General features: G+C 37.5%; 3 protein-coding genes across 9 annotated transcripts; 1 reads left to right on the forward strand and 2 right to left on the reverse strand.

The window, feature by feature from the left end:
- Positions 1–13,034: 13,034 nt before the first annotated feature.
- ntpcr (nucleoside-triphosphatase, cancer-related) lies at positions 13,035–22,368 on the reverse strand. Of its 2 annotated transcripts, none has more exons than XM_048203929.1 (5): positions 22,213–22,368; positions 20,048–20,210; positions 19,857–19,953; positions 17,903–18,103; positions 13,035–13,493 (listed from the first exon to the last, which is right to left on the reverse strand). In XM_048203929.1, exons 1-5 carry the CDS (start codon positions 22,241–22,243, stop codon positions 13,425–13,427), a joined length of 561 nt encoding a protein of 186 aa, XP_048059886.1. In that variant the 5' UTR covers positions 22,244–22,368; the 3' UTR covers positions 13,035–13,424. The 2 variants fall into 2 exon arrangements, with proteins under 2 accessions (XP_048059886.1, XP_048059887.1); XM_048203930.1 differs by having other exon boundaries at positions 22,188–22,322.
- Positions 22,369–24,441: 2,073 nt separating this feature from the next.
- On the reverse strand, positions 24,442–29,090 carry map10 (microtubule associated protein 10). The gene is made up of 2 exons (XM_048203931.1): positions 27,795–29,090; positions 24,442–26,065 (listed from the first exon to the last, which is right to left on the reverse strand). The coding sequence occupies exons 1-2, from the start codon at positions 28,630–28,632 to the stop codon at positions 24,594–24,596; spliced, it is 2,310 nt and encodes a 769-aa protein (XP_048059888.1). The 5' UTR covers positions 28,633–29,090; the 3' UTR covers positions 24,442–24,593.
- Positions 29,091–30,646: 1,556 nt separating this feature from the next.
- Positions 30,647–193,999, forward strand: LOC125276457 (signal-induced proliferation-associated 1-like protein 2). 6 transcript variants are annotated; one of them, XM_048203935.1, is made up of 21 exons: positions 30,647–30,918; positions 94,784–96,532; positions 102,462–102,595; positions 104,275–104,463; positions 117,056–117,230; positions 119,546–119,649; positions 122,445–122,602; positions 124,787–125,363; positions 137,815–138,089; positions 144,537–144,779; positions 149,220–149,372; positions 151,039–151,148; positions 151,555–151,637; positions 158,377–158,780; positions 160,613–160,807; positions 166,203–166,353; positions 175,389–175,608; positions 180,751–180,882; positions 190,318–190,435; positions 190,523–190,604; positions 192,859–193,999. In XM_048203935.1, the coding sequence occupies exons 2-21, from the start codon at positions 95,143–95,145 to the stop codon at positions 193,003–193,005; spliced, it is 5,040 nt and encodes a 1,679-aa protein (XP_048059892.1). In that variant the 5' UTR covers positions 30,647–30,918; positions 94,784–95,142; the 3' UTR covers positions 193,006–193,999. The 6 variants fall into 6 exon arrangements, with proteins under 6 accessions (XP_048059892.1, XP_048059889.1, XP_048059893.1 ...); XM_048203932.1 differs by having other exon boundaries at positions 30,652–30,918; positions 158,374–158,780; XM_048203936.1 differs by lacking the exon at positions 160,613–160,807 and adding an exon at positions 163,639–163,692 and having other exon boundaries at positions 30,653–30,918; positions 158,374–158,780.
- Positions 194,000–255,195: the final 61,196 nt, after the last annotated feature.

Consider the following 255,195-nt stretch of genomic DNA (forward strand, 5'->3'; position numbering starts at 1 on the left):
TACTTAGAAAGCGGGACGTATTCCGCCATATTGCGCTTTGCAGTTCATCGCATTCATAACTAATAGAACATATCTTAAAGGGACTTTGCTTAAGTGGGCCTTTAAAGGTTATATATCTACATTATAGCCTACTATTGTAACATGTCCAGACACAAGAAATATTTGTAAAATGAGCAAAATATGTTCTTTTAGTCAAAGAAAGCCGTACATCTATTTGCCTTCGTCTCTGGGATAAATCAATGGCCGCAGCTTCTCTCTCAGTGAAGAAATGAGCTGTTTGTTTGATGCCTGTTTTAACGATCCACCGGGCACACAATCACCTCCAATTCAACACACCCTCGTCTTTCCCTCTCCGATGGGGATTTCAAAAGCACTGATATGGCAACTGCAGATAAACACTAAGAAATCCTCCACAATAATCATTAAAACATAGCAGAGGAGATCTGAGCCTTCCGGCTCAAGCCCAAACCCTCAGAGGTCGATGCTGCGCTCGTGCGTTTGCATATGAAAGGCTGTTATGGCTGGAAGCTGGATGCTCCTTCAATCCCTTTAAGCTTTCAAAGAGTCTGCGCATGCATAATTGGGAGTATTTCATGTTGAAATGATAATAAGAGGTGGTACAGTTGCCACTCGAAATGAAGCGCGAAAAGATGCCAAACAAAAGAGGATCCGTGGTAAATCCGAGTTTAAATTGAGAGTGCTGACAGCGGGGGGTGAAAGTGCTCAAACAATGGCTTTCACCACATGGTCAATGTCGGATTAGAATGCATTAAGTACTCGAAATGTGCCAAGTGCAAAGGGACGGACAGATTTTTTAATGGACTGTGTAGCATCATTCAGCAGCGGCCTATGGAAGTTTCCGCCATGAAATAAAAAAATAAAAAAGCGTTATTGCAATACACATCTCACAATTCTGACTCTTTTCTCCCAGTTGTGTGTTTATATCTCACAATTCTGACTTTTTTCTCCCAGTTGTGTGTTTATATCTCACAATTCTGACTTTTCTCAGAATTGCAAGATATACATTCGCAATTGCAAGTTATAAAGTCAGAACTGTGTGATATAAAGTCAGAATTAATAAAGTCAGAACTGCGAGTTATAAAGTCAGAATTAATAAAGTCATAATTGCATGATATAAAGTCAGAATTGCATGATAAAGTCAATTAATAAAGTCAGAATTGCATGATAAAGTCAATTAATAAAGTCAGAATTGTGAGTTATCAGAATTGCGAGTTATAAGGTCAGAATTGCATGATATAAAGTCAGAATTGAAGGTTATAAAGTCAGAATTAATAAAGTCATAATTGTGAGTTACAAAGTCAGAATTAATAAAGTCAGAATTGCGTGATATAAAGTCAGAATTAATAAAGTCATAATTGCATGATATAAAGTCAGAATTGCATGATAAAGTCAAGTAATAAAGTCAGAATTAATAAAGTCAGAATTGCGAGTTATAAAGTCAGAATTGCGAGTTATATAGTCAGAATTGCATGATAAAGTCAGAATTAATAAAGTCAGAATTGCGAGTTATAAAGTCAGAATTGCGAGTTATAAAGTCAGAATTGCGAGTTATATAGTCAGAATTGCGAGATATAAAGTCAGAATTAATAAAGTCATAATTGTGAGTTACAAAGTCAGAATTAATAAAGTCAGAATTGCGAGTTATAAAGTCAGAATTGCGAGTTATATAGTCAGAATTGCGAGATATAAAGTCAGAATTAATAAAGTCATAATTGTGAGTTACAAAGTCAGAATTAATAAAGTCAGAATTGCGTGATATAAAGTCAGAATTAATAAAGTCAGAATTGCATGATAAAGTCAGAATTGTGAGTTATAATGTCAGAATTGCGAGTTATAAAGTCAGAATTAATAAAGTCAGAATTGCGAGTTGTAAAGTCTGAATTAATAAAGTCAAAATTAATAGTCAGAATTGTGAGTTATAAAGTCTGAATTTATAAAGTCATAATTGTGTGATATAAAGTCAGAATTAATAAAGTCAGAATTGTGAGATATAAACTCCCAATTGCTTCCAATTGTGAGGGAATTTTTTTCTTTCTCAGAATTACGAGTTTATCTCATAACTCATAATTCTGATTTTATAACTCACAATTGCGAAAAAAGTCAGAATTGTGAGATAAAAAGTCGCAATTTTTAGTTTTTTATTTAGTGGTGGAAACAAGCTTCCATAGCACCCCTCGTGTACATGCATACGATATTCAATATTTTAGTTAGCAACATGCTAAAATCACTCAGAACACCTTAGCAACGCCCTTTCATCCACCTGAAATACTAGCAACACCCTAGCAACATGCTAAAACCTCTCAGAAAACTTCAGTGCGTGGCCAGAAATGGCTTTGCAAACAAGTCTCTTATGCTCTCCAAGGTTGCATTTATTTGATCAAAAATACACTAAAAACAGCAATATATTACTTTTACAATAGCTGTTTTCTGTCGTAATATATTTTAACATGTAATTTATTCTGGTGTATGGCTGTATGCCTGACATCAGTGAGGCGGGGCATTAATTAAATCCTCTTCTCTGTCAGTGACTCATTGTTTTAATGAGTCAGTCGTTTACACTGAGTGAAGTCTAGCATTGCTGCTGTTTTCCTGTCCGTCCACATCACGCCTCACCCCGGTTTGATCCCTGACGTTCATAATGAATCAATGAAGAATGAAGAACTCTAGTTTCAAGGACTTTTCACAAGAGACATTCGTCTGTGGTCATTAAAAACATCCTGCAGGACAGAAAATCACAAATGAAATCGCCTTTAAGATGATCTGAGCTGCTATAGCTCTCAGATTTTTATTTCTCCTAAGAAATTAGAAGAGAAAACATTGATATTTTATGTCATATAGTGGGGTCCAAAAGTCTGGGATCGCTAGTCTCTTTCTGATGGTCCTGGTGTCACTTTTACTCCATGGTGTTGATAAATGAGCAGAGCCTGTTTAAAAAGACCATTGACCTGGTCAATTACACTGATGAAAGCCAACAATCGAGGTCTTTTTCTGCCGGTCATCAGAAGGACTGAATCGGAGAGTATCTGGTCAATGGCAGGGTGTCACTTCCACTGCTCTGTGTCACAGAGGTCGTGACCCGCTCCTGTAGCCTGTCCCTGTGTCAACATTTGATCACGTCACAGGTCAAACTCACTTGACGAAGAAATCAATGTGCACTAACAGGCGTCTCACATTCTCAGTAGTCCATATCGTTGCTTGACCCCAAGAAACACTTAATTTTATGAAAAATATTCCCTATACACTACCAAAATAATTCAAGATTTTGAATGCTTTTGAAAGAAGTCTCTTAAACTGTGTTGAAAACCCTGTAACACCTTTGATGTTTTGACCGGCCTTTTAAAAATTGCTTGTAAATCAGTAGTTATGTGATCTTTTTATCAACTCATTTTCCTTCAATTAGGACAGGTTTTGTATTAAACATTGTATTATATACTGTATAAACCTAATTTAAAGAATCACAATATTGAATCCAATATTTGGTGATAATATGGTATAACAGGAGATTTATAAGCTATTTTTTGTATGCCGGTCATTTTTGTCCGGGAACACCACAAGTGTAACAAGGTGGGGAAAAAATCCCCCCCAAAATACAAAAAATATCGCCCAAATTTTGGGAAATGTTATACTCTGTGTGAACAAAGTCAGCAAGGTTTAGTCCAATGCAATAACATTAACGAAAAAGAAAATTCATTCCGGGTCAAAATTATCTGAATACAACATAAAGGTTAAAAACAGTAATATTGTGAAATATTATTACAATTTAAAATGGTTGTTTTCTATTTAAATATATTTTAAAATTCCACAAAAATATGAAGCAACACAACTGTTTTCAACATTGATAATAATCAGAAATCTTTCTTGAGCATCAAATCAGCATATTAGAATGATTTCTGAAGGATCATGTGACACTGAAGAATGGAGTAATGATGCTGAAAATTCAGCTTTGATCACAGGAATAAATTACAGTTTAAAATATATTCACATAGAAAACAGTAGTTTTAAATTGTAATAATATTTCACAATATTAATGTCTTTTCTGTACTTTTGATCAAATAAATGCAGCCTTGGTGAGCTTAAGAGACTTCTTTCCAAAAATAAAAAACCTCAAACAGTAGATGTACACCACTGAATTAGAGTGCATTTCAGTAAAGCATTGTTATCCAACTATGGTCGCAAGTTTTGTCGTTATCAGCACAGTTCAATGAGTCACTGTTTCCAGAAACTATAGTTCCAACGAACATTCGGAAACAACAATCCAAAGTTGGTTGGAATGACAGATCTTGACCTGTGGTTAGAGGCATAGTTTCTTGTTTGTATGACATGTGGACTTCACTCTTTCCCTGCCATTGATGGAATTTTCCTGCATTTCGTGTTTTCGCTGTTATACGATAGGAGGCGCTATTACACATCTCACCATCAAAACACAGGCAAAAAAGGAGCAGAAACAAGCGATAAAAGCATTGATTATGCACGTTGTAGTCTTTGGAAAAAACTGCTTTTTGTTCATGTTCTCTTTTTTTTATGAAACACCCACATTAAAGTGTTGATAACAAAGAATGCATGAAGCTAGAATAAAACAGGCTTTTGATTAAAAGCAGATGCTCTTTCTTTTGCTCCGATATTCATACAACAAAATATTCTGGGGGGCATGAAAGTTTTGTGAAAATTATAAAAATGCTGCCAGTGGCTGGCAACTTTAAAAAAAAAACGAGATAATAAAGAGTTAATAAATCCTTATCTGATATAAATAAATCTGGTGAGCAGTTTTGCCTGTATTTCAGCTGTTTTTGAAGAGTGCGCATGTGCGTACGTGCTCTAGTATGTAAAAACGAGCCTATGAATCTGGAAATAAAGCAAAATAACTGAGAAAAATGAGAATTAGTCCTCAGATTCCATGTCCGTAATTTATAGCAAAAAATCTAGCATTAATTCTATCTCAAATGTATTCTATAAAAGAAGTTATTACTCCACCACCTGCGTGACCTCATTAACCAACATGGTTGAACGGCAAATTTGCAACAATATGGTTTCGGGAGACATTCGTACGGAAGAGGATTAGGGCTAAGCAATAATAAAAAAAAAATAAAACCATCTCGAGATTAGTTGTTAAATTTCGAGAAAAAACTCGTTAAATTTTGAGAAAAAAGTCGAAATAAAATGTTGAATAAACTCGTTAAATTACGAGAAAAAACTCGTTAAATTTCGAGAAAAATGTTGAGATAAAATGTTGAGAATAAAGTCATTAAATTACAAGAAAAAAGTCGTTAAATTACAAGAACAAATTCGTTAAATTACGACTTTTTTCTCATAATTTAATGAGTTTATTCTCAACATTTTATTTCGACTTTTTTCTCAATTTAACAACATTTTTCTCATAATTTAACAAATTTGTTCTCGTAATTTAACGAGTTTGTTCTCGTAATTTAACGAGTTTGTTCTCGTAATTTAATGACTTTATTCTCAACATTTTATCTTGACTTTCTCGAAATTTAACATTTTTCTCATAATTTAACGAATTTGTTCTCGTAATTTAACGACTTTTTTCTCGTAATTTAATGACTTTATTCTCAACATTTTATCTCGACTTTTTTCTTGAAATTTAACGACTTTTTTCTCATAATTTAATGACTTTATTCTCAACATTTTATCAACTTTTTTCTCGAAATTTAGTGACATTTTTCTCATAATTTAACGAATTTGTTCTCATAATTTAACGAATTTTTTCTCGTAATTTAATGACTTTATTCTCAACATTTTATCTCGACATTTTTCTCGAAATTTAACGACTTTTTTCTCGTAATTTAATGACTTTATTCTCAACATTTTATCTCGACATTTTTCTCGAAATTTAACGAGTTTTTTCTTGTAATTTAATGACTTTTTTTCTCGTAATTTAATGACTTTATTCTCAACATTTTATCTCAACATTTTTCTCGAAATTTAACAACATTTTTCTCATAATTTAACGAATTTGTTCTCGTAATTTAACGACTTTTTTCTCATAATTTAATGACTTTATTCTCAACATTTTATCGACTTTTTTCTCGAAATTTAGTGACATTTTTCTCATAATTTAACGAATTTTTTCTCGTAATTTAATGACTTTATTCTCAACATTTTATCTCGACATTTTTCTCGAAATTTAACGACTTTTTTCTCGTAATTTAATGACTTTTTTCTCGTAATTTAATGACTTTATTCTCAACATTTTATCTCAACTTTTTTCTCGAAATTTAACAACATTTCTCATAATTTAACGAATTTGTTCTCGTAATTTAATGACTTTTTTCGCGTAATTTAATGACTTTATTCTCAACATTTTATCTCGACATTTTTCTCAATTTAATGAGTTTTTTCTTGTAATTTAATGACTTTTTTCTCGTAATTTAATGACTTTATTCTCAACATTTTATCTCAACTTTTTTCTCGAAATTTAACAACATTTCTCATAATTTAACGAATTTGTTCTTGTAATTTAATGAGTTTTTTCTCGTAATTTAATGACTTTATTCTCAACATTTTATCTCAACATTTTTCTCGAAATTTAATGAGTTTTTTCTTGTAATTTAATGACTTTTTTCTCGTAATTTAATGACTTTATTCTCAACATTTTATCTCAACTTTTTTCTCGAAATTTAACAACATTTCTCATAATTTAACGAATTTGTTCTCGTAATTTAATGACTTTTTTCTCGTAATTTAACGAGTTTATTCTCGTAATTTAATGAGTTTATTCTCAACATTTTATCTCGACTTTTTTCTCGAAATTTAACAACTTTAATCTCGAGATGGTTTTATTTTTTTATTATTGCTTGGCCCTAATCCTCTTCCGTACATTCGTGACTAGCTAGTTGATTTCTTCAACGACGCATTGATTGTACTTTGGTAATTAAGCAGCGAATTATGTCTTTGCACGGGAAATGCACCGTGTTTGATTATCACATTCATAAGCTATTGTATTCTAATGGTAGTGTAAGATAGTAGTATTGCATGGTATATTTTAAAGTTAAATCTAGTTATGCATAGGCAAAAATAGCTAACTTTTAACAGATTCCTCTTGTAATTTTAATGTTCTTTTCTCTGAGCTTGAGCTGAAGGTTTGACCCGGTGTCATGGGAAACTCTCTGTCCAAATGTGTCCCGAGGGCCGTTTCTGACCAGCTCTCTTGTTATTCTCAGCACTGGCCAGTAGCCTCAGAGGTCACGACCTCTCTCAGTATTCACTGATTCATATGAGGAGACTGGAATCCTATATGCCGTCCCAGGGCACTGAGGATGTGTTTGTCAAATGTGCTGAATACTGAGAAACAAGAGCTCTTCACTGAAGCAAATGTTTCATAATATCATGAAGAAATAGTTCACGTTGTGTAGTCTTGATGTGCAGCATTCTGTTGATTACCACAGATGATAATTTCACATTCATGCATTTGTACTTATTCACCAAGCTTGTTTTTTTGTATAGATGTGAGAGTGTTTTACTCATGAACAGGTGTCTGGTATCGAGTGTTTGTAGTCGTGTTCGGGTCTCCAGTGATCTTTTATATCTCTTTACTGTGGTCCTCCTCCGCGGCTTTGATCTGTGTGGCTTCAAAGGTGAAACCCTACACGTGTGTTTTGATCACGGCTCGCCTCGCAGCTCTTTTACAGGAAAGTTCTGCTCTTGTGGTCGGTCTGTACTTTTGTTCTGCTCTTAGGTTGAAGGTTAAAATGTGTAAATCTAGTATAAATATAAATACAAATCTGATCCTGTATTTGATCTGTCAATCAATTAAAAAAAATAACTGAATTAATAATTTAACTAACTGCAAATAATTCAATATGCAAACAAATGGTTAAATGGGTAAATCTGGTATAAATATAAATCTAATAAGCAGTTTTGACTGTATTTCAGCTGGTAATCAATTAAAAAGTGAACTGAATTAATTATCATTTGATTAATTAAATCATTCAATAGGCAAACAAAGGGTTAAATGAGTATATAAATAAATATAAATAAATATACATTTATCTTATATAAATAAATCTGGTGAGCAGTTTTGTTTGTATTTCAGCTGTCAATCATTTAAAAAATTAAATGAATTATAATTTGATTAACTGCAAATAATTCAATACACAAACAAAGGGTTAAATGTGTAAATCTGATATAAATATAAATCTAGTAAACAGTTTTGTCTATATGAGCTGTTAATAAATTGAAGTTTGATGTTTATTTATTTGTTTGCTTAGCAATACTAAGATTGAATTAATGCAGAAAGTACATCAGAAGGTAAATTACAAATAAAAATATAAAAACAAGATACAGATACAAATACTTATAGAAGTATAAAATCAAATATACAGAACATGCTCAGAAATACTAAATATTAACAATATAAATATACATATGCATACATAAATTCATTAAAAAAAAATAACTGAATTTATTTGTTAAACTAATTGCAACTATTTCAATATTGCAATCATTTTCTGAAAAAATGGACAAGCCCTTAAATGAAGAGCATTCAAATACATTACATTATTATTTTTTTAAAGGCTTTGGATGTTAATTTAACATTAATATAAAACAGCTTTCACCTTTGAAAAACAAATTTCAATACCCCAGAATTCTGTTCCATCCTTTTTTAACAAAATATTGCAGTGGCTTCAATTTCCGAAGTCTATCCTTTATGCATTTACTTATTCAATATCTCAGTCTAATATATGCTGCCCTCTCGCTCTTTATTCTCCACATGCTCTTTTGTTCAGAGTGCATCTCTCGTTTGTTGTATTCTGAGCCAGTGGTTAATTGGCGGCACGCCTGTCTGTTGTGATTCAGCTCAATGTGTGAGGAAGCTTGTTGTACACTATAATATATTAAAAGGGTGCTCACAAAAGCTCTCTCGCTCTTTTCTATACGGCCGAGACTGCGGAAACCCCTCTGGGCTTCATTCAGGGAGGGGTTGGACGTTTAGTGTCTGCTCTCTATGAATGCATGTCAGCGATATGGAAATGAAAGCCGATTCGAAGGCGTCCAAACATGCTTATTCAGTAAGGCTTTGTGTTGATGGCTCTGTCAATGAGTGAAGAAATACACACACATACACACATCCTCACCATCTGTATGTGTTGGCACCGGATGGAGGGGCTCTTATGGGCAGACGCTCGTGGTTATGACCAAGTCTGTTCTGCAAGCTAAGATAAAGCAGACTTATAAAAATTGCTTCTGTCCATTTTCGCTGAAGCTAAACTCATCTTTAGTGTGCACAAGGGAACGGCACTGAAAGCAATTTTAGAGGAAAATGGATAAAAAGCAGGATGCAAAATCGTTGGGCGTAATGATGCTCTGGTGTTAAATGCTATTAGTCCAACTAAAAGAGAATGAGTCAACATTTGCAGAATCTTTAGTAGGCTAATATTACCTCAAATATAATGCAATTACTTTTCTAAGCAATCAAACTCACCCATCAGACCGTTAAACATACGAGAAAAATCTTTTGTTGAAGGTGCGACTCATTCTAGAGAGAATGAGTCGCACCCTTAAGCTTCTGTCAATTATTTTACTATTTTATTTTAATTAGCAACTGTATATTAACATCATTGCAACACAATGTAATGAAACCAACCAGAATACACTAGCAACTGCATAACAACACCCTGGAAACCACCCCAAACATCCTAGCAATCACATAGCAACATACTAACAGCCTAACTGCATAGCAGCATCCTAGTGATGCAGCCACCCAGAATACCCTAGCAACTGCATAGCAACACCCTGGAAACCACCCAAAACATTCTAGCAATTGCATAGCAACAAACAAACAACCTCTCAAAATTCCTTAGCAAATGCATAGCAACATCCTAGCAATACAGCCACCCAGAATACCCTAGCAACTACATAGCAACACACAAACAACCCCTCAGAATTTCTTAGCAATCACTTGGGAACATACTAACAGCCCCTCTGAATGCATTATTATCAATTACATAGCAGCATCCTAGCGATGCAGCCACCCAGAATACCCTAGCAACTGCATAGCAACACCCTGGAAACCACCAAAACATCCTAGCAATTGCATAGCAACACACAAACAACCCCTGAGAATTCCTTAGCAACTGCATAACAGCATCCTACAAATGTAGCCACCCAGATTACCTTAGTATCTGCATAGCAACACCTTAGCAACCACCCAAACATCCTAGTGATCACATAGCAACATACTAACAGCTCCTCAGAATGCATTAGCAACTGCACAGCAACATTCTTGCAAAGTAACCACCAAGAATACCCTAGCAACTGCATAGCAACAGCCTGGCAACCACCAAAACATCCTAGCAAATGCATAGCAACACACAAACAACACCTCAGAATTCCTTAGCAACTGCATAGCAACATCCCAGCAATACAGTCACCAGGAATACCCTAGTAACTGCATAGCAACACCTTGGCAACCAACCAAACATCCTAGAAATCATATAGCAACACACTAGCAGCCACTCAGAATGCCTTAGCAACTGTTTAACGACATTCTAGCAGTACAACCACCCAGAATACCCTAGCAACTGCATAGCAACACCCTGCCAACCACCCAAACATCCTAACAGTCCCTCAAAATGCATTAGCAATGGCATAGCAAAATTCTTGCGAAGTAGCCACCCAGAATACCATAGGAATTGCATAGAAACACCCTGGCAAGCACTTAAGCATCCTAAAAATCACATAGCAACATACTAACAGCCCCTTCCAAATGCATTAGCAACTGCATAGCAACATACTAGCAATGCAGTCACACAGAATACCATAGCAACTACATAGCAACACCCTGCCAACCACCCAAACATCCTCATAGTCCCTCAAAATGCATTAGCAACGGCATAGCAAAATTCTTGCGAAGTAGCCACCCAGAATACCATAGGAACTGCATAGCAACACCCTGGGAAGCACTTAAACATCCTAGAAATCACATAGCAACATACTAACAGCCCCTCCAAATGCATTAGCAACTGCATAGCAACATACTAGCAATTCAGTCACCCAGAATACCCTAGCAACTACATAGCAACACCCTGCCAACCACCCAAACATCCTAGCATTTGCATAACAACACACAAACACCACCTCAGAATTCCTTAGCAACTTCATAGCAATATCCTAACAATGCAGTCACCCAGAATACCCTAGCAACTACATAGCAACACCCTGCCAACCACCCAAACATCCTAGCAATCACAGCAACATACTAACAGCCCCTCAGAATGCATTAGCAACTGCATAGCAACATTCTTGCAAAGTAACCACCAACAATACCCTAGGAACTGCATAGAAACACACTTAGCAACTGCATATCAATATGGTAACATCTACTTAACCGCATAGCAACATCCTAGCAACAAGCTACAAAACAATCAGAATTCCCTGACAACCTCCCACAAGATCTTATTATTGTGGTAGTGAGTTTTGCATGGGCAAAACATTGGAAAATGTAAATATATAATCTCTATTAGTAAATTTAGTCATTATTAGTCTACTTAACTGAATGTAAATGCCCTTTCATGTGAAACATATTTTTATTCATGGTTAAACTTATTTCCCAGGGCACATGTCATTCACTGGTTGGTGATGCAAGAAGACATGAGTTTAGTTAAAGGGATAAACACAGATGCATATAGGGTTGGTCGTCTCTGGCAGAGATGCCCATCGCAGTGGGTGAGGTATGGGACAGGCATTGGCACGGCCCCCACCAGCACTATTATGTAATCCATCTGTGCTGCCGCTGCAGGCGATTGGCACTGCCTTTAAGAGAATAGCGATTTGGTGACCCTCACCAGTCCCCTGACAGCCACAGCTCTACCCACAATCCCCTTTTCAATCTGTCTGGCCCTCTGCAGCCCTTCACCTTCAAATGACCGAGAACAAATACAAACACATGGTAATTCAGAAATATAAACTTCAAAACTGAAGGACACGAGATCCACCAATAGCAAACCACAACTATTCAATCAGGACAAAATAAGCCCCGCCCTACATTTGTTCTTGTTTGGGAAGCTGTTTCACTCGGATATACATCACAATAGGGAAGAAAAGACCATCACAACTTACATTTCATGCCGACTTTAAAAGCGATGATTCAGCACTTTTTAGGGGGCAGAAGACACATACTTGAGTTCCTTGCATCACCACATTCAAGTAAAATAGGCTGTAAATGTCATTTTATGTTAATGCTTTTTCCCCTTACATGCTTCTTTGAAAACTATATGAGCAGTAACTAGGAATATGTTTATACACACTAAAACACAGACTTCAGCAGATGATTCATCAGTCAGAGACCTGCGTCTGATGGTGCACGTCAATACAGAGATGAAACTGGCACAGAATTGTCTGTGACGCACATCTCGCCTGGCAGTAGCCTTTCTCCTTCCTTTTTATTTGGAAAAGCTGTTTACCAACTGACCCTTGGCCCATTCATCTCTAGACCTCAGTCCTGCAAAAACTCACAATTATATTTCTAGTTGGGTTTTGTTCGTGATTGAGGTCTGATCGCAGCATATCTAAGAGAGAATCTTCACTAATTAATGCAAATGCAATGGTAGAGAGATGAGTTTTTAATTGGATTTCACAAAAGAGCACAACACTATAGATTTAACTCAAGAACATGACCTTCAAGAGCACTTTCTGGTTAAATTCCTGGCCACTGGCCATCTTACTGTGAACATTTTTTTTTGCATTCTCTAACAATATTACATGCATTAATGTCAATATGTCTGGGATGTTTTAAGGGAACTTAAAGTAGCAAACAAAGTCTAGATTTTTTAAGTTGATGTGGTTAGATTAATAGCATTGCACTGGCCATCTGTGATCATGCTGAATGATTTTTTTGGCATTTTACTGTATGCATTACTGTCAATACTTTAAGGAACGTTCAAGAAAAAGTCATATCATAAAAGTGATATTCGTCCTTCTGTGTTCTAAAGACAGACATTTTATTTGGCACACGTTTCCATATTTGAGGTGACAAATAAAACATCTGGAAGCCTGACTGTGTTTTCCTCTCAAATATTAATTTATTTTCCTGTTTAATGGGTAACATAGATACAGGACGCACACGTCTCAGCAGGAGGAAAGGTCGGCGCCTCGGTGGCCTCTTTATCGAACTGAAGATGTCGAAGAACATTCACAGGGGCATCATTCCTCATCTTCATCCACAGTCTCCGTGACTCTCACGCTCCCTTCCTCCAGGACGCTTGCTCCGAATCAATAATGCAGAGGTCGATTCATTATGAGACGTGTTTGAGAGAGAGATGCTTATTCACATGCATGTATTTAACACGTATGACACACTGCACTATATTGAAAGAACGGAGCGCCTGAAGGGCTTGTTGCCTAACAAAAATGAAAATTACTTAAATATATTATCAGTTCCTCCTCGTTCAATTCAGGCACTCCTGTGCAGCAGACACAATGTCATCAAAGATCGTGTCTCTGTTTTCCTTTGTGACCTGTGGGAGGAAAACCAGACAGCAGAGATTAACTGGAATTGGACATTATCTGAAGAAAATGAGAATGGAAAAGATGAGCAATTGTGAAATGAGCACAAATAAGGGCTGATTTGTTTGTTAAACATCCATTGCAGATAGTTCCCAAGTGTCCATGATTCTTCCCAGTTGTTATTAATACGATTTTTTTAAACATCATTTGATAGAGTTTGCACTCATAAAGGGCAAGTTTTAGTGGATCAATAACTAGAAATGCATATATCTTAATATTCTCCCAGCTAGGCAATTGAAAAATGACAATAAAAAAAAATATGATTTAAAAATTCCAGGTTTTTCATAACTGTAGGAACTATTATTGCATAAAACTAAACCTAAAACATGTCAACACTAGCTATGTTTCCATCCAAAGATGCTAATTTAACTAATTTGGAATATTGCATCAAACATTTGTGAATAAAGCAGCGTTTCCATCCAGTGAAAGAGAACAAAGTCGTCACTTCCTGATAAACTGGCGCAAGAAAAATGGAAGTTGTGGCATAGAAGCCACTGTATATAATAATTTTCGTACGAATTATTTGTGCCTCAGAACGCACAGATGAAATGCAATAAACACTGTCATGTTATCTTGCATTCAGATGCCTGGTGTTTGTGAAAGCAATTGTGTGAGGAGCTTCTGGGAGGGAATTATCCTGAACAAAACAGCATTCCAGATGCTGGGCAACAAGATCTGTCCGCTGGTTGGTCCAGTAATCCCTTCCAATCACAAATTCACATGTCTTTTTGATGCGCATTAAAGGGATAGTTCACCCAAAAATGAAAATTTGATGTTTATCTGCTTACCCCCAGTGCATCCAAGGTGTAGGTGACTTTGTTTCCTCAGTAGAACACAAATGATGATTTTTAACTCCAACCGTTGCCGTCTGTCAGTCAAATAATGCTAGTGGATGGGAACTTCTACTATAAGAGTAAATAGAACTTGCATAGACAAGTCCAAATTAAACCCTGTGGCTCATGACGACACATTGATGTCCTAAGACACGAAACGATCGGTTTGTGCGAGAAACCGAACAGTATTTATATAATTTTTTTACCTCTAATACACCACTATGTCCAACTGCATTAATCACTCGATTCGTTTGGTCTGATCGCGCTCTGACAGCGGCAGTGATGTCTCGCGCATATACTTCAATGAGAGCGAGACATCAATGCCGCTGTCAGAGCGCGATCAGACCTTACTAACGAGTGCTGCACGCGGTTGGACATAGTGGTGTATTAGAGTTAAAAAATTATATAAATACTGTTTGGTTTCTCGCACAAACCGATCGTTTCGTGTCTTAGGACATCAATGTGTCGTCATGAGCCGCAGGGTTTAATTTGGACTTGTCTAAGCAAGTTTTATTTACTCTTATAGTAGAAGTTCCCATCCACTAGCATTATTTGACTGACAGACGGCAATGGTTGGAGTTAAAAAAATCATCATTTGTGTTCTACTGAAGAAACAAAGTCACCTACATGTTGGATGCGCTGGGGGTAAGCAGATAAACATCAAATTTTCATTTTTGGGTGAACTATCACTTTAAGGAATTTATTCGGAAAAAGTGTTTCCACCATAGTTTATGCACATATTTTCACATTTTTAGAATTTAGATGCAATTTTTAAGTAAATTTTTAGAATTTATGCCCATCTTGGGGTATTCATCCAGCATTTTTTTTTATTTTATTTTTTTTTATGCGATATCCCAAAATGCACAAAAATAGGTGGATGGAAACATAGCTACTGAAGCTGAATGATGTAATTCAAATGGTCTTTTTGCTAACTTGTAATCACGGCACGTGTGTGTGTGTGTGTGTGTGTGTATATATATAAAATGTACACTGAAATTTGAGCTCTTTATAATGCTGTCAGCTACAATATATTATATTATATATATATATATATAAAAAATAAAGTTATTCAAAAGGGCTATGTGTAGAATTCAAAAACCCTTGTTATTAGCGACACCATTGGCCGTTAAGTGAACTGCAGCCAGCAACTTGCTGCTCGTGGTCGCACTCATGCACACGTAACATACAAGAGACTGAACGTGATTCAATGTCGATATACTCATGAGAAGTTCTTTTTCCAAACCCAAACATCCTAGCAATGCAGTCACCAGGAATACCCTAGTAACTGCATAGCAACACCTTGGCAACCAACCAAACATCCTAGAAATCATATAGTAACACACTAGCAGCAACTCAGAATGCCTTAGCAACTGCTTAACGACATTCTAGCAGTACAACCACCCAGAATACCCTAGCAACTGCATAGCAACACCCTGCCAACCACCCAAACATCCTAACAGTCCCTCAGAATGCAATAGCAACGGCATAGCAAAATTCTTGCGAAGTAGCCACCCAGAATACCATAGGAACTGCATAGCAACACCCTGGCAAGCACTTAAACATCCTAGAAATCACATAGCAACATACTAACAGCCCCTCTGAATGCATTAGCAACTGCATAGCAACATACTAGCAATGCAGTCACCCAGAATACCCTAGCAACCCTATTCAATGCTGATATACTCATGAGAAGTTCTTTTTCGTTCTTCGCTTGGACGTAAAAAGATGTTGGAAATATATTTGCAGCGATATACTGTTAACGAACATCCAGACGCCGTCCACGCTGATGAGAGCGACGTTTAGATAAATATGTGCTGCCTTTTATCCTGAACATTGTATAAGCATTCGTTTAATGTGTCATTGAAAGGAAAAGAGGAACTTGGGAGCGTGTAAACATCACATCCTTTTGATTTTCCCAGCAAAAATGAGTCCTTCACATAAAAATCAGTCGACAGGCTTTGATAGACAACCTAGGAAGTTGGGAAGGTCTTGTTTTTTTTAAGTTTCATTACAAGCTGTTCACACATTGGCAATACAAAAAGCGACTAATACATAAAAATGGTTACATATAGCCTCTTTTAATACTTATTTCTCAAAACACTTTCAACACGCAGTGAGGAAGAATACTGAATAAACACGAGGAACTGTGGAATGCATAGAATTTGGTGAACAATGCAAGTGTGAATTCTGTGGAGCTTCTGTTGATGTGGGCGCAGATTACATACAGGCCAAACAAAACGCGTTGGAAAGGAATCTGTGTTATCAACCATCATATCAGCACACAGCACATGTAAACCTGCACTGGGGTTCACACCATATGTTTCCACACGCCTCGGAGCAGACGCCTGGATTCATCACATGCTGGTCTAGACACAAAGGACAATGACTCATGGATGAACGGTCAAATGTAGCCATGCTTCCATTTTCCTTTTTGAGTAAACCAGCATGCATCATGTATCTTTTGGGGAAATTTGTGCATTGCACTTTTGGTGATGAAAATAAACATTTACTCAAAAAATATTTAAAGGGGACCAATTGTGATCCTTTCACAAGATGTAAAAAGTCTCTGGTGTCCCCAGAATGTGTCTGTGAAGTTTTAGCTTAAAATCCCCCACAGATCATTTATTATAGCTTGTCAAATTTGCCCCTATTTGGGTGTGAGCAAAAATAGACAGTTTTTGTGTGTGTCCCTTTAAATGCAAATGAGCTTCTGCTCCCCGCCCCCTTTCCAGAAGAGGGCGGAGCTTTAACAGCTCAACAACAACAAAGCTGGAGAATCTCACGCAGCCAAAATGATGAAAGTGTTCAGCCTTACATTGTTCAAACCGGAGTCGACACTGATGGAGAGACTCAGGAAGAAGTTACAACTTTTAGACGTTTCTGAATGGTTAGTGGATAAATTTATGTAGTTGCTGTGGAGTTGATTCAACTCATCCACTAGCATGTGCCGTGTTCATCATGTTCATCTTTTGTGCATAAAATGCACAAAATGACGGCGTAAAACGACGGCATGTCAACAACACTCTACTACAACAACTCTTCCTCTTCTCTAAAGCGGCCCAACATGGCCCCGCCTCCTTTGTTGTGTGTTCTTAGGGGCGGGGTTTATGTAAATTTTAGGGTTTGTGATGTCACTAACCCAGGAAGAAGCTCGTTGTAGTCCCTACCAGCTATTTGTTGTAGTTCTTAAAAAGTGATTTCTGTAAAAGAAAATATCTCCGTTTGTATTGAACTTTGAGCGTCGTAACTTTGCAGATGTTGTTTATGATCAAACGGCAACATTACACACTAAAGTTAAAAAAAAGTGTAATCCAAATGGATGAAAATTCTATATGCAAATCAAATGCATAAATCCTAAATTTATCATAGGGTTATAAAAATTCTTTGAAGTATGGAAAAGTACAAGAACAAACTATAATTTTTTCCATCTAGCGATCTGCAGTATTTCTCTACAGTAGTTGCATGTAAATCAAAGGTGCCAAGGATGTTTGCATGGAAAATTCCAGTGAGGTAAAGCATATTTTTACCATAAATATCTTGACGTCCTGTCTGCTGCGCACTTCCTCCACCAGCGTGAGAGGTTTTCCTTTAGGAACAGGGATGGTGCCCAGGATTGAACAGCTGGAGCCATCCAGAGTCTGTCTCACCGCACGGATAAACGCTTGGCTGAACAGCTCCATCTTCCCGATCTCATCGATGACAAACACCCTCTTGCTTCCCTCACACATCTGTTCGATGAGGACAATGAATAATGAAACTAAATCTGAAGAAACTCAAATCTGAACATGTTTAACACTTTCTGCATGCTGTTTTACAGTGTCACTTAAGGGAAAAGTTCATTTAGTAACCCTCATGTTGTTCCAAACCCGTATGATTTTCTTTCTTTTATGGAACACAAAAGTTCAACCACAAAAGCAGCTTGTGACGTGTGGCCGCCAAGCTCCAAAATTTACAAAAACACAACTTTAAAATTAAAATGGAAAATATAAAATAACTAATTCAAAATTTTAAAAACTAATGATACTAAAATGACACTGAAGTTCATTCAAAGGTCTCAGGGCTCGTACACGGCGCATCCTACACTAACTAGCAAAGATGATTAACATGAAGGCTCTGGCTCCAGACGCACTAAATGTGTCAGTCAGGAATGCATGACTATGGCTCACAGACAGACGAAATATGAGTTTGTATATGATGGCAGCAGCATAGTAGTAAAGATATGGAAGTTCAAACCTGAAATGACAAACTGGAGAGCTCCTAAATTTTCCAATGAATAAGAATTTAAAGGGGTCATGACATGAGAAATCAAATTTGTCTTGATCTTTTGTCAAACATGAGGTCTTTGTACCATTAAAAAAACTCCGCAAGTATCAGAGCCTAAAACGTCCTTCTCATTATAAACAAAACATTTATGTAATCAAGCTCCAAAAGCGGCTCTTTTGGATATTGTGGGATCTGTGATGTCAGACGGGCAAATACATTTCCATATGACTTCCTCCAGAGCAAGACATCGACGAATAGTTATACATCACTGCACCATAGGCCCCGCCCACTGTCACTCAGTCGCTTAACGGCTGAAATTTGCTTACGCTGGATGTGAGGAGTGTGAAGAGTGAAAGCTTTGGGGGGGGGGGGGTGTATTTTTAACGTAAGTGAACCTCAAGAAACAAATTAAAATAATTTAAAAAAAAATCTATGTCATGATTCCTTCAAAATTCCTCACTCAAATCTATAGACCTTATTGAATATTCGGTCCACGCATTCGGTCTTAAAGTGACAGCAGCCTAATATTCCTGCAAAAACAAATATCATCATCATCATCATCATCATCTACCATGATCGAGGGAAAAGAAGAGCAGTCAGGAGGAAAGTGATAAGGACAGCTTTTATGATAAGTGTGTCACGTAAAGTGTGAGTACCAAGCAACATCTCCAGGTGCTCCCTTGAGAACCAGACCAAAAACGGTTATGTGCATCCCTATACACATGCATTTCTATATCCCTCATTTTCATTCCTGTCAAAACTTAAATATGGCGCTACCCTGATTAAGGTCTATTGTGTGGTTTCAGAACACTTTGAATATAGCACAGAGGTTTTTTTTGGTGATTTATGGAGCTTGAAAGCCCCAAAGCCCTCTTTCTGTATGTAAAAGTTTGTAAAGATTCTGCTAAACATCATCTTTTGTGTTTTTCAAAGTCAGGTCAGGGACTTTCCCTGTAGTTAGTTCACCGTAAAAAAGATTTTCCGAAGTTGTGAATAAAATAAAATAATTGCAGTATGTTTTATAAGGAAATTGAAGTTTTTCTACTTCAAAATGCAATGTGTTACATGCAGTTTCTTTGTTAAATTTACAAGCAATTTCTGAGTACTCACCATTTGTTTTTCAGTGTATATCATACATCAGTTCAGATTAGAAAAAACAATAAATTATGAGCCTATTAGTATGCATATAGGTTGTTTATATCATCCATCCATACATACGTTTTTGAAAAGAGGGAGTGCGAGACTCTCAAATGACTGAAGATCGACCGCGTACTGTCCGACCCTGTATTCACGTCCACCTGCGGCGGATTCAGCGCTGGGATCAAACAGACAGTGTGTTAGTGGATGAAAACAGCACTAAAACACTAAGACCTGCGGCTGACTGATGGAGAGGCAAACAGAGACAATACCTGAGCCTGGACAGACGTCCTCTATCACCTGTGAGCGTGACCACATCAAAGCCCACTCTCCTGCCTCTCTCTCGGACCTCCTCTGTGTAGAATCCGCTGACGGAGACCCCAGAGGAGACCATGGCATCACACACTTTCTTCACCAGAGTGGTCTTACCCACACCTGGTAGAGAAAAACACTTTATTTGGGCGTAATTTGCCTTGAATTGCACCTTTTATTTGGTGATAATGATCATCTGACTGTAAATTATCTTGCTGCATGGCTATTTACCAGATAAATTAATACATGCACATATTAAAGGCACAATATGTAGTTTTTCGCCACTAGAGGTCACCTATTCAAAACAAAGGCGTAGCTTGATGACGCAGAGATTGAGCGCGGATTAATGGCGTCTTCACCTCACAGGGAGAAACGGGACTTGGGCAGAAATCATGTTCATGGATGGGATTATTAACGTTACTGTAGTATGAAGCAGAGCAGGGCGAGTGCTGTGCGAGCAGAAACGAGGCCGCGATTGCTAATGAGAGACGAGCGTGACACGCCTCATGAGCAGCAGAATTTTTATTATGCCACAGTCGCCGCTTCCACTTCTTCTGGTCAAGCGTATGTTGGGTAAAGCAGCGCTGTTTATCATATTAGATACATTTGAGTGTGTTGAAAATTATGTTATAATGTTATGGGGTGTTCACACCAGACACGACTTGCGCAAATAAATCGCGCTATTCGCGCATAGTTGGACGCTTGAACAGCTTCATTCGCGCGTGAAATTCACTTCACAACAGATGCGAATTTGCGTCATGGGAATATATGTGTCCCAGACTCTTCCACTTCTTTCTGCACACTTCCTCTGAATAAACACAACTCGTCAGCGGGGAAGTAGTTGTAAAATACGGCGAATAAGCTCAATTTGCCGGCTTTAGCCAGTTTGTAGTCTCAATATGTATAAAAATATATATATATATATATAGCTCAAATTGAGTAAAGGGCGTTTCTATAAAAGTATGAAGACGTATCGTACAGCGACGATGATTTCGTCCTCCATTGTTGTTTTTCACCAATTTTCACCAAAGTTCAGATATTTCAACTTGCGCGATTCGTGCAAATCACACGTTATGCGCGTCAAACGCCCGAAACGCTCAATTCGCACCGCGTCATTCGTGCCGCAGGATGTCTATTCGCGTCTTTGCATTGACTTAACATGTAAATCACTCGTGCGAACGCTTCAATCGCGTCTGGTGTGAACACACCATTACTCTGTGCGTTTGCCTGGCGGCTGCTATGAGAAACTTATTGCAGACTGCAGTAAGCTAGATCGATATTAGGCATGGTAAAACATGGTACCCGCGGTAAATAAAGAAAATGAGATTTAAACAACAAGACTACAAAACATGATTAATTTTCTGTCTATAAATGTATCCAAACAGTTGTTCCCTTGTCTAATAAAATATATAACATATTAAAGCATCTTTGGTGTTTCCATAATTTCTGCAAAATAAAAAAAGAAATCGAGGGTATCGCGGACATGATGTCACTGATAGGTGACGCATGGACACGGTCTGTGTCCTGGTTAAAATTGCTTATTTCTCTGGATTTAAACATTCTTGGAAACATCTGGGATAATGTAAGCAAGTTAAAAAATATATAACATTGTTCTAGTGTTTTTTTTTTGTGTGATTTTTTTTAAATCCAAAAATCTTACATATTGTGCCTTTAACTGATTGAAATACTGATTTGAAATGATTTTTATAAGGAAAATGCTGTGATATTCTAGCACAATAATGTATGAAACTGGTTGCTTGGGTCAGTGATCAGAATACTGTGATTGATTAATATCAAGACAATTAATTGCATATTATTAAATTGATTAATATTAATATAATTTGCATATTAAAGTTGTTCCATTTGCCATTTGTTACTGTACTGTAGAATTTCTTTCAAAAGTTTTGGCTTAAAAATCAAAGCTCAGAAGAGCTGCTGATGTGTCAGGTTTGTAATAATAATAATAATAGTATGCAAAACGAGTGCTCATCTCTGAAGGCATGTCGTTTATACTTTCTAGAAGTGTAAATGTATACTATATTCGCGTTTATTTACATTTCCATGGCACGCAGAACAAGATGCATGACTTTTTGTGTTTACTTCGTGAATTTATGATGCATTTTACCGGGAACGCCAGTCAGGAACACGTGCTTCATCGTTTACAGATGATTCCCGCTGCTTTAGTTCAGTAGTTCAGTCAGGTCAGGATCCCACACACACATGTACACTGCATACTATATTACTGCTACTTCCGGCAGCATGATTATGACGCAGGCGCTCGAGCGACTCAAGACTGAAAGTTTATAAAATGAGGGAAAATGTGTCTTGTGCAAGAATTTAGTCCTTCACCACGAGGAACATTAAATCATCTGCTATTTTTATGGCAAAAAAAGTATTTATTCTCACAGAGGTTTAAAAGAAAATGAGAAATCGTAAATGATGTTGTCTAATCATTCTATTTATATGAATATTAATTTCCATTTTATCTGATTATCTGCACTTTTTATGCATTATATTTAAAAATTCATACTGTTAAAAACCCCCAAACAAAAACAAATCACTGTTTAACTTAGGATTAGGATATTAAAGAATAGAAAATGTCGGTGTTCTACCAACAACTAAGAAATAATATAAATTTATATTAATGCTGGGCAAACGGTAAATCGCATCCAAAATAAAAGTTTGTGTTTACATAATATATGTGTGTGCTGTGTATACTTATTTTGTATATTTAAACACAAACACACACACACACACACACACACACATACATATATATATATATATATATATATATAATATTTGCATTTATATACTGTACATATATTTACATAATTTATATAATATATAAATATCTTAGATATAACTATTTTTTCTTATATATATATACATGCATACACACACATATTATGTTATATTGTTATAATGTTATATTGTTTGCCCAGCATTAATTTATATAAATCATAAAAATAATTTTCCACCTGTTGCCATCAGACAGTTACCACCAGACAATAACCAATCCTGTTGCGCCCACTTTCAGACTGTAACAAATTAAAATGTGTTTTATTTATTAATTTGTTTTGTATTTAACTCCAGCTAAATTATGTTTCACCCTGTCAACTCTTTCTGAGATAATGTATATTCATCAAATACAACATTACTGTTATGCTTAAATATTGAAGTGTATTCAGGGCATCAATTTTGTATTAAAAGCATGAAACATCTCATTTATAACAAATATTCATTCAATATAATCCACATTCCCACTTTATCCATTTTAAATTATTTAAATGGGTTCATTACTCATTTACTAATGGATTGAACTTTCTGCTTAAGGCCCCGGGTTTACTTCGGGTTTTTTTTCGGCTGTACGCTACATGCACAGTCGAACGCAGTCTTATTTTACGCATACACAGGCATTTGACGCATGCACAGTTTGGAGCAATCTCTCACCACAAGTTACAATCCATGTAAACATCTTTGTATTCTTTCATGCTAGAGTTGAACAAATGAGGGTACTTTCTAACCTCTTCACACAATCTCTCGTCTATGTAGGCCTCCATTGTCGCTGTAGCTTGCATGAGTTCCGTTCTGTTCTGTTTATGCAGTTTTTACTTCAACTACCTTTTGAATTGACGCCCCCAGGGCATAGTTACCACTTTGTGGATAAACTAATTACTGCAAAAAAATTAAATGCGTATGTGCGACCTGTGCACCTAAGTATGCACGGTTACAAAAATCCGGCGGTGCGCGTACAATACACACACACTCTTCTGATGACGAAATTTGCATCACGCACACTGTACAATGACCCTCACGTACGCGTAAAAACTGAACTATACTTTGGGCTTTAAGCCTTGGGTATACTTCGTTTTTTACGCATACGCACACAGTCGAATGCACAGCCTTGCAAAGTATACTTCATTTGACTTGTACGCGTACACAGGCATTCAACGCATGCACAGTTTTGAGCAATCTCTCGCCACGAGTTACAACCCATGTAAACATCTTTGTATCTTTCATGCTAGAGTTCTTCACACAATCTCTCGTCTATATAGGCATCCATTGTCGCTGTAGCTTGCATGTGTTCCTGTTTTGTTTATGCCATTTTTCTTTGACTACCTTGTGAATCGACGTTCCCAGAGCACGGCTGCCACCTTGTGGATGAACTAATTACTGCAAAAAAATAAATAAATGTGCATGTGCGGTTACAAAAATCCGGCGGTTCGCTGACACTCGAGTACGTGTAAAAAGTGAAGTATACTTTGTGCTTTAGAAACAACAACTGTGTTTATTGCTGTAGAAATGTTGTGGATTTTTTTTACGAATACTGAAAAATATATGTATAATAAAACCATTAAATACTTATTGACATATCAAATTAAATCTGTTTTTAACACACAAATAACTGTGCCAATGAATGCATTTCTATGCAACAATTCAGTGTGTGAAATATATTATTCATATTAAAATAAAAACAAGATGTTTGGTGGTTTCTGGTCTTTATCACAGTGTATATCCTGGAAGTTTGTTGAAGACCAGTTCTGAAATGTGATGGCAATTCCTGTCCAGTCCCAGAGAGCCCAGTTTGTCCCGTTCCTCTCCAGCGTCGGAGTGTTCTGAAGATGAAATGGACTTCAGCACAGGGTTATTAGCGGGTGAATCTGAGTCCTTTGACACCCGGCTAAATGTCATGCCCTTTTCAGCAGGGTCACTGTCAAAGCTCTCTGATTTTTGAGTCTTTTGTCCACTGCTCTGTGATCCAGGCCTCCGACGTCTGCCGCTATCAGAGGACACAAACTCATCCTCACCGTCATCCGAAGACAGACTCAGAGCGGAGGTCTGCACACGTGGTCTGATGACGTGTGTGCCTTTGAGGGAACGTTGTGGAGAGTTCTCCGCTTTGACGGGAACAGGAAGACATCTATTTTGACTTGAAGTACTCGAACCGCTGTTTGCTTTACGCCTGTTTGGTTCTGGACTGCTGAGCGGGTCAGGCGAGTATCCGTCGGTTGTGTTGAGGCTCGTGAAGTCATCCTGATACTCTTCTTGTTCGAAGGAGCCATTACTCAGGCTTGACCTGCGAGGACGGCTGCTTGCTCTACTATCTTCCCTGCTGTTTTCTTTAAAACTCTGGACGCCAGGATTGTTCAGATCTGAATGCTGCTCACTGCGGTCACTCAGTGCACTTGGAATATGAACTCGAAGTTTTTTGTCTCTTTCATCCAACGTCGTCTCTGCAACATGTTTCGCAAGACTTTCATTTGAACTTGGTCTTGTTTGTGATCTTGATGATGCAGTTTTAATTGGTGTTGGGTCCATTTCAATACTGCTAACTAATGTTTCAACGGTTTCATCTAAGTTGACGCCTCTGTAAACTGACTTACGAACACGTTTATGGTCAGGCGACGTCTGTCTCGTTGGCTGGTCCTGTTTTATGTTCTGGTATTCGATGCATTCGTGCCGTTTGGCAAGACCTGGTTTGACCAGCTTGAGTCTGAGATGAAAAGACTTTGTCAAGCCATATTTAAGCGTCCTCTTAGGTTGCAACTTCTCTTCATTTTTCTTTGCACCACTTGCACTCTTTACTGATTTTACACCTCCTTTTATCTTGCATTGGACGGGTCTCTGTTTAGGACTAGCTTTGATTGTTTTCTGAGACTCAGTTTTTGCTCCAGGCGCTGATGTGTACAACCACGCCAGGTGAGGATGGATGGATAACGGCTGCTGCTGCGTCTGTCCGTTCAGCTGTGATAGTTCAACTAGTAAAGCATTCAGCAGCGGTAACTGTCTGATAACATTCCCAAGCGGAGCTGAATCAGTCTCTTCATGCCGTGACCTTGGAGTTGAAGTTAACTTACTGGATCTGTCTGCCTTTACAGCTGATATCTCTGGAAAATCATGCATGTCTTCATTGTTTCCATCTTCTGGATCCTCTATATTAAGACTCTCAATTGCCTCAAGTAACCCAGTAAAGCCTGAAATATAACATAATAGTCAGAAAAATCTTCCTTCCTAAATAGAACATTTTGCATATTTGATTTTATGTTTTGTATCATATTTGATTCATCAGGCTTTTATGGCTCATATAGTGAGAATATGGCACCAAAAAAGGCCCAAATTTAGCAAAAAGTATGCAATTTGGTGCATATATTACATTTTATATGGCCAAAAAGTGAGTTGAAATTCTGATGCTTGCAAATCAATGAGATCTTTATAGCAGATACTTACATAAAACGCCTCAGTGTCACTCTATATCTGCCAATAATGTCTCCGTAACATCTTTGTAGTTTTAAAATCTTTGTAGGTTTCTTGATTATGATTTGACTTTTTTAACTTTAGTTAGTGTGTAATGTTGCTGTTTGATCATAAACAACATCTGCAAAGTTACGACGCTCAAAGTTCAATGCAAAGAGAGATATTTTCTTTTACAGAAATCACTGGTAGGGACTACAACAAGCTTCTTCCTGGATTGGTGACATCACAAACCCTAAAATTTACATAAACCCCGCCCCCGAGTACACGCAACAAAGGGGGCGGGGCCATGTTGGGCTGCTTTAGAGGAGAGGAAGAGTTGTTGTAGTAGAGTGTTGTTGTCATGCCGTCATTTTACGCCGGACTGCTTCACAAACGAGGGTCAATTCAACACAGAAGTTGAACATGACGGCACATGCTAGTGGATGAGTTGAATCAACTCCACAGCAACTACAAAAATTTATCCACTAACCATTCAGAAACGTCCAGTTTCATTCTAAAAGTTGTAACTTCTTCCTGAGTCTCTCCATCAGTGTCGACTCCGGTTTGAACAATGTAAGGCTGAACACTTTCGTCATTTTGGCTGCGTGAGATTCTCCAGCTTTGTTGTTGTTGAGCTGTTAAAGCTCCGCCCTCTTCTGGAAAGGGGGCGGGAGCAGCAGCTCATTTGCATTTAAAGGGACACACACAAAAACAGCGTGTTTTGCTCACAGCCAAATAGGGGCAAATTTGTCAAGCTATAATAAATGATCTGTGGGGTATTTTGAGCTGAAACTTCACAGACACATTCTGGGGACACCAGAGACTTATATTACATCTTGTGAAAAGGGGAATTATAGGTCCCCTTTAAAACATATAATGCAATGCAATACAATGATGATTGAGATATTTACAAATAAATGTTCCTCAAAAGCCTGATGATCATATTTGATATTTGATGCTCACACATGTAATAATGAAGTATTTACACATTGTATGGATAATCAAGTAAACCTAAGTTGCTTCAGTCAAGTAAGTGTTGATGGACACATTTTTACATTTATACTAAAATGCCTTAGTTTTACTTGCTTAAAGTAATGCCCTTTTCACAAGATGTAATATAAGTCTCTGGTGTCTCCAGAATGTGTGTGTGAAGTTTCAGCTCAAAATACCCCACAGATCATTTATTATAGCTTGTCAAATTTGCCCCTATTTGGGTGTGAGCAAAAACACGCTGTGTGTGTCCCTTTAAATGCAAATGATCTGCTGCTCCCCGCCCCCTTTCCAGAAGAGGGCGGAGCTTTAACAGCTCAACAACAACAAAGCTGGAGAATCTCATGCAGCCAAACAGCAACATTACACACTAACTAAAGTTAAAAAAGTGAAATAATTTTTTTTCAGCAACGTTTTTATCTTTAGATGCCTTACAGAAATCCATTTATCAAATATAATACAGTAGGATAAACCTCCTACTTTTCCTCTCCTGTTGGTTCTTCGGGCCGGAGCTGTAAAACAGAGGCGGAGGGCAGAATTCGGTGTATTCCTGTGCATCTTCAGTCCACGAGACTCTCTGTTCAGCTGGAAGCCCTGATATCACTACATCAGCTGACTGTCCATCAAGGCTTATTTGTGGAGAGGGAACATTACCAGGATGATTCTCAGACACTTTTGGTGGCATCTCACATTTTGCATGCACTGATTCGTGTTGTTCTGCTTTTCCACGGGTCACGCCGACTTCACAGACTCTGTTTTCTGGGATATGGGGGATTAAGTGAGCTCCTAGACTTACAATCTTATAAGCCAGAGAAATGGCACCTATGCTCTTCCCCATCAGATTGCAGATTGAGGTCAGCAGTCTCTCTCCATAAGCGCTCGGAGAGCCAATACCATGTTTACCCACATCCAGTTTAATTCTCTCCGTCACTTTAGCCAGGGATATCAAGGAGCTTCCTATAAGTTTGGGAATCTCATCTTTTACATCCAATACCATTGCATAGAGAGGAGTGTTCAGCAGATGGGTGTGTAACGAGTCCAAATTCATCTTAAAAAGACAGGATTTGCCTTTATGGAAGGAATACTTCAGATTGTCTCCATCATCTTGTTGAGATAAAGCCTCAGGTGACACGCACAGGTCAGCATAGCCTGATTTAGATGAAGCATCCTCGTGTCCTGATTGGTAGATGAGCAGTGTGGGGAAATCTAAGAAGCGGACACCGACTGCAGGAGCCAAAACACTGCCACGCGCACCGTCGACGCGGACGTAATCGATCACCAGTTCCAATGAGAAGAGAGTTTCTTGCGTCGATGACATGTTCCTTATACATGCATTTATATATAAACAATCATTTTAAAGGACAGATTATCTATAACGGAGATGAAACTGTATCAGGAAGCGTGTGTGAGTCTGAGAGCGTCGCATCACCTAGCAACGACATCGTCTCAGGATTGATACGTCACTGGCACCGTGGGATTCTGGGAGATGTAGTTCATTTAAACATAATTGATTTTGAACCATAGACTGTAGTTTTGAACGGATGAATGGCATGTTTAAGTTAAAATGTTTGCAAGCATTTTTATACAGTTCTGAGAGTTTTTGGTTTAAAATTCCAGCATCATTATTTAAGAAACTTGGTGGCATTGAATTCTTACTTAAATATGACTTTGATATTTCTAAACTTCCAATTAAATTATCTGCATTTCATCAACAAGCTTTGCGATATTGGAAACTAGCACAAATCCATAACTTTACACCACACAATTCCTTAATATGGAGTAATAAGTATATTCTACATAGAAATAAATAACTCTTTTATGAAAATTTGTTTTGTAGAAATAATTGGTTTATAAAGGATCTCTTTGACGATGATGGAAAGGTGCTGGATTACAATGCTTTTACTATTAAACATGGTTTCGCATGCCATCCAAAACAGTTTTTCACAGTAATTTCAGCCATTCCTTCTGGACTTAAAATTATTATGAAAGGTTATTTATCGTATAGTCAATTTACACCAATTTTACCATCACTATACCTTGGGCCAATTGAGTTTAAAAATAAGAAATGTACAAATGTTTATATTAGACAAATATTCAACAATATGTGAAATAATTTGGATATTTTCTTTGACAAACAAATGCTGAAGCATATTAGAACCTTCTATTTAAAATTTCCAGTTCAACCCAAAATTAAAGAAACTCACTTTAAAATCTTATATGATATTCATCCCTCTGGAGAGTTTATAAGGCTTAGATTTAATTTTGAAATGATATTATGTAAATTTTGTAATTCTTCTCCAGAAACACAGAGCTTTTTTTTTTTTTTTTTTGCTTGCAAATATTCTAGTGCCTTCTGGGGAAAAGTGCAATTATGGTTAAAAGAGGGAAATGTGGTTGATTTGAACCTGTCCTTTATAGATATTAAATATGGAAACTATGACTTTTTTTAAAAGTTCATTCATGGGATTCAATAGATAATAGAAGGATCTTAGTAAACATCTAAGATTTGAATACTTAAATGCTTTTTAAATGTGTTTTATGGTTGTGGGACAGCAGTTTGACCATATATTATTACAAAGTATAATACAAGTGGAACTATGTTATATTTATACTCTAATACCTTTTTAAATTATTATTTCCTTATTTAATGTTTTGCATAATTTTAAGCATGTACACTTGGTAATGTGTTGATTGGTGTTGTTCTGTGGTTTTTAATAATAATAATAATAATAATAATATATTTAGCTCACATTAGTTATTCCTCCTCCTCCTCTTCCTCTTCTTCCTCTTCTTCTTCTTCTTCTTCTTGTTATTATTATTAATATTAATATTATTAACAACAACCACAGAACAACACAACAGTTACACCTGAACCTGTGGTCAGTGCATCGTTATTTATTTAGTCAGTCGTTTTTTTTGCATTTCTATATAAGGTGAAAAATGCAGTTAGTCTAATTATTAAATATATATATGCATGTTTACATAATTGTGTGTGTATGTATGTATATATATATATATATATATATATATATATATATATATATATATATATATATATAATTTCAAGCACTGTACTCTCAATTTGGTTTGCTTCAAAATCCTAATTTAAGACAAAGAAGAAAAGATTTTGCCTCAGTCTTCCAGTTGGGGCCACTATTACTCCAGGTTCAGTTTTCAGTTCATAGTTGTTATTAAACTGATATCCAAGAATATTTCATCCATAAACACCCAAACAGCAAACAATCCCATTTGAAATGACCTGGTGTGAAAACTATGAACCTGTCTGAAATACCTTCACTAAAAAGTCTATTTACTGTATATTTATGTTCTTGCCCACTCTGTGAACAAGTGCGTGGGCGGAGTTTGGCAACAGCTCGACCAATCACCTGCCGCGGTGGGCGGGGCCACAGACCGGCTTCATGCGATCCGAACAATCGGCAGTATTTTGGATGGAGTGAGTGGAGGGTGAAGATACCAGCTGCTCTCAGAACATCCAAGTGTTTCTGTATGGAATATGATCAAATCACTGGCTTTGTGTTTGAAAGGAATTAGATTGGCGTTTATCTGCACATTATGGGACTTTCTTCTACTCTGAATGCTGAAGGTAAGGTTCATTTGTGCTGCTTACTTATTGTGTTGTGTTTTTTTGTAATAATTGCGTGAGTTGAGTTTCTTTTAGTTTAGTTTTAGTTCAGTAAATATGTTTTAGTTTTGGTGATATAAACCCTTAGATTGTGACTTACAGCCTAGTGAGCTGCCTACCTAGGCGTCACAGTCGCGTGCAGCAGGTTTGGTCGTTTTGGGCGCGTTCCTTGTTGTCAACGCTAATGATGCCCAGAATGATGTCTGTCTGACAGCTCACTAGGTGTTGAGAAAGTCCTGCTGTTTGGGAGGCGTCCTTGAAACAATACTGAGAACTCAGGTGAAGATATCACACATCAGACACATGCACTTTGTCATTTTGCACATTTATTGTCTTTATCATGGACTGTACCTATGGGGTTATCATCAGGTTCAGATGCAGCACAGGGACTGTGCTTTAAATAACACAAAGGCAGACTCAAAATAAAGTTGATTTTAAACACAGGCTGTCAGAAATCCACTAGAGGGCTCTTGAATGTTCTTTTAGATCAACAATCCACTTACTTGATGATGGGATTGTCAAATTTTCTTTATTTAGGTGATAATCTATACCACATGTTAACAATGCATTGGAGTTTTAAGATTATTCAATTGTAATTTTTATGTATGATGCTTGAGTGACAAATTACAGATTGTATACTACTTGATGTGAGATGATATTTGAGTACATGCATAGATTTTGCACCTTAAATATATAAAACCGCTGCTTTAGGCTTTGATTCATAACACTTGTTGTCTTTACTTTTGTGAAAACCACAGATAAAACAAACAAGAAGTGCCATGGTAATGCCATATATGTTTTTGGACATGCACCATGGTAATTTAATGGTATTCTTCTGTGTGCACCATGTAAATAAATAAGGTAATGATGCAGTGATATCATATGTGAAACCATTTCTCCACCAAAGGAGTTAATAATGAGCTGTCATTTTTTTTTTCTACTCTAAACAAAGAAATCATCAGAAGTATATTAATGCAGGAGTCTTTGTGCTGTGCCACTCAGAGGACTTCAGTATGTCTTCTGAACAGAGAGCACGTATCAGATTGTGGTCAGATAATTGCACATTTGATTAGACAAGTTACACAGCCGAGTCCTTGTGCGGTGCGGTGTCAAGGTTAATAAAGCCATTTTCTTTATAGCCGTATCATCAGTAATACGTGGGGGACACGGACAGGAGAAAATCAGTTCTTTCGTACCAGCAAACAATATTGCATCCCTGTCTCTGAGGATGAAAACCTCCTGGAAAGACTTTATACGTCATAGACATATTCTAGTTTAATAAACAAACACTATGCGTGAGCTATCAGAATGTTTATATCCCTGAAAAGTAATTTAGTTGCAGATGGTGGGGGCAAAAAAAGCATTGTTTAAGGGTTAGTTCACCCAAAAATGAAAATAATGTCATTTATTACTCACGCTCATGTCGTTCCACACCCGTAAGACCTTCGTTCATCTTCGGAACGCAAATTGAGATATTTTTGTTGAAATCCGATGAAGGCTCGCATAGCCAGCAATGACATTTCCTCTCTCAAGATCCATAAATGTACTAAAAACATATTTAAATCAGTTCATGTGAGTACAGTGGTTCAATATTAATATTATAAAGCTACGAGAATATTTTTGGTGCACCAAAAAAACTAAATAATGACTTATATAGTGATGGCTGATTTCAAAACACTGCTTCAGGAAGCTTCGGAGCATTATGAATCAGCGTATCGAATCAGCGGTTCGGAGCGCCAAAGTCACGTGATTTCAGAAGTTTGGCGGTTTGACACGCGATCCGAATCATGATTCGACACAAAAGATTCATAACGCTCCGAAGCTTCATGAAGCAGTGTTTTGAAATCGGCCATCACTAAATAAGTTGTTATTTTGTTTTTTTGGCGCACCAAAAATATTCTTGTGGCTTTATAATATTAATATTGAACCACTGTACTCACATGAACTGATTTAAATATGTTTTTAGTACATTAATGGATCTTGAGAGAGGAAATGTCATTGCTGGCTATGGAGGCCTCACTGAGCCATCGGATTTCATCAAAAATATCTTAATTTGTGTTCCGAAGATGAACGAAGGTCTTACAGGTGTGGAACAACATGAGGGTGAGTAATAATGACATTTTGGGTGAACTAACCCTTTGAAGTGCCGCTGTTATGCTTTTTTGAATATTACCTTTCATGCAGTGTATAATATAGCTGTTTGTGATTGTAAAACATCTGATAAATATTAAAGATTAAAGTGCACAACAGTTAAAAAGCTATTGTCTCCTAAAAGAAAGAATCGATTCTGAACTGACAAATTGAGTCGTCAGTAATTCCAGTCTCACTTCCTGTTCAAACCTACATAGGTTTATAACAAATTTGCATAGTGCCAGCCTACGGTCTTTATTGGCTGCCCATTGCCCCGCCCTCAAACACTAGTTAAGTTTGGATTGTGTTGTTCATGTCGAGAAGATGCTGTTTTCTGTGCTGCAAAAGCAAATCCAAAGCATGAGATTGATATGGTAAAACTGAAGCCTTCATTACTGTTTGTATCAGGAAGGGCTGAAATTCTGATATGCTAATGAACATTTTGTTTCTGATGCTCGCTGTAAGCGATAGACCAATCACAACAGACTGGGCCATCAGACCAATCAGAGCAGAGTAGGCTCGGGGTTTAGAGAAACTATCCCTGCGTTCCATTCGGAAGGGCTCATCCCTACGCCCTAATCCCTTCAAAGGGTTTACCCTCCGGAGTGAGAGCTTCGAAGGGATGAAGGGTGTAGGGGTCAAAAAAACTATTTTTTTGGAACGCACTTGTCATCTTAACGAGACAATCAAGGAGGCACCTTCAATATGACGGTCATGACTGTTTTCACTCCGAAGTGCCCTTCGGAGGGCGATATATCCGGTTTGGAACGCACAAACCGTTTTCAGACTCATTGAGAAATGTGCAGTGTATATTATGAGGAAATGAACATGTTTTTTGACCTTGAATGCATGTAAAGCTATTGTAGAAGCAAAAAAAACTATATTAGCTTATCAAATTTGCCCCTATTTGGGTGTGAGCAAAAACACTGTTTTTGTGTGTGTCCCTTTAAATGCAAATGAGCTGCTGCTCCCGCCCCCTTTCCAGAAGAGGGCGGAGCTTTAACAACTCAACAACAACAAAGCTGGAGAATCTCACGCAGCCAAAATGAGGATTGTCAGTAACGGTGTTCAGCCTTACATTGTTCAAACCGGAGTCGACACTGATGGAGAGACTCAGGAAGAAGTTACAACTTTTAGACGTTTCTGAATGGTTAGTGGATAAATTGATGTAGTTGCTGTGGAGTTGATTCAACTCATCCACTAGCATGTGCCGTCATGTTCATCTTTTGTGTTGAATTGACCCTCGTTTGTGAAGCAGTCCGGCGTAAAATGACGGCATGACAACAACACTCTACTACAACAACTCTTCCTCTTCTCTAAAGCAGCCCAACATGGCCCCGCCCCCTTTGTTGCAGATGTTGTTTATGATCAAACAGCAACATTACACACTAACTAAAGTTAAAGTGAAATCATAATCAAGGACCCCTTTAAGAATATTGACAAGGTGAATGACTATGACATAAGTCAATGTGTATTAATTAGTCTGATATTAGACTGTTAAATCAAGTTTCTGTTTGAAAAGAGTTAGAATTGATGAACTCGCCAAGGTTGACACTGTCATTGAACTGAATTCTTTAGCTGAATGAGTTCTGAATCTGAATAATGACACTATTGTCATCTGTAGAGCTGCTTTACAGCTGCAATTGAAGGCTTTTTAAAAATTGCAATATTATTGATTGAATTTTGCCACAGTAACACTGTTATTTTCCTTTTATAGCTGCCTTGAAACAATCTGTATTGTATAATGTGCTCTTTAAATAAATGTGACTTGACTAGTTAAGGTAAATTGTGTATTTTAATTGTTATTGGCGTGTTTAAGTTTTCTTCTTTGTTGCTTTATGGAAGAAATGAGAAGTTCATCTTCCCATCGCTGGGCTTAGATGGCACGGTGACTGCAGAAGGATGTTTATCTTGCATTGCACTCATTCATAACATAATGACAGGAAATTAAAGCTCGTTTTAGAGACTCCTCTTGAAAATAACATCTGTCAGGACAGGTGGACAGCTGCTTGCTACCCTCACGTCAAGCAGGAACGTTTTGTTTAATGTGAACCAATTTAACACTATTTAGTATGCTTTATGATGGGATGTGTGCATTGTTTTAGTGTGGCGGAAATGTGTTTCAGTCTAGTATTGAATACGAGACAGCATTTCTCAAACATACAAATCTTAGTCGTGCTTCTAATCCATTGGATAAAGGAATAGAATATCTTGAGATGTGGCAATCAGGACCAAAGGATGCCAAGACAACTGTTTATCGCTGTTATCGCCCACATTGTGTGATATTACATGGATATTTCATGTTTAACCAGAAGAGACGAGATGGACTCCAAATGAAATGGATTAGTAGAGGCCATCTGCTCTTCATGTTTACTGGCAACTCATTCAACAAATAATGGAGCCCATCAAAAAGGCCTTTCCTAAGGCTACAGTCTCTATTACTAATGCTTATAACATAAACCTTTGACTCCAACACTTCGGTATGAAATTCATCAAACACGTTTGTGCTCCAGACATGAATGATTCTTCAAATCATGTCTTACTTTCGAGATATCATTGATTTTACTCCTTGGCAGATGATAAAATGGACAATCCACGGACTCGGATCATATTGAGACCAGAATATCACAGGAACTTGAGGACTCTTTTGGTTTGGGTGCATTGGAGAAGAAATAGGTACTAATAGGTTAGCAAGAAGCATTTTTAATGTATGGATCTTTAGCAATGTGAATTCATGCTTGGTTTGTAATCAGTCACCCGTCTGGTTCATTCTCTCTTGTACTTGTTAATGACCAACAGTTGTGACTGGCATCATCAGAGCAGATCTCTGCCAGCTGCTGGTTTACGCCACAACAAGCCTGTTTGTTTATTCAAACCGTATTTGTGTAACTGTTGTCATTTGGCGGAGACACAAGTATCATGACAATGAATGTTTTTTGTTGGTTTTGGAATGTGGCAAATTAAATCTTGTTTTAAAAACAAGTGTTTTGTCGGGTATCAAGCATGCTTATTTAGCAGGCAGATTAGATAATGCCGCTACTTTAATTCTAAATTTGGTTGTTTAAATGAATGGTGAGATGAGTAGATAAAGCATAATGTGTTCTTGGATGTTTCTTTGGTCAAATTCAAGATTTATCTATGTATAAGGGAAAGTACATTTTAGATCCTTTAACCAGTATCCATTTAATCCCATTTTTGCCCATTATCAGATTGTTTTAAATTGTTCTGTGGTGTGACAAATGAAATGTACTTTTCCATGTAGTCTCTCAATTAATGAGTTCATAAAAGATGCATGCATAGTAATTAGCAAATTCTGCTTAAAATAGTTTTGCATGGATTTGTACGTCATGCACACCACAAGACACTGTAACACAAAAACTACCCAAACACTTGGTTGTTACGTCTGACCCAGGATCTGTGTAACACAAAAACTACCCAAACACTGGGATGTTACGTCTGACCCAGGAGCTGGGTAACACAAAAACTACCCAAACTCTGGGTTGTTACGTGTGACCCAGGAGCTGGGTAACACAAAAACTACCCAAACTCTGGGTTGTTACGTCTGACCCAGGATCTGGGTAACACAAAAACTACCCAAACTCTGGGTTGTTACGTCTGACCCAGGATCTGGGTAACACAAAAACTGCCCAAACACTGGGTTGTTACGTCTGACCCAGGATCTGTGTAACACAAAAACTACCCAAACACTGGGTTGTTACGTCTGACCCAGGATCTGTGTAACACAAAAACTACCCAAACACTGGGATGTTACGTCTGACCCAGGAGCTGGGTAACACATAAACTACCCAAACTCTGGGTTGTTATGTCTGACCCAGGAGCTGGGTAACACAAAAAGTACCCAAACTCTGGGTTGTTACGTCTGACCCAGGATCTGGGTAACACAAAAACTGCCCAAACACTGGGTTGTTACGTCTGACCCAGGAGCTGGGTAACACAAAATCTACCCAAACACTGGGTTGTTACGTCTGACCAGGATCTGTGTAACACAAAAACTGCCCAAACATTGGGATGTTACGTCTGACCCAGGATCTGGGTAACACAAAAACTGCCCAAACACTGGGATGTTACGTCTGACCCAGGAGCTGGGTAACACAAAAACTACCCAAACACTGGTTGTTACGTCTGACCCAGGATCTGTGTAACACAAAAACTACCCAAACACTGGGATGTTACATCTGACCCAGGAGCTGGGTAACACAAAAACTGCCTAAACACTGGGTTGTTACGTCTGACCTGACCCAGGAGCTGGGTAACACAAAAACTACCCAAACACTGGGTTGTTACGTCTGACCCAGGAGCTGGGTAACACAAAAACTGCCCAAACACTGGGTTGTTACGTCTGACCCAGGATCTGTGTAATACAAAAACTGCCCAAACACTGGGTTGTTACGTCTGATCCAGGATCTGTGTAACACAAAAACTGCCCAAACACTGGGTTGTTACGTCTGACCCAGGAGCTGGGTAACACAAAAACTACCCAAACACTGGGTTGTTACGTCTGACCCAGGATCTGGGTAACACAAAATCTACCCAAACACTGGGTTGTTACGTCTGACCCAGCATCTGAGTAACACAAAAACTGCCCAAACACTGGGTTGTTACGTCTGACCTGACCCAGGATCTGTTTAAAACAAAAACTACCCAAAAACTGGGTTGTTACATCTGACCCAGGATCTGTGTAAAACAAAATCTACCCAACCACTGGGTTGGTACGTCTTATCCGGGTGCTGGGTAACACAAAACTACCCAAACACTGGGTTGTTACATCTGACCCAGGATCTAGGTAACACAAAATCTACCCAAACACTGGGTTGTTACATCTGACCCAGGATCCGGGTAACACAAAAACTACCCAAACACTGGGTTGTTACGTCTTATCCGGGAGCTGGGTAACACAAAAACTACCCAAACACTGGGTTGTTACATCTGACCCAGGATCTGGGTAACACAAAATCTACCCAAACACTGGGTTGTTACGTCTTATTCAGGAGCTGGGTAACACAAAAACTACCCAAACACTGGAAAAATAACCCCAAAAATGACCCAAAAGGCTCAACCCAGGACTGCGGTAGAAAAAATATAGCCCCAAATTTTTTAGAGCGTAACATTGGAAGTTGCATAAAGCTAAACAGGGTGAACGCCACTTCTATTATGTGTACTTCTATTGTGTGTCTTTATTACATTGAAAAGTGTTTGATTTGAGTGGTTGGACGCTGCAGAGACATTCATTTTATTTGCAAGGCAGTTTGTGTAACACCCTCTTTAACCTCTAGCTGTGTTCTGTATCCTGATCTTTAGCTTGAGAGCTTGACATTGTTCTTATATGAAATCTGAACAGGCATATATATATCCATCATTCAGTCAAATGTATGCACACATCCACCCCAACACAATCTCATCTTGCAGGTTGGTGAAGGAGACGCCCCGATAGAGTTTCTCCAGATGTGTTGCATGGTGTCGTGCGTCTCTGTGCAGGTATTAGACGGAGATGATTTACTGGCCCAGGGAATATCTGTTGCTGCTAATTTTGGCATTGTCACTGACATTGCTTTACCCTTTTGTCTGCTATTGTGTAGGGATTCAGTCCCACAATGCATCTCTGAGTGCTGTCACAACGTGGTGTGGCAGAGAGAAATTTATACACACAGTACTGCCTTAATTATTCATGGCATAGATTCAACAAGGTGCTGGAAACATTCCTCAGAGGTGTTGGTCCATATTGACATGATATCATTACAGTTTCTGCAGAATTAACAGCTGCACATCCATGATGTAAATCTCCCGTTCCAGCACATCCCAAAGCTGCTCTATTGGATTGAGATCTGCCGACTGTGGAGGTCATTTGAGTTTAGTGAACTCATTGTCATGTTCAAGATACTAGTTTGAGATGATTTGAGCTTTGTGACAGTGTGTTATCCTGCTGGAAGTAGCCATCAGAAGATGGTCATAAAGGGATGGACATGGTCAGCATCAATACTCAGGTAGACTGTGGTGATTAAATGATGCTCAGTTGGTACTCAGAGGCCCAAAGTGTGTCAAGAAAATCTCCCTCACTCCATTACACCATCAGCAGCCTGAACCGCTGACACAAGACAGGATGGATCCATGCTTTCATGTTGTTTACACCAAATTCTGACTCTACCATCTGAATGTTGCAGCAGAAATCCAGACTCATAGAAATCCAGTCTTCTATTGTCTAGTTTTGGTGAGTCCGTGTGAATTGAAACCTCAGTTTGCTGTTCTCAGCTGACTGGAGTGTCACTGGTGTTTTTTCTGCTGCTGGAGCTCATCTGCTTCAAGGTTATTTGAGTTACTGTTGCCTTTCTATCAGCTGGAACCAGTCCGGTCATTCTCCTCTGGCATCAACAAGGCATTTTCACCCACAGAACCGACGCTCACTGGATATTTTCTCCTTTTTCTGATCATTCTCTGTAAACCCTGGAGATGATTACGTGTGAAAATCCCAGTAGATCAAAAGTTTCTGAAATACTCAGACCAGCCTGTCTGGCACCTACAACCAAAACAATTTTTTTTTCCTCATTCTGATGCGCAGTTTGAACTTCAGTAGATCATCTTGACCATGTTGAACAGGTGGCCGGGCTGGGCTGTCAAACGTACCAGTCGGTACAAAAAATAAAGTTTGTTACCAGCATTTCTGCAGTATGGTAGTACAGAGTACCGGGTATATTCAGTATCTCTCGTTCGTGTTTGTTTACAGCTATTTACAGCGTGTTTTTACAAGCGTTGAACATTGAAGCCAATCACAATCATATCTGTTGAGCATGTGAACGCAATGGCCTGTCAGAGGTACTAGTCAGTAAGTTAGTCAGAGCCAGCTTAACACTGTTGAAAATGCAACAGGTTTTGTTTTGTACACCTCGAGGTGCACACTCGCAAATGCTTTCATCATAACCAACAAAGTATAAACACGATGTAAATAAGAGATTAATTGTACAATTAAGACAGCTTTTTTTAAATATTATAACGTTCTTGCTTTTTGTTTATTAACCATTCACAATCTGAATACAAGTTTAGTTTTTCATGCTGCTAAGTACACAAAGTTTCTGGATTGGTAACCGTATTTAAATGCGTGATTGGTAACTGCGATGATTGACAATGATAACCAATGGACGAGAAAAAACGGCAACATTTTTTAAAGTACTTAATTCAGCAGTTGTTGCTCTGGTACTGAAATTGATATAGAGAACCGCGAAATTTTACTGGTATTGGTACCGACTATTCTTTGGCTAAACACTACTACCACTACTACTACTACTACTACTACTACTACTACTACTACTAATATGTTTTATTCATATAGCACCTTTCAAGAACCCAAGGACACTTTAGATAATATTGACAAATAACACAAATAATAGAGATGTGCAATCAGGGAGCAACAACATGAACATGCAGTTAGACAGTGATCATATAATGTTGTGACCTATAGCCAAAACTTAGCTTTCAAAGTCAGAAATCCAGTTCCTAAATCCCAATTGGTAACTGAGTGACACTTGTTGGATGTGTGTGCTTTCCAGCTGTGTATAATCATGTTACAGGCCCAGTGTAAGCATGTTATGTTCTGCACAGTGAGTGCTACAGCAGATGAAACATAAGTTGTTATCTCCTTATTCTGTCACTCATCCCGTTTGGTTTCTGCCATCATGGCTTTACTGAAACATCTATATGAGAGTTTGGCAGTAAATGAAGCTGAAGTGGGTAATTTGTATTCGAACACTAAAAAAAATCACATCAAGTCCATTTTGTTGTCAGAAATGTTGGCGTTTCTCAGCCACACATCTTGCAGTATTTATGCATCAGGGACTGTAGTGGAAGAAATGGCTCATTTTTCTTGTGCTTTTTACAGTCGCTTCTTTGTAGACGCATTGGGACTTGTATCATTTGTATCATTCTTCTCCTTTCTTTTTTTCAATCATGTATGCTTATTTGCCAGCATGTGTCAGTGATGCACATTTGTGGTCGATTTATGGATGGATGGAGGCCCAATATTAAGACATTTCCTCCAGAGTGTGCTTTGTGTTAATGGATGAAATCTCTGGGATTGTGCAGATTTGTCCCAAACTAGTCAAGATTAGGACAAATGTGTTGTTAGCACAACATGGGCAGTTTAGCTGTCTCATCTTAGTGCATTAACGTTGATTCCAACTGATGTGCATCACAGGTGTGTGTAGACTGACTTTTAGAGGATTTAGGATTGGAACTATATGCTTTATAGGGCTGGGCGATATGGCAAAAAATAAAATGACAGATTCAGCATCCTAACATCCTCTTTATTCCAAGTGCACCTCATCTACTGGCCCGACAGTGGAAACACAGCTTGATTTTTGGCCTAGTGATTCTAGGTCCGAGGCTATTGGCCCCACCCACACATTGTTAGCCCTGGCTCGCACTGGCCTGACAATGGAAAAGTGGCTTTTGGGGCCAAAGCAAGAGTGAAGGTCAGAGGAGAACCGGTGATGCAGCAGAACGAGCATCAGCTCGGCAGATGGCATCACGCGGGTCAAGACTGAAGACCCCTCTGGTCAGGGGTCGAGATATATGGTGACACAGACCACTCTGTGCTACTGAGGGCCTGAGATGTTGTGACCCACTTATCATCTGAAGTATGAGCTGCACACACGGTTCAGTGAAATGTAGGCTAAGGCCGACATACGGTTTGCACGCTTTTAATCCTGCACGGTTTATCACAAAGTGCTGCATGTGGAGGGGAAAATGGATTTCATTGCTTAGATGATCCTTTAGCTTTTGACCCTTGTGTGGATACAGTTCTTGTTCATAAACAGTGAGTGAAAATCATCATGTCAAGCAAAACAGTTGAAATGATACAGTAAATGCTCAGGTTGCTTTATAGGATTAAAATCCTCTTCTTTTCCTTTCTGTTGAATTAAATTTGCATTGAAGCTTAAAGGGGTCATGGATTTAGAAGTCAGAAATATAGAAAAGCAATCAAAGAACGCTCCATTTACATTCGCTGGAGTGTTCTGGACTCTCGCCAAAGCTCCCGTTAGAATCAACAAATCTCTTATTAGGGGTTCAAGTGTGTAGCTCTGAAACCCTATTGTAATTGTTAAAATTTCCAAGGATCAGCTTACACCCCTAAAAGTGATCTTGCAGACCAAACCGTAAGTCATAAAGACTTGAAACTTTTAAAGGGTTAGTTCACCCAAAAATGAAAATTCTGTCATTTTATTACTCACCCTCATGCCGTTCCACACCCGTAAGACCTTCGTTAATCTTCGGAACACAAATTAAGATATTTTAGTTGAAATCCGATGGCTCCGTGAGGCCTTAATAGGGAGCAATGACATTTCCTCTCTCAAGATCCATAAAGGTACTAAAACATATTTAAATCGGTTCATGTGAGTACAGTGGTTCAATATTAATATTATAAAGCGACGAGAATATTTTTGGAGCGCCAAAAAAAACAAATAACGACTTATATAGTGATGGCCGATTTCAAAACACTGCTTCATGAAGCATCGGAGCACAAATGAATCAGTGTATCGAATCATGATTCAGATCGTGTATCAAACTGCCAACGGCTGAAATCACGTGACTTTGGCGCTCCGAACAGCAGATTTTGTCAAGACAGACAAAATGCATGCTTTGGAATTGCTTGTTGTTCATGGCAAAAGTTTCAGGTATTTTGGATTTTTTGAAAAAACTACTTTTGCAAACAAGTCGTAGGTTTTTGGCCCGATCGGAACGAAACCAGTGCAGCGAGATTCTCCGGAGTCTGATTGTCAATAATTATGAAAAAAAGTTAAAATTTCGATTCACGGTCCCAAAGGGCTGCCAAAATGTTCGAAGTAGGTGGAGCCACTTTTACTACAATGGCTATAACTTGTGAATGGAATGCTATATTTTCACCAAACTCCGCACAACTATGTAAGAGCTCATTCTGAGGTCGCGTAAAAAAAGTATGTGGCGACTGGCCACTTGGTGGCACTATAACACGAAAAAAACATGATAACAGCTATAACTGTGCAACCATTAGTTGAAAATTGGCATGCAGTGTCTTGGTCCAAGGAGCCATGATTGTGTTTGAGGACATTGGTGTGTCTCGAAAAACATGGCCGCCATCGGCCAATGAATTTTGAGCACCTATTAGACAAGGTTATCAGAGGCCAATCAGAACGAAGCTCATGGGCATGTTTGACTCATGGTCCTAGAGGTCTGTCAGAATTTTGAAAGAAATCGGCCACTAGGTGGCGCTAACGAGTTTTACACCTCTGTAATCACGTAGTGTTTCACACATACACACAATATTCATATCATTTGATAGATCTCCTCATGCTGAACAACTTTGCCTCAAGAACCACTGCTGTCAATCAAATCGTTCATTAAATGAATTATGTAAAAAAAACTGCTTTTGCGAACTAGTCCTAGGTTTTTCACCTGAATGGAATAGGGCTGCACGATATATCGCATGAGATTGTCACTTTATTGATTGATTACCGCTAAATCGCCATCACCTGCTTTCAATTGGAGCGGCATTTAATAGACAGAACCGTAGATCACTGAAAAGCCACGCAATATCGCGTTCATTATCGAAGGCGATTCATCTGCGATATGAACGCGATATTGCGTGGCTTTTCAGTGATCTACGGTTCTGTCTATTAAATGCCGCTCCATTTGAAAGCAGGTGATGGCGATTTAGCGGTAATCAGGGAACCGGATTTACTGACGAAATGCGCGTGACAATCTCATGCGATATATCGTGCAGCCCTAGAATGGAACCAAACCAGTGCAGTACAATTCTCTGTTCTCTCTAGATCAATAATTATCAAAAAAAAAAAAAGTTGAACTTTAGCCTTTGGATAGCTATAACGGGGTCATTTAGAAAATTGCCATGGCAAAATATACTCAAAAGCCTCTAAATCCTAAACGAAAACTCTGAACTTCATGAAAATGGGTGAGCAAAAACAAACACGCAAACTTTTATTGCGATCAGACCATAGGTGGTGCTATAACTGTTAAAAAGCTTTAAAAAAACATGTAAACTGCCTATTGACTGTAAATGGTCTTTTCCATCTATGATTGAGATGGTTACATAATACTTCTTTTACGCATTAGCTTAAAGGCCTTAAAACACTTGAACCCTGATATTTGCAGCTTTCACCTATATTTTACATTGTGTTTGCACTGTTAGTTATGATGAAAGCATTCGTTACTGTGCAGAAATTGAGTTGCAATGACAAGATCACTGCTTTCATGAGCTCAACAACATGTCAGTGATCGACTACAATGTTCATCACTGCAACCTTTCATGCCACGATCTAAATATAATGCTATAATCAACACTTTTCACAAATAGTAAACCTTGAGAGCTGTAATAGTAAAAACATGCTAAAAGTTTTCGAAAGAGTTCCATAGCTATTTTCATGTAAGTTTGAGCAATAATATTAGTGATGGTTTAATATTGAGCAATAGATATGCATACATTTTTCAACTGCTTCGAGTGAGCAAAGTAAATCTTTCTTCATAGGTCTTTTTAATCTGACATCCAGGTCTAACATATTTCCCAGTGGTAGTTGTAAGCAGTAAAATAATATGTTTTGATTAAGGATTGAGTCAGCGGCCTGACTTCATGTTCTGGTTGGTGAGTGTCTGTTGACTCACGGTAGAGACAGTGAAAGCGGATCAGTCATTAACCGCACTGGAGCTGGACTCAGGGGTCACGAGGGTTAACCCGCTCGCTTTTCTCCAGTGGCTCCAGACAATTGGGACACTGACCCTGACGCTCTCGACCTCGGTTCTGAGATGAGAGGGATTTTCAAGCGCATACCTCTGCCCTATTGTGACGGGCGGGCGTCTGAGAGAGAGGGGGAGGTATGCAGCCGCTTGTGGACTCTGTTCTATTCACTTTCTCTCGACTCAGCCTTTTTCCTTTTCCTATTTTCACAGTTGCTGTGTGAGATAGTGAAGTGCAGTTTGCACAGTTGGTAAGGCCATCGAATGGGTAACATGTTCCTGCCATCTGGCCTTCTAGCACTTTTAGAAGGAATGCTTCTATACAGAACTCAATTATAATGCCAAAAAAGTTCTATGTATTGCGTTCAAGGTCTACTTATTTATCAGTTCATGCATTCCCTAGGAATTGAAGCCATGACCTTGACATTGCAAGAAACAGAAACATCTATTATGAACACTTTTCCATTTTTATTATTATGACAGGATTTTATTGAATGAAATAAGCCTGAAACCTAAAAGTTGCCCGTAATATCCCTCAAGACCTCAAAAACAAGCTGACATCATTCTGTGTGTAATGATAAAAACTCATCAACCGTTGTGTTAGTTGGAGTGGATTTGTATTTATTACACTGAGCTTTCTTATTATGAACTCTTAAAATGCAGTTTTTATGGGTGAGGAGTTTCAATTATTGTGTCAAATGGAGCATAACCTTGACAGATGTGCGGTAATGTGGTCATGATAATATGGTTTGTGTTAGTATGAGCCTCATGGGAGTTGATGCTGGATGGGTTGATGTTCTAACCTCCTTCATCTGACCTTCCTTTGGCAAGACAACAAATCAGATTCTTCCTTCTTGCAATGCATGTGCACTAGATAACAATATTACAGCAGGTTTAATGCAGTAATGATGTCAAACTGCTGCCAGTATAATGAATCATTAAAGAACAGAATGTTCAACAAAACAATTTAAATTTGACATGTTTAACTTATACATTAAACGTTAAATTAAGATTGAATTTGATCGAGGATGATTGATTGATATTAATGAATCTAGATTGTTCAAGCAATGAATTACACAGATTGCATCAGTCCTGGCCCTGTTATTTGGCATGGAATACTTTGTTCTGTCTAGGAATCATGGTAATACTTGTACATGCATCATGCATTATTGGAAGTGTCTTGGTGCATGAATATGAAAATCATTCAATGTCAATGCATCTCTTGTAATCTGATACAATCACAGTATTCCTGTAGTTCATTTCGAAACAAAAGCTCTGTATGTACATATGGGAACAATAGACCTGTAAAACAAAAATGCTGACATGAAGTTCTGAGACTGTTTTTAGGACGAAGCCATTTATTTTAAGAAAAATTGCTTTGACATGCATCACAAAAGGACAAGCGCAGTATCGTGGGAAATGACATTCTTGGTTAATGAAATATGATTTGATTTTGAACATTTCTATGAGGAATGGGGATAAAACTCAGTTACACTGTAAAAAATAGTTGTAAATAAAGATTATTGCAGTACATTTAGCAAGAAAAGACTATTTATTTAGATGCATTTAATTCAGTGTGTTACTTGCCATTTCTTTGTAATTATTTGGGAAATTTACTAGCAATTTCTAAGTGAAAATTGTTTCCTGTTTTTTTCCCCAAGTAAATTCCTTCCATGTAGGCTTTACTTACTTAGCACATATGGATGTCATGGATAATTAAGGCACTTGTTTACATTGCATATACAGCTAATATTGTAGTATGCTTGCACTGTAAAAAATGATTGTTGCAATTAGTTACCACAACTTGTGTTGTGATGACTCAAAAATCCAAGTTGATTAAACTTAAAATTTTAAGTCAGCACAGTACTTTTTTAAGTTGAAACAACATATTATTATTTATTCTAATGTTGAATTTCAAGGTGTGTAACAACTGACCAAGGCTATGTTCGGGATAGCATACTACTCATTCTATTTTTGAAGTATATTAAGCCCTATCATGCACCTGGCGCAATGTGACTCCAGGCGCTAGTCGTGCGACGCAAGTGTTTTTTGCTAGTTTCAGCCCGACACAGTTGTCATTTTCATGTCCAGCAACATGTTGTTTAAATAGCAAATACACTTGTGTCCATCTGTTCACCCATCAGCGTTCTGGTCTGAAAACGAGGTGTGTCCAGGCGCATTGTTGGCGTGTTGCTATTTTGAGGCAACTGAAAACGACTGCACCATTGACCAACAAAAACCTGCTCTATAGTCAATGGCGCAGTATTTTTTTTGTTAGTTAAAGAGCGCGTTAGTAATGGTGGGTGCACAACGTGCATACACTCTGCTTATTACACACACAGGGACACGCAGCACCACACAAACATGATAAATATTAAAAATAAAAGAATTACTCTCTGGAGAAGCGCCTTTCCGCTTGCAAGTTCCGCCATGTAAATAGCGAATCCACCATGGCGTGAGCACAGCTGGCATTTAAAGGGAATGGGAGATGAGGCTCTGGTTGTTTTTTTTTGCACGTTATGCCCAAAACAAACCCATGACTCATTAAGAGACTAGGTACAACCCTTTTCTACCATGTGCCTGGCACGCCGACCATTTCTGTTATTAAACTAACCAAAGAGGATTCGTAAACACCTTAAGTGCACCTGTGCCATGCACTTAGATTGCTAAAATGATGCCCCTAGAGTGCATACTGTGTGCTAGGCCTGCACGATTAATCGAAATTAAACCGCACGCGATTTGGCTCTCTTCTCAGTGAAGCACGGCTCTGTGATCAGTAGTAAATGCTGCTCTATCTGAAAGCCAGAGGGCGCTCTCGTGCAGAAACGCCAAATACGCCCCGCGGAAGTGCGATATAATGCATGTCATTCCAGGAAATCCCTATGGGCGTCATACTTTCGCTGTCGCTGAATAAATAAAAGATTGAAATGCTTTGACATGATTAATAAACACACGACTATGACAATATATGGTTTATCTGAGTTCTTCAAGCCTTTTCAAATTATGCAATGCTAATCGACATAGCCCTTATCACTGTATACAATACTATGAAATAATATGTTGTGTACCTTATTCTGTGTAAGAAACACTCAACAGATGTTTGAAGTGAGTTTGGTATAAAAGCATGTTATTAAATGTTGTCTTTTGTTGGACAAGAGGTTCATAAATGCTTTTCATGTTTGGAAAGATGTTTGACGTGTGTTGCTTTTTCAAATGCACATTATAAACTACTCAAACTCGCAGTGTTTTCAGATCAGTTTACTACTGATCACAGAGCTGTGCTTCACTGACAAGCTGCGCATAAAAAATGATCACACTAAGCCAAATCGGTTTAAGTTCATTTTTGTGTTAATTGCGATTTATCGTCCAGTCCTACTGTGCAAAAGTTTATGTATGCATGGAAAACCTGTTTGATTTGATAATGGTTATTGTGCAAATGCAACACTCAATTAATATACTCATTATTGGTCACGGTCATGCTGCTTGACTTGTTAAGCTGTCATTTACAGTAAAACATCTTGCTCTAGTCCTGCATTCACTCGGTTTCTTCTTTTCAGTGCTGGGCTTGTCCTCAAACGCATTGTTGTTTTTCTTTTCCTGTTCAGCTAATTAAGGCTAATTAAGCTTAATCGGAGAGTCACTTATCAAGTAGTTCTGTATTTAACCTTCCCTGTCAGCGGAGCAGCCAGTTTGTGTCTCTGTCACAGGTCAAAGCTCATTTAGTGATGCATAAAAGCTGAGATTTAACTAATTCAGTCTCTGAAATGCATCGTGCAGTAGCATATTAAAGCATGTCTTCTCTGCTGCACTGTTATTTCTGCTCTCTTCCAGGCTTATCTTATCTCTTCTCTTGCCCCAGAAACTTCCTGTGGCCGTGTATAATTGCTGATGACCGTTTCATGGATATGAGTCTTTTGATAAAGCCAGCGGTCTCATTCCAGCAGTCATGTGTTCTTGACTGATTTCTGGAAGGAACCTGATTTATGTTTCTTTTGCTAGCAGAGATGTTCACAAATGCTTTTATAATCTGTTGCAGAACAGGCTTTATTTTGATGTGAAGGATGAGAACGCTGCAGTGCTTTGATAAGATAGATTCACTTTTTAACTTTAGTTAGTGTGTAATGTTGCTGTTTGATCATAAACAACATCTGCAAAGTTACAATGCTTAAAGTTCAATGCAAAAAGAGAGATTTTCTTTTACAGAAATCACTTTTTAAGGACTGGTAGGTACTACAACGAGCTTCTTCCTGGGTTGGTGACATCACAAACCCTAAAATTTACATAAACCCCACCCCCGATAACACACAACAAAGGGGGCGGGGCCATGTTAGGCTGCTTTAGAGAAGAGGAAGAGTTGTTGTAGTAGAGTGTTGTTGACATGCCGTCATTTTACGCCGGACTGCTTCACAAACGAGGGTCAATTCAACACAAAAGATGAACATGACGGCACATGCTAGTGGATGAGTTGAATCAACTCCACAGCAACTACATCAATTTATCCACTAACCATTCAGAAACGTCCAGTTTCATTCTAAAAGTTGTAACTTCTTCCTGAGTCTCTCCATCAGTGTCGACTCCGGTTTGAACAATGTAAGGCTGAACACTTTAGTCATTTTGTCTGCGTGAGATTCTCCAGCTTTGTTGTTGTTGAGCTGTTAAAGCTCCGCCCTCTTATGGAAAGGGGGCGGGAGCAGCAGCTCATTTGCATTTAAAGGGACACACACAAAAACAGCATGTTTTTGCTCACCCAAACAGGCAAATTTGACAAGCTATAATAAATGATCTGTGGGGGATTTTGAGCTGAAACTTCACAGACACATTCTGTGTGTCTTACAACGTGGCTCATTCCATCAGAATTTGTCTGAAATTGAAGTTGAACTATTATAAATAATGTTTTCATTGGACATTGTGTCAACTCTTTCATGACATCACTGGACGTTACTAGACTCTTGTTTACAGGATATAAGCGATTTTGACAGGAAAGAGCTGTCACTTTCAGAAAGAGCCTTTTATCAAGCGTGTGAAGGAAATTGGCCTTTATTTCCTGTTGTGTTCTGCCATGCTGGTCACTCTATTGTTCTCACATAACAAGTGCTTGGAGGACATGGATGCATTTATTGTCACTCAAACTCCATTGAAAACCAACTGATGCGTTTTACATTCGATTACCTGACACTGTTTGGTAACATTATCTTGTAGCACTTCCAGATTCTCAGGCAAACTCAACAAGACTGAATGCGCTTTTGGAGATCATGTTGTCCATCTTAGGCTAAAGGTCGCACATTTACTAGAAGTGAAAATAAGGACAAATGACTTGTTTATTTATTTATTTTGGTCTTTGGCCATTGCTCCCTAGAAGAGACAGTAGAGACTAGAGAGAATTTGAACTTGTGTTGTCCAGATTAGCATCACATTTCAATATGTTGATCCACATGACAGTGATTTAAAAGATAGGAAATTCTGATTTCCAAACCAGGGTTAGCATATTTCCTGTTAAAATAATTTGAGGTTGACCATATAGGAGCTTTAAAGCCACTAGTTTACATTTCAGCCCATTTCAGCTTCTGATTTTTTTTTTTTTTTTTTTTTAGTTGATTCAGTCCACTTTTAGAGTAAACTAGCATTTTAGGTGGCCTTAAAGCTTACACACATTGGCGGTGTCTGAAATCGCCACCATATAACCCCTAGTCCACTAAAGTAAAGGAACTTACACCTGTATGATTCCTCTTTGGATGCCATCTTCCAGAGAGTTGCAGAAATTAATTTGACACGACCCTCACAGTGCATTATGGGTATTATCTAGTCACTGACTGTACGTTCTTTATTGTTTGAGATGCATTGTAGGATTGAATGAGTGTGCTCGATAATATCTACTATGGTTTTGGAAACCATTACAAATGGCTGTCTCCTCAAATAGCGCACTGTTCAAGGGTATAGACCATTTGGGTGCAAAACATCGCAAACCGATGATATTTTGTGGGGCGGAGCCTGTTTGGTGGCAGAAAATGACAGTTCCGCAGTAGCAATTAATGGAAGCCATGGAATAAAAGAATAAAAGTCTGAATTTTTTTCATGCAATTCCGAGTTATATCTCACAGTTCTGAGAAGAAAAACCTGTATTGTAATATATAAACATGATATTCTGCCTTTTTTTCCTTACAGCTGTGAGTTTATAGACTTTTTTTCTCACTCAGAATTCTGATATAAACTTGCAATTGCAGAATTGGGAGATATAAATGTTATAGGTTTGAATGTTATCTATGTAAATTGTTATAGGTTTAAATATTATTTCATGCTGTAACTGTCGGGCTAATACATTATGCCCCCTATGAACTGCATAATATGTGTGAATATTATGTAGATCTATCAAGTTCATGCTAAAAGTAGGGAAATATTTACAGGTTTCATCAGTCCAGTCTGTTTAATGGCTTGCAACCATAAACATCTGCATTTAGCTTCGACCACGGTATTCTGTAACTACGAAGACCCTCTCTTTTTTGCATTCCAATTCTGACATCCAACAAGAAATTTTTTCCTCTCATTCCGTGGATCTTGGCCGTTTTTGCGCAACTGCAGTGACGTAACTGTGATGCCTGTTCCCAAATGGACTATGGAGGTGATTTTGGACACAGCCATTGATTAAAAGCCACAAAACTACAATTTTAACCAACCACTATCATCGTTCAAAGAATGGGTTGCGAAACATTTTGAATATCCTATTTACTTATACATTACCATGTAAGTTGGTTGCCAACATCAGTTTATGTTGACTTGAAGACATTACTAATGGAAAGAAAGTATAGTTTGATTGCTTTTACATTTTATGCATTTGTCAGATGCTTTTACCCAAAGCTGCATTTATCAGTTCTGCTTTTCCTGGGAATCGAACCCATGACCTTGTAATGTCTGTATGAATGCCCCTCTTTTATCCACTTTTAAAGCACAGTTGTCTGCGGTTAATGATCCGGACTGACAGTGGCCTGATTCTTCCTCCTCTCCTGTTTTCTTGTAATCCGTTGTTCCTTGGCAATGTCGACCAGATCACAGATCTGTGGCTTCAACCTTCCCTCCCCCTCTTCTCCGAGTATCATCCTCTCTGGAAGCTTCAACTCCAAGTTCCCGGTACGGATGCTCAGTTAAACAGAAGCCATGGGGCAAAATGGAGAAGGGATGAGACATGTATTATTCCCTACACATTGTACCAGAACGGAATGAATTGAAAGGATTGTTATGCAACAGAGATGTTCTTCGTTGCTTTGAAATATCGAGTTTATTGTTGCAGTTCTGTTACATGATGTCAGCATGGTGGTTTTCGGATGGGTAGTAAATGTTTTTAGGAGGTGGTTTCTCTGAAACCAGGTCATAAACATCCATGTCTTTGAACTTGAAGCTGTCTACGCTTTTAGTCTGGAACATATTTACAGTGCAGTAATCCCAGCAAATGCCACATGTCACAAACATGGTTTACTTCCATAAAATATTGTTTTATCATGAGTTTGTTTTAATCCTCTATAAGCTTTCGGTCCTGACAGGCAGATGGTGGAATGAAACTAACACAAATGAAAAGTGGTTTCATCACTTTGATTGTCATTGCACAGTGACCTGTTGTTTGACCAGCTCATTTCTGGTCAGTCTTGCTGGATAATCTAAATAAAACCAGATTAAGTTGTAGATATGAAACATAACAGGTTTCCACACAGGTCCACACAATGCAGTTGACCTAAAGGCCAAAGGCTCTGGCTGAGCACGCAGAACCAAAAGCTGGTAAAATGAGGTCAAGATGGATTTTGGACTATGGCAACTAGTGTGTTTCTAGTCTGAGATGGTTTTAGCCAAATCCCATCCAGATGACAGTCAACCACCTAAAACAGCTTGAACCATCTAATGACTGGGAATGGATCACAATGTCAGACTAGTCTTTTAGTAGGGATGGGTATCATTAGGATTTTATCTATACCAATATTACTTGCTGCTATCAATAAGTCTCTCCATAATTTGGTGCAGAAAATAAAGACATGACATAAAATGAAATTGGAGGATGAAATAATGTCTAACCCAGCACAATATGAACTACAGTTTGCATACTTACTCCACAAACTAACATAAACCCAGAAAGCTAATGTTGACGGCATTTAGCTGTCACTTTTGTCTTCGCCATTGTGTTCTTTTCTCAGCCTCCATGATATGTAGCACTTCAAGTTGTTGTAGGAGATTTCATCTTTCAGCCCTCCTTTTTGCTCTTTCAATCACACACCATATACATCAACATTAGATCTCCATTATCACGAAACCAAAGAAACACATCCTCCATCCTACAGTTGTTCATGTTGTTGAATGCCGTTCTTAAATGACATCAATGTTGGCCAGCTTATGTGGTGCGAATGCAACCAGGAAAGTTTAATTCTCAGTGGAATGAGTTATGACTGAGTTCCTATAACTTCACGGTGCAAAAGCCCCTGTAGAAGAATCATTGTTGGTTCACCAAAGAACATTTCAGTAAACAGTTCTTAAAATAACTAAAGAACCTTTATTCCACTATAAAGAACCTTTTGTGGAATGGAAAGTTCTTCATGGAACCATTGATGCCAATTAGAGCTGCACGATTCTGGATAAAATGAGAATCACGATTTTTTAGTTTCAAATAAGATCACGATTCTCCCATGATTCTGAATATACAACTAAAGAAAATAACATGTAATTTACTAGAGGTTCTGACAAAATATTAATTGCTGGATAAATGGAAGAATGAATTCATGACTCATTAATAAATAATGGATGAATCAGTGTTTTTGAACAAATCTTTTGAATGAATGATTAAATGACAAATGCATTTCTTAAAGTCACTTGTCGCCAACTAGTGGCGTAATGATGTAATTGATACGACCGTTATTTGAAGCGCCAAGTTAGTTTCAAAAGGTGGTTTGCTCACGCTATCGCAGACATCAGTGTTTATATCCTAACTTTAAATTTTTATTTCAGTACTTCTGTGATGATTTGAATATTTGTAACACAGAAATAAGTACTGTGTGGTTCAAAACTGCTCTCTCTGTCTCACCACGGCAGCACAAATACATATTTGAAGATTCCAGTATGATTTTGTCAACGGTTTAATAGAGACTGAATTGTTGCCATTAATAAAATAAGATCGTGTGGGTGTTTGATTCGAGATTGCGATCGTTTTACGATTAATCGTGCAGCTCTAATGCCAATAAAGAACTTTTATTTTTAAGAGTATACAGTTGAAAATGTTAACAACCATTCAAACTCCATCTGAACCCAGTAACCAGCGTAATTATTTTTGGTTTCTCTATGATCGATTGATTGGTCGTCCAGTCCAATAGCCAACTCACTGACTTGATTAAAGTCAAGTCAGATTGAATTCGAAAGCATATATTTGTATATGATTTTCTCTTCCACTTTTGTCCTTTAGATTTTCATTCCACCCTTGATATGGACTTACAGTCTTGTGGCTTTGGCTCATGTGTAGGGCTGTGCAATATTTATCATGTACGATAATATATCAATTGTCTTTTTAACAATATGCGAGCTGACATTATCAAGTATGTCCCACACTGGAAAAAACTATCAAAAACACGTTTTGAGAGTCCAAAAGCATTGACTGTGTGATGAAGCCTATCAGAATTCAGTTACAATGCCTCTATAATTTAAGTTATGTGGGCAAAAAATATCCCTGTATGATTTTTTTGTTGTTTTATATTTAGCCTATAACAGTAAGTCAAGTAACGACACACAAGCAAAAGTGTGGTTTTCCCGAATATCAGCACATAAGCGTGATCATGAATGTGATATTGATTTTATTCAACAGTTCAACAAACAGGAAGTTAATATTGAGTGTTTTGGACACAATATTGTCTGTTTTAGTTCCAAACAAAGCCAGAGCAGAACTGCAGAGCAACATGTTTCATACTTGAATGAATCTGTGTTTTTAAATTAATCATTTGAATGAATGATTCAATGACCCATTCATAAAGACAGTCATTTGCTTAATTTCTAAATGAATCAACCATTTTAAACAAATTGTTTGAATGAATTATCAAATGAATCACTCAATAAGACAGGACTGAATGGTGGGCTGCCACCTTTCAGATAGGCCTAAACCAGCTGTGGTACCAGCAAAAAACACACTCTGGGCAAAATATTTCCTAAAAAATCCCCCAAAATATCGATATGTCGATATAATTTCAGAACGGCGTTCAGCAGTAGGACTCGTTCCCGCTGTAGACCCATCACAGACCCCACAGCTCGGCTCAATGTAGCATGTGATCTGAGGTCTGTAAGAATATAAGCTTAAGATAACCCATGTGATAGCTTATGGAGAGTTTGTTCCCATGCTGCGGACTGCAATTTTGCAAAAAAAAAACTTCAGTAAATTAATTAAAGTAACTCTTTTGTGGAACTTCCTTAAATTGGTCCCCTTTGGGCTTAACAAATCTCAAGTCTGCAGCTTTCTTCACCGTAAATGTCATATTTATCTGTGGCGGCTTTTATTATATCTGCAGGGGGACTTTTTTCTCTGGCTGTGAAATGAAGTTGTGAAGGAGAAGATCCTCTGCAGTACCGTGCAGCCGTCCAAAGCTTTGAAAACATCTCCAGACTTCAATCAGAATCCCTGCAGTGAGGCGATAAGGGAGAGGGGAATAGGAACGACGGGTTTATTTGGGTCCATGTAGTTCGGCTCCAGTGGTGCTGCGATTAAGGACAAGCACCGTTCTCTGTTCATTTTTCATCTGGTGACTGATCTCGTCTCGAGGGCTTGGAAGAAACATTCTCTTGGTGTAACTGAAGCTCTCTTTATGTCACTCTGAATTATATAAACATTTATGCCGTGAGATTCTTCTGAGCTTTGAACACAGTCTCTTTTATGAAGAAAACAGCGCTTCAGATGGTGCTGTCATGAATTAGATCCGTGGCACAGATCTAAACATGTGTACTACAGTACGTGGTGCTCATGTAGGTTTGACTATAGCTTGTGTTGTGTATCAATCCTGCTTCCTTCCTAGTTGAAGTCCCATAATGCATTATAATGCAATTGAGTGCTAGTCCTAGAAACTTCCATTTGTGTGCATAAGTGTCAATGCATTTTCTAATTGTTTTCTGTGGTTTATTGACAATATCACAGATTATGTTCAGCGTAACTCATATTTAACCCTATTGTAATTGTAAGGATTTTTATTATTTTTCTTCTGCCGTAACACTGATCGTGAAGACCAAACTGTAAGGCCTAGAGACTTGAAACATGGCCAGATGAGAGGTCTCAGTTTGGGGAGAGACTAACAAGATATGACCCAATTGACCAATAGGTGGCGCTACAGCAATCAAAAACGCAAAACTGCTCATAATTCCCAGACTGTTTGTCGTAGACTCAAGTGCCTTATATCGTTATCATGACTTATAATGTTCTCTGGAGACTGAATATCAAAAATTATCCAAAAAAAGTTGAAATTTCGATTCACGGTCGTTAAGGGGTGCCAAAACATTCTAAAATGGCTATAACTCTTGAACGGAATGAGATATTTCCACCAAACTTGGTACACATGTGTATGGGCACAATCTTTGGTGACAGTAAAAAAATTGCGCCAATTGGACACTTAGTGGTGCTATAACATGAAAAAAAACATGAAAACAGCTATAACTATGCAACCGTTAGTCCGATTGACTTGAAAATTGGCATGCAGTGTCTTGGTCCAAGGAGCCATGATTGTCTTTGAGGACAATGGCATTTATCGAAAAACATGGCCGCCATCGGCTCATGAATTTTGAACACCTATTAGACAAGGTTATCAGAGGCCGATCGGAACGAAACTTGGTGGGCATGTTTTACTCATGGTCCTAGAGGTCTGTAAGATTTTGAAAGAAATCGGCCACTAGGTGGTGCTAAAGAGTTTTACGGCTCTGTAATCATGTGGTGTTTCACACATCCACAAAATATTAATATCGTTTGATAGATTTCCTCATGCTGAACAACTTTGCCTCAAGAACCACTGCTGTCAATCAAATCACTCATTAAATATTCACGATTATATAAAAAACCTACTTTTGCGAACTAGTCCTATGTTTTTCGCCCGATCGGAACCAAACCAGTGCAGTACAATTCTCTGGACTCTCTAGATCAATAATTATCAAAAAATGTTGAACTTTACAAATGCCTTTAAATCCTAAACAAAAACTCAAAACTTCACAAAAAAGGTGAGCACATGCAGCATATGACTGAAGCATGCCAACTTTTATGGAGATCGGACCATAGGTGGCACTATAACTGTTAAAAAGCTTTAAAAACATATATTTCCTATGGTAAACTACCTGATTGGCTGTAAATGGTCTTTTCCATCTATGATTGAGATGGTTACAGCATTGCTAAATGAAACATTATACATTTTTATGCATGCACTTAAAGGCTTTAAAGCGCTTGAACCCCAACAGTTGCTCGCAGCTATATTCATGTTTGCAATTCTGCTTGGTGCTGCAGACGCTGTCAATGCACCATTGATGAAATGATCTAAAATGGAATGCTCCAGATTATTCTGATGAATCCTGCAGAATAATTTGGTCTCGTTTTGAATGGCAGCCCTCATTTATATTGCATGTCTGCATGCATATATTTCCACACATCTCTGGTTCAAACCAGGGTCGGAGAGGAGAACGCAGTATCACACACATCACGTCAGGCGTATTCATTTTTAAAAAAAACGTAAATGCATGTCTCTCGATGAGTTGATTCACAGAATGAAAGAGAAACTCATTCACGGGGCTTGTTTCTCACGCCTGAATGAGAATGTCCTTTATCCATCGAGTCAAGTGGTGCATTGTGAAATCTACCAAAGAAATGCAAATATTGGGAACAGATGTACTGGGCTTTTCTCTTCTGCTGTCATTAGGAATGATCCCATTCTGAAGGACCCACGGCGGTGAGACGGGCCCATAGTCTTTACAAGGGAAAAGCCATGTCACCCGGCACGTGACTCCTGCCGGATTCTTTAGCTCTTTTCTTTGCCGCTTCAAACTCTCAGGAAGGATAAATGGATTTTTTTAGTGCACTGAGCCTGAGGGAAGACTCTCACAATGAAGGACACACAGCGAGATTCTTTTCAGAAGAAAAAAAAAGAACTTTTAAAGTAGCAGCCACTCTCGGACCTCGTCTCTCTCTCTCCATGAGAATTTCCTTGAATGTTTCCACTCCACCCCGTATGAGAGCGGGATGAGAGAATGGAAATGACCATGTTCTGTTCCTTTCCACTCCTTTTAATAAGGGTTTTATTCACTGTATATGAGAATATATTAATCCTAGCTGATGTTTGGTGGGTTTTCGTCATATTATCGGTCTCTTACACTACTGCTGCAGTTTGGCGTCTTATTCTATTGCATGTGTGACTGACTGTAATATTGAAAAACACATTTTCACAACTTAAAGGTTGATTATGATTTCACTTTTTTAACTTTAGTTAGTGTGTAATGTTGCTGTTTGAACATCTGCAAAGTTACGACGCTCAAAGTTCAAGTTTGAACAATGTAAGGCTGAACACCGTTACTGACAATCCTCATTTTGGCTGCGTGAGATTCTCCAGCTTTGTTGTTGTTGAGCTGTTAAAGCTCCGCCCTCTTCTGGAAAGGGGGCCGGGAGCAGCAGCTCATTTGCATTTAAAGGGACACACACAAAAACGGCGTGTTTTTGCTCACACCCAAATAGGGGCAAATTTGACAAGCTATAATAAATGATCTGTGGGGGATTTTGAGCTCAAACTTGAGCACATTCTTGTAAAAAGGGCAATATAGGTCCCCTTTAAATAGTGCTTTGTAACCTAGGAATTCTCTCTCTCCACCTCTCTATTTTATCATTATTATATAAAATAAAATAGCTATATTAATATTAACGCATTTCAATAATAATAATAATTGTTGTTTTTTTTGCATTTTTTCCTCCTCATCATCTCCCTTCTTTCCATTTGGTTTATCTGTCCACCGGGACTCCTCTTGGCACTGGTTTGAGAACTGGTCAGTGTGGCTTTATTGGTTTTGTCTGGTCTTTTCCACATGATTTGGATTCATCTGATGCTTGTCTTGTCAGAACCGGCCCTGCGTCTCACGGCTGATGCCCACAGAACAGATGTTTCCAATGGCACTTTCAGAAGAGCTTTCAAAGTGACTCTTAAAAAAAGAAAGAGAGAGAAAGAGACGGCAGCTGCGTGACTGAGGCGAACAGTCAGATTCTCATGAAGTTTTATCGAAACCATCTCCCCGCGGGGTACGTCGGGGCTTTGGAGAATAAGTTAGCGGTTTTTAGTTAATCAAATATCTGTTGTCGGAGTTTCTCTTTTAATTAGTGGAAGTTCCTGCTGGGATGTGACAGATGTTTAAAGCTGCCACCATTTCCTCATTGTCGTTGTTTATTCGCTCTGTCGGTTGTGTTTGGTACCCAGCTGTTCAGCAGGCCGCTATGAACCTTCACCTCCAGATGCGAATACATAAACTCTTTATCGCATCACACCAATTTAAACCACCAGTAAGACTATAAATGTGCAGTTTGATTGTGAGCACTCGACAGATAAATCATCTGAGCACTTGAGATGGAGTGAGTTGCTAGTTAGAGGCCAAGCACCTATTGTATCCGTTGGCGTTCTGTTTATTATTCTTCGTTCTTAGTCTTCTTCCACTCTGGAAGTCTATGGCAGCTCATAGAACTGCTTGTGGGAAAGTTATGAAATTTGGAACACTGATAGAGGACAGTCCCAACATTAACCACACCGATTTTGGAGTCTCTAAATCAATGCCACCAACTTTCATGCTCAAACAGCAACATTACACACTAAAGATAGATGAACATGGAAAAAAGTATAATAGGACCCCTTTAAGTTAAACACAATAATTGCACAGTAATTATTAAATATGAAACAAAATAATAAAAGGACAGTAAATTGACATTTTCCTTGTGTTATGTACGCAACAAAAACAGTGCGACCAATGTTGCCTGATTCACAAACAAATGACTCTGATGTATGGAAGCTTGTTTCCACAATTAAATAAAAAATAAAAATTAGTAATTGTGACTTTTTATCTCAAAATTTTTTATAACTCGCAATTGCATGTTATAAAGTCAGAATTGCGAGATATAAACTCACAATTCTGAGAAAAATGTCAGAAGTTAATATCACGCAATTCTGACTTTATATCTCGCAATTCTGACTTTATATCTCGTAATTCTGACTTTATCTCGCAATTCTGACTTTATATCTCGCAATTCTGACTTTATCTCGCAATTCTGACTTTATATCTCACAATTCTTACTTTATATCGTGCAATTCTGACTTTATAACTCGCACTTCTGACTTTATATCACGCAATTCTGACTTTATATCACGCAATTCTGACTTTATCTCGCAATTCTGACTTTATATCTCGCAATTCTGACTTTATCTCACAATTCTGACTTTATATCACGCAATTCTGACTTTACATCACGCAATTCTGACTTTATCTCGCAATTCTGACTTTATATCAGGCAATTCTGACTTTATCTCACAATTCTGACTTTATAACTTGCAATTCTGACTTTATATCACGCAATTCTGACTTTATAACTTGCAATTCTGACTTTATATCACACAATTCTTTATATCACACAATTCTGACTTTATCTCGCAATTCTGACTATATCACGCAATTCTGACTTTATATCACACAATTCTGACTTTATAACTTGCAATTCTGACTTTATATCAGGCAATTCTGACTTTATCTCACAATTCTGACTTTATATCAGGCAATTCTGACTTTATCTCACAATTCTGACTTTATAACTTGCAATTCTGACTTTATATCACGCAATTCTGACTTTATAACTTGCAATTCTGACTATATCTCGCAATTCTGACTTTATATCACGCAATTCTGACTTTATATCTCGCAATTCTGAGTATAGCGCAATTCTGACTTTATATCTCGCAATTCTGACTTTATATCTCGCAATTCTGACTTTATATCACACAATTCTGACTTTATATCTCGCAATTCTGACTTTATATAGCGCAATTCTGACTTTATATCACACAATTCTGACTTTATATCTCGCATTTCTGACTTTATATCTCGCAATTCTGACTTTATATCTCGCAATTCTGAGTATAGCGCAATTCTGACTTTATATCTCGCAATTCTGACTTTATATCTCACAATTCTGACTTTATATCACACAATTCTGACTTTATATCTCGCAATTCTGACTTTATATCTCGCAATTCTGAGTATAGCGCAATTCTGACTTTATATCTCGCAATTCTGACTTTATATCTCGCAATTCTGACTTTATATCACACAATTCTGACTTTATATCTCGCAATTCTGACTTTATATAGCGCAATTCTGACTTTATATCACACAATTCTGACTTTATATCTCGCATTTCTGACTTTATATCTCGCAATTCTGACTTTATATCTCGCAATTCTGAGTATAGCGCAATTCTGACTTTATATCTCGCAATTCTGACTTTATATCTCGCAATTCTGACTTTATATCACACAATTCTGACTTTATATCTCGCAATTCTGACTTTATATAGCGCAATTCTGACTTTATATCACACAATTCTGACTTTATATCTCGCATTTCTGACTTTATATCTCGCAATTCTGACTTTATATCACGCAATTCTGACTTTATATCTCGCAATTCTGACTTTATAACTTGCAATTCTGACTTTATCTCGCAATTCTGACTTTATATCACACAATTCTGACTTTATATCACGCAATTCTGACTTTATCTCGCAATTCTGACTTTATATCACGCAATTCTGACTTTATCTCGCAATTCTGACTTTATATCACACAATTCTGAGTATAGCTCAATTCTGACTTTATATCATGCAATTCTGACTTTCTATAGCGCAATTTTGACTTTATATTACACAATTCTGACATTATAACTCGCATTTGCCAGTTCAATCTTGCAATTCTGAGAAAAAAAGTCAGAATTGTGAGATGAGATAAGTCGCAACCTTTTTTATTTTTTTTTATTTAGTGGAAGAAAAAAAGCTTCCATACTTATGAACCAAATAATGATTTGGTCAAAATGGCTCTTGCATATTCAAGGACATTTCCATATTGTCATTTTTACTGGACTTTGATCTGTGTGAAATGTTTGAAGTCATGCAATTAATGTATTTTGATAATCAATCATTGTGGTCACCTCTCCAGTTTCATTGTACTGATGCCCATCCCTAGTTATGACATCGCAGTCTCTTTCATGGCTTTTCCTGCATCTGGGCAAAAGCAACAAGCTCTTTCTTTATCTCTCAGTTTGTCAGTTTTTGTAGTAGACAGGTAATGGAGCTGATGGCAAGCCTCACGCTCTCTCTCTGTGTTTTCCTTCCTCTTGTACCCGTACCCACACCCTGTCACGGTGCCCGTCAGCTGGCAGCACTGCTCTATGCTCTCAGAACATGAAATCTATATAAATCACCTCCAAAGCCATTCATTTATTTTTCATGTGCTAATTTTAGACTCAGCGGTGTCAAGCTCCAGTCCTGCATATGAAATCATCAGCTGTGGAGAAGGAGAAATGAAACAAACAGCTAGTCAGTTGATGAGATGACTAGTTGGGTTATCTAGATAGCTGTGATATTTTAGTGTCCATTTTTCAGATTGTTTCGGTGTGCTAAAACAGGTACATCTGCTACTGTTCCTAACCTGTGAGAAAAAACAGAGAAGTTGCATGTCATCATTTTTAAAGCAGCTTTAATGCAACATTATATAACAAAATTAATCACTATTTCAAGAGTTACTGACCTTCTATCGCCTGAGGTGAGCAATGCATGTTTATGCAAAAAAAATTGATAGTATATGTTAGTGATGTGCCTTTGTGCACCAATCAGTGCTTGTTTTTAATAGTCTGTGTAGATGCATAGATTCTTCTCTTTCCATCACAGTTTAAGATGGCAAAATCTAGTTGCATTTGAAAATATATGGTGTTGCATATCCCTAAACTCTAAAAAATGCTGCGTTAAAAACAACCCAAGTTGGGTTGAAAATGGACAAACCCAGCGGCGATTGGGTTAAATGTTTGCCTAACCTGCTGGGCAGTTTTAATTAACTCAACTATTGTTTGAAAATGACTATATGTCTGGCTTAAAATGAACCCAATATAGGTTGGAAATGAAAAATCAGAAACATAATTACTAGAGGCAACAATAATAATCAAAAGGTGAACATTTATTAATAAGCAATTTAATGTTTATTGTTTAAATATTATTAATTAAACTTATGAATAAATGTTCATTTGTTGAACATGTTAATACATTTTAATTTCCATCATATTTTGGGTTCATGTTAAGCAAACAATACAGTAATTTTTTTTAAACAATAGTTGAGTTAAATAAAACTACCCAACAGGTTGGGCATTTTTAATCCAACTGCTGGGTTAAAATGACCCAATCGCAGGGCTAAAACAACCCAATCTCTGGGTTAAAACAACCCAATCGTTGGGTTAAAACAACACATTTGCTGGGGTAAACCAGCCCAATCAGTGGGTTAAAACAACCCTATCGTTGGGTTAAAACAACCCATTCACTGAGTTAAAACAACCCATTTGCTGGTTTAAAACAACCCATTTTCTGGGTTAAAACAACCCAATCGTTGGGTTAAAACAACCCGTTCACTGAGTTAAAACAACCCATTTGCTGGTTTAAAACAACTCATTTTCTGGGTTAAAACAACCCAATCGTTGGGTTAAAACAACCCATTTGCTGGGTTAAAACAACCCAATCGTTGGGTTAAAACAACCTGTTCACTGAGTTAAAACAACCCATTTGCTGGTTTAAAACAACCCATTTTCTGGGTTAAAACAACCCAATCATTGGGTTAAAACAACCCATTTGCTGGGTTAAAACAACCCATTTGCTGGTTTAAAACAACCCATTTTCTGGGTTAAAACAACCCAATCGTTGGGTTAAAACAACCCATTTGCTGGTTTAAAACAACCCATTTTCTGGGTTAAAACAACCCAATCGTTGGGTTAAAACAACCCATTTGCTGGGTTAAAACAACCCAATCGTTGGGTTAAAACAACCCATTTGCTGGGTTAAAACAACCCATTTGCTGGGTTAAAACAACCCAATCGTTGGGTTAAAACAACCCATTTGCTGGGTTAAAACAACCCAATCGTTGGGTTTAAACAACACATTCGCTGGGCTAAAACAGCCCAATCAGTGGGTTAAAACAACCCAATCGCTGGGTTAAAACAACCCAATCGTTGGGTTAAACCAGCCCAATCGGTGGGTTAAAACAACCCAGTCGCTGGGTTAAAACAACACATTCACTGAGTTAAAACAACCCAATCGTTGGATTAAAACAAAGCATTTGCTGGTTTACAACAACCCATTCGCTGGGTTAAAACAACCCAATCGCTGGGGTAAACCAGCCCAATCAGTGGGTTAAAACAACCCAATCGCTGGGGTAAACCAGCCCAATCGGTGGGTTAAAACAACCCATTTGCTGATTTAAAATGGCCCATTCGCTGGGTTAAAACAACCCAATTGCTGGGGTAAAACAGCCCAATCGGTGGGTCAAAACAACCCATTCGCTGGAGTAAAACAACCCAATCGGTGGGTCAAAACAACCCATTCGCTGGAGTAAAACAACCCAATCGGTGGGTCAAAACAACCTATTCACTGGGTTAAAACAGCCCAATCGCTGGGTTAAAACAGCCCAATCGCTGGGTTAAAACAACCCATTCACTGGGTTAAAACAGCCCAATCGCTGGATTAAAACAGCCCAATCGCTGGGTTAAAACAACCCATTCACTGGGTTAAAACAGCCCAATCATTGGATTAAAACAGCCCAATTGCTGGGTTAAAACAGCCCAATCACTGGATTAAAACAACCCAATCGCTGGGTTAAAACAGCCCAATCGTTGTTTTTTTTCAGTTTCAGTTTAACATTATTGGATTGCACAGATATGAATGAAAAGTGAGTGATTTATTCCAGTGTGTCTGTTTAAGCAGCAGTTAAACCTTCACGCTTGGCCTCCTAATGTCTGTTGGTGTATGAGTTTTGGTCGAGTGGCTCAGTCGTGGTCCTGTGGTGCCAGCATTCTGCTCGCTGTCTGGTGTGACTAAACAAAGCCTGCCAGAGCTGAATATGACACACGTCTTTGTGTCAGGATGAAAACACCCTCCAGTAGTGTAGAGGTGAGGTTCCTTATTGTGCTAAAGTCAACATGAAACAAACAAAATTGTCCCTGTTTGTTTTCTTAATGCACACTCTTGTACTGCCCTACATTTTTTTTTTCCTCATTAAATATCCGGTTGCACTCCGATATAGTGACAAATACCAAAGGAAAATGGGTTGCAAACATATCGTATTTCATTAGTGATGTTTAATTTTTCAACTTTTGAGAGCAAATTAGTCAGTGGGGACGGCCGGATCATGCTGAGGTTGCCTAGCAATGAGTCAGTCATGTGTTGCGTGTTCCCTCTCCGTAGCACTAGTGAGGGTTGATGGGAGCGACTGTGTGTTTACTGTTGACAGCTGACATCAGATGGAGGGATGGTAAGATTGAGAGCGAAACCGTGAATGAATAGACAGACCTCCTGAATGCTGCATGCCCGGATCGCTCACCAGCTGCTGTGGGACGTTTTCTTGGCGTCACTGTAAGCAGATCAATCTGAAGAATCAGCCTGACAAATTAATTGCACTCTACTCTACAGGCATATGATCTTTGCATAATATTCTGTGTGAATATATTAACTCTGTTTTAAAACGTAAAGCGCTGCTTATCTAAACCACATTTTTTGCTGATGGGAGTTTATCTGGGAATTTTAACAAAATATATCGTAAATTCACTTAATTTACAATACATGCGATCTCCCATGAGCAGTCAATAACGTATCTGTCTGTAGATTCCCTACAAATGCCTCTTGACCCCGCCTCTGCTGCAATTTCATTGGTTGAATCTGTAAACCAGTCATTTTCCTTTTTGCCCTTAGGACAATTTCAGTTTCTGTGACATTTTTACTTCTGACATGACTACTGGTCCAAAACGTAAAGAGAAGGCAATCCCAGAATGCACTGCGATGAGCTCATTTATATATATTAATATTTAGTTAGATTAGTCATTTATTTATTTAGTAATTTAGTTGTGTAGCTTAGTTATTTTAGTCATTTATTTATTTTGTTGTTTATTTAGTTATTTTGTTATTTACTTTAGTTAGTTATTTAGTTGTTTTAATTTAGTTGGGTAGCCTAGTTATTTGGGTTTTTTTAGTTTATTTATTTAGTATGGAGCCCCGGACATGACATGCAGGAAAAAAATAGTAGGCTAAATCGTGTGCACGAAATAACAAAGTTATAAATTGTGTGCACGAAATAACAAAGTAAATAACAAAATAACAAAGTTACTAAAATAAATAACCAAAATAACGAACTAAATTACGGAGCCCCGCATATGGCATGCAAGAAAAAAATTAAATTGTGCGCACGATTTACTAATTCGTTCCTTCAATTTACTAAAACGTGCGCATAACGATTTAGTATATCGAGGGAACGAATTAGTAAATCGTGCGCACAATTTAATTTTTTTCTTGCATGCCATATGTGGGGCTCCGTAATTTAGTTCGTTATTTTGGTTATTTATTTTAGTAACTTTGTTATTTTGTTGTCCATTTAGTTATTTAATTATTTACTTTATTTATTTATTTTGTTATTTAGTTGTTTTAATTTAGTCAGTTAGCTTAGTTATTTTAGTTTTGTTTTTTAATTTTTTTAGTTTGTTTAGTTAGTTATGGTTATTTATTTTAGTCATTTTGTTATTTTGTTGTTCATTTAGTTATGCATTTTGTTATTTAGTTTAGTTTATAGTTATTTTAGCTATTTGGGTATTTTAGTTTAGCTAGTAATTTTTGTTATTTGTTTTAGTCATTTAGTTGTCTTAGTTATTTTTAGTTTAGTTTTTTTAGTTATTTTAGTCTATTAGTTCATTATTTAGTAACTTACTTTATTTATTTAGTTAGTTACTTAGACATTTTTCCATATTCATTATTGGATTAAGCTGTATTGTTCAGTGCAATTCACTGACTCATTTTGCATTGGGACGTTTTCCTGCCAAACAAGTGGCCTTGTTGTAGTCAGCTGTGGTCAAGTTGGCCGACAAATGACCACGTTTCTGGTTGACCTGGCCTTGTTCAGTGTGTGGCTGCTGTTCATTCCAGTCTTTTTCTACTTTGAGGCCTTTACATGTATTTATACACATGCAGTCAGGTGTAAATGGCCTCCATATTTTAGATATCACTGTTGTGACCTTGATCAAGACACTTAACCTCACATTACCCCAGTCTTAGTTAGCTCATTTGGGTTAAATCTGTGTCCACCAATGCATATTTTTTCAGACCTGACTCTCTATCGTGTTGAATATACAGTATGTGAAGTGGCCCACATGAGGCACGTTCCTCCGAGGGGCCCCTACATGACATCTGTTCTTAGGCATTCATCAGGCATTCAAGTGTTTTGCTTTCATCCACTAGGTCATTTTCATTATCCTATTTACACACTCCCCTGCCGCCCACTGAAAACCTCCAGAACACTCCTCTGAAACGTAAGCCTCGCTGTAACGCCCGTCATGACCAGATGGCCTTTGCATTTCAGAGTCACACCGTGTCCTAACTTGGCGTGATGAGACAAAGCGAACCCATCTAAGCAACAGTACTTGTTGTTGTTAGATTGGTTTCTGTTTTACACATGTACACAGCGTTATATCAGACATATTCTGATGGGTGCAGCATATTTTTTTCTTTCAGAATGGATAAAAAACTGTGTTATTACCACAGTTTTTGTGTGTAATTCAGTAGAGTAGGGCTGCACGATATATTGTTTTAGCAATGATATTGGAATGTGCGCATCCGCGATAGTTACATCACAGGATGTGCGATGTCAAGTGTAGGGATTGTAGTTGATCCGTACGGACCAAGCGTCACGGTTTGAAACGGCGTGATTCAAGTGCAAATTTTATCTATCATCATGCATTATCGTTTTAGGTCCTGTCAGTTTTAGGGATGGGCATTTTTCCAAAAAATTGTATTCGAATATTTGGGCCCATAAAAAAACGAATATTCGAATATTCGTTTATTTAAATAAGGGTTAAACGAGAAGGACGTTATTTTTTTAAATCATCAAGGTTTTGTAACCAATTCTGAACAAGTTTACTATTAGGCAATATACACAACAAGCTTACGTTTCATTTAGTTCAAAGCATTAAACAATATATGCAAACAAAAAAATATAAAGAAAAAAAGCATTTAAACTCAAGCAGCGCGAACGGGAAAAACGCTAATAAAGCAGACAGCGCCAGTTATCATACAAAACGTACATAATACACTGTAGTCAGCATATGGTTATCGTGACGTGTTCATATTGTTTCACATGTTCATGTTGAGAAAAACAATATCCACATGCTCGGTTGACAAAACGACCTGCTCTGGCGAAACAAAAGATAACGATAATATATAACGGTATGCTAAGCTAAGTTTCTAACAGTAGCACTTTGTGTTTTCTCTTCGTAAATATGTCTCCCTCGCTGAAATTTAAAGGAAGCGTATGCCTTAAAATCATTTTGCTATCAGATGTTATCTTCTCGGCTCACTTATTGGGGTAACGTTACAGCTGCACTTTTGAATGCAGTGATGGACAGCTGTCTTTACTCATTTGACTGGTGTTTTGATTTCATGTGCTTTCTCATTATGGTGGTGATATTATGATAACTCGAGTTCATTAATTCTTTTGATCAAAAGTATTTACATTTTGTAAGATCATTTTCATCCAAGTAATTCCAAACTTCGCGAGGCCGACGACAACTGCATTTACGGCCAGGAAAGCAACATAGTAAAATTCGAATAGTATTTTTATTTTTTGAATATTAATTACAGGTCGAATATTCGACTATTTGTGCACACCCCTAGTCAGTTTAAACTTTCAAGTGATTTTAAACCATTCAAGCGCAAGAAGACGTGCAAGAAAGCTCAAACTGCACAGACAGCATGCGAACACTGAATTTAGTTTTCTTTCGCGTCTATTTGTGCTTGAGTGGACAAAATTATGTCAAAATGCCCATCTCGGCGAGTGTCTTTGTAAACACAGGCGCTTGTGGCTTACATGAGCGTAAACAATTAAGAAAGAAAACAGATGCGTATCATTATATTGGATCTGTACGTTAGCTCTTAAAGTGACAGCAGCCTAATAATCCTGCTGCTGTCTGTCATTAAAGGGGTCATGAACTGCGTTGTTTTATTGTTTTATAATGTTTTTCTGGGTGCACTTATAATGTTAGTATGATTTTACATCAAACATTTTCATAATTTAGAAATAAAAGGGATTTTTCCTACCCTGATTTTAGCCCTCTTATTTGAACGCTCTGTTTTAAGGGGCGTGTCTGCTGTGAGACTTGAGTGTAAACCCCCACCGCTGTGATTGGATGACATCTTTGCATATGAAATAGCTAATTATTACTTTCTTAAAAACTTTTAGCACGTTTTTACTATTACAGCTCTCAAGGTTAACTAATCGTGAAAAGTGTTGATTATAGCATTACATTTAGATCGTAGCATGAAAGGTTGCAGTGATGAACATTGTAGTCGATCACAGACATGTTGTTGAGCTCATGAAAGCAGCGATCTCATCAATTTCTGCACACTAACGAATGCTTTCATCTTCACTAACAGTGCAAACACGATGTAAATAAGAGATTCACTGAATAAAATGGGAGTTTTGGCAAAACTCTTGCTGTTTGATTGACAGCTCCAGTGATTGTAGAGGGAGCGTTCTTTGATCACTTTCTATATATAATGTAATCGCAGTTTAAATTATACAACACATAGACATATTCTCCAATATCGTGCAGCCCTACGCTAAATATTGCCTAATATTGTCTTGTCTTTTCATTGCCAATGCACAGAAATACCCTGTAATAGAAGTTCTTGTATCGAGGGAAGGAAGAGGACAGGGATCGGCTTTGGGCTGCTGACAGTCTTTATTCTCACCAGAGAAAAATATCAAACACATAAACAAAAAGACGGTGCAACGCACACTCAACAATTCCACATCCAAGGACGGGCTTCACTCCACGAAACGAGCACAGCTCACTCAGTCCGACTGTCAGCAGTCCCTCTCTCTCTCACACGCTCCTGCTTCTCCTGGCGTTTTATCCTGTCTCCACGCCAATTACTGGAACGAGAAACAGGTGTTCGTGATTTACATTCAACCCGTTCAATCACCGCACATCCCCAGACACTCCCTCCTGTTGCAGACCCCGCTAAACCACGCCCCCCTCGCCACATACCCCCACCGCCCGACTCAGGCCGGGGAGCCGTCCGGCCTGCAGCCCCCCCCCCCCCCATTTCTGGAGAGGAAGTCGGCCACAGCCATCTGAACACCCGGCCTGTGGATCACTTTGAATTTAAAAGGCTGTAAAGCAAGATACCAACGAGTGATCCGCGCGTTGGTGTCCTTCATGCGGTGGAGCCACTGCAGAGGGGCATGGTCCGAACAGAGGGTGAACTCCCGCCCCAGGAGATAATAGCGGAGGGTGAGGACGGCCCACCTGATGGCTAAACACTCTTTCTCCACGGTGCTGTACTTAGCCTCTCTCTTAGAGAGCTTGCGGCTAATGTACAGCACCGGCCGCTCCTCACCCTCTATCTCCTGGGACAGGACCGCACCCAGCCCTCTGTCCGACGCGTCTGTCTGCAACAAAAAGGGGAGAGAGAAATCAGGGGAATGAAGTAACGGCCCGCCACATAAAGCAGCCTTCACCTTGCGATAATCCACACAGAACCGCACTGAGCCGTCTGTTTTGGGGACCAAAACTATCGGGCTCGCCCAGTTACTGCTGGATTCCTCTATTACCCCCATTTCAAGCATTGCCTCTAATTCTGCCTGAACTACTTTTTTTTTGTGTTCAGGTAACCTATACGGCCGGCTGCGAATCACCACGCCCGGCTCTGTCTCGATGTGGTGCTGAATGAGGTCAGTACGGCCCGGTAGGGGAGAGAACACGTCGGCAAATTCAGCCTGTAATTTGGAAACATCAGTGAGCTGTGAGGGCGAAAGGTGATCTCCCCCGGGGCCAGAGCGAGGGATTGTTTTTTTACATTCGCCTCTGGCCCGAGATCATCCTCCCCGCTAATCACCGTCGCCAGCATCACTGATTCCGCCTCACTCCACTTTTTCAGGAGGTTGAGGTGATAAATTTGACGTGCCCCTCTCCTATCGGACCGTATTACTTCATAATCGAGATCACCAACTCGCCGTGTGACCTCAAATGGTCCTTGCCACTTCGCCAGTAATTTTGAGCTTGATGTGGGGAGTAATACGAGCACTTTCTCTCCCGGTGCAAATTTACGCAGATTAGTTCCCCTGTTATACAACCGGCACTGTCTGTCCTGGGCTTGTAACAAATTCTCCATAGATAGCCGCCCCAAAGTGTGGAGTTTTGTTCTCAAGTCCAGCACATACTGAATTTCATTTTTCGATTGAGACGGTCCGTCCTCCCAAGACTCTCTTAGGACATCCAACACCCCGCGGGGGTGGCGCCCAAAGAGAAGCTCGAAGGGGGAAAACCCCGTGGAGGCTTGCGGGACCTCTCGCACAGCGAACAACAGGGGTTCCAACCATTTATCCCAATTTTTGGCGTCTTCTTGAACGAACTTACGAATCATGGATTTAAGCGTGCGATTAAAACGTTCGACCAGCCCGTCCGTTTGTGGGTGAAAGACGCTGGTTCGAATCGATTTAATGCCCAACAATTCGTACAGTTCGCGTAGCGTACGTGACATAAACGCCGTGCCTTGATCAGTGAGGATTTCTTTCGGAATCCCCACTCGGGAGATTAAACTGAAGAGGGCGTCCGCAACACTCTTAGCGGAAATGTTGCGGAGAGCCACTGCTTCTGGATATCGTGTTGCATAATCCACAATGACCAATGCAAAACGATGCCCTCTCGCTGATCGCTCTAATGGCCCGATGAGGTCCATGCCAATTCGTTCGAAGGGGACCTGCATTAATGGAAGGGGGCGCAAAGGCGCTTTTGGAGGGGCCGGAGGATTTACCAGCTGACATTCACGACAAGACGCGCACCACCTGCGCACGTTCTCGTGAATGCCCGGCCAAAAGAATCGGGTCATGAGGCGATTTAGTGTCGCTGTTTGTCCTAGGTGTCCAGCCATTGGGTTAGAGTGAGCCGCATGGAAAAGCATTTCCCTGCGGCTCTTTGGTACTAACAACTGGGTTGTATCTTCTTTTGATTGAGTGTCTTGGGTCACTCGATACAACCTATCTTTAATAATCGCAAAATAGGGATAAGTTAGTGGTCGTCCAGGCTGGAGAGGCTGACCGTCAATCGTACTGACCCTCTCAAACGCATTTTTCAGCGTGTCATCGTGAGACTGCTCCAGGGGAAAATCATCACGGTCCGAGAGAATCAGTCTCCCGATCCCGCTCTGTTCCCCTGAGGCAGTCACCACTGGTCCCCGGTCAGTCTCCCCCGCCTGCACTCGCACTTCCCTTCCCCGCGTACATTTACTCCAAGAGGCACCCGAGCATAAATGTCCCAATAATTTATTAAATGCGGGCCAATTCGTCCCCAAAATTATCGGGTGCCGGAGGTGCGGATTAACTGCCACCTCCACACTATGCTTTTGACCCCTAAATAGAATCCCGACTGACACCAACGGATAACTCGCGATATCCCCGTGCACACACCGTACCTTAACCACGCGGCCTGTATCCAATGCCCCGGATGAAATCAGGCTTTGATGCACGGAGGTTTGGTTACAACCCGAGTCCACCAAAGCCTGATATGTACCCCCCTTGATACTCACTGGTATCTGGTACTGACCAGCTTGACCGGGGGCGACCTGCAGATCGTCCGGGACCCGGATCAATGTCCCCACCTCCATCACTGGACACCGGTCTATGAAATGATCCGGGTCCCCGCAACGCCAACAGGCCGGCCCAGACCTGCCCGCCGCTCCAGTGGCGGAGAACGGGCCGAATGATTGGCGTGGAGAGAGGGGAGAAGCAGGCGCGGGGTCCAGCCCGGCGGTGGCCAGTCCCGCCCCCCTGGGCGGGCCTCTCGGCGCCACGAACGGCCGATGATCCGTTCCACCCCGCCCCCGGGGCGGAACACGAGGCGGGCCGGGCGGACGGGACCTAGGTAGAGGTACAGGTCTGGAGAGAGAGAGGGGAGGAAGAGAGGGAGAGAGAGAGACAGATGGCAGGGGTTCGCCGACCCCTGGGCACGCCACCAGGTGGTCCTCCGCCAATTGGATGGCCGAATCCAGCGACGTGGGCCGGTGGCACTGGACCCACTCGGCGGTCTTCTTCGGGAGCCGAGTGGTGAACTGTTCCAGCACCACACGATCGATCATCTGCTCCACGTCGCCTCCGTCGGCCATCAGCCATTTGCGGCACGAGTCCCGGAGCTGTTGGGCCAACACGAAGGGCCGGCCCGCCTCCCCCAGCTCCAGAGACCGGAAACGCTGACGATGCTGCTCGGGGGAGCGGCCGACCCGCTGTAGGATGGCCCTCTTGAGGTCGTTGAAGACCAGGAGGTTCTGGATGGGCAGCTGCTGTGCTGCCACCTGCGACTCGCCCGAAAGTAGCGGGACGAGCCGCATGGGCCACTGGTCCCGGGGCCAACCTGACACCTCAGCCGACTTCTCAAACAGGTCCAGGAAGGCCTCCGGGTCGTCTTGCGGGCCCATCTTCTGTAGTGGCAGCTGGAAGGATCCAGCAGCTGCCACGCTGGTCTCCGCGGGAACCTCCCGGTCTATCCAGCTCCGGAACCTCTCGCGGTCCTCCTGTTGGCCCTGTACGATCGCCTCGAAGCGGCGCTCCTGATCGTTCCTGAGATCTAGCAGGGCCCGATGTTGTTCTTGATGAAGGGCCGCGAGGGATGAGATGATGTCCGCAAACGGCGTTCCCGCGGCGGAGGTTGCCTGCATGGCGGCGGCTTCCGTCTTCCTTCCCGGGTTTCGGCACCAGTGTAATAGAAGTTCTTGTATCGAGGGAAGGAAGAGGACAGGGATCGGCTTTGGGCTGCTGACAGTCTTTATTCTCACCAGAGAAAAATATCAAACACATAAACAAAAAGACGGTGCAACGCACACTCAACAATTCCACATCCAAGGACGGGCTTCACTCCACGAAACGAGCACAGCTCACTCAGTCCGACTGTCAGCAGTCCCTCTCTCTCTCACACGCTCCTGCTTCTCCTGGCGTTTTATCCTGTCTCCACGCCAATTACTGGAACGAGAAACAGGTGTTCGTGATTTACATTCAACCCGTTCAATCACCGCACATCCCCAGACACTCCCTCCTGTTGCAGACCCCGCTAAACCACGCCCCCCTCGCCACATACCCATTCAAGTTTGTTTACTTTTTTGATTAAGTGTTGATGAACCATTTTTAATTAGTTTTTTGACCAATTTCTTCAATCTTAGAAATTAATAGTTGTTTATATTTGTAAAAATATCCTTTTGGCAGTGCAAGGACATCAAATAATGAGTCAAGAAGCAAAATAATTATCTTGGTGTCAAACACATTGCATTGTGGGAATTCTGTGTGCTCTGTCATATAGTGCATATTTTGGTGTATGTTTTGCAAACAGAGAATTACTCACTGCTTCTGTAGTGCATCCACACACACACTCTCAGCTCTCTGTGTGTGGCATCTGCAGTGCCCATTCACGTATCATAAAAGCCTCACTGTCATGTGAATTATGCCGAGCTCCTCCAGGTCCTGCTGTTCAAGTGGGCATGAGTGCCTGGACGGTGTGTGTGTGTGGGTCTGTAGTGCCAGTTACTTCAGTGGAGGCCTTCTGGAGTCCATCTTTTTCCCCAAACATCCCTCAAATTGAAACTAAGACGGCATGTTGTCCTCAACCTCCTCCACCCCGCGCAGCAGATCAAAGTGATCCCTCTGAAAGGAAGCCCGGACTTACTTGAATTTGGCGTAATTAAGCTCCGCCATTTCCTTCCACTCAAATGGTCCTTTATTAGATTCTTTCTTCCTTGCATTGATGCTGAGGAGGAACGGGGGAGGGCGTGAGGCTGAACATGAATGTACTGATGTAGACGAGTGACCGGATTATTCCACACACACACTGAACGTCATTGTGAGGAGTGGAAGTAAAACCAGCTGTGAGCGCACTGCACTGCTGAACACAGACCGTAACCAGCCAACCATCAACAAACACACTCGACAGCAGCGCAACACACTGATGCCAGAGCAGCCGCAGCACTGCTGAGTGATGTTCACCTCCTCCGTTACAGTTCCAGAAACACTGAGAACCAGTGCTTCATCTGTCTGTCATTCTGTCCGTCTCTCTACGCGTCTGACGTTCTCTCTATCTGCCACTGTCGGCCTGTTCTCTATCTATCTATCGAGCGGTCGATCGTTCATTCGTTCACTCGTTCCATCGTTTATTCCATCATTCTCTTTCTGTCATTCATTTTATTGTTCTATCGTTCTGATTTTCTATCGTTCGTTTTATTATTCTATCATTCTGCATTTCTATCGTTCATTCCATCATTCTGTTTTACTGTCATTCGTTTTATTCTATCGTTCTGTCTTTCTATCGTTCATTCCATCGTTCTGTCTTTCTGTCTTTCATTTTATTCTATCGTTCTGTCTTTCTATCGTTCATTCCATCGTTCTGTCTTTCTGTCTTTCATTTTATTCTATCGTTCTGTCTTTCTATCGTTCATTCCATCGTTCTGTCTTTCTGTCTTTCATTTTATTCTATCGTTCTGTCTTTCTGTCGTTCATTCCATCGTTCTGTTTTACTGTCATTCATTTTATTATTCTATCTTTGTCTTTCTATCGTTCATTCCATCGTTCTGTCTTTCTGTCATTCGTTTTATTCTATCGTTCTGTCTTTCTATCGTTCATTCCATCGTTCTGTTTTACTGTCATTCATTCCATCGTTCTATCTTTCTATCGCTCATTCCATCGTTCTGTCTTTCTATCGTTCATTCCATCGTTCTGTCTTTCTGTCGTTCGTTTTATTCTATCGTTCTGTCTTTCTATCGTTCATTTTATTATTCTATCGTTCTGATTTACTATCGTTCATTTTATTATTCTATCGTTCTGATTTTCTATCGTTCATTCCATCGTTCTGTCTTTCTTTCATTCGTTTTATTCTATCGTTCTGTCTTACTGTCATTCATTCCGTCGTTCTGTCTTTCTATCATTCATTCCATCGTTCTGCCTTTCTGTCATTAGTTTTATTCTATCGTTCTGTCTTTCTATCGCTCATTCCATCGTTCTGTCTTTCTATCATTCATTCCATCATTCTGTTTTACTGTCATTAGTTTTATTCTATCGTTCTGTCTTTGTCGTTCATTCCATCGCTCTGTCTTTCTGTCATTCGTTTTATTCTATCATTCTGTCTTTCTGTCATTCATTTTATTATTCTATCGTTCTGCTTTTCTATCGTTCATTCCATCGTTCTGTCTTTCTTTCATTCGTTTTATTCTATCGTTCTGTCTTACTGTCATTCGTTTTATTCTATCGTTCTGTCTTTCTATCGTTCATTCCATCGTTCTGTCTTTCTTTCATTCGTTTTATTCTATCGTTCTGTCTTACTGTCATTCGTTTTATTCTATCGTTCTGTCTTTCTATCGTTCATTCCATCATTCTGTCTTTGTCATTCATTTTATTATTCTATCGTTCTGCTTTTCTATCGTTCATTCCATCGTTCTGTCTTTCTTTAATTCATTCCATCGTTCTATCTTTCTATCGTTCATTTTATCGTTCTGCCTTTCTATCGTTCATTCCATCGTTCTGCCTTTCTGTCATTCTTTTATTATTCTATCGTTCTGTCTTTCTATCGTTCATTCCATCACTCTGTTTTACTGTCAATCATTCCATCGTTCTATCGTTTGTTTTATTGTTCTATAATTGTCTTTCTATTGTTCATTTTATTGTTCTATCGTTCAATTTATTGTTCTATCATTCTCTTTCTATAGTTCATTCCATCATTCTGTCTTTCTATCATTTGTTCTATCGTTCTGTATTTGTCATTCTGTCATTCTATGGTTCTGTCTTTCTATGATTCTGTATTCTATCGTTCATTCTATGGTTCTGTCTGTCTGTTATTCTCTTCATCTGTTATTGTCTGTCTATCTACCATTCTATCTATAGTTCTATAATTCTATCATTCTGTCTGTTTTATCTATTGTTCTCTGTCTGTTGTTTTAACTGTTTGTTCAGTTTGACGTTTTATGTCGTTTGTTCTGTCTGTCGTTTTCTCTCTTTCTATTAATGCCTGTCATTCTCTCTTTATCTATATGTCTGTCATGTTCACTGGCTGTCTGTCATTCTGTATCCATCCATCCATCCATCCATCCATCCATCCTAAAAATATGAAAGTGGAAGTTGAGCATTTTCTTGTGGTGATTTGGGAGCTAATGTCGCCATTAATCCATCAATAATCTGTAAACGGTCATATATCAAACACATTTTATTGTCCTGGTCAATATAGAAGTCTGTCAGTTAAAAAACCATCAAACACTACAACAGGCTGGTGCAAAGTACTAAATTAAACTACGCCTCAGGTGAACTGTTAATAATGAATTAAAGCACCCCAGAAGTTTGAAGAGTATTCCAGAAGAAAGTAATGTTCAGCAGTCGCATTTCTCTCTCTGAGCATATGAATCATAGTGTGATGTCTAGAACGCTTCTGTTTGTTCCAGATGTTGGTGGTCGCCTACAGATTTGATGTTGAAAATATGCAGATGTTTCGGGCTGGATGATTAAATGTAAAGTTTCCATGCAGAATGTTTATCTGTCAGGTAAATCTTTTGCACGGTCCGACTGCAGAGCTAAACAGATTCCTCCAGTGTCCGTCTCGGCGCCAAAAACATCTCTCGGCATCTAGAAGGTCACGTATTGAACCGTGTGGAGGAACAATGGAGCTTTTTTTAGTCTTTGTGTCGTTCTTCTTTATTTCCCAGTAAAGTTGAATGTCACAGTCTAGCGCCCCCCTCACCGCCCCTTTACATATGATAATGAGGCCGTTGTGTGCGGGTTGGGAGGGCGCAGATTACCAGGGCAGCTGTGAACATTTTAGCTAACTCTGCCTCAGTGCCTGCCAGCCCTTTCTCCTCAACTTTCACCTCCTCCTTTCCTCGTTCTCGTTGTCTTTATATTAGAACTGAGGAGGACAGGGTTCCAGCCAGTTGTTTTGGATCATTTCAAGATGTTTCTTTCCAGAATGATGCATTTGATGGCCTGTACTCAAGCAGTGGATGTAGGAATCGGTGTGGATTGAACGTCAAGTGGATTTAGGAGGTGTATTTTGGGTACGTTAAATGATTCTCAAATGAACTAATTTTGCTTGCTGCTGTTGAACTTGTCTATTGGAGTCAAAAACAGCACTAAAAGATTGAATTATTGTGAAGCATTCAGTGTCTCGAGATATTTTGCCAAATGTTTGTGGAATAATTAAATGGGGTTTACAAAGTTTAAGAGTCGTTCACTGAGAGGGATTTTTTTTAATGGATTAATTAGTCTCTGTGTTGGTGCTAGTAGTGCTAGTAGGCGTTTCTCGGCTGCTGCTTTAGGTGGTGGATCTGTATTCCCATTGGTAGTTGTCACATTGTGTCACTGCTTACTTGAAAGTTGAACTCAATGAAATTTTCTGGCCACTTAGTTGCAAATTACTGTCATTGTGAATGCTTCACTATATGTAATGTGTATGTTGGAACTGAATTACTGAGTTTTCAGACTCAAGGTCTCGGACTAGTTAGCTATAGCAATCAGCTGATCTTAAATGCTCAAGATTGTAGTAAATGTCCCTTGCAACACACTGTAAAAAGTATTTTTTGAAGTTGTACATAAAGCTTATTAGAGTACGTTTTACATGAAAATACTATTTCAGTCTTTCTAAATTTCATTTTTAATTCATTGTTACTTGCTGTTTCTTTGTAATAATTTGAAATATTTACTTGCAGGTTCTGAGTGCAAAATGTTTCAAAGTAAATTTTACATCAAGTTTTTTCAATGTAGGTAATATGTAGGAAATGTAGGAAATATTTTACAATAATATTTTAGCAAACAGAATCCATTATAATCAGTGATGCTGTCTACACCAGACGTGAGCGACGCGACTCGACAAAAGCAAACAGAATCCATTATAAACACTGATGCTGTCTACACCAGACGTGAGCGATGCGATGCAACAAAAGCAAACAGAATCCATTATAATCAGTGATGCTGTGTACACCAGACGTGAGCGACGCGACGCGACAAAAGCAAACAGAACCCATTATAATCAGTGATGCTGTCTACACCAGACGTGAGCGACGCGACGCGACAAAAGCAAACAGAACCCATTATAATCAGTGATGCTGTCTACACCAGACGTGAGCGACGCGACGCGACAAAAGCAAACAGAACCCATTATAATCAGTGATGCTGTCTACACCAGACGTGAGCGACGCGACTCGACAAAAGCAAACAGAATCCATTATAATCAGTGATGCTGTCTACACCAGACGTGAGCGACGCGACGCGACAAAAGCAAACAGAATCCATTATAAACACTGATGCTGTCTACACCAGACGTGAGCGACGCGACGCGACAAAAGCAAACAGAATCCATTATAATCAGTGATGCTGTCTACACCAGACGTGAGCGACTCAACGCGACAAAAGCAAACAGAACCCATTATAATCAGTGATGCTGTCTACACCAGACGTGAGCGACGCGACGTGACAAAAGCAAACAGAATCCATTATAATCAGTGATGCTGTCTACACCAGACGTGAGCGACTCTACGCGACAAAAGCAAACAGAACCCATTATAATCAGTGATGCTGTCTACACCAGACGTGAGCGACGCGACGTGACAAAAGCAAACAGAATCCATTATAATCAGTGATGCTGTCTACACCAGACGTGAGCGACGCGACGCGACAAAAGCAAACAGAACCCATTATAATCAGTGATGCTGTCTACACCAGACGTGAGCGACGCGACGCGACAAAAGCAAACAGAATCCATTATAAACACTGATGCTGTCTACACCAGACGTGAGCGACGCGATGCGACAAAAGCAAACAGAACCCATTATAATCAGTGATGCTGTCTACACCAGACGTGAGCGACGCGATGCGACAAAAGAAAACAGAACCCATTATAATCAGTGATGCTGTCTACACCAGACGTGAGCGACGCGACGCGACAAAAGAAAACAGAACCCATTATAATCAGTGATGCTGTCTACACCAGACGTGAGCGACGCGACAAAAGCAAACAGAATCCATTATAAACACTGATGCTGTCTACACCAGACGTGAGCGACGCGATGCGACAAAAGCAAACAGAATCCATTATAAACACTGATGCTGTCTACACCAGATGTGAGCGACGCGATGCGACAAAAGCAAACAGAATCCATTATAAACACTGATGCTGTCTACACCAGACGTGAGCGACGCGATGCGACAAAAGCAAACAGAATCCATTATAAACACTGATGCTGTCTACACCAGACGTGAGCGACGCGATGCGACAAAAGCAAACAGAATCCATTATAAACACTGATGCTGTCTACACCAGACGTGAGCGACGCGATGCGACAAAAGCAAACAGAATCCATTATAAACACTGATGCTGTCTACACCAGATGTGAGCGACGCAACGCGACAAAAGCAAACAGAACCCATTATAATCAGTGATGCTGTCTACACCAGACGTGAGCGACGCGACAAAAGCAAACAGAATCCATTATAGTCACTGATGCTGTCTACACCAGATGTGAGCGACGCAACGCGACAAAAGCAAACAGAACCCATTATAATCAGTGATGCTGTCTACACCAGACGTGAGCGACGCGACAAAAGCAAACAGAATCCATTATAAACACTGATGCTGTCTACACCAGACGTGAGCGACGCGATGCGACAAAAGCAAACAGAATCCATTATAAACACTGATGCTGTCTACACCAGACGTGAGCGACGCGATGCGACAAAAGCAAACAGAATCCATTATAAACACTGATGCTGTCTACACCAGATGTGAGCGACGCAACGCGACAAAAGCAAACAGAACCCATTATAATCAGTGATGCTGTCTACACCAGACGTGAGCGACGCGACAAAAGCAAACAGAATCCATTATAGTCACTGATGCTGTCTACACCAGACGTGAGCGACGCGATGCGACAAAAGCAAACAGAACCCATTATAATCAGTGATGCTGTCTACACTGGATGCCGCGCGACACAACAAATTCCCGACAGAAAACTGATGCCCCAATCTATTTCTGACGTATTTCAAGCACTTGTGCTACTTCTGACACGCAGAACAAATGGATTTGCACCGGTCGCTTTCGCTGTAAATGCGCTGAAACACTAACTATGAGCAATATAATGATGCTTGACTTGGCAAGATTTTTTTTTTGTTTTTGTGAAGGTGTTTCAAAGCTTTTGCTCTCAGTTGACATTATTTGACTGTGCTGTGACTAAGTGCACTTCCTCTGACCTGAGCTGTTGTAGGTGAGAAAACACAAGTGAAAAACGCACTTCCCACCATGACCTCTGCGCTTTAACAGATTCACATTAACACTCTCACAACAGCTCTGATGGGCACCGTCCTCTTTGATAGGTCAGTGCCTCTCCAAACCCTGTGCTTGCAGCAAGTTTTTCAGATGTCCAGATTTTTCTGGCACACATGCTTTTTTAAAGAATGAAGCACACATGCCTTTTTTATGTGGAATCTGTTGACTTGATATTCAATTAATTATAGTGAACTATTTTAATTAATTTTATTTAAAATTATTTTTATTTATTTTTCAATTGAACCTGTTGTCTGCTCAACGTGACTTAAACTTTGTTTTAAAAAATGTTGGTAACAGTGCTGCGAAAAATGGCTAAACTCATAAAATAAATGTAAAATAAACCAACTTATGTAATATTTAGTTTGAGCTCTTGTATTTGACAATTTTCTGATGGATAAGCACCTCGTTTCTCTGAACCTTTGCTGAAGAAGAGAAAAATGGGCTTCTGTACCCTATTTCGAGTAAAGTGCTTTCTCGCACTCGCTGCATGACAGGTTGCCATTATAGAGAAGGCAGGCGGTGGGTTTGTGCGTCTAGTAATGGCTGACGTGCGGTGCTGGTGGTGGTATATTGTTGTGGCCTGCTGAGGCACATCGTCTCTGCCAGCCGCGCTGTATGAGAGCTTTTCCAACGCTGCCACAACAGATGGTTGATTTGGAAGAGGCCCACCAAGGAGCTTGAGCCATCAGATGTCTCCTTTAGAGTGGCCAAGAACAAACATGAGTGAGCCTCTCTAGTCAAGACGCTATACGGGTTTGTTGAACCGTTCCACCAGCTGTACAAGATCAAAGTCAAGGGTATGATTGAGAACCGACCCAGTCACGACTTTGATATTGTTTTCTTTCCATGGGTGCTTCTGAAATATATATATGGTTTTGAAATGATAGATTTAATTTTTGTGTTTTTGGAAGCAGTTTCAGACCGCAACCGAAATGGGATCCAGATTAAACCTCAGAGCTACAGAAACGTCATTCAGACTTGTGCATCTTAGACAAATATTGCACATTTTCATGATCCATATTTATTTATCTTATACAGTACTTGTTTTGTAAGGGTATTGTTTTAGTTTTACAATGTCACTAGAGCACCTGAATAGCTTAACATATTTCCTCCAAGATTCATGTTTGCAGCAGGGTTATTACTGAGGATTAAAAGCATCATATTTAGGTAGATTTTAAACATTATTCACTCTCTTTCTGACTTTGCTCATCATTATGTTGAATGCAGAAGCCTTAGGTGGTCTAATGCATCATGGGGTCAAAAGTCAGTTCTTGCTCTTTGTCTTGGTATCTTCCTGTTTCAAGGAATGGCACAATAGAGACATAATTTACTCTGTCAGAATATGCAAAGTGAATGAACTCTAGCCTATTGACAGTGCATCTTCCTCTTCAGTTCCCAATGGATGTGCCACTTGTTTAATTTGCAGTAAACAGCACTTCCTTGGATCAGATCACTGCTTAGGGATGTGTTTTTTTTTTTTCTCACGAATTTATGTATTTCTGTATTTTCTGTATAATCTGTATTATTAATGTATAGTCACATTGAATATGGTTTTCACTTCTTTTTTTGTCCTTTTTTTGACTGCTGCTATTTAAGAGTGCTGCATGAAGTGTTTCTCTTGTATATGGCCTGTGCTGTGAAATGTGGTTCCTCCAGCAACAAGTGTCCTGGAAGGATCATCATATACATCAGGAAAAAGTGCCGTGTCTTCAGGGACGAGTGCTTTAATATGGGCTACTGGCCAGCAATTTCATTTGGGCCATGGATAGATGGCTCTGCTAACAGCCCATTTCTATTTTCTGTAGAAGGAAGGCATCTGGGGATTTCAGAGGGGACCGTTCCAGCTGCTCGGGGGCAAGGGCAAACACTTGACATGTACACGGAGGATGAAGGATACTTTGGCTCTAAAACTTAGTTTTTCGAGTAACAGAAGTTAAATGCTTCTAGATGCACAAGCTTGTTTTTACACGTTGTTGTGTTTGGAAATCTGTCAGAAATTGTGGCATTGCCATAAGGGGTGCTATAGTGGACATTAGTTTAAATTATTGTCTTCTACAGTTTTTTTTTTTTTTAGCATTGGTGGAGCAACAGTTTAAGAACAGTCTTGTTCAGCAGGTTATTTAAACTGTTGACATGTTTATATCTAGTTACTTAAGTTACGTTGGCTGTAATACTAATGCTGTCCTATAGAGGGGGCCACAGGATAAGACATCTTTTATGTCTACTCTTTTACTCTCCATTTTCATCAGTTAAAATGACAAATAAATGCATCCTCCGAGAGCGCTCCACAAGTTATATTTGTTTATACCACTTGGATACTCAATATTGATCAGCTGAATGCACATTTTAAACTGTTTATTTTACAGATAAGTTAAGTTCTAAACTTATGCGATGCTGCATTGAAGCACACGCACACACATACAGACAGTATTTTTGTGGTACTCAGGCAGGTATGTTCTATGCAATTGTGTTGATAGAAAAAAGATACATTTCTAGTTTCAAGATTATTTGTTCTTCAGATATTCCTCTTTAAAATAAATAAAGTATTAGCTGTATGAAAAGTGACCCACATTTGGTTTTTGACCACTGAAAATGTGTATAATTTACTCTTAGAGCCATATTGAGATCCTGATATCTCTGGTATTGAACCATATTGGGCCTTAAAAATATGGATTCCAAAAGAATAGTTTGTTCAGAACCAGAACCTAAAAGCATATTAAGATTTCTTTAATACTCCTTAAGTTACAGACATGCAAACTTTATGCAAAAAAAAAAAACAGCTTTTTCCCCATTTTTGAACTGTCACCATTGGCATTTAATGCAACAAACTTTGTTAAAGTCAACAGGTTTTCTAACAGACCTACCAATTTATGTGTAAAGATAATATAATGATGCTGCCATCTTTTTAAAGTCATTTTTACCCCCCTGTAATTCTGCTTCAAATTTCAGGTGCCTCAGTAAATCTCAGTAAATATACATCTGTGACATTTAATATGTTGGCTTTCATCACTATCTTTCTTCAGAAAAAATATGAACAAAATCAAAACTTTGAGCTAGGAAAGTTTCTGAAATTTGGTTGATTTTAACAAGGAATGACCTTATAGAGATGATTCCTTAAATGCTATTAACTACACAAGACTGAATTTGGAATTGCACAATAATGCATTATAAATATATAACAGAAATAGTATGCGATTCTGAATTCAGCTATAGTGTTAATTGAACAGCATTGCAGCCTTTGTGAAAGCACAGGGAGCTGCTCTTTATAAATGTACTAAGATCAATGAGACTTGAGAAAATGCAAATACTCACTTGAATTTTGACTCCAGTTTGCTTCTTTAGACTTAGATAGTTCATGCTGTTGCCATCAGCCGATTTCTGCAAGAGAGGTGTGTGCCATGTCAGCTGTAAACTTGCAGTTTTTTCCGTCAATATATCATCCATCATCATGTACATTGTCAGTAAACCCAACAAAAGCTGGATCTTTTAAAATGCACACTGCATTTTCTCTATGACAATGCTTGTGGATGTCAAAATACAATGTTTTTCTCTTTTCACTGACTGAATTTGGTATATTTGCTCGTTTTCTTATTTCTACTTAGGACACATTATCAGCATCTCTTTGCTTGTCTAATCTGTGCTCTCTCGCACAAAATGGAAATTTCTCTCTGCATCTCTTTCAGCCACCAACTGTTGATCACCGAAGGGTGTGATTTTCCCCTACAAAAACTCGCTATTAAATTCCCAGCGGTAGCTCGTGGCAGGCCTCAAAGAGCCCGGCTGATGGAGGGGCCGGTCTTATTACAGAGGAGGTTATAGACTCGTAACGTCCAGAGCGGCACGCTGGTGCTAATTTGAGTGCCAGCTTGTGGTGGACGCCTCCCCGTCGAGAGGCCTGAGTTATGAGCCGCAGATAAAAAGGAAGGGTGTGTTTCAGGGGGCCGTTTGGATCCGTGTTCAGGATAGCCCGACTTGGCCCTCGACCCAAACAAACACGCACCGTTAAGAATAGCTCAGTCAGTAGGATGAGTATAAGGTTCCCAGAACCTTATAATGAACTCTTAAATATAAAAGCAACACATTAACTGGCCTAACAGTTTAATTGCTTGAATTTTCTTGAGAAGGTTTGGCCCGTTTTCAACTCGCCATTAATCTGCTCCTTCAAGGCTGCGAACTGCTCTGTTGAAGCAGAAATACGAGTGTTTATGAAACCAGAGATGCCAGTGTCTGGTTACCGTTACCGGCCTTTTTTTTTTGGACCGTGAGTGAGGAATTTAATAATCGCCATCCGTATCACCTCAAGGTTAAAACAACGGCGCTTGAAGTTTGATTGAAACCAGAAAAGTCCTGAGCGAGGTGTAAATTGCTTGTGTGTTGTTTTGTATTCTCAGATAATAGACTGTGATCTCTTTATTTAACCTGAATAAGGACAAAAATAAACATTGTTGGTTAAATGACGTACATGTGAGTTGAGTTTGAAGAGGGAGGCCTCCCTGAATCGTTTCATTACCTCATTTTCACATTCAGCCATTTATTATTTATGAAAGCCGTTTAGTGCTTTTTCATGCCGTAAGGTGTCTGGTTATGTAGAGTGTTATTTAAACACAACTTGTTATCACAAGCATTGCTATTATGAGCTACTATTGTGCAAATGCTATGCATTAAACTTTGCCACATAACTTATCCAGCACTGTTTGCTCTATCGACATGAATGATTGTTGGAGAGACATTGCTATAGCTTACAATTTTTGCTTTCTCTGGTGGATTATAATACAGGCAGTAAATCTCACACACTGGCAGTGTGAAGTGGCGGTCTGCCTGGTTTCACGAAACTATTTAAAGGTGCCGTAGAATGTCTTTTTAAAAGATGTAATATAAGTCTAAGGGGTCCCCTGAATGTGTCTGTGAAGTTTCAGCTCAAAATACCCCATAGATTTTTTTTAATTAATTTTTTTAACTGCCTATTTTGGGGCATCATTAAATATGCGCCGATTTAGGCTGCGGCCCCTTTAAATCTTGCGCTCCCCGCCCACAGAGCTCGCGCTTGCCTTGAACAGTGCATAATCAAAGTTTACACAGCTAATATAACCCTCAAAATGGATCTTTACAAGATGTTCGTCATGCAACATGTCTAATCACGTAAGTATGGTATTTATTTGGATGTTTACATTTGATTCTGAATGAGTTTGATAGTGCTCCATGGTTAAAGCTAACATTACACACTGATGGAGAGATTTATAAAGAATGAAGTTGTGTTTATGAATTGTACAGACTGCAAGTGTTTAAAAAAATGAAAATAACGACAGTCTTGTCTCCGTGAATACAGTAAGAAACGATGATAACTTTAACCACATTTAACAGTACATTAGCAACATGCTAACGAAACATTTAGAAAGACAATTTACAAATATCACTAAAAATATCATGCTATCATGGATCATGTCAGTTATTATTGCTCCATCTGCCATTTTTCGCTATTGTTCTTGCTTGCTTACCTAGTCTGATGATTCAGCTGTGCAGATCCAGACGTCCTGCCCTTGTCTAATGCCTTGAACATGAGAGCTGGCATATGCAAATATTGGGGGCGTACATATTAATGATCCCGACTGTTACGTAACAGTCGGTGTTATGTTGAGATTTGCCTGTTCTTCGGAGGTCTTTTAAACAAATGAGATTTATATAAGAAGGAGGAAACAATGGAGTTTGAGACTCACTGTATGTCATTTCCATGTACTGAACTCTTGTTATTCAACTATGCCAAGATAAATTAAATTTTTTATTCGAGGGCACCTTTAAGCTCAGATTCAGCATGGCGAGTGCCACTGTATGAGACATATCATAAATTATAGGAAAGTTGCTGACCGCTAAAATGAACTTTTCCTATATCTTGCCTCCATAGTGTTTTCGTAGTTACCGATCGCGTGCGCTCCACTGATTTCACACGTATTGGTTGAGTGCTCCAAATTATCGGCTACTGATTGCTGTCAGCCGATAATCGCTTAGGAAGTTTTAACGGAGGTCTCTATAAAGGCCGATCTCGTAAACTGATATCATGCTGACACCGCATAAAGACATGCACCGTCTCAATCTCTGTCCGGCGTGGGTAAAATTATTATAATGCTGAAGGTGAGGTATAATTCATATTTCTGTATTTTTGTTGCCACGGGTTATTTTTTACAGTATGTCTGCAGGTTGAAGTGACCCCAAAAAGCATGACCCCTGGAATGTGAATTTTACCAGGGGAACCCTGCCAAAAACGTGAATTTTATCCCCAGGAAAGCGATTTTTACTGGGGGACCCCCCCTTAAACCCGATTGGGCTAGTTTTGAATAGCAATTGGGTGGTTTTGTTGTGAAAACCTGGCAATGTTGGCGCTCATGCACGACTCGAAGCGCACACACATAAGGCCGCCTCAGAAACAGCTTGCGAGTATCAAACTGTGCTTAAATGAACAAACACACATAAATGTATGTACAAAATTACCGTCTTGATGTATGCACATAAACACAGTTAGTTTTGTCTGAAGTCAACAGTTGAGAAAGTTGTGTAACAGTAGCCTATATTGGATCCATGCAGCTTTTAAAGTGACAGCAGCCTAATAATCTGGCTGCTGTCTTTGATTTTTTTTCTGTCTTTTGTTGTTAGATTAACATTTAATGATGCTCGCTGCTCTTGACTAACTTTTGTAACTAAGCATAATTGACCTTTTTTCATAAGATGAATATGGAAGGTGGTGTTTATTTGTTCTTATTTCATTACTGACCGTTTACTTGTCTATTTTGTGGATTCAATTCAGAGATTGAAATAATAGATTGTGTTGTGTGTAAAAACAAAAATGCAATGCATGATCAAACATTTAGGTGAGATAATTATATATTTTTTTGAAAAATGTCTAAAAGTGGCCCCTACCCCCTCAAAAAAAAAATAAATAAAAAATAAACAACCCAAAAGAGTCACCTAAGGGGGGGATTTCCCCCTTTTTCAAAAATGAAATTCACGCTCTGAATGAATGTCTGTAACAATCCTGATTGGAGCATCCCTATAAATAATTCTGTGCAGAATATCATTGCATCCCTAGTTTTTTATTTTTCTCTAGTTTCTGCACTTCTCTAACTAGATTAATCTCGAAACTTTGCAATATTGCATTATTAGATCTTGTATGATGAATTGCTTGTGATTTTCTTCATTTTTGGGTTTCTTTGGACATTAGAATCTGCTTAATGATTAAAACTGCTGTAGGAGAACGTGTTTTAACATTGAGGCCTTCACAAAAAGCCTGATTGCCAGGGGTTTGCATGTGATGAACTGGTCCTTTAAGGCATCATTTGGATTCAGATGTTTAGATTTGTAAGGAGCTTTTGGAGAAGGATCTTTCTGTTGGAAGTCTCATTACATTGAAAAACAAAAATGCATTGCATGATCAAACATTTAGGTGAGATAATTATATTTTTTTTTGAAAAATGTCTAAAAGTGGCCCCTACCCCCTCAAAAAAAAAAAAAACCCAAAAGAGTCACCTAAGGGGGGGGGATTTCCCCCTTTTTCAAAAATGAAATTCACGCTCTGAATGAATGTCTGTAACAATCCTATTGGAGCATCCCTATAAATAATTCTAAAAAGAAGGCTTCAAAAAGATCTGTATTGAGATCTGTATTCCTGTAATCAACGATCGCTGATTGGCTCCAAATATCCTGATCGGAGCACCCGTAGTTGCCACTCCTGAAAGTTGCTCTTCATTTGCATTAGGTTAAGCATATCTTTGTCACATTGCATCCTGTTGCCAACAGTCCCGGTCACTTGTGTTACTGGAAATTGCTTTTTTATTGAAACAAATGGGATCATGTTGCTGCATTTCACTGGTATTGTGAACAGGCTTTAGAGTTTGGTGGGTTTAATCCTAGGTTAGGTTTTCACTCATCCTATCAGTATAACACTAAACCACAGTGTTTAAACTCTCTCCCAGCATCCTGACTTTGCAGCACAGCTCTCCTGTCAGAGCCGGTTTGGATGACGAGGAGGTTTGGAATGACCCCTGCGCTCAAGAGATTCACAGGATTCAGCTGTTTCTGCCCTGCATATCCAAGGTCTTGTCTTGCATTAAAAAGTACAATGCACAAAAAATTCTGTGGCATTTTGTACTCTTTTTGTGCAATTTTTAAATATTTAGCTATGAGCTCAAACCTTTCACAAACCTTTATAATAGTACTAGGGATGCTATCGGCCACCATATCGGTATCGGCCGTAATATGTTCATTTTTAATGTTATCGTTATCGGCCCGATAAGAAAATTTGGCCAATATATAAAAGCCGATAAATAATGGATGATTTCCTTTAGTTGAGACACTTCAGATGGACACTGTGGTTTTGAATTGCTTGAAATATGATTGAAATCCTAGTTAAGTGCAACATACAGCATAAGTCTGTCATATAAGATACATAATATTATAATAAGAACATTATAATTATGTGCTTGGGACATGGCTTTTAATGGTGAGACGTTTGTTTTTGTAACCAGGCTCTCAAAATGTATAAATTGTTTATAGGTTATCGGCTTTCAAATATAAAGAAATATCGGTTATCGGTATCGGCCAAAATGTTCATATTCGTGCATCCCTAAATAGTACACAAGCATATCCAAAGCAAATAAAATCTCAATCTTTGCAAAAAAAAATTTAGCATTTAAGAAAATGACAGCGTTTGCCAATGCACAACTCGCCGCTACAATGACACGATGTCTACAATGAGATTTATTATAAATAAGTTTAATTAAAAAGATTAAAAGTTAAAAATAAATAGCTTTTAAATGTGCATTAAATGATGGCAAATGTAGACATGCTGTGAACATTGTCAAACGATGTTCTTGTAATATTTTCCCCAGAGTCCAGCGATCACGTCTGAAGCTGACAGTGCCATATCATTTTAAAGAAGGCTGACAGCACCGGGTTCTCCTGGTGACGGCACATTAATACTCCCGCAGCCTCTAATCAGGCCACCGTGTCAAAAGATTATTTTAAGACCTGGCGAAACGGCTCCGCTGCGCACGAAAGACACCAAAACGGCCCAGCCAGCGACAGAAAATGAGTTCATTGCTATAATTAGTCTCGCAGCCACCACCCCCACTCCCCAATTTCATTTCTTTGGCCTTGGAGGTTGACCAAAGATAATGACTGCTGAGTTTTTCTCGTTAAAGACCTCTGTATGTGTGTGTGTGTGTGTGTGTCAGACCTCCCATTATCAGCTTCCTTCACACACACACACAGAAGGACCAGTCACAAAACAAACCCTGTGCAGGTCAGAGGTCATAGGGATGATATATATTTTTGCTGACCACCACCAAGTTGTGCTGCAATCAGGGGCCCCTGTAGAGAAAGACACGATGGAGAACATTTATCATTGTCTGTGTTCTAGATGGACTTCATAGGTTCAGAGACCACCATGATGTCTAGTTTATGTGTGTGGCAGATGTTTACACTTTCCAGAACCTTTCGTCTCTCTGTTCCTCTGTGGTGGAGCGAGTCTCCAACATCCATCTGATCTGCTGAAGATGGAAACTGCTAAAGACGCCACTTGTCTGTAGTTGTTGACCATTATATTGCCATTGCTGACAATTATTGGACAATATTTGTCTTTTTTCTTTTTTAATTATCAGCTTTAGGCCGATAAGTCTCGGAAGTGTCAACATCGGCCATAAAAAAATCATATCGGTCGACCACTATCCTCTTCTCTTGTACATTTTTACCAGTAATATTTCGGTATCAAATCAGTTATTGGCCAGTATTAGATTTTTTTTTAATATAAATTGTCTCTATTGGTCATTATTGGATATATATTTATCTGCCAATATTAAATTTTAATTGTACATGATCTTTTTCCTTATTATTATTTTTTTAATTTGCATCTTAGAAAACACTAATAATTTAATAACAGTTAAATGTAATATTTAGCAAACCTCAAGATGAATATCCATTTTTCATACTATACATTAATAATGGCTAAATTCATTTGTAGCAAAAAATTATTGATTTTAGTTTTTAATGTTTTATTGTTAATGTACTTTTGTCTTTTATTGTAACTTTATTCAGTTATTCATTCATTCATTCATTCATCTATCCATTCATTTTTGTAGAATATAAAATTTTTTATGTTGGCTATTAAAATAATTGACAGCTTACTGAAATTGGGCAGAATTTAATTTTATTGTGCAGAATATCATTGCATCCCTAGTTTTTTATTTTTCTCTAGTTTCTGCACTTCTCTAACTAGATTAATCTCGAAACTTTGCAATATTGCATTATTAGATCTTGTATGATGAATTGCTTGTGATTTTCTTCATTTTTGGGTTTCTTTGGACATTAGAATCTGCTTAATGATTAAAACTGCTGTAGGAGAACGTGTTTTAACATTGAGGCCTTCACAAAAAGCCTGATTGCCAGGGTTTTGCATGTGATGAACTGGTCCTTTAAGGCATCATTTGGATTCAGATGTTTAGATTTGTAAGGAGCTTTTGGAGAAGGATCTTTCTGTTGGAAGTCTCGTTACATTGAAGGAGACACTTTTAGTCACAGTTCAATAGTCCTTGAGTGTTTTGTGGACGGGGTTTTTCCTCAGTTACCCTGCTGTGTGTATCTTAATGATTGTGTCGACGTGAAAAGGGATTACGTAATGGGAGCCCCTCTGTTTTGTCCTTGCTCATCCTTTCAGAAAAGCCTGTCTCATTTAATGAAGTTATTTCAGGAAGCACTTTTGCTGCTGCTGCATTTCAATGTGAAAACAGTTAGTTAGGTTACAGCACTGGGATCCAAAATCCTGCTCGCTTGAATTGTTGTGAAGGACAGTCCAAGGGGAAGCAGTTTGTAAGAAAAGTCGATGCAAGTGAACTAATGCAGTCAGAAAATGACATGAGGCTAGCTGTTCTCATTTCAGTCGCATAGAAATGCCACCATAGTAATTCTTCAAAGTACTATATGATCCCATGGTTTTTCTTAAAGACGAGCCCAGGATGCTATTAAGATTTGCAAAATGGTTTTCTGTAGGTCGGTGATGGGCTTTTGCTCAAACAATATTTTGACATTTTTATCTATTCTGCCTCAATCAATCATGTAATTTAGTTGAATTCATCCTCATTTCTTGGCTTTTCTTGGCAAATATTGTGATTCATGCAATTATTCAGTCGATTAATCTACATGCAATTTGATTTTGATCAATTCACAGTAATAAAAATAACCATTTGAAGACGCTCTTTTATCCAAAAACTACAACCAGGGCATCAATCTCCCTTCCAGATTCAGTGTTCTCAATCCTAGTTGCATTTACACCAACTGTGAATTTGGGTCAACCTCAAAATTTGCTTGTTGCTAATCAAAATGCCTTTCAAACCTTTGCAATAATGCTAATATCATCATAATAAAATTACAACATGCAGCACTGGCCTATATATTGTTTAATGTATATTTGTAACCACTATATTTAGTGTTTGTGTTTTTCCTCCTCAAACAACAGCATATACATTTCATCTATCTTGATGTGGCACAAATTCCCCCTCCAGATGTCGTTTGTCCTGCAAAAATGAATGTTTCTCAGTTGTGTTCTGCTGTACATGAGAAACTGAACCGTGGAATAGGGCGGACATAGTGAGGATGGGATATACTGTCCCTCGTTCCTGTTTTTTTTTAGGCCTAGTGAAAATAGAATGAAGATTAGTGGTTCTGTTCAGAAAAAAAGGTCATACCGTTTATGTTGTAGGTCAAGCTATATATAATATATAATGGATTTTTTTTTTGTGTGCTGATAGCAATGTCAGGTCATGTAACATGATTCTATATAGCACATTATATCAGGATGCATGAATGTGGCATTCGCACGAAATTCATGAACATGAAAAACCCATTAAGGTCATCAGTGGCACCTTCCCAACCCACAAATGATAGCCGAGTTCAGTTCAAATGCTCGGAAAGTCCCATCTGGAAACCTTTAAGTAACCTTTACGCAATGCATATATATAGGTTTTCACAATAATGAGTTAATTAAAAATGAGCCCTTGCCCTATCCCAATGCTTCAAATAGCAATTAAACATCTAAAAGTATCTTTATTTGTACGATTTCTGAGAGGAGTACCTTTCCTTTGTCCATGAAGAATGTCGTATTTCTCTGTTCACTTCTGGACATCTGGCGCATCCCTCAGCACGAGTTTGGTATCATTGTAAAGCGCAGCATTCCAACTTTGTGAATATTCATAGTGAATTCTCAATGGCATGAGTCTGAGCCAATGAAATGTGATTTTCAAACTCATACGGATGTAAACAAAACAATCTTAATCGTGTCGACTGACAGATCCGAAGCACATGCACACAGAAGCCTCAGCGCACAATCCTGATATACACATCTACACAGAATTACAGTATTTCAAAAACTCTGTCTTGGTGATTATTCATGCAAACATTATCTGTTATGTATTAAGTAATCGTTTGGTTAACAGTTGGGGAAAACATCTTATGTGTAACATTATATTAGATCCGTGAGATACAGTAGGTCTTAATTTATAGGCTGTCTGTCTGTTTCATTAATGTTAATCAAACAATTGTGGAATCATGGAAAAAAGTTGAATATGTATATTTTTCCTGTATATATGGGTTTTAACTTGGTTTGTGCCAAATTTGGTGGTATTACCAGGGATTTTAAGGTTTGGTTGCTGGTGATTTTGTTTCAGAACCTTCAGAAAGATATTTCTTAAAATTGACTTTGCTGACTCTATTGACTTTAAACAGGTGTAGCTCAATCATTTATTTGTAGGTTTCAACAAATCATACATCATTTTGAAGGCTTTTTAATAGAAAATATGAAAATGACAATAACCCATTTTTGAAAATATGCTCAGTATTGCCAGTACGGGTCATATACAGTAAATATGCATTGCATTTAGGGGCTCTAGTACTTTGTAGGAGCAAATAAATGTGGCATGAAAATAAAGACATTTTCCTGAGTTCTCCTTAATACACAATCAAGTATGAAAACCACCGAATGTTCCCTTAAGTTTATCTCTCCTATGGTTAACAAGACTGATTTGAACCCCTACTTGGCCAATACAAGTAAGCAAAAGAAATAGACATTTATATTTTTAAATGATCTCTTTGTGAGAAGATCTTCTTGAAGGAGTCATCAGGCCTGTTTTGCGGTACACACCCTGCTACTTATCTAACAGTCTTACATTGTTCTGTGGTCATAAGGAGTTTTGAGAAAGACATCCCACTGTCTTGGAAGAGTATCTGATTAAATATATTCTGCTGTTCTCTGTGAGATGCCTTAATGTGCTTTTGTTTTTCTCCTTGCTCCCAACAGATCGCTCTCCTCCAGCTGTCGTCCTAAATTAGCTGAGCTCTGTGAAAGGATAGCTGTTTCAACTGACCCCTGAAGCTCCAGTCGTCCGTGACACCCAAATGCTGCCTGTCTTTCATCAAACTGGTCACTCCTGAAGAAAAATGGATTTGGAGTGAAAGGAGCCCCTTCATGTGGGCAGACAACTCTTAAGCTAGTTGAGATAGCTGGACTGGGACTCAAATGGGTGACCTATGACAATGTAACCAATAAGGGGACTTGAGTTCTTGCTTTCCCAAGCAGCTGCAAGCAGGATATGAGCTTGAGCAGTGGGTATCGACGATAAAACAAACCTTCCATCGCTTGAGGGCTTCTCTAACGTCATGCAGTCATCTGAGGAATTGTTTACCAGGAAGCTGAAAGCATTGAATGGGAGTATGGGACATCCAGCGGCCAACACACAGGGCAAGCTGGAAGGGGGTGGTAAAACGAACGGGACGCCTGCTATGCCTAAAATGGGGGTGCGAGCCAGGGTGACGGACTGGCCCCCGAAAAAGGAGGGTTGGGAAAGCCGAGGCGGGCCCAACTACGAGAGCGTCATCACGGCCTTCCAGAACGGACAGCCAGACCAAAGTGTGGAGATCACGGATTTGGGCGAAGCACCATTGGAGCCTGATTATTCGGATACAAAATATTCCCTGAGTGACCTTCTGAGTCGATCCCCTTTGAAGGGGCTTCATCCCATTCGCCAACGGAGTAATAGTGACGTGACCATCAGCGACATTGATGCGGAGGACATAATGGACCAGAACGCCGTCAACCCCAACACTGGTGCCTCGTTGCATCGGGAGTACGGCAGCACTTCCTCTATTGACCGCCAGGGCCTTGGGAATGATGGGTTCTTTACCATGTTGCGAGGATACCGGATTGACAATTTGGACCATCGCAGTGCCCCGCCTGTCGGTTTCCCAGAGCTCCTTCGTTACGACACAACCCTCTCCCCAAGCTTGCAGACCGCTGCTCAGATAGCCCGCGGTGAGATCGTCCGCATCTCGGGCTACGACTACGTGGACAGCTCCCTCCTCTACAGCCGAGAAAGGGAGAAGTCTTTCATGCGTCGTCTCAAGTCGGAGTCATCCGAGACGTCGCTGTTCAGGAAGTTGAGGACTATTAAGAGCGAGAACGATGGTCTGCGGCTCTCCACCGAGCAGGACGACCGCCGGCCGCTCAGCTTCCAGAAATGCTTCGCTCACTATGACGTCCAGAGCGTCCTCTTCAACATCAGTGAAGCGGTGGCCAACCGCATCAGCCTCAGCCAGAGGAAGAACACCACCACCGGAGCTTCAGCCGCCTCGCAGTACCAAGTCCCAGGAGGTGGACAAGTGGGTGGGAATACTACTGGACCTCCATCCATGTTCGAGTCACCGCTGGGAAGTCGGGAAGACCTCAATCCCAAGGAGAACCTGGATGCGGATGAGGGGGATGGGAAGAGCAATGGATTGGTGCTCAATTGCCCGCATTTTCGCAATGAGATTGGTGGAGAGGGGGAGAGGAGGATCTCTCTCTCCAGGGCCACCAACACCACCTACAGTGCTGGAGGAGAAAACTGCTCTTTTGAGTCGTCCTTGAGCTCCCACTGTACCAATGCTGGTGTGTCTGTACTGGAGGTGCCACGGGAAAGCCAGGCAATCCACCGTGAAAAGGTCAAGCGGTACATCATTGAGCACATCGACCTGGGAGCGTATTATTTCCACAAATATTTCTATGGGAGAGGTAAGCCTTGTTATTTTGCATGAAAAATGGGGTTGATTCTTGTTGTTAAAGGGTTAGTTCACCCAAACATGACATTTCTGTCATTAAGTACTCATTCCAAACCCACAGTGCAAACTTTGGAATGCAAATTAAGACATTTTTGATGAAATCCGAGAGGTTTCTGAAGCACCAATGTCATTGCACCTTTCTGGCCCTTAAAAGGTGCAATGACTATGGGTGCTTCAGAAACCTCTTGGATTTCAACAAAAATGCCTTGTTTTGAATTTCGAAGATGAACGAAGGTCTTACGTGTTTGGAACGACATGAAGGTTAAGTAAATAATGACAGATTTTTCATTTTTGGGTGAACTAACCCTTTAAATCTAAATCATTTCTGTTTCTTTGGGGGAACTTTACCTTTAACTCGAAAATGAGTACAAAATACAAACTTAAAATGTCTTTTTTTTGTGCAGTGTAAATCATAAAAGATCTTGTATTTTGTAATATTTTCTCCTTTGGATGCTGTTCTGGTGATTTAGGGGCCGAGACAATAGCAGGTTTTGTTAGGCCTGGTGTTTATTACACATTTTGAAAGGAGAAACACTTGTGCCAAGGTTTGAGGTGTGAGAATGTTCTCCTGTCTTTGGCCTGTGATTTGTCATGTGAGAATAGACAGGGTGAGGTGCAGCTGTTCCCCTCCGAGGAGCCGTGATGCCGAGAGCGGTGTGACGGGACCCTCTCCTCACACCGCAGTCCCACCGCTCTTCATTAAAACACCTCTCCGTGTCTGGGAATGGAACAAGCAAATGATACTTCGACTTATACTGCACAATGTCATTCGTGTTTGACTGAGAAGGTGTCAGTGGCTGTCAGACTGCTTTTTTTGCATGTCTGCACATCTGCATAGTCCGGACAGGATTGTGTTACCCATTCCTAAGCTCTGGAAAACAGCTGCTCCACCTCTTGCCATGGAGAAATTCGTTTCTTTCCTTTGACTACGCTGAATAATGAGCCGCAGCCTGTGGGTGAAAGCTGTGATTGTGTCCTGCACGTTCACGGGCTTTCCAGCCATAGCGAATGAGTAAATTACAGCTCAGCTCAAATGACAATAAATCATGTTAGCAAGCTCGTTCTATTGGGAAATAGATAATCATCCGCCTTGCCGTGTCGCCAAAGACCTATCAAGCAGAAGAGCTCAATTTCCTCTGTGCCTCCATTTGTGCAGGGTTATATTTAAGACACTGATTAGTCTTGTGCATTTAACTATTTATTTTAAGTGCCGTATAAAGAGGGAGGGAGTTTAAACTCAAAATGAAATCAAAATGGACCCTATTCAAACAACTTTTTGGCTGTATGGGCTCTTGGTTAATTCTTAACTAATAGCCAAATATATTTATTTAGTTATTCTTTTTAAACTATGTTGCAAGTAATGCAGATTTTCTAATATCTTGCTAATAGTTAACTCAGTAATTTAGTGATGATTATACAATGAAGATAAAGTCAATAATCCGGCAAATAACGATGACAGATTTGTCAAAAAAGAAGCGTTTGGGATATGTCAAAATATGTTGAATTAAATTAAATGGATAACTTTAAATTTAATTAAATTTAATGCATAACTTGAATGCATGACTTTGAATTAAATGTAATTGGGTCATTGACAAATAAGGTTTTTAAAAGTGTAAAAAAACATAATGGAGATATAATTAATTTTGAAGTTTTATTAAGAGTTAACAATGAGATTACGTGGTTTTTATAATCAATTAACACTGATTTTGACATTTTTTATAAGATGGTCACCAAAAAAGTCCAAAATTTCAGTTTTAAATTTCCAAATCTTTTGACACTGCCAGAATTTCGTCGATGGAAAAATTCGATCGCGACAGTCATTAATCGGCTGTTGGTGAACATGTCAGACTAGTGATCAGAAACTGCAGATTTTAGCCTAGGATTACAGGAATCTTTTAGGATTCTCAAAATGTGTCTCAGACGACCAAATCGTGGCCAAAATCGCACAGTGTGCACCCGGCTTTACGTATACTTTGGATGTCATATCTTTTGTTTTTTATTATTGTTAAGTCCTTTGGATAAAAAAATGACCCGTCACATCATTGACCCAAATCATAACTTTAAATTGCATTAAATGGAATACATAACTTGATAACATTACTTCGAATTAAATGCATAACTTGAATGCATAACTTGAAATTAAATTGAATACATAACCTTAATGCATTGAATTAAATAGAATGCATAAATAGAATCGTGCATAACTTTAAATTCAAAACATCATGTGATCCTGATTTTATTTTGACAGTCTGACTTTCCTGACTTCAGACTAACAGTCAGAGTCCATTTAACCTTTCATAGCTGATCATCACCCCGTCAGCGTCTCTTCAGGGACCTGTAAAGGACAGACCTGTCAACATGTCTCTCCCGTGAGCCACTATCCGCTTTCACACCTTTACTTTCCGTGATGCTTTTATCACCCAGGGAGTAGCATTGATTCCATTAACTTCCTCTCCCCATTTGCTCCCTCTTCGTGACCAAGATGCTGCATGATCAGGGATGATGCAAGATGCGACATGCCCACTGAAGGTCTACACTACGGTTGCATTAATGCATGAATGTTATTAATACTTCATCTTGTTAAGCATCATGACAACATGCTCAGCTCGATTCTTCCTGTTGGTGATGGGCAAGCTGATGTCTTTTTATTAGGTCAGACAGTTTAAAGGGGACCTATAATGCCCCTTTAACAAGATGTAATATAAGTCTCTGGTGTCTCCAGAATGTGTCTGTGAAGTTTCAGCTCAAAATACCCCACATATCATTTATTATAGCTTGTCAAATTTGCCCCTATTTGGGTGTGAGCAAAAACACACAGTTTTTGTGTGTGTCCCTTTAAATGCAAATGAGCTGCTGCTCCCGCCCCCTTTCCAGAAGAGGGCGGAGCTTTAACAGCTCAACAGCAACAAAACTGGAGAATCTCACGCAGCCAAAATGACGACGTGTTCAGCCTTACATTGTTCAAACCGGAGTCGACACTGATGGAGAGACTCTGGAAGAAGTTACAACTTTTAGACGTTTCTGAATGGTTAGTGGATAAATTGATGTAGTTGCTGTGGAGTTGATTCAACTCATCCACTAGCATGTGCCGTCATGTTCATGTTTTGTGCAAATCCAGACCAAGATGGTCTACCATGTCAAAACCAGATGATCATTCATCAAAAGCTGGTTTTAACTGGATTTCCCTGCAGGAGTCTAGTAAAGTGGATTTTAGAGAAGATTTGGGCAGTCGCCAGTGGTCATGTTGTTTTACTCTTCACTGCAGCTTTAGGCTTTAACCTCATGAGTCCGTTCGAGAGGATGAGATGAAGTGTCACTGCTGAGGGTGTTTGTTGTTGTTCACTGCTGGATTTGAGTTGGATTAAGGGCTGTTTGAGTAGGAGTTTTCAGATCTCTCCCATCATGCAGGTTGCTCCTGCTATCATAACTTTGTATAAGGTTGTATTTGCTTTTCTTGTTGTGTCATTAGCAGGATCCCACACACTACTTGAGCTGTTGCCAATTTCTTTGTTGTCCTATATTATTTTGTTTTGTGTTTTGCATCAATATGCATTATCCTAATGTTTTTCTCCCTATGGCATGCTTTAGTGCACATTGCCCATTATATTGCATAATTTTGGCCTCAGGTTTTTGAAATGCTGTCCAAATGCATGTTTGTCTACAAAGGGGCTTACTGAAAAGGATATCAAAAAGAAAGAGGTTAAGCCTCGTCTGTGGTGGGTTTTATTTCTGTTGTTAATCTCTGACGGACCCCTATGGTGCAGTGAAATCAGAGATTATGGATCATATATGACACTAATGTGTCTCTCAGACTATGTGGGAATCTATGGAGATGTGTCCTGGATCAGACTACATCATTAGACATGACAGATAACATGGACATTTTAACTTTTCTCCATTATAACACCAAATTAAAATAATCCACATTTGCCATTGTTATTTTATATATATATATATATATATATATATATATATATATATATATATATATATATATATATATATATATATATATATATATTTTTATATCCATCGTTTGTTTGTTCCATCAGCCATAGTTCATTCCATCCATTCATTGTTTGTTCCATCCATTATTAATTCATTCTATCCATCCATTGTTTGTTCGTTTCATCCATCCATCGTTCATTCCATCATCCATTGTTCATTCCATCAATTGTTCGTTTATCCATAGTTCATTCCATCCATTGATCATTCGTTCGTTCCATCCATAATTTGTTCACTCCATCCATCATTAGTTCATTCTATCCATCCATCGTTCGTTTGTTCGTTTCATCCATTCTTTCATTCCATTCATCCATTGTTCATTCGTTCAATCCATCGTTTGTTTGTTTCATCCATCTATCGTTCATTCCATCATCCATTGTTCGTTCCATTAATTGTTCGTTCATCCATAGTTCATTCCATCCATTCATTGTTTGTTCCATCCATTGTTCATTTGTTCTATCCATCCATTGATCATTTGTTCGTTCCATCCATAATTTGTTGGCTCCATCCATCATTAATTCATTCTATCCATCCATTGTTCATTCCATCCATCCATTGTTAGTTTGTTTGTTTGTTTCATCCATTCATTCATTCATTCATTCATTCATTCCGTTCATCCATTGTTCATTTGTTCCATCCATCGTTTGTTAGTTCGTTTCATCCATCCATTGTTCGTTCATCCATAGTTCATTTGTTTTATCCATCCATTGATCGTTGTTTGCTCCATCCATCCATCATTAATTCATTCTATCCATCCATTGTTCATTCCATCCATCCATTGTTAGTTTGTTTGTTTGTTTCATCCATCCATTCATTCATTCATTCATTCCGTTCATCCCTTGTTCATTTGTTCAATCCATCGTTTGTTTGTTTGTTTCATCCATCTATCGTTCATTCCATCATCCATTGTTCGTTCCATCAATTGTTCGTTCATCCATAGTTCATTCCTTTCATTCATTGTTCATTCCATCCATTGTTCATTTGTTCTATCCATCCATTGATCATTTGTTCGTTCCATCCATAATTTGTTGGCTCCATCCATCATTAATTCATTCTATCCATCCATTGTTAGTTCGTTTGTTTGTTTAATCCATTCATTCATTCATTCATTCATTCCGTTCATCCATTGTTCATTTGTTCCATCCATCGTTTGTTAGTTCGTTTCATCCATCCATTGTTCATTCCATCATCCATTGTTCGTTCCATCCATTGTTTGTTCATCCATAGTTCATTTGTTTTATCCATCCATTGATCGTTGTTGGCTCCATCCATCATTAATTCATTCTATCCATCCATTGTTAGTTCGTTTGTTTGTTTAATCCATTCATTCATTCATTCATTCATTCCGTTCATCCATTGTTCATTTGTTCCATCCATCGTTTGTTTGTTCGTTTCATCCATCCATTGTACATTCCTTCATCCATTGTTCGTTCCATCAATTGTTTGTTCACTCACTCCATCGTTCCATCCATCCATCCATCCATCCATCCAAAATAAGGTCATCTGAATAAGGCCAATAAGGTAAATTTATTTGAGGCAGATGATCTTAATAGTCATGAAAATAATGTCACAATCCAAAAATCATAATGATCCTAAACTAAGCTTACTTCATATATTTTTTTTAATAGTGTCACAATGCAAAAATCCTAAAATAAGTTCTCACTGTTATCAGTGGAGTCTCCCGTCTGTGTATCTCCTCAGCTTGACCAGCACCAGAGAGGCTGTGAAGAGTTTAAACAGCCAACTTCCTGTCGGCTCTTCCTGTCCGGTCTGCTCAGGGTCTCTCACTCACTTTGTAGGGTGTACTTGGATAGTGTTATCTCTCCTTCTTGACCCTGACCTCATATATTCCTCTCCTTCCTGTCGTTAACCCCCAGAGCACCAGAACTACTTCGGGGTGGATGAGAACTTGGGTCCGGTGGCCATCAGCGTACGGAGGGAAAAGCTGGATGATGGGAAAGACAAAGAGGCGTCGCAGTATAACTATCGGATCACCTTCAGGACGAGTCAGGTACGGGAGTGCTTGACTAATGGACTTGAAATTCTCAGCAAATACTGATATAAATAAATATTGATCATTATTATTTTAATTAGATTAATTATTGAGCATATCATGTAGTTAAAAATTAACTGATTGATAGCCCTAATTGCAATACAGTTTTTAGTTTTAGTGTACACTCTAAAAAGTGCTGGGTTAAAAATAACCAAAGTTGGGTTGAAAATGGACAAACCCAGTGGTTGGGTTAAATTTTTGACCCAACCTGCTGGGTAGTTTTATTTAACTCAACTATTGTTTAAAAATGACTATATGTCTGGCTTAAATTGAACCCAAAATATGTTGAAAATTAAAAGTCAGACACATAATTACTAGAGGCAACAACAATAATCAAAAGGTGAACATTTATTAGTAAGTAATGTAATAAATGTTTATTGTTTAATTATTATTCATTAAACTTATTAATAAATGTTCATTTATTAAACATATTATTAAATTATAATTTCCAACATATTTTGGGTTCATTTTCAACAAGCAATACAGTAATTTTTAAACAATAGTTGAGTTAAATAAAACTACCCAGCAGGTTGGGTCAAACATTTAACCCAATCGCCAGGTTTGTCCATTTTTAACCCAACTTGGGTTGTTTTTAACCCAGCATTTTTTAGAGTGTAGTTTAAATGGACTAGAGGTGTCGCACTGGAATCATACATAAACATTTAAATAATTAATTAAAGTTTTACCTGCTGAAATTATGCATTTAATTAATATTAGGAGATAAAACCCTTTCAAACTTAAATGCTTGAAAATGTCTTAATTGGCAACATTTATAAGAATTGCCACGAGATCAATTAATAATAATTTTATTTATGAACAGAATCTATTTGTCTCTGTCCAAATTATGAAAATAAATGTGAATTGTTTATTTGTTTGTTTGTAAAATGATCTTAATCGTCATGAAAATGTCACAAAAATCTTAATGTTCCTAAAATGAACTTCATTTTCTAAATTATTTGTTTGTTTGTTTATTTATTTATTTATTTGGGATGGATGATCTTAAAATAAACTTTATATTTCTTCATGAAAAATATAATTTTTTTTTTTTTTTCTGAGGTTATTATCATTATCATAATTTTGGAGGACAGTAAATCAACAAACGCCGACATGCAGATTATTTTCTCTTATCAAATGCATCGCTGCACTAAACCTTGGGCTTTGATCTTCAGCTTCTAATGGCTCTTGTTCACAATTAAACTGAATTATGAAGCCTTTTGTCATTTCCTACATGCCAGAGATACTCACATGAATCAAAATCTCAGAATGACCCTTTAAGGAGATGCTCGAGAATTCAGCATAAAAGACTTTTACTTTATGAGTGCAGATAAAAGGGTCAAGACTCAATTTCTTTCTTTCAGACAAGAGCATGCTCTCGAAACTCCTGCCAATAACTTGATATCCCAATGGATCTATATTAAAAGTTTTATTTTCTCATAAACTGACAGGATTAGGTACTTGAGATTACATACTTGGCTGATATGTTGACCCAGAATAGTAAAAACCTACTGTCTTGTCATCGGATAATAAAGATTTTGATAGTTGAGGCAGGAAAATGTCACAAATGCATGCAATGTTTAATGAATCTCTTTGTAAGTCAAGCACACTAACAGCTCTTCTCTTTCTCTGGCCCTCATCAGTTAACTACCTTGCGTGGGGCGATCCTGGAGGACGCTGTGCCTTCCACGGCGAGGCACGGGACGGCCCGCGGTCTCCCTCTGAAGGAAGTGCTGGAGTATGTGGTGCCTGAGCTGAACATCCAGTGCCTCCGACTGGCCCTCAACTCACCCAAAGTCCCCGAGCAGCTCCTCAAACTGGACGAGCAGGGGGTGTGTACTAGTCTAGAATGCTGGAATCTGATTGGATGAGCTGCGGTTGAAGCCGTAGTTAAGTAAATGATATGCATAGTAGGGCTGCACAATTTGGGGAAAAAAATCGACTAGATTTTAATTGGGAGAAAGCTGTGAAATATGGCACACCGATAGAGGACAGTCTGCACACTATGACTGTCATGAAAATTTTTCCCGCCATTTTGAATCTTTTTCGAACTCCTCCGTTGCTCCGATTTTAACGAAAATTGAACCAGATCATCTTCAGACCATGTTGACGAAAAGTTATGGAATTCAAGTCGATTTGTCAATAAACCAATCAGAGCGTCATCTCACAATTCACAGTTTTCGAAAAACGCGCAAACAAATTTTACGAAGCACTTGCGACAGTAGCTGTAAGGCTGTATCTCCTCAACGATTTATCGTATTCTGACCAAACTTGGTACATGTCATCACAAGAATGACCTGAGGTTACTTGCTGCGTTCCGGCACAGTGCCACCTACTGGTCTGGAGATATGAAAAATGGTAAATTTGGTAAAAACAACATAAAATGCTGTATATTATGAACACATTAGCATTTTATTATGAAATGGCAGCGCCACCTTGTGGTCAAAAGTTATAATGAACATTTACAAAAATGCTAATAGCTTTGGACTATATTAACCTATTGTAATGAAACTTGTCTTAATAGATTCCTTGGGTCATGCCGAGAACATAGATACCGTTTTTGCCATATTTGGCAAAACTTCCTGTCTGCCACTTTGATTTTCTTTCAAAACATACTTTTTCGAACTCTTCCTAGACTGTTCATCTGATTTTCACCAAAATCGAATCGTATCATCTTATGGATTTTGTGTCAATAGACGAAATCTTGCGAAAGGCATGATGCCAAAATATTGAAATATTGGCATATTGACACCAAACTTTGCATGTGTCATTGTCACCTCACCCTGACCACACCACATCAATTTGGTCACACCTATTGGTCAAAAGTGATAAACCATTAAATCTTTACTAGTGACTGTGTTTATAGTATTTCAGTCATTATGCCTAAAATCATCTTAATCCGTCTTTAATTGCTTATTGTAGCAGTCAGTGTGTCACTTATTGTGGCTGCTTTGAGCTCGGCCCCTTAATTTGCTGCTTGCAGCTATATTTATTTATTTTTATTATTATTAATAAATAAAATGGTAACACTTTACTTGAAGGGGTGTGCATAAGACTGACATGACACCTTCATAATCATGACATGACACATGTCATGAATATGAAGAAGGTTTTATGAATGTTTATGACAACTGTCATTAAGTGTCATTCGCTCAATTATGTCATTTTTAATGCAAAGATGACATTGTTTGAGATGTCTGAGTTATGACAACTTGACATAAACCAATACATCATAACCTGTCAGTGTCTTTGTCATGACAACTTGACATCATTTAGCTTTATGGGTTAACATTGCATTAAACTGTCATGTAGTTGGTTTTGTCATGAGGCCATTATAATAGTGTCATAAATATGTATCTTGAGCTCAAGTACAGTGGTACAAATTGAACTTGTCATTAAAATGTCATTAAGTGACAATACTCTGACAAATAATTTTATAACAGCGTCATGACTATTTTTCATTTCATGTTTTTTTTTTTTGTTTTTTGTTTTTTTTTAAGTTTCCTCCAACAGAAGGTCAGATAATAGACAATTTCAAATTTCGTAAAGAAGATGATACTGTTATAAAATAATGGTAACACTTTATTTTAGGGTCTTTTAACTAGTTGCTTATTACTATTAGCATTCATATGGCTAAAATATTGGCTATTTATTAGTACTTATAAAGCACATATTAATGCCTTATTCTGCATGACCTTATTCTACATTCTTAATCCTACCCAATACCTAAAGCTAACAATTAACTATAATAAGCAGTAAATTAAGAGTTTATTGAGGGAAAAGTCATAGTTAATCGTTTATATATGTGTTCCCTATACTGAAGTGTTGCCAAAATAATGTCATGTAATGTTAACCCATAAAGCTAAGTAGTTTTTTTTAAGTTTGATAATCAATCTGCTATGTCATGTTTATGACAGGTTATGATGTTTTGCTAATGTCAAGTTGTCATGACAAAGACACTGATAGGTTATGATGTTTTGGTTTATGTCAAGTTGTCGTAACAAAGACATCTCAAACAATGTCATCTTTGCATTAAAAATGACATAATTGAGCGAATGACACTTAATGACAGTTGTCATAAACATGCATAAAACCTCCTTCATATTCATGACATGTGTCATGTCATGATTATGAAGGTGTCATGTCAGTCTTATGCACACCCCTTCAAGTAAAGTGTTACCAATAAAATATATAAAAATTACTAAATTAAAACAAAATAAAAAAAATTATTGTAATATTTCAATGTAAGAAACAGAGTATTTAACAAAAAAAAAGTAAAAAAAAAAACTTTTTACATTACTGTGAAATTATATTAATAGCCGTCTTAATTTCTTCAAACATTAAAGGTGCCCTAGAATCAAAAATTGAATTTATATTGGCATAGTTAAATAACAAGAGTTCAGTACATGGAAAAGACATACAATGAGTTTCAAACCTCATTGCTTCCTCCTTCTTATATAAATCTCATTTGTTTAAAAGACTTCCGGAAAACACGCAGATCTCAACATAACACAGACTGTTACGTAACAGTCGGGATCATTAATATGTACGACCCCAATATTTGCATATGCCAGCCCATGTTCAAGGCATTAGACAAGGAAAGGCAGTATTAACGTCTGGATCTGTGCACAGACAAGGTAAGCCAGCAAGAACAACAGCGAAAAATGGCAGATGGAGCGATAATAACTGACATGATCCATGATAGCATGATATTTTTAGTGATATTTGTAAATTGTCTTTCTAAATGTTTCGTTAGCATGTTGCTAATGTACTGTTAAATGTGGTTAAAGTTACCATCGTTTCTTACTGTATTCACGGAGACAAGAGCTGTCGCTATTTTCATTTTTAAACACTTGCAGTCTGTATAATTCATAAACACAACTTCATTCTTTATAAATCTTTCCAACAGTGTAGCATTAGCCGTTAGCCACGGAGGACAGCCTCAAACTCATACAGAATCAAACATAAACATCAAAATAAATACTTTACTCACATAATTCGAAGCATGCATACAGCATGCGTGACGAACATCTTGTAAAGATCCATTTGAGGGTTATATTAGCTGTGTGAACTTTGTAAATGCACTGTAATATAGTCGAGAGCTTGTGTGGCAGGGAGCACGCGATTTAAAGGGGCGGCGCTGCCAAAATCAGTGCATAGTTAATGATGCCCCAAAATAGGCAGTTTAAAAAATTAATTTAAAAAAATATATGGGGTATTTTGAGCTGAAACTTCACAGACACATTCAGGAGACACCTTAGACTTATATTACATCTTGTAAAAAAGCATTCTTGGGCACCTTTAAACCATCAAACCTGTATTTAGACGGAAAACCGCAGGTATGGAACATATATTTATTTAATTAAATTGCAGCCTTTTTTTAACAATTTTATTGAGTTTAATCTTGCAGCCCTATTGCATAGTGTCTTTTGTTATATTGCTTTTGCTGATGTTTTACGCCAATAAGCAACATTCATTGTTCTAATGCTCAAAGTAGTGGTTCTTTAAAATTTTTACTTTTGATTTTTTTTTTTTTGCTTATCATATTGTTGATTTTTACTGATTTTTACATGCTAACCATAATTTCTTCCAAAATACTGTCGTTTCTACAGTTGTTGTGCAAGAAAACTTGTAACATGCAACATCAGAGCAGCCTTAACTTTGTTGTGTAAAGATGCTTTGAGAATGTGCATAAGAAAAGTAACCGTTTCTCACAAATCTGAATTACGTCTGTAACACAGCAGTTCTGAAAGTGTTAATGCAAATAATGCATGGTTATATGACTCAAAATCAACATGCATTTGGTCTCAAAAACAATATATATAGAGCTGTTTTTCCCATGGAGCATCTGTCAACACGGTTTCAGATGGCCGTCTTGGTTCTGAGGGAGAAAATTAGCCAATATCATGCAGGTCGATCAATAACAGCTCCAGTCGCCCATTGATTTCCCAACTTGGAGAGGAAATGTGAATCAGGGCGGACTAATATAGCCAAAATTACATTCTGTTTCATAGACTTTTCAAGATGTTTTATTCCCACCCTCTCAATAATGTTTCATTATGGTCTTTAAATAGTGTTTATTGAAGATCTCTCGAGTGCTACACAGCAAAATCCTCAGAGTTAAATCAACTCTGCTCTAAATAGAGTTAAAATAACACTGAAGCAGAGTTAAAATTAATGAAACAACGTGCTGTTTGTGGAGTTGTTTAATCAGATCTTGAGAGATTTTATGTCTTTTATCTTCAGTTGAGTTCATCTAAGGCTGTGGCTGAAGTCAGTTGTAGTTCTTGTGTTTCTCTTCAGTGATTCTGCTTGTTAACAGCAGGTGTTCATCACTAATGCTCAATCATAACTTAATTAATCACTTAATTATCTCATTAACTTTAAGTCTGCTTCAGTGTTACTTTAACACTTTACTATATATTCACATTTTAAACTGTAATATATACATTTAGCAGACGCTTTTGTCAACAAGTGAACAAAAACTATAATATTTCACAGTATTACTGTTTTTACTGTATTTTTTCATCAAATAAATGCAGACTTGCAAGTGCACTTGCTATTTAAACAACTTGTCACTGGATGTGAAAATAACTGTGTCAGGCTGAAACTAGCAAAAACACTTGCGTCGCACCATGATAGGGTATGATAGGGCCCGTTATATCTTTATATAGCTCCCTGTCTTATGAATGTCAAACTGTGGATTCCCATTGACACATGTGCCATGAATCTTGTTGCTTGAAGCTGTCAGATAATCCCCAGAGTGTTTTGTCTTACATAAGTGACAAAAATGGAAGAAAAGAAAACATTGCATTGCTGGATGAAATGGCACTTTATTGATTATAGTTTCGTGTTTCTCTGCAGGAGCATATAAGGGTTTGTCCCAGAAGAGTTGTGTTTTAGGGTAGGCCCTGTGCAGGTTTCCCTCTTAGTTAGTCGAACAAGAAAACTCAGTGAAGCACTTAACAACTGTTTATTCTGTTTGGCACATGACCTCTCGTAAGGATTCTGGGAGTTCTCTCAACTCGAGCAGGGAAATCTGGATAACGTGTGCTGAATTGCTACCAGTTGGAACAGCGTAATGTTGGCCTCGGACTTGGAGTGTGTTATTTGTACGGCCGTTCATGCGTACTATGTTTATAATTTAGGCATCAGGTTTTGGTATGGCACGCACCACTCAAATTTTCCTATTTCGTTTCCTACTGTTAGTGCCACAAAAATTACACACTTCACCTTTAAAGAGCACCTGTTATGCTTTTCATATGGGGAAAAATAATGTGTTTTTGACCCCAAAAACAAAATCAAGACTTTGAAAAACGGCATAATACATATACTTTTAAAACTACAAATGCAACATTCAACTGGCTGCCGAAGATCATCTGGTTTGGAGATGAATGGTGGTCTTCGCCTCTGGGGAAGTAAGTGTGAAAAACAACACCTATGTCCCATAATGTGCTAATGACCTCCAGTCTGCCGCCCACACGGCCCTCAGGGGCGCATACAAAAGAGCAGGAACCGTATCACGTTACCTTGGGCTGCTGCGGGAAAGGTTCACTGCTCACTTGATGGTGACAGATAATGAGAAGTGAACTTTGTCATTCCAGTTCCTGTGCTTTTCTTCTCTTGCTTTTGTGTAAGTCGTCTCACACGACGACAGAATCGGTGGCTGCTTAGAGCACAACATTAGAGATCAGCCAGTTGAATGAACTGCTTAGACTAGTCTTAAAAGTTAGTTATCTCATTTTTTTCTTCAAGACTGCTCATAACTTTTTAAAGTCAGTTAACTCAAAAGGTTGATCAGTATAATTTGACTTGGAAAAGTAAGACTGAGTGCCCTTTGGTTGACCACTAGTTGGTCAAACTAGTTCTTAAGACGCAGTCTTAACATAGTGGTTTATGCAACTGGCCACTGGAAGAAAATACCTCATTTGTTTCCTGTTGATCTTTAGCAACATTTTAAAACAAGACCTACCACGAGCTCTGAAGTTAAGCCTTTGTTGGTATGAAATGTTTTATATTGAGAAAAATATATATTTGTATATTATATTATACTATTTTATATGATATATTTATTTATAATTTATTTTATTTTTATTTATTTATTTTTATTTTATATACATATCTGAATATGATTTTTTTAAACTTTTTTCATGTATTTTAAATATAGTTAAAATATATTTATGTATTATTTATATTATTTTATGCATAATTGTTATATTTTATGTATTTTTTATTCAATATTACACTTTTATAATATACAATATTTAGTATATATATAATATTTAAAATAATATATGATTATTAATTCATGTATTTTAAATATAGTTTTAAAATACTATATTTTTTTTATTCAATATTACACTTTTATGAAACACAATATTTAGTATATATATAATATTTAAAATAATATAATGATTATTAATATATTTTAAATATAGTTAAAATAAATTATTCATATTATTTATGTATAATTGTTGTATTTTTTGTATTTTTTATTCAATATGACACTTTTATCATACACAATATTTAGTATATATTTAATATTTAAAATAGCTTATATGATTATTAATTAATGTGTTTTAAATATGGTTAAAATATTAATTTAAAGATATTTAAAAAATGTATTATAGAAGTGTGTGTGTGTGCGTGTGCGTTATATATATATATATATATATATATATATATATATATATATATATATATATATATATTATATGTTGCATTTTGTTACATTTTTTTTCTTTCTTATTTTCTAAAGATGTTCCAAAGTTTGTAATGTTGTGATTCATCTCAGAAATGTTCATATCATCTCAGAAAATTGAATAAAAAAAATTAAAAAAAACTCTTCCGGAAGCAGCGATGGTGATAAAGCATGCGGTCACCGTTGTGCTCATATCAGATCATTTGTGCCGTTTTACGCAGTTTAGCGGTCAGCGCTGTACGAGTCATGAAGCGCTGTATGACGACACTAGCCGTTTGCTGCTGTTAGTCTTAGAGTCATGAGAAGTCATTACTGCCCCGAGGGCTGATGGGTGCAGAAGAGCGCGCAGTGATGTCACAGCGGTCAGGATGGCGTTATGTAAAGCACTCGGCTCAAAGGGAAACCTGGGATAACTGACTCTTTCTTTCTCTCTATCCCTCCATCACTGGCCTGTGTTTCTTCTTTCTTGTGGCGTTTCATGTCATTCAGAGGCTTATCTGTGTCATGTTGACCTCTTTGTTATGAACGGACAGAAGAATGTGTTTCATAACTGTTATCCTCTCTGCTGTTTGTTTGATTAATATATCAGGATAGAATGGAAAATATCTGTGCCAAAGATATCAGGCTTGGAGTTTCAAACCCTAGTGAGCTGCCTCGTTTTCCTCTCTCTACCTAGTTTGTTTGCTTTTAAGGGTTAAAAGAGTAAATATTAATTACCGTTATGTATCTGATGTTGTAAAGAGCGATGTGCAGCGTTTACCTCAGGAAGTTGACCGAGTGGATCTCTGAGCTGGCGTGAGCGAGAGGAGGCGGGGCTAATTTGCATATTCATGGTTTCGCGTCTACTAAATGAGGCAAGGGTGTAGAATTACATTTAAGCTATTTTAGGGCATGAAGACATTTTTTTCACAGGAAAAAAATGTTTAAATATGTAATTTTGCTGATCAAAGATGAGTTTTAAGGGATAAAATTATTGACTACAGGGGACTTAAAGTGTAACTACTGTATACCACTTCCATTTCACAAATATCTAGTTCATTCTCTGTCATCATGCATGAGTAAATTATTAGGAAATTTTAATTTTGAAGTGAACTAATCTTTTAATGCATTATTACTTTCTAAAGGTGTGTTCAATGAATAGACAAGTATTATAATTGTTGTTACAAAAGACATTACAAGGCATAATTAATGCAATAAAAATACTTCTATAGTGCATTATAAATATGAAGGTTTTAAGTAAAGTCTTACTGTATTATTATGAGATATCTTACTAGGGTTTGTAACAGAACTTTTTGATGCAGTTGATGCAAGTGCATGACATCACTGTTGGCTCATTTGACTTCTCTGTGTTTTTCTCACCATTTGCCTGGTCTAAAATCTGCCTGTTGGCCCTATACCTACCCATTCAGAATGTGTCAGCAGTTTGGATGTCGTCATTTACCTCTTTTATAACTCAAGTTTACCGCACTTATCCCAGTGTGTGTGTGTCCTTTCTAAAGCCAAGTAGGGCATCTCCTCTGGACTGCATTAGTGCTGCTCGAGTAGATGCCGTGGAAGTCACTGGCTGTTCCTAATCCAAAACAGTCGGCTGAAGGTTTCAGAGAGCAAGGTCGCCATGACAACAGCATGGTTTCCAAGCTGGGAATACTTGACCCATGTAAGAGAGTCGAATCTGATTCCTGAGCGCTGAAATATCAGCTCCATCATGCAGAGAGGCCGTTTTTTCCTGCCTCATCAGCCCCGTTCAGCGCGTCTGAACTGGGTTACGGTTGCGTAAGGAGCGCTTCGCTGCGAGGGTCAGAGTTTGTGATGGCATTTCACTACGTCTTAGTGTCAGATTGTGACTGATTTTTGTTGCTGTGTTTTTCAAAGTGATTTCTGTCACAGCTCACTTCTGATCAAATGAAATGAGGGAAAAGATTTAGTGTTTGAATTCAGATAGACTGGATTCAGTAATTGAAGAACACAGGTGGTTTGCTAACACACTGTTTTGATGGTTTTATGTGGATTTGGGGCAAAAATTGGTTGTTTTAACACAGCAGTTGGGTTAAATGTTTGCACAACCTGCTGTGTAGTTTTATTTAACTCAACTATTGTTTAAAAATTGCTGTGTTGCTTGCTTAAAATGAACCCAAAGTATGTTGGAAATTTAGAGTTCATTTTAATCCAGCCATATTGTAATTTTTAAACAATAGTTGAGTTAAATAAAACTACGCAGCAGGTTGTGCAAACATTTAACCCAAATGCTGGGTTAAAACAACTCTTTCGCTGGGTTAAAACAACCCAATTGCTGGGTTAAAACAACCCAATTGCTGGGTTAAAAGAACCCAATCGCTGCCTTAAAACAACCCAATCGATGGGTTAAACAACTCTTTCAGTGGCTTAAAACAACCCATTCGCTTGGTTAAAACAACCCAATCGATGGGTTAAAACAACTCTTTCACTGGGTTAAAAGAACCCACTCGCTGCCTTAAAACAACCCAATCGCTGGGTTAAAACAACCCAATCGATGGGTTAAAACAACCCATTCGCTGGGTTAAAACAACCCATTTGCTGGGTTAAAAGAACCCACTCGCTGCCTTAAAAGAACCCAATCGATGGGTTAAAACAACCCATTTGCTGGGTTAAAACAACCCATTCACTTCGTTAAAAGAACCCAATTGCTGGGTTAAAACAACCCATTTGCTGGGTTAAAACAACCCATTCACTTCGTTAAAACAACCCATTTGCTGCCTTAAAAGAACCCAATCGATGGGTTAAAACAACCCATTTGCTGGGTTAAAACAACCCATAAACTTCGTTAAAACAACCCAATTGCTGGGTTAAAACAACCCATTTGCTGGGTTAAAACAACCCATTCACTTCGTTAAAACAACCCAATTGCTGGGTTAAAACAACCCATTTGCTGGGTTAAAAGAACCCAATCGCTGCCTTAAAAGAACCCAATTGCTGGGTTAAAACAACTGTTTCACTGGGTTAAAACAACCCATTTGCTGGGTTAAAACAACCCATTCACTTCGTTAAAACAACCCAATTGCTGGGTTAAAACAACCCATTTGCTGGGTTAAAAGAACCCAATCGCTGCCTTAAAAGAACCCAATTGCTGGGTTAAAACAACTGTTTCACTGGGTTAAAACAACCCAATCGCTGCCTTAAAACAACCCATTTGCTGGGTTAAAACAACACATTTTTCTGGGTTAAAACAACCCATTCACTTTGTTAAAACAACCCAATTGCTGGGTTAAAACAACCCATTTGCTGGGTTAAAACAACCCAATCGCTGCCTTAAAACAACCCATTTGCTGGGTTAAAACAACCCATTTTTCTGGGTTAAAACAACCCATTCACTTCGTTAAAACAACCCAATTGCTGGGTTAAAACAACCCATTTGCTGGGTTAAAAGAACCCACTCGCTGCCTTAAAAGAACCCACTCGCTGCCTTAAAAGAACCCAATCGATGGGTTAAAACAACCCATTTTTCTGGGTTAAAACAACTCATTCACTTCATTAAAACAACCCATTTGCTGGGTTAAAACAACCCATTTTTCTGGGTTAAAACAACCCATTCACTTCGTTAAAACAACCCAATTGCTGGGTTAAAACAACCCATTTGCTGGGTTAAAACAACCCATTCACTTCATTAAAACAACCCATTTGCTGGGTTAAAACAACCCATTCACTTCGTTAAAACAACCCATTTGCTGGGTTAAAACAACCCATTCACTTCGTTAAAACAACCCAATTGCTGGGTTAAAACAACCCATTTGCTGGGTTAAAAGAACCCACTCGCTACCTTAAAAGAACCCAATCGATGGGTTAAAACAACCCATTTTTCTGGGTTAAAACAACCCATTCACTTCATTAAAACAACCCATTTGCTGGGTTAAAACAACCCATTTTTCTGGGTTAAAACAACCCATTCACTTCGTTAAAACAACCCAATTGCTGGGTTAAAACAACCCATTTGCTGGGTTAAAAGAACCCACTCGCTGCCTTAAAAGAACCCAATCGATGGGTTAAAACAACCCATTTGCTGGGTTAAAACAACCCATAAACTTCGTTAAAACAACCCAATTGCTGGGTTAAAACAACCCATTCACTTCGTTAAAACAGCCCAATTGCTGGGTTAAAACAACCCATTTGCTGGGTTAAAAGAACCCAATCGCTGCCTTAAAAGAACCCAATTGCTGGGTTAAAACAACTGTTTCACTGGGTTAAAACAACCCAATCGCTGCCTTAAAACAACCCATTTGCTGGGTTAAAACAACCCATTTTTCTGGGTTAAAACAACCCATTCACTTCGTTAAAACAACCCAATCGCTGCCTTAAAACAACCCATTTGCTGGGTTAAAACAACCCATTTTTCTGGGTTAAAACAACCCATTCACTTCGTTAAAACAACCCAATTGCTGGGTTAAAACAACCCATTTGCTGGGTTAAAAGAACCCAATCGCTGGCTTAAAAGAACCCAATTGCTGGGTTAAAACAACTGTTTCACTGGGTTAAAACAACCCAATCGCTGCCTTAAAACAACCCATTTGCTGGGTTAAAACAACCCATTTTTCTGGGTTAAAACAAGCCATTCACTTCGTTAAAACAACCCAATCGCTGCCTTAAAACAACCCATTTGCTGGGTTAAAACAACCCATTTTTCTGGGTTAAAACAACCCATTCACTTCGTTAAAACAACCCAATTGCTGGGTTAAAACAACCCATTTGCTGGGTTAAAAGAACCCAATCGCTGCCTTAAAAGAACCCAATTGCTAGGTTAAAACAACTGTTTCACTGGGTTAAAACAACCCAATCGCTGCCTTAAAACAACCCATTTGGGTTTGTCCATTTTCAACCCAACCCATTTTTAACCCAGCATTTTCTTAGAGTGTAGTTTGTTGAAGTATTAAACTAAAATAAAAATTAATTAAAGCTATTTAGAAATCTTAAAAAAATGGCAAAAGCACAAAATTACAAAAAATAAAACAAAAAATGTAAACTGCAAATATAAAAAAAAATCTCATTCAAAAAAGTAGTAAAAAAATATAATTAGTTTGAGGAAGTGATATTTTTTATATACTATTATATGTCAAAGATTTGCTGGCACAAACAGGACCATGGTTGTTTGAGAAACTCGTCTGTAAGTGATCATTATTGTGCAGTTGTTGTTGACACTTCAAGCTGCACGTAAACCACACATTTCACCTTTAATTTCACAGTCAGAACATGATGTGATCCCACAGACATCCCAATCCCTCAATTTCCATAATGATTATTAAATCCTCATGAACAGCACGTCTCTGAAGCGTCTCCTCCTGTAGTCATCGTTGAACCTGTTTGAACTGATGTTCATCCCACAGAAGGAGCTCTTCTGAATGGACTTGTGTATGATGGACCCATCGGACTTTGTTTCATCCACACCCTGAAAATAAATGTGCAGCTGCCTGATGGTTCAAAGATGACCAATTCATTAATGACCTAATCTGTTTTACACGCACTGATGCATACCTGACTAATTGGTTTTGCTTGAGGTGTAAAGTTTTAGTCATAGTTTCTATAAACAATCCCTTGAAGTGTATTCTGTGACTCTTCCTGTTACTTAACAAGGCAATGTATGAAACTTTGTTGGGATCTTCATTTGACTGCACAAAATAAAGTGCGACCTAAATTGAGTTTTATCGATATTCGATCAGCAATGAAATCTAATATGTGTGTGTTTGCTCGTGTTGCAGCTGAGTTTCCAGCACAAAGTGGGCGTCCTGTATTGCAAAGCGGGTCAGAGCACAGAGGAGGAGATGTACAATAATGAGAACGCCGGGCCGGCGCTGGACGAGTTCCTGGATCTGCTCGGTCAGAGAGTCCGACTGAAGGGCTTCACCAAGTACCGAGCACAGCTGGACAACAAGAGTATGTGCTAATGCTGACACCACGTACACACAACACAGTGCATATTGTGCTCTTGTATACACTCCTGGGAAAAAAATGGGCCAAGCCCAAAATGTCTAAACACTAAGCCCTTTAATTGACCACCAATTACTGGTCCAAATTGCAAAGACAACCAAGAAGTGTCTTGAGAACAAGTCCATCAGGCTCATGTTTTGGCCTTGGTCAGAGTCCAGTTTTGAATCATATAGGGAATATTTGGCCTCACGTTAAACTCAAATGAACTGAGATGAGTAATTTTCAATTTGAAGCCATTAACACTGAGTGGAACAACACTGACTCTTTTTACTGTAGAAAGTTGTCTGCAAGTTTGGGAAAGCTATTCCGTTCTAACTCACTTTATCTACAGTATTATTGCAATTCTCACAAATGTTTTGACCAGTGATTTGTGATTAAAATGGTTAAAACTATCGAAAGACCATTAAATATTTTGCCTTCTTGTGCTTGGCCCCTTTTTCTGCCCAGGAGTGAGTGTATGTGTGTATAGATCAGTGTTGGGCACGTTACTTTAAAAAAGTAATTAGTTATAGTTACTAGTTACTTCTCACAAATAGTAACGGAGTTAGTAACTGAGTTACATAATTATAAAAGTAACTAATTACCAGGGAAAGTAACTATTGCGTTACTTTAAAAAAAATAAAAAAATAAAAATAAAAATATGCCAAATAAATTGAATGCCCCCAATATTACATATAAGTCTAAGAATAAATTATTCTTGATGCGACTCCTGACTCATGATCCGCTCTTGCTCACGACATGAAATTTCTCTGTACTGTGTTGGTAGCCATTAAAGAAAACGTAGTTTCATATTTATGTTTAAATAGTCCTATGTTATGTTTTAAATCCATTTATTCGATTATGAAAAGTGAACAGCATGAGTAAGATGCATCATAAGATGCGCAAATATATCGGGAGACATGGAGTGGGTCAGACATGATTTTAAACACTTCATTAAGTTTTGTTTTATAGAAAGCCTCTCTTTAAAGTGAATCTCGTTTTGTAAAAATTGTATCTTAATTTTAATCAATGTTTCATCAACCAATTGCTTGGATTTAATATATAACAAGCAAATATAGCAGACAATAAAATCATGACATGGAGGCGCAGGCGCGATCACTGGCGCGTGAACAGGAGCGCGTCTTACAGGCTAAATGAACCGAAACTCAGAGGCTGCTTGCCTCGCAGACATGAGAAATATATCTATAGAATGCTTGAAATATCTACTTTAACGAAAATGAAGTAATTAAACACGAAAAGAAAGAGGCTACTCTGATTATATAGCCTAATCCAAATGAAATGTGCGTTATCTCTCTAGGCGCGTCCATATGAGCAGATGATCAGCAATGAGAATCAGCAATGTCAACTTCATCTTTGCAGCCGACACTGATTCAGAAAACATTACTTTATTAATAAACAATTAAAATGTCTCCTTGCTGTTTTTGTCACACTCATAATCATTACCTTTGCCGGTTCTTTATGGCAATTATGCGTGCCCTTGAGTGCTATATAGCCTACATTATGTAAACGCTCCTTATTATGGTTTATTCTCTCCAGTATTTAAGAAATTAAATTAATATAAATGTGATTAGTCAACTAATAGCTTAAATGGACAACTACTAGTCGACTAGAAAAAAACTCATTTCACATATTTTCGATCAAGCATCAAAAAGGGTATTCTGGTTTGAGCTCGCGCTCAGCTCGCATGCTCATAGACACACACACAGCGCATCATACTTTATTATCAGTTTAAAATTATATTTGTGTATGACTAACCGCAGCACACACCAGAGAAAAAAACTTTGCAGGTCCTATGGCTGAGAGAGAGCTTACTCGGATGAAAACCGCTTCAGTGAGCTCAATTATAGTAACGCGGCATTTTTTTTGTCTGCAACGCTAACGGCGTTGTAACGGGAGAAAAAGTAATTCGTTTGATTACTCGTTACTGAAAAAAGTAACGGCGTTAGTAACGCGCGTTATTTCCATCACTGGTATAGATATATGTTTTGTATTAGATATTTGCATTAACAAGCAGTTAAACAGGTGTAATAAAGTGGCGGTGAGTGTGTGTGTGTGTGTCTATATATATATACTGTATATATATATATTTATTTATTTTGAGAACATGAAATTTTATATCTTATAGCTTTTTCAGTGATGTTGTTGTCAGGGCAGAGTCAGCAGAGAAAAATGTTCAGTCCTGTTTCTCCTCTCTGTGTTCCCTTGTGTCTTAAACACAAGATGTTGTTTGTCCTGTTGTTGACAACTGTCCTCCATTACAGCGGATTCGACTGGCACTCACTCGCTCTACACGACCTACAAGGACTATGAGCTGATGTTCCACGTCTCCACACTTCTGCCCTACACTCCCAACAACAGGCAGCAGGTCCGTGTCCTCCTGAGACCAAACTGAAAGAGATCTACTTTTAACTTGACACTTAGGGATGAAGGAGTTTTGCATTAGGAATTGAAAAAAAATCCATCCATCCATCCATCCATCCAATCATCCCACCCATCCATCTACCCGTCCATCCACCCATACATCCATCCATCCATCCATCCATCCATATATCCATCCATCCATCATCCAATCATCCACCCATATATCCATCCATCCATCCATCATCCAATCATCCACCCATACATCCATCCATTCATCCACCCGTCCATCCACCCATCCATCCATCTGTCCATCCATCCATCCATCCATCATCCAATCATCACCCATATATCCATCCATCCATCCACCCGTCCGTCCATCCATCCATCCATCATCCAATCATCCACCCATATATCCATCCATCCATCCACCCATCCATCCATCATCCATCCATCCATCCACCCGTCCGTCCATCCATCCATCCATCCATCCATCCATCCATCCATCATCCATCCATCCATCCATCCATCCATCCATCCATCCATCATCCAATCATCCACCCATATATCCATCCATCCATCCACCCGTCCATCCATCATCCATCCATCCATCCATCCATCATCCAATCATCCACCCATATGTCCATCCATCCATCCATCCACCCGTCCATCCACCCGTCCATCCATCATCCATCCATCCATCCATCCATCCAATCATCCACCCATATATCCATCCATCCATCCATCCATCCATCCATCCATCCACCCATCCAATCATCCACCCATACATCCATCCGTCCATCCATCCACCCATCCATCCACCCGTCCATCCATCCATCCATCCATCCATCCATCATCCATCCATCCATCCACCCGTCCGTCCATCCGTCCATCCTTCCATCCATCCATCCATCCATCCATCCATCCATCCATCCATCCATCCATCATCCAATCATCCACCCATATATCCATCCATTCATCCACCCGTCCATCCATCCATCCATCCATCCATCCATCCACCTGTCCGTCCGTCCATCCATCCATCCATCCATCCATCCATCCACCCATCCAATCATCCACCCATACATCCATCCATTCATCCACCCGTCCATCCACCTGTCCGTCCGTCCATCCATCCATCCATCCATCATCCAATCATCCACCCATATATCCATTCATCCATCCACCCACCCATCCAATCATCCACCCATACATCCATCCATTCATCCACCCTTCCATCCACCCATCCATCCACCTGTCCGTCCGTCCATCCGTCCATCCATCCATCCATCCACCCACCCACCCATCCAATCATCCATCCATCCATCCATCCATCCATCCATCCATCCATCATCCAATCATCCACCCATATATCCATCCATCCATCCACCTGTCCGTCCATCCATCCGTCCATCCATCCATCCATCCACCCACCCACCCATCCAGTCATCCATCCATCCATCCACCCACCCACCCACCCATCCATCCATCCATCCATCCATCCATCCATCCATCCATCCATCCATCCATCCATCCAGTGTTAAGTTGAAGTAGTGCTTCTGAATATAGTTTAAATCCAACATATCTTATTATTTTTCCCCCTTTTAAACAATGTTTACTGATTTATTTTTTTCCTCTCAGGTTTAAACATCTAATTATTTCTAACCATTCTGAACTGTACAGCATATTAGGATTTTTAGTTTTTTATTATTTTTATTTTATATATTTCAAAATTGTATGCATATGCTTTTTTTATACTTCTTTTTTTCATTTATTTCATTTCATTTTCATTTATACTTCTTTTTAGAGAAGAAAACAAAAATAATATGTCACAAAGCTGGAATTCAGCGTAATTTTGCCACTCCTGCAGACTGCAGATAACTTCACTTTTGGATTTGATTTAAAGTTATAATTGTCAAATTTTAAATATAATGCCATTAAATGTATAGTACTTGATGTGTTTTCCATATCATAATAGATTTATAGTCTATCAAATGCATAAACTTTGGAAGAGCCACTCCAGCCGTGTCACTGTCACTTGCGTCTCTGACAGTCGATTGGCAGGATTAGAGGATTTTCTGTCTTTTTCTTCTCCAACTTCAATTCTATTCGATTGCGCAGGATTAGCGAATAAATCCCTGGCCGTAAGCTTCCAGAAGACTTGGGCACAGTTCAGCCTCTCATCTTCTCATCCGCCCCGTCTCACCCATAATCCTGTTTGTAACCCTTGGCCGCTCGCAGGAAGGCAGGCACACAGTTAATATGACATCCCTATAGAGCGGCTCAGGGTTAATAGAATATATTCAGTTCCTGACTCTGTCGACAAACGCTCTTATCCAACATCTATGAGATATGAAGGCAGACTGTTCTAAAAATTTTTTCCCAGATTCAGATACTTATGCATGATGAGCTTAAGAGATTTTAAATAGTCTTCCACAGCATCTGCAGGCGTCTTCTGTGCCATTTATGGCACCAAAATTACACCAGATGGCACATTGCTGGTGATTATTTGCATTTTTTAAAAAATATTTTAATATGTTTCTTATTGCCGTGAAAATAATTTCCTTCCTAAATTCTTTAAACCTCCTCAGACTGGCTTGATTTAAGAGCCAAACACATTGGAAATCCATCCAGCATTTGGCAAGGGTTAATTTTGAACCCTAATTACTAAAAATGATTTAAAATGTGTTTCTTTTAGTACATATTAGCCAATACAATTTCATATTTCCAAAACCCTCACTTCCTGTTCATGATGGTGTTTGAACTGTCCGTTCACCTCTGTTTGTTCTCTTCTCTCACCAGTTGCTCAGAAAGAGGCACATAGGAAATGACATCGTCACCATCGTGTTTCAGGAGCCCGGTGCCTTGCCCTTCACACCCAAAAACATCCGGTCCCATTTCCAGCATGTGTTCGTCATCGTTAAAGTTCACAATCCGTGCACTGAGAATGTCTGCTACAGGCAAGTGATGAAACATCTGTCTGAGAGTGATGCCTACATCGTAAATTAAGAGAAATGAAGTGATTGAATGTACCATTGATGTCTGTTGCATTGAATGGAGCTTAAGAACCTACATTAAATCCTAAAGGAATCATGTGTCTAAATGATTGGCTTGCTTGTAATTTGTGATCTTCTGTGTAAAAGCAGTGCTAAAGGCAGTTTGACTCATTTCATTATTGCAATTAAAGGGTAAATTCTGTCATTATTGACTCGTCCACATGCCTTTCCAAACCGCTTTCTTCCATCCATGGAACGCAAATGGAGAGATTATAAAGAAGGTTTGAGCTTTTTCTCATATAATGAACCTTCAGAAACCAGTGGCTGTAAAGCCTAAAAAAGTACTTAAAAATGAAGAAGCTTAAAGTACTATTAAAACAGTCAATATTACTCCTGTTATAAGTCTTCTGAAGCCATACTGTAGATTTGCACGAGGAACAAAGCTAATGTTAAGTTATTGTTAACTAGAGCTAAAACTATTAAAAATCATTTCATGGAAGTTGAAATAAAGCTGACATAAATTATAAATATTAGATGAAAAACCTCAAAAACTTAGAAATTTAGAAATGCCATGATCAAAGAAAAATATAAATGTTGCCATGAAAAGCTTGGCACATTGCTGTTGATCATTTGCATTTATAAAATTAACTCTAATTTAATTTTTAATTCTTTAAACCTCTTCAGACTAGATTTATTTAAGAGCCAAACATAATGGAAATCCATCCAGCATTTCAAAACTTGTATTACAAGCAGGGGCCAACTTTTTTACCACACCTTTTAGTTATATATATAAATATAAATATATGTGTGTTATGAGATGGTTCTACACCTTCATTTGAGTCCAGCTGTGTTTGAGTATACTGATTGGACTTGATTAGGAAAGCCACACACCTGTCTATATAAGACCTTACAGCTCACAGTGCATGTCAGAGCAAATGAGAATCATGAGGTCAAAGGAACTGCCTGAAGGGCTCAGAGACAGAATTGTGGCAAGTTATATATATATATATATATATATTAAAAAAATATGATTTCGGCTATATTATGTACTAATATGCTAATATGTACAAAAAAAAATTCCAGGTAGTTAAAAATTAGCACAAATTATATTGTCAATCCTTTTGCCAGGTGCCAAATAAGAGTAAAATAAATAAATTATGAATAATAATAATAATAGTTTTATATATGTACTAATATGCTAATATGTACTAAAAGAAATTCCAGTGAATTAATAATATATAATAATAATAATAATACATTTTATGTTGCTAAAAATACTGCAAAATACATTTTCACAGCCTGTTAAAAATATTTATCACAATTTTTAACAGGCTGTGAAAATATATTTTGCAGTATTTTTAGCAACATAAAATGTATTATTATTATTATATATTATTAATTCACTGGAATTTCTTTTAGTACATATTAGCATATTAGTACATATATAAAACTAATAAAAATGACGAAAGCACAACAAAATTACTAAAGCTTAAATATAATTATTAGATGAAACAAAAAAAATAGAAATTTAGAAATGTTGCAAAAAAAATGTTGCCTTGGCAACTAACTGAAATAAGTTTAAGTTGAAGTTTTATAATAACTAAAACTACAACTGAAAAAAAATAAAGATATATAGAAATGTTAGAAAATAATACAATGACAAAATTACCAAAACGTAACTTAAAATGAAAATGGAATCTAATATAACTGAATATAACAATAATAAATACTATAATAGTATACAATAATATTGAATTAACACTCCTTGACAGCAAACGCTGTTGCTTCTTGTAACTGAACATGCAGCATAAAAGTCTGAAAATGTGAATATGCACTTGTTTTTTCAGTAAATAACAATATATTTCAGTCAGTTCATCACAAAAATCTGTTGTATGACTTCAGAAAATGAAATTTGGCCCACAAGTCATATGGAGTACTTTAATGGTGCATGTCCATGTTCATTGCCGCTTTCATTGTGAAATTTCTTCAAAACGTCTCCTTTGTGTTTCATGGAAGATTGAAATGACAGATTTTTGCAATTTCTTTGAAATGTTATTAGATCTGTGAAGTGCATCTTGAGCAATATGGTGAAATGTGAATTGCTTTAGCGACACCAGACACTCCAATCTCTCTTCGTGACCTTTGCAGTGTTGCAGTATCCAGATCGAAAGATGTGCCTCCGTTCGGCCCTCCCATTCCTAAAGGCGTGACCTTTCCCAAGTCAGCCGTCTTCAGGGACTTCCTGCTGGCTAAGGTGATCAACGGGGAAAACGCGGCGCACAAATCCGAGAAGTTTCGTGCCATGGCGACCCGCACGCGGCAGGAGTATCTCAAGGACCTCGCGGAGAACTTTGTGAGCACGACGACGGTGGACTCTGCGGTGAAATTCAGCTTCATCACGCTGGGAGCCAAGAAGAAGGAGCGCGTGAAACCGCGGAAGGACGCCCATCTCCACAGCGTGGGTGCCGTCACCTGGAGCGTGGTGGCCCGAGATTTCGGGCAGTCGGCAGACGTGGAGTGCCTGCTGGGGATTTCCAACGAGTTCATCGTGCTGATCGAGGAGGAGTCCAAGAATGTGATTTTTAACTGCTCCTGTCGGGATGTGATTGGCTGGTCTTCAGGCATCATGAGCATCAAGATCTTCTATGAGCGTGGAGAGTGCGTGATGTTTTCTGCGCACGACAACTGTGGAGAGGACATTAGAGAGATCGTACAAAGACTTGAGGTAAGAACATTGTTGGGTTTCTTGATTATGATTTCATTGTTTAACTTTAGTTAGTGTGTAATGTTGCTGTTTGATCATAAACAACATCTGCAAAGTTACGACACTCAAAGTTCAATGCAAAGAGAGATATTTTCTTTTACAGAAATCGCTTTTTAAGGACTACAACAAACAGCTGGTAGGGACTACAACGAGCTTCTTCCTGGGTTGGTGACATCACAAACCCTAAAATTTACATAAACCCCGCCCCGAGAACATACAACAAAGGGGGCGGGGCCATGTTGGTCTGCTTTAGAGAAGAGGAAGAGTTGTTGTAGTAGAGTGTTGTTGACATGCCGTCATTTTACGCCGGACTGCTTCACAAACGAGGGTCAATTCAACACAAAAGATGAACATGACGGCACATGCTAGTGGATGAGTTGAATCAACTCCACAGCAACTACATAAATTTATCCACTAACCATTCAGAAACGTCTAAAAGTTGTAACTTCTTCCTGAGTCTCTCCATCAGTGTCGACTCCGGTTTGAACAATGTAAGGCTGAAAACTTTCGTCATTTTGTCTGCGTGAGATTCTCCAGCTTTGTTGTTGTTGAGCTGTTAAAGCTCCGCCCTCTTCTGGAAAGGGGGCGGGGAGCAGCAGCTCATTTGCATTTAAAGGGACACACACACAAAAATAAATGATCTGTGGGGGATTTTGAGCTGAAACTTCAGACACATTCTGGAGACACCAGAAACTTATATTACATCATGTGAAAGAGGCATTATAGGTCCCCTTTAAAGGTCCCGTTCTTCGTGATCCCATGTTTCAAACTTTAGTTAGTGTGTAATGTTGTTGTTAGAGTATAAATAAAATCTGTAAAATTTTAAAGCTCAAAGTTCAATGCCAAGCGAGATATTTTATTTAACAGAAGTCGCCTACATCGAACGGCCAGTTTGGACTACATCCCTCTACTTCCTTCTTTAATGACGTCACTAAAACAGTTTTTTGACTAACCTCCGCCCACAGGAATACACAAGAGTTGCGTTTGTAGAGTGTGTTTGTCGCCATGTCGTCGAAACGCTGTTATTTTCATCCCGCAGTCCAATCACCGGGTCTGATTCCGGCTCAAATTGATAGGGTAAAATTAAAGACATGTTTACAATAACACTGAGCGCGTGCATCTCCACGTTATGGTAAGAGGCGTGACCTTTCCGGGCAAGATGCGCTAAACTGCTGTCGAATCACAACACAGGAACCGCTGGCACAATCAGAACTCGTTACGTATTTCTGAAGGAGGGACTTCATAGAACAAGGAAGTCATCAGCCCGTTTTTATGACAGTGGAAACAGCGGTATACAGATAAGTAAATTATGTGAAAAATACTGTGTTTTTTTACACGCGAAACATGAACACATGTTATATTGCACACTATAAACACAATCAAAGCTTCAAAAAACCACGAAAAAACGGAACCTTTAACTATCTGCTTTAATGCATATTGCCCACCGTGCACTGTGTTTCCCTAGGTATAATTACTTAATTTTATTAGGTATTTAGTTTGCATATATGTTTAGACATTATCAAAGACTGCTTTTTGTCACAGTTTAGATTTTATTTATTTGTTTACCTTTCAAATAGTGTGCAACATAGCTATTTGTGAATGTAAAAGGTCTGCAAAAAATATCAAAGTGCAGATAAATTAAGTTATTGTCTCCTAAAAGAAAGAACTAATTCTGAACTGCTGAAACGAGTCATTAGTAATTCTAGTCTTATTTCCTATGTAGGTTTGTAACACATTTGCATAATGCCAGCCTATGGTTTTCATTGGCTGCTTGCAAACAGTGCCTGCTTTGCCCCGCCCACAAACACTGTAGTTGTAGCTGAGGCCTGGCGATTACTCAGTTATATGGATTTTACTGTTGATGATTTGACATGAGGATTGTGTTACCAAAGGATGAGGACTCATGCTGGAATTGATACTGTAAAACAGAAGCCATTGTTGCTGTTCGTATCAATGTGTGGAAGAGCTGAAATTCAGATATGATAATGGGCTTTTGGTTTCTGACACGTGCTGTAAGCGGTCGACCAATCACAACAGGCCATCTGACCAATCAGAGCAGAGTAGGCTCTCGGAGAGGAGGGGTTTAGAGAGACTGAAGCCTTTATTGAACCATTTCAGTCACTCTGAGAAAAGAAGTGATGCTGCAATGTATAATACTGAAGACTGAAGTGTTTTTTAAACCTGTTATAGGAGACTCCAAATCAAAATAGAGCCTTTAAAATAGCATAATAGGGGCAATTTAATGAATGATCAAACCACTAAAGTGCGGTCACATTTACCGTTGCTTTGATTTCACAAACAAAACGCCATTTCAATTGGAACCAGTGCAGCGAATTTCGCATCGGGTTCAAATTTGATGAACTTTGACATGCAAATGTGCAGTGGAGACCAATAGAAGACTTTCTGATTCCTCAGTGACGTCTTTGTGGGAGGAGATTCGCAACTTTTCAACTGAGTTCAATACTGCAAATATCAGCTGCATGATTGTTTTTATTGTTGCAAAATGTAGAATATATTATCACCCGACTCTAATCTGCTAAATGCAAGTGTAAGACATTAAGATATTACGATATTATGAACATTAACATCATGATTTTAAAGCTGCTTAGAAACAATGTAATGTGAAAAATAAAATCTTAAAGACTCCAAATGTTGGAACAGTAGTGCATGTTTAATTTAATAATTTAAACTAGCAACCAAAACCCCCCTGATGCCCAATTCCTGTTCATTTATTTGATGTGTCTGTGATACCTCCATACAGATGTCTATCTTCTCATCTCAGTCCTTTCGCTTTTACCAAAACATGCTAATTCTTTTCCTCCCTTGGCTGGAGAAGTAAGTCTGCTTCCACTTGTGGTCGTGTTATCTCGGGTAACGGTGTAATTATTTCTTAAATGACTATTCTTTGGGGATGTTCAGGCTTAGTCTTTTATCAGAAAGCAGTCTGTAATTACACATTTCCGTCGTCTTGCTGTACATGCATGTTCATGACTACCTGTGAAGAACTGGGCTTGATGAAATCTGAGCCTTCTGAAGTCATCATAATCTTCTTACAAGATTTCTCAGAGGGATGGAGTAATATCGATGGCCAGAGTGTTTGACCGGTGCGGGTGTAGTGTTACTCTTGGCGGTGGTCCTGATCTATGTTCTTGGCTCTTGTCAATGCCCAAGCCAGTTAAACTCACTCGGGTCTATCAGTATTTGGCTTTCGGATGCCGTGTAGGCTGTAGTAGCTTCTTGGATATCATTTCCCATATATAACCTGATTCAAAGGCTCCCTCAGTCCCTGTGGTCCTTTTCTAGTCGACATTTTGGTGACGTAATGCTGCATAGACTGGTGGGAAGACGCTGCAAGAAGAACGAGACGTGGCGCAGTGGTCAAAGATGTCAGTGTAGAGCATGTTTCAGGTATTTTGAAAACATTTAAAATATTTAAATATTTAGAAATTGTTTATTTTTAAATTGTTAAATAATTTATATATATATATATATATATATATATATATATATATATATATATCAGTTTAGCGTATGTTTTAGGTATTTTAAAAACATATTTCAATAATATTTGTTTAATTTTTAAAAATAATTTGTTAAAAGAAATATAAATATTTATATATGAATTATTATTAGTATTTGTATTATATTTAGTGCTGTAAAATCAACCAATCACGATTTAATCATATTAACAAAAGTTTGCAAATAATATACAGTATATATATATATATATATATATATATATATACACACACACATATATACACTCACACAAACACACACACATATTTTATATTTACAAACTTTTATGTTAGATGTGATTAATCATGATTAATCGATTTGAAAACACTAGTTATATTATATATGTTTTTAGCTAATATATTACATGAAATATAATAATCTTTATATTATTTTACTAATATTTTATAAATAATTTATTAATGCATATATATGCATGCATTTAATAAATTGAAAATACAACAATATATTATATGATATAATATATCAATATATAATGTTATATGATTTAAAAAAAATCATTTATTGAAAACATACATATTTATTTATAAATTGCATATATCAATTATTATTGGTATTATCTAATTAGTCTAGGAAAAATCTAACTTAAGGCTTTTTTATGACTTTCTGTGAAATTTATATAGGATGGATAGTCAGTGGGTCAACATACCATGTGAAGCAGTTTTTGTGCCGGGAATGTGCCAATGGTGCCTTAAAATGCCGTCTAGGTAGACTGCACACTATGTTTTGGAACAGAGCTATTGATTTACTGTGAGGTTTCCTTGTTTATCGTCAGCGAGGACATAGAAAGGCAGAGAAAGCTGTAATATGGTGCTGTGACTGATGAGCTCCGCTGGGTTACCTGGATGGTTTGGGGACAGGGAGATCTCCAGGGATTAAGTGCAAGTGGGATTAGCATCACTCCTGTTTTTGGCCTCGTTTCCTAAAGGCGTTTTGTGTACTCGGGACTGCAAATGCTGTCAGACGCGACGCTCCCAGAACAGATGTTTCTCATTCGGGAGCCGCTCAGAGTCATTATGAAACAAGCCCCGTGTCACCTGTCTGAGCGGTTAGTTGATTTGATGGAGATTAGATATTCCCCGGTTAGTGACACAATGGGATTGCGTTCATGTTAGGACACCAGCATCTTAATTTAGGAGATGCAAACAGCAAAGCAGAGTAGGAATGTCAACTGTCTGAATTTTTCTAAATTTGTTTAATTTACCATTAATTTAGTACCATCACTGTTCATTAAGAATGCATATACAATTTTTTTTTTCTAGAATGCTTGTATTAATATTATGAAGTATTGGAGACATTACTTTTGACATTGAATTTAACTCTGTTTTGCTTTGTAAACATCAGCGTCAGCCTCATTAAATGAAGTCTCTCTCTCTCTCACTGTGTGACTTTAGAGCGTAACCCTCCGTAGCGCCACACGCCTTCAAAGTCAACGCGCCGCAGGTCGGCACACAAGCTGAGGGTGTCCTTGTTTCTTAGAGCAGCCCCCCCCCCCTCCACATGCATCTCATACTGCGACAGACGAGCCAAACGGTCTCACCTCAGGGGCTCGCAGCGCTGCGACTGTGTGTGTGTGTGTGTGTGTCTGTGTGTGTGTGAGGTCTGAGCGTAAGGAGGAAAATGACATCCTGTACCTGTAGAGCATCCAGCACTGCTCCTGGAGGACGAGATAAATTTGCATATGGAATGAGCCAATGAATATCAAGGACGGGATAGGTCTGATCGCTACTTATGCTAATCATGCCCTCTTATTTGACTTCCCGTGTCTGCTTTACTGCAACAAAAACTGTGCCAGTGAGCAGTTAATGCTGTGCTGTGAGCGATTTGAACATTTTGCTTATTTTCACTAGACACTTTTCTGGATGAATGGATAGATAGATAGATAGATAGATAGATAGATAGATAGATAGATAGACAGACAGATGATGGATGGATGGATGGATGGATGGATGGATGGATGGATGGATGGATGGATGGATGGACAGACAGAACAACGGATGGATGGATGGATGGATGGATGGATGGATGGATGGATGGATGGATGGATGATAGAACGATGGATAGATAGATGGACAGTATGAAAGATGATAGACAGATGGATTGATGAACAGAGATAGATAGATAGATGGATGGATGGATGGATGGATGGATGGACAGACAGAACAACGGATGGATGGATGGATGGATGGATGGATGGATGGATGGATGGATGATAGAACGATGGATAGATAGATAGATGGACAGTATGAAGGATGATAGACAGATGGATTGATGAACAGAGATAGATAGATAGATAGATAGATAGATAGATAGATAGATAGATAGATAGATAGATAGATAGATAGATAGGTGGATGGGTGGATGGATGGATGGATGGATGGATGGATGGATGGATGGACGGACGGACAGACAGAACAACGGATTGATGGATGGATGGATGGATGATAGAATGATGGATAGATAGATAGATGGACAGTATGAAAGATGATAGATGGATGGATGAATAGAGATAGATAGATAGATAGATTGATTGATTGATTGATTGATTGATTGATTGATTGATTGATTGATTGATTGATAGACAGATGGATGGATAGATAGATAGATGGACAGTATGACAGATAGATGGACAGTATGATGGATGGATGGATGGAACGATGGATAGATAGACAGACAGACAGACAGACAAATGGATGGATGGACAGACAGAACGACAGATGATGGATGGATGGATGGATGGATGGATGGATAGATGGATGGACAGACAGAGTGATAGAACGATGGTTAGATAGATAGATGGATGGATGGATGGACAGACAGTGATAGAACGATGGTTAGATAGATAGATAGATGAATGGATGGATGGATAGATAGATAGATAGATAGACAGAACGACAGATGATAGACAGATGGATGGACGAATGGATGGACAGACAGAGTGATAGAACGATGGATGAATAGATGGAATGGATAGAACGATAGATAGAACGATAGATAGAACGATAGATAGAACGATAGATAGAACGATAGATAGATAGATAGATAGATAGATAGATAGATAGATAGCAAAAATTTTTTGAAGAACAGTTCATGTCGAATCAACATTGGACCGCATTCACTTTTTCATGGTTTGGCCAAAAATCAGTAAAACAAACTCTCAGAGTGTTTTACCAGGATATGTTTTTCCAGAGGGCTGCTGGGATCTGGAGCGTGTGCACGTCTGTTCTGGACGAGATGCTGTCGCTCGGCCCAGAATCTGTCAGAAGGCACAGGTCTGGCCCCCGGCCCATCTGGGTCTCTACTGTCCCGTTTCACCATCTGTGGTGCACCTCCAAAGTCCTGGCAATGAGACCCGCACGCCTCACATCTGCAGACTTATTCTGAGCAGCTTCATTTAGGCTGGGTGGGACGTTTTCTCACTTTACTTCTGTTTGCATGTAGATTTGGCTGTTCACAGCAGTCCTCCTCATCCTCACACTGTGGCGCAATTGTTTTCTCTTCAGTTTTAAAGAGCTTGACGTGTGAACAAACTTTGAGTTTATATTGCAATAAGACATTTTGTTACTTATATCTATTGGTGCATTATCCTGCTGATACACCTTCAGGTTACAATGATTGAAGCATTAGGTGAAGCTTTTTTTTCAGTGAAGATCGGCCACGAGTCAGAGCATGTAGACGTTAAATCTCCCAACACTATATTGGCAGTGTTTCAGTTTATTGTCCAACACCTGTATAAATTGAGATTGACTGATTATTATAATTTTGGTCTGTATTTTGTTTTCATTGAGCACAAAAATTGATATGGAAAACTTGTGTCCCAGCTAGCAGTGGATGTTCTGACAAGGTTCTCTCAAAGTTATTAACAAACACTCTTCTGGTAACATTGATGGAATGTATATATCTCGCAATTCTGACTTTATATCTCGCGATTCTGACTTTATATCTCGCGATTCTGACTTTATATCTCACAATTCAGACTTTATATCTCGCGATTCTGACTTTATATCTCGCAATTCAGACTTTATATCTCGCGATTCTGACTTTATATCTCGCGATTCTGACTTTATATCTCGCAATTCTGACTTTATATCTCGCGATTCTGACTTTATATCTCGCAATTCAGACTTTATATCTCGCAATTCTGACTTTATATCTCGCAATTCTGACTTTATATCACACAATTCTGACTTTATATCTCGCAATTCTGACTTTATATCTCACAATTCTGACTTTATATCTCGCAATTCAGACTTTATATCTCGCAATTCTGACTTTATATCTCGCAATTCTGACTTTATATCTCGCAATTCTGACTTTATATCTCGCAATTCTGACTTTATATCTCGCAATTCTGACTTTATATCTCGCAATTCTGACTTTATATCTCGTAATTCTGACTTTATATCTCGCAATTCTGACTTTATATCACACAATTCTGACTTTATAACTCGTAATTCTGACTTTATAACTCGCAATTCAGACTTTATATCTCGCAATTCAGACTTTATAACTCGCAATTCAGACTTTATATCTCGCAATTCTGACTTTATAACTCGCAATTCAGACTTTATATCTCGGAATTCTGACTTTATATCTCGCAATTCTGACTTTATATCTCGCAATTCTGACTTTATATCTCGCAGTTCTGACTTTATAACTCGCAATTCTGACTTTATAACTCGCAATTCTGACTTTATATCTCGCAATTCTGACTTTATATCACACAATTCTGACTTTATATCTCGCAATTCTGACTTTATATCTCGCAATTCTGACTTTATATCTCGCAATTCAGACTTTATATCTCGCAATTCTGACTTTATATCTCGCAATTCAGACTTTATATCTCGCAATTCTGACTTTATATCTCGCAATTCTGACTTTATATCTCGCAATTCTGACTTTATATCACACAATTCTGACTTTATATCTCGGAATTCTGACTTTATATCTCGCAATTCTGACTTTATATCTCGCAATTCAGACTTTATATCTCGCAATTCTGACTTTATATCTCGCAATTCTGACTTTATATCCTGCAATTCTGACTTTATATCCTGCAATTCTGACTTTATATCTCGCAATTCAGACTTTATATCTCACAATTCTGACTTTATATCTCGCAATTCTGACTTTATATCTCGCAGTTCTGACTTTATATCTCGCAATTCTGACTTTATAACTCGCAATTCAGACTTTATATCTCACAATTCTGACTTTACAACTCGTAATTCTGACTTTATAACTCGCAATTCAGACTTTATATCACTCAAATCTGATTTTATATCATGCAATTCCAACTTTGTATCATGGCAGAAACTTGCTTCCAAAAAATAGGAAAATGTGATCATGAGCGCTAAAACAAAACCTCAGCTCACTAGCTGTCTGCATGCATCATTCTCTCACATGTTAGTCTAGGAGATCCTCAGTGTTGTGAAGCGGATTACGGGACGAACTGACAGCACTTACTCTACATTTCGCAGCGTCTGTTTCAGCACCTTCTCAGCGTGCAGATCTGTGACCGCTGTGCTTCACGGGGCTTTTACGGCGGTGAATTTAAGAGCTGCTGAAGCCTGTGATGTAATGTGAAGCGCTCGGGCAGACAGATTGCTCTCTTTAAAGAAGTTTAACAGAGAGACAGACACTGTGTGGGAAGACCGGGAAAAGACAGCCGAGAGCTCATCCTCCCTCAGAGGATTACCGCAGCACAGCTTTTAGTTTCTCACAGCTCACTTGATGCTTTTAACTAGTGTCTGAGAGTTTGTTTGTTTGTCTTATAAAATCTCTGATGCTAATTGACCAGCAGTCCTTCTGTGTCCCGCTGATCCGTCTAAAGCACAAGGTTGGGCTGTTTTAAAGTCAACTTCAAATCAAAATTGATACAATTGATACACATTCCTGGCCTTCTATATATATGTATGTATATATGTATATGTGTGTGTGTGTGTGTGTGTGTGTGTGTGTGTGTGTGTGTGTGTGTTATTTATTTATTTATTTATTTATTTGCTATACATTTTATTCATTATATATTTACATAACATTTGATTTTTAAATCATAGCAAATTTATCATGTTTATGTTTTCTGGTCTTCTAAATTGAATAACCTTTTGATTGTAACTATATGTAAATGAAGATGAAGCAGTACTAACATTTTGTGTGCTTTCATTAAAATAACCCATGCAAAATCATTTTTATATGAATGGATATCAGTTAAAAATAAAGTCAGATTTTAGTCACATTTTGGGCTGTTTTTTGATGTGCAATTTTGATGCTTTCAATGAAAACAGACTCAGGCTGTTGTGTTTTCAGGCCTCATCCAGACTAATAGGTCGGTCATTGAATCAGGGGCTTTAAATGCTATAAAATTGCTAACAAGTGCAAATCAGGTTCTCGGTGACTCACTCTCACTAGCTCGGCTTATTACAGTAAAGCTTTTAAGACGGATCAGCCTCTTCTCAGAGTTACTGACTCACTCATGACCAAACCTCACGCTCCTGTGACCTTTCTCTCGGTGGCTTCTGACTCTGCTGAGTAATGAAATGCACATTCACTAATTAATACACTTTCTTATATGTCCTCTTAACCCTTCACCTGCCCATCCTTTGTAGTTTTAGACCATAGTTCCCATTGAGAGCAGTGATGTGCTGCTGATTTGGAGATCAGCTCTCGTTAATGCTGTCTAATGATTGAATGAGATTGTGTGATGGCGTAGTTTCATGTGACTGTGCAAGTGTGCTTCGCTGCAGATAAACATGAGTGACACAGTCACCATATCAGAATGACATGTTTATACTAGATTAATGCTAATTACTACACCCATTAGCAGTCCAAAGAAAAACAGTCAAACCAGTTCAAAATGGGCAGGTCTGTAACGCTGTGATTTGAAGGACACCACTCCTTAATTTAACCGCTTGATTTAAGATATATTTTATTTTATATATATATATATTTTATATATATATATATATAATTGATATATATATATTAATTTAATTTATTTTTTAGAAGTTTAAAACATAGTATTATTATATTATATTATATTATATTATATTATATTATATGTTTCAATTGAGATACTATGTTATATTAATATTTCCAAATTGTTTATGCATTTTTAGAAGTTAAGGACTTAGGGTTAGGTGTTTAATATAATATAATATAATATAATATAATATAATATAAAACAACAGAATATATCATAATATAATAAAGTATGATATAGTATGATATTATATTATGTTATGTTATGTTATATTATGCTACTTTAATTATTATATTAAATATATATTTTATTTATTTTTAGAAGTTTAGTACTTGGGGTTAGGTGTTTAATATAATATAACATAACATAATATAATAAGGTATGATATAGTATGATATAGTATGATATATTATATTATATTATATTATATTATATTATATTATATTATATTATATTATATTATATTATATTATATTATATTATATTATATTATGTTTAATACTTAGGGGTTTGTTTAACTGTTTCAAATGTGATACTATGTTATATTAATATTTCCAAATTGTTTATGCATTTTTAGAAGTTAAGGACTTAGGGTTAGGTGTTTAATATAATATAATATAATGTAATGTAATGTAATATAATATAATATAATATAATATAATATAATATAATATAATATAATATAATATAATATAATATAATATAATGTAATGTTTGGTAACATAATATAATATAACATAATATAATATAATATAAAACAACATAATATAACATAACATAATATAATAAAGTATGATATAGTGTGATATTATATTATATTATGTTATGTTATTAACATAATAACATATTATGCTACTTTAATTATTATATTAAATATATATTTTATTTATTTTTAGAAGTTTAGTACTTGGGGTTAGGTGTTTAATATAATATAACATAACATAATATAATAAGGTATGATCTATTATATTATATTATATTATATTATATTATATTATATTATGCTACTTTAATTATTATATTAAATATATATTTTATTTATTTTTAGAAGTTTAGTACCTGGGGTTAGGTGGTTAATATATAATATTTTTAGAAGTGTAATATATAGGGTTTAATATTTCTTATATAATATTTTATAATGTGTGTTAGAGGTTTGTTTAATATCTTTAATTATATGTATTCTATAATAATATTTTTCGTTTTTTGGGACATTACTTGGGGTTAGAGGATTGTTCAATAGCTTTATATTATTTTATATTGTGTTCATATTTTAAAATGTTTTATTTATTTTCAGACTTTTAATACTTTGTTTTTTTCAACAGCTTTAATTCGATCTGACACAATAGTATTAAACTCTGCTTTTCTAACCTTCATAATGTTTCACTGTAAATATTTTCTTAGTCTCTTTCTCTCCACTGACTCCTCTGGCATCTTCCAGATTTTTACTTTCTCAAGCATATTTTCCCTCGAGTGCCCTTGTCTTTATTTCCATATGAAAGGCTCTTTAGATTGAGAGAACATACTCACGCATCCGGATTTAAATGTTGCCGCGGGATGTTGGTTTTATCTCTCTTTTTGGCATTTTTCCCTGTTACCATCTGTCCTTCACGTCGGAGCTACTTAAAGGAATAGTTCACCCAGAAATAATTCTGTCATTATTTACCTACTGTCATGTTGTTCCAAATATATATGACCTTTTCTTTTCTTACATGGGAGAATTTTGAAGAAAGTCAATGCTGCTCTTTTTTTCCCCCAGATGTGTCAAGCTTCAAAAACTAAAACGAATCTTTTATGAAGTCATATGCTGCTTTTTGTGACTGATAATTTGGACTATATTGTACGAGTCCAATATTTCCTGTTGATTTCTAAGGCTGTTTTTCTCCCTCGATCCAGATCGTCACCCGCGGCTGCGAGACCACAGAAATGACCTTGCGCAGGAACGGTCTCGGTCAGCTCGGCTTCCACGTCAACTTCGAGGGCATCGTGGCAGACGTGGAGCCATTCGGATACGCGTGGAAGGCCGGCTTACGTCAGGGCAGCCGTCTGGTGGAGATCTGCAAGGTGGCGGTGGCGACGCTGACCCACGAACAGATGATCGACCTGCTGCGCACCTCCATCACCGTCAAGGTCGTCATTATCCAGCCGTATGAGGACGGAGCTCCCAGAAGGTATCAGTGATCCATTCTGTCCATCATACTATCAAAGGCCATGTCCCATGTGGAAGCAGGTCCTTTTCCTTTTTTTCCTGATTGTTGCTTTGCTTTGAAACTTACTAATTGGTTGAGTGTTGAAATGGATTTTAAAATGGTTGTGTAACTCTAAAATTATATTATATTATATTATATTATATTATATTATATTATATTATATTATATTATAGTTAATACAAAAAAATATTTTTAGACATTTTATTTTACTATATATTTAATTATTATTTAACAATTATTATTATTTCTAATATTATTATAATAATATATTATATTATATTATATTATAGAAAATAATATTGTTAGTGTGTGTGTGTGTGTGTGTATACAGTCAAACCAAAATGTATTCAGACACCTTGAACATTTCATTAATTCATTTTATTCACTATAGTTTAAAAAATAGTAATAAAATATGACAAGATCTCAGAGTTATATATATATATAATTTTTAATAAATTTTATTTTTACTATATATTGAATTATTACATATATTTTTGAATGTTAATATTTTATAGTTTTTATTAAAATATATTTTATTATTAAATATCATTTATATATTGTTTTATAATATATTATATTATTTTATATTATTGTTTAATATTATATTATTGTTTAATATTATATTATTGTTTAATATATATATATATATATATATATATATATATATATATATATATATATATATATTATTTGTATACATTTTATTTTACTATATATTTAATATATAATATATAATAATATAATATATATTATTAATTATTATTAAACATTTTTATTATTATTTCTAATATTATTAAAATAATAATTTATATTATTATTATATTTATAATTACAATAATAATATTATTAGTGTGTGTGTGTGTGTGTGTGTGTGTGTATATATATATATACCACAAATTATATATGTATATAATACAAAAATTATTTATAAATATAATTTGTTTAATTGTTTATTAATTTTATTTTTTACTATATAGAGAATTATTATATATTTTTGAATTTTAATATTTTATCATTGTTAAGATGTAAATTATTATATATTATTAAATATAATTGATATATATATTGTTTTTTAAATTGATATTTGTTTTTTACTGTCATTTTTTATTACATTTCCCGAAGAAATGATCATATTAATTAATTCATTTGGCTTTTCATGCATTTAAATGAGCTGACTGATTCAATCAGCTGCTCTGTCTCATTTATAATATGAAAGTAATTTTTCAGCGGACTAATTGGGTTAAGTAAACAAGTTCAATCACATTCTGAGCCGTCCAATTCATTTACTCAGACAGAGCATTGAAAATCTAGAGAGATATTCTATCAGCCTTGCGTTTGCACCTTTAATATTGTCATATCACATGTAAACACACACTGATCATATCCTGTCAATCCAACATGTCAGCAAATCCTCTTACATACATGATCATCTGTTATCATACATGATGCAACAGAAGCTTATTTACAGATGGAGGCAGAACAGAGCGCTCTCAGTGTTATAATGCCGGACCCTGGAGCTTTTAGTCAGTTCTAGTAGTTTGTCATTTCAACCATTTTAGAGTGATCTACTGTCTGAATAGCTCCCATTTGACCTACTTTATATAAACCATAATGGATATCTATATTTTTACATATTCTAAAGTAAATATGCCCATGTAAAACACACCACTACTACTGTATGTTCCGGTGCTGTCAGGTCACAGGGAATGCAAAACTGATCAAATGCATACTGTACCTTCAATGCAATGTAAGTCACTTTGGATTAAAGCATCTGCCAAGTGCATAAATCCAATTGCAAGTGATGCAGTTAAACAACCACAGAATATTTCTAGAATTGCCAGATGTCATCGCTGCGTTCAGGATGTTTGTACTTTACATTTAGATAAATATTACTTAAAGGAACAGCATGAATCTCATGTTTCAGGTCTGAATTTGAGGAGCAGAGCCTCATAATATTACATACACTCTCTGATTAGTCTGAAAACCAAATATTTACCCGCTGTTTACAATTTCAATCCATAAGTGAGTCATTTTCAGTGTAGACACATGTGAAATGTTTCTCTCATTAGTGTGATGTATGAGCGGCATGTTTAAAGATTCATATAGAAACGTTGGAAAGCGCTTGTGGACTGCGCAGGGTTACGGCCGGCCACATCCTGCTGCTCTAGTGTAAATAAATAGATTTTCTGGGTTAGGCTAATATTAGAGCCGTATTTCACCAGCCCAGACTGGATTCTGCGCAACCATAAAAAGACATATATGGGCTCTTTAAAATGAGAGAGGATGTAAAAACAGTTTGTTTGATGGGAAAAGTCACAGTGAAGCTTGATTTCCCACCCTTACAAAGAAGTACTGTGATGTTACACTGATGGAACTTTGATGTTTATTTACTTGAAGGCACTTTAATTGGAAGATTTAATGAGAAAATGTAGTTTTATTTGATTATATACACTATTCGAGTTTGGAGTCTTTAAGATTTTTTTTTTTTTTTTTTGTGAAAGAAATCTCTTCTGCCCACAAAGACTGTGTTCATTTGATCAAAACTGCAGTAAAAATTGTGAAATATTATTACAATTTAAAATAACTGTTTTCTATGTGAATATATAGTAAACTTTAATTTATATCCTGTGATCAAAGCTGAATTTTCAGCATCATTACTCCAGTCTTCAGTGTCACATGATCCTTCAGAAATCATTCTAATATGATGACTGTGATTTTATTTTTCATGATTCTTTGAATGGAAAGTTCAAAAGAACAGCATTTATTTGAAATAGAAATCATTTGTAACATCATAAATGTTTTTACTGTCACTTTTGATCGATTTAATGCGCCGTTGCTGTATCAAAAGTATTAATTTCCTTTAAAAACAAAACATCTTACTGAGTCTGACCCCAAACTTATAAATAGTAGTGTATGTAGTTGAAGGTCCTTGTGAAGATCTAATGTGAAACTTTTCTTTGTAAATTCAGTTTTATCAGTCCCTCCAGAAAAACGCGGATTTTTTTTGTGATCGTTGCGGGCAAAAATCCTTGATTTTGCGGCATGTTTTCTTAAAAAAATGCAATGGAAATGCAAATGCATCGAAAAAATGCGATGAAATTGCGGGAACTTGCAAAAACGTGCGGTTTGATGAAAAAGAGAAAAAAAGGTGATTCCCCAAACACCTGTCCTCAAATGTTTGGCGGTAGCAAAGTGGTTTTCCAGGCGTCGACTGAAAAACCAGTTTGCAGATGATGTTCACGTTGCGTAATTACATCACTTCATAAGGTTCCCATGGCAACAGGGGGAAAATAATACTTCACACACTTTACTTGTGTGAAGTAAACGCAACATTTTTCAACTTTCTGCTAAGATATATGTGACTTTTTTGCAACGAAAATACAGGGATTATGAAATCATGCTAGCTCCGCATATTTTGCTTGCTGAAATCGGAAATTTATGCGGTGAAAGTGCGGCGTATTTGAAAAAATGCAACTCCCGCATAAATATGCAGACTTTGGCTGATTATGCATTAAATCAGGCGATCGCATAATCACGTTTTTCTGGAGGGACTGTTTTATTCACTTCATTGTATAGTGCAGGATTGGGAAATGTATGCTAGATTTAAAGGGACCTATAATGCCAAGTTTCACAAAATGTAATATAAGTCTCTGGTGTCTCCAGAATGTGTCTGTGAAGTTTCAGCTCAAAATCCCCCACAGATCATTTATTATTTGCCCCTATTTGGGTGTGAGCAAAAACACGCCGTTTTTGTGTGTGTCCCTTTAAATGCAAATGAGCTGCTGCTCCCGTCCCATTTCCAGAAGACGTGCAGATTAAGGGGCGGTGATAAAAGGGCTCGTTTTTTCACATGCTTGCAGAGAAAGGATTACCTTTTTCACGTTTTCTGGGTTGGTAGATGCACCGGGGACCCGATTATAGCACTTAAACACGGAAAAAGTCCGATTTTCATGATATGACCCCTTTTTAAGCTTGTTTTGCACGTATGAGCATGAAGCGCGATCGCATTGTTTTGCTAAACCCAATAGCAAAATTATCCTTGAGGTGTTTAAACAAGCATTACGAATGTCAATCAATACTGATCATTATTGCATTTCTCAGGGTCATTAGTATCTTACCTTTATATCACATGCTTCTGTTTTCCATTATTACGGCAGTAGTGAGAGGATTGACTCAGTCGTTGTGCAGTTCTTGGCAAGCGGCAGTGGAAAACATCACTCTATAAATCTGAGCCTGTAAATGTGAGCAGAGCGACGAGCAATACATACTTTTCCTTGGATAAGAACACTAATGTTGGGAATAACTCTTGTGAGTTTTGGTCATGTGGGATCAAGTGTCTTTCTAAAACAACATTGAATCTTTAAAAGCTTCCACTTAAACGCAATTGGGTTTGTGTTCCTCGGCGCATTCACACGCTGTGGATTATTCTCCATATGCTAGTGTACGTCAGAGGTTTCAGGTTTTGATGTGGAAAATGTGAATGTTTTGTTCTGTGTGGAAGTAAACAGTGAGGTGATGAACGCATTATCTTTATTTACTCCTTTAAAATGTATTTAGCTTATGCTGTGAATTGTTTATCAGTAGTTTTAGACATTATTCACTCTAAATAACCCATTTTAATGGGGAAACGGACTTGAAGAAACTCTCCCGTGTAGAACATCTTATATGCTCGAGGCGCCAAATGTTTGATTCAGTAGTTTACTTTTCTTTTCAACTGCTTCTCATTATGTTGCATCTGTGAGTGATATACAGTAACTGCATTTATGTTGAAACACATGAACCAATGCTGTTAGCTGCGGCTGATGTTTAATGCATTTGCATCTGCATTTTGTTTGATTTCTGGTCATTGATAAACACTTAAGAGACATCTGGCGCCCAGAACTAAAGATGTCTCATATTACTCACCTCAGTATTCCCCAATGCAGTGAACTTCATGCAAATCAAGCATACTGTTTCTCATAAATAGAGGCTGTGGATAATAAAGAAATTAAGAATTTTATTCCACAAGGAGCATTATATTGTTCAAAAGTGAGTAGACGTTTATAATGTAACAAAAGATTTTTATTTTGAATAAATGCTGTTAAGCAGCACATTGATGATAATAATAGGAAATGTTTCTTGAGCAGCAAATCATCATATTAGAATGATTTCTGAAGGATCATGTGACACTGAAGACTGGAGTAATGATGCACAGGATCACAGGATATAAATTACACTTTACTATATATTCACATAGAAAGATGCTCTGACCCATTCGTCTAGTCATCACAATTTGGCTCTTGTCAAACTCGCTCAAATCCTTACGCTTGCCCATTTTTCCTGCTTCTAACACATCAACTTTGAGGACCAAATGCTCACTTACTGCCTAATATATCCACCCATTAACAGGTGCCGTGATGAAGAGATAATCAGTGTTATTCACTTCACCTGTCAGTGCTCATAATGTTATGCCTGAGCGGTGTATTTCACAATATTGATGCATAAATGCAGCCTTGGTGAGCAGAAGACCTCAAAAAACTCCTTGCAAAATACAAAACATCTTGTTTTCATACAAGGAAACCATACAGAATCTGAATGACACGAGGGCGAGTAAATGATGACAGAATTTTCATTTATTGCTGATCTTTTCCTTTAATGTATTCCAGCATGATTTCTTGGTCAAAAAAAGTCCCTTTCGAGGATGTTTTGCATTGCCGTGTTGCTCATGCCAAGAGATTCTGCCAGAAAGTGTAGCGTAGCATCTAGTGTTCTCTGCCCTCTTGAGAACGCCAAGGTCAGTGATAACCAGAGGGCAATGGGGAAATAGCTGATGAATGCAGCTCAATCTAAAACACATTTCAGCCGATGCACATTCTCTGATTTTTGGGGCTGTCTTCTGCATATAATTGATATGAGCCTGTGGGCTGGTTATGCAAATGGCAGATGAGAATGTGAACCCTTCACCCCAAGAGCTTCATGGAGACAATAGCGGCAGAGTTGAATTGCAAAAGGTTTTTTTTTGGACTGTTTTCATGACCAGGGTGCAGCGCTGAACCCTCGGGCTCTTTTCTTTCAACCCAGGAACCCCACCTCATCCAGCTTCTCCATTTCTGTGCATTTTCCAGCACTCTGGTCCTCCTTGTTTTTAATGTACAAGCGGGCGCGTCCTTTGGTAACTTGAATGTGCGAGGCTTCCGGTGTCATTCGATTCCAGTTATTTTAGCTGTACAAAAATAGCTGCACCAATGGAGAATATGGGGAAAATAATAAACATTCAAGCATGAAAATCTGTTCTAGTAGAGCCCAAAAACAAAATCGCATAATAGATCCTCTTTAATACAATCCTGATTCTGTTATGAGCAATTAATAAGTGCAAATTATTCCAAAAAATATTGGTGGCTTATTTTCTGCTCTTCATGTGTGTCTCAGGGGATGTTCAGAGCTCTACCGCATTCCTATGGTGGAGTATAAGCTGGACAGTGAAGGAACGCCCTGCGAGTACAAGACGCCCTTCAAAAGAAACACCACCTGGCACCGTGTGCCCACCAGCGGCCAGCCTCTTCCCCGCGGATCCCCCACCCAGGGTCCCGATCGCATGCCGTGCCAGCAGATCCTCCAGACCGCCATCCCACGCAGCACCTCTTTCGACCGGAAGTTGCCAGATGGACCCAGGTATCACTTCAGTTTCAGCTCCTCCGTGGACACATCTTTTCCTATTGAAATCTGAAGTGTGCGTGTCTCAGTTTGGTCCACTACACATACTGCTCACCTCACTATATGAGGAACTTCATCTCCAGAGAGTCACTAAACAAGCTTTTTCATTTGAATAAACTATCATCATATATACACACAAAAACTCAAAGGTCTTCACTACAACCTGCCAAAATAAAAGATTGGTTTAACTTGAAGAAACTTGTGAGAGAAATATATTACCATTGTACAGTAGTACTTCTCAAAGTAGTAGTAGTAGTTATAATAATAATAATAATTGTTAAAACTTAATTTTAAGGAATATTACACATTTTTTCTTCCATGTTTTAAGTTTAGAAGAAAATCTTGTTTGCCAAAAAATAAAAGTATTGTTAAATTTGCATTTTATTATTATTTTATAAGATTATATTGTTAATGTTTTATGCCTTTATTTGATTACCACAGTTGTTGATAATGAATTTATATTAAATCTTTAATCCAAAAAAACAACAACTGAAAAACAGAATTTCTGAAGAAAAAAAAATTGGGCCTTATTATTGTAAAAATTTGACTGTTAAAGGTTTGTGAATGCAATTGATTAGCTTTTTGATTTTTGAAATGTAATTAAACCTTTTAAATAGAATCAAGAAAAAATTAAAACAAAAAACATGGAATTTGGGATAAATAAAACTGAATTTGGGAAGAAACAATGATTTCATATGGCCCTAATCGCCTTCCTGTGATACTAATGATTGAACCAGATTCATTCAGATTTCATAAGTGCATAAGTGTTAAAGTGCATGAAAAATACAGCAGGATGAAGGAAGTGTGGAAGAGTTTCACAACAGAAACGATTGTGTATTTTTGGTGTATTTTCGTTCTCAAGGTCTGATGGATTTTCCTTAATTTTCCTTTATACATTTACAAATAAAATCTGCCAGTGCAGTTACACAAAATACACTTATATTCAAGATCCAATCTTTGAAAACAAGTCTTAATAATGTATGCAGTATTGCTTTCAGTAAATTTATATCAATTTAAGATATTTATTAGATATTTTAACTGGAAAACAAAAAAATATAGCTGCAGGCAGCGATGACGGGCCCAAGCCCCAGTGGCACCGCCACACCAATGGCTTCAGGGCAACTGTGCAAAGTTTGGTGTGAATCATATGAATCGCGTAGAAGCAGTAGCTAAAAATTAAGAGCCTAATTATTTTTAAAAAATCACATTCAAACTTAAATATGTCACTTCGTGTTATTTGGAGCTAATGACTGTAAATTAGGAAGTTGTCCGGCTTGATGAGATCAATATATGTAACGTTTGGTGTTTGGTGACTGTAGGTAAAACTTACACCCCACATTTGTCAAAAGGTGGCGCTACAGAGCTCCCTCTCCATGCCATTTCTGAGGCTTTGCCCATGTCTAAAAGCTGACCACTCTGATGTGTGTGTGTGTGTGTGCGTGTCGAGATTCGTGCAATTTGATGCATGCTAAGAATCTCAAACATGAGTCTCATGTTGCCATGGCAACAGTTTTTTTTAACATATCAAGAATTCTTTCACAGGTCTACATCTGCTGTGTTTTGACATTATACTGATGAAGTTTGAAGGAAATCAAGTAAAATTAAGAGGATAATTTCAAAGCATTTTGAAAGTGACACACTTCCTGCTGCCAGTTGGTGGCGCTAAGACTTTTACTCGCAATAGTCACATCCATGTGATAACACTGCACAAGATGTTGAGGCTTGTTTTCATTTAGATTGTGTTTTTAGTATGAGTGTATTTTGTCTTACTGCACTGCCAATATAAACTAGTTAAAAAACAAGTAATGCAAAATATGCCAGTTCAGTAAGACAAAATACACTCATATTCAAGATGCAATCTTTGAAAACAAGTCTTAATATTGTATGCAGTATTGCTTTTTGAGTAAATGTATCATTTTAAGATATTTATTAGATATTCTAAAAATACTCTTTTGCAGTGCATAAATATGTGAAAATTGCACCGTATGTGGTCATGCCGTGTCATGCAACATTTTTGTTTCCAGTTTTCACTACCATTTACTTGCTGCTGGAAAGTGATGTGTTGCATTACCAGTGTTCCTGGCATACTTACTGACCCCTGAACATCATGAATTCAGGTTCCTGTATTTGTTTTGCATGCGATATGCCTTTCAAATATTATAATATGGTCATTTGTTCTTACTTGGAAGCCCCTCGTGGTGTTGATGACCTTTCCAAACTCTTCTGTGAGACCGCATGTGGAGAGAGCTGTGCGTCGCGTCAGTAATGCCACTGAGCTGTGCTTCTTCTCTTATTGGTGATGCATTAATACTATCACTAAAAACACACTGGACAGTAATGTCCTAGCAACCACTTTAACATTGATATGGCAATATTTGCACACTTTTTTCACAAAATATTTACAGGTGTTAAAGGACTTGGCATCTGTCACAGTGATGTGTTAATATGCTAGCATGCTTATTGTCCAGTGGCATTGTTTGTGCGCAAAATCACCGTGCCAATTGTGCGTTTTGGTCTGTGCATCGTTGCTTCAGACTGACGTTGACCTGTTTGGGCAGGCGAGAGGTGAAATCACCTTCATTACGTTTCTTCACCTCACGTTCTGCGGTTGTGGAAGGTGTGTGCGATGTATGCATGGAGAATGAGACCACTGCTGACTCCCATTAAAGCTGACGGCCTGGAGGAATCAGAAAAACATTGCAGGAGCGGGAATATTAGATGCTTGAATTTCCACAGCCGGTACTTTTGCGAGGTGACGTGTGATTGGATCACTGGTGGTTTAGTAGACTGGATCTTAGTGGTGTTCGGAATAACATATTACCGTTCTACTCATGCTATTTTTGTAGTATGCATCCATTAATAACAATCAGATTATTATGCTTTCAGATTGATTTAAACCATGTTTTATGTTAAATACTGTACCCTTTTATTTACTTGACATTCGGGCAAAATCTTGAATTTCTTCTTCAGTATGCATAGAAAATCAAAGATGCACATTTGTCAAGTAAATAAAAGGTAAATTGCACAAACATATTTAACATAAAATGGTTGAAATCGCATGATAATCTGACCATTATTGATGTCATATTAATCAGTGCAACATTTATGGGTCTGTGTGTTGCCTAATTATCCCAATTATTTCACTAATCCACTGATAAATTAATTGAATTATTTTATAAATTTATATTTTGTATGGATTTAGTTTATTGAAAATAATTTAATTTAATATGATTTTTTTAATAAAAACTTATAACAAATATAAATGTAACAATTTAATATTAATATTATTAAATACAATATTTGTTTATTATTTTGTATACTTTATTCCATTATATTATTATTTATATATTTCATATTATATATTATATTTCATCTTAAACAACTGAAAAAATGTGCTGTTCATCTGATATAGGTTGATTTTGATTTTAGATATTAAGTAAATTTGATTTAATATTGGTTTAGCTTATTTAATATAGTTAATTTATTATTAATGTATTAATATCATTCATTCCTCAACATTGATAACAACATTATAGTAGAAAAATGTTTAATAAAAAGTCCCCCTGTAGTCAATAATTTTATCCCTTAAAACTCATCTTTGATCATCAAAATGACATATTATATGTTTTTTTTTTCAGTGAAAAAAGTCTTCATGCCTTAAAATAGCTTGAATGTAACTCTACACCCTTGCTTCATTTATTATACTCAAATCTATGAATATGCTAATTAGCCCCGCCTCCACTCTCTCGCACAAGCTCAGAGATCCACTCGGTCAACTTCCTGAAGTTAAAGCTGCACAATTGTGTCGCTCTTTACAACATCAGACACATAACGGTAATTAATATGATTAGTCTTTTGCTTGACTATGTTATCAAACAGCTAATAATGTGTAATAACAAACCATGCTCCCGGTCCAGCTGCCGCCTTCAAAGTGGTAATAGTTAATGATATGCTAAAGCCTGCCGGCACTTTGACGTGATTGGTTACAAGGTGACGTCAGAAACACTAACGATTTCAAACCGCGTTTTTGAGACTGTCTTTAGATAGCTGCAGTTTTAAAGAGAAAATACTCAGCAATGGTGTTGACTTTTGAATTTGCACATGGTTTGTCTTAAAGCACATTAAAAACACCATATAAACAACATTAAAAACTTGATTTTCACCGCAGGGGGTCTTTAACACACATTCAGCGTGTTACTCTTGTGAACAGAGTGATCAGATCAGACACATTGATGTCAGGCTGATGTTGTCTTCTTGACTCTACAGGCTCTCTGTTTGTTCGTTCAGCTGAAATCTGTTGCTCACGCCATATTGAATTCCGCTGTAGTCGTACTCCTCGGTGCCTCAGCTGCTGTGAGAATGGAAACCCATCTGTTCTCTCTCTTTCTCACGCTACAGGACCGTACAAGATATGGAGAACCCTCAGATCTCGTCCTGCAGTAAAGGAGAGGCGTCTCAACACTACCGCAGCTCACCCAGTAACCAGTCGTCCTCCAGTGACCCCGGACCCTGCGGGAGCGCCAGCTGGAACCAGCAGCCCGGATACGACGGGTAACACGCAAACTCACAGATTCTGCTGGACATTAGGGATGCACCGATAGGAAATTTGGGCTGATATCGATAACCGATAATTCTTTATATTTGAAAGCCGATAACCGATATATCGGCCGATAAATCTAAATCAAAATTTTTATATCATTTTGAGAGCCTGATTATAAAAACAAAAGTCTCACAAATCAGCCAAATTTTCTTATCTGGCCGATAACAATAACATTAAAAATGAACATATATCGGCTGAAACCGATATGGTGGCCGATATATCGTGCATCCTTACTGGCGGAAATGAATAAAATGTTATTAATCATTTTTGATTTAATATATAATAATTTCATTAAATAAATCAGTTAATATAATTATATTTATATTGTTATTTAAATATTTATTTTGCATCAATTTAGTTTATTTAATACAGTTTAATTTAGTATTAATGTTTTGGTCCAATTAATAATTCAATAAATATAAATGAATAAATCCACTGATAAATTATTTAAATAATATTTATTATGTTATTATAAGTATTTAGTATAGGTTTAGTTTATTTAAAATGATCTAATTTAATATTAATGTATTAATAAAAAACTTATATATTATTTGTTGATATTAAACTATTTAATTTTTTCCATATTTTTCATCTTATAAAAAAACATAAAAATATTATTAATTTGGATTTTAGAAATTAATTTCATTTTATATTGTTTAATTAATATATTTTCATTTTAAAATATTAATTATTTAAATAATATTTATTAATATTATATTATTTTATTATAAGTATTTAGTATATGTTTAGTTTATTTAAAATTATTTAATTTAAAATTATTGTATTAATAAATAAATTTATTATATATATATTATTTGTTGATATTAAACTATTTAATTTTTTTCCATATACTATTCATCTTATAAAAACAAAAATATTGTTAATTTGGATTTTAGAAATTAATTTCTTTTAATTTTGTTTAATTAATATATTTTAATTTTAAAATATTAATTATTTAAATAATATTTATTAATATTATATTATTTTATTATAAGTATTTAGTATATGTTTAGTTTATTTACAATTATTTAATTTAAAATTAATGTATTAATAAAAACATTTATTATATATATATTATTTGTTGATATTAAACTATTTAATTTTTTTCCATATACTTTTTCATCTTATAAAAAACAAAAATATTGTTAATTTGGATTTTAGGAATTAATTTAATTTTATATTGTTTAATTATGATTTGGTTTAAGAAATGAATCGATACGTGACGAGTAACCTGATTAATGTTCAGGAACAGTATCTGTTCGTTTACTAATTGGCTATAAAGATGTTTAGACTTTAAGTCTTTAGCACAGCACATTTTTAGCTAATTTCACACATCTCGTTCCACTGAGAGGAAGTCAGTAGTCAATCCATAATGAATCCAATCAAGGCTGCCATTTTTTAATATCAGTAAAGAAATAAGCAATATGAATTTAGACGTGTCCTCATACGTAGAGTCTTTGATCACAGCTGGACGTGTTTTTAATCAAACTGTACATCAATGCACTGCAATGAAAGATGAATAGCCCAAAAAAAAATACTTTCATCGTCCTCATTTGATTGATTGAGGTCATTTTCCCATTCCCAAAAGGGCTAAACTCCAGCCTGTTCCATCCACAGGTGTCAGTCTCCCGTGCTCCATGAGCGCTCAGCTGAAGCCCAGGGCATGCTGGGAGACAGCGAGATGCTGAGGGAGAGGGAGCCCACCCTCGAGAGAACTCGCTCTGCAGGTGCGATTCAAACACATCCTCATACATCCAGAGCTTTGTAGTTATCCTTCATAAGAGTGAAGGTCAGCGAGACAAATATACTGGAAATTATACAGTTCCTTAGCCTGCTGGAAAGAAAATAGGTTATTGTTAGGGTTGCATTGTTAATTAAAACCAAATTGCTATTGTTATAGTCATTATTAGCAGCACTAGTTATTGTGGTCAATCTGGTTTTTAGAATATCATAGTTAAATAAGTTGCTGCACCAAGATCTAACAGCCCTACTGAAGGTCTAAGATGTCTAGACCAGTTTGCTCCATCTAATGACCAGTCTGGACCAGCTAAAGATCAGTTTCTTTGCTCTTATGTTCACTTTAATCAGATGTTCTGGGAATCTCAAAACTTATCCTTTATTATATCTTCACAGAGGCGAAATGGCACGTCCCTTCCACCAAGATCCTCAACTCTTTGAAGGAAAGAGGCAAGGATTCACCGAACAAGTTGACACGGGTAAGATTATTCCCACTTGACACTCTGGTAGAGTAAAAGTCATGACTGTGATTTTGCCAAGAAGAGCATTTTTGTAGATCAACATCATTTGTTCTGATCCTGTAAGGAACAAACATAGTCCCAACCATTCAATACCCTTAAAACAGGTACTTTTCCTTGAGCTTTTGATATATATGAGGTCATTCTGTAAGTTTCAGAACTGAAAACTTCTTTGTTATTGCAATAAAAGCTTTATTGACACCAGCGAATGACTGATCCTGGAATGTGTCTATAGATAGGTGAAACTCCGCCTCCACAGAAGAAATCAATGCCTACTTCATCATTGCATCATTAGCCCCGCCCACTGGTGTGTTAGTGAGATGAGGAGGAGAGAAGAGCGATACAGGACTAAAATAACATTACCTTTCAAAGGATCCTAATGCAGGAATATGGTTACTTATTTTCAGTTGAGCTTTATTTATTTGTATTCGGTTAATTTCACTGTGGATTCTTTGGTAAATCAATCACATTTCGGACTTTTATGATATGGACTCGACAGTAATGCAACAACATGTCAGTAACTGTGTTCATTCTAATGCCTGATCTGATATTAATGATTCATGTACAGTCAGATGATCTTAGTCTGTGTGTCAGTAAATCAAACCAGTGACTAAACGCTCAACTTCACCTTGTTTCTCTTAGTAGGATGAAAATAATCTGTTATTTGAATGCTCCCTTTGGACTCTCGCCAAAACTCACATTTTAATCAACAAATCTCTTATTTACATGGCATTTGCACTGTTAGTTATGATGAAAGCATTCGTTAGTGTGCAGAAATTGAGTTGCAATGACGAGATCACTGCTTTCATGAGCTCAACAACATGTCTGTGATCGACTACAATGTTCATCACTGCAACCTTTCATGCCACGATCTAAATATAATGCCATAGATCTAAATGCAATGCAACACTTTCCACGATTAGTTAACCTTGAGAGCTGTAATAGTAAAAATGTGCTAAAAGTTTTTGAGAGAGTAATACTTGGCTATTCCATATGCAAAGATGTCAGCCAATCACAGCAGTGGGCGTTTACACTGAAGTCTCACAGCAGACACGCCCCTTAAAACAGAGCGTTCAAATCAGAGGATAATATCAGGGTAGGAAAAATGCCTTTTATTTCTAAATTATGACAATTTGTGCACCCCAGGAAACATTATAAAATAATAAAACAACGCAGTTCATGACCCCTTTAAATATAAGGCCCTCCATTGTCCACAATAATATTCAAACCTAAGGTTTTCCTTTGGTATCTGCTGTAATGATGAAGTTTATTTATTTAATTTACTAAAACTAGGATTAAAATAGCTAACTAAAATAATTATAATTATAATATAAAATTATAATTATATTTATAATTATATATTGGATATTAAATAAATAAAAAAATTTAAAAATATATTTCAGAATCAGGGTTGTTAACTGAAATAAAATAAATAAAAAAAAAATTAAAAAAAATATATAACTTGATATACTACAGTTAAAACTGAAATAAAAATTAATAAAAAGCTACACAGACATATAAAAAAAATTACAAAAAGACAACAAAATTACTAAAATGAAAATAGAAAAAAACAAAAATAACAACTAATTGAAAATATGAAAGAAAAAAAAAAGTATCTCAGTGATACTAAAATAAGTCTACCCAATAAAATTTGATCATAAAATATTATCATAATTATTGGCATAAATAAATAAAAAAATATTCTTTATAAAAATGCCAGTGGCGTTTTAAGATTTTATTAAGACTTTTAAGACTTTTCCAGGTCTAGAAATCACACTTTTAAAATGAGGCTACCTTATATGTTATTGAGAGGATGAATTCACCTAAGAAATATTTAGATTTTTACTTGTTTTAGCTAATTTCAACGCTTGTTTTGTATTATTGTAAATCATTAGTTAAGGACCACTGCCCTAAAATGCTAAAAAATAGTTCGATAGTAATTTTAGACAAACCAGGATGTCCTACTTGGCAAAATCACGCTCGTCCTACACACAGCTGTATAGAAGGTCAAGAGGTCTGGTTCATTCAAAGGACAGAAGACCGCTGACAAAATAAACTATGTGCTTTATTTATAATTCAGTTGGTTAGTTGGCTAGCCAGCAGGCATTTGTTTATATATGCAACTGTATGTTTGTAAATGCCGAACGAATTCATAATCTAGGGAAATTCCCCATGGGAAATTCACTGCGGGAACAGTGTCAGAATGTGTTTTAATGTGGTAAGTGAGGTTTACACTTCACATATGAACCAGTTTATCAAGTGGAAACATGGGCTGGATCCGCTGCTTGGGAAACCTCTCCAGTTCGTCTTTAGGGTGTTAACTACCTACAGTACGCCGAAAACCTTGATATGACAAACACGCACACAGAGGCGCAGCGAGCCCCGCTAGTCGTGCTGTCAGTGTGCATGTGCATCAGTGTGATGAATGAATGGAGATAAGGTCAGTCTGCCCTTGGTGCTGCCGCTCTGTGCTGTTATCAGGGACACGCTCGTGTTTGTCTGTCTCTCTCGCCATCTATCTCACCTTGAATGTTAGTTTTACCCAATATCTCTCACTTCCTGTTCCAGTAATAGCATCTGACCACCGGCAGCCAATTCAAAGTAAATTGCGGTCGTTTAACGCAGGGCAGCAGGGGTCCAAAAACAACAGGCTCCTGTAGTGATGGAGCTGTATATATATATATATATATATATATATAAGCTCTCTTCCAAAACGTTTGAGCTGAAATGATCCTCATACAAACTGTTAACTGTAGCTATGTTTCCATCCACCTATTTTTATGCAAATTTTGGGACTGCATAAAAAACACTGGATGCAAAAAATGTGCATAAGAATCATATGTGCTTAATTGAGGTATACAGTTTTATATACACAGCAAAATCCCCAGAGTTAAATCAACTCTGCTCAGAGTACATATGGTGGCTCTCTATATAGTGTTAAAGTAACACTGAAGCAGAGTTAAATTTAATGAGATAAGTGATGATTTAGCATTAGTGATGAACACCTGCTGTTAACAAGCAGAATCACTGAAGAGAAACACAAGAACTACAACTGACTTCAGCCACAGCCTAAGATGAACTCAACTGAAGATAAAAGACATTAAATCTCTCAAGATCTGATTAAACAACTCCACAAACAGCATATTATCTCATTAACTTTAACTCTGTTCAGTGTTATTTTAACTCTATGTAGAGAGGAACCATATGTACTCTGAGCAGAGTTGATTTAACTCTGGAGATATTGCTGTGTACATGCATATAAACTACGATGGAAACACATTTACTGAATAATAAATCCCTCGATGTGCATCAAAAAAGTCATGTGACTGCCTCAACAGGGGATGTGATTGGATAAGCGGACTAACCAGCGGTCCAATCTCATCGCACAGCATCTCAAATGTTGGTTTGGTCATTCTGAAATCGCATCAAAATAGTTTGTATTATGACCTCCTAGAACCGTCTCACATGATTGCATTCCCAAACATCAGGCATCCTTCTTTGGATGCAAGTATTGCGTTTCATCTGCACGATGTGAGATGCAAGTCATTTATGATGTATGAAAAAAGTTTCTTTCCCGATTGCAGCAACTTCCATTTTTATTGCAGATATTTTCTGACAATTTCCTTGGAAGTTATGATTTTGTTCTCTTGATCACATGGGATGGAAACAAGGCTTTATTCACAAATGTTTTATGCAATATTCCAATTTTTTGCATAAGTTACATTTGCAACTTTGGATGGCAACATGATGCTTTAAAATGAGTATTGCACACAAATATGGGCTCGAGCACAGATGGTGTGAGGATCCTATTGGAATTGCTCCATTTCTTATTCTTCTTCTCCGAAATGAATCAGATTTTTGCTGAAACATTTTTGAGGGCCTAAACATGCTCAAAAACTCATGAAACTTTGCATAGGCATCAGAAGTGGTTAAAACTTATGCCTGATTTGAATTTCAGAATAGGTGTGGCAAAATGACACCACCTATTAAATTTCAGCGAAGTGCCTCTTGTGCTACGTTTCACGTACAAGTCTGAAATTTGGTACACACACGTAACAGCTCAATACCTACAAAAAAGTCTCCTGGAGCAAAATCTGAAGTCAGATATTTTGAATTTTCTCTGCAAAGTTTGTGCAGTTTTTGCCATTTCCAGACGTTGTACTTTAACAAACTCCTCCTAGAGATTTAATCTGATCAACATCATATTTGGTCAGTCTAATCTAAAGGCCTTTGTGACGTTAAATTGCGAAGATCTTGAGTTTTCTCTGAAGGGCGTGTCCGTGGCGGCATGACAAATTACGATGTTTCGCCATGAAACAGGACGTTGTTGTAAGTCAGGCATACAATGTCTGATCTGCCCCAAACTTCACATATTTGATAAGAGTCCTGACCTGAAGACATCCACATGCAAATATTCAGTTACAGTCATAGCGCCACCTGCAGGCAACAGGAAATGGCATGCTTTACACTGTAATTCACTCCCTGAAACACATTTAAATATGCCATGAAGTACCAAACATGTTAGAAACACATTAAATCATGCACCACTTGGCTGTACTAAGTGTTAATGTACATGGCAATATTCAGTTATTGTTAAAGCAGGAAGTGTGGCACTTCAAAATTATTTCTCTTATATTTACCTGCTTACATGCATAACATACATTCTCTTGGCTGATTCATTAATTTATTTATTTTCACAGAGCTTGTTGTAAAAACATTTTTTGGAAGGATATATGTGCTGCTGCATGAAAATTAAGTATCTTAGAAAGCATTATAATTTTGCTGCTTGCTGTTTTATATTTGCATTTACCTCAGTATAATTGACTTTTCGTTAAGCCCCGCCTTGAACGTTATTAACCAATTGTGCTTTAGAATCTAAATGCATACATGTAAATGCAGACGTTAGACAAAAGAGTTTATGGAGGATGTGTTTGGATGATTTTTAATGTATTTTTACAATAGATTATCCTAAAATACATGACAGACTACATTTAATAGTGATACTTTTTTCCTTTTTACGATTAAACTGTGTTGTCTTCCTTCCAAAATGAAAAAATTAGTAAGAACATCTTAATTTGCTCCAAGGTAAATTAATGTTAATTACTTAGTTTCACTTACACTAATGTTATTACTTATAATTTCCTTCAGTTGAGGCTCTTTCTGTTTCAGTGACTGTGGAAAGCACTTGCCTGTATTCTGATTTGCAATCACTGCAGTTTTTAATCACGTCACTTCTTAATTTAACAATTTCTATTAAAGAAAATGGCAGATAATGTCTTAATTCCTTCCTTCCCACGTTAAGTATAATACCCAATCAGTTTTTACCACTTCATGCTGTTCAAATGAATCTCAGTAGACATGTTCTCTAATGCTTTTCTCAGTTAGCAACAGACTTTTCGATTTAATCTACAGCATATGATTTATTGTGATTGTGATGAAGAGTTATAGTGGGTTTGCAGCTGTAGAGCCTCTGAACAAACATGAAAAACCATGATAGATTAAAGGACTGTCTCATTATCCACGTTAAGTGGAATGTGTTTTACAGCTGCATTAATGAGTGTGTTGGATCATTTCATGGCAGTCTATATAAAAGCAGGTTTAATGTCAGAATTAGTCTCTTAATTATGTTTTCTGTTGTCTGTTTGCCTTTTACCATCTATATCAATAACTTACAAACTGTTTCATCTCTGAAATGGTCTCTAATGTCTGTTGCATTGTCTGAAATGCTGTTGGCCGTATCCACTGGGAGATGTACATGGCGCCGTTCACCACAGGCTCTGCTCTCTTGATTTATTACGCCTATTGTCTGCGCACTAATTAATGAATACAGCTCATATTTGCATACATTACCAGTCACAGAATTATTCATTAGCTCACAGTAATTAGTTTTGCTGGTCTTTGCAGTGTGCACTGGTACGTTTAAATTGCCATGATATTAGTTTGGACTAAAGGTGTCACATGACAAAGAATATGACAGCAAATGCGGCCCATTTTCCATCTGCTAATTAAAGAATTATAGATAATAAAATATGCTAGCAAGCACAAAACGCCACATATACAATGGGATGATATGTATTGTGTGTTGCAATGTGAGCTACTGAAACACTGAGCCTTGCTATTTATGCTGCCAGTTTTTTTATTTTAACATTTTTTATATATATTATTCATATATTATTATATTTTAATTTTATTTATATATATATATATATATATATATATATAAAATATAATAAAATTACATATTCACAAATAAATATATATATATATATATATATATATATATATATATATATATATGTGTAAATATGTATATACATACATATATATTATGTATATACACACACACACACACACACACACACATATATACATACATATTTATACACATGCATATATATATGTGTGTGTGTGTGTGTGTGTGTGTGAATATATAATTTATTAATTTGATTATTTATAATCATTATAATATATATATATATATATATATATATATATATATATATATATATATATATATACAGAAAAAAAAAACAAATAAAAAAAAAATATATTTTTTTTTATTATTATTTATTTTGTTTTCTTGGGTGTTGCTAGATGGTTGCTAGGGTGTTCTGGGAGGTGACAAGGTGACAAACATGCCTTAGTAAAAGGTCCCTATAATTAATGTTTCCTCGTGTGTATATTTGTCTTCCTCCAGCAGGGCGGCGATAAGAACTCCAGCCACTCCAGCAGTAACACACTTTCCAGCAACGCCTCCAGCAGTAACAGTGATGAGAAGCACTTTGGCTCCGGGGACCTGATGGATCCTGAGATGCTGGGTCTCACCTACATTAAAGGAGCCTCCACTGACAGCGGCATTGACACCGCACCCTGTAGCATGACCCCGGGAGTGGCCAATGCATCCGTGGCCCGTGTCGTGCTCCAGGGCCGGGGTGCGTCTGATCCAGGACACCCGTGGACACCGGAGCTGACGGAAGAAGGTTCAATGGAGGAGGACCACGGCAGGTTGTACCTTCCTCAGAGCTACGCCGCAGCTATGGCCGCCGGACATACACCCGCGGATGGGAGTATAGGAGACCTGAGCGAGATCTCATCTCATTCCAGGTGAGCAAAAGAGTGCTGCTGTTTAGGAGAATATAAATAGGTCAGATTTGTAGCTTGAGTCTGAATGGATCAAGCATTTCCTGGTTCCAAGCGGTGTGTTTTTGCCAACATTATTTATTAGTCTACTGGTTAGATTCCCACTCAGACCATGTGGAATGCTTCCAGTCTGCTATCCGTTATTGTTTATAAATATGTTCATATTTTTCCAGCTACACACAAACAAAAAATTAATTGGGTCCGGTTGTTTTGCATATCCAGCTGTGTGGATTCTCTTGGAGAGTGAGGGATGGTCATTTTTTTTTAAACTGCAAGTCAGCAGACTTTTTGCATCTAAATTGCTATCACTAACTTCTCATTTTGAAGATGCTGAAAGCAAACTATTATGCAAAATTTACTTTTACATGGTGTTGGAACATAAATGTGTCGGCAGTGTGTACACAACCACTGTATAATGATAAAAATCCACCCACTCTTTTTTATATACTCCCCATAAACAGCGTCTCAAAATGAGTTGTTTGTGTTTTCTGTACATTGTGACATCACACTGTAACAGGCCCCGCCCACAACTGGTGACGGAATCTGCCCTGTTAGATTAGCTCCTCCCCTGAGTGAGCCGTACACAGTCCGCCATAAATGTTATCGATGAAAACAGTTATCCACTGCGCTACTTTTCTATTGCATTTCTATGTAAATGTGCTAGATGGACATGTTTGACCGTTGCGCTCGCGTCTCGCATCTTTTACAGTGTCTCGTGCAGGAAATGGCATTTTAAAAATGCAGCGCTCAAGTTAAAAGAAGTTTAACTACCTTGGGTTTTCCACTGCCCACGTCTCGTGTTTTTAGACACAAAGAGCGTTATGTGTGAATAGTCCTGAATCAGAGGTAAAAATGCAAGGTCTGTTTAGCATGTTTACATAGAAAATAATGGACAAGCAGCGCATTGGATTGCAAAAATGTGTTGTGTGGAAACGGCCCCATGCTGTTTCTCCTTTTTTATTGTTGCTGGAGTATCCAAGGCATGAGCTGTGAAGGCTTCGCCCACTTCTGGAAATGGGGACGGGGAGCAGCAGCTTATTTGTATTTAAATATATACACAAGAAAACAGCATGTTTTTGCTTCCAACCAAAAAAGGGCATGGTATAATAAATGATCTGTGGGGTATTTTGAGCTAAAACTTCACAGACACGTTCTGGAGACATCAGAGACTTATATTACATCTTGTGAAAAGGGGCATAATAGGTCCCCTTTAATTACTTTCTGTTATCTTCAGAGTGTTCTTATATTCTTCAGGATGAGTTTCAAATACATAGACAAGTGAGGTTTCAAAAGTACACTATTTTAGGGAGTATTATTAGAGCCTCTCAGAGGACAGTTATGTCAACTAAACCCTTGTAAGCATAGACTGTTACATAAAAGGCAGAAAAATGGTAAGAAGTCTCTTTGAGGTGGAGCAGAGAGAATGGCAGCTGTCATGTTGTTGAAGAAAGGTCAGGGTCCTGCTCGTGGCCATCTTGTCAGTTCTGATGTGTGTGTTTTTGAAGTCATGTTTGTCTTGTGAATGCATTTCTAAAAGATGCCCGAACAGAACACTGTCAATGCAGAATCCACCCAACGTCTCTTAAACGGAAGCCCAGGGGATTGTTCTTAGAATTTGATCACTATTGATCTAATTACACGTAGGGCGTTTTCAGAAGTGTAAATTTATTTCCCTTCTTCCCTTCTTTTATTTCCCTTCTTAACCACCAGTGCTTAAATTAATTAGTACAGGAAGTCGTTTCATATTGTTTTGATGCTTGGGTCTCACGTTTCACTATCCCATGTGCGCTGGCCAGTGGCTCTCGCCACTCCAGCAGCCCCTTACCCCACAGCTCCAAGCTCACGTCCTCTCCAGAACATCCCGGAGCCCAGGCAGTTCCCTACAGTAGCCAGGAGCCCGGGCCCAGCATTGAAGCACACACACACAGCCGCCGTAGGAGGGCCGATGACAAACTGATCCCGGACGAGCCCCCAATTCAGTCCGAGTGTGGGTGAGTGTGTGGACGTGTGGAATAGCGAAGCACAATAATCAGTATCTTCTGATTAAAGTTCATTTAGGGTACAAAAGGGCTAAAGGCACCGTGGGGCAAAAGGCGCCTTTGTTTTTATTTTCCTCTAAACCACTAGATGGCACAAAGAGTGTGAGTCGGTAACATATGTGTGTGCGTGTGCTTCAATGAAATTCAGCGCGTCAATATAGAACAGTGACTAAACTGACTTGGAACTACCTGTGCATTAAACCATTTTATTGCACACCTTCCAGCCAATTAGAATCGAATATTCAGATAGACCATGGTATAAAAAGATTTATCAAATATAAAAATGATGAATTATCGTTATTAACCAAAATTTCAGTGCATCACTAAATAGGATGCATCTGCTGGTATGATTGAAAAGAAAGGTTTTATTTAATTGTTTAGGCCACTAAAAGCAGCATTATAAAAGCGAAGACACTTATGAGAGTAATTTGTTGTATAATTTAATTTACCATTGGCCATTACCACATACTTGGAGACCTCAGAATCTCTAGAGCGTGTAAAACTCTCAAGTAAAACTATGTTTTAAAAGAGTTGTATTGTGATTTCCTAATGTGAACAATTAGGTTGGGCTTTAGATTTGATTAAATTTAATCTTGCCCTCCAAGCTTGTGCCAGAGTGACTCATTAATCTTCTGGTTTAAAAGGCCAGGAGAGACCAATCTATTCCGAGGCTGGATTTAGCCACCGGCGAAGTTCTTTCACTTCTATTTATCCAATTAATCTCTCCGCTGGCACAATCATCAAGCAATTCCAGTTTTTAAGGACAAAAAACATTTTCAGTAGGTTACTGATCAAAGTGAATCTTTCCTCAGTCGATCCAAGTATCACCACAGCCTGGAACGAACCGTCAGTAGATTAACGGCTTCATCCAAGTGAGTTCTTGTGCTAAAACAGCTCTGTAAATGCACAAATGTATTATACTCAGCATGTGTCTCCCCTCATTATTGATCTGCACAATGATGTCCAATCTTTGTGGACTGGACCATTCCACACAGAAGATCGGTGTTTCCCACTGGACTCCAAACAGATCCTGAAGGGGAAGCAATTAAGCCACAGCCACTATTCTAGTTTTGTTATTTCTCCTTCTAGGGAACCATGTTTTTATTTTTAGATCATGATGATGTTACTGGGAAAAGACTGGTATTAATTTATGTTGAATGAATTTATGTATATTTGGCCACTTTTGGCATTGAGATGATGGTCAAAAATAGTTCGCCTTAATTCGCTCTAGAGAAGTGTGAATTTGAATTAAATTGGTCACACCCTGCTCATGGGGACCTACTGTCCTGCAAAATTTATTTCTAACCTGCTTCAGCACACCTGCCTGTGATTTTCAAGCAATCCAGAAGAGCTTGATTAGCTGGTTCCGGTGTGATTGATTAGGGTTGGAGCTAAACTCTGCAAGACAGTGGGTCCCCAGGAGCAGGGTTGAAGACCTCTGCTCTATTGTTCTGTCTGCTTCATCCATCCATCCATCCATCCATCAATCCATCAATCCATCAATCAATCAATCAATCAAATCTGTCATACTATCCATCCATTCATCATCATACTGTGTCCATCCATCCATCCATCCATCCATCCATCCATCCATCCATCCATCCATCCATCCATTGTTCTGTCTGTCCATCCATCTGTCCATCCATCCATCCATCCATCCATCCACCAATCAGTCTATCCGTTCATCCATTCATCCATCTATCATCTGTCATACTATTCATCTATCCATCATCATACTGTGTCCATCCATCCATCCATCCATTGTTCTGTCTGTCCATCCATCCATCCATCCATCCATCCATCCATCCATCAATCAATCAATCAAATCTGTCATACTATCCATCCATTCATCATTATACTGTGTCCATCCATCCATCCATCTATTGTTCTGTCTGTCCATCCATCTGTCCATCCATCTGTCCGTACATCTGTCCGTACATCCATCCATCCATCCATCCATCCACCAATCAGTCTATCCGTTCATCCATTCATCCATCTATCATCTGTCATACTATCCATCTATCCATCATCATACTGTGTCCATCCATCGATCCATCCAGCCGTCTGTCTATCTATCTATCTATCTATCTATCTATCTATCTATCTATCTATCTATCTATCTATCTATCTATCTATCTATCCATCAGACTGTCTGTCATTTTATTGTTTTATCTATTGTCTTTATTCATTCAAACTTTAACTTTACAAATTACAGTTGAACACATTTCTTTGAATGTTAATTCATTATGTCACACTTCCTTACATTCCAATTCAAATTTCACTTTGTTTGCTACCTCAGTTCAGTAAAAAATGCTTTTGATCTTAAAGTTTTCAATCTAAAATGCAACAAAATATTCCTTTAGGGGAGCAATTTTGGTTAGTCTGTAATTATTTATAATTAGAGTTATCCGAAAACAATAGACGTCTATGTTACGTCCTCATTCAGCTAGAAAAGCGAGTGTGTACTTATGCTCTGGTTGAAACTCTCTCAGGTCCATCTCTCCAGTAATGTCTTTTGTTCTTCTTAGATGGATGGTGCGGCTGAGCTGTTTTCCCCAGCTGTTATGAAAGAAGCCTTGTAATGCAGTTAGCATTTCCATTCTTTGTTTATTTCACGTTACGCAACTCAGCCTCTTGACAAATCAACCAATATTTCTCACATTTATTGTGCCTGTTAATGAAGCTTTTTTCCCGTTTGCAGTGTGTCTTGACACTATAAACCTTTCATCAGCTGCTAACTTTATTCTCTGTTTCTTCTACTTTCCTCGGCTTCTTTTGCTCAGTGGAGCCGAGAGCTTGTTGTCTTTCCTTCTGAAGGCTCTAGCCGAGCGGTCCAGGTACAGATACACACCCCCCCACTGTGTATGTTTGTGCTCACGCTGTTAGTGAACTTTCCCCTTTGACCCCTGACCTTTCTGTTCTCCTCACTGAGTGTAAATGTCTCGAGTTGAAATTCCCCCTGCTGTGCCACACCGACCCTCCCCTCCGTGCTCACCTCGACAGTTTCTGTCAGGCTCAGACGTAGCCTGTAGTGCTCATATCAACAGTTGCTCATAGACACATACACCAGTAAAGGCCAATGGGTCACCAAGTGTGTTGAAGCCACGGCGCTAGTGCCAGACAGCTGTGATGACATTGTCCAGTGCCTGGGGGCTTTGAGTGAGTTTTAATACGCCCTCTTCACTACTGCACTTGTTTGGATTTTCGCTGCATTGCTCAGTTGTTATTTTTAGCCTAGACTGAATCCGTAAAGGACGACACACATTTCACTGCACTGTCTGAATGTGACCTTCTCACAGTATTAATTAACTCACCTCCAGTATTTACACACTTGCTAAGTATTTTTAACTTTGCAGCAGCTTGTATATTAGTAACCTTTAAGTTTTGCCTATAACTTTCTAGAAGAAATTAAGCAATGCATGGAAATGCCTGTCATTGTTTTCCCTATGGAAGTCTATCAGCTGAGCCTGATTCTACGCCCATAATAGGATGTTATCCATTGAATACCACAGGTTTAACTGCAAGATATACTAGTACATTCAAGTTTTTGAACCAGTTACAACATTAAACCTTGAGTAGCTATGTTTGGCTGTTTAGCAAGTTCGATAATGTAGATAAATTTCAATACAAGTGAAATTGACAATCATTATGTATATGGCCCTGTTTACACGTGGTATTAAGATGCACTTTGGTCAATCGAGCGAGTGAGACATATTCCCGTTTAAACCTGGTGTTTTAATCCGTCTCTTTTGTCCACTTTCAACCACTTCTGTCCTGATTTCTTCGAGGGGAGGGTCTATGGCCAGGTAAATGTATGGGATTTTTCAGATCTTTTGATCTAATGGACAAAATAAGCCTGTGCAATTTACATATGAACGCAAAAAGAGATGACGGGAAAACATACAAAGAGCATCAGCTTTTGTTTCTGCTCTTATAGCCACGAAACCACAATGAACACTGTGAGTGTGTGTTAGAAATGAGGAATGACCAACCAAACTTGGGTCTTTAGCCGACAAAGTTTAAATCCCGTCTGGCTAGTGCGCTTCCCATAATGATTACAGTAGGCGTATAGTAGATGGTCTTTTGTGGCTGTTCGAATGCATTTGACCACGAGCATCTACACTACGAAAGCAATCCATTCGAATGCATTTTCTAGTCCCTCTGGAAGGCCGCATCTACACTGCAGGTCTTGATGCCCAGTTCTGATTTGTTGGCTGTATCAAATTTTTTTTGATGACCAGCTTACTTATCTTCTTTTAAAAGTAACCCATATCCGATATCTGCATTTACATTAAACACGAATCAACGTGAATACGAAACAACCCAAGGTAGATGTACGCAGTGGACGCAGATGACATGATAATACAAGCTTTTGCTTTCCGCACCATCTTTAAAGGTCAGCAAAACTCTGGGTTGAGCCTTTGTCCTTCATTACGCCATTGAAAAGAGTCATGTGATCATGGTTGGTGTCCACCTGAGTTGACGTCATTCGCCACTATCGCTTTTTCAGTGACGAACGACTTTCATTGACGGGAATATCTGCTCTGTCCTTTTACATGGCAGACACAAATGCATGTATCTGATTCATATCAGATTTATTTCCACAAATGAATAAAGCCTGAAACCGATCTGAGGATATCAGAATCAATGTGCTTTTTTCCTGCTTAGACGTTCGAGTGCCATTTCCGATCTGTTCCACATGGGAGGAAAAAATCAGGATTGAGTCACTTGAACCATGTAATGTAAATGCGGCTGAAGTGGTTGAAAGTGGACAAGCTTTATATATATATTTAATGTTTAAATAGTTTTATGATGATTAATGTTTTACTACAGATATTGTTGTATTTAATATATAATTTCTTGTGTTCAGGTTTAGTTTTAGTCCATATGTGAGTGTGTGTGTGTGTGTGTGTTTCTGCATGCTGTCTGACAGCTATGTAACACCCTGCCAGTCACACACACACACACACACACACACACACACACACACACACATGCACTGCACGCAGTCACCACACTATCAAGGTCACATTGCTCTGCCACTATCCTTCCCCTTCCTCCTTTTCACCCGATGGAAGGATGTGTTATAAACTCATAGTTTAGTGTTCTGTGTGATAGTGATTAACATTACACTTACCAGCCGCATTTACACATCTTCTGTAATGCTCACTGTCTCCACAAGCTGCAGAATAAGAGACAAAAGAATAAGACAGACCCTCGATCTTCTATGTTTGACCACCAGCATGAGTAACCCTGGTTCTTCCCTCACTCCTGAACTCAACGCTGGGCTTTACAGCATCACCGGCCTGCTTTTATAATCCGTGCCCGGTTATGTTTGTTCCCACAGGCAGCTGTACGCCGGAGAGGCGTCCTGTCGGCTACAGGAGAGAGGACGTGACAAACTGAAAGACACGGGTCTGCAGCCCAACATGTCTAAAGAAGAATACATGAAGATGATGCTGCCTGAAAGCCCACCTGGAGAAAGCGGCCACAGAAAGGTACACCGAAAAAAATGTTGTAAATAAAGCAATTGTCGGGGTTCAAGCACTTTAAGGCCTTTAAGCACATATGTAGAACAGTATTATGTTTTATTTAGCAAGCCTGTAACCATCTTGATCATAGGTGGAAAAGACAGCCTATCCAGGCAATTTACCATAGGAAATATATAGTTTTTAAAGATTTTCACAGTTGGAAAATCAATGGACAGTGGTGGTCCTAGAGGCAAAGTTGCTCGGAATAAGGAGTTCTACCATGTGGTATGAATTTCATGGACATATGCAAAAAATTTGCCCAATACACAATCCTTTACGCTTGTGAAAAACGCAAATGTGCCGATTTCTTACAGACCTCTAGGGCCGTGAGTCAAACAGGCCCAGCGAGTTTCATTCCGATCAGTCTCTGTTAACCTTGTCTGATAGCTGCTCATTCATTGGTCAATGGCGGACATGTTTTTTGAGATACATCAATGTCCTTATAGAAGATCATAGCACATCAGTCAAAGACACTGCATACCAATTTTCAAGTCAATCGAAATAATGGTGAAGTAGCTATAGCCATTTTCATGTTTTTTTCTTGTTATAGTGCCACCAAGTGGTCAGTCCTCTTTCACACACCCACAGAATGAGCTCTTACATACAGGTGCTGGTCATATAATTAGAATAACGTGAAAAAGTTCATTTTTTTATTGTAAATTATTTTTAAAAATGAAACTTTCATATATTCTAGATTCCCTACATGTAAAGTAAAACATTTCAAAAGTTTTTTTTTTTTTTTTTTTTTTTTTGATGATTAGAGCGTACAGCTCATGAAAGTCCAAAATCCAGTATCTCAAAATATTAGAATATTTCCTAAGATCAATCAAAAAATGGATTTTCAAAACAGTAAAGTTCAAGTTCTTTAAAGTATGTTCATTTGTTCACTCAATACTTGGTCGGCAGCACATATTACAGCAAAGGACTTGCTCTAGCACAAATTACAGCATCAGTGAAGTGTGGCATGGAAGTGATCAGCCTGTGGCACTGCTGAGGCACTATTGAGCCTTCAGATCATCTGTATATTGTTGGATCGACTGTTTCTCATCTTTCTCTTGAAAATATCCCATAGATTCAGGGGTCAGGCATGTTGGCTGGCCAATAAAGCACAGTAATATCATGGTCAGCAAACCACTTGGAAGTGGTTTTTGCACTGTGGGCAGGTGCTAAAGTCCTGCTGGAAAAGGAAATCAGCATCTCCATAAAGCTTCTCAGCAGATGGAAGCATAAAGTGCTCCATAATCTCCTGGAAGATGGCTGCATTGACTTTGCACTTGATAAAACACAATGGACCAACACCAGCAGATGTCACGGCCCCCCAAATCATTACTGACTACAGAAACTTCACACTAGACTTCAAGCAGCTTGGATTCTGTGCCTCTCCAGTCTTCCTTCAGACTCTGGGACCATGATTTCAACATGAAATGCAAAATTTACTTTTATCTGAAAAGAGGACTTTCGACCACTGTTCACTGTCCAGTTCTTTTTCTCCTTAGCCCAGGTAAGAAGCTTCTGACGTTGTTTCTGTTTCAGAAGTGGCTTGGTAGTCCTTTTCCTGAAGATGTCTGAGTGTGGTGACTCTTGATGCGCTGACTCCAGCTTCATTTGACTCAATGTGAAGCTCTCCCAAGTGTTTGAATCGGCTTTACTTGACAGTATTCTCAAGCTTGTGGTCTTCCTTCTAGTCAACTTTGCATTTAATTTGCTTTGATACATCACTCTGTAAACAGCCACCACATTCAGTAATGACCTTCTGTGACTTACTCTCTTTGTGGAGGGTGTCAATGATTCTCTTCTGGACCATTGCCAAGTAAGCAGTCTTCCCCATTAGTGTGGTTTCAAAGAACAAGAGATACCCGGAATTTATACTGTAGGGATGGTCATTTAATGAAACTCAAATGTAAATATTCTAATATTTTGAGATACTGGATTTTGGACTTTCATGAGCTGTACGCTCTAATCAACAAATTAAAAAAAAAATTTACTTTACATGTAGGGAATCTAGTATAAATGAAAGTTTCATTTTTTAAAATAATTTACAATAAAAAAATGTACTTTTTCACGATATTCTAATTATATGACCAGCACCTGTAGGTGTGCTAAGTTTGGTGAAAATATCTCATTCCGTTCATAAATTATAGCCATTTTATTAAAAGTAGCTCCTCCCACTTTGAACATTTTGGCGGCCCTTAGGGGCAGAGAATCGAAATTCCAACTTTTTTTGATAATTATTGATATTTAGACTCCAGAGAATCTTGCTGCACTGGTTTGGTTCTGATCAGGCCAAAAACCTAGGACTAGTAGGTTTTTTAAAAACTTGAAATACATAAAAATTACGACAAGCGAATCCGAGCCAATGATTCCAACGATATAAGACACTCGAGTCTACGCCTAACGGTTCAGGAGTTATGAGCCATTTTTGCCAACGGGTGAGCCTTGATGATGTTGTAGACAGTTCTTCAATTGTAATTATTTGAGAAATTATTTGAGCTCATTCTGTGGACGCGTGGAAAAGGACGCAGCAACAGGCCAGTTGGTGGCGCTATAACAGGAAAAAACATGAAAACGGCTATAACTACTTCACCGTTAGCCCGATCGACTTGAAAATTGGCATGCTGTGTTTTTGTCCGAGGTACCATGACTGTTTATGAAGACATTGACATATCTCAAAAAACATGGGCGCCATCGGGCAATGAATTTTGAGCAGCTATCAGACAGGATTAACAGAGGCCGATCGGAACGAAACTCGCTGGGCCTGTTTGACTCACGACCCTAGAGGCCTGTGAGCAATCGCCACCTTCACTTTTTTCCCGTGCATATATTGCACGATTTTTCGCACACGCCCACAACATTCGTACCACATGGTAGAACTCCTCAATTTCTGAGCGAAAATTGTAAACGTAAATCCTAAAGCACATTTTTTTCAGTGTGCACATGCATAATAGCTTTTTTACATACTGAGATAATGTTCACTAGATCCAAATACTACGGTACTTTGAAATACACCATGGTACTGAAATGCATGCTACTCCAAGAATACCATGGTACTGTAGTTCCATAGTATATGTCTAAAATACCATGGAAGTACCTTTTTTGGTAGGGCTTTTAGACATGATACCATGACAATACCATGGTTTTTAGACATTTACCAGAGTAATCATGTATTTTCTATTGTAATACCATGATTTTTTATATGTGATAAGAGTTTATATCATGGTAATACCACGTTTTTGGAGATGTACAATGGTAAAAATGTTTGTTAGACAAGTACCATGATAATACTATAGTGTTTAAGATATGTACCTCGATGCAATACTGTGGACATTTAAAGTGGTAATACCATGTTTTTTGATATTCCACAGCAATGCTTTGTAATTGTACTTTAATACTGCGTTTCTAAAGTAATACTTTAATTAAACTTACTGTTGTTGTTTTTTTAGATTTTTACAATAGTAATACCATGTTTTTGAAGTATCATAGACATAAGTTGGTTTTTGTACATGTACAGTACCATCAAAGTACCTTTGAATACCATGTAAATGCTGTAGTATATGAATATGGTAATTATTAGTTTACATGCTCTTTCTGGTGTCAAATAATGCCTTTCCATCAGCTCTGATTAGTATGTGAATGTAGTCTCAGTCAGGGCCGCGTCTCACACACACACACACACACACTCTGAGAGGGTTGTAGCGCTGATAACCTCAGTGTGTGAAGTGAATGAGGGCTGAACAAACGTGTGTTATCAGCCAGAGCCGCTTCTGGACACACACACGATAACACAAGTCTCTCACCGAACAGATTCAGTTTTGGTAATCTGATTGACGAGCGCTCGCTGCGTTTGTTCCCGTCGTGTTGTGCATTCGAGGGAGGAAGCTGTTGGTCGAGCGTCTGTTTTTTGAAGTCCCCTCTGCTCCTGGAGACCGTCTTAATTGCATTTTGAGTTCCCGCGTCTCTCCCACAGCCTGTTATCTGGCAGGAAAGGCTGGAGTAGATGCACAATGCCCTATTTTTAGTGGTCTGTGTCATGTTGCAGTGCCCTCAGAAGCAGACGGGTCATTGTGCTCTTAGGGTGAGGTGAGGCGTGCTTTAAACCGTCTCATCCAGCTGAGCTGACAGTGTGTTATTATACATGTTACAACAACTGGGAAATCAGTGCTTCATCTGCAGTTCTCTAACATCTACTTTTTCTGCAGGTAGTTGCTAGGGTGTTGCTTACTGGTCCAAATAAACAGAGCCCACTGAAAGTCTCTCTGATGTTCTGGTTTCTTGGGTCCCTCATTTAATGTTTTTTTGTTATTGTTGTTTTGTTTTTGTGCTAGATTTATAATAATCCTGCAGTGTGATAAATGCAATTATTACATGTAGCCTCTTGTTTGTCATAACTGCATGCATAATTATAAATAAATATTTATAAAAATAATATTAATTTATTTATATTAATTGATTTAATTCATAATAATTAATTAAATCCTAAAATTATCAATAAATGGTATTTTATTTGGATATTAAAATTAATTATTCTAATTGATCATTTTTAGGATTTAATTAATTATTGTAAATTAAATAAATGAATATAAATAAATTATTAACATTCTAATATCCAAATAAAATACTATTGTTTTTCTATAATTTATTTACTATTATAGTTTTTATTAATACTTTGCATTAGCGTTTATTTTTATATTTTCATTTTTAATTTTTAGGATCTTTTTCTATGTGCTTTTGTCATTTTTACTATTAATTTTTTTTTATATATAACTATTTAGGTTGAATTTATTTTATTTCGGTTTAATTTTTTACATTTATTTCCAGTTGATAATTTTAGTTTTTCTTCTGATATTTATATTTTAATTTATTTCAGCTTTATTTCAGTTAATAGTTTTAGTTGTAGCTAATGATAATAACCTTGAATTATTGAAATATTAGCTTAAATATCAGGATTTGACTGCTTTATGCCATTCAAAACCATTTCCCTTCAAAAAAAATAAAAAATAAAAATAAAATAAAATATATATATATATATATATATATATATATATATATATATATATATATATATTCATTTGTAAACATGTTTTATGTGTTAGAACATATTATAATGTTTCATTATGTCATATACTGTAACATTAGTTAGTTTATTTTGTACAAAAGCAGCTATTATTGACCATTAGAGATTTCTACCAGCGGAGGATTTTTATTGTAAAGGCCACACGTTCCCCCCCGCGGGCCCTCGGAGACAGACCTGTCACTGTGGAGCGTGAGCCGGAATGGAAAACATTGTCAATCTGTTTTTTCTTCCTCCGTGGAAATTCCAGGCAGAGAGCGGGAGAAGTGAGCGGCCCGCTGTAGAGAAGGAGATACAGATACAGAGAAGGTGGAGGATCAGTTTTCCCCAAAGAAAGGGATCTGAGTCTGATCTGAAAGATTCATACTTTCAATACATTCATGATTCTGTGCTCTGCTTTTATTTGCACACAACCGAGTGATGAGCGTCGCTCACTGAGGAGAGGTGATTTAAACAGGTGAAAAAAGGTCAAATGTTTTAGAATAATAACGATAATAGTCTCTTCTGTTCACTGATGCTGTGTTTATTTGATCAAAAATACACTAAATTGTGAAATGTTTACCGTTTTCAACATTGATTAATAATCAGAAATGTTTCTTGAGCAGCAAATTATCATATCAGAATGATTTCTGAAGGATCATGGGACACTGAAGACTGGAGTAATGATGCTGAAAATTCAGCTTTGATCACAGGAATAAATTACATTTTACAATATATTCACATGGAAAACATTTATTTTAAATTGTAATAATATTTCACAATTTTTCACTGTATTTTTGATCAAATAAATGCAGCTTTGGTGGGCAGAAGAGACTTAATTTCACCACCATGTGCCTCCCTTCTTTCCAGATGAGTACAGACAGTGAGTTCTGTATTATGTCTGTAATATTTTCTTTGCAGATGTTGTGCACGAGTCATGCTAAAGCTCACTCTCATTTTATTTTTACGGGAGCTGCTTCTCAAATCCCATTTGAGGCTGTTTTAATGCGAAAGGACCAGGCCGGATCTGGTATTGTAAAGTTGCATGTGTGCAAGAGACTGAGAGAGAGAACTTGAAGGAAATATTGAGGGTGGTTCATGGTTCAGCGATGGGATTTGAGTGGGATTTTCGTCTAAAGGAAGTGAAAACAGAGGGCGGGTTTGGGCCCCGAGGCGTTTAGCTTAGCTGAATCCCGTGTGCCATGACGTCTGCTTTCCCTCCGGTAATGGCAATTCAGCAAACTGACGTTTTTGATCGAGTTTCAAATAGTGGAAGAAGTATTGTGTGCTATAAATAAAATGAACAGGATCAAGTGACTCCATTTGGGAATGAACCAACTTCCTCTGGCTCACGCTCTGAATGGAAAACATATACAGTGTATCTAAATAGCTTTGGCACAGTTTAAGCCTGTTAGCTCATGGGTACGTGTTTAACTCTGTCCTCATGCCAGTGATATTTTTGACATGCATAAGACTACCTAGTGAGCTGCTTACCTAGATGGCGTCACACAATGTGATCTTGATGTGAAACCTGCTTCATGTGGTGCTACCTTCTAAGATACCTCATTTTGTCTAAATTTAGGATTGCATATGTCTTTGCAGATAATGTAATCCCAGAATGCATTGCAATAGGAAAAAAACATGGTTAGACTATGTTGAGAAAAGTTTTCGCCAAGGCTGCATTTATTTAATCAAAAAAATACAGTAAAATCAGTATTATTGTGAAATATTATTAGAATTTAAAATATGTTTTCTATGTGAATATATTGTAAAATATAATTTATATCCAGTGATCAAAGCTGAATTTTCAGCATCATTACTCCAGTCTTCAGTGTCACATGATCCTTCAGAAATCATTATAATATGCTGATTTGCTGCTCAAGAAACATTTGAAAACAGTTGTGCTGCTTCATATTTTTGTGGAAATGGTGAAACAGTTTTTTTTCAGGATTTTTTGATGAATAGAAAGTTTAAAAGAACAGCATTTAATTAAAATAGAAATCTTTTGCTTTCACTGTTGATCAATTTAATGCATCCTTGCTGAATAAAAGTATTAGTTGTTTTTAGGGATGCACTGATATGAAAATTTTGACCGATACCGATAACCGATAATTCTTTATATTTGAAAGCCGATAACCGATATATTGGCAGATAAATCTAAATCTAAATATTTTTTATAATTTTTGAGAGCCTGATTACTAAAACAAAAGTCTCACCATTAAAAACCATGTCACAAACACACTATTATAATGTTCTCATTATAATTTTATGTAGCTCATATGACATGTACATGTTGCGCTTAACTGTATTTTCCTTTTTGAAGTGATTTTCAATCATATTTCAAGCAATTCAAAACCATCATGGTGAACAGTGCACATCTGAAGTGTCTCGGCTGAAGGAAATAATCCATTATTTATTGGCTTTAATATATCAGCCAAATTTTCTTATCAGGATAACATTAAAAATGAACATATATCAGCTGATACCGATATGGTGGCCGATATACCGTGCATCCTTCGTTGCTTTTAAAAAATCATACCAGCTCCAAACATTTGAACAGTAGTGTATATTAAATGTTAATACATAATCTGCTTTTTTGAAAGTGTTAAACGATTTGTTATTAGTTGTCGACTCAGGAAAATGTACTGTTTTGGTACTTTCAGATCTAAGCGTGGCTTTTTCTATTGAAACATTTAGAGCAGTATGTTGGTATTAAGGGAACTGCCTTAAATCAGTTCTCATCATACCTTAATGTTATGCCATTGAAAACTACACTACTTCTTCCTCTGCTGCTTGCACATGTGGTGTACCCCAGGGCTCCGTCTTAGGCTCTGTCTTATTTTCCCTCTATCTTCTTCCTTTAGCCAAGATCTTTCATAAGCATCACATTTTATATCATCTTTATGCAGAAGATATACAGCTTTACCTTCCAATGAGACCAGATGACAACATATCTCTTCAGTCACTGTTAGATTGTTTGAGTGATGTTAAAAGTTGGATGGCGGATAATTTTCTCCAATTAAATGACTCTAATAAGACAGAAATGTTGGTTTTTGGATGGCCTGAAGGTGCTAACATCCTCTCAGAATCCATTAGTCTTGTGACTAACTCTGTTGGTACTCGTGCACGGAATCTGGACGAATTAATTCAGTTGTAAAATCAACATTTTTTTCAGCTTAGGCTGATTGGTTTCCTCATAGGGATCTGAAAACCATTATTCATGCATTTATTTCAACAAGACTGGACTACTGCAACTCATTGTATTTAGGGATTGCTCAATCTTGTTTATCTTACCTTCAGCTGGTCCAAAATGCTGCGGCCAGACTTTTAACAGGGACTAGAAAGAGGGAAAGTATTACTTCTGCACTGGCTTCCTATTGAGTTTAGAATTCAGTTTAAGGTGCTATTGTTTAAGTCACTGGTAGGCTTGGCACCATCCTGATCCTCTGTCCTACCATCAGACCAATAGGCCTTTAAGGTCATCACATACTTTGTTGTCATCAATACTTTGAATACCGTGCATTTTCGGTGGCAGCACCCAGATTATGGAATAATATGTGCTGGATAGTGAACTCTGTATGATGCACGGGCCCCGGGATCGCACTTACCCCTCTCACCAGCTGATCAAATATGGCTCTGCTTCAGTCACAAGCGGAAGAGCGGCAGCACACTCTCAATAGTGCACAGCTGCAGATAAAGAACAGGCATTATTTATAACATCCTGCTGTTTAACGACACAAGACTGTGAGGATTTTCCATGTATTCAGTCCAAAACAAACCTACTATCTGCAACCTGCTGGGAGCGAATTCTGGGACTTTGATTGTGCATATACATTTACACATCTTAGCAAGAGTTTTGCAATAAAATAGCTAATATGAATGTCATTTTTCATCAATTCCTTCATGTTTGTTGGGTTATCTGTGATTTACGTTATTCGTGTGTGTCTCCCGTCAGGCATCAGCGGCGGGCAGCCCGTCACCGCGGCGTTCCCTGTACCGGACTCTCTCAGACGAGAGCGTGAGCAGTAATAGGAAGGGATCGTCCTACGCCAGCTCACGGAGCTCCATGCTGGACCAGGCCATGCCCAACGACATTCTGTTCAGCAGCACTCCACCCTACCACAGCACACTGCCCCCTCGCATCAGCCTCAGCCAGCCCGCGTCCAACCTCAAGAGTGAGTGCTGCACCCTCATCACCGCTTAAATATACACAGAAAAATCTCCAGAGTTAAATCAAATCAACTCTGCTCAGAGTACATATGGTCCCTCTCTAAATAGTGTTAAAATAGCACTAAAGCAGAGTTAAAGTTAATGAGATAATAAAGCAATTAATTAAGTGATGATTGTGCATTAGTGATGAACGCCTGCTGTTAACAAGCAGAATCACTGAAGAAAACTGAAGATAACTCTGGGGATTTTACTGTGTAGAACACCACAGGTGCTGGTTCCAAAACCTACTGAGCTGCCTAACTAGACAGCATTTTTAGGCGTCACATGCATACTCCTTTTATAATGCATTGCATTGCAATGTTTATAGATATGTTGTTCAGTGAGACGCAAGAGACATAAGACACGGTGGCATTTTACATCATTGATCTTCATACAGCAAGTCTGAATATGCACATGCACAAATTTTCAGAGATATGTCACAGGGGAGATTTGGAGCATAACAGCTGCTGGTCACTGTAAAACCATTAAAAAAACCATACAAGTTTGAGACAATCAGTGATGACTAAAGCATGTCATCCATAAACGCCTCTCATCATGTTCCGTGAGTTTCAGCCCCATACTGTTAACCAGACCGGATTATTTCCTGACCAGAGAGGCAGTTATGCCTCGATCAGGAGTGTGTGTGACACAGAACACAGTGTGAGTCCTTTTATATGGCATCCTTAATTAAAAGCCAGGAAGAAGAAAATGTCATGGTTAAAGCAGCTCTTGCTCTGCACAGAGAAGACACCTGTCACAGCCACTTCCCTTCACAACCATGAGGATCTGGATCAGGATTATGTGTTATTACTGCACCGCTGCTGGAGCTGTTGCTGCTCAAAGTGTTTAGGACACTTAAATCACACATATAAATAAATCAGTGTATTACATGGGAAAATATCAAACCAAGAGTCTGTACTGTATGCAATCAAATGCTTCAAAATCTTTTCTCTTCACTGACTTCACTTTTCTTCATTTCAGACTGTTAATTTTTGGTGATTTTGTGGATGTACAGTATGAAGCATTGCTGTAAGTGTTTTTGTGCTATAATTCTTTAATGAATGACACTTGGTTTGATATTTTGTGGTCTAATGCACTAATATGTATCATTGTTTATTATTATTATTGTTTATTATAATGCTGTAATATATTTTACATTTATATTATATAAAATATATTTATATTTTTATTTATTTTATATTGTTTATGTATATTTAATATTAATTATATTATTATTAATTGTTAATCATAATAAAAAATATTGTTAATTATACAACTTATATTTAATATATTTATATATAATCTTATCTAAAATATTATTATTGTTAATTATAATACTTATAGGTATTATAATCAACAATAATAATATTTTACATAATAATTATTAATAATAATATATATATATATATATATATATATATATATATATATATAATGTAAATATATATTAATGTATATATTAATATATTAATGTAAATATAAAACAATATAATTATATATTAAATATTGTTATAATAATTAATGATATTATAATTAATTAGGAATATATAGAAATATATTAAATATATATAATCTTAATTAATTATAATATTATTATTAATCATAATAACTGTATTTAATATATTTTTGTGTTTATATATATATATATATATATATATATATATATATATATAATATGTATTATTAATTGTTAATAATTGTCAATAATAATAAAAATATTATTATTGTTCATTATAACTTATACTTTATACTTATATTTAATACAGTTATTATGTTATAATAATTAATGATAATATAATTATTAGGAATATATAGAAATATATTAAATATATATCATTTTAATTAATTATAATATTATTAATCATAATAACTGTATTTAATATATAATTATCATATTTCTGTGTATATATATATATATATATATATATATATATATATATATATTATTAATAATTGTCAATAATAATAAAAATATTATTATTGTTCATTAAAACTTATACTTTATACTTATATTTAATACAGTTATTATGTTATAATAATTAATGATAATATAATTATTGTTCATTAAAACTTATACTTTATACTTATATTTAATACAGTTATTATGTTATAATAATTAATGATAATATAATTAATTAGGAATATATAGTAATATATTAAATATATATTTTATAAGAACATCATATCTTAACAATAATATTATTATGAATTATTCTTATTATATTAATATTTATTGTTAGATTTTTAGGTGTGACTCAAGTCTCTAAATACGCTAAATACGCTTCCCAAATTAAGATATTCACCCGCCACTGGTTGTCTTTAAGGGGGTAAACTTCTGTAGATGTGCTGCAAGCGACACATGAAATACAGTATATAACAGATAAAGGCACAGTTCCACACACCAGAGCAAACAATCACATCTAATTTGGTTTAAATGATCTCTAATACGAACACATTTAACAGTTTTAATCAGTGTGTGAGAGGTGATTCATTTATAGCTGGTTTTTCGAGTGGCCCGCGGTGGCTGATTGCTGTCACGCGTGATAAATTTCTGATTGTTTCGACAGATAGCAGTTTGCAGAATTTTTTCCCTCACCCTGCTCATCTAGTGAATGGTCTAATTTGACAGATTGCGTCCCTCTGAGGCTCAAACAGAGAGAGAGGGAGAGAGAGGCACATTTATTTACCTCCAGCTTTCTGCTGTTTTTCCCTCACATCCTTTTCAGAGCGAGTTCTTTGTGAGATGGGAAAATGTTTATGGCATATCCTGTCTATCAGACGAGAGAGAGATGTACAATGAGAGCTTTGGACACACGCAATTGATTGAAAAATGAGGCCATGTTTAGGGATTTCCTGACGGCTGCTGCCGAGCGAGACAGCAGTTTAATAGTGTTGACAGGAAAGCTGCTTCAACACTGTGCTGCTGCCTAATATGCCTTATTTTGGTGTGCATTTTAATGCAGCATCACGATAACTTTATTCAAATATTTAAAGGGGACATATCATGAAAATTGGAGTTAAATCAACTCTGCTCAGAGTACATATGGTCCCTCTCTAAATAGTGTTAAAATAACACTAAAGCAGAGTTAAAGTTAATTAGATAATTAAGCAATTAATTAAGTGATGATTGAGCATTATTGATGAACACCTGCTATTAACAAGCAGAATCACTGAAGAAAAGAGAAACACAAGAACTACAACTGACTTCAGTCACAGCCTTATTAATTGCTTAATTATCTCATGGGCATCCATACAGGATTTACACAAAAGATTAACATGAGATTGAATCAACTCCACAGCAACTACATAAATTTATCCACTAACCATTCAGAAACGTCCAGTTTCATTCTAAAAGTTGTAACTTCTTCCTGAGTCTCTCCATCAGTGTCGACTCCAGTTTGAACAATGTAAGGCTGAAAACTTTCCTCATTTTGGCTGCGTGAGATTCTCCAGCTTTGTTGTTGTTGAGCTGTTAAAGCTCCACCCTCTTCTGGAAAGGGGGCGGGGAGCAGCAGCTCATTTGCATTTAAAGGGACACACACAAAAACGGCGTGTTTTTGCTCACACCCAAATAGGGGCAAATTTAACAAGCTATAATAAATTATCTGTGGGGTATTTTGAGCTGAAACTTCACAGACACATTCTGGGGGACTTTTATTACATATTGTGAAAAGGGGCATAAAAGGTCCCCTTTAAAATATACTGTCTATATGTTTCTACATGAATTTGGAGATTAAATGTGAAATTGTTATGATATAAAAATATATGAAAAACTTTAATGTTAGGTGCGATTAATCGCGATTAACCCTTAAATGCATACCTCGGGTCTTTAGTGACCCGGGACGTCATTCACTACCCTCCTCCTCGTTCATTTTTTAAAGTTAGACATCAGCCTTCTTGGTATTCCTCAATCAATTCATTATAAAGAATATAACAAGCAAAAAATCATAAAATTATAAAAGAATGCCTATTTTTGTATTCATTTTTTGTAAAAATTGTATAGGGTCGCAAACGACCCGAGGTGTGTATGAGTGTACATATATTTTTTCTGCGCAACAATAATTGAATCTTAGATGACAGAATAAGTGCAATTCACCTTTATTCCACAAGGTGGCAATGTCTGATACACAATGCTGAATTGACGACTCATTTAGACAGAAAACGAAATAATAAGAGAAACATGAAATGGCTCAGCGATTTACTGCAGAGCAAGTGCTGAACGCAATCAAATATGACTGTAACTGTTACTGGATGGATCTGGTGAAGCTGTTAGCGATCAAAATATTGATTTTGAAGATGTTGAAAATTATATAGTTCTGAGAAAATGTTTGAGATCGCGAATGGGCTCATATTCGTGACCTCAAACATAAAACTAGCCCATTATTTGCTGAATTTACTGGGAAATGAGCTCTGACGAGGACAGTGATGATGGCATAAAACATCTGCTCAAACCGAGCCCTTTCAAGCTCCAAAAGGTAACAAAATATGCTTTATTTTATTCTTCTGTAATTGTTACACTAATATCAGATAATAATCACTAATATTTTCGATAAAGACCCGAATATGTAAGAATGACTGGCGAAACAGTCATGCATTTAAGGGTTAATGATTAGTAATGATGCTGAAAATTCCATTGCCATTAATATATGAAATATTTGGAAACATTTCCATAATGTTAGCCAGTGTTTTGGAGCGCAGCGTCAGGTGGGCTCTCACACCACAGGTAGCTCTTTCCTTTCATGTAATCTGTCATCCACATTTTCAAAGACTTTCCTCTCCAAGAGAGCAGATCTTAAATGAATGGTCCGATCTGGCTCTCATTCTGCTGTCAGTTATGTTGGAGGGAGATCTCATAAAAAGAACCATTATGTGGTGAAGACAGCAGGTGACCGATTCATCACGCTGGTCTTTCTCCACCACTGCCTTCATTATAGCTGACCTTCATGACCTCCTGACAGATGGACCGAATTGAGCTGTGCGCTTCCGTTTTCCGTCAGACGTCTGTGTAAACCCACGAGATCGTAGAGGCCGTTAGATTGACAGTGACGAGTGGCGGCGAGTGTGTGTGTCACTGATCTGTCTCTATGTGTGTGTAAACATCTCTTCAGATGAGTTCTGGTTCTCTGACGGCTCCCTCGCGGACCGGGCGAAGTTCAGCGACCCGGGTCTCATGCCTCTACCAGACACCGCCACGGGCCTGGACTGGTCTCACCTCGTTGACGCGGCAAGAGCCTTTGAAGGTAGGTGGAGAAACACTGTGTGTGGGTTTGGGTGGCGAGATGCATCATTAAAGGGATTCTATTATGCTTTTGCACGTTTTCATCTTTCTTTAGTGTGTAATGTTGCTGCTTGAGCATGAAAAAGCTCTGCGAAGTCCCTCCGAAGATCAGCGTCACTGTTTCTGAACTCCCTGAATCGCCTCCATTGTTCATTGAGAAATATTATATACAAATATGCCTCACGTTATGTTTAGTAGTTTGTTCATGTTTAAACTGTAATTTTCATATGATTCAAATACATATATCTTAAATTTAGGTCTAAATTTTTATCGTAGGCACTCAGAATCACTCACACAAAGACCTCCGAGCTGCCAACTACAATTAAACACTCAGCCAGCATGTCGGGTAATTATTGGGGCGTCCCGCCCTCAGACATTTGCATGTGATCACACGGCTCTGGCGTTCAGAAACACTCGGCCCCTCCTGTGTGGGCCTGTCATTTCTGTAAATGGATTAGTAAGAAGGCCATCATCATTTTGTTAATGGCTCCTGTATTCATTTAACCTGTTTTTCACTGTTGTTGTAGGATGTGGCCTCAAGCTGATGTTTGTGAGGAGCTTAATTGGTCTCTTATTTTAAGGATTTTTCTAGGTGTATTTCATGAGTTAAACCTGAGGTTCATGAATTGTTTTGCCTATAAACCCAAATACTGTTATCTACGGAAGAGGATTAGAGCCAAGCAATAATAAACAATAAAACCATCTCGAGATTAAAGTCACTATAAAGCGAGATTAAACTTGTTAAATTTTGAAAAAAAAAAAAAAACGTTGAAATGCAATGTTGAGAATAAAATCATTACATTTCGAGAAGAAAAGTCACTGAGTTTCAAGAAAATACTCATTAAATTTCGTAAGTTTTGTAAATTAAAGATTGAAAAAAATGTTGAGAATAAACTAATTAAATTTTTATTAAAAACTTTTAAAAAATTGTAAGTTTATTCTCGAAACAGCGACTTTATTCTCAAAGTGTAATATTTAATCTTGAAATATAACGACTTTATTCTCAAAATTTTGTTTATTCTCGCAACATAACGACTTTATTCTCGAAACACAATGACTTAATTCTCAATTTAATGAGTTTATTCTCCAAACATAATGACTTTATTCTCAATTTTGTTTATTCTCCAAACATAATGACTTTATTCTCGAAACATGACGACTTTATTCTCAAATTTTTTTTATTCTCGAAACATGACGACTTTATTCTCGAAACATAACGACTTTATTCTCAATTTAACAAGTTTATTCTCGAAACATAACGACTTTATTCTCAATTTAACAAGTTTATTCTCGAAACATAACGACTTTATTCTCAATTTAACAAGTTTATTCTCGAAACATGACGACTTTATTCTCAAAATTTTTTTATTCTCGAAACATGACAACATTATTCTCAATTTAACAAGTTTATTCTCGAAATATAACAACTATTCTCAAAAAAAATTTTATTCTTGAAACATGACGACTTTATTCTCGAAACATGACGACTTTATTCTCGAAACATAACGACTTTATTCTCGAAACATAACGACTTTATTCTCGAAACATGACGACTTTATTCTAGAAACATGACGACTTTATTCTCAATTTAACAAGTTTATTCTCGAAACATAACGACTATTCTCAAAAAAAATTTTATTCTCGAAACATGACTTTATTCTCGAAACATGACGACTTTATTCTCGAAACATGACGACTTTATTCTCGAAACATGACGACTTTATTCTCGAAACATGACGACTTCATTCTCGAAACATGACGACTTTATTCTCGAAACATGACGACTTTATTCTCGAAACATGACGACTTTATTCTCGAAACATGACGACTTTATTCTCGAAACATAACAACTTTATTCTAGAAACATAACGACTTTATTCTAGAAACATGACGACTTTATTCTCCAAACATGACGACTTTATTCTCGAAACATGATGACTTTATTCTCGAAACATAACGACTTTATTCTTGAAACATGACGACTTTATTCTCAAAATTTTTTTATTCTCGAAACATGACGACTTTATTCTCAATTTAACAAGTTTATTCTCGAAACATAACAACTATTCTCAAAAAAAATTTTATTCGTGAAACATGAAGACTTTATTCTCGAAACATAACGACTTTATTCTCAAAAAATGACGACTTTATTCTCGAAACATAACGACTTTATTCTAGAAACATGACGACTTTATTCTAGAAACATGATGACTTTATTCTCAAAACATGACGACTTTATTCTCGAAACATGACGACGACTTTATTCTCGAAACATGATGACTTTATTCTCAAAACATGACGACTTTATTCTCGAAACATGACGACGACTTTATTCTCGTAAAATGACGACTTTATTCTCGAAACATGACGAAATTATTCTCGAAACATGACGACGACTTTATTCTCATAAAATGACGACGACTTTATTCTCGAAACATGATGACGACTTTATTCTCGAAACATAACGACTTTATTCTCGAAACATGACGACTTTATTCTTGTAAAATGACGAAATTATTCTCGAAACATGACGACTTTATTCTCGTAAAATGACGACGACTTTATTCTCATAAAATGACGACTTTATTCTCGAAACATGACGAAATTATTCTCGAAACATGACGACGACTTTATTCTCGTAAAATGACGACGACTTTATTCTCATAAAATGACGACTTTATTCTCGAAACATGACGAAATTATTCTCGAAACATGACGACGACTTTATTCTCGTAAAATGACGACTTTATTCTCGAAACATGATGACGACTTTATTCTCGAAACATAACGACTTTATTCTGGAAACATGACGACTTTATTCTCGAAACATGACGACGACTTTATTCTCGAAACATGACGGCTTTATTCTCGAAACATGACGACTTTATTCTCGAAACATGACGACGACTTTATTCTCGAAACATGACGGCTTTATTCTCGAAACATGACGACTTTATTCTCGAAACATGACGACGACTTTATTCTCGAAACATGACGGCTTTATTCTCGAAACATAGCGACTTTATTCTCGAAACATGACGGCGACTTTATTCTCGAAACATGACGGCGACTTTATTCTCGAAACATGACGACTTTATTCTCGAAACATGACGACTTTATTCTCGAAACATAACAACTTTATTCTAGAAACATAACGACTTTATTCTCGAAACATGACGACTTTATTCTCGAAACATGACGACTTTATTCTCGAAACATGACGACTTTATTCTCGAAACATGACGACTTTATTCTCGAAACATAACAACTTTATTCTAGAAACATAACGACTTTATTCTAGAAACATGATGACTTTATTCTCAAAACATGACGACTTTATTCTCGAAACATGATGACTTTATTCTCGAAACATAACGACTTTATTCTTGAAACATGACGACTTTATTCTCAAAATTTTTTTATTCTCGAAACATGACGACTTTATTCTCAATTTAACAAGTTTATTCTCGAAACATAACAACTATTCTCAAAAAAAATTTTATTCGTGAAACATGAAGACTTTATTCTCGAAACATAACGACTTTATTCTCAAAAAATGACGACTTTATTCTCGAAACATAACGACTTTATTCTAGAAACATGACGACTTTATTCTCGAAACATGACGACTTTATTCTCAAAACATGACGACTTTATTCTCGAAACATGACGACGACTTTATTCTCGAAACATGATGACTTTATTCTCAAAACATGACGACTTTATTCTCGAAACATGACGACGACTTTATTCTCGTAAAATGACGACTTTATTCTCGAAACATGACGAAATTATTCTCGAAACATGACGACGACTTTATTCTCATAAAATGACGACGACTTTATTCTCGAAACATGATGACGACTTTATTCTCGAAACATAACGACTTTATTCTCGAAACATGACGACTTTATTCTTGTAAAATGACGAAATTATTCTCGAAACATGACGACTTTATTCTCGTAAAATGACGACGACTTTATTCTCATAAAATGACGACTTTATTCTCGAAACATGACGAAATTATTCTCGAAACATGACGACGACTTTATTCTCGTAAAATGACGACTTTATTCTCGAAACATGATGACGACTTTATTCTCAACATAACGACTTTATTCTGGAAACATGACGACTTTATTCTCGAAACATGACGACTTTATTCTCGAAACATGACGACGAATTTATTCTCAAAACATGACGACTTTATTCTCGAAACATGACGACTTTATTCTCGAAACATGACGACGACTTTATTCTCGAAACATGACGGCTTTATTCTCGAAACATAGCGACTTTATTCTCGAAACATGACGACTTTATTCTAGAAACATGACGACTTTATTCTCAAAACATGACGACTTTATTCTCGAAACATGACGACGACTTTATTCTCGAAACATGATGACTTTATTCTCAAAACATGACGACTTTATTCTCGAAACATGACGACGACTTTATTCTCGTAAAATGACGACTTTATTCTCGAAACATGACGAAATTATTCTCGAAACATGACGACGACTTTATTCTCATAAAATGACGACGACTTTATTCTCGAAACATGATGACGACTTTATTCTCGAAACATAACGACTTTATTCTCGAAACATGACGACTTTATTCTTGTAAAATGACGAAATTATTCTCGAAACATGACGACTTTATTCTCGTAAAATGACGACGACTTTATTCTCATAAAATGACGACTTTATTCTCGAAACATGACGAAATTATTCTCGAAACATGACGACGACTTTATTCTCGTAAAATGACGACTTTATTCTCGAAACATGATGACGACTTTATTCTCGAAACATAACGACTTTATTCTGGAAACATGACGACTTTATTCTCGAAACATGACGACTTTATTCTCGAAACATGACGACGAATTTATTCTCAAAACATGACGACTTTATTCTCGAAACATGACGACTTTATTCTCGAAACATGACGACGACTTTATTCTCGAAACATGACGGCTTTATTCTCGAAACATAGCGACTTTATTCTCGAAACATGACGGCGACTTTATTCTCGAAACATGACGACTTTATTCTCGAAACATGACGACTTTATTCTCGAAACATAACAACTTTATTCTAGAAACATAACGACTTTATTCTCGAAACATGACGACTTTATTCTCGAAACATGACGACTTTATTCTCGAAACATGACGGCTTTATTCTCGAAACATGACGGCTTTATTCTCGAAACATGACGACTTTATTCTCGAAACATGGCGGCTTTATTCTCGAAACATGACGGCTTTATTCTCGAAACATGACGACTTTATTCTCGAAACATGACGACTTTATTCTCGAAACATGACGACTTTATTCTCGAAACATGACGGCTTTATTCTCGAAACATGACGGCTTTATTCTAGAAACATAACGGCTTTATTCTAGAAACATGACGGCTTTATTCTCGAAACATGACGGCTTTATTCTCGAAACATGACGACTTTATTCTCGAAACATAACTTTATTCTAGAAGCATAACAACTTTATTCTAGAAACATGACGACTTTATTCTCAAAACATGACGACTTTATTCTCGAAACATAACTTTATTCTAGAAGCATAACGACTTTATTCTAGAAACATGACGACTTTATTCTCAAAACATGACGACTTTATTCTCGAAACATTACAACTTTATTCTAGAAACATAACGACTTTATTCTAGAAACATAACGACTTTATTCTCGAAACATGACGACTTTATTCTCGAAACATGACGGCTTTATTCTCGAAACATGACGGCTTTATTCTCGAAACATGACGACTTAATTCTCGAAACATGACGACTTTATTCTCGAAATATATTGACTTTATTCTCAAAATATATTGACTTTATTCTCAAAATTGAATGATTTTATTCTCGAAACATATTGACTTTATTCTCAAAACAATGATTTTTTTCTCAAAATTTAACGAGTTTTTTCTCAAAACATGACTTTTTTCTCAAAATTTAACGATTTTATTCTCAACATTTTATTTTGACTTTTTTTCTTGTAATGTAACGAGTTTTATCTCACTTTATAATGACTTTAATCTCTAGATGTTTTTTTTTTTATTTTTTTTTTATTGCTTGGCCCTAATCCTCTTCCATAGTTATTATCTCATTGCATTAACTAAAGAACTTTACACAACTTGAAATAATATCACATGAAAATAAAACATTAATTTTCTTTAAGCAAAATGTTATATATGTCTTTTTTATTTTAATTTTGTCCTGAATAGCAACGAGATTTACACCTCCAATTTAATGCAAAGATTCAGTTTATTTATTCATTACACACGAAAGAAAAAGTAGCATGGTGCTACCCTGGTTGATATATATTAATATAGTAACTCCAGCTACATTTTAATAGTCACGGTCTTGTTTGGAATCTGTTGCAGCAGCACATTGATTAAGTCCCAGAATGCATGAATGTATTAACATGGCGACACACAGGGAAACTCTAGTGTTTAATTACAAACAGATTTCTGAGAAGAAACAACAAAACATACTGAACTTTGAAAACCCTGGTTCTCATGTGGTCTACGCAAGCATGATGTGGTTTATGATTAGAGCTCTGAGGAGCCGTTGAAAGAGAGACACCGAGGATTTATTGTCATGTTTTTAATGAAAGACTACCAGTTTTGATCAGAAACACACATGTAGGAATCTCCTGAGAGACGACCGTAAATTAAACTGCGTTTAGATCATTTCCAACAGCAGCGTCATCTCCATATGGTGTAATGAGAGTACGTTCATTGATTCGGGAGATGCAGTAAAACACAGTACAGCTGTGTTCTCGTTCTCATTGCCGTCTGTCTGCTAAACGTGTCATTAGGACTTTTACCCATATGTCGCATCTGATGGCACAATGGGGGCAGATTTAAACCCTTGATTGTTCAAGACATCTGCACAATAGTCATTTATGTGGGTCTTCTATCCTACCCAAAAAACAGGTCTCAGATCAGTTTGTCATGTATAATTTTGGGTTTCCATCTGGTCTATGTTTGTAATTAATGAAAAAGTGAGGCTTCGAGCCCCTCAGTAGCATTAAAGAGCCACAGGACTAGTTGTCTTCAGTCACCCACTTGTATATGGTTTTTGAAGATGAGTTTTGAAGTTGTTTATACACGTTTATGAACATTTCTACATTTTTTTTAAACACTTCTTCTCTTCTTGTTGACTCACATTCGTGCTCGCTGATGCAAATGGACGGCAAATATGCTATAAGCTAAATTTATCTCAGTGTTTTTATGCAGTGATGTTATTCTGTCATGGTGAGACCCAGAAAAATGCATCTCCTCTAAAACTGTAACTTTGTTTCCAAATATTGCATCATTCTTTAAAGTCTATTTATGGTATCTGAAGCAGTTTGTCTTGTTTTAGCAGCTCATTTGCTGGAGGACGACTGTAAAAACAGGGACAGCTGCTCTGAGTTTGAACTCTCATCTGAGATATTCAGATTTTTTGCATTCATCTCTCCCATAGGAATTTTAAAAAAGTCTTTGTTAAAGCATTATAAGCCATGAACTAAACCAACCAGCCACGAGGTGAATCACAACATTACAGACTTTGATTTGAAGCAAAAAATAACTACAATCCCACAAAGCATTGTAAACAGTGTAATTGGATTAAAAACAATGAAGAAATATAAAGTACTCTTTTAAAATGTTGACTTTATATATATATATATATATATATATATATATATATATATATATATATATATATATATATATATATATATGGGGGACTATATTACATAACTATATATATGTAATATAGTTTTTTAACCCTTGTGTGGTGTTGAAAACCCTATCACACTCGTGGTGTTCCCGGCCTGCAAACAATTGCTTATAAATCTCTCATTATACCTTATCACCAAATATGTGAGTCAATCTTTTTGTCAGCTTGTTTTCTTTCAATTAGGACAGGTTTTGTATTCATTTTTGAAACCGATTGATCGTAAGCCTCACTGATCTGAGGATAAAGTTCATCTCTGTGCAAAAGAAAGCCTGTAATACTCAAAATAGGTTGTTTGTGTACATGCACGGATGCATGAGTATGCATGTATCCACACATGCAGAGGTCTATTTACCCTTTATTTTTGCTTGCCTATGTTAACATGAACATGATGAACATGATTTTTGACTCCCTCATTCATTTTCAATGGGTGGTCATTTTTGACCAATATAAGCTCAGATCAAAAATAAGTAGAAAACCTGTCCTAATTTAAAGAAAACAAGCTGACAAAAAGATTGAATCACCAGTATTTGGTGATAAAATAGCTTAAGGAGTGATTTATAAGCTATTTTCGTAGGCTGGTAATTTTTGACCGGGAACACCACAAGTGTGAATTTATGCCGTTTTGTAATAAATAAAAACCAAAATAAAAACATTTCAAAGCACATTTCATATTTTTTTGTAAAATTGACAAAATTATCCACAAAAAACACTTTTTTCACTCAAAAACTGAGGTGCCTACTCTCAGATCAATGAGGCCTACGATTGATCAGATGCAAAAAGAAATACAAAACCTGTCCTAAATGAAAGAAAACAAGTTGACAAAAAGATTGAATCTAATATTTAGTGATAATATAGCATAATGAGAGATTTATAAGCAATTTTTAAGTGTGACAAGGTAAAAAAAGTATGAAAATTATCAAAAAATAAATAAATTGAGAAGTAGTTATACCCTGTGTGAACAAAGTCATGAAGTTTCAGTCTAATGCGATAACATTAACTAGTATTTTCGGGAAAAAGAAAATCTTCTCCGGGTCAAAACGACCCGAACAAAAATAAGTTGGAAAAAATGCATGCTGATGGGTTCAACAGAAGCAAATCTCGTCGATAAACAACCTCGTAGCTCACAGCAGGTCTGTTTTTAAAGGGATAGTTCACCCAAAAATGAAAATTTGATTTACCCCCAGGGCATCCAAGATGTAGGTGTCTTTGTTTCTTCAGTAGAACACAAATGATGATTTTTAACTCCAACCATTGCCGTCTGTCAGTCGTATAATGCATGTCAATGGGAACTTCATCTATAAGAGTAAAAAAAAACATGCACAGACAAATCCAAATTAAACCCTGCGGCTCGTGACGACACATTGATGCCCTAAGACACAAAACGATCAGTTTGTGTGAGAAACTGAACAGTATTTATATCATTTTTTACCTCTAATACACCACTATGTCCAACTGCCTTGACCACGCGTACGGCATCAGGTGTGTGAGGTGTGTAGGACACAATGAGATCACAATGCATTGCTATCAGATGCTGTTCAGTTACAGTCGTGTCTCAGTCAGCACATGTTTTGGTGTTTATCATTGAGAACACATCATATGCGTCCTGATCTGAGTCTGTCCGATGTGTGCTTGTGTCCAGACCAGCGCGTGGCCTCGTTTTGCACCATGACGGACATGCAGAGAGCCGAAGCGCTGCAGATCTCCCGTGAGCTCACCAGACGCGTGGCGGCCGCGGAGGGAGCCGCGCTGGAGGCAGGGTGAGTTCGACTCCAGATCAGACACAAACACCTCACACAATACACTGGGTTTCACGTGTAGACTAATAACTCTGTCTCTGTCTTCAGCGATACTTCTCCAGCCACACTGACGGGCAAAGTCAATCAGCTGGAGGTGATCCTGAGACAGCTGCAGTATGACTTGAAAAAGGTGAGCTGTGCTGTCCTGATGGAGAACAATAACTGTGATTGATGCTTTTGCCCACCTGATTTTCTCCATGACTTTTGTGAATGCAAGGAAGTACGTCAACTGTGATTGTGACTTCACTGGAGGAAGGGTTTTGAGGGGAAGGATAGGCTAACAATGCGTTGAAGCGTGCAGTAGCGGGCACCCAGCATGGAGAATTGCCACCTTGTCGGCCCAATTTAATATCCTGCTTCCTGTCGTTTTAAATCAGCGCTCTCGCTCAATCAGCAGAGTGACGGCGGCTCACCACAAATGTGCTGAACAGCCGATGATCACCTGATGTCATCGCTAAAAATGCTGCACCGGTCACATGAGCTCAATATACTGTATGTATAAGTACTCTGAATGACCATAAAGGGGCTGATGAACATGAGTCTTTTGAGATGAATATCATCTATATTAATTAAAGGTTTCTGTGCCATTGAACTTTTCCTTCTCTTAAATAAGATCTCTGTGCAAAATACACCAAAGATATGTCAAATACTTTATTCCAGAGGTTTTCAAACTTTAGAGAATAATAGTGTAAAAAATGTTAAAAAATAATACAATTATTAAATAAATGTAACAACAGTATCAGCTTCACAATATTAGAGTTTGACATTATTAACACTTTAAAAAATGTGTACAAAATTAGAAAAATATCAAATGTAATAAATAAAAAATGACCGCATTATCCATTTCTAATTTGACAACAATATTACCACTTTAGAAATGGTATAAAAATTACAAAAATAAATAAATGATAAAAATATGATCAAATTTAATAAAAATTACAGTATTATCTGTTTCTAATTTGCCTTCCTAATATTAGTTTGACATTATTAGCACTTTAAAAATAGTGTAAAAAAATGACAAAAATAAGATAAAAATGTAATAAATAAAAAATGACAATATTACTAGTTTCTAATTTGATATTACCGCCTTCACAATATTAAATTTTGAGAATATAACCACTTTAAAAAATGTGTAATTTAAAAAAAACAAAGATTAAAATGTAATAAATAAAAATTAAAATAATACTACTTTCTAATTTGACAGTTTGACAATATTAGCACTTTAAAATTGTGTAAAAAATTACAAAAATAAAAAAATAGGATAAAATGTAATAAATAAATAATTGACAATATTATCCATTTCTAATTTGACAACATTACCGCCTTCACAATATTACAGAATTTGATAATATTAGCACTTTAAAAAATAGTATGAAAAATTACAAAAATAAATAAATAATAAAAATATGATAAAATGCAATAAATGAAAAAACGACAATATTATCCATTTCTAATTTGACATCACTGCCTTTACAATTATTAGCACTTTAAAAATTGTGTAAAAAAATGACAAAAATAATAAAATAAGATAAAATGTAATAAATAAAAAATGACAAAATTACTACTTTATAATTTGACAAAATCAACTCAACAATATTAGATTTTGACAATATAACCACTTTAAAAATTATGTAAAAAATTCGAGACAAACTTTAAGTTGGCTTGAAAAAGCCAGTCCAGAAAATTTGAAGTAGTTTTAAAAGTTTGAGAGTTTTCAGTTTGAAAGTTTAAGTTTTAGTTTAGTAGTTTTGATAGATAGATAGATAGATAGATAGATAGATAGATAGATAGATAGATAGATAGATAGATAGTGTCAGGGTACTCAAGATGGTTCCTATGTGTTGTTATGTGGTTGCTGGGGTACTTGGGTGGTTGCTAAGGTGTTGCTATGCGGCTGCTAAGGTATTCTGGGTGGTTGTTTTTGGAAAAAACAACAACTATTATACATTTTTAATTTGACAGCATTACTGCCCTCACAATATTACAGAATTTGACAGTATTTGGGCATCTGTAGCATCTAAAAGTTTTAAAATCTGTGTTATCCTATATACTCTAAAAAAGATTTTTTTGAAGTTGTAAATTACACAAAGATTATTAGAGTACGTTTTACAAGAAAATACCATTTCAATCTTCAAATTTTCACATTTAATTAATTGTTACTTTTTTACTATTTACTAGTACTATTTACAGTTTCTGAGTTAAAATAACTAAATACTACACCAATTTGTTTCATATTTTTTTCACTATCATGTCATTTCATGAAGAATCTCCAAGCTGCTCCTTTCCATATAATGATAGCATATTATAAGCAAACACCATAAAACACACACAAAAAAAGGCTAGTTCACTATATTCTGAAGCCGTTCTTTTGCCTTTGTGTCCAGGAAAAGGAGGACAAGGCGATCCTTCAGGTGGAGGTGCAGCACCTGAGGCAGGACAACATGCGTCTGCAGGAGGAGAGCCAGACGGCGGCCGCCCAGCTCAGGAAGTTCACAGAGTGGTTCTTCCACACCATCGACAAGAAGCCTTGATGGAGACTCCGTCTGCCCCGTCTTCTCAGAGAGGTTCCTCTGTCTTTGGGGCAAACGAGAGTCGAAAACCACTGGAGAACTGCGTGCCGTTGGAGCTGGATGCTTCAGCGGCATCTACCTTCGCTAGCAAAGCCCAATTCCTACTGCAATTCCAATGAGATGTAGAATGTAAGTACATACTGGACTGAGGAAGCCACTGGTGCTCGTTGGTGTAGCTGGTTCACTTGCATTGAGAAACGGGGCAGGTTTAACATGGAGAATGTACTAAATCAGCAACTAAACGATGATCCTGGAGGTGGATTATGAATGTAACGCATCAAGACTTGTAGTAGCTGGGCATTTCATTCACAAAGCTTTCATTTTCTGCCTCCGTTATTGAAAGGTACAATCAAACGTTGAAGTTCGACAGTACCTCCATGTGTCATCTGAATGATTTCTGTCCACAATCATCAAGTTCTGGCAATAATCGTGGAGTCGCTGAACTTCCCCAACAAGATTTCCTGAAACTGTCCTGCAACTGAGATTGTGCCTCAAAGAAAAGACGAAGCAGGTGCGAGCATAACGTCGCTTTCTGTTCCTTCCAAACACATGCCTTGTCTCCGGCTCACTGCGTCCCGATGTGCAGTTCCTCCCGCAGTGAACCACAGTCACATGCCAAAACGTGTCCATCTCTGTACAGAACCTCCAATCAAGTGTCTTGTATTTAACACTGTTATTTAAGCTTATTTAACCTAAATTAGTTTATTTTATTAAAATGAAAAGGCTTCTGGTGCGGACGGCTGTGAGAAGGCCATACTGTGACGGCTGTAGTTTTGCCAGGACTGTGTCCAGTACATAGATATATTGATGATTTGTCTTTTTTCCCTCATTCCAACATTTGGATGCTGCTAGATAACACTTTGTTGGTTTCTACGCTTTTACAAACGTGTTTCTCTGTAAATGTAAGATGGGACATTGGTTGCTTTTTTTAAATAAATGTAGTATGTAAAATTAATCTGTGATGCGTTTTTTTTTTTTTTTATATTTCATGTTCTAGGAATAAACTAATTGATGTCCATTATGATATATCTCTATTATTTATGTCTTACACTGTGTCCTAATCAGACGATAAGATTCCATCAACAAGCAATTTGTCTGTCCACACCAGATATTATGAGATATTATATTATTACACCATTTTAATATGATTAAAAATACATACAGAGTTACTGAAACAATCTTTGTCATAGTCATAGAATACACTTGTCTGTTCACAATGAGTTGACAGTTTGAACGTTCTTGTTTTCTTTCATTTATTTTGAAGATCCGAGGTGAATTGTCCATTGTTGCTTTCAGTATGGCTATAAAAGACACACAAAATGAAATTTGCAATAGACGCTTTTAACAATAAATAAAGAAAATAAACAGCACCTGAGATCATCATTGCCATACTTGCTCATCATTGTTGTTGCTACAGCTGTCGCCGTGACGGCTAGTTAGGACAATAGAAACCATGTCTAAAATAGAATCGTCACGTGTCGGCGCTGCTGCTAGTTAGGACATTAGAAGTCAAGTCAAGTCAAGTCAAATTTATTTATATAGCGCTTTTACAATTGGTAATTGTTTCAAAGCAGCTTTACATATTAGAAGCACAGAAAAAAGGGAAGTGGTTAAAAATAAGCTGTACAAACAAGCGTGGTAATATGTAACATATACAAGATGGTGCTACATTAAGCCAATGTCGGCTGACTCCCAGGGGTGGAAAAAAACCCCTAGGAGAAAAACCCAGCGTGCTAGCACTGGGAAAAAAGTCCTAGGAGGGAAAAAACCCCTTGGAAGATATATATAATATATGTAAATGTAAATGTAAACCAATTCTAAAATAGAATCGTCGCGTGTCGGCATCGCAGCTAGTTAGGACAATAGAAACCGATTCTAAAATAGAATCGTCGCGTGTCGGCATCGCAGCTAGTTAAGACAATAGAAACCAATTCTAAAATAGAATCATCCCGTGTCGGCGCTGCTGCTAGTTAGGACAATAGAAACCGATTCTAAAATAGAATCATCCCGTGTCGGCATCGCAGCTAGTTAAGACAATAGAAACCAATTCTAAAATAGAATCATCCCGTGTCGGCGCTGCTGCTAGTTAGGACAATAGAAACCGATTCTAAAATAGAATCGTCGCGTGTCGGCATCGCAGCTAGTTAGGACAATAGAAACCAATTCTAAAATAGAATCGTCGCGTGTCGGCGCTGCTGCTAGTTAGGACAGTAGAAACCGATTCTAAAATAGAATCGTCGCGTGTCGGCATCGCAGCTAGTTAGGACAATAGAAACCAATTCTAAAATAGAATCATCCCGTGTTGGCGCTGCAGCTAGTTAGGACAATAGAAACCAATTCTAAAATAGAATCATCACGTGTCGGCATCGCAGCTAGTTAGGACAATAGAAACCGATTCTAAAATAGAATTGTCACGTGTCGGCATCGCAGCTAGTTAGGACAATAGAAACCGATTCTAAAATAGAATCGTCACGTGTCGGCATCGCAGCTAGTTAGGACAATAGAAACCAATTCTAAAATAGAATCATCCCGTGTTGGCGCTGCAGCTAGTTAGGACAATAGAAACCGACTCTAAAATAGAATCGTCCCGTGTTGGCGCTGCAGCTAGTTAGGACAATAGAAACCGATTCTAAAATAGAATCATCCCATGTCGGCATCGCAGCTAGTTAGGACAATAGAAACCGATTCTAAAATAGAATCATCCCATGTCGGCATCGCAGCTAGTTAGGACAATAGAAACCGACTCTAAAATAGAATCGTCCCGTGTTGGCGCTGCAGCTAGTTAGGACAATAGAAACCGATTCTAAAATAGAATCGTCCCGTGTTGGCGCTGCAGCTAGTTAGGACAATAGAAACCAATTCTAAAATAGAATCATCCCGTGTTGGCGCTGCAGCTAGTTAGGACAATAGAAACCAATTCTAAAATAGAATCATCCCATGTTGGCGCTGCAGCTAGTTAGGACAGTAGAAACCGATTCTAAAATAGAATCATCACGTGTCAGCGCTGCTGCTAGTTAGGACAATAGAAACCAATTCTAAAATAGAATCATCCCGTGTTGGCGCTGCAGCTAGTTAGGACAATAGAAACCAATTCTAAAATAGAATCATCGCGTGTTGGCATCGCAGCTAGTTAGGACAATAGAAAACAATTCTAAAATAGAATCATCCCATGTTGGCGCTGCAGCTAGTTAGGACAGTAGAAACCGATTCTAAAATAGAATCATCACGTGTCAGCGCTGCTGCTAGTTAGGACAATAGAAACCAATTCTAAAATAGAATCATCGCGTGTTGGCATCGCAGCTAGTTAGGACAATAGAAACCAATTCTAAAATAGAATCATCCCATGTCGGCATCGCAGCTAGTTAGGACAATAGAAACCGATTCTAAAATAGAATCGTCCCGTGTTGGCGCTGCAGCTAGTTAGGACAATAGAAACCGATTCTAAAATAGAATCGTCCCGTGTTGGCGCTGCAGCTAGTTAGGACAATAGAAACCAATTCTAAAATAGAATCATCCCGTGTTGGCGCTGCAGCTAGTTAGGACAGTAGAAACCGATTCTAAAATAGAATCATCACGTGTCAGCGCTGCTGCTAGTTAGGACAATAGAAACCAATTCTAAAATAGAATCATCACGTGTCAGCGCTGCTGCTAGTTAGGACAATAGAAACCAATTCTAAAATAGAATAATCCAGTGTCGGCGCTGCTGCTAGTTAGGACAGTAGAAACTGTTTCTAAAATAGAATCGTCATGGACCGCCATTGCAGTTAGTTTTTCTAAAATAAAATCATCGCTTTTCTGGGTCCGAGCTAGTTAGGATAGTAGAAACGTTTTTTTAAAAATAGAATCGACAGCTGTCTGCATCGCGGCTAGTTAAGACAATAGAAACCATTTCTAAAATAGAATTGTCGCATGTCAGCGTCGCGGCTAGTTAGGACAAAAACTCTGATTAACATGGAAAAGCATTGTGGCATCATGTTGTGTCTTATGGTTTCAGAAATCTAGATAGCATTAATTTTTTAATTACTTTATTATGAAAAATGATATCAATATATACTGTGTATTTAAATCATTGTGAATGGACAAAATGTTTTATTTTTATTTATTTATTTATTTTTTGCATTATAATAATGAGGGTTTGGCGGGGAAATGTGCTTAATTGTCATTATAATATTAATAATGCAAACAAATTTACTTGCCAAATTATGAAAAGTATGAAAGTGCAAAATATTTGTATTTTATTTTTCACATTATGGTCATCAGAATTTGGAGGAAAAATGTGCTTATAATAATGCAAAAAAAAGTGTCTATTTTCTTGCAAAATTAAATGCAAATGCATTTTTTTTTTTTTTTTCATTATGGTAATAAGAATTCGGAGGGTAAATGTGTTAATTGTCATTATAATAATAATAATAATTTGTTGTTGTTGTAAAATTAGATGCAAGAGCAGAATATTTTTATTTTATTTTTGCATTATGTTAATAATAAATTGTAGAGGAAATTCTCTTAATTGTCATAATAATAGAAATAATAATAATGTAACAATGCAACAAAAATAATAATTCTTATAAAAGTAGATGCAGCTGCAAAATGTTCACATCAGGTATGATTAGGATGTTTCCTCCTGAGATTCACGTATGTGAACTGCTGCTTGTCACAGCAAACATCTGCCTCTGTCTGAGCCTCCTGTGATTTGATCGACTTTCTGATGACACTGACATTTTTTCCAGTTCAGCGGAAGCAGAGAATTATTGTTGCCATGGGTTTTTGTTGCCATGGAAGCAGCATATTCCGCTGAGGACCCTTTTGGGAAAACCTGCCTGAGAATAAGTTCATATCTAATGGACACTTATCTGTGCTTCCACAGATGGACCTGCTGCAGGTGTGTGTGTGTGTGTGTGTGTCGGGAAAGCACGAGGGAAAGGATGCTGGATTTAGTTCATTTTCCAAACCTTTTTAAAAAAAGTAAAATTCTCAATCTGAATTCTGGATGTTGAAGCATCTGGCTGCAGCTGTTTCTATATGCACTGTAGTAGCTAGACAACACGTTTCTCTTTCTGTTTTTATATGTAAATTCTTAAAGCTTCAAAGAGGCCAAACTCATAAACTACGTTATGATTAAAGAATCTACTTTCCAATTACATGCACTGTAAATCCCAGCTGCCAGGAATTTCTTCCCAACATCAGAGACGGCCACAGGACTGAAGTGGTACGAGCGGAGGGAAACGGGAAATGCAGGGAACAAAGCAACACATGGAGGTTCAGTCCTGGAGAAATGGAGACGTTCCTGTTCTCCACATGTGTTGCTGTTAGACTGTCATTCCATGCCATCACACTCTCACACACTGAAAACTCATTAACCCCTGTGTCTGCATGTCATTTACAGGGCATTAATAATATTTACACAAAGCCAGACAGGAAGTGGAGATGTGACACATTGTGAGATGTAGGAAGTGGTTGTTGAGTCACAGTTGACTGTATTTGAGGCAACGTGAAACAGCTGGTTCATCGGATCTCTCAGTATTCCCACGGCCACAGAAAAGCGGGAATATTGCAAGGAGTTTGAAAAGTGTGATCTACAGGACAGAATTCAGAATGATGATCAAAACACAGATGGAGTAGATGGAGTCCATCATCACCCACTTCACAGTCATTTCCTCTTCATTGGTCGACATTTCATTCAGTGACGTTAGGCAGTTTTGATTTATTTGTTTATTTATAAAATTTATAAAGTTTTTTAGTTGTGCTCAGTTGTTTTAACCAGCGAATGGGTTGTTTTAACCAGCGAGTGGGTTGTTTTAACCAGCGAGTGGGTTGTTTTAACCCAGCCATTCAGTTGTTTTAACCAGCGAATGGGTTGTTTTAAACAGTGAATGGGTTGTTTTAACCAGCGAATGGGTTGTTTTAAACAGTGAATGGGTTGTTTTAACCAGCGAATGGGTTGTTTTACCCAGCGAATGGGTTGTTTTACCCAGCGAATGGGTTGTTTTACCCAGCGAATGGGTTGTTTTACCCAGCGAATGGGTTGTTTTACCCAGCGAATGGGTTGTTTTAACCAGCGAATGGGTTGTTTTACCCAGCGAATGGGTTGTTTTACCCAGCGAATGGGTTGTTTTACCCAGCGAATGGGTTGTTTTAAACAGTGAATGGGTTGTTTTAACCAGCGAATGGGTTGTTTTACCCAGCGAATGGGTTGTTTTACCCAGCGAATGGGTTGTTTTACCCAGCGAATGGGTTGTTTTACCCAGCGAATGGGTTGTTTTACCCAGCGAATGGGTTGTTTTACCCAGCGAATGGGTTGTTTTACCCAGCGAATGGGTTGTTTTAACCAGCGAATGTTGTTTTAACCAGCGAATGGGTTGTTTTAACCAGCGAATGGGTTGTTTTAACCCAGCGAGTGGGTTGTTTTAACCAGTGATTCAGTTGTTTTAACCAGCAAATGGGTTGTTTTAACCCAGCGAATTGGTTGTTTTAACCAGCGAATGGGTTGTTTTAACCAGTGAATGGGTTGTTTTAACCAGCGAATGGGTTGTTTTAACCAGCGAATGGGTTGTTTTAACCAGCGAATGGGTTGTTTTACCCAGCGAATGGGTTGTTTTACCCAGCGAATTGGTTGTTTTAACCAGTGATTCAGTTGTTTTAACCAGCAAATGGGTTGTTTTAACCCAGTGAATGGGTTGTTTTAACCTAGTGATTCAGTTGTTTTAACCAGCAAATGGGTTGTTTTAACCCAGCGAATGGGTTGTTTTAACCAGTGATTCAGTTGTTTTAACCAGCGACTGGGTTGTTTTAACCAGTGATTCAGTTGTTTTAAAGGTGCCCTAGAATTAAAAATTTAATTTATCTTGGCATAGTTGAATAACAAGAGTTCAGTACATGGAAATGACATACAGTGAGTCTCAAACTCCATTGTTTCCTCCTTCTTATATAAATCTCATTTGTTTAAAAGACCTCCGAAGAACAGGCGAATCTCAACATAACACCGACTGTTACGTAACAGTCGGGATCATTAATATGTACGCCCCCAATATTTGCATATGCCAGCTCATGATCAAGGCATTAGACAAGGGCAGCCAGTATTAACGTCTGGATCTGTGCACAGCTGAATCATCAGACTAGGTAAGCAAGCAAGAACAATAGTGAAAAATGGCAGATGGAGCAATAATAACTGACATGATCCATGATATCATGATATTTTTAGTGATATTTGTAAATTGTCTTTCTAAATGTTTCGTTAGCATGTTGCTAATGTACTGTTAAATGTGGTTAAAGTTACCATCGTTTCTTACTGTATTCACGGAGACAAGACTGTCGTTATTTTCCTTTTTTAAACACTTGCAGTCTGTATAATTCATAAACACAACTTAATTCTTTATAAATCTCTCCAACAGTGTGTAATGTTAGCTTTAGCCACGGAGCACTATCAAACTCATTCAGAATCAAATGTAAACATCCAAATAAATACCATACTTACGCGATTAGACATGCTGCATGACGAACACTTTGTAAAGATCCATTTTGAGGGTTATATTAGCTGTGTGAACTTTGTTTATGCTGTTAAAGGCAAGCGCATGGGGATTTAAAGCGTGAGGATTTAAAGGGGCCGCAGCCTAAATCGGCTCATATTTAATGATGCCCCAAAATAGGCAGTTAAAAAATTAATTTAAAAAAATCTATGGGGTATTTTGAGCTGAAACTTCACAGACACATTCAGGGGACACCTTAGACTTATATTACATCTTTTAAAAAGACATTCTACGGCACCTTTAACCAAGCGAATGGGTTGTTTTATCCAACGATTGGTCACTATATGTGTGAGTGAGCAAGTAAATTCTGATATATGGATGAAAATTGGGGTGAACTATTTAAGTAGTGCTATTATAAAGACACACATGTATACTCATAAATCAGACATCAGGAAGCATGTAAAAAGTGCATTAATGATCTCTGTCTGCTTCATTAGGACAAGAGGAAACCACTTCCACGACAGACGTCTATAAAATAAGTCAAGAAACACATCCAGACTGCTGCCGACAGCCAAACAGAGAGCCGTCACTACAGAACAGATGCTGCTCCCTCTACCGGGACAATCACATGGACCGATTCAATTATTCATTTTGCATGTTGCTCTATTTCAGAACGATGATCATATATTTCTTGATGAGTTTCCTGTTTCTGTAAAGCCAGTGGTAGCAGCAGCTGTTGGAGTGTCCACAATCCACAACTCCACCGCAAATGATTGTGAGTAAGAAGAAGCATGCAATGCAGTGACTGGAGCTCTGCCAGACAGCAGCTGTAGTCATCAATGCAGAGCCGCTTTCACTAGATTGTGATTCAAACATCATCTGGTTTTCATGGAGCAGATTCCCTCATGAAGCTCAACCGCAAGACTGCTGGTTTCCAGGTTTACTAAAAGCAGTGCTGATGTTGAGGTACAAACCTTAATTGGGGTAAACATGTTTATTTGATATGGATAAAAATTACTACTTTTATTCAGCAAGGATGCATTAAATTGATCAAAAGTGATAGTAAAGAGACAAACATTTAGAATGTTACAAAAATATTTAAAAAGAATGCTCTTTATTTGATTCTGTTTCATCAAAGAATCTTGTTTTCAACATTGATAATAATCAGAAATGTTTCTTGAGCAGCAAATCATCATTAGAATGATTTCTGAAGGATCATGTGACACTGAAGACTGGAGTAATGATGCTGAAAATTCAGCTTTGATCGCAGGAATAAATTACATTTTAAACCATAATTCATAATATTACTGCTTTCTCTGTATTTTCATCAAATAAATGCAGACACTAAACTTTTCCCGCACCTTGCTGAATCTATACATGCATACAGAATAAAATGATACAGAAAAAAAATTGTAAAAAATAATAAAATAAAAATGATCAGGTTAATACTTGAGCTTTAATTTTGAAACCACTGACATTTACATAAAGGAGAATGAAGCTATTTTCTAAAAGCTTCCCAAATTCCCAATCCCAATTTTGACCTAAAATATTCAATTGAAGTTCCCCTTTTTTAAGCTAATTGATGTCAGTTAATGCTTATTATTTTGATTGTTTTTATTTTACAATTTCTTTTAATCTGTGCAAAAAAATAATTTACTTATTTTAAAAACCTCAGATTCTGATGAAACTTGTAAACCCTAATTCATAGAAATTGCATAAAACCAGCCAATCAGATTACACTTTTAAATAATAATGGTTCCTTATTGGCATCCATGGAATCTTTCCATTCCACAAAAGGTTCTTTAAAGTGAAAAAAGATTCTTTAGATTATTCAAATGCTTCCAAAAAGGGAAGCATTTCACAACAATGCCATAGAAGAATGATTTTTGGTTCCCTAAATAACCTTTCAATCAACAATTCTTAAAAGAACTATTTTTTTCTTACTTTGAAGAACATTTTATTCATTTAAAGAAACTTTTGTTCAATGGAAAGTTTCCATGGATGTTGAAGGCTCTTCATGGAAACATCAATGCCAATAAAGAGCCTTTATTTTTTTAGAGTGTAAAAAAAAAAGGTTCTTTTGAGAGCTGAACGGCTCTTTGCTGAACCAAAAATTGTTCTCCAATGGCATCGCTGCAAAAACAACCTTTTTAAGAGCGTAGAATCTGCCAAAAAGTGAAAGTTTAAGAAAGCGCCCTGCCGTTTTTGTGTGTAGTTTGCATCAGGGCTTCATGATCAATCCATAATAGAGGGCGGTTCTTCCTTTTTGGCAGGAGATTGCGGTCGTATGCGTGTGTGATCTGAAGCTAAACCCGAGCGTCTGTGTATTTTGTCTTCATTATCTGCTGCGTTCTGTGCTGATGGCCTCTGGTGCTTCACTGGAGCTTTTTTGGACGGTTTCAGGCAAATCCAGGCTGCCAAACCGGCTGGGCTTTACACAACACGGCTGCAGTAGCAGACACGAGGTGGATCTCTGAGAGTCTCGCTTAATGGAGACATTTAATCTGTGTCTGGTGTCTCTGCCAGTACAGCAGATGGGATCTCAAACTGAGGACAGCACAACTGCTGGAGGCTTTTCTGATGGGGGGCAGTTTTGTTGGGTCTTCTGGAGCTCAGAACTGCAGGAGTTTAAAAGTGGCCGAATCAAGGCTTTGGCTTCGAGAACAATGTGAGATTTGGTTTATGATCTCCAGGGAGACATGGGAATCACCCTGTTTCATGATAAATTGATTGGTTTCCATCCAAATTATGGTCTATGGAAGTATAATCTACCATTTTGTTTTCCATTGATGCCCAAAACATTGGTGATGTTCTTTTCTGTAGGAAACCTCACATACTGAGCAATCTCTGTGATATCCACAAAGAACTGCTGATGGTTTGGGTTTTTGTGATTGCATGCACAATAGAATAGAAAAAAACTATCACTTTAATATCTCAATTGTTTCTTCTAGATGACAATGAGATGAATCAGAGAAGTTTTGCTGGAGTCTCCAACTTCTCAGAGTTTGTCAAACAAAAAGATCCAAGTGTCTCCTCTAGAGTTTCTCAACAAATTGTGCTCAGATTTATTCTGTCTCATTTCCGTCAAATTTTCAGAGATTCATACTCAAATAAAAACTCCTCTGACAAAGAGCAACATCGGAGCAAATAAAAAGTCCAAAAGATCTCAATATGAACTCAAATTCAAATTCTGAGATGCTCACATTCATTTTATAGTTATATTTTTTTAATTTGCCAATGAAATTTTTTGAGAAACATCTGAGATTAAGTCAATAAATGCAAAGGAGAACTCTATTAACCTATTATGCCCCTTTTTACAAGATGTAATATAAGTCTCAGGTGTCTCCAAAATGTGTCTGTAAAATTTCATTGGATTTTTTTTTTATTATATCATGTTTCAACTGCCTATTTTTGGGTGGAAGAAAAAAAATGCTCTGATTTGGTGTGTGCACCTTTAAATGCAAATGAGCTCGTGCTCCCCGCCCCCAAGCTCACGGTTCCAATAAACTGAGGCATAAACAATACAGGAGAAGCTCACACAGCAAATATAACTCTCAAAATGGATCGTTACAAACTGTGATGCAGTATATCAGATCATGTAGGTATGGCATGTATTTTGTGGATGTTTGCTAACATTCGATTCTGAATGAGTTTGATAGTGTGCTGCACGACTAACGTGGCTAAAGCTACACACTGTTGGAGAGACTCAATAAGAATGAAGATGCGTTTATGGATTAAACAGACTGCAAGTGTTTTTGAAAATAACGAAAGATCTCAATATGAACTTTAATTCTTCCCAAATCAAATGATCTGAGATGCCTTCATTCATTTTATAGCTCTTACAATTTCCCATCATGATTTTTTTCTAGAAACACCTGACATTAAAAGAGCAGAGTGACATTTGAGCAATATTTTTTTTTTATTTATTTAAAAAAGTGCACTGAATATACATGGGTCTAGACTCTTAAAAATAAAGGTTCCTTATGGTTCCGTGAAGAATCTTTAACATCCATGGAATCTTTCCATTCCACAAAAGGTTCTTTATTGCGGGAAAAGTTACTTTAGATTAATAAAATGTTCTTCACATTAAGAAAAAAAGGGTTCTTTTAAGAACAGTTCACAGAAAGGTTCTTTGAGGAACCAAAAATGGTTCTTCTATGGCATCGCCGTGAAAACACCCTTCTAGAACCTTTATTTTTAATAGTGAAGAACTTACAAAGCCCACCATGCGGTTGTTTTCTGTTGGAAGCATCAGATTTTGAGTGCATGTGAGTCACCTGAGCGCAGCGGGGCGTTAGGAGTGCCAAACACACTCCTCTGAACAAACGCTTTATGATCAGGCTTTCACTCTTTCAATTACAGGTCCAGAACAGATGGCAGCCTGCCTTTCTCACGATCCATCTGTCCATCTACCCGCAGGACCTCACGCAGAAGTGTCCAGGCGTGGCGTTGTGAATATGTGAAGATGTCCTGAAGTTGGCTTTGTGTTGTGGTGCTCGTACAGAAGATGAAGGTTGATTCTGGCCTGCATTTCGTCCCAGTGAGTCCCTCAAACACCTTGATGTGATTTCATTGGCCAGAAGAACATTGCTAATAAATACATTGCTCAGAAAACTTCTCATGTCATTTTGCTTCGGGTATGCTGATTTAAGAATGTTTACTGGAAACTACTGAGGAAGAAATCACTTTCTGCAGTGCATTGTCTGTTCCTGTTAATTGCTTGTCAATTCATTAGCAGCATGTGGTCCGTTTAGGCAGCAAATGCTCTGATTTCCCAAGCAATTTGAGAGAATGAGTGTGGAGAATTTTCTTATTAACACCAACATTAATTTCCTTATCATTTGAGGTGATTTTTCAGGCTCAAAAACTTTACTTTTATGTCTAATCATAGCCTACTCAACTGAGTTATGTTTCTAGTATACTGTGCAAAGTATATGAGTTGGGTTTACATGGTAAAATTGAGTTGGCATTACTTAAGGGTGCATGTTACAAATGTAAAGTCTAATTGATCAACACAGACTGGCCTCACAACCAATCTAATGCAAATAGATGTCTCAAACCTGGACAATATTTTTAACAGTGAAGTCAGTTAAAGTCAGTTGTTAATATTTTCTCTCTGTGCTGTTTTTCTCTTAAAGAGTTAGTTCACCCAAAGATGAAATTTCTGTCATTAATTACTCATTTTGTTCCAAACCTGTAAGACCTTCGTTCATCTTCGGAACACAAATTAAGATATTTTAGTGAAGACATTTTTGATAATTAAGATATTTAGATTTTTGTGCGCAAAAACATGACTTTATTAAACAATTTCCACTATGTTTACTACGTCAACAGTGTAGGAGTTTTACATGGGAGAAACAAAATTGTTGAATAAAGTCATTATTTTTGCTTGTTTTTTATGCACAAAAAGTATTCTTATCGCTTCATAACATTAAGGTTGAACCACTGGAGACACATGGACTATTTTAACAATGTCTTTACTATGTTTCTGGACCTTGAATGTGGTAATTAAATTACTTTGTCTTGGGGATCAGAAACCATTTCTTCTGATCATCCTTGAGATGGTTCTACACCTTAATTTGAGTCCAGCTGTGTTTGATTATACTGATTGGACTTGATTAGGAAAGCCACACACCTGTCTATATAAGACCTTACAGCTCACAGTGCATGTCAGAGCAAATGAGAATCAAGAGCTCAGAGACAGAATTGTGGCAAGGCACAGATCTAGCCAAGGTTACAAAAACATTTCTGCTGCACTTAAGGTTCCTAAGAGCACAGTGGCCTCCATAATCCTTACATGGAAGACTTTTGGGACGACCAGAACCCTTCCTAGAGCTGGCCGTCCGGCCAAACTGAGCTATCGGGGGAGAAGAGCCTTGGTGAGAGAGGTAAAGAAGAACCCAAAGATCACTGTGGCTGAGCTCCAGAGATGCAGTCGGGAGATGGGAGAAAGTTGTAGAAAGTCAACCATCACTGCAGCCCTCCACCAGTCGGGGCTTTATGGCAGAGTGGCCCGACGGAAGCCTCTCCTCAGTGCAAGACACATGAAAGCCCGCAGGGAGTTTGCCAAGATGGTGAGAAATAAGATTCTCTGGTCTGTTTTTCAGCTGCAGGGACAGGACGACTGGTTGCAATCAAGGGAAAGATGAATGCGGCCAAGTACAGGGATATCCTGGACGAAAACCTTCTCCAGAGTGCTCAGGACCTCAGACTGGGCCGAAGGTTTACCTTCCAACAAGACAATGACCCTAGGCACACAGCTAAAATAACGAAGGAGTGGCTTCACAACAACTCTGTGACTGTTCTTGAATGGCCCAGCCAGAGCCCTGACTTAAACCCAATTGAGCATCTCTGGAGAGACCTAAAAATGGCTGTCCACCAATGTTTACCATCCAACCTGACAGAACTGGAGAGGATCTGCAAGGAGGAATGGCAGAGGATCCCCAAATCCAGGTGTGAAAAACTTGTTGCATCTTTCCCAAAAAGACTCATGGCTGTATTAGATCAAAAGGGTGCTTCTACTAAATACTGAGCAAAGGGTCTGAATACTTAGGACCATGTGATATTTCAGTTTTTCTTTTTTAATAAATCTGCAAAAATGTCAACAATTCTGTGTTTTTCTGTCAATATGGGGTGCTGTGTGTACATTAATGAGGAAAAAAATGAACTTAAATGATTTTAGAAAATGGCTGCAATATAACAAAGAGTGAAAAATTTAAGGGGGTCTGAATACTTTCTGTACCCACTGCAATTTTCATTTTTGGGTGAACTAACCCTTTAATTTGTGTTCTGAAGATGAATGAAGGTCTTACAGATGTGGTACAACATGAGGGTGAGTAATTAATGACAGAATTTTCATTTTTGGGTGAACTAACCCTTTGAGTTTCCTTTTCTTATCCTAACAGTCTTGCCCTCACTTTTTCAGTGCTTATTTGGCTGGATTTATAGTCATGTGTTAACAGGATTAAACACTCTCAGGATGTCTGTATTTTCGTCACATAGTGGACCTGATTTCATCATCGATGCAAAACCATAAAAGCATCATATTTCTATTACAGTCACATGTGATGAAGTGCTACAGATGAATGTTGGTGGACGGATCTGATATCAGACTATAGATCAGGTGATAAATAGCCACACACATGCTCTGCATTACATACTAAAGAAATGAAGGAATGTTTATCAGGATTACATTTTCATTTAGAAGTTTTTTTTCCTTTTAATATAATGTGTAATTTTTCTTTCTATCTTTCCAGACGGATTTCATTTGCACAGATGTGCTCAGAAATGTTTTTTATTGTTGTCGTTTATCAGAATTTCTCAAAATGTTTTTCGTGTTTGAACATTAAACAGCAACACAAATGAAAAATGACACTATACCTTGCATCTGTGTACTTTTTTGCCTTCATTACTTTTTCTTTTTTTAACCACAAACGAAAACGCTAAGAATAAAGATGCTTGCTTCAATTAAAACATTTTTACAGTGTTTGGTGTCTCCTTTCGTCAGATTCAAGCCAAAATATTCTCACGACTGCAATGACTGTATGAAAGTGACTTTTCACATTCACCGACACACAGACGGATCTCCTCTCTCTGCTGTACTCGATTCCAGTCGGACTCTTACTTTACCATTTCCCTTGCGAACGAGATCTCGACGTGAGAAATGAACTGTATTTAAATTCAAGTGTTTGCATTCTGCTTTTTCATTACGTTTCAGACAGCTGAAGTCCTCTGACAGACGAGCTTTGCATGAAATCATTTGGAAAGCAAATAGGAGAGATGCTGCAGACTCATTCTCATAGACGTGTGGGATAATTTGATCTAGTGAAGTGTCCCGATCAATCAGAGAGCCGTCTGTCTCCAGAAGAGGGTCAACAGGGAATATTGACCTGAAGTGTGAGCTGATGTTTACGCTATAACTATTTTGGGTGGACTAGGAACTCCAAAAACAACATTACCATCTTCACTTTCTACAAACCAGACTTTATTTATTTCACACATCTCACGTTCTTATTGAGAATTAACAGGTGTTTAGGTCTAGATAATTTTTCACCGTTATGGTGATTAGTGTTTGCTTTAGTTGACCCTTAACTTTTATTTTGGCCTTCTCTGGCTGCTGTAACAGTGTGTTTGTAAAACATATTTGCAAAAGCAAAGAACGTCAAGACAAAATGAGATCAAATGATGTTGGCTAAGTATTTCATTTTTGTTTTAAAAGTTTCCAGCCACCATTTTTGATCATTTTCACCAAACTTTCATGGCCCCCAGAATATTTTGTTATATGAATATCTGAACATATAACAATATATCAAAAGAAAGAACAGAGCTTCTGCTTTAGAAAAAGAAGAAAAAAGGTAATAGCTTCATGCATTTTTTTTTAATCAGCACTTTAATGGGGTAAGTTTTATTTTTATTTTTTTGTTCAAAATTGTTCAAAAGACTTTTTTGCGTGTGTTTTGATCCGGAGATAACCTACTCTTTAAGAAGATGCCTAATAGCGCCACCTACCATTAAACAGTGAAAACACAGAAAGCTGGAAAATTCCATCAATGGCAGGAAAGAGTTAATATGTTTAAATTTTGCATCTCCAACCCTGTGATATTACAGCATGAGATTCAACAGTATTGCAGCAATCAGTTATCATGAAGGATTTTAGAAATGTGCACAAAAAGAGTGTTGAACTACACTCCTAAATTATACTACATTCAGACATCAACAATATGAATCTCAACAGAATCTCAACTACATGCTGGGTGCCAGTGTAGTACAAAACTCCTAGCATGCATTGCTGCAAAAATAAATGATGCAGCTGAACTGTCATATTATATCCTTTAATTCTTACTATTTGCTTGCATTGTTGCTGTTGTTTTTCCGGTGACTTTTTAGTAGCTTGTTTTGTGATGTTCAGAGCTGATATGTTTATCTGAATGTTCACAACTGTTAAGGTTTGTATGATGAGTGTTGATGTCAAAATCTGTCTCAGTGCCTAGTTAAAAATGTTTGAGTATCATTAAGAGATTTTTCTGTTCACCTTATTATGGTACTGATGCAATACATTGATCTTTCTATCACAACAGCTTTATTAACAGTTCTTTAATGTCTCACCTTTTGAGTAAATCATTAAATTACAGAAAAACATTTTTTTTTACTATTTTACTATTGTCTTTAGTAAAACACTTTTGCAATTGTTAGAAGGGAATTAACTTAAAGGGTTAGTTCACCCAAAAAAGAAATTTCTGTCATTAATTACTCTCCCTCATGTCGTTCCACACCTGTAAGACCTTCGTTAATCTTCGGAACACAAATTAAGATATTGTTGATGAAATCCGATGGCTCAGTGAGGCCTGCATAGGGAGCAATGACATTTCCTCTCTCAAGATCCATTAATGTACTAAAAACATATTTAAATCAGTTCATGTGAGTACAGTGGTTCAATATTAATATTATAAAGTGACGAGAATATTTTTGGTGCGCCAAAAAAACAAAATAACGTCTTATATAGTGATGGTCGATTTCAAAACACTGCTTCATGAAGCTTCAGAGCGTTATGAATCTTTTGTGTCGAATCATGATTCGGATCGCGTGTCAAACCGCCAAACTGCTGAAATCACGTGACTTTGGTGCTCCGAACCGCTGATTCGACACACTGATCCATAACGCTCCGAAGCTTCCTGAAGCAGTGTTTTGAAATCGGCCATCACTACATAAGTCGTTATTTTGGGGCTTTTTGGCGCACCAAAAATATTCATGTGGCTTTATGATATTAATATTGAACCACTGTACTCACATGAACTGATTTAAATATGTTTTTAGTACATTCATGGATCTTGAGAGAGAAAATGTCATTGCTGGCTATGCAGGCCTCACTGAGCCATTGGATTTCATCAAAAATATCTTAATTTGTGTTCTGAAGATGAACGAAGGTCTTACGGGTGAGAAACGACATGAGGATGAGTAATAGATGACAGAATTTTCATTTTTGGGTGAACTAACCCTTTAAGAAAAGTTAAGATTCAAGAGCACATCTCATACAAACACTGATCACCATAATGGTGATTTCAAATGAAAGTTTCAATAAACCATCAACATTATTATTTTGCAGATGTATGAGAGAAATAAAATTAAACTGGTTTGTAGTAAGTGAAGCTGGCAATGCTGTATTTGGAGTTGTTTAATCAGATCTAGAGAGATTTAATGTGTTCTTTTATCTTCAGTTGATTTCATCTCCGGCTGTGCCAGGAAGTCAGTTGTAGTTCTTCTGCTCATCTCTTTTTCTGTTCTCTTCTTTCCTTCAGTGATTCTGCTTGTTAACAGGCTTATTAAGGCTGAGATTACTCTATATATAATGATCTTGCTCTTGGCTGACATTTGGCATTGCTTTGGCCTGCTTGTGCTCCAGATCTGGCAAACCGGAGCAGAGCGCCAGAGAACATCATTCCACACGGCATGATCCGACACAATGTTGCTATCGGGTAACATTTCAGAAAAAAGTTCCATGAAAGATGTATAATGTGCTAACATTCGAGAACATTGCAAACACAGATGCAACACATTCAGTGGAAAATTCAGTTATGTAATACATGCATGGCAATAAATTACAAACAATAAATGTTTTGCACTATTTACAATAGGTTTATAAATACACTAACAACCAGTAGACACACTAAAGCCATGGCACTTGGTATTTAATGATCATAAATATTATGATTTTACAATATAGTATGTATAATACCACTTTACAAAGACCACACTGTCAGAAAATTACCAGTACATTTTCTTTGTCGAAAAGGTAAAATAACAGAATTTGAGTGTACTAACCCTTTAAAATGCCGTCTTACATTGACTGTGAAGGTTTCTACTTCAAACAAACAAATGACGTCAACACACACCATTACACTGTGATTGTGGTCTTAAGCAGCAATTCATGTCACAAAGGACTGTCAGATTGATTCTGCTATTTATTTACCCACGAATAAACAAGACAAGATTGTTTGTGAATTACAAGATGTATGGAATTCATTTTGATCCATGTATGTCCTCGGTGATGCATGAACTACAGCACAAATCCTCCATTCTCTCCAGCACTGACAAACGCATGAGGCAAGAGCTCTGCTACACGTCTTGGCATCAGAGAGACACTGAAAGTGGATTTCTCCAGGAACAAAAGCAGCGTGATGTGGGTTTATGATACTGCTCATTGGAGGTGTAGGCCCGTAATGACTCGAATTCAACACACAAAGACTCTGTGCTGTTTGGTCGAGATGTAGCTGATATCAGTAATGAAGCGGGATTGATAAGTATGAATGGCAGGTGAAATCATTTCTGATTACAACAGAGCTGGAAGGAGGGAAGAACAAAATTCCTGAGGAAGCATTCTGTCCAAGCTACTTATCACTAGCACACAAAGTGTTTTCTAACCTGCCAAAATGCAAAACTTGTTAGGGTAAACATGGCTTCTAAATATAGCCGGAAATGCCAATTCAAATTCCGCTCTGAACAGTGCGAGTAGAACCGGAGGGGTTACACATGTCCTAACGACATCAGCAAAGAACCTATCACTATTCACTTGTATCTACAGTTGCAAGAAAAAGTATGTGAACCACTTGCAGAATCTGTGAAAATGTGAATAATTTTAACAAAATAAGAGAGATCATACAAAATGCATATTATTTTTTGTTTAGTCCTGTCCTGAGTAAGATATTTTACATAAAAGATGTTTGCATTTAGTTCACAAGACAAAACAATAGCTGAATTAATTAAAATAACCCCATTCATAAGTTTGTGAACCATTGATTCTCAATCTCACGAATGTTTTTGTGTTTTGTGATGGTTGTTCATGAGTCTCTTGTTTGTCCTGAGCAGTTAAACTGAGCTCTGTTCTTCAGAAAAAATCTCCAGCTCCTGCAGATTCTTCAGTTTTCAAGCATTTTTGCATATTTGAACCCTTTCCAACAGTGACTGAATGATTTTGAGATCCATATTTTCACACTGAGGACAACTGAGGGACTCAAACTCAACTATTAAAAAAGGTTCAAACATTCACTGATGCTCCAGAAGGAAACACGATGCATTAAGAGTGGGGGGGTGAAAACTTTTGCACAAGAAGATGATGTCACATTTTTTCTTATTTTGTTTAAATATCATTGTGTTTCATTTAGTACTGCTCTTCAGAAGCAACAGAAGATACTTGCATGTTTCCCGGCAGAAAAAATAAGTACAATTTACCTTGATATTCAAATTGCAAAAGTTTTCACCCCCCCCCTGACTCTTAACGCATCGTGTTTCCTTCTGGAGCATCAGTGAATGTTTGAACCTTTTTTTTAATAGTTGTGTTTGAGTCCCTCAGTCGTCCTCAGTATGAAAAGATGAATCTTTGGAATCTTTGGAAAGGGTTCAAATATGCAAAAGATGCTGGAAAACTGATGAATCTGCAGGAGCTGGAGGATTTTTCTGAAGAACAGAGCTCAGTTTAACTGCTCAGGACAAACAAGAGACTCATGAACAACCATCACAAAACACAAAAACAGTCGTGGATCATCAGGTAACCACACACAGTATTGAGAATCAATGGTTCACATACTTATGAATGGGGTTATTTTAATAAATTCAGCTATTGTTTTGTCTTGTGAACTAAATGCAAACATCTTTTATGTAAAATATCTTACTCAGGACAGTACTAAACAAAAAAATAACATGCATTTTTTAATATCCCTCTTATTTTATTAAAATAATTTACATTTTCACATATTCTGCAAGTGGTTCACATACTTTTTCTTGCAACTGTATATAGCAACATTCAGCACATAATATAGTCTTAAAGTGTTGCAGCTATACTTATGGGAAGTCGACTCAAAAAGAGTTGATTTTTTTTTAATCTGAATAGCCTTAGAGTTGGGATCATAAGAAAAGAGACGATCATGGTCAACCATTGTAGATGAATTCATTAAAGGTCCCGTTTTTCGTGGTTCTTTGAAGCTTTGATTGTGTTTATAGTGTGCAATATAACATGTGTTCATGTTTCGCGTGTAAAAAAACACAGTATTTTTCACATAATTTACTTATCTGTATACCGCTGTTTCCACTGTCATAAAAACGGGCTGATGACTTCCTTGTTCTATGAAGTCCCTCCTTCAGAAATACGTAACGAGTTCTGATTGTGCCAGCGGTTCCTGTGTTGTGATTCGACAGCAGTTTAGTGCATCTTGCCCGGAAAGGTCACGCCTCTTACCATAATGTGGAGATGCACGCGCTCAGTGTTATTGTAAACATGTCTTTAATTTTACCCTATCAATTTGAGCCGGAATCAAACCCGGTGATTGGACTGCGGGATGAAAATAACAGCGTTTCGACGACATGGCGACAAACACACTCTACAAACGCAACTCTTGTGTATTCCTGTGGGCGGAGGTTAGTCAAAAAACTGTTTTAGTGACGTCATTAAAGAAGGAAGTATAGGGATGTAGTCCAAACTGGCCGTTCGATGTAGGCGACTTCTGTTAAATAAAATATCTCGCTTGGCATTGAACTTTGAGCTTTAAAATTTTACAGATTTTATTTATACTCTAACAACAACATTACACACTAACTAAAGTTTGAAACATGGGATCACGAAGAACGGGACCTTTAAACAATTTCCTGCATTTTCATTTGCAGCATGTTGAACCACTGTTCTCAATTACAGACTTTTAAAAGGCAGATTTATTTTTTGAGTGAAATGACAGAGTTTGTTTTATGGGTGAAATGTCCTTTATTGTACCTGCATCATGATTACGTGAGGACTCATAACCTTCATACCCAACATAGTTGGCACTGTTTTGCATTTCATGCGGCTATGAATCCTGCCAAGCAGTCTTATTAGTAAATTCTTGCCGTGGCTTAGCATCACATCAGTTCTACACCGCTCAAGACGATTACTCATATTTGGGCTTCCCTCCAAACGCTCAGAGTCAGTAAAAATAGCAGGGTGTTTGTTGGTAATTAGACCAGAGGCTCAGTAATCCACATTTAATTGTGTTATGCTTTTTGGTGTCATACTTCACAACTGCTGAAGGACGACGGCTTCTCAAAGTGCTTCATTTTCTTCCCATGACACAGCGGCAAAGTATATGAGCTTGTTAGTGAATAATGGGTAACTGAGGTAAAGGATATGATGGGTTTTGGCAAAATCACTGCACAATGTTTATTTGTCTCATTCTGTATCTTTCAATCAAATCAACATGTTGATTAACGCTTCAAATAAATCTCTATTCCAAAACCTGCTGAGTTGCCTTACTGTCAATGGAGTCTGATGAAAGCATGTTGAGCTAATGATGCAATATTCTAAAATACATAAAAATAATGGGCAATGAAGTCAGAATTGCGTTTGTCACATAACATTGAATTAACTTTTTCCACTGAGCTTGTTGCAACGCATCCTGGTATTTCTTTCCAATTAAGAATACATGCAAATGTAATGTCTGATTTACCAAATATGCAGCAGATGTTTCTCCTAAAATTCCAATTTGTTTGAGACCGTGTGAAACTCTAGAGGAGATATGTATGACATTACTGGGTCTTTTAATCATGGAGAAACATCACCATTGGCTTGTGTTTGAATCTCATTGTCATCTAGGAAAAACAAGTGAGGTATTAAAGAGATTTTCTTTGCTGTGGTTTCTTCTGTTTGTGCTTTGGTTTTGCCTTGCTATTAAGTGAGAATGTTAATGTATTCCATGCACTGTTGGCCTAATCGCTCTTGGCAAAAACACTGTATCTCAATATTAGACTACATAATATAGTGGGTCATGGGTAATGCAATACTTAACAACAAGTGAATTGTGTTCTTCAGAGGCAAAGCTAGAGGTAAACAGCAGAGAACAACAACACATAATTTGCACAGAAGGAGGTGAAGGTCCAGATCTGTCATGTTTGAAGAAGCGACCTGTACCATTTAAAGATGCTGACGACGGACTGCAGAAGAGTATTGTGGGAAACATGGTTATATTCATTGTTGCAACAATACCTGTGTGAGAATGCATGAAGAAGACAAAGCATATATATAATATTGATGGTTTATTGAAACTGTCATTTGAAGTCGCCATTATGGTGATCAGTGTTTCCATTAGATGTGCTCTTGATACTTAACATTTCTTAAGTTAATTCTTCTCTTGCAACAACTGCAATAGTGTTTTACTAAAGGCAATAGTATATTGTTACAGAAATGATAGGAGAAAGACAAACAGATAACTGACATTAAATGTTTGAGTGACATTTGAGTGAGTGACAATTGATTAATCACTGATGTTTTACTAAAACGTTGAGACAATATTGAACTGTTAATAAAGATGTGGGCAGAAATATCACTGTAATGTATTAATGTATAAGGTGAACAGCATCTCTCTATGAAGAGGACAAAGCACTGAGGCCTGGGACTAGTCTTAATCCTTGTCTGTGAAACTGGGCATGAATAAAAGAAAGAAATTGACGATCAACCATAAGGAAATTACACATGTAAAATGTCCAATACAGTTTGTAAAGTTCACCTTAGTTTAAAGCAACTATAAAGATTTGATAAAAAAAATGTACATATATATACATTATATATATATATATATATATACACATTATATATATATATATATATATATATATATATATATATATATATATATATATATACACACATTATATATATATACACACATATATATATATATATATATATATATATATATATAATGTTGATGTTTTATTGAAACTGTAATTTGAAGTCGCCATTATGGTGATCAGTGTTTCCATTAGATGTGCTCTTGATTCTTAACATTTCTTAAGTTAATTCTTCTCTTGCAACAATTGCAATAGTGTTTTACTAAAGGCAATAGTATATGATGGAAGGAGAAAGATAGATCAACTGAAATTAAATGTTTACGGTATTTGAGTGAGTGACAAAATGGTTTAATCACTGATGTTTTACTCAAATGTTGAGACAGTTTTGAACTGTTAATAAATCTGTTGGGGCAGAAATATCACTGTAATGTATTAGTACTATAAGGTGAACAGCATCTCTCTATGATACGAAAAAATGTTTTTTCAAAAACTTTAAACTAGGCTTTGAGACATATTTAGACATCAACGCTCATCACACAAACCTTAACAATGGTGACAATCAACAAAATATTAAGATAAACATATCAGCTTTGAACATCATAAAAGAAACTATGAAAAAGCCGTAAAGGAAAGCAACAGCAAAAATAAAAGCAAACAGTACGAATTAAAGTAAACAACAGGGCAATTCAGCTGCATAATTTATTCTGCAATGCTTGCTGGGAGTTTTGTACTATGCACTCAGCATGCATTGCAGCATGAAGCTTTTTGTTGATTGTCAACACTGTTAAGATTCATATGCTTATTGTTGATGTCTGAATGATACAATAGTCCACAACTTTTTATGCACGTTTCTAAAATATCTCATTAATATCTGATTGCTGCAACACTGCTGGAACTCATGCAGTAATATCACAGAGTTGGTACTATGTAATTTAAATATATTAATGGCACAACACTTATGATCAGACCATCAATAGTAAGCCAACATCATCTGATCTCATTTGGTCTTTGTTTCCTTTGTTGCTGCAAACATGTTGTATAAACACACTGTTACAGCAGCCAAAGAAGACCAAAAAAGCCCAACTAATGGAAACACTAATCACCATAATGGTGATTTTCAAATGAAAAATTAACTACAGCTTAAACCTCTGTTAATTCTCAGTAAGAACTTTTGTAGATGTGTGAAAGAAATCTGTCAAACTGGTAATGAAGCTGGTAATGCTGTATTTGGAGTTGTTTAATCAGATCTTGAGAGATTTAATGTGTTCTTTTATTAGCAGTTGATTTCATCTACGGCTGTGGCTGGAAGTCAGTTGTAGTTCTTGTGTTTCTCTCTGTTCTGTCTCTGTTTGGGAAAGTTTTCAGTCCAGTGATCCAGTAAGCGAATTCATTCAAACAATCATTCAAAACCAGCGCAAATGTAAAGAAAACTTGATTACATCAGAGATGACAGAGAGAATAGAGACTCATGTTGTGTTTTTAGTGAATTATTCATTCCAGTGTCTGTTTAGCTTTAAAACACGAGCTCTGTCATATTCTGTGATTGTTTCTGAAGAGAGCGAGCCCTCAAAAATCTTGCTGTGTGAAATACAGACTGAACGTCAAAACATCTCAACACTGTATGGCCAGATGACACACAAACTACGTTTCTCAGCTGGATAAAGCAAACCAGTGTCTCGTTAGTAGGCACTTGTGAGTCCGTTATACTGATGCACAAACATGCGATTCTGTTCGGTATTGTAACTTGACTTGTCTTAAAAGTAAACAAGCTCTTTGTTGTCGCACTGTACACATACTATACACTGTGAATTCTGAAGTTTTTTCCTGTAAATTTATGAATTATATGGACTCTTCATATCATTCAGCATGCGTGCAAGTTCAAGATCATTTACGATTTATAGATTTCACATCTGAAAGAGAGGGGGACTGTGGCAAAGTGGAAAACTGTTCTGTGGTCAGACGAATTAAAATTTGAAGTTCTTTTTGGAAAACTGGGACGCCATGTCATCCGGACTAAAGAGGACAAGGACAACCCAAGTTGTTATCAGCGCTCAGTTCAGAAGCCTGCATCTCTGATGGTATGGGGTTGCATGAGTGTGTGTGGCATGGGCAGCTTACACATCTGGAAAGGCACCATCAATGCTGAAAGGTACATCCAAGTTCTAATTCTGAAGTTTTTTCCTGTAAATTTATGAATTATATGGACTCTTCATATCATTTGGTTATTTGTTGTCCTTTTGTTGTCCTTCTCGTTCGGCCTCATTTATAAAGCGTGCTTATGCACAGATTTGATCTTAATGTGCGTACGCTTAAATCCACGCCAACGCTCATATTTATAAAAACAGTCTTTGACGTGGAAAAGTGCTTAGAGCCATGTCAGGGTCTGAGCAGACGTACACACTTTTCTAGGTCAGATTACTGCAGGTTTTTGGAAATCTAAGCTGTTATTGCAGTTCGCCAAGGATTTGGATGATGACTGGGGATTTTTTATATGTAAATTACATTAATTTAGTGTCATTTAAAACACGGAGAACTGAAACCATTCAGCTGCGTGCAAGTTCAAGATCATTTACGATTTATAGATTTCGCATCTGAAAGAGAGGTGTATGCTCGTTTTCTGTGTGTACGTTCATTCTATGAATCACACATACGCACAACAGAGAAATGATCGTAAGATCAAATTTAGGACCGTTTCTGCGCGACATTTTATAAATGAGGCCCCAAGTGTCCTTTTTTGGAAACACACCTAAATGTACCTTGTAAAAAGCTAGCAGAAAATACAGCTGTGTGAGAATCACCCTTCAATCTGATGGTTTATTTTGCTGAATATAGCAAAAGATGTGTATAGCAATAGGTAGGTAGCAATAAGAGGCCGGAAAAGCTAAATGCACATATAAGGAACAGCTGGAGGACCAATTTGCAACTTATTAGGTCAATTGGCAACATGATTGGGTATAAAAAGAGCCTCTCAGAGTGGCAGTGTCTCTCAGAAGTCAAGATGGGCAGAGGATCACCAATTCCCCCAATGCTGCGGCCAAAAATGGTAGAGCAATATCAGAAAGGAGTTTCTCAGAGAAAATTTGCAAAGAGTTTGAATTTATCATCATCTACAGTGCATAATATCATCCAAAGATTCAGAGAATCTGGAACAATCTCTGTGCGTAAGGGTCAAGGCCGGAAAACCATACTGGATGCCCGTGATCTTCGGGCCCTTAGACGTCTCTGCATCACATACAGGAATGCTACTGTCATGGAAATCAAAACATGGGCTCAGGAATACTTCCAGAAAACATTGTCGGTGAACACAATCCACCGTGCCATTCGCCGTTGCCGGCTAAAACTCTATAGGTCAAAAAAGAAGCCATATCTAAACATGATCCAGAAGCGCAGGCGTTTTCTCTGGGCCAAGGCTCATTTAAAATGGACTGTGGCAAAGTGGAAAACTGTTCTGTGGTCAGACGAATCAAAATTTGAAGTTCTTTTTGGAAAACTGGGACACCATGTCATCCGGACTAAAGAGGACAAGGACAACCCAAGTTGTTATCAGCGCTCAGTTCAGAATCAGTTCAGTCCATCAATGCTGAAAGGTACATCCAAGTTCTAGAACAATATATGCTCCCATCCAGATGTCGTCTCTTTCAGGGAAGACCTTGCATTTTCCAACATGACAATACCAGACCACATACTGCATCAATTACAACATCATGGCTGCGTAAAAGAAGGATCCGGGTACTGAAATGGCCAGCCTGCAGTCCAGATCTTTCACTAATAGAAAACATTTGGCGCATCATAAAGAGGAAGATGCGACAAAGAAGACCTAAGACAGTTGAGCAACTAGAAGCCTGTATTAGACAAGAATGGGACAACATTCCTATTCCTAAACTTGAGAAACTTGTCTCCTCAGTCCCCAGACGTTTGCAGACTGTTATAAAAAGAAGAGGGGATGCCACACAGTGGTAAACATGGCCTTGTCCCAACTTTTTTGAGATGTGTTGATGCCATAAAATTTAAAATCAACTTATATATCCCTTAAAATGATAAATTTTCTCAGTTTAAACATTGATATGTCATCTATGTTGTATTCTGAATAAAATATTGAAATTTGAAACTTCCACATCATTGCATTCTGTTTTTATTCACAATTTGTACAGTGTCCCAACTTTTTTAGAATCGGGTTTGTATATATATATATACTTTCAACATAAGATAGTTTTGATGATGTCATTGTTGCAAACATTACACTAAGTACAAAACAACATATGACCTGACTAATAGACAAAGAAAGAACAGATTTACAAATTCGTTTCACATAACTCCACAGTCTCTTAAAGTAATTTCACACAAACCTGATCAGAACTCAGCTGGCCACAAATCATGCCAGGTACTCAGCAGCACATTTCAAATGATTTACTGTTCTAAAATGTTTTACCAGGATCAAAAAATGTCTGCATTTTCATGCCTGAAATTTAGCACATGCAAAAATATTGTAGTGTTTCCTGTGTAATTGTCATTACTTGTTACTTTGATGTCATATGCTATAGGTAAGTGTGCACTATTAAGTGTGGTTGCACAGCCTTTCAAATCGCCATCTGTGTGGATGTTTCTTCCTTCTCCAGAACACTGCAAGATTTGGTTTATTTACCTTTTTGCAGCTGTAGAAACTGAGATGTCTGGAGCACTGGCTTGTTCTAAAAGCTGACTGATTCATTAGCATTTTTATTTGCTCTGCTGTTTTTTGACGGCTAAACTGGAGCGTTCCCAGAGCCTGTGTGTTTGTTTGGGGCAAAGAGGTCTCTATCCTTCCTCTGCGTAGGATGAGATGAGTTTCCTGTTAAAACACACAAAAAAAACAAATTAGCTGTTAGCATTGGCTCAAACACCACAGGACATTGTTAGCAGCGGAAGGGAGAGGAGGTCATTAGTGTTTGTTTGCGTCTGGAACAGAGGCCTGAGTACAACCACCAACACTGTATTATTTTCTTTATTCTATGAAACGCAAAATAAAAGACAGGATTTTTAATTTTGGAGGGGAAATCCTCCTCTAATGTAATTACAATTATTAGTTGGCAGATGCTTTTACTCAAAACATATCAAGGTTCAGATTTCATCAGCATTTGAGTGTACCAGGTCAACTACAGGAGCTGCACAAGGACGCTGATCAAGACAACACGAGTCCCTGTTGCTTTAGGGAGGACATTATTTCAAACATTTGAGTACTGTAAATTGCTTTGCATAAGCTATAGCATCACTAATATGTTCTCTGTGCCTGCATCTTATATCAAACTCTTTTTGTTGCTGTGGAACCAATAAATGCACATGCAACTATACAACAACATAAAGATGAATGGCCCAATCTTCAGCCATCCTTCCTATTTCTCATCTCACAGTGGAATTAATGCTCAGCTGGAATACAGTACCTTGTTTCACTGTAATATCTTTCACCTGTGTCATGCTGTTTTATAAGCTTGAACAGATGATGAATGGCACACAGCGATATGCAGTAATTCTCCTGTGTTTACACAGATGAAACTCATCTAGTCTTTTGCTGCCTTCAAGTGCTTGTCAGAAGATCGTACTTCTTAAGTTGTAAGAGTTCAGTGCGTCACATTCAAGCCATTTATTTTTGGATGCTTGCTACTTTGCAATTGTCCAATATTTGCTTTTACTCGATGTAAAAATGTGCAATATGCAAACATTTTATTGAAAAATAAGTAATTACCAACAATTCATGGACACCCCAACTAGAAAACTCATCAAAATGATGTATGACTTCAAAAGTCACAAAAGTTGAGAAAAATTCAACAGTTTTTATAATTCAGATTGCACATAAAAGCAGCATTGCTCCACATTTAAATAATAATAATAAAAAAAACTGATATTGATGCTTACATTCAAGATGATTTGATAGCGAAATGTTTCCCCTGCATCCTTGGACAGATGCTTATGGATGGATGTGATCATCTCACAATATTTCCTTTCTGCTCGTGATACACAGGAAGCCTGGCATTTTACAGCACAATAAAACAGATTAATACGAATGCACCAATGCTATGGTGGGATCTCTTGAAAAAAAGCGAAGAAAAACCAACAAGTGACCAGAGAGGAAATGAGAAATGAGTGAATTAGAGCTGTACAATAATTAGTTGTGGTCTGGTTTAGCCACTAATGGAATTATAATGGTTGTTTTCTGTGTGGGCAGACACTGATGAGGAAACATTTCTAATCTATGAAGAGTCATTATTATGTCAATTATATGATTTTGATGATATGTTGTGGGATAATATTATTTTTTAATTATGGTTTTGGGTTTTAGATATGGAGTAATTAATCTAAATAAATGCATGGTCAATGCTAATTAATTAAAAATAAAATGAAATAATAACACATCTAAAGTGTTGCTTGCATGTGCATAGGTATTGTGGGTGGTTTCCAGGGTGTTGCGTTTGAAGCAAAAAAAAAAAAAAAGGCAAAAAAAAAAAAAAATTGGTTTTAATTATTTTGAGTGGCATACATAATTCAATAAGCAAACATTTAGCAGACGCTGTTATCCAACATGACAACATGACTAACGGTAAATGAATCACGCAACGTGATTTACTAATGTTTGTGCTAGTCAATTTACTGGTGCAGTATGTAAGAATTTTGCAGTAAAATATCCAAAAACCACTAGGCCAGTGTTCTATATTTTGTTCACTTGAGTACTTACAATGTCCCAAATGTTTCCAACTATTTGTAAATCGTGAGAAAATTGCAATTTTAACCAAGGCTCTGGGACGTGTGAGGAGTCGCCTGTCAATGGCGTCATACCCGCGTTACCCTCGGTTTCCGCTTTTATTTTGTAGAAACCATGGAAACACTAAAGACACTTTAATATTTACATGTTTTAATAGACAAGGGAACAACTGTTTTGATATATTTATAGACAGAAAACTAATTATTATTATATAGCTCAACACGTTTAGTCTTATTGTTTAAATCTAATTTTCTTGATTTTTTGCGAGTACCATGCTTTACCATGCCTCAGAGAAAAACACTATTTTGTGAAGTAGCTAACATAGCATAATCAGATGCAGCTTTATTTTTAGTAACAGTAATACAGCATTTTCTCCATCATACAATACGTTTTAAAATTAATTGCATACCATTTATCAACACAAGCTATCCAGCATTTAATATGATATTGTAAAATCGATCTATCTTACTGCAGTGTGTAACAGTGTCTCACAGCAGCCGCCGAGTGAACGCACAGAGTAACGTTATAACATCATTTTCAACACTCTCAAATGTATCTAATATGATAAACAGAGCTGCGTTACCTCATACTCATAACCAGAAAAGCGGAAGCGGCGCCGGCGACATTGTCATAATAAAAGTCCCGCTGCTCGTGAGGCGTGTGTTGATCAATCGCTCCAGCTCCTCGTTCAGCTCCACAACACTCGCTCCTGCTCTGCTTCATACTACAGTAATGTTAATAATCGCATCCATGAACATGATTTCTGCCCGAGTCCTATCCCGATTTATTTCCACCGGCTGTGATGTGAAGACCACATGTTCCAAGATTCCGCGCTTAAACTTGGCGACATCAAGCTACGCCTTTGTTTTGAATAGGCGCCCCCTAGCGGATGGAAAAACTACATAGTGTACCTTTAATGCCCCCCAAAAAAGCATGTCTTAACCCATTTTGTGACATGGCTGCAATCGTTGCTGCTAGGAGGAGACACCGCAGAGAACAGTTGCGCCTGTATCGACCCGCACCTGATGAGAGCATCAGCTCTGCTTATTTGCGACCCAATGCTAATTTGCGCTGCTCTTGGTAGATTGCGTTGGTCATTATGTAAATGATTTGACTGCATCTGTCTTCGCATAAAACTTGCCACTCCCATCGGCGCATTTGTGGAATTGCGCTCTCACGCTAATTTGCCCCGTTTAGTAAATCTGGCCCATAGTGTGTATAGTGCGTTCTCAAGCCAACATAAATGTCGCAGCATTTTTGAAGTTGATATCCCATTGCTAAATGCCAACACAGTGTGTGCGAGAGGTAGAGGGGGGTTTCTGAACTGGCTTCAAAGCTGAAATCGATTTCGATCATCTATCAGATTCACCCCGTGTGCAGTGGCATCGAACAGCAGGACCCATTTACCCTGAGAACAATTAGCCCACTGTCTCAGAAAATCCCCAACACATGCTGCTGGGATCTGTTTAGTGGAGACGGACCACATCCGTGACTGTAAACACACTCACATCTGAACTCACGCCTCTACTAGAGACTTCAAGAGGGATAATGTGCTAATATAATGAAGCTTAAAGATGTCACTGTTTATTCAGATTTACTGTGAATGAAGCACACTTGAAGGATTTAGTGCTGTATGTTGTGCACTGGAGGGGCCATGTTAGGATCAAAGATCTTCTGGAGGGCAGGCTTCTCTGGAAATCATTTATCCTCTTGCAGACAGTAAAGAAAATTGTGGAGAAACTACTGACACACTTCAAACATAACTAGATTTGCATGTCCTGAGAGAAACAGCTGTGTGTGGCAGCAGAAGAGCAGTGTTAAAGTTTTAAGTAAGCTTAGGCTTTGTGCTCTGCATTGATGAAATGAGCCTTCAGGATCTCAGGCCCTGTTTACAACTGAAGTTAAGATGTGTCCATTGGATCACAAGTGGATGATGCTAAATACAGGTGTAAAACATTTTGAGCTTGTCCACTCAGTTTCGACCACTTCCAGAGGTAGTCGAAAACACATTTGTCCGGATTGCTTTCGTAGTGTAAACGCTCATGTGGTCGAATGTGTTCACACGGCCACAAAAGACCACCTACTCTCCGCGTAAACATTATGGGAAGCGCGCTAGCCAGACGGGATTTAAACTTTGTCGGCTGAGGACCCAAGTTTGGTTTGAAGACGAAAAACGTACCAAGCACAATGGTATCTCACCATTCCTGATTTCTAACACACACTCACAGCGTTCGGCATGGTCTTGCGGCTGTCACAGTAGAAGCTAAAGCTGATGCTCTCCATGTTTTTCCGTCATCTTATGTAAATTACGTGAGCTTATTTAGTCCATTAGATCGAAAGATCTGAAAAAGCCCATTCATTTACCTGCCCATAGACCCTCCCCTCGAAGAAATCAGGACAGAAGATACGGATTAAAACACCAGGTGTGATCAGGAATGTGTCCCCCTCGTCTACTTGTGATCCAATCGACCAAAACTCATCTTAAAGGGATAGTTCACCCAAAAATGAAAATTTGATGTTTATCTGCTTACCCCCAGGGCATCCAAGAGGGCCAACGGCCCGGGTTTTTCGGCCCGCCGAATACCTTGGTCCAAAGCGGGCCAGCTCAGGCTTGAGGAGGGAGTGGTTACGAACAAAGGCGGAGTTTATCTGTGTGTGGAGACGGAGGCGCCGATGATCACATGTAGGTTACCAGCTAACACCAGCATTAAAGACTTTTAAAATCATTTTAGCTCAAAACTCACTTTCAGACAGCAGCAAGTGTTTGAAATAACTTCTGTTTGTGATCCGATGTGGATTCTGATCACCAAGACTATGCGCGCTATTACCATAGTAAACATGGTAAATACGACGGCTTGAAGAAATCAGACAAATATACGTAGGCTATCACAATCATGTATTTATTTTATCTGTCAGCACGTCTCGTCTCTCAGCGGACTGATATCCATATTTAGCTCCGCACATTTCATAAAACGAAGCAACCCCATATGTTTTCGGGATTCCATTTCTCTGTCACTGGAGAGAGTTGTAAAGCTCCTCAGGTCGTATGTTTGGTGGAAAATTTGTAGAAATTATTATTCTTTTTTCTATTATTCTGTAAATATGATGTAAACATACTGTCGACTACAAATAAACAGAAACAGATGCGACTGAAGTACATTTGTCCTCTTTTGTGAAATAACAGTAAATACCACTTTATTTCTGTGACTGATGTTTATTCTTGACACAAATTAATTCATTATGACTAATTTGTTTGGAAAAACATTGATGCTTGGGTTTTAAAATTTTTAAGTAAACAACACAATGCCAACAAACGGCTGCTTTTATCATGTTCACTTTGCGATCTCGCTAGTTTCCAGTGATTTCTTTCTGATTAGTTTTCTGATAAAACCTCCATTTGTTGGTGAAATGAAGGGTTTGTGTGACGTTTTTCAAGAGAGGCGTGTTACGGGTGGGTTTTAGTGAAGCGCTGTGGAGCTTCTGGCCCGACGGTGGAAATGCAGCGTGATTTTGGGTTCGGTGCTGCAAGTCCGGGACTATTAGCCTAGCCTGGCCCTGGTTCGCACTGGCCCGACAGTGAAAAAGCGGCTAATGAGTGCCAGACATCACTGCCGTTGTCAGCGCACATTCAGACCTCACTAACCGGATGTGGAGGGGAGTTGGACATAGTGGTGTATTAGAGGTAAAAAATTATATAAATACTGTTCGGTTTCTCGCACAAACCGATCGTTTCGTGTCTTAGGACATCAATGTGTCGTCACGAGCCGCAGGGTTTAATTTGTCTGAGCATGTTTTTTTTTACTCTTATAGACGAAGTTCCCATTGACATGCATTATACGACTGACAGACCGCAACGGTTGGAGTTAAAAATCATAATTTGTGTTCTACTGAAGAAAAAAGTCTCCTACATCTTGGATGCCCTGGGGGTAAGCAGATAAACATCAATCCCTCTATCCCTTTAATACCAGGTATAAACAAGACCTTATATGCTAGAGCTAAACCACATCGGAGAGCCTTGCGAATCATTGATTTTAATAATGATGGTGCATCACAAGCATGTAGAGAAAGAACTCAAGAGTTTGTGAAAATGGCACTCTGCCATGTGACCAAAAGTTGAAGGCATCCATTAATTCCACACAATGCCCAGGAAATTATTACGAGCATTATGTAGCTGGTTGATTGGGACAACAGCCAGCCATGCTCCTCTAGAGGCATGTGAAATCATCACGCATGATACAACAGCAGAAGACTATCGCTGTTGTGATTGACACATCAGCAGTGTATAAATACCAGCACACTGGCACAGATTGATGGATATAAATAGATCTCAGGACGGGCATCCCTCCGTTTGGTTTGATGACGGGTCTTTGTCTTTCTCTAGTGAGTGTGCTCGACTGCTGATGACTGCAGGTGGTGGCGCCATTTCCAGGGAGAAATGGTAATTAATGTACAGTGGCGTTCTCTCAGCTGATTGGACGTGATTATGGGAAGAGAGGCGGGGTGAGCGGGTGGATTGGTGTCTGGTGATGAGCGCACACATTTGCTCCCATTATCCTCTGAGATCAGCCACAAATTAATACAATCACACGAGCCACCCTGCTGCACCTGACCTACACAGAGAGAGGAAACTGCATCTGAAATTGCATACTTCCCTACTATTTAGTAGGTGAAAAACAGTATGTCACAAAAGAAGTATGTCCGAATTTATGGTACTAATAAAAGAGTAGGCAAAAAGCGACCTACTACTTCCGGTGGGATTCTGAAGGGTGCATACGATGGATGCTTTACTATCCCATGAGGCCACTGGAGAGGGTTTGTGAATGGCAGTGAAGCGACCAGGTATGTCACATGATAAAAACAACATGGCGAATGTTGTACGTCCAGATTACATTCATACTATCATTTTGGTCTTGGGTTTTCATGTCTTTTATTTTGTAATTCATGCTCACTGTCATGGTTCCTGTTGTCATGTGCCTTTTCAAAGCTTCAAATCAATTGAACCAATTGCTTCGCAAAATGATTCACTGTTTCGAAGCATTCGAAATGCCACACACTAGTCAGCTGCTGGTCAGAACAGTGTCAATTCAACAAAAACTCAGACCAAACATGCATAAAAACACCTTTTACAAACCCATTTTGAAAGTAAAGTCTATCAAATGCAATTTACTAATCAATAAGTAAATAAGATTAAACATCAAGTGTCTGTATAATGTCTGTTCTTTTATCAATTTTCAGGGCTTATTTAGTTTGTTCCATGACATTTGGGTTATCTTTGCATATAAAAAAACATTGTGGTAATAGGCCTAAGTTAGGTAATAGTTAATGCATTAATTACAATGAGCATTTTTTGTTTTAAAACTCAAAATTGGATTAAACTTCAAAATAAGAATATGATGCAACTGACATGGAAAGAGATGAGGTCATGACTACTCCTAGTTGGAACTGTTATCACAGAGTAATGGTAAGCTTCACTATTCTACATTCATAATAACCCTAATCCAAAATGCAATTCCTCTTTCAGAGGCTGGAGCACCAGTTTAGCAGTGGTGTCAGAGCGACCTCTTCAGGCCTGGAGTTTAAAACAGCAACACTTGAACCCATCCTACCAGGGTAAATGTGTGGCACAAAAACATCAGAACCGAAAATATCAACAGACATTACGCTAATTTATTTAGCAACCATTGTCAATCCGATCTTCAAGCAAAAGGAACTAGATGAATATTTGAATGCTACCGATCCTGATCTGAATCTTGAATTCTGAATCATAATCACAGTGTTTGTTCAATGGCCAGAGCGGAGAACTGAGCAACTGAGCTTGGTTTCTCCCAAAGTTTTTATCTCGATTCTGTCACCTGATGGAGTTATTAGGCTTTTATATAGGAATCTAAAGATTAAAGTAAATGGATTTTATTAAAAAATCTTTTACTAATGTACTAGTTATAAGTACATTTTCCCAACTGTGGTACTTGACTTAATATAAATTCAATAATTAGCACAAACACTTAAATTGATTTTAAGTGTAGTCAGATAGTAAACCAAATATACACAAGTGTTTTATAAGTTAAGTTTTTTCCTTTTCCTATTTTTTAACCCATTAGCAGATGCATTTTTCATGCATTTTTAAGCATAAAGTCACTTTATATCTTAATTAATTTTTCGGTAACACTTTCTATGAAGACCATGCTTATAATGAATTATAGCTCCATTTATACTTATTTATAAGCAAGTATTGCTATTTTATAAACATATTTATAAAGACTCATTAAGACCTTTACCGCATTATAAGAACAGTTATAGTTACATTTTTATTATTTTTTATAATTGCTTATAAGTCATGCATTTTCCTTTTCAATGCACATGATCATAATCCATTATACACTGATATATAAGTACTAATTAGTCAGTCATATGGTTCCATGAATGTATTTATAAAGCTACAACCTGCCTAGCTATAATGTTAACATATTATAGTTGCAATGACTTTTTATTCAGTTTTATTTCTGTCATATTAGTGAATATATTGTTAATAGCTGTGTTGTGTTCTTATAAATACTTATTGTGAGTAATAATACAGTTGCTAATCTTTATAAATGCATCATTGTTGGCTTTAAATAAACTGAAAACACAGGATGCAATTTTCCTAAATCAAATGTTAAGAAATCAGGAATATGTGCTCATTATACATTTTAAGTTGCTTACTTGTAAATGTAACTAATGAACAATAATTCCTGTAATAATAATAATAATAAAAGAAAGAAAAAATAATTTTTACAAACAGTTGCATTTAAAAAAAATGTAATCTTTTTTAATGTTACTAGCAAAACACTGCAACAATATTCCAATATACCATGCATATGGCTGAGGAGATATAGATTTTAACATATCAAAATTAAAATGCATGACCTCTAATGCAGACATTAGCCATTAAAGACATAATAACTAATTGGTACAACTATTTTATATATGATCATTTATAAATCAGTGTATATGAACATGCACATTGAAAAAGCAAATGCATGGCTTATAAGTAATTATAAAAATAATATAAATGTATCTATAACTGTTCTTTTAATACAGTATAGTCTTAATAAGTCTTTATAAACATATTTATAGAATAGTAATACTTACTTATAAATAAGTATTAATGGGCCTATAAATCATTATAAGCATGGTCTTCATAGAAAGTGTTACCAATTTTTCTTATCAAATAAATGTATCTTGATTTAAGAATGTTTAGATATTTGTACTGGAAAACAAGACAAAAATCCTGAGGAAGAGCATAATTTTCTGCAGTGCATTTAAACTGTGCTCAGGCAGAACAAGAGATGGATGTCGACTGTCCAGAGGTCAAAAATTAATTTCATTTTTTATTAAATTAATTGATTTTTCTATCCCACTATCTCTTTTAACTCCAAGAATATCAACAGCTCATACATATTCAAACATTAGAAAATGATCTCAAGTGACCATCAACCCCCACCTGAAGACACGCACCCAAATGAAATGTATTTCACGCTCACCGAGCAACTAATGCACCCTTGATTTACACACTGACCTCTCATAATGTGATTGACACCGCGGTCTCCATCTTAAATAGGAAAAATCCAATCTTCTCAAACAGCGCAGAAATTATGACATGTTGCTCTATTGGGTGTGACCTCTGTGGTCGCTGCCTGTAAATACTCGGACATGAGGATTTGTGTATTGATTGCTGTTGGCCTTTGGAGCGTTGCAAGATTTTATTTCTCCTGGTCATGCTGTGACATCGTTTATCAACGGAGCAGCTCATAAATTGTGGGGGTCAAAGTGTTGCCAGAATCTGTCGAGGATTTGTATATCTCTTTAAAACGGCAGCAGGCAAGTCGTTTTTGACACTGTCCACGTTCATACATCAGTGAAATGTGGCCTGAGACTAGTATGTTTTATGAACTAAAGACCTAATTGTAATTGAATCAACATCTCTACACAGTTTTCAGAAAATACCGAAAATACCAGTTCATGCTTGAATGTTTCTGCTGATGAATAATTATCGATAAACCCTTGAGCTCAAAAGATCAGCATGAAGTCGTTGGTTGTGTTGCCTATGCTGTTGTACTCTGGGCTTTGTGTGGCGCTGATAGAGTCCAATTAGCTGCCGTTTATTTTTGTTGGCACAAATGTGCAAAATGGTGCCCGAGGACACAGTCTCACCAGAACCCCAAAAATAATCCTCCCCCTGGAAACACTGACACCAGAGATTTGCGGCCACCCGTCAAACCTGTCAAAGCCCATCTGGGACCATTTTGAGCTCAGTGGGACGGCTGCGCCTCCCGCCCTCCGTCTTGCCCTGTGTTCAGTGGATTCCTGCCAGAGTCACTCACATGTCGAGATTCAACACTCTCACGTCATCTGAGGTACATGAGAGGCAATAAAACACAAATGATACAAACTTTAGCGTAAACACTGAATTAAAATTAGACTAGTTTCATAACATACGCTGCTCCTGCCCTCAATGTGCATGATTCTCCAGTGCACATTTTTCCAAACACTGCAAAAACAATAAAGATGACTAAATTGCTTAGATCAAAACTAAACCAAACTGATCAGGCATAACATTATGACCACTTTCCTAATATTGTGTTGCTGCCAAAACAGCCCTGACCCATCGAGGCATGGACTCCTCTAGACCCCTGAAGGTGTGCTGTGGTATCTGACACCAAGATGTTAGCAGCAGATCCTTTAAGTCCTGTAAGTTGTGAGGTGGATCCTCCATGGATCGGACTTGTTTGTTCAGCACATCCCACAGATGCTCCATTGGATTGAGATCTGGGGAATTTGGAGACCAAGTCAACACTTCAAACTCGTTGTTGTGTTCCTCAAACCATTCCTGAACCATTTTTGCTTTGTGTCAGGAGCATTATCCTGCTGAAAGAGGCCACAGCCACCAGGGAATACCGTTTCCATGAAAGACTGTACATGGTCTCAACAATGCTTAGGTAGGTGGTACATGTCAAAGTAACATCCACATGGATGGCAGGACCCAAGGTTTCCCAGCAGAACATTGCCCAAAGCATCACCACCAGCTTGCCTTCTTCCCATAGTGCATCCTGGTGCCATGTGTTCCCCAGGTAAGCGACGCACACGCACCAGGCCACCTTCTTCCATTGCTCTGTGGTCCAGTTCTGATGCTCACGTGTCCACTGTTGGCTCTTTCGGCGGTGGACAGGGGTCAGCATGGGCACCCTGACTGGTCTGCGGCTATGCAGCTCCATACGCAACAAACTGATGCACTGTGTATTCTGACACCTTTCTATCAGAACCAGCATTAACTTCTTGAGCAGTTTGAGCTACAGCAGCTCGTCTGTTGGATCGGACCACACGGGTCAGCCATCAATGAGTCTCGGCCGCCCATGACCCTGTCGCCGGTTCACCACTGTTCCTTCCTTGGAGCACTTTTGATAGATACTGACCACTGCAGACCGGGAACACCCACAAGAGCTGCAGTTTTGGAGATGCCAGTCGTCTAGCCATCACAATTTGGGACTTGTCAAATTCATTCAAATCCTTACGCTTGCCCGTTTTTCCTGCTTCTAACACATCAACTTTGAGGACAAAATGTTCACTTGCTGCCTAATATATCCACCCACTAACAGGTGCTGTGATGACGCTTTCAAAGATGAACACAGCTGCTCAAATATTTGCTAACGTTTAATATGTAATATTATTTCTAATATTTTGATAATGTTTATGTAATATTCTAAATGTGTGGTCACATTTAGGCCTACCATTGCTTGGCGAAATCCAGTAATTTCAATAGGAATCCGCACTTAAAAATGAGCGAAATCCGCGTGGGGAACTTTTTCGCTCTCACGCGCAACTCCCGATCGCATGAACAGGGCTTTTTATGGATTTCGTGTGTGAAATTTCACCAAGCAAAGGTAAATGTGAATGCACTCATTGTCTGTGCTCAATGCATTCATCTGAGCTGGTGCTATACAGTTCTCAGAATATGTATATGATAGCCTAATCGCCTGTGCAAAAGTCATAGCCACAAATAATAATTTAAGTAGGCTAATCTAATTCTAATTCTGAACTCATAAAAATACAAACTAATGAATATTAGTTAATGAAACAGTGATACTCTGGCTGTGTGTGAAATCACCCACTATACCCTCATTCACTATTCCCTACATAACTCCGCTAATATAGTTAATTTGAGGGAGTGAATGAAAACGAGTGAATACATTTTGCATTTATTTTGAACTCTGTCATGGAAACTATGTATAAACCTTAATTAAACAATTTAATAACCAATTAATACCTGTATGATATTACGCTGTAGCCACATTGGACCAATGGTTTGGAAAATGGATGGATGATTCATCTGGTCAAAAGCGAGAATTCATTCACTGCTGACTCTCACAGTGCATTATGAGTACACTCATTATTGCGGTGCATTGTGGGATTGAATGAGTGAAATAGTGCCTATATTAAAGGTATGGGGTGATTTCGGACACAGCCTATGAGTATATTTTGGCTCAGATCTCAGAAGACACTGATTAGTTTTTTTTATTGGTTCCTTAATGGATTCAGGACGAATGATGCTGAACACAAATTCTTCTATCTTCCCCTAGTGTGCCTGAAGAGGAACCAGAGGACACTGGAGATGAGCTCTTATGTCTGATTCCTTTGAGATTCCTCTCATTATCCCTCTATTTCTCTCTCTCTTTCCCCTCCAGCTATTTCACGACAATCGTGTTTTAGTGCAGCCAGAGGCACACGGCCATACCGATAAGATGCTGGCAAGAGGTGACCGTGAAAGTGGAGCACCATCTGTTATTGCTTTGTCAACATGAAATCAAAATTCACAGCATTTATTTTAATGTTTCGTCCATTTTTCTCATTGATTATCCTGATTCACTCAGAAATACATCACATTACAGAAAGGTGCTGTGAATATTATTTTATGTTGACTTGAAATAAGGTAAAACAATGCAAGTTCTCCACCACTAGCAGGGCCAAATGAAGCTGTAAACTTATTATTTATGCTTTTACTGTACAACCATTTTACACAGTTATTTATATTTGAACCCTGAACCACATGCAAAGACATTTTACTGGTGATTCTTGTCCAGAATAAGCATTCTGGAGTCAAAAGTAAACGTGAGACAAACTTTAAAATGTGACACAAGGTCCTTTTTTTCAGAGAGAGATGCTTTAATATTCTCTGAAGAACTGAAGATCTGACTAGATCGAATGAGCACATGAACAATCATATAATTCATAAGAAGATCATATTGAAAAATCCAAGACCAGACCAAGAAGACTCTCAAAGACATTAAAAGCATCTTCTAATGAGAATATGATGAGGTAAATTATACATTGCACCTTTTCTACTTCAAGACAGACCTTTTGAAAATTGAATAATTTAATAAGTAGTCCTTCCCTGTATGTTAATACCTTTCAGAAGAATGAAGGAGCCTGGTTTCCAGTTTCCATCTTGCCCTTTTCTGCTTTTAGAGGTTTTATTCATGTCCAGTTAGAGTCTTAAAATAATGTGATGTGATTTTGTTCAGAACAGAGCAAGATTATTCTATTTATAGAGTTTAATCATACCTGGAGAAATAGAACGACTACTATGCCTGTCCATTTTAAAAGCGACGAAGATTGGGAGATGAGAAGCACAGAAGGCCAGTGTTTGAGGAACCACAGAGGGAATTCTGGGTCTCTTCAACATCTGAAAGCCCTTTCATGTGCCACGGACACTAGCCAGTGGGATTTACCAAATCAATCACAGTGACAGGAGTCCGTGCCATATGGAGGAACACCTCAGCACACTATACACACTTAGTTTCTGTACAAGCATATATCTTATCCTACAAACCTGATTCCAAAAAAGTTGGGACACTGTACACATTGTGAATAAAAACGGAATGCAATGATGTGGAAGTTTCAAATTTCAATATTTTATTCAGAATACAACATAGATGACATTTAAACTGAGAGAATGTATCATTTCAAGGGAAAAATAAGTTGATTTTAAATTTCATGGCATCAATACATCTCAAAAAAGTTGGGACAAGGCCATGTTTACCACTGTGTGGCATCCCCTCTTCTTTTTATAACAGTCTGCAAACGTCTGGGAACTGAGGAGACAAGTTGCTCAAGTTTAGGAATAGGAATGTTGTCCCATTCTTGTCTAATACAGGCTTCTAGTTGCTCAACTGTCTTAGGTCTTCTTTGTCGCATCTTCCTCTTTATGATGCGCCAAATGTTTTCTATGGGTGAAAGATCTGGACTGCAGGCTGGCCATTTCAGTACCCGGATCCTTCTTCTACGCAGCCATGATGTTGTAATTGATGCAGTATGTGGTCTGGCATTGTCATGTTGGAAAATGCAAGGTCTTCCCTGAAAGAGACGACGTCTGGATGGGAGCATATATTGTTCTAGAACTTGGATATACCTTTCAGCATTGATGGTGCCTTTCCAGATGTGTAAGCTGCCCATGCCACATGCACTCATGCAACCCCATACCATCAGAGATGCAGGCTTCTGAACTGAGCGCTGATAACAACTTGGGTTGTCCTTGTCCTCTTTAGTCCGGATGACATGGCGTCCCAGTTTTCCAAAAAGAACTTCAAATTTTGATTCGTCTGACCACAGAACAGTTTTCCACTTTGCCACAGTCCATTTTAAATGAGCCTTGGCCCAGAGAAAACGCCTGCGCTTCTGGATCATGTTTAGATATGGCTTCTTTTTTGACCTATAGAGTTTTAGCCGGCAACGGCGAATGGCACGGTGGATTGTGTTCACCGACAATGTTTTCTGGAAGTATTCCTGAGCCCATGTTGTGATTTCCATTACAGTAGCATTCCTGTATGTGATGCAGTGCCGTCTAAGGGCCCGAAGATCACCGGCATTCAGTATGGTTTTCCAGCCTTGACCCTTACGCACAGAGATTGTTCCAGATTCTCTGAATCTTTGGATGATATTATGCACTGTAGATGATGATAAATTCGAACTCTTTTCGGATTTTTCTCTGAGAAACTCCTTTCTGATATTGCTCCACTATTTTTGGCCGCAGCATTGGGGGAATTGGTGATCCTCTGCCCATCTTGACTTCTGAGAGACACTGCCACTCTGAGAGGCTCTTTTTATACCCAATCATGTTGCCAATTGACCTAATAAGTTGCAAATTGGTCCTCCAGCTGTTCCTTATATGTACATTTAACTTTTCCGGCCTCTTATTGCTACCTGTCCCAACTTTTTTGGAATGTGTAGCTCTCATGAAATCCAAAATGAGCCAGTATTTGGCATGACATTTCAAAATGTCTCACTTTCAACATTTGATATGTTATCTATATTCTATTGTGAATAAAATATAAGTTTATGAGATTTGTAAATTATTGCATTCCTTTTTTATTCACAATTTGTACAGTGTTCCAACTTTTTTGGAATCGGGTTTGTATTAAACACCAGGAACAGTTCAACAAGTTAGGAAACAGATCTTTGTTCTGCAACTTATGGAAAGTAGTTTCCAGTCCAGCTTTGAGCTTGTCTACCCATCGCCCATTCACACCAAGAACGATTACTATAACGATAACTATATTAACGTCCACACCAATGAACGATAACGGTCTGTTTATTTTAAGCTCACGTGCTGCAGTTTCAAAGTCGTACAACATGTTTTTGCTGTTTTTGTTGCATTTACACATCTCTAACCAGCAGATGTCCTCAGCATGCTATGTTTCGAGTGAATAGCTAGTGTAATCGATCTAATCTAACAGTGAATTTAGCTGACGAAGTCAAAATAGTGGAATAAAAAAACAACGCCTAGTGTTTTTCACTGCAACTTCGAAGGAAGCAAGACCATGTTGTTGAAGCTAGCTCGGGATCCCTGAGGTAATTTTATGTTACACTGTTTGTTAGCCTGGTATAATGATGGTATATGCGCACTCGGTCCTGCAACATGCAATTCTTATCCATAAATATGATTTGTGCCAGAGTCCCATCCCGATTCAAAACATTGCATGATTACGCAAAATCAAAGCATCATCAAGCTACGCCTTTGTTTTGAATAAGCGACCTCTAGTGGTGAAAATTTACATAGGGTGCCTTTAATAGAATAAAACGACCAATATTTGAATCTCTTATATGCCTTGAGCGCTAAGACTTGGCATTGATAAAAGTGATCCTCCAGATTTAGATCTAGCTATATTGTATTTATAGTGTTGCCTAGCACATATATCAGTGTTATATATTGTTATATAGCCCAGCACTAAAACTTGCTCTATGTTAAAGCACTAAAGCATTATAGACATAACAGTATAACTTTCTGTAAAGCTGGTGGAACAAATTCCCAAGCACAGTCTGAACATTAAACTCATCTTTAATTATTTGACCAGACCTGAAAAACACACTTGTCACAAACACTTTCTAGTATATCAGGAAATTAAATGTATCGATGCGCATGGTCAGATACATGAGATGTGTATATGCGTTGTCAATCTCATGGCATTTAGGTGGTCTATCCTCCAGAGTCACACATTACACTTCATCTTTGCTTTGTAGTGTAAATCAATCACAACGACCTGGGATTCTTCCCATCTCACAATCTAAACTGACCGACAGTCCCTCCGGTTACGGACTTCACAGACGCTGTTCTAGCGGTTTCTCAATATAACAAAGGCTGCCAGGATCTTCATCCGCCCACTCTAATGAGAGTCTCTGCCTTTGAGCTCAACGCCTTTGTAGTGGGAGGAAAGATTCAGAGTATAACTTTCAGACAGATGAATAAAACTCCTGCATTTGTTCTTCACAGGAGTACAGAGAGCTTGGTCACCAGCAGTCTCAGTCTATAAATAGAGTGTTTTCTATAGTGTTAGTCCTTGTATTTATTGCACATTTATCTGTTGAAGTTTAATGCTGATAAAAACTGCTCTAACTGCAAAAAATATCACCTTTGCAGGATTTACTTTAGGATTTACTTAGAAATCGCTAGTAAATTTCACAAATAATTACAAAGAAACAGCAAGTAATGCATTGAATTAAATGTGAAATTTTGAAGTTGAAAGACAGATAGGATTTTCTTGAAAAACATATTGCAATAATCTTTGTATGGAAGCTTGTTTCTGCCACTGAATACAAAAAAATATTAAAAAAGGTCATTTCGACTTTTTCATCAAGCAATTATTTTTTTCCTTGCAATTGCAAGAGAAATGTCAGAATTAATATTAGATAAAAGTCGCATTTTCTATTTTTATTCCGTGGCAGAAACAAACTTCCATATCTTTGTTTTATTAAAGGGGTGGTTCAATGCGATTTCACTTTTTTAACTTTAGTTAGTGTGTAATGTTGCTGTTTGAGCATAAACAGTATCTGCAAAGTTACAGTGCTGAAAGTTCAATGCAAATGGAGATATTGTCTTTTAAAGTTATGACAGTTTATTGCCTACAAAAACGACCGGTTTGGACTACAACGAGCTTCTTCCCGGGTTGGTGACATCATAAACCCTGCAAAACACGCCCCCGGGAACACGCAACAAAGTGGGCGAGGCCACCTTTATTGTAGGGCTGTCAAATGATTAATCATGATTAATCGCATACAAAATAAAAGTTTGAGTTTGCCTAATATATGTGTATTGTGTGTAATTATTATGTATATATAAATACAAACACATTCATGTATATATATGGGAAATATTTACAAGTATATGTATTTATTTATATTTTTATATAATTTATATTATATATAAATAAAAATATTTTGTTCATAAATAAGATATTTCTCTTAACTATATACATTAATTTGTTTGTATTTATAGATACATAATAATTACACACTCAAACTTTTATTTTGTATGCGCTTAATCGCAATTAATCGTTTGACAGCCCTATTTGTACATGTCTTTTAAACGTATAGTTCTGTTGCTATTTTTTGGTTGCATCAAGGACATATACAAAGAGCAACTCGTTTTTGCTTCGCTAGCTGTATTATAGTGCATACTTCTCCAACAAACACCAACAAACTTCTATGTTCATAGACAAACAGTTGTTCATGCCGTAAATTAAACGCTACCTTTACAAAAATGTATTTGGCTACAGTAAAGCTTTAATCAGGATAAAACTGTATATTGAAAGCTAACAAACAGCAGTGACAGCATCTAAACACTTTGACACAAATACTAAATGAAATACCTTTCTTAAACGTCCTTTAAAAGCTGCGATTGCTGTTCATCTGGGTCTGACTCGGGCTCAATATAATCAAATTGAGCATACAATATAACCGAAGCTCACGTAACCGGTAACAAATGGTAAGGGGCGTGGCATTTCCGGACGCTTCAGCGAATCACGATGGCTCTGGATTACACTGGGCCCGCTAACCAATCTGAGCACATTGCGTATTTCGGAGGGAGTGGCTTCACAGAAGCAGGAAGTCAAACGAGCCGTTCATATGACAGTGGAAACAGAGGTGTAGAGTAAAGCTAAAATATATGAAAAATACAGCGTTTTCAAAAAACTAAGCATTAAGACATGTTAAACTGCGTCCCAAAAACACAATTAAGCCTAGAATAAAAGAAAAAAAATCATTGTTAACAGTCTATATATATAGATATATTCCTATAATACTTCAAATGCACTTTTTGTGTGATAGCTGTTGGCAATGTATTTAAAGGGGACATATCATGAAAGTGCTATAATCAGGTCCCTGGTGCATACCAACCCAGAAAATGTGAAAAAGGACAACCCAGTAACTTTGTTTTGGCAAGAAAACAGGTACGCTATGTATAGTGGGCGTCCATACGGGTTTTGCACAAAAGATGAACATGACGGCACATGCTAGTGGATGAGTTGAATCAACTCCACAGCAACTACATAAATTTACCCACTAACCATTCAGAAACGTCCAGTTTCATTCTAAAAGTTGTAACTTCTTCCTGAGTCTCTCCATCAGTGTCGACTCCGGTTTGAACAATGTAAGGCTGAAAACTTTCGTCATTTTGGCTGCGTGAGATTCTCCAGCTTTGTTGTTGTTGAGCTGTTAAAGCTCCGCCCTCTTCTGGAAAGGGGGCGGGAGCAGCAGCTCATTTGCAGTTAAAGGGACACACACAAAAACGGCGTGTTTTTGGTCACACCCAAATAGGGGCAAATTTGACAAGCTATAATAAATGATCTGTGGGGTATTTTGAGCTGAAACTTCACGTTCTGGAGACACCAGAGACTTATATTACATCTTGTAAAAAGGGACATAATAGGTCCCCTTTAACATTTATTACATTGCAGGTTTAATTATTTGAAGTAGTCTGTAGCTTGGCAAAGTGTAATACACCGATTTGCACATATTCAAGCTCAACACACATGTACAGAGAGGTAGATAAACACACATGACTTTCCCTCCAGGCCAAATGTGTCTAGGGTGCATATATTCAGTCTAGCTCTCTCACAAGCGAACACACAAATGTAAGTTCCCCTTTAACCCTGGAAAAAGTCAAAACATCTAAATACTTGGATGTCAAAACATGCAATTCTAAAGTGCAGCTTTTGGATGGAATATAGTATGTTAAACAATTAGCTTTGAGAGATCCAGTCAGGAACACAAAAGGGCAAAAGGAAAACGGCTGCTTTTTTCCCATCTAACCCTGCAGGTCAGAGAAACAGAGAAGTTTGTAGCCTGAAGACAGGATTTATGCAACGTCTAGATTTAGCAGCCCTATAGTCAATGCTGAACGCAGTACAAACTGACATGTGGGACAAACTGGTCTATGTGGCATTATATCCAGGCTTTGGCAGGAAAATTAATGTGCATTTAAATGATAACAGAAACTTAAAAGTACTTTGCAAGTGGGTGAATCTCACAAAACGGGTCCCAGTGATATATCACTGCAAAATCACAAATTTGCATGGCCATTGTACACGTGATGTTTTGCATTGTGACATAATTTCCATGACAATAAAGCACATTTACTCTGACCTGAACATGATTTTGTGACATTCAGGCAAGTATTCTTTGCCTAAAGCCAGTGTGTAACATTTCACCTTTATAATAAACCACATCACTGTATTATGTTCACTATTGTTCATGTACAATAGAAGAACATTCATAACACTGTTCAACAACAGCAATCCATGGTTATAAAATTACCTCATATATCTCCATTTGGCTGGATCGCTTTAGAAAAGGCCATCACTTCCCATTTTACATGAGTCTCCTCAAATGAACTCTATTTGTCTGGAGTGCTTTAACATTCTTGTTTACAGAAGCACCAAAAACAGCCTGACCTTTGTCAGTGGTCACTTCCTGACTGTTGTTTTGGATTGATGTTACATTCATTTGATTTCTCCGGTTAAAACTCTCAGACTCAGCTGCACAGCTTTGTTTATTCCCTACATAGCAAATCAACAACCTTCAGATATTTGAGATGTTGAGCAATTGCATTGGACATGACATTACAATTACAATGTCTGTATCTCAGTAACTATATCATTTTGAGACAAAAGTCCAATTGCACAAATGACTGGTGAAGAGTTGTGTGAAGTTTCTGCAAAACACGTTTTAGTCATATGAGTTTGGAACAACATGAGGGTGAGTAAATGATGCCAGAGTTGTCAACTATGAGCTTAAAATAACTTAAGGGAACTTTATTTATTTTAGACTTGGACTGCTCACAGCTCTCCACCACATTCATGTAAATCAGATGGCGTAAGAAACTTTGAGACAGCAGAATCAGGGCACTTTGTACCATTTCCCATCTCATATTCACCTGCTAGAAAACATCAGTGCTGGAGATGGAAATATCAATCAGGCGTCAAGCGTGTCAGGCTACTTTGTCATGTGCCACCATCCGTGAGAGAGAGCTGACAAATGAAAACAGATCACCGTTCACTGATACAGCAAAGCAGAACCTCACCACTGGAGCAAGAGGAAAACACTCGATTTCAGGAAGAAAAATGGGCCTGAATGAAACTCAATAGAGGTTTAGATTCTCTAGTTAGCATTCAAAATAATCAATTTGGTTGTAAAGTATGGAGGACTAGGAGTGACACATAAATAAAAGTTAACAATTTAATAATTCAAACATAAAAAAATTCCCTTTTTAAATGGACAAATTCAAAAGGATCATGACATGGATTTTTTACATTATTTTAATGTTCCTTGAGGTTCCCTTATAATGTTAATAAAGTTTTGTGCACCAAAACTATCTATCTATAGAATTAAAATATATATTTATACAACAGTTCTTTCTGGTTCTTGAATCTAATTGGCTGATAGCCATGCAATATTTAAGTGATAACGGCACTCCTACCTTTTCACCATTTGTATCACTCCGCTTGAAGCGACTGTCATGGCGGCCGAGCAAATCCACTGTATTTTTTACAAATACTACACTTGTTGTTCCACAAACTGTAGTTTTAAGAGTTTCTAGGTGATAATGTAGTGGTTTAGACCTGAAATATGTGCCTCATATTTAACCATAGCACCTATTTTACAATTTGTTTAGATGTTTTCGGAGATGCAAGCTCCGGACCGTCAGCGCCCGTTCAGTGCTCGAGTACCCGCCGAGAACAGCTTCATCTCGGTCAGTGCTTCTGGGATTTGCCGTTGTGTCTTATAGTGGTTAAACATGAGATATAATTAATTTTGGGTACATAAAACGGGCAATCTTTGGTATTATTAATCTATTACTTGTTCCAGATCAAATCGAATTGTGCTATGTTAAATTTGATCATTTAATATTAAGGCTATATTTAACTTACATCCTGTATAGCATAGCATATTGGCTACAACTAGACGGGAAATATCAGATGAAGACTCCTCAAATACATAATACATTAGTCTTTATAGACAGTGTTTCTTGGGCAAAGAAAACGCTGTACATTTCTTTTATGCAACCATGAATTGCACTCTGCATGAAGATGAAGAAGTTTCAGCAAAGGATAAATGGATTTTCTTGCCCTTGCAATGCATTAGCTCTAATACTAGATATATTTATGGAGATGAGAAATAAAAACCTGCCCTGTACAGCTATGATCAGCTGATCGTCCTTCTTGGCTGAGCTTTCAATGTCTTGTTATGGAAAGGAGGAAGATGTTTGGTTGGTTCTTGTCACATGACCTGCGCTGCGCTTGCGGCATTCTGATAAGTTGAGAATTTTTCATCTTGCTGCACCTGGAAAACATGCACCTATATTTGAAATAATGAACTTAAGTGCGCAAAACACACGATATTTGAACAGCACCTTAAGGGACTGGGCGGGGCCTATGGTGCAATGATAACTATTCGTCGATGTCTTGCTCTGGAGGAAGTCATATGCAGATAAGTGCAAACTGCAAAAACGACTAGAGGCTGAGGATAAATTTAGCATTCAATAAGTCTTTTTGGTTTTTGTTTTGCCAAAGTGTCCACTGAGAAAACCCGTGAATGTGTATAAAAGATGAGGGGAAATAAGAGAATCCAGCTTGAATTGCCCTTCAGCGTCACACATGAGCAGATCCTAAACCTCTCAGCACATTATTCTGCTGTTAATGAAGAGCAGAAATCATCCAGCAACAAACAAACACAAACCTCCTCCCTCTTTTTGAGGACTCTCTCTGCCTAAGATGATAATGTCATTTCCCTGCGGAGTGTTTCAGGCAGACGGCCATTGAGCGATACTGGGGAAGTAATTCCTGTACTCGCAGCGAATCCGAGGCTCGAGTCAGTGTGTGGTTTGGTGGCGCATACATACTGTGGCCTGCCGAGCAACAGTAATAAGACATCTGTCCCACAGCACCTGCTTTCCCCATCAGGATGCCACCGGTCTCATGGACGCCTCAGTCCAACCTGCGCCAGCCGTAATCACTCCTGACACACACCGCATACATATGTGCATTTTCTAAACGCAGATATAAGAGCGCGGAGGAAAGGGACCCATGGCAAACATGATGTCACAGCAGGTTAAACTCAATTCTAGAATGATGCGAGAAAAACAGCTGGAAAAGAGTTAACACCAAGGATGATAACTATCTGATACAGTATACAGTATGAAAACAGTGTAGTCCAACAATAATGTCACAGAAGATTGATATCGGCTGGAACAAAGTTCCTTTCAAGGAAAGTCTATTTCAGGCATCCAAGACCAAGTCCTATCTATTTGAATGGGGGAATCCTGAAATCTCAAGAAATGCTTGGCGAACATATTTCAGCAGCAAAATCTGACATGAACTGACCCATAAATGTTGTTTCTTATGCTATCAAATATATTCAAATATATAGATATCAAATATCATTAAAAAAGCGTATTTTTCAGGCTAGACGAGCCAATGCGCATGTGCAGTCCTAAGCGCGAGTCTCGAACCGGAGCTTCTAGCGGCTGCTGCAGTGATGCAATGACTTCACCAATCAGCGATTGGCTCTTTTACTTAGAAGTTGGGACGTGTATATTGCGTGTTTCAGTTTTTCCCATTATTCAAAAGTAATAGGAGTGAACAGTCTTTCTATATCTATAATCTTCGGCTGGAATCACTTTCAGAATCTTTTCCTGCTGATGAACAATAAAAACACTGACAGCCAATCAGAATCCTCAACTTTAAAGAGTATTTTAAGGAATTGTTCACCCAAAAATGAAAATTAGCCCATAATTTACTCACCTTTAAGCCATCTTAGGTGTATGTCTGTCTCTTTTCTGCCGAACACAATGGTAGTTATATTAAATAATATCCCAGCTCTTCCCAGCTTTGTAATGGCATTAAAGGTGCCCTAGAATTGAAAATTGAATTTACCTTGGCATAGTTAAATAACAAGAGTTCAGTACATGGAAATGACATCCAGTGAGTCTCAAACTCCATTGTTTCCTCCTTCTTATATAAATCTCATTTGTTTAAAAGACCTCCGAAGAACAGGCGAATCTCAACATAACACCGACTGTTACGTAACAGTCGGGATCATTAATATGTACGACCCCAATATTTGCATATGCCAGCTCATGATCAAGGCATTACACAAGGGCAGCCAGTATTAACGTCTGGATCTGTGCACAGCTGAATCATCAGACTAGGTAAGCAAGCAAGGACAGCAGAAAAAATGGCAGATGAAGCGATAATAACTGACATGATCCATGATAACATGATATTTTTAGTGATATTTGTGAATTGTCTTTCTAAATGTTTTGTTAGCATGTTGCTAACGTACTGTTAAATGTGGTTAAAGTTACCATCGTTTCTTACTGTATTCACGGAGACAAGAGCCGTCGTTATTTTCATTTTTAAACACTTGCAGTCTGTATAATTCATAAACACAACTTCATTCTTTATAAATCTCTCCAACAGTGTGTAATGTTAGCTTTAGCCACGGAGCACTATCAAACTCATTCAGAATCAAATGTAAACATCCAAATAAATACTATACTTACGTGATTAGACATGTTGCATGACGAACACTTTGTAAAGATCCATTTTGAGGGTTATATTAGCTGTGTGAACTTTGTTTATGCTGTTTTATGGGAGAACGAGAATTTAAAGGGGCCGCAGCCTGAATCGGCGCATAATTAATGATGACCCAAAATATACAGTTAAAAAAATGAATAAAAAAAAATCTATGGGGTATTTTGAGCTGAAACTTCGCAGACACATTCAGGGGACACCAGAGACTTATATTACATCTTTTAAAAGGACGTTCTACGGCACCTTTAAAGGGTTAGTTCACCCAAAAATTACATTTCTGTCATTTATTACTCACCCTCATGTCATTCCACACCTGTAAGACCTTCGTTCATCTTCAGAACACAAATTATGATATTTTTGATAAAATCTGATGACTCAATGAGGTTACTAAAGACCTATTTAAAACACTTCATGTGACTACAGTGGTTCAACCTTATTGTTATGAAGCGACGAGAATACTTTTTGTGCACAAAAACACCAAAATAACATTTTTGTTCAACAATATCTAGTGATGGGTGATTTCAAAACACTATTTCATGAAGCTTTACGAATCTTTTGTTTCGAATCAGTGGTTTGGAGCGTGTATCAAACTGCCAAAGTCACGCCCCCCAGTGGTGAACCATTGAAATTTCAAAACACTTATGATGTAACGAAGCCTTGTTTACTGAAATCACATGACTTTGGCAGTTTGATACACACTCTGAACCACTGATTCGAAACAAAAGATTCGTAAAGATCTCAGTGTTTTGAAATCACCCATAACTACATATTGTTGAATAAAGTCGTTATTTTGTTTTTTGGTGCACAAAAAGTATTCTCGTCGCTTCATAACATTAAGGTTGAACCACTGTAGTCACATGAATTGATTTAAATATGTCTTTAGTAGCTTTCTGGGCATTTTAAAATTGTGTTAATTATCTGGCTGTCAATGCAGGCCTCACAGCCATCGGATTTCATCAAAAATATCTTAATTTGTGTTCTGAAGATGAACGAAGGTTTTACGGGAGTGGAACAACATGAGGGTGAGTAATTGACAGAAAAAATGACAGAATTTTCCTTTTTGGGTGAATTAACCCTTTAAATAGTGCCCAAGTTTTTGAAGCTCCAAAAAGCGCATACATCCATCATAAATATAATCCATACAACTCCAGGGGGTTAATAAATGCCTTCTGGTGCGAAGCGATGGGTTTTTGCAAGAAAAATATCCATATTTAAAACTTTATAAACTATAATCACTGGCTATAGTTCATATACACTATAATCCAGCAAAGGCCGTCCACGCCTATTCAATGACTATTCAATGACTGCGATTGTGTTCGGCTCTCGTATACACCTAGGATGGTTTAAAGGTGAGTAAATTATGGGATTATTTTCATTTTTGGCTGAACTATTCCTTTAAAACGACATTTCAAGCAGTTTAAAGTGGGTAAAATTGAACCAAACACATAAACAGAGTTGAAGTTGAATTGCACAAAGTTCCGATTTAAAAAATGTTCCAATTTTAATAGACAAATACTACAAAAATGTCTGTTATGATTTAAACAAATAAAATCTGCCAATGGAATAGAGCACGTGTCTACAATAAATACAAGTCCTACTATGCAGCTCTGCTTTTTAGATAAATGCATCTTGTTTCAAGGATGTTGCTGACTTATAAATGGCCAAGAATGGTCCAAATCAGATGTTTATTACTCTAAATAGTGCATGAAGAGGCTGATGTACAGTTCATTGTTGTTAGGAAAGTGTCTGTCCACATGAAGTGAAAGCCACTGTAAAACACTGAGTGATTATGAGACTACAACACACTGAATGAAATGTCTGTGTGAGGAACTTCACAAAGATCTGCTTCCTGACTCAATCACTGGGACAGATTGAGCCTGTTGACCTTTGACCTGGCAGTCTCTGGAAGGAATAGAATTGAGTTAACTTCCTCTCCGACAGCAGGAAACTATTCTTCCACGAGAATGACCCTGAGATTGGCTGTTATCTCTGCTCACTCATTTCAAGTGTCACATGAGGGCGAATCTCATGATAACTGTCAAAAAAGTCCAAGTCGTATTTTCCACCAATATCACAAGACACACACACACACACACACATAACACATTACAAGTATTTGTACATCAGGAGTGGTTGATTATGATTTGACTTTTTTAACTTTAGTTAGTGTGTAATGTTGCTGTTTGAGCATAAACAACATCTGCAAAGTTACGACGCTCAAAGTTCAATGCAAAGAGAGATATTTTCTTTTACAGAAGTCGCTTTTTAAGGACTACAACAAATGGCTGGTAGGGACTACAATGAGCTTCTTCCCGGATTAGTGACATCACAAACCCTAAAATTTACATAAACCCGCCCCCGAGAACACACAATAAAGGGGGCGGGGCCATGTTGGGCTGCTTTAGAGAAGAGGAAGAGTTGTTGTAGTATGAGCTGTTAAAGCTCCGCCCTCTTCTGGAAAGGGGCGGGGAGCAGCAGCTCATTTGCATTTAAAGGGACACACACAAAAACTACGTGTTTTTGCTCACACCCAAATAGGGTCAAATTTGACAAGCTATAATAAATGATCTGTGGGGTATTTTGAGCTGAAACTTCACAGACTCATTCTGGGGACACCAGAGACTTATATTACACCTTGTGAAAAGAGGCATTATAGGTCCACTTTAAATACATGCTGGTTTGAATTAAAAAAAAATTCTATCTGGTGTGTGCAGCGGTCTGCACTAAAGTCCAGCTGTGTCTCTAAAAGCCCACAGTCATGAGACAGCAGAGATGCATCAGCAGATTTCATCTCATTTCTACAAAACCAGGTCAGTGAAAAAGCGAACAGACACTTTAAATTCATACAGCATCTATAGCCACGAGCAGAAGAACGGTGAAGACAGAATCGTGGAGGATCTCCAGTGCTCAACACTGATGCACAGACTGCCCTATGGGGATGCTGTCAACACTATTAAAGACAAGCCACGTGCTAAACTAAAGCACAGATTGCCTCACATGTCATTCAGTGACAGGCTCACATCCTGTTGTCTTCAGAGCCCTGGGATGAAAAGTATACAGTGTGTGCAGAATTATTAGGCAAGTTGATTTTCTGATCATATTTTTTTCCCAAGCACATTTTACCAATTCCAATCCACATCAATCTTAATAACTACTATTAATATTGTTTTTAATCATTTATAAGTGATATATAATTGTTCATGAAGGCTGGAAATGAAAAATGCCTTACATTCAGGTGTGCAGAATTATTAGGCAGGTTTGCTTTTACAGGCAAAATGAGCCAAAAAAGAGATTTAACTCAGACTGAAAAGTCAAAAATTATTAAATACTCATGAGAAGGACGCAATACTAATGCAATATTAGAAATTGCAAAGTTAAAGCATGACCAAGGGACAGCAAAATGCTCATTGGGTCAGCGGGGTCAAACAAAAACAGGTGGAAAAGAAAAGACACATGTTAACTGCAAAATAATTAAGAATTAAGTGTGAAACCATCAGGAACCCTTTAGTCTCCAGCGCCACCATTTTCCAGAACTGCAACCTACCTGGAGTCTCCAGAAGTGCAAGGTCTCAGGATCTCAGAGACAGGTTAGCTAAAGAATCCTAAAAAATGACCCGCACTTGATAAGAATCACAAGCTGAAGTGTTATAAAATACATGAAGACTGGGTTTTTATAGGCCTTATAAACAGACAGCTTGAGAGTGACTCCTGAAGGACCAGCACCACATCCTCTTGTACCACTGTTTGAAGAATTTATCTTCCAGAATCTGGCAGTAAGGTGTTTGAGTTCACTTTTAGTCCATCTCTTATCCTGAAATGTCTGTCTTGCAGAGATGGACTAAAAATGATCTTCCAAAACTTACTGCCAGATTCTGGAAGATAAATTCTTCAAACAGTGGTACAAGAGGATGTGGTGCTGGTCCTTCAGGAGTCACTCTCAAGCTGTCTGTTTATAAGGCCTATAAAAACCCAGTCTTCATGTATTTTATAACACTTCAGCTTGTGATTCTTATCAAGTGCGGGTCATTTTTTAGGATTCTTTAGCTAACCTGTCTCTGAGATCCTGAGACCTTGCACTTCTGGAGACTCCAGGTAGGTTGCAGTTCTGGAAAATGGTGGCGCTGGAGACTAAAGGGTTCCTGATGGTTTCACACTTAATTCTTAATTATTTTGCAGTTAACATGTGTCTTTTCTTTTCCACCTGTTTTTGTTTGACCCCGCTGACCCAATGAGCATTTTGCTGTCCCTTGGTCATGCTTTAACTTTGCAATTTCTAATATTGCATTAGTATTGCGTCCTTCTCATGAGTATTTAATAATTTTTGACTTTTCAGTCTGAGTTAAATCTCTTTTTTGGCTCATTTTGCCTGTAAAAGCAAACCTGCCTAATAATTCTGCACACCTGAATGTAAGGCATTTTTCATTTCCAGCCTTCATGAACAATTATATATCACTTATAAATGATTAAAAACAATATTAATAGTAGTTATTAAGATTGATGTGGATTGGAATTGGTAAAATGTGCTTGGAAAAAAAAATATGATCAGAAAATCAACTTGCCTAATAATTCTGTACACAGTGTAATCATCTAAAACAAAATTTATTCTCACTCATAACAATTCACAGGTGTTCAATTCACAAGCAAATGCAATCTTTGTTTTGCATAATTAGCGAGCGATTATTTTCAACCTTCTGAATATACAAATAATATCACTTTGCAATATCACATTGAACTCCACAAATCCACAAATTAATATTTTTTTTACTATATTTTAATCCATTCTGCAGAAGATGTGTAAAACTTGAGCTTTATGATTGAATGCACATAAGCCTGGGGCAAAGTGACACAAAAACCAGTCAAGAAGAGGTTAAACCTGGGTTAACATGCCAGATTAAGGTCATGGGTTGCAGATTACTGATTTAATAGATGCAGCCTCTATATAACCTTTGGAAAGTGTGGCTTAAAACCATACTATAATGCATATAAAGTGTATGCTTTTGTTTTTAGAGGATTTGACTGAAACTACAAAACATGTAATGCAAAGCCAGTAGGCTGAGTTTTATTACGGCATGATTTGAATAGATCTACATACTGTAGATGAGCACTTTAATAATTTCCAATGGGAAACTTGGGAAAAATAAAATGAGGAGCCCAACTGAATGAAGTACAGAGTCATTATGCATTTCAGACTAATCAGCCATTACAACGGCCCCTATAGCGAGCGCCTGCTGAAGTGTGTTAGACTGAACCACTGCTGAGAACAGTAATCAACTGCTGCATGTTATTAATTGAACAAAAATTAATAATAGGAAACATATTTGTAGCTGCACATCAAGGCTAAAGACATTATGGGACGCAGCACAGACAACCAGTTAGAAAATGTGAAAACACAAAAACGTCTTTTGAATGCAAGTCAATGGAGCGAAAAGTGTTGTGACTGTCCCTTGAGCCTTAACAGTACACTCAATGCCTTGTTAAAGGGCAAAATGGTGATAGTTCCCAACAGTTAAATGAACACTAAGTACATAACCGTCCTCTACACAATGGATGACAGAATTGCAGAATATATAATGACTGTCCCCGGTTTCTGATGCAGCAGGTATCCGCATCATCTCCTCCACCGAAGGCAAAGATCATTTCAGTTTTAGGTTTCATCCCTGCAGGTAGTGAATCATCATCTGTGGTTTTCCCAACTCTTCTTCGCTGTCTCTCTCTCTTTCTCTCTCATCTTTCCTCCAGCTATGATCTGTCTGGCTGTGATGTGGTCACAGTGTGCCGTCTCTCACTGTCTATCCAACAACATTTCTTGGGTGGAATCTCACGAAACATTTCCACATCATATTTCACTGCTAAATATTATGTTTAAGGACCATTTAGATTTTGTGCATTGTGACAATTAGTGACAATTAAGCACATTTTACCAATGTAATACCATAATGCCAACCACCAAAAACAAAACAAAACCTCATTCTCATTACTATAATGTGAAAAAAAAAAAAACAGTGACACATTATTTACAAGATGTAATATAAGTCTCCGGTGTCCCCAGAATGTGTGTGAAGTTTCAGCTCAAAATCCCCCACAGATCATTTATTATAGCTTGTCAAATTTGCCCCTATTTGGGTGTGAGCAAAAACACGCTGTTTTTGTGTGTGTCCCTTTAAATGCAAATGAGCTGCTGCTCCCGCCCCCTTTCCAGAAGAGGGCGGAGCTTTAACAGCTCAACAACAACAAAGCTGGAGAATCTCACGCAGCCAAAATGAGGAAAGTGTTCAGCCTTACATTGTTCAAACCGGAGTCGACACTGATGGAGAGACTCAGGAAGAAGTTACAACTTTTAGACGTTTCTGAATGGTTAGTGGATAAATTGATGTAGTTGCTGTGGAGTTGATTCAACTCATCCACTAGCATGTGCCGTCATGTTCATCTTTTGTGTTGAATTGACCCTCGTTTGGTGTAAAATGACGCCATGACAACAACACTCTACTACAACAACTCTTCCTCTTCTCTAAAGCAGCCCAACATGGCCCCGGAAAATATCTCCCTTTGCATTGAACTTTGAGTGTCGTAACTTTGCAGATGTTGTTAATGCTCAAACAGCAACATTACACACTAACTAAAGTTAAAAAAGTGAAATCATAATCAAGGACCCCTTTAAAGGTGAAGTGCAAAAATAATGAACACGCCCCTTGCCTATCATTGGTCAGCCAAAGAGATAGTCCCGTCCAAAGCCAGAAGTTGACAGGTCTGGATGCTGAAACACAAATTGTATTACATTGTTTATTTATTAAGTGGTCCATTGAGCACAGTGCTGTACCACATATGAAGACAATCACAACTATAAAAGATGCAGCAATAAAAACCACAAATAACAACCCTTCATGTGCAATCCACAGCCAGTTATGATTACCCTGCCTCATCATATGCTAATGCGAGGAAATATTCTTTTAACTTGAGCTTAAAAACACTTACCGTGAGTGTCAAACCGACTGCAAATGCTTGATCTCCACTCGTTTTCCTTTTGGTCCTAGAAATCGTTAATGCCAGCTGGTCAGCTGATCTTAAAGACCATTTTGGCTCATATTTCTTAATCATTTCCTCCAAATATGGAGGAGCCAAATTGTGTAGCGATTTATAAACAAAAAACAAAAGTTTAAAATTGCTCCTAACCCCACAACTTGAGTTTTATTTTCATTCAGATCTAAAAATAGTTTGATTTCATTTTGTTTACAATTCAACAAAGTTGTGCTTCTGCAAAGGGAAATACACCTGCATATCATCTGCGTCGAAGTGAAAAGAGATTCCATGCTTAAGAAAAATTGACCCTAGGGACAGCATAATAAGAAAACAAAATCGGGCCAAGAACGGACCCCTGTGGTACCCCGCTAAACAACGAGACAGATTGTGGATAATCTTGACTAACATTGACAAATCTGAAACAGAAGATCTGGGCGTGTCACAGCAAAGAGAATTTGTGCTTAAAATGGTAATAGTCCTATAAAAATAGACTTTAATGATTATTAATTTATGCAAAATATAACATCTTTTTGTCTATGGTCTGAAACGCTGGAATAGGCTCCAGCATTCCTGCAAACCAACACTGGACATGTGCTTTGAATAATGGATGAATAGCTTTATTGTCTTTTGATTATTGATTATTTGAAATATAACGTTTAATCAAGAAACCGTGATGAAGTTGGTCATCATATCAGACTGGTGCAAAAGTAGTTTTATTCCTTCTATAAATATGATAAAGGTGAGAATTTGAAAGATTAGTGTAGGTAAACATATAATTTTGTGCAAATTTGTGGACACAATACAGCCTAAATATTGTTCTGGACGGTGTATATTGCATGTGTTTGCTTATGGCAACCTGCTGCGTTTAACAGCCTTTGGCCGTGAGCGATAGATTCATTATCACATCATGCAAAAAAGATTAACGCAGCAACGCTTCAGCGACTCAAGATTCACAAGAGCCAAGAGTCAACTCACGCCCCTCTGGTGTTGACCAGGCCTGCCAGTCCCACTTATCGTCCCCGAGAGCGTTTGCATGGAGAGATTTTCTCGTTTTCTCATGGTGCGCCTGTGAACATCTGCCCGGCACGTCATCCGGTGTGTCTTGTAAAGCTCTTAAACCGGAGCCCATGATTTCATTCCCTCCTGACTGCTGTTATGGTCCTGTGAGCTGGAAAATAGCTGAAGGTCAGCGTGTCCTCAACACATCAGCTTTAATGGCGAGGGTCACGGTACAGGGTCCAGACGTCCAACTGAGGCGCAGGATTGTGTGGATGATGCTTCAGCAGATGGAAAGGTTGTGTGAGGTCTATCTATGATGTTAAAAGCACAGTTAATTATTCTCATCCTTTGCTAACAATGAAAAAAATAATATCATTTTCAAGAATGAGATAAATATTAACCTGAGAACAATCAGAGATGAGAAGACACAGGCAGTGTTGAAAATTTTTACTTTGCTTTTTTGGACATGGTACTTAATTTTTGAAGTATATATATATATATACAGTACAGTCCAAAAGTTTGGAACCACTAAGATTTTTAATGTTTTTAAAAGAAGTTTCGTCTGCTCACCAAGGCTACATTTATTTAATTAAAAATACAGTAAAAAACAGTAATATTGTGAAATATTATTACAATTTAAAATAACTGTTTTCTATTTGAATATATTTCACAAAGTAATTTATTCCTGTGATGGCAAAGCTGAATTTTCAGCATCATTACTCCAGTCTTCAGTGTCACATGATCCTTCAGAAATCATTCTAATATGCTGATTTGCTGCTCAAGAAACATTTAATGTGTACAATTGTACAAAATATTTGTGTACAATATTTTTTTTCAGGATTATTTGATGAATAGAAAGTTCAAAAGAACAGTGTTTATCTGAAATCTAATCTTTTGTAACATTATAAATGTCTTTACTGCCACTTTTGATTGATTTAATGCATCCTTGCTGAATAAAAGTATTCATTTCTTTAATTTCTTTTCAAAAAAATAAAAATAAAAATTCTTACTGACCCCAAACTTTTGAACGGTAGTGTATAATGCTACAGAAGCTTTGTATTTCAGATAAATGCTGTTCTTTTGAACTTTCTATTCATCAAGGAATCCTGAAAAAAAAGTACACAACTGTTTTCAACATTGAAAATAATCATAAATGTTTATTGAGCAGCAGATCAGCATATTAGAATGATTTCTGAAGGATCATGTGACACTGAAGACTGGAGTAACGATGCTGAAAATTCAGCTTTGCATCACAGGAATAAATTACTTTGTCAAATATATTTAAATAGTACACAGTTATTTTAAATTGTAATAATATTTCACAATATTACTGTTTTTACTGTATTTTTAATTAAATAAATGTAGCCTTGGTGAGCAGACGAAACTTCTTTTAAAAACATTAAAAATCTTAGTGGTTCCAAACTTTTGGACTGTACTGTATATATATATATATATATATATATATATATATATATATATATATATATATATATATATATATATATATATATATATATAAACATGATTTAACCATAGAAATAAATCTGCTTCTCAAATTTGAGATCACTGTCAGTAAAAACTCTAATCTGCCCAGATCTGGTGCTCCAAACCCTACAACTTCAGATTGATCTTCATTCAGATTTAAAAAGTTTAACAACATCCATAGTTTGATTTCAAGACTCTACTTGCTTTTTGTTGTGCTTCTGCAGAGGGAAATACACCTGCATATCATCTGTGTAGAAGTGAAAAGAGAAACTCCATGCTTAAGAAAAAAATTGACCCTAGGGACAGCATATTCAAAGAAAACGAGTTCAGGCCAAGAACGGACCCCTGTGGTACCCCGCTAAACAACGAGACAGATTGTGGATAATCTTGACCAACATTAACAAATCTCAAATCTGAAACAGAAGATCTGGGCATGTCACAGCAAAGGCTGCATTTATTTAATAAAAAATAC

The sequence above is a fragment of the Megalobrama amblycephala genome, linkage group LG10 (assembly GCF_018812025.1).
Source record: "Megalobrama amblycephala isolate DHTTF-2021 linkage group LG10, ASM1881202v1, whole genome shotgun sequence".
In the NCBI taxonomy this organism is placed as follows: Eukaryota; Metazoa; Chordata; class Actinopteri; order Cypriniformes; family Xenocyprididae; genus Megalobrama; species Megalobrama amblycephala.

Excerpts from the sequence above, each read along its gene's own strand:
- ntpcr (XM_048203929.1), bottom strand. The coding sequence starts at position 22,243 with ATGAAGCACGTGTTCCTGACTGGCGTTCCCG. Across the intron at positions 19,954-20,047 it reads GGACGTCTGTCCAGGCTCAG|CGCTGAATCCGCCGCAGGTG; the intron begins GTATTGTCTCTG and ends GTTTGATCCCAG. Across the intron at positions 13,494-17,902 it reads AGGACGTCAAGATATTTATG|GTCACAAAGGAAAACAGAGA; the intron begins GTAAAAATATGC and ends TTCCTCCCACAG.
- LOC125276457 (XM_048203932.1), top strand. The coding sequence starts at position 95,143 with ATGCAGTCATCTGAGGAATTGTTTACCAGGAAGCTGAAAGCATTGAAT. Across the intron at positions 119,650-122,444 it reads CTCCCAACAACAGGCAGCAG|TTGCTCAGAAAGAGGCACAT; the intron begins GTCCGTGTCCTC and ends TTCTCTCACCAG. Across the intron at positions 180,883-190,317 it reads CGCGGCAAGAGCCTTTGAAG|ACCAGCGCGTGGCCTCGTTT; the intron begins GTAGGTGGAGAA and ends GCTTGTGTCCAG.
- map10 (XM_048203931.1), bottom strand. The coding sequence starts at position 28,632 with ATGTCATCGACGCAAGAAACTCTCTTCTCATTGGAACTGGTGATCGAT. Across the intron at positions 26,066-27,794 it reads GAACCAACAGGAGAGGAAAA|GCTTTACTGGGTTACTTGAG; the intron begins GTAGGAGGTTTA and ends GTTATATTTCAG.